Source organism: Marmota flaviventris, chromosome 14 (genome assembly GCF_047511675.1).
Source record: "Marmota flaviventris isolate mMarFla1 chromosome 14, mMarFla1.hap1, whole genome shotgun sequence".
Taxonomy (NCBI): domain Eukaryota; kingdom Metazoa; phylum Chordata; class Mammalia; order Rodentia; family Sciuridae; genus Marmota; species Marmota flaviventris.
The window spans coordinates 77660842-77872107 of record NC_092511.1 but is presented as its reverse complement, the minus strand read 5'-3'; the positions used below and the strand labels follow the sequence as shown (position 1 = coordinate 77872107).

Genomic DNA, 211266 nt, shown 5'->3' with positions numbered 1-211266 from the left:
CTCTCAGTCTGTGGCATTCTGTTGTGGAAGTTTGAGCTGATTAACACACCCAATCTCTTCTTTGAAACGTATAGATAAAACTAGTGCCTGTGTCATGAGATTATTTTGAGAATCCAACAAGGAAATACAGACGTAATGCTGTTCATCTTTCTACAGCATCTTCACCTCCTGGAATAGTGCCTAGAGGTTCAATAAATACCCACTGAATGAATAAACCCATCCATCAAAAAGTGATGATGTCACACTGAATCCCAGGGCCTATTTCTGAGCTCCTCACTAGCCTTCATCTCTCGGCTCATTGATCACCACTCGCCAGCCAAGGGTAGCAGGAGCCAGGGCTCAGGGAAGTATGTGCAAGGGCCATCTCGTTCTTAATTGGAACTACCAGTTAAAGCATCATTCTCTGTGAGGCTGGGGATGGTGCTGTGTGAATTGGCTCTCCCTGGCACCCCTGAGGCCCTGGGTTAGATTCCCAGCACTGGCTTAAAACCAAGCAAAACAGGGGATGAGAAGAAGAGCAAGAGGAAGAGGAGGCATGGACATGGATCAGAGCCCAAGGAAGGCTGCCTGCCCTGGTCTGGCTTGGTCTGCTCCTAGGGGCAGAGAGACTGGAGACCACAACTGTTGGGGAGGAGAGCTGGGACTGGGAGTGGGCCCTGGGAGTGTCCTGGGTGAAGTCCACTAGAGTTGTAGGCCACAGCTGGCCCACCTTCCCAGTGCTTAGGAGATGCAAATAATGGGAACAATAGGCCCCTGTTCCCAGGCCACCAGTCGCAGATCCTGGGTTCCAGGGAGGTAGAGGTCCTCCAGACTGCCATGGTGAGAGTTGGTGGTCCCAGGGTAGCCTCAGCACACAAGCCTGTCTGTGCTAGGGGCCAGGGCACGAGAGGCACTTGCTAGGCTGACTACCCGGCCTCTTCCCTCTGGCTCTTTCCAGGAGGAGCGTAGGAGCAGCAGCAGCAGGCCCCAGTGAGTACCAGGGAGGGCTCTCCATTCCCTTGCTTCCACTTTGCCCTACCCTCTGCAAAGCACCTGCCCCAGGAGCAGTGCTGGGTCTACCCCACTCCAAGGACCCTACCTGTACTCCCACCCTCTGTCACCCCACTCCAAGGACCCTGCCTGTACTCCTACCCTCTGTCACCCGGGGGCCAACTCATCTAGCTTTTCACCCTGAGGGCACTGGCTCTGTCCCCAGCCTCCTGCTCTTGCTGCCCTAGTGCCAGGGCCTTGGTGTCCTACAACTCTAGGGCACTCACACTGTTACGTGCGAGAATGTCCTAGAGTGCTAGGTCTAGCTGACAGGAGCTCAAAAGCCCCCTGGGCAGAGTTGACTGCAGTCTGCTTGCAGGTTGGGGCCACCCCTTCCACCCCCCAGATGTGTGGGTAAGTGATGGGATCCCACAAGTAGGGTGTCCCCTAGGGCCCCCAACACCGGTCACTGGGACCCAGCTCTCCCACCTGTCTTGGCCAACATCTGCATCACAAGGACAGAGGACTAGCCCATGTGGGACTGTGGCTGGGAGCCTTGTTTCCAAAATGCCCACCCATGGTCTTCAAAATGACCTCATGGCTCTGCCCTGCCATGGTGCTGTATTCCTTTAGTTAAAAGGATGGAGAGTGGGTTACTAGAGGAGGGTGGACTGGGAGGAGGTGAGGCCTGTCTATCTGTTAGATGTCTCAGCTTGGAGAGAAGATGTGCTGGGTCCCTCTCCTCTGTCTGCCCCAGAGACCTGGAGACACAGGGTAAGTCCAGCTGCTGAGGCTGGGGTGGGGCAGGGGGCAGCAGGCAGAAGCTACTGGGGTCCTGGACCTACTCCATTCTTCCCTGGCCAGCATCCCTTCCTAAAGGCCCGAGAAGAGGACGATGAGGAGGACAAGTATGAGCTGCCCCCCTGTGAAGCTCTGCCTCTCAATCTGGCCCCTGCGACCCGTCCTGGAGCGGAGGAGGACTCCCTGTACCTGGGTGAGGGCCCGCAAGTGGAGGCGGGAGGCGCCCACAAGGGAAGACCCTGAGGCCTTGCCTTTTCTCCCGGCCTGCGCCGGCACAGAGGGGAGCCGCCCTGGCTGCGGGGCCTCCGGGCTGGAGGAACGGAGAGGGGAGGCGGGAGGGAGAGAGCGAGCGCGTGACCGAGGCGGCCGCAGGAGGCTGGGACCCCGGCCGCGCCCTGGGGGCCGCCCGGGTCCCCTCCAGCCCGCAGTGCACCCTGCGCTGGCCTCCCACCGCGGGCTTCAGCGGCGGGCCAGGGAAGCTGGCCTTCTGGTTGCCATGGCGACGGGGATGCGCGCAGCCAATGAGGGAAGGGAGCGGGCGGGGGCGGGGGAGAACTGAGGCCGGGGGCCGGCGGAGGAAGCCCGGGCCCTGCGGAGGAAGCCCGCCCACAAGCGGGGGTCTTTTACAGATCGCCCCGGCCCTGGGGGCCCTTCCAAGCCACCGCCCCGGCCTCGGCCTGCCCCGGCGAGCGGCCTCCCCGCAGGCGCCTCTTTCCCCGCGCGCGCCTCCCCCGGCCCGCGTGTCCCGGTGAGTACGCGCGGCACCTCGTCGGCAGGCTCGCCCACGTTTGCACTAGAGGCCTCTGAAATGCAGGGGCCAAGCTCGGACGACAGAGCCCGTAACGTGGGTCGCCGTCGTCCCGCCCCTGGTCCCTTCCAGTGCCCATCGCTTCAGCAGGACACGCGCTCCTGCTCCCACAGCTTGCCCAAGCTGGGACAGGAGCCAGCTCCGTGGCCCTCCTGGACCCTGGGCCTGAGGACCCTGCTCAGGGAGTGAATCAGCCCTCTCTCAGCTGCTGGTCACTGCCAGCCCCCACTCCGAATTCCATCTGGGTTATGGATTTGAAAGCTACCACTTTCATTCTGTATGTAAAAATGGAATAAAAACCAGGGAGGGAGTGGCCACAGAGGAGAGGCAGAACCAAGTGTGGTCCCTTAATACCTTTCTTCTTGTGTCTGGTGGCGGTTTTTAAGGCTGCAGGGATGTTACACTGGCCATCCAGGCAGTCCATCCCTGCCTGCCCATGCCTCAGTCCCTCCTCCCTCCTCCCTCACGAGCCCCATTGTCCCCACAGCTGAAGGCAGCAGCGAACCTGCAGGTGGCCTCGAAGCAGGCACCTGACTTTGGGAGGCGAGGTAAGGGGAGTCCTCTCTTTCCTGGCTGCATCCTGGGAAGGGAGTCCTCGCCCCCCACGGAGTAGAATTGAGCTGGCTCATCACCTTCTCAGCTGCCCCTCCTTTCTACCTGCCAATCCCCAGAGGTAGGGAGTCTAGGTAGGCAGTGAGCAAATGGCCTAGACTCCAGCCCTGTCTGCACCTGGAGTGATCTCTGGGTCAGGTGAGGGACACCCCACAATGAAGTGGTCAGTCTTGAGGGCCTTCTACTGAGACATCTGGAGCCAGTCCCTATAAAGGGCATTCTGGTTCTGCCTGTAACCATTGCCACCGCTGTCCACAGACTAGACCCTATGGTCCATTGCCCTGAGGTCTGTTGACCCAGAACCCTGGGAGGTCAGGACAGGGAGGGACCTCAGGAAAGAAGAGGCCTTGCAGGGTGACCTTCTCCTGCTCAAGGCCAGCACATTCCCTTCTACTGTGCTCACTGGTTGCTAAACCCTCCTGACCTTGAGAGTGGCTTTGTTTTTTGGACCAGCCCAAAGTCATCTGGAGCCATGCCTGGCAAATGGGTGGGGAGGGCAAGGTGGACACCCACAGGGTTGGGTAGAGCATGGCTTTCCCTGGGGCTTTGAAGCTGGCTCTGAAGACCCTCTGCAGAGATCTCCCAGGGTTCTCACCCTCTCCCCTCTGGTTCTCTCTTTTTCCATGCAGAGTGGGGTGCACCTGCCAGAGTGGTGAGCTGCCCTATCTCCACCTCCATTCTAGGGTTCTGGCTGGAAATCCACTTGGGTGGGTGGTCCTGGGAGGGCCAGGAAAGATCCCTGAAACTAGTGGAAAGGCCAGTGCCTCAGGCCCCTGGCAGGTGTGGGATTGCTGTCCTGAGGGCCTCCCAGCACCTGCACTTCCTGTGCTGTCTCTGAAGGGGAGGGGCTTACAGGATGCCCCTCCCAGGCAGAGGAGCACTTTTGACCACTCAAGCTGATTTCTAGAAAAGGCCACTTGGTGAGAAGAGAGTGAGGTGCCCGAGCCTCCCCCATTACTGCCTCCTTCTCTGCCCCGCCCCACTGCTTAGGTCAGAGGCCCCCTCCTCCTGAAGTGAACCCCCAGGTCTGGCCACCTACACCCCTCCCTACCCTAGGTGTCAAGCCTTGTGAAGAAACCTGAGGAGGACATCTACCTGGAGTGTGAGCCTGACCCAGGTGCTGCTCCTTTTCCCCAGACCATCTAGTCCTGCTGCATCCAGCTGTCCCCAGCAGGCTCCCTCTCCTGCCCCATCTTCTCCCCACCCCCCAACACACAGTTACCCTCAGACACCACAAATCTCTTTGCTTCTTGGCCCAGGCTGACCCACTCTGTTTCTACCGGGAGGTGACCCCACCCCGCTAGAGCAAGGTCTGGGTGGATCTCTCAGCCCTGCAGCCAGGCAAGCCTTGCCCTCATGTTGGAAGGACTCCCAGAAAGCCCCACTGCAGAGAAGCCGCAGACCCTGCAACTGTTGCAGCTCCTCCCTGACCCACCGCCTGGATTTCCCGGGCTGCTGCCCATCCAAGCCCAGCCTGCCCTCTCTGTTTCAGTTCCGGCCTTGACTTGGACTCTGAGCTCTCAAGTTCTGCTGCCCCCGGTCCCTCTGCCAGTGACACCTGTGGTGCCCAGGTGAGTGCCCCACCAGATACACAGGCACATGCCTGAGAGCGAGCAAGGGGGCACCAATTCAGGCTCCCCCAGCCCTGATGCAGTGTCCTGGGGTTGCTGGCAGGGGTGACAGGAGCAGTTGGGAGGCTGGGTTTACTGGGGTGCTACTCATGACATGATAAAGACCTGATTTCTGTCCCCAACCTGCTCCCTGCAGGCCTACCATAACCCCCCAGGAATCTCGGAAGGTAGGAGGCTAGTGGTCAAGGGGGGTGTGAGTGTTGGGAGGGAGGAGCAGGAAGACTTCAGGAGAGGGGCAGGCTAACCAGACCTCTGCTGTCCCAGGGAGCAGCAGACGCCACCTCCAAAGGTGAGTACATCATGTTGGGGCACAAACCAGCAGACCCCAAGGCCCCAGGCTTTGTAGGCCCAGACTCCCTCCCACCCCTGGAGACTCGTTCCCACTTCTAAGACTCCCCCAGCCGTGAAGGCCCCACTTTGCTGAGATCAGCCCTGAGCGGACTCTTGGGCATTTTCCAGGATCTACGCCAAGTGGGGAACCCAAGATCCCTCCTCAATTGGGAGTTACACAAGGGCTGGCTGGTAGGTCCTAACAGGGCACAGACCTACCCACAGGGGAGCACGGGGTGCCCTGCGGTGGGCCTCAGGACTCCTCCCACTCCTGCTCCTGCCCTCACACCTGAAGTTGTGCTCAGAAGCTGCCTTTGCCCAACCCCCTCCCAGCCCCAGCTCTATAGTGGCTTTTTCCAGCAGGAAGGAGATTGTCTCTTCCCTCCAGAGGGCCCCCCAGGAGCACCTCCGCTGCCCAGGTGAGAGGGGCTGGCAGCTGACTGGGGTGGAGGCCAGCAGGGAGCAGACCTCTCCTGGAGCCCTCCTGGGCAAGGTAGCTGCTCCACCAAGATCACTCACTGAGCACATGTGTGCAGCGCCCTCTGGGTGGGACAGTATTGAGCATGTGTGTGGTGCCCAGCTGTGCAGCAGGCACTGGCGCTTGGCTCTGCATGTGGGGCTCAGTCTGGGGCTGAGACATGTCAGCCCCAGCATCCTCTGCACCCCCCATGCCATCCAGTGCCCACACATCTCTGAGTGGCTGTGTGTGTGCATGCAGGATGGCAGCCTGCTGGGCCAGCCATGGTATGCAGGGAACTGTGACCGGCTTGCTGTTGAGAGGGCCCTGCTTCGCTTCCAAAAGGTGGGCAGCTGCAGGTCCCTGGCCTTCTCCAAAATCCCTTCTGCTCACAGGCTGTGGCTGGCTGAGCAGACAGGAGCAGGAGACCCGATGGTTCTGGCCCTCCTGAGTTAGGGCTGCGGTGGGCAGTTGAAGACAAGGCCCATGGCTGAATTCTCTCCACAGGACGGGGCCTACACAGTGCGCCCCAGCTCCGGGCCTCACCGCTCTCAGCCTCTCACGCTGGCGGTGCTCCTCCGAGGCCGGGTGTTCAACATTCCCATCCGGCAGCTGGAGGGCGGGGGCCACTACGCTCTGGGCCGGGAGGGCAAGAGCCATGAGGAGGTGAGCTGGAGGAGGCAGGGCGTCTGGGCCAGGGGACAGAGCACAGTGCCCGCCGAGGCCTAGCCAAGAGCACGTGCCAGGGGAACCCACAATTCACATTTTCCTGGGGTGGGTAAAAATGACAGCAGCCCAAGTCCAACCTTCCTCAGAGATGCCTGGCACTTTGGGAAGAGGCCTGCCCCTCTTGCTGGGACTCAGTCTGCACAGTGTGGGGCTTTGTGCCTGTCCTGAGTCCTGTGGGCAGAGGGCAGAGTCCCAGGAGCTGACCCATGCCAACTTGCTCCCAGGATGCAACTTTGCACCCAGTGTTTGCAGGGTGCAGACCAGAGGCAGCTACCCACCGCTGGGCTCCCCATACCAAGGACCAGGCAGAGGCAGGCCGCCAGTGGTTTCTCTTAGTCTGGCCACTGGGAGCCCATGGGTGCAGGCACAGGGAAGTCACAGAGGCTTGTCGGGACTGGGCTGCAAAATGACAGTGGAGCTTCAGGCGCCACACGGGAAGGAAAAATACCTGGAGAGGTGTCAACATGCCCCCTGGGCGGCCACAGCTGCCTCAAGAAGCTGCTGGCAGCACAGAGCTCAGGGACTCATGGACGCCCTGCCTCCCTCCGCAGCTCTTCCCCTCTGTGGTGGCCATGGTCCAGCACTATGCAAAGCACCCGCTGCCTCTGGTGGACAGACACAGCGGTGGCCGGGAGCTCACCTGCCTGCTGTTCCCCACCAAGCCCTAAGTCTACAGTGGATCATACACATACTCACCTCCCCGGCCCACAGTGTTCCCCTAGACCCCCACCACCCAAGATGCCTTCGGGTCTCTTCCCCGTCTCCAACATATGGTCCCTGCAGGACACAGATAAGAGGCACTGACAAAGGTTGGCTAGAGGGAGGAAGAGGCTGCCACCATCCCTCCCTGCAGCACATCCAGGGCAAGCATGGCAGCATCTGCCCTGTGAACTAGGCCACTTGAGGTGTCCTAGGGGGAGGCAGGATGGTGGCTCCAAGAGGGTGACCTCCTCAGGGAAGCTGAGCCACAAGGAAGCTGTGAGCCACCTCACAGCACTGCTGGGACAGCAAAAGGAATCCCCTCACATTCTCTTGGGGACATAGCACCTTTGTGAAGGGCCTAGGTCACCCTGCACTTAGTACCCTCTCAATAAACATTTGCTGGATGAATTATTTTGTACTGGGGATTGAACCCAGGGGCACTCTACCACTGAGCTACATACCTGGCTTTTGTAAAAAATTTGTTTTAATTAGTTATACATGACAGTAGAATGCATTTATGCACTTTGATATACATAGATGCAATATAATATGTGAAATGAGAATTTATATATATCTATATAATGTTTAATATATACAAAATGAGAAATTTTCTGAATGTACATGTTGCAGAATCACAATAGTCATGCTGTCACATATATACATAAAGCAATAATGTCTTTTCTTTCTACTATCCTTCCTATCCCCACATCCCCTCCCATCACTTCCTTCCACCTAATCTAAGGTAACGCTATTCTTCTCTAGTGCCCCACCCCTTATTGTGAATTAACATTAAAGAAAACATTTGGTCTTTGGTTTTTTGGGATTGACTTATTTCACTTAGCATGATATTCTCCAACTCCACCCATTTACTGGCAAATGCCATAATTTCATTCTTCTTTAAATCTGAGTAATATTCCATTTTATATATATACCACATTTTCTTTATCCATTCATCTATTGAAAGACACCTAGGTTGGTTCCATAATTTAGCTATTGTGAATTGAGCTGCTATAAACATTGGCTTGGCTGAATTAATGTAGTATGCTGATTTTGGGTATAAACTGAGGAGTGGGACAGCTGGGTCAAATGGTGGTTCCATTCCAAGATTTCTAAGGAATCACCCTACTGCTTTCCATAGTAGTTATACCAATTTGCAGTCCCACTAGCAATGTATGAGTGTACTTTTTTTACCTACATCCTCACCAACATTTATTGTTGATGGTATTCTTGATTGCCATTCTGACTGGAGTGAGATGGAATATTAGTGTAGGGTTTTTTTTTTATTTTTTTTATTCTAATTTGTTATATATGGCTGTAGAATGCATTACCATTCATATTACACATATAGAGCATAATTTTTCATATCTCTGGTTGTTTACAAAGTATATTTACACCATTTGTGTCTTCATACATGTACTTAGGGTAATGGTGTCCACCTCATTTCATCGTGGATTTTACATCCCTTGCCCCCTCCCTTCCCTTCCCACCCCTCTGCCCTAGCTAGAGTTTGTCTAATCTTCCCATGCTCCCCCTCCCAACCCAACTACGAATTGGCCTCCTTATATAAAACATTCGGCATTTGGTTTTTTGGGATTGGCTAACTTCACTTAACATTATATTCTCCAACTCCATCCATTTACCTGCAAATGCCATGATTTTATTCTCTTTTATTGTTGAGTAATATTCCATTGTGTGTATATGCCACATTTTCTTTATCCATTCATCTATCTGCTGATGGGCATCTAGGTTGGTTCCACAGTTTAACTATTGTGAATTGAGCTGCTATAAACATTGGCATGGCTGCATTTCTCTAGAATGCTGTTTTTAAGTCCTTTGGATATAAACCAAGGAGTGGGACAGCTGGGTCAAATGGTGGTTCCATTCCAAGTTTTCCAAGGAATCTCCATACTGCTTTCCATAGTGGCTGCACCATTTTGCAGTCCCACCAGCAGTGTATGAGTGTGCCTTTTGCCCACATCCTCTCCCATACTTATTGTTGTTTGTATTCTTAATAGCTGCCCTTCTGACTGGAGTGATATGAAATTTTAGTGTAGTTTTGATTTGCATTTCTGTAATTGCTAGGCACGTTGAACACTTTTTCATATATTTGTTGGTCGATTGTATTTCTTCTATGAAGTGTCTGTTCAATTCCTCAGCCCATTTATTGACTGGTTTATTTGGGTTTTTTGGTATTTTTTTGAGTTCTTTATATATCCTAGAGATTAATGCTTTTTCGGAGGGGCATGTGGTAAAGATTTTCTCCCAATCTGTAGGCTCTCTCCCCACATTATTGTTTCATTTGCTGAGAAGAAGCTTTTTAATTTGAATCCATCCCATTTATTGAGTCTTGATTTTACTTCTTGTGGTTTAGGACTCTTATTAAGGAAGTCAGATCCTAGGCTGACATGATGAAGATTTGGGCCTACTTTTTTGTTATATTAGGTGCAGGGTCTTTGTTCTAGTGCCTGTGTTTGATCCACTTTGAGTTGATTTTTGTGCACTGTGAGAGATAGGGGTTTAATTTCATTTCATACCTGGCCCTTTTTATTTTTTATTTAGAAGCAAGGTCTTGCTAAATCCAAGCTGGCCTTGAACTTGGGATCCTCCTGCCTCTGCCTCTGTCCCTGGGGTTACTGGTGTGTAATCTGACACAACCAGCTTGTCGAATTAATTCTGGAACCTGCTAAGAGACACTGAGATGGTGCCCAAGAGGCTCCATGGTCCCTGAGTGTCACAGGACAGACTGGACGGGATGGGCAGAGGTGCGGTGGGCTAGGCTACATCAGCAAGGGACAGCCAGGTCTCTACTGCATGGGGCTTTTGGCCTTAAATGGGCAGTGCCAGGGAAGAGCAAGGTCAGGCCGGTTGTATTTTCGTTTTGTTTTGCTGTGGCTGCGGGGTGAGGAAGGGAAGGAGACTGAGGGCTGCCTGTCAAGCAGAGAGTGGAGTTCATTAACCACCGCGTGTCCCCGGGGACCAGCGCGGGGAGCCCGGACAGCTCGGCTCTGATGGACAGGCGGGACGGGGACGGGGGCGGGGCTCCGGGCCCTGGCGCGCCGCCCGGGACGCCCCGTGCGGAAGTGCCGCGACCGCCCCTGCGCGCGCCTCGCGAGCTCCGCAGAACAAAGCGCGGCCCTGCGGAGCGCGCCCCCGCGGCCGTGCCCGCGGCCCTCCGCACGCGCCGCGTCCCCGCCCTCCGCTGGCCTCGGACAGCCAGGGCCTGGGCCGCAGCGAGCCGCAGGGCGAGGAGGCCGGGCAGGCGCGGAGGGAGGACCCGCCGATGCCCCCGAGTTGCGACCGCGAGGCGCCCTGACTCTCCGCCTTGACTGCTCGCGCGCACGACGGGCGGAGGGCTGTGGCAGGGCTCTGACCGCGCGGGGGCCACGGCCCGCCACCCCAGCCTCTCCCGCACGGCGCCCCGACTCGGTCGGCGGCGACGTTACCGCGGGCCCGCAGGTTCTGGCGGGGCGCCAGTACGAGGCCGGGCTGGTGGCGCGACCACCCGCGGGTCTGTCCACCTTGGGACATTGGCCCCTTCGGTTGGGCCTCGGTACAGCCAGACCCTGCGTCCCCCCCCTCCCGGCGGTTTTGCAGGGTCCGCAGCCCTGGAGGGGCTGCCCCCTGTGAAGACACAGGACTCGGACCTGTTGTTGCTGAGCTCTGAATCTGTCTGACTTCCAAGGCCGGAGAAACTGAGGTCAGGGTGTCAGGGGGCGCCTTTCAAGGAGCGAGGCTGCGGCCTCCCGGCGGGAGAGGACAGCAGTTCAGGAAGTGGGGTCCCTCTGTGACTAGGGCGCTTGAGGGCGGAAGAGAGCATGGCCTGAGCTAGGCTGCATGTCTGCACTGAGGTGCCCCCTCTGCTCCTTAAGCCCCAGCCCCTTGCTGCTCAGCCCACCAGTTTGCCCTCCTGGGTGCCCTGTGGGGAGAAGTGCCCCCTCTGCACGTTGTTCTGGACTAATTGATAAGCCAGAGGTGTAAAAGGCAGGCCCTGCCCCCACACAGGCCTGGAGGTCAGGAGGGCAGATCAGAGACAAGCGGAAGCCACCACACAGTCCAAGGCCCCCAATGACTAGGCGAGGAGAGGGCTCATAGGAGCGGACATTCTTCCAACAATGAGAGGACCCACTCCAGGGCGCTCCTCACTGCCTTGCCCTGGCTCCTCGGGTTGAGACGAAGAAATTAAGGCCCAGGAGGGGAGGGGAGTCTGAATGGAAGAGAGAGGTATGCACATTTTTCCTCCAGAAGGAATCGAGGGGGAGAGACCTGGAAACTAGGGCCAAGGGAGGCCAGAAGTGCTGAGCAAAGACTGACTCAGAACCAAGACCCCAGTCCCCAGGAGCCTGGTGTTCCTGCTTCTGGCCTGCTGCCTGCCCAGCCTCTTCTTGGGGCTCTTTTCCTTCACTCACAATCCTCAGCCCTGTCTGAGGACATCCTAGAAGCAGCCCCATGGCCCTGGAGCAGGATGCAGGCCCCTGAGTGCAGTGGGGCTGTGAGGGCTGGCCTTGCCCATCTTGGCTCCAGAAGGTCCCCAGTGGAGACCTAGAAGAGACAGTGGGTAGCCCAGACGGTCTTACACACACACAGGCACTTTTGTACTCCGAGAGGATCCAGAGACAGAGGAGGCACAAGGCAGGGGTGACAGTCTCAGAGGGCCAGAGGACCAGGCTTCCCTCCTGTGAGCCTCCTGTCACAGTCAGCCCTGAGCTGCAACAGAAATAAGTCAAGGCCATGATGGTGCCTCTCATATGGCTCCTGCCTCTCTAGCACCTGGAGCTATGGTGGAGGGTCACCTTTAGTTATCATTTTATTTTTGGTACTGGTGATTGAACCCAGGGGTGCTCTACCACTGAGTTGCATCCCCAGCCCTTTTTATTTTTATTTTGAGACAGGGTCTTGCTAAGTTGCCCAGGCTGGCCTTGAACTTGCAATCCTCCTGCCTCAGCCTCCTGAGTTGCTGAGATCATAGGCATGTGCCACCATGCTCCATCACGGTGGAGGGTCACTTTTTTAAAGTGGTGAGCTCATGGGCCAGAGAGAGACCAGACCCCAAGTTCCCATCCACCGAGGAGGAGACAGCAGCCAGTTGTAAGAGGATGTCCTGCAGAGACCTTAGCAGGCTGGGTCCTCTCAGGCCCTCCCCTTGTCTGCCCTTCACTACACATGTTGCTTGCTGCCTGGGTACTTGAGTGACCTGGAAATGGAGGGGCTGAGGAGTCCCTGAAGTGGCTGCTCCCTTGCTGTGCTCTCCCTGACTGCATGAGGCAAGACCAGCAGGCTCCTGGGAGCTGCCCGCCTCATTCCCAGGGCCTGGCAGCCAGCCCTACAGCTGATGCAAGGCCTGGATGGGTGAGCTCAGCCTGTCCCTGGCACTAGAAGCCCCTTGCACCCTGCCTGCTCTCACAAACAGCCATTCACGCCCCCTCTATACCCATTCCCTCCGGAAGCAGGCCCTCCCTCCTTGAGCATGAATTGTTTCTGAGTCGACCCCACATGCAGCCTAGAGCAGAAGAAATGGAGGCCCTAACCCCTCAAGTCCTGCCCATGCCAGCCATTTTCTTTTCCCCTGGGACATTCCCCACTTCCCTCTACCTTTCCACTGAAAAGAGGCCTTCATCCACTGCCCAGGTAGGCACTACTGGCCCACCACAATCAAGGACCCTTGGGTGCTGCCATCTCAGAACAGGACTCGCTCTGTGTTGCTGACTAAGCTCAGAATACCTCCCACCATCTCTGCTTACAAAGTGGTCTTAGGGATCCTGGGCTTTGAGGATTGCCTTGGTGAGGCCAAGGCCTAGGCAGAAACCAAGGCCCATGGGCTGGGATGTGGCTCAAGCGGTAGCGCGCTCACCTGGCATGCGTGCGGCCCAGGTTTGATCCTCAGCACCACATACAAACAATGATGTTGTGTCCGCCGAAAACTAAAAAATAAATATTAAAATTCTTTAAAAAAAAAAAAGAAAGAAACCAAGGCCCAGGGGGCTGCAGTGGCAGAGCGGGGTCCTGCCCACAGATCTCACCACAGCTGCATGCGGCTCGGTCTTGCCCACCAGCACACCACACATGGGCGGGAGGTGGGCTCTGCGCAGGCTTGTCGCTGGATAGCCCCATGAGGCAGAAAGGGTGGCTTCTCACGAGGAGCAGCAGCGGGCAGCAAGTGGAGGCGTCTGGGAGACCAGAATGTGGATTGGGTAGGGGGAGGGACCGGAGATTTCAGGGAGCACACGAGGAACACAGGAGCTGCCCACTCACACAGGCTCCTCGGTCACTCTGAGTGCAGGCTAGCACTGGCCTGGTTGGAGCTGCTGCCTGGGAGCCAGGGCTGGCAGCAGGACTAGCCATGGCTATGGCCGGCCTCCCTGCTGACACTGGGGCTAGGCGAGGCCTCCCTAATCTGAGCAGTTCTTTCTGGCCCCTGCCTTTTCTCCTCAGCCACGTCCAGTCCCCTTGCTGACCCCCACACCCACTTCCCCAGCAGCTGTGGCAGCTGAAGCGAATTCTGAGACTGATGAGCTCCAGTGTCTGGAGGTGAGCACAGTGTGAGCAGGTGAGCATACAGCACCTATGCCCACGGCACTTGTGCCCACGGCACCCGCCCCTCTCCAACTCCAGCTGGCAGCCTGGCAGGCAGGCCCGTGGGGGAGCAGGAGGCTCTGGAAAGTCAGAGATGAGATGCCCAGCCCCAGGGCCGGCCTGCAGGGTCCTCCAAGCCCTTTCTTCTGCTCTCCCAGCCCCTCAGGGTCCGAGGAAGGGCATCTAAAGAAGAAAGCCCCTCTCTGGCTCTGCCCCGAGCTTGAACCATCCCTGAAGCACTGACTCACTTTTGCTGCTGTGAGAGGTTCAAGCCACATGGTATCACAGTCTAAAAGTACAAAGGAGTGTGACACAGAACAGCGGGTCTCGCCCACACCTATCACTCAGCTGCCCCGTTCCCTCCCCAGGGGCCCCCAGCTGCTAGTCTGTGGTGCCTCCCCAGACGTGGGCTTAATCAATCACTCGGTATTTGGGCCCACCGCTACGGCTGGACCATAGCCTGCTTAATAGGAAGCCTGGGGTGAAGGAGGACAAACTCCTTTGCTTTGACATTCCTTGAGAATGTACCAGAAACAAGCAGAGGTCAATTCTTCCACTATGGGTCCACGGTCCAGTTCTCTGTCCCTTTTCCCTCCCCCCCATTGCTCCACTGGACACCCAGGCACAAGTGAAGACAGGTGACATTGCCCTCGTTTCTTAGATAAGTTAAGGAATCAAGAGACTCAAGGCCACACACTGGGCACCTGCAGTGTTCCCATACCACACCCCCTAAGTTCTAGACTATCTCACCACAACTCATCTATGGACATCTCAAGGACAGGTTCAAGGACTCTTCTATGCCCCCATTCCCCGTGAGCTGGCAGCCTCTGAGGCCCAGTGATGCTGGCTGAATTGAGGGAGATGGAGAGAGGGTCTTGTCCTGCCAAGGGCACCTCCCAGCCCTGAGGCTTCTAGCTGGATGCACCTGCGTCCCTAACCACCAAACTCACTGACCCAAAGGCTCCGATCCTCATTAGTTCTGTTCTGCACACTTGGCTCAGTTCAAGTTCCTGTTCAGAAGTCCAAGGCTGTGGGCCAGCTCCCGGGGTGGGATCATCCTCTGGAGAGACATTATGTTCCTTGTCCATGAACTCAAGTGTTGCAAATTACAACTGGGTGGCAAAAAGAGACTACCTCCAAGAAACGCAGGTGTGTGGCTCCTCTACCCCGCCCCCCTCACCCTCACCCACCTCTGTGAGGCCTCATCTGGCCTCCTGTTCCATCTTTGCTATAGAGGCTAACAAAGCAGGTCTCTCTCTAAAAGTCACAGTGCCCAGGAGGGTTAGGCACAAGGAAAACCATGAGTAGGGACAGGGTCTTCGGAGGCTGTGAGCTGTGCCTGACTGGCGATGCCTGGGGACCAGGAGGAGACTTCTCACTGACTTTGGGGACCAGGACGCAGTGGTCATGGCTGGTCTGTGTGGGGCCTTCAGAGTGGCAAGGGACCCTGGGAGAGAGGCTCATGAATCAGAGGGAGGGCTGCTGACTTGAGCGGCTCGGCAAGCTGTGCTTCTGGAGAGAGCAGGCAGAAGTCAGGGGGCTGGAAGCGAGAGGTTCCTGAGCACACCTGTCATGGGAGACAGAGCAGAAACGTGCAAGCTCTACCTGGGTTCTCCACCAAAAAAACTGTGCACTCAGGAAAAAATTCACCTGCTCAACACCTGGCTGCCCATCCTGCTTCATCTGCCACAGCTTCATCTCCTGATGGGCCCAGATCTCACCTGACCTTCACAGGCTCCCCAGATATGGCAGCTCTGTTGAATTCTGGGAATTCTGCCCTACCTCTCCCACCAAGCCCTGCTCCCCACCACCCACTGCCCTGCTGCCTCCTGACTTCCACCACAGGTGGCTGTGTGAAATCAAGACAAAACTGCTTGGGGGACAGGGGTGACTTCTGCATTCAACTGATCAGCTACTGGTCATTAAAAATGGCAGCCTCTCCTTCATAAAGCAGTAGTGACTCCATTTATCTGGAGTGGCTGTTGACGGATGTTAACAGAATCGTCCTCCTGCGGCCTGGATCCAGTCTGTCAGGAAGACTAGCAACAGCCACAGGCTTCAGGCATACTGAACTCCCCAACCTGGCCTTCGGCCCTCCTTCTTCATAGAGTTTTCTTGTTGCTCACCTTCCTGAGATCAAAACCTTGCAGAACCTCAGACTGTCCCTGCAGGACTGAGTTCCTGCTCATGCCCAGATGGCCTTTTCCAGATCCACAGCTGTAAGACCCATCTCTCTGTGCTGACCACTCCCAAGAAAATAGCTCCATCCCTGGCCTGGCCCGGAGCTCTGCCTTGGACGCCCAGCTTCCTATTCAGCACCTGCACCTGGACATCTCACAGGCCTGGCCAACATGCCATCCAAAATCAAATCCCATGTCTCCTGAACCTGCTCCACCTGCAGCCTTGCCTGGCTCAGCAAATGTCACTCAGAACAGGGCTTTTCCTTGAAGTGTTGTGTCTGGTTTGTTTACTTTTCTTTTCTTTTTTTTTTTTTTTTTTTGAAGATGGGAACACAGGGACACTTTACCACTGAGTTACACCCCAGCATGTTTTTCTTTTTTGTTTTTTTAACAGGATTTGACTAAGTTGCTCAGGCTGGTGTAGAATTTGTGATCCTCTCAAGCTGCTGGGATCACAGGCATGCGCCATTGCGCCATGCATTGTTGTAGTTTTGTTTTTACTAATTACTTCTCATTTTAGTGGATCTCAGAGGGGAAATATGAATTGATTTCTACTGTCTTTTTTTTTAAATCTGTTTACATTTTATGAAAAGAAATACATTTGACTTTCTTGAACTTGGATCCAAAAATCCTGAGGAAGTGACCCCTTGTCCAATTTGAGTTAGGTGTCCCCCAGTGGATTTCGGCAAGAGGAGTAGAGCTCTGTCCCAAGCAAGATCAAAGGTGCAGCCAGGCTTGGAGCCACGCTTAACAGGCATGGTGGCTCCTATGGTCAGGGAGAGGGAAAGGGCCATCTCTAGAAGTGAATGTCTGGAGCTGGGGATTACAGGCAGGTGCTGCCCTGCATGGCAAAGTGCTTTTACTCAAAATACACTCAAATATCAGCAGATTTGTTATTCATTTATTCTGTATGTCCACGGTCACCCCATGTGTCTATCCTGGTCACAAGCTATCTCCCTTCACCTCCCTGGCCTCCTCTCCTGCTCCCCTCCTGTGGCTCCTGCCACCTGGGCTTCTCCTTGCTGCTCAGACTCTGTGAGCCCACCCCTGCCTTCTGGCCCTTGCATGCTGTCCTTTTGGCCTGAGAGTCTCTTCCCTCTGATCTCTGCTTAAATGTCACCTCTTCATTGAGGTGTCCCCAGACTGCCTTAAGATGACAATCTTCCCACATGCCACCTTCTAGATTTCTCCTTCCGGGGTGCAGTTTTCCTTTGTTTGTTGCGGTGCTGGAGATTGAACCAGGGCCGCGTGCGTACTAGGCAAGTGCTCTCCCACTGAGCCACACCCCAGCCCAACCTACTTACCTTCCTGCTTTCCTTCCCTTTCTTTCTTTCATTTCTGTGGTACTGGGAAATTGAGTCCAGAGATGCTCTCCCCCTGAGTTACAGCACCAGCTCTTTTTATTTTTCATTTTGAGATAGGGTTTTGCTAAGCTGCTGAGGCTAGGGTTGAACTTGTGATCCTCCTGCCTCAGCCTCCCGAGTCAGTAGGATTACAGATATGCAGCGTTGTGCTTGGCTTTTGATACCATTTAGTTACCATCTGACACATCATATATGTGTGTGTATGTATGTAAACATGAATGTGTATGCTCATGTATGTGTACACACATATAAAAATAAAATGTCTTATGGGAGACTGAGGCAGGAGGATTGCAACTTCATGGCCAGCCTGGGCAACTTACTGAGCCCGTGTCTCAAAATAAAAAGTCAAAAGAGCTGAGTGTAACTCAGTGGTAAAGCACCCCTGGGTTCAATCCCCAGTGAGACACACACACACACACACACACACACAATCTTGGATATGCAAAGATGGTTAGGAAGAATACTTTCTAGTGTTTTATAGCACAATTGGGTGACTGTAGTTAACAATGATTTATTATATATTTTTAAATAGCAAGAACAAAGGAGACGAAAATACCATGACCCAATCTGCACATTACATACTGCAGACGTGTGGAAACACACTGTACCCCACAAGTGTGTATAACCATTGCATGTCAGTTAAAATAAATAAAATGAAATACCACACATTTCTTGGTTGTGAATTAGCTGCCTCTCCTTCTAGAAGTGGAAGTCCATGTGGTGGAGAGCTATGGGACTGCTCACGGCCCCATCCAGCTTGCAGCTCAGCAGGAATAAACGCTGACCAGCGAGGGAGCTTGAGGAGCCTGGGTAAGTTCCTAAGACCATGTAACCAGTAACCATAGAAACCCAGGCAGCAGGGAGGGGGCCAAGCTGGGGCTCAGGCCAGGTGGGAACTGGCCAGGGCAGCAGCCTCGCCCTCCACCTTGACACTCTCAAGGTCAGCCCTGGGGTGAGTCCCGCCTCACCTGGACCTGGACTGGCCCAGCACCTCCCTGATTGTGTCCCCCAGCCATGTCATCAGCTCCAGGGCACCCAATGCCAGGTGCCACCGCAGTTGCCACAGGGCGCAGCTTCACAGTTGCCACTTGACCTAGTTCCCTTTCCCACTCCCCGGCCTGGTCCCGGCTCTCTCAGCTCCACTCCCCACCAATAGCTCCACTCCCCACCAACAGCTCCACTCATAGCTGCAGGTGACCGTGATGTTCATGTTAGACTTGCTGACCAAGGCGGGCGCAGCCCTGTCAGTCCACAACACAGACTCCTACCCGGGCCAGCCGGGACGTTCCCACCGCTCTTCCAGCCCTCGTTGAGATGTAAACTCTGGTTCCAGGGCCAGGGATGGGCTGGAGATCTGGGTTTCTAGCCAGCTCTTGGGGACACAGATGGACCATAGTTTGAGTAATGTGTGGGTGACCGGGTGGTCAGTTTAACCTCTCTTGGTCCAGTTTTCTCAAACAGGGCTCTGACCATTTCTCAGGATCACCATGGGGTCAAAGGAGTCTGAAAATAAACAAAATCCAAAGTGGAACAAATGTCAGGTGCACTACCTGGCCCGGGGCGGGACTGCCAGCCGCTCTCCCCAGAGGCTCTGGGGGAATGGAGAGGTCTGATACCTGGTAGGCAGGTGAAGACACAGGCCTGGCCTCCTCACGGACAGCTACTCCACCCTCAGCAAGTTGGCTTTCTTGTTTGTTTTTGGTACTGAGAATTGAACCCAGGGGTACTTTACCCTGGATCTACATCCCAGCCCATTTCATTTGTTATTTTGGTAAGGGGTCTCACTGAGTTGCTCAAAGGTTTTATGCTGTTGCTAAGGCTGGCCTTGACCTTGTGATCCTCCTGCAGCAGTCTCCCAAATTGCTGGGATTACAGGCATGCACTTGTAACCACACCTAGCTTCAGAAATCAAGCTTTATCCCCAGAAGCCAATCAGAGGCCCACACTCTGTTCTTCAAGCGCCCACCAGCCCAGCCCCTGGGCCTGCTCTGGCCCTCGGCTTCCTACCCTGCTCTCTTGTGCCTGAGACCCACTGGGGCCCAGGAATCTCGTGCGGCCTTGATCCTGTTTCCCCGTACCCTCCTGGGGGCCTACAACACAGGCTGGTTCTGAGGTTTGTGAACTTCTGTGCCAACAGCAGCCTGCTCCTGGTGGGCTTGCTCGGCTTGATCTGTTAGACTGATGCCTACGGCCACCTCCTGCCGGATCCAGGGGGGGTGCCCCTGACTGGCTGGGTGCCTGAGCCAAGGGAATGTAGAGTTGAAATCATTCCCAGGCTTCAAGCCCAGGAGGTGAAAGAGGGATGAGATCATTTTGGAGCACTGAGCTTTGGGGCTGACTTCTGTCGGACAATAGAGTGGAACTGTCCCCAGGCAGTAGGACTGAGATTGTTGTGGAGGTGGGCAGGATGGAGGGTTGAGAGACATCCATGCAGACGTGATCACGGATCCTGTGCAGACAGAAAAGAGAAGGCCAGGGGCCAGACCACAGGGAGCATCTCTGTGCATCCTGCAGCCAAAACAGATTCCTGGGTAGGGTGGCTGACCAGATTCTCCAGCAGGCCCTTCACCCCACAGGGCCCACAATGGAAGTGGGACAGGATGCCAGCAGGAAGGCAAGGGGCTTGGGTCTCACAGGTCTCACTTTAGACTTTTTTTTTTCTTTCCTACTGGGAATTAGACCCAGGGGTGTTTTACCACTGAGCCACATTCCCAGCACATTTTTGTATTTAATTTAGAAAGAGGGCTTCGCTAAGTTGCTGAGGTTGGCTTTGAACTTGCAATCCTCCTGCCTCAGCCTCTCAAGTCACCGGGATTAGAGGTGTGTGCCATCACACCCATCTTCAGTTTAGACTCTTGATGCTATTTCCAAATAGGATTGTACATAGAGCGACAGAGAAGCTGTTTCTCCTCACTGTCCATCCGGTAGCACCAAGAGTCAGAAGTCTTCTGTGGACATCCAATCCAGCTCCTGCCTAAAAACTGAGGAGACTCCCCCTCATCTCTGCCCTCGTGACTGACCAGTAAGATGTGCAGAACAGAAAGAGCCCTGGACTTAGGATCAGAACCTGAGATCTTAACTTCCTATTTCTAGCTGTAGTAGATCCTAAGGGACCATCTATCCCAAAACCCACTGCTTTTTCTTTTTGGTGCTAATGATTGAACCTGGGGTGTCCAGCATGCTAGGCAGGTGCTCTAGCACTGAACCACATCCCTAGCTCCAGACATCCACTTCTAGAGATTGCCCTTCCCCTCTCCCTGGCCACAGGAGCCGCAGTGCTCGTTAAGCGTGGCTCCAAGCCTGGCTGCACCTTTGGTCTTGCTTGGGACAGAGCTCTATTCTCCTTGCCAAAATCCACTGGGGGACACCTGACTCAAATTAGTCAAGGGGTCACTTCCTCAGGGTTTTTGGATCCAAGTTCAAGAAAGTCAAATGTATTTCTTTTTATAAAATGTAAACAGATTAAAAAAAAAAGACAGCAGAAATCAATTCATATTTCCCCTCTGAGATCCACTAAAATGAGAAGTAATTAGTAAAAACAAAACTACAACAACAACAAAATGCAACCCATAAATGAGCAAAGGAACAAGAACAAGGAAAACATGTGCATACATGCGTCAGGCCTTGGGTTCTGTTCCAGCACAGCTGGGGACAAGGGGCAGGTGAGAAGGCTGGGAAACAGCCTCAGCAGCTGTGGGGAGAGGCCAAGAAGTGACCCGTTCAGATCCCAGGACCCCACAGAGGTGTGGGTGAGAGGCTCCAGACCCACCTGAAGTAGGTTAAGGGTGGACCTGTTGCCTTAATCATAAAGAAGAGACAAATTATGCAGTTTGCAGGAAAAGGGATGGAACTGGAGACAATTACCTTACGTGAAGTAAGTCGGACTCAGAAGGTCAAGGGTCACATGCTTTCCTCCCATATGCGGAAGCTAGAGAGGAAAAGGGGAAAGAAAGATGGGGGTGGGCCTCGTGAAAATCAAAGAGAGGTCAACAGAGGAGAGGAAAGAGACAGGGAAGGGGAAGGGAGGCGTGAGGAAATAGACGGCCGATCACATGGTGTGCGTGTGTGGCTCTGTCACAACAAATCCCACTAATTATATAATTACAATGCACCAATAAAAATTAAGTGGGCCTAAAAGCAGAAAAACGGATTAAACGTCTATTTAAGAAGCAGTTAGCCAGGTGCAGTGGTGCACACCTGTGATCCCAGCAACTTGGGGGCTGGGCAGGACGGTCACAAGTTCCAGGCCAGCCTCAGCAACTTAGCAAGACCTTGTTTCAAAATAAAGAACAGCTGGGGTGTAGCTCAGTGGTGGAGTGTCAGTCCTGGGTAGAGAGAGAGAGAGAGAGAGAGAGAGAGAGAGAGAGAGAGAGAGAGAAGGAGAAGGAGAAGGAGAAGGAGAAATTAGATCCCAGGTCCCTCCCCACAGTCCTTTAGAGAGTGGCTGCCCCTCCTTAACCCCGGGCCAAAGACACCAGGCTTGTGTGGGGAAAGGAGGGCCGGTGTTCTCTCTGGAGACACGAGTCACAGCTGAGGGCTCAGGAATCCTGCCAGAAGCAGGGGGTGTCAGGAGGGCCACTCTCACGCTAAGAGGACGATAACTTCTCTTTCTCCACTCAGCAGCCAGACTCGGGCAGCCAGATGGTGTCCCCTTTGGGCAGAGCCAGGAAGACACTTTTCCAGGAAATCTGACCATGTGGGGTGGGGAGTGGGATGTGTAAATGTGACACCAGAGGCTTCCCACTGCGTTGGCCCAGTCAGAGCACTCAACGGTGAGTCCAGTGGCAAGCCCTGCGTGTCCAGTGGGCACCAGCGAATGCCTGGTGCCCCACTCCTAGGTGTGTCCCAGATGGCCCACTGAGCCCTCAAGGCCACCTGTGTCACAGGCTTAGAGAGCAGCCCATGAGAAGGGATCAGGCTGAAGGCCGAGGTAGGGGTGGGGGGTGGGGACTCTTCACGATGCCTGCCCCGGGGAGCAGCCCTGAACCTCCTGGAGAGGTCTGCGCTGCCCCGGGGAGTGTGGGGAGCCCGCCCTGTGGGGAGCCAGGGGAGTGTGGGGAGCCCGAGTGAGCTAGCCAGAGGCATCCAGGTGACCAGGCAAAGGAGAGCACAACTCAGCCAGTCCCTGGGGTGAGAGGACATGTCCCCCAGGGACTCAGCCCACTGGGACAATGATGGGGGCAGAGCAGGGTCAGTCCTCACCCTCCACACAAGGCTCGGCACACCGTGCCCAGAAATCTTCCCTGGGCGCAGGGACAACACCAGCAGCCTTCCAACAAACTCCCCCTTTTCACTTAAGCTCTGCAGAGGTGTCTTCTGTTGCTTGGGATGGAAAGAATGACAGATGCCAGCCACATGCCCTCTCTGGACAGCAGACTCTCGGATTGCAGAGGACCTTCTTCCCCTTCAGGGCCCAGCCTTCCTACCCAGATCTGCCACCACACCCATTTACCAAAACCCAGCTTCCTTTGGTGGGGAGGCGGCTGCAGGCGGGCCTGAGTCCCCAAGCAGAAGCTGAGGGAGCTATACCTGGGCGGCCCAGGGAGGGCCACGAGTTCTGGTCTTTAGATGTGATTCTCGCTCTCCAACCTCAGGCTTTCCGCTTGATTATCTGCACTTTAAATTGCAAGTTGATTTTTTAAACAATTTATTGCTTCTTAGACAAATTGGGAGTCGATTTTATAAAATTAATAAGCTCTAAAAACAATAAAAAATATACAGACCGACCAAGACTCAAGCAAATGCTTCAAGGAAGCCCTGGCTTTTGTTCAAGGGTGATGGGAGTCAGCAGGGGCAGCAGTCACATGGTTCTGTGGCTACTCCACCCTCTATGGACACAGCAAGCACTGAGCCTGGCAGCATTGTGTTTATCTAAAGATAAACTGCTAAGCATGCTGTGCGTCCTTTGAGGGTAAAAGAAGTCTGGAAGGAGGGGGACCAGGAGTGGGGCCTCTGACTGTCCCGTGGCTTTCCAAGCTCCTGCACTCACATCAGCATTCTAGTCAGAAGGAAGGACAGCCTGGGGGATCTCCCTTCCATCCTAAGAGACTTCCAGGAAGTCCCACCTGCATTTCAACATCCTGAGCTCAACCGCAGGACACACCTAGCTACCAGGGAATCTGGGACACCAGGCTGCTAGTCTTCCCATCTGAGGCAGGGGATGCACAGTGGGGAGTTTGGCAGCTGGCCCTTCTATGACAAGCTCTTCTGGGGCCGGGACTTATCCAGGCAAAGAAGGCACAGTGCTTCTGCTCAGGAGTCATGGCTTTTAGGAAGGTGTTGCTAATCAACTGGCTACGAAACGACCAGAAAAAAACAGTTCGTAAAGATATGGCGAAGATGGTGGGAGGAGGAACAAGGCAGCCGCGTGTCTCGAGGGTCATAGAGAAGTGACACGGAGCTGGACCTTGACAGGAACAGGAATGAGGAGCAGGAGGTGTTCCCGGCTCAAGAAGAGCACGCATGGAGAGGCATCCACACACGGAATGTTGATGAGCTTTGCACATCTTTAAATAGCACGTCACAGTCCACCTAGAAGATGAGACCAACTAAAGTGGCAAAGAGCCCAAGAGAGCCCAGGACTCCACACAGAGACTGGCAGCTGCAGGGAAAGACAAGCTCCCCGGCTCATGGTGGGGGACATCCTGAAGCCAGATCTTCCAACCCCAGGGAGCTGCCGTGGCAGTGGAAGATGAGCAAGGACAGGAGAGGTGACAGCAGGATGGCACGCTCAGGGACCTTCACCAGGCGGGAGACTGGGGCCCAGATAGAGGACACAGTCCTGAGAGAGAAGTTGGCAAAGGCAGGAACATGTGTCCCCTCTGGCCCAGCAATTCTAGAAATCGCTCTTAAAGAAGTAATCAAAGTTGCAAACTGTCATATTAGAACCAGGCACTGTGACGCATGTCTCTCGTCCCAGCTACCTGAGAGGCCAAGGCAGGAGGATCGCCAATTTAAAGCCAGCCTCAGCCACTAAATGAGGCCCTAAGCAAGTTAATGAGACCTTGTCTCAAAATAAAAATAAAAAATAAAAAGGGCTGGGGATGTGGCTCAGTGAGGTGGCCCTGGGTTCAACCCCCAGTACCAATAAATAAATAAATAAATAGATAGATAGATTGATAAATAAATAAAGTTAGACCATAAAATGAGGCCACTGACCCAGGACAGAGCACAGTTTAAACTGATCTTTTCTTTCAAACTCCCATCACCAAATGCACTCTCTCCCATCAAGGGTCATTCCCCTGGTGTTCAGGATGTGACCAGTCATTGGGGTCACAGCCCAGAAAACACCTTCTGATTGGTTCTTTGGCTCTGCCTCCCCCAGCACCCCTCACCACTGCAGCCAGGAGCAGGGACTGGACAGTCCCATATACCCCACGGAGGCCCGTCTGGCATTGCCACCTTGCTGAGCTGGGCCTTGTCACCACAACCGCTCAGGCATGCCCTGATTTCTTGCCCCTTGGACAGGAGGCAGTACAGGAACGGGCAGCACCGTCATCACAGCCAACAGCGGGTGACACACAAGCCTGGCCACCAGGAGGTGGGTGGATACCATGTCGCAAGCTCACATAAAGGAACACAGCTCATCAGAGAAAGCCATTGCCACCACAGTCACAGGTAGCTCTTAAAACACAGGAGTGGAAAAAGTGAGTCACGAAAATACGTTCCCGGTGATGTCATTTATACAGCATGCAGAACTGCCCCAGAAACATTGCACGGGAACATGCACTCCAAGAGCGGGCTCTGGAGGAAAATGAGGGCAGGATTAGCTCGAATTCCAGAGAGTGATTATCACAGGTTACTGAGGAGGCCCCCACGGGAGCCTCCTAAGGCACTAATTAAGTTCATTTTTTCCAAAGCTGGATAATAGGTAATGTATTCATTTTTGTTACTAGTTAAACTATCCATATATGTTCAGCACTCTGTGTGTGTGTGTGTGTGTGTGCGCGCGCGCGCACACACACACTAGGGCTTGCACCAGGGCCTCTTACTCTGGGCAAGTACTGTACCACAGAGCTCCACCCCAGCCCAAGCATATTCTTTGGTTAGCACAATGTTAATAATTTAAATAAATGGAAGGGTCGTTCTTTTCCCCTCACCTTTTAAAAGGTGGACTTGTTTCTCAATTTTCTTTTTCATTCTGTGGAAGATTCTAAGGGTAGAAAGAGAAGTCAAAATATGCATCACATCTCCTCCTCCCCCATCTTTCTAGGACTCTCCTCAGGCATCCGAATACTTCACCTGCACAGCACGTGAAAGCTCTGGCCATGAGGGCTCTGTGGACTTTGGGTTCTGTACAGCAATGAAGAAAGCCAGTCCACTGAAACATGGAGCAGTGCTGTATGGAGCAGTGCTGTGAATTCTAGGACTGTTTGTTTTTTTATTTATTTTTAAAGAGAGAGAGAGAACTTTTTTTTAATATTTATTTTTTTAGTTTTCAGTGGACACAACATCTTTATTGTATGTGGTGCTGAGGATCGAACCCAGGCTGCACGCATGCCAGGCGAGCGCGCTACTGCTTGAGCCACATCCCCAGCCCAGGACTGTTTATTTTTTAAACCCTTGAAAGGAAAAATGACATTGGTTCAGAAACTGGCCCCGATGTTTGGAGGGCATTGGGGAAGGGGATGGATGCCCTGGACAAGCAGCCTGGAGAGGAGGAAGGAGGCCCAGGGTGGCCTGGGCAAGGAAAGCTGGACCCAGGGAGGCCCACTGGGATGGTGGGGAGGACTCTCACCCCTCTCAGCAGGTTGGCACGGCTGCCAGGCAGAGCACTCTGCCCCCTCAGGCACTCGAGGTCTGTGGGTGCCAGAAGAGCTGAGCCCTGGGGTGCTCAGCCATGGCCCAGAAGAGACTCCATGTTCCAGCGGGCGGATGGATGGGGGTGGAGGTGACGCACAATGCCAGGAAAGGTCAGCCGCAGTGGACTTTGAGCTGAGCCCAGTGAGGAGCTGTTAAAGGCTTTAATCCAGGAAGAGGCAGGATGAGATTTTTTCTTCAGGGCTCCTGCTTGCTGGAGGAACATCCTGACACTGAGCTCCCCTTCAGTCTCAAGCAGGGGAAGATGTGATGGAGAATATAGGTGATTAAAAAAAAAAATGCTAGTAATACTTGTCCAGTTCCTTTAAAAGAATCTCTACTGTATTAATTATGAGCATCTACATCAATCATAGCAACATGGAAAAACAGGTCTCATTATCTGGACAACAATTGGGACATGTAAAGATTCAGAGACACTTGGCAAACTTCACGCCCAGCTCCCCACACTCCTGGGCCTCAGGACCCGCAGACGGGTCAGGCACAGCTGATCCAGTTAGCATGAATGCTAGGTCAGGCTGGTGAGATCATGACCCCAGCATGGGGGAAGCTTGCCTTCCCACCTATTAGTGAGGGACACACGTCCAAGTGGACAGCCATTACTCCCAACCACTGAAATATAGGCAAAACATAACGTGGGGACAGGTCTGTCTTGTGTGTCCTTGCCTCCCTGGCACCTAGGACAGAGCATGAAATGTGGTAAACATTCACAATGAATTTGCTGAATGAATTCTGCACTCTACAAGTGAGGACCAGAAGCCTGAAGATGCTAAATCACTTACCAGCTGCTAGGTCACGGCTAATCCAAACTCACAGCTGCTGGACTTACCAGCTCCCGGATAGTCTAAGGCTTGAAGTGAACAGCTATGGAGAGGTTGATCAACACCCTTCAAAAGGCCTCCCTTTGCTCATTTATAGAGCCTAAAACAAAGCAGAGGTGAGCTGGGTGAGTGGTTGAGTTTCAACTTGCTGCGCCTCACAGGACATTAAGCGAGAAGTTCACACCTGGCCTGGAAAGCTAGGAGGGATTACTAGGAGGCATCTCCTAAACTCATTAGCAATAAAAAGCATTTTTGTTAAAACAGATCATATGGTTTTAAGGCTCCCTCTCCTCAGGGGAAATGGGGGTTCCTGCTTCCACAGGCCACCTGGCTCTCTTCCTTCTTACCTTACTACTTGGATTATTGGCCTGAAAGCCTGGCCCCGATTCCAGCCCCTTCACTACATCCAGCTCTGCCCTGGGCACAATTCCCTTATTCCATAGTCTCCAGAAGAAACATGGAAAAATAAGATGTCTGTGTCACTAGGAAGGGTCCTGAAGCAGAGTTAGCTCTTGGATTTCACCCTGCATCCAATCAACCAAGGACAGGAAACACTCAGGAAAATAAGTGTATGGAATCGACCAGTGAAGATCTTTCCTCCCTGTCATTATTCTCTGTGTGACAACTCTGCCTGGCTTTCCATCCCGTCCACCACGCTGCCAATCAAGGCCTAGGCAGAAGGGCAAGAAAAGGACATGTGGACACGCAGGCCCTGCCCCGAAGGCCAGGCAGACCCCTCCATGGGCACACAGTCTGACCGTCTTTATGGCACCTCCACATCATGTCTACAGCCACGTCATCCCAGGCCAGCTTCCCGGTGGGAGCTGCCACTCCTGGTGTCTGGACGTTCTCCCATGTCAATCATCTGCCACCTGCACAGCCCTGTGCTTGACCTCTGGTGGGTCAGCACTGAGAACCTAGTGAACCCTTTTACTCTCTTCCAGAGAAAAAGCTCAACCATTCATGTGCGTGTGCCACACACACACACACACACAACACACAAACACACAACATCCCCAAAGAACATGCCCAAAGCTTCCCAGGGGCCTTGTTTGTGAGAATCTGTGAAGGATGTTATTTTTTTTAAGGGCCCTTTTTGTGCCTAAATAATATTATTATTGCCAAAATCTCAGTCCTTATCCTTGATGCCAATCTAATAACCAGGACACAGTTTTTGAGAAAAAGGAAAAAGAAGGTTTATTGCTTTGCTAGTACAGGAGAAACACAGAGGACTTCTGTCCCAAAGGCTGTGATCCTGTCCATCAGCGGGAACTGGGGCTGTTAAAGAGGTGACTCAAAGGCTGCATTCCCTGTGCTCTCTGTTGGAGTTGTCATTCACTTGTTAATTTGGGAGATGATCATTTCTGAGACTTTCTGGTGCCATCCCCAAAGTCTGGATGACTTCTTTCCTGTGGTGGGTGTGTGCTCAGGGACAGATACCTCTGCCTAGAATGGGCCAGAAAGGTGATCCTGTTTCCTCTGAGATTGGGGGGAGGGGGGGGGGAATTAGGGAGGAGCAGGGAGAGATTAGGGAGGAGCAAGGAGAGAGGAAGAGAAAGAACCACGTCCATTTAAAAACCAGTTGCAGTGGCAGAGCAGCAGGGTCACATTCAAAGTCTGAAGTGGACACTGTTATATTATGATAATAATATTCTGAGGTACCATTCTTAGTCTTGGGTTTTAAAAGGCTCACAGGGCTGGATATGTGGGCTCAGAGTACTTGTCTGGCATGCATGAGGCCCTAGGTTTAGTCCTCCACACTGGAAAAAATAATAATAATAATGTTGTCGTGAGTTAGGTGTGAGACAATGCAGGAAGGCTTACAGGTTAAATGATTGGATTATGAGAGCCTTGACCTACTCAGTACCTTAATCCACTGTAGGCAGGTAGGGTGCGGCTGGAGGAGGTGCCTCACTGGGGAACAGGCCTTTGACTCTTTCTTGGCTTCCTGGTTCCACATTCTGAGCTGCTTTCCTCCACCGCACCCTTCCACCATGAAATTCTGCCTCGTGTTGGGCCCAGAGCAATGGAGTTGACTGTCTATGGAAAGACATCTATGAAACTGCGCCTCCTTTAAATTATTCTTATCAGGTCTTTTGGTCACAGCAGCAAAAAAGCTGCCTAAAACAAATGGACATTCAGCACACTGATTCCTTTGATGGAATTAAATTTATCTCAGAAACTGTTCTTAATTTTAGCATCAGAATTTTTAAAACTAAGACCAAAAAGTCCTGCCTTCTTTTTCATTTAACAATGTCTCCTTTGATTTGTCTCTCTCTTCTTGCAGTTCAGTAAGCAGCAAGGAGAAAGGTGGTGTCTCCATAAAAATGGGACATGGCATCTCTGAAGAGGGGATGCCTGCCACAGCCCCCTCTGACCCACTGCCACTCTTCTCTAGGTGAGTGGATCTCAAGGTTTTGGGTGTCTGGACCCCTGTACTACACTCTTAAAAATTATCCAGGACCCCGAAGAGTTCTGTTTATGTGGGTCATATCTATCAATATGTACTGTTTAGAAGATAAATATAGGGAAGGTTAAAAGATAGTAATCATTTGGAAAAAAACATTTCGAAGGGAAGCCAAGAGTTGGGACCAGATCTGGTGCCCAGCTCCCTGCTCTCCCTCACCCAACCTTTGCCTTTCACAGCACTGAGACCGAGCATTTTCTCCCCTCACCCTGAGTTTGGTGATCAGTGAGAGGCCAGAGCGGCTCACCATGCTGGCTTGCCAGGGACTGCACATGGGCAAACTCAGTGATACCAACAGCTGAGGAGGTCAGGGTCTTTGGTCCTGAGATTTACCAGACAGAAGAGCAGCTCCTGACTGGGCAGCCTACCTGCTTCGAGCTGGGCACACCCAGGGCCTGCTGTGAACGGTGTCCCTGGTGAGTGGGCATCCACACCCGCCCTCTTTATAAGTCCCTCCTGACTCAGCTTCCCACAGGCAGGCTTTGTGACGGAGTCCTCGGCTTTCCTCTGTCTTTTTGAGCAAAACTGCCTTCCCTCTCTAGTCCGCTCATCTCTGGACTCAGTGGGATTGTGTGGTCCCAGGATAAGCCGGGAACTTGGGCATCAAGTGGGTGGGTGACGTGTGTCCTCTGGAGCACTCCACTGCAGACTCCTGAGCAAAGAAGTCGATCCCCGCCAGCGGCTCTGTGCCAACCCTCTGAGCTCGCGGACCTCCAAGAAGGACCGGGACAGTCCAGCCCTCTCCTCAGAGCACTGGCCCCCACGCCCCACGTTCTCGGGCCTCACACACCTGCTCTCTGCCTCCCGCCCCCAGCACATGGCTGGCCCTGCCCCTCCTGGAGAACCTGTCCTCCCCTCCACCTGCCCAGGCCCTGGAGTCCCCACCTCCGGCTCTAGGTCACTGTTCTCTGGGCTCTACCTGGTGCTATAGGTGGGACTGTAACATCCTCTCCACGACGGGAGAGCTGGGTCAGGAGCAGCCCCACTCAGACGCACATTCTAGGTCTCACTAGTTTTCTTCCATCTTTTCATTGGAATAAAAGGTCACATGACAGCATGTTTCCTGGAGTCTCTGCCATCACCCACTCCCCAGGGGTCCCTCTGGGCCTTTTAATTCACTTGTATACGTGTGTAATCTTTTTATTTTCCTATTTCTCACAAAGGAGATAGTATAATATGTTATAAATACATTCTGGAACTTTAAAAAAAAATTGGTACCAGGGTTTGAACCCAGGGTGCTTAACCACTGAGCCACACCCCAGCCCTTTTTTTGGAGGGGTACCTGGGATTGAACTTGGGGCACTCAACCACTGAACCACATTCCCCAGTCCTATTTTGTATTTTATTTAGAGACGGAGTCTCACTGAGTTGCTTAGCCCTTGCTTTTATTGAGGCTGGCTTTGAACTCACGATCCTCCTACCTCAGCCTCCTGAGCTGCTGGGATTACAGGCGTGGGCCACTGCACTGGTCCCCCAGCTCTTTTTTAAAAAATATTTTATTTCTAGACAGGGTCACTGAGTTGCTTAGGGCCTTGCTAAATTGCCAAGGCTGGCCTGGAACTTGTAGAGGGAGCCCCCCCAGGGCAGATGAATCATGTGGGAAAGGTGCGTTTGGTGAGGGGGGTGGCCCAGACCCTGCACCTGAGGCCCTGCTGTGTCTGCATTGTGATCCTCCAGCCTCAGCTCCATGGCCACTGGGATTGCAGGCGTGGGCCACCACAGTGGGTTCTTTTGTTAAAAACATCTTGGATATTTTTTGTATAGATCTACTTACTGCACTCACTTCCAGTTTTCTGCCAACAAAACTACCTTTTATTTATTTGAACAGTTTCATTAAATACAGCCACAAGGCTAATAAACTAGACCAGAAACTTCAGTGTTTGAACTTACTTCACTTTTTACTGTAAACTTTAAAAAACACAAAGAAAAACTTTAATTCAGGAATTTTTAAAAATATTTATTTATTTTTTAGTTTTCGGTGGACACAACATCTTTATTTTATTTGTATGTGGTGCTGAGGATTGAACCCAGCGCCTCGCGCATGTCAGGCGAGCGCGCTACCGCTTGAGCCACACCCCCAGCCCTAATTCAGAAAATTAAAAAAAAAAAATACTCAAAACTAAAAGCAAAGTTGTTTACATGGGCCAGGGACCCAGAGGATAGCACAGGAGGAAGGAAACCCAAGTCAGTCTACACTGCAGTAGTCTGAAAGAGGAAAAGCTCACACTAACCCACAACAGCTCGGAGGCCAGGGCCCTCTGGGTGCCCTGCGGGCCTCCTCCAGCAAAGTCCTGTGTTCTCGGCCTTCTTTGTTCTTCTCCTTGCCTCCCGGGCATGGAGCAGATAACATTCCCTAGACACAGTCCAGAGTCCCTACCTGGCCCTCCACCTGCTCCCCACTGTAGCCTTAGGCTCAAGGAAGACCACCTGAGGGCAGGCAGGTCTCCACCTTCCAGCACTGGAACTGGGACCAGGGCTACAGGTACAGTTTGCCGGCTCAAGGGACAAGAAGGCTACCAGGAAATGGCATGCCGCTTCCTTCCTCTCGTCAGAGTTTCCCGGAGTCCCAAGCAAAGCCAGCCACGGCTGCAGTGCATCATGGTGCGGTGCTCTGAGTGTTCCCTGGAAAGCGCTTTCCTAGTCTGTTTCGAGCAGCTTCCTTGGGTTACTTCTAACGCTTTCACATGGTTTAGCTCCTCAGTCCATCTGGGATTTATTCTGGGGTCTTTCCCCAATCTGTAGGTCACTCAGCCCCTCTCGCCACGTTTCTCCGTTTATTTGAGATGCCCCGTAGCAGCAGAAGAGCCTGCGACCCCGAGGCAGTTTCTGGGTGATATCCATCCTGTGATTCCTTCCATTGATTCTGGGGGCACCACACTGCTTTCAGAGCTTTGAGGTATGTTAGGACATCTGGAAGGACATCCTCTCCTTTTTCTTAATTTCCCAGTTTTGGGACTCTGGTCGTCCTTCCTTGGGTTCACAGCCCTGACAGTTACACAAGTCTGCATTGCTGTTCTGTCACATGAAATGTGCGAGGTCCACCCAGGAAGGCAGCCTTCAGGGCGCATCTCCAGTGCAGGCACTTGGCAGATGGAAGGGGCTCAGGAGGAGGATGTCCAGGTATAGGGCCAGAGCGGGGCTGGTGGGACAGCTGCCTGAGGGGAGGGCCTGTGGGCAGGCGAAGGGGCAGATGCAGAAGCAGAGAGACCAGGGCTTCCCTCCCATGCCACTCTCTCCAGGGCTTCACTGGAACTTACCACTGGTTCCCACCTAGAACCCGGAGAGTAAGGGAGCCTGGGAGCTAAGGTCCTCTGGGGGGCGGCACAGGGGTCAGGGAAGGCAGGGGATTTGCCTGAGGGGAAAAGCACTGAGGCTGCGGTGGGTGGCTTCGTGCAGCGCCCGGCACCACCAGCCCCCCCCCCTCCCCGCTTTGGGGTGGGGGCAGTTAACAGGCAGTCTGGGGCTGTCGCTCAGCTGGTAGAGTGCTTGCCTCACATGCTCAGGGCCCTAGGTTCAGTCCCCAGCCAGCCAGGCAAGGGTGGCACACACCTGTAATCCCAGCAACTTGAGAGGCTGAGGCATCACAAGTTCAAGACCAGCCTGGACAAATCAGTGAAACCTGTCCCAGCCCCCAGCCCCCACCCTTGCCCTCAGAAGTAAAGGTCTGGGGATGGTAGCTCAGTGGCAGTCCCCCCTGGGTTCAATCCCTAGTGCCTAAATAAACAAACAGGACTTTAAAACCAGCCCCAGGGAGATCACTTAAGCTCCGTCAGCTTCAGTTCCCTCCTGCAAGTTGGGGGCTTACTTCCTCAGGCTCCTGTGAGGAGTTACACCCCAGGCATGGTAAACACCTCCTAAGCACTCAGAGGTTTTATTTATTGTTAATGCTTCTGTAAGATGAGGGCAACATCCAAACCACAGCCACAGCGTTAATTTAAGGTCAACGAGCCAGTGATGATGGCTGTGCACTGTGGGCCTGCACACACAGGGCAAGGCCTGACCGCTGCTTGTTCCCCTCACACCCCCAGGTCCACCCCACCCCCAGTGTGCTCAACACTGTCTGAAGCTCATGAGCAGGTCAGCCTGGCTGGGCAGGAGCAGCCTCAGGAGACGCCAGCAGACACAGGTGGACACTCCTCTGCTGGGGTCGCATGCAGCATGCCCGGCAGGACACAGCCTACGCTGACCAGCACGTCCACCCCCAGGGATGTTTTTGGACCAGATCTGTGTCCTTTCCAGGGGCTCCTCTGCTCCCTTGTGCCCTTCCTGGTTTAGCTTGATCTTTGGGCTTCTGCGTTTGCATCTCTGCTCTCAGCAGAAAAGACCAGGCCTCCCGTGTCAAGCCCTTTACACCTGCAGGCCTTGCCCCCAGCACCCTGGGCCTGTGGATTAGCAGTGGGAGCCAAGGATCCACCAAGCAGGCCACCTGAAGGTCCTCAGGGAGTGGGTCATCCAGGACTTGGGGCGAGGCCATTGCAGTCCAGCTCAAGACCCTTCCTACTAACGCCCCAGGTTGCCTCTCTACAAGCCCCTGGAGTTAACACACACACACACACACAAGCGTGTGCGCTGGACCCTAATACACGTAGTGCATCCAAACCCCTCTGGACCATAGCAAGAGCCTGAGGCCACGTCCAACTTCACTGAACTCTGACAAAGTTCTTGCCCTGGAGTCTCCCTCTACTCAGGTCCTTCTCACCTATGGAACAGAAGGGCCTGGCTACCGGGAGAGGCCATGGTGCCCAGGAAACAGATCTGCCCACCGGGTTTGGCCCTGGGCACCGTACGCCTCCTCTGGGTGGGCCCTGGCTGGCACAAGCTTGTGCAAGGCTCCAGGCTAACCACCGACCACTCCAGGCTAATCAGCGCCCACTCAGGCCTGGCGTCCACACTGTCCTGGCAGGAGTCCGAGCACAGGCCCTCGCTCGCATGGGCATGGAACGCTGGCAGGAAGCAGGGACAGGAGAACTGGAGCCTGGGCTGATAAGCAGGTCACCCTGAGGCTCTGTCTGTCAGTGCACGTAGTCGGCTGCCTGGCAGGGTGCCCGGCCTGGCTGTGCTCACAGGCCTCAGATGGACCTGCTCCCTTCTGTGCGGAGTCTGCTGGGATGGTTTGACTGAACTTCACATCTCTGCTCCTTCTCCCTGTCCTGAAATGGGAGGCCACCGAGTCCACCTGCCTAAGGGACCAGCCTGGGGTGCAGGCAGCCTCTGTACCACTGCTGAGCACTGCCTGGCTCTGCCCTCTGCCCACAGGGTCCCCATGCCCTGAGAGTCAGCAGGAAAGCTGGGTCATGAACTTGAGCCCTGTGCAGAACCTGGGAAGAGGGACATCAGGCTGGGGTTGTGGCTCAGTGGTAGAGCGCTCACCTCGCACGTGAGAGACCCTGGGTTCGATCCTCAGCATCACATAAAAATAAATAAACAAAATAAAGATATTGTGTCTATGTATAACTAAAAAAATTATTTAAAAAAAAAAAAGGCCTCTCATAGCTGAGGCCCCCGCGATCCTGCCCTTGTTGCCCACCAGCTCACCTCCCCCTCCTTCGTCCCTGGTGCTATGAGGACATGCCGGGGCTGGGCTATGGCTCATTGGTGGAGCACTTGCCTCCTCATATGAGGCACTGGGTTCACTCTGGGCCTTCCCGCCTCCCAGAACCTCCAGCGGATCTTTCCCATCTCCACCTGGTTCCACCATCCCTGGCAAAGCCCCTTCCGTACCTGCTGGGCTGGCCATCCTAGGGGCCCCCAAGCCAGTTGTGTGTCCCCTTTACGCAGCACCCTCAGCGGCTCTCTCGTCCCCTCTCGTGGGCCAAGCCCCATCTTGAGGGAGGGGCTTCCTCTCAGTCCCCCCCCCTGGGGGGCTCTCCCGCCTCACCAGTTCATCATCCAGGCAGCTCCCTCACACTGCTGTCTGCAGTGTCCCTGTGTCACTGCAGTAAAACCAGGAGTGGCTGGTGAAAATGAAGCGCTGTGCTGGGGCTGTCATGCTCTGTGGCTGAGCTCCGGCCTGTGTGTTGAAGTAGGATGCGAATAATGTCAGAGCATCGGGCATTGGAAAGATTTTAAAAATACATGGAGGGCTTTAAACTCCCACTCTCAGGTGTAAACTTCTCAAGTCTTTCTTAGTCAGAGACCAAGACGGGCGGTATGGACAGAGGGCCTTGCGATCCTCTGCAGACTTTGCCCGAGCCATATTTATACACAAATAGCTGAGCAATGGGGGCACCCAAAGCCCATTTTTGGCCTGTAATCATGAATTCCCTGGAGAATGGGCAGAAAGATAAACAGTTTAAAATAAGCAAATGACCCACGTGGGCTGCAAGGAACTTTTCCCCTCTTAACAAGGACAGGAAGCCGCGTAGCCTCCCAAGCTCTCCCAGCGCTGCTCTGAAGCTCCGGCAGTGGGGAGGGAGGCTGGTGTCCTTAACCTCTCTGTGCGTGTTTCTTTTATCCCTATCCCACTGGGGGAGCCCACAGTTGAGGAACAGTGTCCCTGCCAGCGGTGTCTTGGAGCCCACGCACCGTTTCTGAGGATCCGACACGTCACACTGTGACCTATGCATCAGACCCAGGAGGGCCAGGCTTGAGGAACCAGCTGTGTGCTAAGGCCATACCAACAGGGACTCCATGGGGGACTGGCTCCAGAGAGTCCCCACGGTGCCCCCGCTTAGCTGGGTTTTAGAACATCAGCTGGAGATAGGGAATTAGGATGAGAGAGAGACTGATCTTCAAGGAAGCACCAGGAGCCACTGGGATGCAGCATATGCATGCCCTTGGCTGTGCCCTTGTAAAATGCGGGGAATACTCAAGCGCAGGGAAAACTGCTGGAAGGAGTGCGACTCCACCCTGGCTCCAGTCCTGCCCTGATATAGCCCTCTATGAATATGGGAGCCCCAGCCTAGGCAGGTGGAGATGGCCTGCATTCTCTCTTGAATGCCTATCTATTTCCTAAATTACCTCTGTCCATGCCTTTTTCTGGCGGATGCTGGAATTCATTTTGGTAGGTGTGCCAAGACCCCCTGACTCAAGTTCTCCCTTCTCTCTGGGAGCCTTTCGGACCCTTCTCCAAAGACAGCTCTTCTCTGGAGACACTGATTAATGTGACTGTCCCTGGGCTAGAAAGGTGGCAAAAACAAAGATGCAAGGAGGCCAGCAATCAATAAGCCAGTTTCTTGGTTTGTCATCCTTAACTGTGCCCAGTTATGGAGCCCAGGGTGTGGCTCAGTGGTGGAGTGCTGCCTCCCAGGCTTGAGGCCCTGAGTTGATCCCCAGCCCCTGAGATAGAGAGAGACAGAGAGGGATATGGTTGTAAAGCAGACAGGGGCAGAGTTGCCAGGCTTGCCCAAGGTGGGCAGGAGCTCTGTGAGGCGGACAGGCTCCTGGCCTCCAGCTAGCCATGAAGGGTTTCAGATGATGCCAACGAGCTGGAGGAACTGATCAGTTGGTTCATTTAACAAACACCAATCACGTGCCAAGAAAGGTTCTGGGTACTCAGGAAGCTAATCTCCACCCTGGCAAGCATTGCGGTTGGACACTAAACAAAATACAGAAGAAAGCTAGGTTCTGTGGGCAGGGAGGTGAAACGGTGCAGCCATTGTGGAAGACGGCATAGCGATTCCTCAAAGGATTGAACACACAACTGCCATTGGATCCAGCAACTCTAACTCTGAGCACAAACACTAAGGATTTGAAAGCAGAAGAATTTGAAAACACATTTGTACACCCATGTTCATAGTCTCACATTCACAATAGCAAACTGTGGAAGCAACTCAAGTGTCCGTTGACAGGGGATAGATGAACTCTCTCTCTCTCTCTCTCTCTCTCTCTCTCTCTCACACACACACACACACACACACACACCCCAGAGTATCATTCAGTCTTCAAAGGAATACGATACTGGTAGCTGCTACAATGTGGATTACACCCCCGAAGACTCCATGCTAGTGAAATTGACACTCAAGGACAAATATTAGCCAGGCATGGTGGCATTCATTTGTGATCCCAGCAGCTGGGGAGGCTGAGGCAAGAAAATCAGGAATTCAAAGCCAGCCTCAGCAACTTAGCGAGGACCTAAGCAACTTAGCAAGACCCTGTCTCTAAATAAAATATAGAAAAGGGCTGGGGATGGGGCTCAGTGATTAAGTGCCCCTGGGTTCAATGCCCAGTACAAAAAAAAAAAAAAAGACAAATACTGTCTGACTCCACTTCAAAGAGCCCCCTAGTGTAGTCACATTTGTAGAGACCAAGGGGAATGTGGGGCCTTGGCTGGAGGGAGGGTGGTGGCCAGCAGCGGTCCATGGGCAGAGTTCTACCTGGGAAAGGGGCAACAATTCTAGAGATCAGAAAGGGCATGGCTGCCCCACACTGCGCCTGTTCTGGGAATAGGGGTGACATGGTAAATTTCATGCCACATGTGTTTTACCCCCCAAAATTGAGTAAATAAACCTGGGAAGAAAGTAGGCTAGATGGTGTAGATGCTACAGAGAAATGAGTCCGGGTGAGGTGCCAGCCAGGTGTCAGAGGGAGTCCCACTGAGAGCCCACAGGTGAATCAGGGGCGGGGGACTGGGAGGGTAGTCCACATAAGGAAGTGGGTGCAAAGTTCAAGACAGGAACAGCTGCTGGGCCACTGCCCAGTTGGTCACGAGGACCTGCTGGCTTAACTTGGTGGCTCGTAGGTCAGTTCTGGTGGTACCAAGGACCCTGCTGAGCAGAGCTGGGAAGACCCTCTGGGCCTGGGGAAAGGCCGTGTGGAGGGGCTGATCTGGGTGGAGGTGCGGGGACAGTCTGGCTATGTCACTGTGGACGGGTTCAGCTTCTTTCAGGAGCATGACCTGCCAGGCCACAAGGGCTGCATGTGACCATAGCTTCATTTATCTGGAAATAAAGTCCTGCTGGGACAGGAACTGAGAATTCTTTCTCCATGACCTCGGGGTGGGCTCTGAGAACACTGGGTCTTGATTTCTCATTACACTGCACTCCCAGCTGCTGGGTTTGGAAGAGGTCACTGTCATTAAACTTTTACAACTTTCGCCCCCAGAGGAGCCAGGAGAAAGGTGAATGAGAACTCCTCCCAGGCAGAAGGTGCCAAACCCCACGGTGCTTCCTCTTCATAAAACCTGCAGCCTCATGCCAGGGCATTGCAGGCCAACACAGCCAGGCGGCCAAATGCAGATCATGCCGTGGAGTCCTCTTTACTGGGGGTTGGGGCTGGGGCTCAGTGGTGGAGCACTCGCCTAGCATGCAGAGGCACTGGGTTCCATCTTCAGCACCACATAAATGTAAAATGAAGATACTGTGTCCACCTGAAACTAAGAAATAAACATTAAAAAAAAAATAAGAAGAAGAAGCTTTAATGGCTAGATGTGAAAAGATAGTGAAATGGAGTCTCTTCTTCTTGAAGCCCAGCCAGCCTGTGGCCAGTGCCCACAGAGCCATCGACAAGGCTCCAGGATACCTCTGCCAAGCTGTGCCGAGAGAACTCCTCTGGAAGGTCCTGCTAGGACTTGGTGTGTCTAAGCCACTGTGTTATGGAAAACAGTATAGGAAGTGGGGACAGGAGGTCTGAGGGTGGGACAGGAGGTCTAAGAACGGGACAGGGAGCTTTCCGCTTTGCTGCAGCATCACTAACAGCACCGACATACTCAAGGTGTACATCGTGACATCTGAAATAGGCTTCAGTGGTGAGGCGGTGGCCACGGTCAGGGTCACGGTCATGGCCATCTACCCAGCCTCGCGTGCTGTCTGCTATTTACTAAAGGTCTAGGGTCTCAGAGGCGCGCCCGTGGGTCCACCTCTGTGCAGGACACCCGTGTTGCCTGCCCCACCCAGAGCCACACCCTGCCCTCTGTCCCTTGCTCTATGCCCCAGGAGACACACCTGCTCATGGACTTTGACACCCTCCCTACCATCTGGAGGCCCAAGAGGAGCTCCCCACCGAGGGTCTGAGGGAGGGTGGAGGCTGACAGGTCTTCCCGCGTCAGCTCTGCAGCCTCCTGGTCCTGCCTCTCCCGGGGAGACCCAGACAGCTCCCCACAGCCCCACACCAGCCCAGCCCTCACTCTGCAGAGCTCCTGTAGTGAGTCCTGCGGAGGTTACCAACTGCAGAGTGCCTGTGTCTCCTGCCAGGACCCGACTGACACAGCCACTGACAAGCCGGTGACCCTGGGCAGGTCACGGGGGCCACACAGCCTGGATCTCTTCCACATCAGGGAGGAGATGAAGATGATGTTGGTTCTCACACACAGCTCCACAGGGGCTCATAATGGACACAAAGCACGATACAAACATAAGGTTGTTTTTAAAAATAAATGTGCTTTCTGAGTCTCACCGTTCCAGGAATGACTAAAAATGACAGTCTATCTTTTTATGTCAAGGCAGTGCTACAGTGTACAGGAACCTTGAGTTCATTTTCCAAAGTGCATGTGTGTTCGTTTGTTTTCCCCAGAAATATAAAGATTTATTTAGGAGCCAGGCCCGGCGGTGCACCTCAGCTCAGGAGGCTGAGGCAGGAGGATGGCAAGTTCAAGGCCAGCCTCAGCAACTTAGAAAGGCCCTAAGCAACTCAGTGAGACCCCATCTCTAAATAAAATATTAAAAACGGCTGGGAATGTGCCTCAGTGGAAAATCACCCCTTCATTCAATCCCTGGTACAAAAAAAAAAAAAAGGTTTATTTAGGAAAGCAGATACTCATTCATGGGAGAATGCAGGCCATCTTGAGAACGAGAGCAAGCCAGGCCTGCATGTGGTGTTTATTGAGCACCCAAAGGCTGACTGGATTTCACTGTGATAAGTGTGAATACAACAAGTGACAGGTGGCCCAGTAACACTTCAATCCTAGAATCTCTCCCAAATCCAGGAGGATAAGACAAGAACAGCTTTAATATTTTGTGCCCAACAAAACAAATGACAATGAAAAAAAATTATATTTTTTCATTTTAGAGAAATAAAAATGGCTTTCTCACCACTATTGGTACCAAGAGGCAACTGGTACAGGAAAAAGGGCATCAGGGGATCAGCAGACCCAGGGGCCGGGGTGCAGCTCAGGCGGAGCAAGTGCTCCGCATGAGGGAGGCCAGTTCCATCCCCAGCACCAAAAACGAGACAGAAAGGCACACGCTCATTTTAAGTGCCAGTTCTGACACACCCTGTACGTGTGACCTTCAACACAGCGGTGAACCTCTGCGGTGCCTCTTACAGGCCTGCGTGGGAGGACGGTCCTCCTCTTAGTTATACTTGCATTCAAAGTGTAGGATTTTGTGAATGAAAGAGCGCTATTTTTACTTTTTCTTCCTAACGGGGCACAGCGATAATTTGAAGCATGTACACAATGTGTAGGGATCAGATCAGGGTCATCAGCAGTTCCATCTCCTTTCCATTTCTTGTGTTGATCCTTCCAACTCCTCTCTTTTAACTCTATGTAAAATATGCAAGTTGCTGTGAACTGTAGTTGGAATTGGGATATTGGCTTTTCCACATCCTGTCTCTGATTATTCTTCCTGGCTAACGTGTGGGTGGGCCAGTCACGGAGGGCTGCCCTGATTTGGGACTCAGTGGGGATACACTCATTCTCAGGGGAAAGACCCCCCTGGTGCAGGGGCCAGGCAGGGGCCCAGGGGTCCAATTCAACCACAAGCAAGAGGCTTAGTCATGGGTGCTGGCTGCAGACCAGTGGTCCACCTGAGGTCAGGGGGAGTGAGGTGCATCTGCCCTGTGAGGTCTTGACCCTCCGGCCAGAGGGGCCCTGACCTGCAAAGAATGATCACAGAGAGTTGTACTTGCCAAACTGTACAGCTCACATGGGGCTGTTCACCACGGAGCATCTGCCTGGGCAGCACAGCAGGGAAGAGCCAGCCCTGGGAGAGCTGGGCAGGGTGGGGCCTGGCACAGGCATGCTGCAGAGAGGGCACATGGCGTCGGGCAGGCAGGACTGTGTCAGCTGACCGCGGCTGGATGGCAGGGTGCCATGCAGTTTGCATTCAACACATCAGGAAATAGAAAATCAAGAGTCAGGTCAAAGTGGACACGCAGAAAGGGGCAGGATAAAGTGACTTAAACAAAAGTCAGACTCTTTTCACCTTTTTTTTTTTTTAGAGAGAATTTTTTAATATTTATTTTTTAGTTTTCGGTGGACACAACATCTTTGTTTGTATGTGGTGCTGAGGATGGAACCTGGGCCGCACACATGCCAGGCGAGCATGCTACCGATTGAACCACACCCCCAGCCCCTCTTTTCACCCTTTTAAGGAATATAGGCATGTGCAACTTGAGTTAAGATGGTGGCTTTACTTCCTTTCAAAGAAAAGTCCTTCCAGGAGTAAAACTTGTCCTCTCTTTAAATGAGGTTTACTTACCCTTTGGAACACTTTTGTTAGGTGGCTGTCCTGACCCTGCCTGTCCCAGATCCCACAGGGCCTCTGTGTGGCACCTTAACAGTCTGCCACCACGAATCCCTTACTCCTCGTATTCTAGTCAGGAAACTTTGTGTACAAACACACGTGTGTGTGTGTGCACTTCCAAAACTCATCTGTGCTTACACGGTGTTAGCCCCAGAGTTTCAGAGAGGGTCAGCAAGGTGGCCAGCAGTAGGAAGCTCTGCAGCCCAGGCGTGGCCTGCTGGGTGTCCAGAGCCCCTGCACCACCTCCTGCCACACCAGAGGCTGTTTGTCTCAGGTCCAGGTTCTTGTTTGCCTTCCGCAGCTGTCTGAGCCAGTAAAATAAATGTATTAGTTTGTTTTTCCGACTTCTCTCTTCTCTAGAATCTTGCTTCTGTACTTGTCAGGATGAAGAAGTCATGCTGGCCATTCTCTCACAGATATGTGTGTGTGTGTGTGTGTGTGTGTGTGTGTGTTTGGGGGCGTGGGTAGGAAGGAAGGTGTAATCTGAGATAGAAAACCAATTATTCTTCCTTTTTCATTTTGTATGTTCCCCTGCCTGACCATTCACTGAGATGTCCTAAAAGAGACATTTATTGGCACAAAGCTGGAAGGCCCTTCCCTGGGTGGGTGTCCTTCTCCTCTGTGCCTGGGAGTGCCTGTGGAGGTGAGACTCTGGGTCAGCACAGAAGTCTAGAAGAGGGGAGATGGTCAAAGGCCAAGAAGCTGGTCAGGGAAGGTGGGAGAGAAGACAGGTGGAGCCTGCAGGGTAGATGGGGGCTGGGAAGCAGCATACAGTGGGGGTTCCAGGCAGGGGAGGCCCCAGGCAGAGCAGAAGGCTCTTGGTGTGAGGAGCTGCTGGAGAGGAAATGGGTGGATGCCGGTGAAGATAATGAAGGCAGGTCCCCTGAGGTCCTGAGCCCTGAAACCCTGCTTCCCTCCAGCTGTGTAACGGCCAGGGGGAGCTGAGGAGGACTTGGCCACCACGACTGAGGTTCTGGACCTTATTCTACCGAAGCCAGTGAGTTTGGAGTGGGAAGAGGAGAGTTCTGTACGTGATTAGCTCTTGTTGAGGCTTCAGCAAGAAGCCCAAGATCACACAGCTTGTAAGTGCTGAGCTGGGACTCAACCCTGGCATGCCAGTGTTCTGAAGCACCACGCTCTGCTCTGCTGTCCCTCCTTGTTCCCTGAGAAAGCGACATTCTGGCTGGGACCTGAAAACTGAAGAGCGGTCAGCAGGAACAGGAAGGAGATGAGAGCTGGGGGAAGAGGCCTCTGTGTGGTTCATCTGAAGATGACACGGAGTTAAACCTAAATATTCAGCCACAGAAAAGTGTGGCTGAAAGTGACTATTCTGAGCCCCTCCTGCTAAGAACAGCCCTGCTTCCTTTCTTTGAGGTGAGGTCTGGGGGAGGCTGCCCACTGGCCATTTCCCCTGGGCAATACAGACCTTGCTGCCAGGGATCTGAGGTTTCTGAGGGCCCATGGCAACGACTGCCTGGGAAAGTCCACAGGCGTCCAGGGCACTTCAGCCTTGGCTGACCCTCATCCCCCCTTGGCCTTGTTTCCCAAATGGACCCAACATCAATCAAGGACAAGAACCTAAACTAGGACCCAGCAAACAGCTGGCAAACTATTTTTAAAATCCAATTTAAAGTTGTCTATGTGTAAGCCCCAGCAGGTTTCTCTGGGGTTCTTTCAAATGGAAAAAAAAAATTTAAGTCAAATAAGGTAATGTCTATTTTGATTCCCATCAGCAGAGTGCAGGGCCCTGCAGCTGTGATGAGCACTAATCCACTTAAGCACAAGCGAGTCAGAGCCTGGGAGTCAGGGCGACTCCAGAACCCCGGGGGAAAGGTCAGGCCTGCTGATATTTATCATGTTAACACGGTTAGCGTCTGGCTCTGTCCAGCACAGGAGAAGGAATCAGAGGCCCAAGTTAGTTACCAGTGGGGCATCTGGGATCTATGCATGCGTCATTCAGCTCCTAAGACCTCGAATTCCCTGCAGCCCTTTCCAAAAAAACAAAACTAAATAAAATTAGAGGACTTGGAAGAAACAAGAGGGATGGGGTTCAGGGCAGAGGAGACCAGTGAGGGCGCAGGGAGGGTGGGCGGCGGGCCAGGCCCAGCTCTCCAGGCCTGCTGCTCGGCCACGGCCTCCTCTTGTGATTCTGCAGTTGCCTGGATTTGGCCTCCAGCGCCAGCGAGAGAGAGATAAAGCCTCCTGTTCTGGGGCCAGCAGCACCACAGACCCCATAAGAACCGCAGTTTTGCTTCTCCTAACAAACACCCTTTCCGTACCCAGCAACCCTGAGGCCTAAAGTTAGAAATTGAACAGACACGTCTGGAGAAAGATTTCTGGTGTTATCCACAGGGCACCCTGCAAATGTCGAGCTTGTGCCTCACACAGTTTGTCTAAAGTAAACAAAAACAAAAACAAGCTTGAGGCTAGTCCAAAAGGACCCCTGGCTACTTGGTAGGGCAGACAGCCCCCAGCCCAGCCCACTGTCCTCACACTGTCCCTGCCAGTCATGCTCCAACCAGGCTCAGACTGGAGGATGCAGATGCAGGGGCCGGGCTGGGCCAGTGTCCGCGGGCATCCTAGGGTGTGCGGAGAGGGTCCTAGAGGGGAGCTTCTGACAGGGACTCTGTGACCTGTCGCTGGGATGGCATGGGACCTGAGGAGACGCTGCAGGAGGCTACCTCTGGAAAGGAGGCAGGAGCTGGGTCTGGGAGGGGACCTGTCTGCAGCCATACATGAGACAGGGCAGGATAGCCTGCCAGAAGGACGTGGAGCTGGGCGTGGCCATAAAGGTAGGCAAGACGGAGATGAAGGTGGATGAGAGAAGGGAAGGGAGCACGTGGCATCTAGGACACACAGGAATCAGAGCCACGGAGAAGGAGGTAGAAGCTTAGGGGTATAGGGGTGTCAGCCCTCAGGGGAGGTGGATCTGTCCCATTGGCTGGGGGGCCTCTTTCAGGAGCAGAAACAAAACCCATGAGAGGGACCTTGCTGGGCAGATGTGGACAGGGCAGCCGGGCTGCGAGGGCTGGCTGAAGTCAGCAGCAGTAATGACTTGTGCCCCCAGGCCCTCCTGGCTTCTTTTGGTCACTCTCAGCTCCCGGTCACTTCCCCAGCTCAACCCTGAGGGTTAGGCTGTCCCTGGCACAGGAGCAGCCTCTTAGCTCACAATCTCCTTATGCTGAGCTCCCTTGACCACCTTCACTGGTGCTGCGTCTTGCAAGGCCACCTAATACACGTCAGACCCAGGCTCTGTCCTCCACCCAGGATCCGGTGATCAGCTGTGCACAGGGCTTCCTCAGCCCCTCCCTTCAAAACTGAGCTTGTGGTTTTCTGCCACCCTCTTCCAGTGGCTGACCCTGTCCTCCCTTCTGAGTCCCTCCTTGGGCTGAACCCGCCACCCAGGTGCCCACTAGTGTGGCTTTACAAGGCTGTCCAGGTCATGACAACCGACTCTCCCTAATGCCAGGGCCCCTTCTCCCCCTCCTTTCTCTCTCCACAAGCCTTGTCTACTTGCAAAGCTTTCTGTATTTTAATGTAGTCTCACATTCATCCGGAATAAACATTTCAACGGCAGAAAAGTGTCACAGTGAGAACATCACCTTCTCCCTGCCCCAGAACCACTCTGCAAAAGTCACAGCCCCTGGTTTTGTGGCCCTCCTGGGAAAGGTCTGTGTCTACTGTTTCAGTCTAACACAAATGGGGCTGCCGGCAGTGCCGGTCTTTTCTCAAAGCGCACAGTTCTACCCAGTCTGTGAGCCCGACCTTGCCCCCCAGGTCCAGGTCCGCTGGCTGAGGGAGCTGCCCCGAGCTCCAGCACTTTCTGTTCCTTGTTGTAACAATGTTGCAGGGGACAGCCTTGCACATGATTCGGGGCCTATTTTGTCTGTATCTCCCTGGGGCAGATTCCCAGTGCAGAAGTGATGAGTCAAGAGCACAAATATTCAAATGTTGACAGACCTTGCCGATTGCCCTCTGGAAATGAGAAACTGTTTACACTCCGGGCAACAATGACCAGGAGCATCGGATTTCTGTTTCATCCTGCAAACATGGATGTTACCAAACTTTTGTTTGTCTTCCAATCTGACACAAAATGGAACCTCCTTTGGCCTGGCCCTCTTTGGACCCGGTGCTGGGACTGCATCTTCTTCCTCCAGTGGCTGTGCTTATTCTTGCTAACTCTTCCGATCTCTGCCTGCATGGCATGGTGGTTGCCGGCCAAGTCTGGGCATGTAGTCCATTTCCCAGGCTCCCAGGGAGTTAAGAGTTTCACCTTTCTTTACCCAAGTTTGGAGACTCCGTAATCAAAGAGGATTGAAGAGTCCCAGAAAGCCCCAGGAAGGGGCTATAGTGGCATGCTTCTGTCCACTGGTATCTGGCCACTTGCTGGTTGCTCTCTGGTATCAAGATGGGGCAGCCACCACCTTCCTCCTGCCATTCTGTGATGACATCAGGAACAGGTGGCCAGGGACCCGGCCAGACCCTCGGCCACTCAACTCCAACCCAGAAGCTCTGGCCCAGGACGGCTGCTTCAACCTGACTATGCTGGGACGCTCTTCCAGAAAGAATTCCAAACCGAAGAGGACTGTGGCCTCCAAGGAGCTCACTCACAGAGTGCTGGGCTAGAGGGACTGGCCAACCCTCTGTACTGACCACTGTGGGTGCTCTGTGGTCATGATTACAGAGACTGCGTGAAGACATGGAAAATGCCAACGATGAGATGGTCTAAGTTTGGCTGGGACAGGCTTGCCTAGCATGCACGAGGCCTGAGTCTGATTTCCCTGCACCATCACCACCAACAACAAAGAGTTGCAACTACTATATGACTTACATTCACATACTCGTGTGTGTAGATGACAGGTGTGCACCACCACACCCAGCTTCCAAACTTGAAACAGGATTTTTATTGAGATAGAGTCCACAGACTTTTGTGGTGCTCAGAACTGCATAACCAGCAGCACTAACTTCACAACATTTCATTACCCCTCAAAGAAGCCTTGTACCATTAGCAGCTACTCTCCACTCCCTACTCCCTATCCCCAGCTCCACTCTTCTAACTTCCGAATGTGTGGATTTGCGTCCCCTGCACATGTCACACAGGAAGCTCTGGTCAGCATATGGTCTCCTGTCACCTGGCGTAATGTCTTTGAGGTTTATCCCTATGTGTGCATGTATCAGTACATCATTTCCTTTTTTTTTTTTTTTTTAAGAGAGAGAGAGAGAATTTTTTCAATATTCATTTTTTAGTTTTCGGCGAACACAACATCTTTGTATGTGGTGCTGAGGATTGAACCCGGGCTGCACGCATGCCAGACGAGCACACTACCGCTTGAGCCACATCCGCAGCCCTACATCATTCCCTTTTTATGGCCAAATAATGTTCCATCGTAGGGATGGATTATCACATTTTGTTTATCACATTTTGATTATCACATTTTTCTGGTTTTTTTTTTTATATGTGTTTTTCTATTTTTAATTATTTTTAATACTTATTTTTTAGTTTACACAATACCTTTATTTTGTTTATTTTTATTGGTGCTGAGGATCGAACTCAGGGCCTCGTGCATGCCAGGCTAGTGCTCTACCGCTGAGCCACAACCCCAGCCCCTGTTTTTTTACATGTGCTTTTGGTGTTATATCTAAGAAATTAATGGCTACTCCAAAATCGTTAACATTTTCTGCTATTTTCTTCTGGGACTTGTACAGTTTTAGTTTTTAGACCTGAATCTTCATTCATTTTGAGTTGATTTTTCTTTCATGTTGGTGACAGAGCCCAGGACCTTTCATGTGGTACGCATGCCCTCTACCACAGAGCTATGCGCCCCCACTCTTGAGCTGATCTTTACATATGGTGTGAGGCAGGTCGAAACCCCTCTGTCACACCACAGTCCAGTTGTCCAGCACCACTTTGGGGGCCAGGTACCAGGAATTAAACCCAGGGGTCCTCAATCAAGGAGCCACATCCCCAGCCCTTTTTTATGTTTTATTTGGAGAAAGGGTCTCTCTAGGTTGCTTAGGGCCCCGCTAAGTTGCTGAGGCTGGCTTTGAACTCACAATCCTCATATCCTCCTGCCTCAGTCTCCTGAGCCGCTGGAATTATAGGTGTATACCACCTGGCCCAGCACTATATATATATTTTTGGGGGGATAACAGGGATTGAACTCAGGGGCACTTGACCACTGAGCCACATCCCCAGCCCTGTTTGTATTTTATTTAGAGACAGGGTCTCACTGAGTTACTTAGCACCTCGCCATTGCTGAGGCTGGCTTTGAACTCACAATATTCCTGCCTCAGCCTCCTGAGCTGCTGCGATTACAGGTATGCACCACTATACCTGGCTTCCAAAAATAATTTTTATTTATTTTTTTTTGAAAAAAATACTTCACTTTACAATTCTATTTTTTTTTTGAGAGAGAATTTTAATATTTATTTTTTTGTTTTCGGCGGACACAACATCTTTGTTTGTATGTGGTGCTGAGGATCGAACCCGGGCTGCATGCATACCAGGCGAGCGCGCTACCACTTGAGACACATCCCCAGCCCCAAAAATAATTTTTAAAAATCATGTTACCTGGGCTGGGGCTGGGGCTCAGCAGTAGAGCATTCACTTAACATGTGTGAGGGCTTGGGTTCGATCCTCAGCACCACATAAAATATATAAAATAAAGGTATTTTGTCCAACTACAACTAGAAATGAATATTGGGAAAAAATCATGTTACCACCACATTTTGAGTAGATATCTAAAAATTTTATTTTGTGTGTGTGTGTGTGTGTGTGTGTGTGTGTGTAAGAGAGAGAGAGAGAGAGAGAGAGATATGCTGGGGATTGAACCCAGATACTTGTGAAGTTTTTCATTTTAAGTGTAATTGAAGTAGTTTTAATTTTCAGCATATTATCAATACTGGCATTTTAAATATTATAAACTATCACTTTTAATATAAATACCATAGAAATTTAATACTCACAAATTTTTTAGACTTTAAAAAAAAAATTTGGTACTGGAGGGTGAACCCACGGACACTTTAACCACTAAGCCACATCACCTGTCCTTTTTATTTTTTGAGACAGGACCTCACTGAGTTGCTGAGGCTGGCTTGGAACTTGCCATCCTCCTGTGTCAGCCTTCTGGGCTGCTGGAATCACAGGCATGCACTACTGCCCCTGGCATCACCAATTATTTTTAAAATTTCTTTGAGTTAAAGACCAACAAACAAAACTCACACAGCAGGCCATGCACGGTGGCACATGCCTATAATCCCAGCAGCTTGGGAGGCTGAGGCAGGAGGATCATGAGTTCAAAGTCAGCCTCAGCAAAACTGAGGTGCTAAGCAACTCTGAGAGACCCTGTCTCTAAATGAAATATAAAATAGGGCTGGGGATGTGATTCAGTGGTCGAGTGCTCCTGAGTTCAATCCCCTGTACTTAAAACAACAACAACAACAACAAAAAAAAAACAACCTCACACAGCAATCCAGCCCCTGAAATTGTTTTTTAAGCCAGGGGTGGCAGCAGTGCCTGTAGTCCCAGCTTTGAAGGCTGAGGCAGGTGGATCGCACAAGCCCAAATATCCTGGCAGCCTGGGCAAGACAGCAAGACCCCAAGAAAAATAAAAATAAATCATGTTTGCTTTATTGTTAAGTGGTCTGAGTAGTAAACAGAGAGCCAGGTAAGATTTTTGTTTGCTTTAAAAGAGTTCCAACTTCAGAAAATGTTATTCAAGAAAACAGCTTTTTAAGTGAGGGTGGAGGAGGAGGGAGGGGCAGGGTCATCACCTGACAATGTCAGCAGACCTCCACCTGTAAGCCCTCTCCGCTGCTGTACTGTGGCCCATTGTGCTTCAGAATTGGTAAGCGGGAGGCCAGAGATGGGCGATCCGTAGGCCCTGCGTGGCCCTTGCCTGGGCAGCTCCACCTCGCCAAGACACCTGTTGTCCTTGTCCAGTGTGTCCATGCCGTATACAATGCCCACCTGTTGGTCACTTAGCAGCAATACAGCTATATCCTTGAATAACATTTTCTGAAATTGGAACTACTGTATACTGTACATTTTAAGATGGATTTTGGGGGATACTGGGGTGTGAACCCGGGGCCTTGTGCAGGATTGGTACATGCTATGCCGCCTAGCTAAGCCCTGGCCACTAAAGTCCACTTTTTTTCTATGGTCTGGTTTGTTATACAAGTTTTCAAGGCCAAAGCCTGATCAAGAGCCCAAGCTCCCTCTTCACAGAGAGGAGCTGGGCAACCTGGCAGGCCAGCTGACAAGCTTGGCCTCCGCCCAGAGCAGCAGGCCAGGCAGAGTGAGAGCAGAGTCCTCCCATCTCCTGCAGATTTACTATGGCCACAGCCCCGGCCTCACCAGAGAGAGGTGCACACCACCTTCCTTTCTGAGTACAGAGTCCTGCTTGCCCAGGGGTCCTAGGTGATGGCAGTTACGTCCTTGTCCTGAAGCAGAGCCTTGGTTTGAGGGATGATGTGTCAGAGGTCGTCAGGCACGGGCAGAAGAGCTGCCCTGATGGCCAGGGGCCATCTGCATCACTGCTGCCCCAGCTGAGGCCAAAGTTGCCCATCTCCAACTTATCTGGGTCATTCCAATCCCTGGTCCAGCGACATTAACAATCCTTTCCTGGTTAGAAGCTATTCAGGTCAAGATGCCGTTTATACTTTCCCAGGAATTGTAGATGTTTGTAGAATTTCTCCAGTAATTACAGTGCTGTCAGATTTCTGTGTAATTGGGACCATGACAGGGTACAGTGTAAAGGGGCCACTCACAGGCGCATACGATGCTTTTGCTGGTCCCATTCAGAGCCAGTGACCTGCTTCTGACCATCTGCCAAATGTCTCCCACAGTCACGTGACAGCAGCGGCACTTCTGCAGATCTGCTCCCAGTCAGCCAAGGACTGGGCATCATGTCACAGTGTCCAAGCTCCTAGGAAAACCTTGCAGGTTACATTTCCAACATCTGCATCGATCCCTGGCTTCGGCCCTTTGCCATGGACATAATCAGCCTGGCGGCAGCTCCCACCACAAGTGCACTGAGGGTCTCCCTGAAGTGTGCCTTTTCAGTCTCTTTGGGGAGCTATCCAGAGTGGCCAGTGCAAAGGTCCTCAGAACCTGTGTTCTTCCAGCCGTGGGAGGCCATGACCTCTGCCGTCTGCATGAAGAGGTGCTCACTGGTGCAGGAATCAGGCTCCTCCTGGAAGTCAAGGTCACACAGGAAGTGCCCCCAGTGCAAGTCTGTCCAGGTAGAGGGTCCTTCTACCACGCATTCTACGGGGCTGCCTTCCTTGGGAAGTGCCATGGTCCCTCAGGACTGCACATAAAGGATTGCTACAGGCTAAATTTAGGGATAAGGCTTGTACTCCACTCCCAGCAGAGAGGGTCTCGGCTTCTGTGGTCACCAACCATGTCTGGCTGGCCCCAAGTCAGCATCCTCTGACTTATGCTTTTTCTGTCCTGGGTGCAGCCCCATCCTCCCTCAGGGCGAACCTGGGCAAGATGAAAAATAGGGATTAGATAAAGGAATTCCTTACTGTTTCTGCCCCAACATCCTCGGTTACCAGGGCACAGAGCATGGTCATCCTGTGGCTGCTGGACGGAGGTGAGGACAGTTTACAGTGGGAGGATCCTGAGATCAAGTCAGATATCAGTTACAGGGAGGTCTGTCCAAATACACTGATCCAAACGCAAGGGAAAAGAGTCAACAGATGAGAAGGCAGGTCAGGGGGCCCAGGAGCACAGCAAGCAAAGCTGGGTATGGGAATGAAAGCAATAAACGGTCTTAGTGGGGCACAGCTGCAGCCAGACGGGAGCCGGAGCTGAGGGCAGGTCTAAAACCAAGTCCTCTCTCCAGAGGGGGTAGGTGTTCTCCTGAAGGGTCCCCAGATGACACATTGATTTTTGGGATCAGAAGGCTGGAAGAGAAGCTGCAGGCTGGCTGGGAAGTGCACCACAGCAGAGATGAGCCACCCCGCCTGACACGGGACCCTGAACCAGGAGCAGAGCCATGCTCTCAGCAGCAGACAGGGTGCTGGACAGGCTGGGGCAGAAACGGTGCCAGAAAGTCCCTAAGCAGGGAGCAGCAGCCTTTGCCACAAGCAGACCTGGCTCCATCCAGAGGACTGTCTCCCGTGGAGGCAAGGAGACTGGAATCCTGGGAGATTCCAGTTCCTGCGTATCCCAGGAATGGCACCCCTCTGGAAGGCGCCATCTGCATCATGCAGCTCCCCAGAGGCCACACTCTGGGAAGCACAGCATCTTGTTCCCTGGACTTCTCCTCCGTCCACCCCTTTTTTTCCCAAACTCACTATGCAAATGAATTTTGAGGCTGAACATCTTTTCATGTTTATTGGTAATTTCCACTTTCATCTTGGTAAACTATCTACTTGCAATCTTTCCACTAGTTTTCATTATATTTATTTATATTTTGGTACTGGGGATTGAACCCAGAGGCTCTTTACCATTGAGCTACATTCTTAGCTTCTTTATCTTTTTATTTATTTATTTATTTATTTATTTATTTATTTTTTAAAGAGAGAGTGAAGGAGAGAGAGAGAGAGAGAGAATTTTTTTAATATCTATTTTTCAGTTATCAGTGGACACAACATCTTTGTTTTGTATGTGGTACTGAGGATTGAACCCGGGCCGCATGCATGCCAGGCGAGCGCGCTACCCCTTGAGCCACATCCCCAACCTATCTTTTTATTTTGAGACAGGGTCTCACTAAGTTGCTGAGGCTGGCCTTGAACAGAAATCCTCCTGCCTCAGCCTCCTGAGTAGCTGGGATGACAGGCTGCGCAGCTGCACAGTTCTTCCTTTTTCACTAATTGGTATTAACCCTTTGTCTGTCTTATATGTTGAAAACGTTTTCCCAAGTTGTCTGTCTTTGGATTTTATTTATAAAGTGAGTTTTCATTTTTATGTTGTTAAATCTTATCAGTCTTTTGTGGTTTCTATCTTACTTGCAAAAGTCTGCCAAGGTTATAAAAATATTCTTTTACCATTTTTCATACTTACAAAAATTTTAAAAAGCAATAACATCCAGCATTTGGTGAATTAGAAAATGATACTCACTCCCGACTGAGAATGTGAGTTCTGACAGCCATCTGGAAAGTTCTCTGGCTGCAATTACTAACAGGTAAGAATGTACATATCTGTGTCTCATCTATCCCATCTTGGAAATATTTTATTTATTTATTTAGTACTGGGGTTTGAACCCAGGGGCACGTAACCACTGAGCCACATCCCCAGCCTTTTTCTTTGTTTAACATATTTTATTTAGAGACAGGGTCTCACTGAGTTGCTTAGGGCCTTGCTAAGTTGCAAGGCCCTAAGCTTTGAAATTGTGATCCTCCTGCCTCAGCCTCTGGAGCTGCTGGGATTACAGGCATGCGCCACCAAGCTCAGCTACAGTCGAATACTTTACACACACACACAGAACATTGCTTCACAAAAGTACATGTGCAAAGATGGCAGGCAAGAAACAACATGAACGTCAACCAACGAAGCAACAGTTAAACCCATTGATGGGCGTCCACTAAGCACACCTAACTGCTAATAAAAAGAGCACACAGGCACAACGAGGCCGATTGCCACAGAGCTGTAAACAGTTACAATGGCAAACTTTATATTCTGTGTATTTTCCCACAATAAAAATAGAAGGAAAATGATTTAATATCCACAGTATCCCAGAGAGATGGTCATAAAAATTGTTAGGAGAAAACCCACATTTCTCTGAATTGTTTAGTGTGTGTTAAAAGGAAAAGGTGTGGGGGACGGACACCACTTCTCGCTGCCTTGGGCAGTGCTGCTTGGTGTCTGCACAGGGCCCTGGGCTTAGATCCAGGCTCCAGTCCCAGCTGCACCACGATTCCACAGTGACTTGGGTGGAGCACATGGGGGTTCTCATCTAAGACAAAGAAGGAACTAGTGCTGTGATGAGGGCACTAGACCTCACAACAGGGCCCCTCGAAAAGGTACCACTGTGTCTCCACTGCCCCCCATGCACTTCTCCATCCTGCGCTTCTTGACTGAGATGCAAAAGGGTTTGATTGTGATGAGAGAAAAATCACAGAAATATAAACAAAATACAAACAGCCTAAAGATGAAGGCTGCATACAGTCATTGCTTCTGATTCACTGGACTTGGCCTTCTCCTAAGGCCATCTGACACTCCAGACTTTGCCCCTAAAGGGCTGGCCGAACCTTGGAGACTTTTCTCCCTGCTCACCTTCACCTGGCAGCTGCTCTGAGACTCATAGCCCATCACCTCCTTCTCCAGGCCTCCCACTGTGGCTATGCTCTCGGCTGTCTGCGGCACCATCTTCCTCTTCCTCTCTGACCACACCAACAGCTTCTTGCCCTGCAAATGCTCTGTCTTCCTGAACTCTCTCCTTGACAGGCAGACAGGTAAGACTGTCTGAGCCCTGAAAACCACTTTATGCAGGCCCAGCTCTGCACTCTCAGGGAAGACTGCTCCCTGAGTGTTCTCTGGGTTGAAAAGGCTGGAGCCCAAAGAAGACAGGGAATAGATTTCCCCATGTGCTTTACACCATCCCACATTCAACAAGTTCATTAATGCTCACTATGGAACCAACGAAGGACCTCTACCAGTCTGTCTGGCCCTCGGGGCAGTAACCTGTGAAGTCAGAACAGGTGGCCTGCACTTTCTCCAGAGGGAAGCTCTTAATACTGTTGATCACAGTGCCTTGCTAGAGACCAGCCGGCCTCCTCTCCTGGACCTCCCGGGTCACCGGGCCTCTTCCCTGCCCCACTTTCTTCTGCCATTTTTCTGCTTCCTTTCCTTCCTCTCCTTTTTTTTTTTTTTTTAGTTACAGGGGACTGAACCCAGGGGCACTCGACCACTGAGCCACATCCCAGCCTTATTTTGTATTTCATTTAGAGACAGGGTCTTACTGAGTTGCTTAGCACCTCGCCATTGCTGAGGCTGACTTTGAACTCATGATCTTCCTGCCTCAGCCTCCAGAGTCACTGGGATTATTGACGAGCCCCACCACGCCCAGCTGTCTTACTTTATTTTATTTTTTATTTTTGTAGTTGTAGGTGGACAGAATGCCTTTATTTATTTTTATGTGGTGCTAAGGATGGAAACCAGTGCCTCACACATGCTAGGCAAGCATTCTGCCACTGAGTTATAGGCCCAGCCCATGTCTCACTTTATTTTGATGGGAATCAATAACTTGAACTGTTGCTAACTATAAGAAATTCAAAGTAGACAACAGAAAGATAAACTTGAAGCAGCAGCCAAGCCACACTCAGGCCTTTAGAGTATGTAGGTTTTTTGTTTTTGTACTGAGGATTGAACCCAGGGGTGTTTAACCACTGAGTCACATCCCCAGCCCTTTTCAGTTTTTATTTTGAGACAGGTTTTCACTAAATTGCTCAGGACCTCACTAACTTGCTGAGACAGGCCTTGAACTCATGATCCTCCTGCCTCAGCCTCCTGGGTTGCTGAGAGTATAGTTGTGAACCACCACACCCAGCATATGTAGGGATTTTAACCTTTCTCCTAAGAGCACTTGAAAGCCAGTGAAAAGTTATTTGCAGGAAGAGCTAATTTTTTACAGCATATATTTTAAAAATACCTATTATGGGCTAGACATTGTGCTAAAGAATGTACTTCTATCATTTCATTTAATCCTTTAAACAAACCTATGATGACTATTATTGTCCCAATTTTACAGACAGGTCTGTATGAAGAGGGTCTTGGCAGAGGCCTAACTTCAGCTCCAGCTGGTAACTACCAATTACCCTTGCTAAGAGAAAGAGAAGTAGGTAAGCAAGTGGTGCAGCTGACTCTAATCTCCCCGGCAGGATCAGCCCAACAGTGAGGTTGGTAGCAAAGGGGTATCAGGAGCTAATGAGCTAATCATTGAATTTAATCCTTTTCTTCTTCCTCCCTATTAATAAAATAACCTTCTAATTACATTCTGGCTTCCCATATAGATTTTTCTGCAGGGAGATAATGCACTGACACTGACTAGTCTACACATGCACTTTATTGCTGTTGACAATGTTTATACTCATTGTTAATAAACTGGCTTTCTACTTTTTAAAAATGACGTCGAAACAAAGAAATTATTAAGTAGTTTTATAGTTATTTTTCTATGAAGGGTTAGTTTGAAAAATAAAAACCAAGTAAAGGGGCTGGAATTGTGGCTCAGTGGTAGAGCACTTGCCTAGCATGTGGGAGGCCCTGGGTTGGATCTTCAGCACCACGTAAAAATAAATAAACAAAATGAAGGTATTGTGTCCAACTACAAGTAAAAAGTAAATTAAAAAAAAAAAGTAAAAATACCATGTCTCTTGTGACTTAATCTTTTCTGGCTGCCCGCTTTGACCCTGATGATCTTAAGTCTGGGGAGCGCCCTTTCTTTTTTGTAAAAGCCCCTAGCACAGCCCAGGGCCTCTTTTTTTTCTAACCCTCATTTCCCTCCGCTCCCCACTCTCCAGAATTTACCTACTTCTCTGGTAGCAGGAGCTGGAGCCTGTCAGAGGTCTGTTCAGTTCATGGGGTGAAGTGCATCCTCCCATGATGGGAGCAAACTGTTCCGGACACCAGGGCCTGGTGTCCTTGTCACCAACGTGGGCCACTGTACCCTCTGCCCCTGCAGGGATGAGTGACCTTGCCTGGCCATGGCTCCACGAGGTCCACATGACCCTGAATGAGTGAGTCCCACTCCCCACGGCTCCTTGGGGTCATTTAGACACCTGCCCCAGTGCCGCATGAGCAGCTCCGCCTACTTGTGGCTCCCTGGGTCACCGTGTATCTCCCCAGCAGAAACGACCTACCCCGCCTGTGTTCCCCGGGGCCACAATGACCCCTGCCCAGGTTGAGTGACCCTGCCTGGCCATGACTCTCCGGGGGCGACTCCTGCTCCTGCTGGCTCGGTCTGTTTTCTTTCTCCTTCCCTGTAATTCCGTTCATGGACAAGACCGGGACCAGCCAAGTGGGCACTGCAAAGCTAGAGCTTCGTGGAACGGCCGAGCGCGGTCGCGGGCCTGGGCGGCTTCTGGGAAAACTCAGGCCTGCGTTCCCAGCCGCTCCGAGCACGCGACCGAAGTGCCCAGCACGGTCCGCCGTCCCCTCGCCCACCGGCGGCCGCCATCTTCCCCCAGGCCGTTAGCCACAGCCCTCGGGCCTCGGGCGGGCACCAGGCTCGGTCCCGGCCGCTGGGGTGCGCGGCGCGGAGCCCCGCACTGCCAATACAAAAGCCGCGCTTCCAGCCGCCGCCGCTGGGGGCGGTCGCGGACTCTGGCCTGCAACGGCCGGAAGGGCGGTGCCATGTCAAGGAGCGGGGGACGGCCCCTGGAGCCCTGTCGCCGTTCGTCCCTCGTCGACAGGGAGCGAACGTCGAAGCAGTCCTCTCGCGTCTCTCTCCACCGGTCGTGACGGCCCCGGATGGCTGACGCCCGCCGGGGACCAACGCTCGCAGGATCCCCCCACCCCGCGATGGTTCTGCCCTGCGCGGCCGCACCTCCCCACGCGCATGGGCGGGACCGGGGGCGGGGCCTGCGGGCTCCGCGCTATAAATATCGGACCGCGCTGCCCGCCGCCCTGCTCGCCCCGCCGCCGCTGACCGAGTGTTCTTCCTCATCCGAGTGTTGCGCCTCTGCCGCCGGTCTGTCCGCTCCTCAGTGCCGCTCTTCTGCCGCCATCGCCGACATGAACGGTCAGCTCAACGGCTTCCACGAGGCGTTCATCGAGGAGGGCACGTTCCTCTTCACCTCGGAGTCTGTGGGGGAAGGCCACCCAGGTGAGGCGGGGGCGCGCCCCTCCCCCACCCGGCCGCGCGCCCGGCCCGCGGAAGATTCCAGAAGGGGGGTGGCGGGCTCTGCGGGAGAGCGGCTCCGCGGGCCCGCGGCGGGAGCCCTCCGTAGGCGGCCCGCCCCGCGCGCGCCCGCGGCGGGTGCGCGCTCCGCATTGCAGCCCGGCGGCGGCACGTGGCGAGGCCGGCGCGGGCGCGCGGGCAGCGCTGCGGGGGGGACCTCCGCCAGGCCGGCGCCCTCGCCGCTTCCCGGCTTTGTGTGTGGCCGCCATAGTGAGCCGGGCCCGCGCCTCAGGAGGGCATCGTGTCCGCGGGCTGGGCTGGGCGCGCCGCCCTTAAGCGCGACGCGCGGGGCCGCGTGGGCCTGGCCGGTGGCGCGTTTTTCGGGCTGTCTGGAAAATTCGAGCGTGTTGGAGGTTACTCCCTCTTCCTAGAACGGGTGACGTAGGTGGGGGCCGAGGGACTGGCGCCGCCGAGCCTATTCCGGAGCCGCTCTGATGACACAGCCGGATGGCCGCCGGGTCACTCCTTTTGTTCGTGGCTGTTTCCTTTCATGGCTTAATTCTTTGAGTGTCCCTTGAGACCAGGAGCCTGATGACACTGGCCAGATTGTCCTGCCACATCGTGTGCACGTGCCAGTGCGCAGCCACGAGTTCACCGGTGTGCGGTTGTGCTGCACCGATTAAAGGCTGTGGTGCCTGCGGTTTGTTCTCCCAGGGCCCCCGGGACCAGGGTCTGGTAGGTGACAGTGGAGATGGACGAGAACATTGGAATGGTTAGGCTTGGAACGGTATTTCAGAACCTCTGGCTTTTTAGAGGTGGCCCGAAGTCCTTGGGAGGTGTCAAGTGCACACATCATAATGGGTGGATGTGTATCGGATATCTCGAGGGTTCTGCTGGCTGACTGAGTCAGTGAGCTTGTGCGACTATATTAAGACCGCTGTGTTTTTAAGTAACACGGACTCCTGTGTCCAGCATTTATTATTCAGGCAGACTGCTTCTGGTAAAGCAGTGCTTTACAAAAAGCAGCAGTTAAGATCATACTTAATGCACTGAATGATTCACTTCAAAGTTTTTATGATGTTTCAAAATAAAAAAGTAAAATCTCAGTATTTTTTTTTTCCTCTCCTAGCTGGGCACAGTGGTAAATGCATGCAGTCCCAGCGATCAGGAGGCCAAGGCAACAGGAGGAGCACAAGTTGGAGGCATCAGCCTCCACAATTTAGGCCTTAGCAACCTTTTGAAACTCTGTCTCAAAATAAATGGAAATGGGGTGGGGCACAGCTGAGTGTAGATGTGGTAAAGCACCTCTTAAACCCCCCTTCCTTTTTTTTTCCTCAACAAAGTTTTTTTTTCCAGTTCATAGAGAAAGGGGCATCCCATACTTCAATAGTAAAAGAAATTGATTTTTTTCCCCCACAGATAAGATTTGTGACCAAATCAGTGATGCTGTCCTTGATGCCCATCTTCAACAGGACCCTGATGCCAAAGTGGCTTGTGGTAGGTTCAGAACATGTGCTTGTTTATTGCCTGATTATAAAGGTAAAGTTGGGAGAACTAATTTATAAAAATGTTTTTTGTGTGTGAATCTCTCCTTTATTAGAAACTGTTGCTAAAACTGGGATGATTCTTCTTGCTGGGGAAATTACATCAAGAGCTGCCATTGACTACCAGAAAGTGGTTCGGGAAGCCATTAAGCACATTGGATATGATGATTCTTCCAAAGGTGTGTTTTCATTTTGCTTTTTTTCTAAGCTTATGTTTAGATGTAATGGTTGAAACTGTCTTCTAGAATGTTCCTAGTAATCCTTAACTCCGGTTATGTAGATATAGTATGACGTTTTGGTATTATAGTCTCACTTTGTTGTGGAGGACAATGTTCTAAGACTAGCAGATGGCTGAAACTGACAAATATTTTTTCCCTGTAGATACTTGGCTACAGTTATGCCTAACATAAATGAGGTACATTAGATTTGCAAAAATAAGATGGAAGTTAGTGTACAAGTTATAAATGTGATCTGACAAAATGTCTATTGTATCATAGATCTTAGCAATCCTGGCCATCTTTTCCCCTTCAGAACTTGCACTTGTTTGCTTCGAGGCACACTATTGCTTTTCTTGGCATATTCAAAGTATTAGCATTATTCTTATGCTTTTGGGCTATTAAGTTTATTTGAACATAAAGCCACTGTTATGCCAAGACATTTCAATAGTTAAGTGATTTAGCCAGTGGGTAGCATGTATCTGGATGATGATTTATGTCCTGGGAAGGGAAGAGTTCATCACACTCTCAGGGCAATTTTTTTTTTTTTTAGAAAATCACAAATTTCTGGAATTTTCCATTTACAATTTTAAGGTAACTGAAAGTGTGAGTGGAAGGTGAAACCATGGCTAAGGAGTTGCTACTGTATCTGATTTCTTCAGCAGTAGCAGTATTTAGAATTCCAAGTAATTGTGAACAGAGCGGGTATTGTGGCCTTTTGTTCTTAAAAGACATTTTTGTTTATAGGGTTTGACTATAAGACTTGTAATGTGCTGGTGGCCTTGGAACAACAGTCACCAGATATTGCTCAAGGTGTTCATCTTGACCGAAATGAGGAAGACATTGGTGCAGGAGACCAGGTATTGTGAAAGGCTATTTATGTCTCTTCTAACATTAAATTAAGCTTTAATGTTACATCACTGGCTCTTTTTTTCAGGGCTTGATGTTTGGTTATGCCACCGATGAAACTGAGGAGTGTATGCCTTTAACCATTGTCTTAGCACACAAGCTAAATGCCAAACTGGCAGAACTACGCCGCAATGGCACTTTGCCTTGGTTACGCCCAGATTCAAAAACTCAAGTAAGTGATCTTAAAGCTATATTGCCTAAAATTACTTTGTAGGAAAATCCATGAATTTGATGACTGCCAAGAATAACATATATTTGCTCATTATAATTTTCTTTTTTTGGTACTGGGGATCGAATTCAGGGGCACTCGGCCACTTCCCAGCCTTGTTTGTATTTTATTTATAGAGACAGGGTCTCACTGAGTTTTACTTAGTGCCTCATTATTGCTGAGGCTAGCTTTAAACTCAATCCTTGGCCTCAGCCTCCTGAGCCACCGAGATTAGACATATACCACCATGCCCAGCACTGTATTGTAACTTGATAGAGAACCAAGTACAAAACTCGTGGAATTAAGTGTTCTGATAACCTGTGTTTACTTCAAGGTGACTGTGCAGTATATGCAAGATCGAGGTGCTGTGCTTCCCATCAGAGTCCACACAATCGTTATATCTGTTCAGCATGATGAAGAGGTTTGTCTTGATGAGATGAGGGATGCCCTGAAAGAGAAGGTCATCAAAGCTGTTGTACCTCCAAAATATCTTGATGAGGATACCATCTACCATCTGCAGCCAAGTGGCAGATTTGTTATTGGTGGGCCTCAGGTAATGTCAGTTCAGCATACTCTTACTATTTCGAGTCTTTGGTTACTTGAAAAGTTTGGGTCACTATCACCTCTTTTAAGATTCTGGAATTTGCTTGTGAATCTTTAGAGGCATGGAATAGGCATTCTAATCTAGAACCACTTACTGGGAAAGATTAGGCATAAAGTGACTTAAATCCTATAATTTCAGGGTGATGCTGGTTTGACTGGCCGGAAAATAATTGTGGACACCTATGGCGGTTGGGGAGCTCATGGAGGAGGTGCCTTTTCAGGAAAGGATTATACTAAGGTGGACCGCTCAGCTGCTTATGCTGCCCGTTGGGTGGCAAAATCCCTTGTTAAAGGAGGTCTGTGCAGGAGGGTTCTTGTTCAGGTATATATTCTTTTTATGTAATTGGAGTGGTAAACAGCCATGTAAGCGGGAGGGATATAACAGTAATAAGCTTCTTGCCCATTTTATACCAATGTATACAAGTATGCATTTGAATTACTGACTGTTAACATTTGAATCCTTTTTAGGTCTCTTATGCTATTGGAGTTTCTCATCCATTGTCCATCTCCATTTTCCATTATGGTACCTCTCAGAAGACTGAGAGAGAGCTGTTAGAGATTGTGAAGAAGAACTTTGATCTTCGCCCTGGGGTCATTGTCAGGTAAAGATGGTAAAGCCTATTGCTAGTGAGAAGTAGAGGGTGTGGGTATGTGTGTGATACATACTACTTAGATATGAGGAGGTAAAGGTAGACTCCTCAAATGGGGAAACATTTTAAATTCCAGAACATGCTGATGTTTTAAAATTGCCTTCAGGGAGCGTTTAATTGAGAAATACAAGTCACAGTGCTCCGTGGCTTATATTTATCACCCTAGAAAGTCTTTCACATTTAATATTGGGCTTTGTGCTCATCATACCCAAGGGTGTTTAAGAAATTAATACAGACAAGTGGGATGTTCAAGGTTCTACAAAGAAAAGAACCATAGTGGGCAGTGAGACCTTGGTAAGTATCCATGATCCTCAGATGAGCTTTTGACAATTGGAATTCCTCAGAATAATGACAAGTTTTCATATTTGTTGAGCCAGGGCCGGAAAAACAAGAACTGTAGTTACTAATAAGGACTGTACAAGGACTTTGGACACCAGGGAAGTAACAAACACTTTTGCCACAAACTTTTTTCCTAGCATACCCCAGAGAACTGAACTCATTTGCCAGAGCTCTTGAAAATGAGTCTTGCTGATTGTTTTGCTTTATTTTAATCCAATGCTACATATTAAGTTATGGACTTGTATATTCCAGGGATCTGGATCTGAAGAAGCCAATTTATCAGAGGACTGCAGCCTATGGCCACTTTGGTAGGGACAGCTTCCCATGGGAAGTGCCCAAAAAGCTTAAATACTGAAAGTGTTAGCCTTTTTTCCCCAGACTTGTTGGCGTAGGCTACAGAGAAGCCTTCAAGCTCTGAGGGAAAGGGCCCTTCTTCCTAAATTTTCTTGTCCTCTTTCAGCTCATCAGTTGCAGTCACTCTCTAGTCAATGACATGAATTTTAGCTTTTGTGGGGGACTGTAAGTTGGGCTTGCTATTCTGTCCCTAGAAGTTTTGTTCACCATTATAATGAATTTAGTGAGCATAGGTGATCCATGTAACTGCCTAGAAACAACACTTGTAGTGAATAATGCTTTGGAACTGAACCTTTGTGCCCTATCACCCAACCCTCCAAAGTCCTAAACACATTGACTTTCCTACCAAATGCTGAAAATATCCTTGTAATGTGCACGTAAAAGTACTTGTAGTTCCACTATAGCCTGTCTGGCAATGCCACAGCTCTCAGCATGAATTTGTAATGTCTTGAGCTCTATTATGAATGTGAAGCCTCCCTTATCCTCCCTGTAACTTGATCCATTTCTAATTATGTAGTTCTTTGTCAGGGAGTGTTCCCTACCCAATCTATCTTGCATGTAACGCAAGTTCCAGTCGGAGCTCCAGCCTGACATGAAAAATCAAAAAGGCAGTTACCATTAAACCATCTCCCTGGTGCTTATGCTCTTAATTGCCACCTCTTTAATAGCACCAAATCAAAATTTCTCCACCTTCAGCTGTCTTTTGGAGGACGTACGTAATAAGGTTTTCATTTATTAAACCAATCCTATGCATGGTTTCAGCACTAGCCAAACCTCACCAACTCCTAGTCTAGAAAAACAGGCACTTGGCACCCTTGTGATGTCATACAGAGAAGTCACAGGGCAGTACCTGAGGGTCTGTAGGTTGCACACTTTGGTACCAGATAACTTTTTTTTTTCTTTATAAGAAAGATGAGTACTCCACACTGCACAATAATTCCTCCCAGGGTTTTAACTTTGTTTTATTTTCAAAACCAGGTCCAATGAGCTTTCTGAACAGCTGGTGTAGCTACAGAGAAACCAGCTTCCTTCAGAGAGCAGTGCTTTTGGCGGGGAGGAGGAAATCCCTTCATACTTGAACATTTTCTAATTGCTTATTTATTGTATTCTGAGGTATGGCGTAAGTACAGAGAAGCCATCACCTCAGATGGCAGCTTTTAAAAGATTTTTTTTTCCTCAACACCATGATTCCTTTAACAACATGTTTCCAGCATTCCCAGGTAGGCCAAGGTGTCCTACAGAAAAACCTTGGGTTAGACCTACAGGGGGTCTGGCTGGTGTTAAGCGAAGGGAGGGCAGAGCTGGTGCGGCTGACCGTGGAGAGAGCGGACTTGGCTGGCGTGGTACAGAGAAGCCAGCTTGTTTACATGCTACTCCATGACTGCTTGCCCGAAGCAGAAAGTGCCTTCCAGGGTCTATTTTTGGAGGTTTATTACGTATGTCTGGTTCTCAATTCCAACAGTTTAATGAAGATCTAAATAAAATGCTAGGTTCTACCCTGTGTTACTATTCTTTAAGTGCTGTGGCTACAAATAACCTGAAAATTGTATACATACGTCTTGGGGCCCACTGGGAATCAACAAGTCTATAGTCTACCATCTGGTTTGTCCACTATTGCCATCTAGACTGAAATATGTCCTTGTTACAGCAGCCACCCACTATCATCTTTTCCCTTCTCCACATATTGGTGATGAATCCAGGACCTTTGCAGTAGGCTTTCCAAAACCTAAAGTTGAGAACAAAATCCAAATGCTGGGATCAGAAGGATCAATCTAAAGCCGATTGACTAAAAGGCCAATTCTCAGAACAAACTAGACCTCATTATTCTTGGGACGTGGATAATTATACTGAACACTTTATGCCATTCTTGGTGGGGGAAATAGGTCAGGGACATGGTGGTATACTGGCATGAAGGCAGCATCCTTGCCCATGTAGAGTACTTTTATTAGAAGTCTTCCAAAACATAAGGAAGATAGCTGAGGTTAAGGTATGAAGAATTAGAAAACCAGTTATCAAGTCAAATACCCCCCAACTCTTAAACCATTCAAGGAACCCTAAGTAAGACCAAGTGTTTAAATAGCTTGCACGACATTTTCTGCCTATCCTATGGGTCCAACCCGCACAATAAAATGTCTCCTGGCCTCAATTGAATTCATGGGACTTGATCTTAAAAAACAGGCACATGCAATCCCAGCCATGCAGGAGAATCTCAACTTCAAGGTCAGCCTGGGCAACCTGTAAAAAGGTGGTATGGCTTGCCTAATTTGCTGAGCTCCAAGTGTGATTGCTGATACTTGGGTGTGTGGGGGGGGAAGGGGGACAATAACTTCACTAGCTAATGGAAACCACTGTCTAGGCAACTGGAAAAAAGAAACCAGAATAAGGTAAAACCACTTTATACATTAACATTTCAGGCTTACTCGCAATGAATCTGGAACTACCAATCTACCCTTTATTTTTTGGATGTCTCGGGCAAATTACTTTGTTCACAGTTTGTATGGGGATAAGGGATACTACAGATTAAATATAACAATATAGGTACGTGTGTAACAGCACTTAGGAACATTAACCATTGCAGGGTTTTTTTGGGGGGAGGGTCAGATAACTGGGGATTGATCACTGAGTCACATCCCCAGATTTATTTAGAGACAGGGTCTACTGAGTTGTTTAGAGTCTCCTTTGCTGAGGCTGGTTTTGAATTACAAGATCCTCCTCCCAACTTCCTGAGGCACTGGATTACAGGTGTATACACCAGCATACCCAGCTGAGCTGGTCAGTTTTAACTCTTCCCCCTTTATTCTCAAAGGACATTTGACAACCTCCTCATGGCTCCTCAATCTTGGATTGAAATATCTTTATTAATTCCAAGCTGTAGGTCTGAACTAAAAAGAATTCTGGAGGGAAATAATGTAAAACAAATCTAAAAATGTTCTCAAACGTCCATTGCATAGATGCTGTGTCTGTGACTGGCTGCTCCCATATCTGCATCAAACATCCGGGTGCCCTAAAACTCTGAGTGCATAGGATCAGGATTTGTCTCAGGAGGATTGGAATTTGAAGACTCCCTGTTTGAAGGACTTGATTCACCATCTGTTTCAAAAGGGCGCCAGTTTGCATAAGTCACCTCTTGGGCCAGCTGCTCCAGGGGAGGGCGGCCTAATAGCAGATTTCTAAGTGAAATTCGAGTCATCAAGAAGCTGAAAAACAGGAGAAAAGCCAACCAGTCCAAACTTCTGTTCAACATATAAGTTCCAGCCAAAGCCCTTAGGGAACACCTAGCCCCTCTCCCCCAGCTATCTGAGAATCTCTCTGCAGTCCTTATATAGCCTGGCAGATACCAGGATAGGGGCATTGGCCATCAGACACAGGCTACTTCCTCTTTCAGGAGTCTAGTGTTACCCTCATGAAAGAAGTCACCAAGCTTGCAACTGTAGGTAGAACTCACCTGCGACGAAAGATGTACAGTTTTCGCAGCAAGAAGCGAAAGAGTCGCTCGTGGAAGGGGGTATTTCGCCGACGTTGGATCTCCTGGAGCCTTTGCTGGCGTCTAAGAAAGGTCTGAACCAGAGGTGTTGGCTCAGGGCCCCCTTTCACTTCCCCTTCCAAAAGAGGCTGCAGCTCTGGAGGTAGAGGCCCCGTTTCTGCCCAGAAGACAACAAAAGAGGAATCACTGAGATGGATCCTGTCCCTGAGAACTCTTCACCACGGAGAGTTTTTTTTTTTGGTACCGGGAATTGAACTCAGGGGCACTCAACCATTGAGCCACATCCCCATCCTATTTTGTATTTTATTTAGAGATGGGGTCTCACTGAGTTGCTTAGCACCTCGCTTCTGCTGAGGTTGGCTTTGAACTTGAGATCCTCCTGCCTTATCTTCCCCAGCCACTGGGATTACAGGTGTGTGCCACTGTGCCCAGCCCAAGTTCATTCTTTAATGGCTAGATCCTTACTCATGACCTTGATTTCTTGAAACCCGGGGGTCATATCCATCTGACCCTTCATACACTCACCACTTCCATTTTCCACCTTTTCCTTTAATTCTTGTAGATAAGCCAGGTCTTGCTCCAGTGCAAGCTCTGTAGTGTTGACATAAACGTACATGTAGCAGGAAGGGCCAGGTGATGTCGTGTGCACCTTATGGTACTTGCCAGCAGGCAGCTGAGGAGGAGAAAAAACCCGGCTTAGCCAGCCTGGTACACTGTCCACTGTCTCCTCATTCTTTTGGAGTCTAAAGTAACTGACCTCTAGGATCCTGGAGGAGGCTACTCAGAGCCAGAGACTGCGCCTGTGTGCACTCTGCCACTCTTAAGCCCCAGCGGAACCCCCTACTGAATTCCTGCAGCACCACTGCTGTGAAGCGTTTTCTGGTCTAATAAACCCTACTCACCTAAACTGTCTAAAAGTGTCTTTGCCACTGTTAATCCCAGCAAAATACCTGCATTTTTTCTCCCTCCCGAAGAGTCTGGTTCTTCTCTTCTGCCACCAACTCCACAGTCACCTCCCCCTGCAGCAGCTGGATGCTAGTGTTGCCCAGGTCTTCACTCACAAAATTCTCCAGATGCAGCCCTGCCAAGGAAACACCCCACAGTAGAATGAACTCACTCCCTGCCAGAGCAGAGGTGCAGTTCATCCCCGTGGAGGGCCTTCCCACTGACAGAGGACCAGGGAAGGTAGCAAGGCCTCCCCCGGCAGGCTCCTTACCAGGGAAGTCTGCAATGAAGACCACCTCTGTGTGGTTGTCCAGGCTGCTCTTGATTCCCTGCAGCTTGGTTCTCCAGGGAGATAGGTCCATCAACAGTGGCTGTACCCAAGGTGTGCGCTGGAAGGGGGACCAGTCGGCCTGCACGATGTCCACACGAGGGTCAAAAAGCCTTAGGAAAGAAAGAAAGCTTGTTCCAAGGAGGCCATGACTGCCCACCCACTGCCACTTCTACTTCTGTTCCTTTCATCACTCCCAGGGAGAGGGGACAGGGTTTCCAGATAGAAGAAACAGCTGATGTCAGCATGCTATTGCCAGCCCAGGGCAGAGGGAAGAGTCTGCAGCACTGGAAGGCGGGGCTGGGGCTGCCTGTGGAAAAGGCACTGTAAGGGACCAGCAGCTCACTCCTCTCCAGGACGATGGCGCCCCCTGCTGGAAGCCACCACCAATGCCCACAACCAGACTGACCAGGATGTGCATATGGCAAGACAAGGCCGCCGTTCACCTCACTTCAAAGAGCTGTGTGCAATTTCCCCTTTCCTGCTCCCCTTGCCCACCTCTGCTGGAAGCGGTCATTGATGGAGACCCATATATCAAAGTAGATCTGGGGCTCAGTGACATTGTACTTGGGAAGCAGGCGGCTCAGGCAAGTGGCATACTGCTTCAGCATATCTGCGTGATCCTTCCATCGCCGGCTCTGTGTGAATACCTGACCCAAACCCCACATTAGTCCCACCTCACATCTTCAGCCTCCTGACAGGCATGCACTGCCCACGGCATGAAGAGACCCAGCCTGCTGCCCCTTTCTGCCAGAAAAAGGTCAGCACTCGCCACTGGGGATGAACTTTTCATTGCTGGGCTAATGGTACTTACCTTGCCTAAATCTAGTCACAGTATAAAGAAGTGGCTGGCATTCTACCTCTACCCACCTAAGAAAAGGTTCAATCTGACTCCTGAGAAAGAGCAGAGACCCAAATTTGTTTTACTTTTTGATGTGTGTAGAACCAAACCAGGCCCCAAAGATCAAGAGGACTCTGAAGAACAGACCGTCATTAGTGTCAGATGCCTCACCCCAGGGTTGAGGTAGCCCAGCTCGCCAGTAAGGCCATCACGGTAGGTGATCTTCACATGCTGGTGGGAGCGGGAGTGCACCATCATGTCCCAGGAGTAGCCATACAGCCCATTTGTCCAGTTGTTATAGCCCTAGGATGGCAGGGCCGGGAGGGGTGGGGGTCGGGTCAGATCAACTTGTCTCATGCCAATTCCTTCCTCTATTGAGAGAGGCCTACAAAACCAGTTCATTCTTTCCCACTTTATGATTTATGTCACCTCTGCCAGTTTCCAAGCCCAGCCCCTGCTACACGCACACTGCATCACTAACCTGGGTGAGGAAATGGGAATAGGGCAGAAAGAGCTGCTCCAGGAGGTAGAGCAGAGTGAAGGCAGCTCCCAGCTGGTGGCGCAGCCCTGGCTTCTGGGCTCCTTTGGCTCGGCTCCTCTTAGAGATGCAGGAAGCACTGGGCTGAGGGGCTGCCTTGAGAGGCAGCAGCTCTTGGAGCCTTTTGGGGCAGTGGGATATCAGCTTCCGAGGCCACTCAGGGGAGCAGAAGAGAGGACTGGTAGCCAGCATGACATAAGGGAACATACCTAGAAAAGCAGGGAGAAAGGATGCAGGATTGGCCTGAACCACACCCCTCCCTCAGGAAGCCTGTCCCAGATGCTCTACTTAAATCAAGCATTAAGCAGAACACCTGCCTAGCTTGTACAGGCCCTGAGTTAGACTCCTGCACCACACCCCTCATGCACACACACACACACACAAAAAAAAAAAAAAAAAAAAACAGAAAAGAGAGTTCTCAGCTACAGGATACTGGATGCTTACTCTTCCCAGAGACTCCTTACACAGCACACTGAGCCCAAAGCCCCAATGCTCATCCCATCCACTCCCCAATTCACAGTGACTGCACTGGGCACTGCTCAGCTCCTGGTCCCACCACTATTTCCCAAAGGATGCCTCTTCCTAGTCTCTCCCTATAGCCTCTGGCTCCTGTTCATCCAAGCTACAGATACTGACCAATGCTGAAGAGCTGGGAATTCATGCAGTGGAAGTAGGACACAAAGAAGAGGCCAATGGATCTTGAGGCATCAAAGAAGAGCAGGAAACCAGCAGAGAGGTCCAGCAGCAGCCCACACCAGTGCACCACCAGGAGGCTGGTCAGCTCTTCAGACAACACCAATCTGCAGGCAGGCACAGGGACCCACGTCACAGAATACTCACACACGAGATGCCTCACGGCCCTGTCCTTGCTGACACACACTCACTGGCGAGGCAGACCACTGAAGGGCCCGAGCCACCCCCAGATGCTACAACAGAGTTCTCCAACTCCTTCACAGGTTCGGGTGTCCCATTTTTTTTCAGCATACACTATGTAAAAGACAAGGGCAGATTTCCTAGCACAAGATAGGCCTGAGAAATGTGTACTGTGGGGACAGGAGGTTCCTCGTGGATGTCATGAATGAAAAAAAACTTCAGGAAGTGGAAGAGGGAAAAATAAAGTAAAACAAGAAGAGGGGAGAGGAGAGAAATCAGAGGCGAACTTGTTTGGGACACTTGGTCATAATGGTTTGCTTGAAGCAGGAGCAGTGGCTGTCCATCTTGGTGAGAGCTGGGGCAAAGGCGGGCATACTGCACCTGGTTCTGGCCCTTTCCTGTCTATTTCTTTTCCCTTCTTGCCCAACTGTAGCACAAGTCTCCCAGGAGCAGCTGGGACTTAATCTTTTAATATAATTGACTCTCCTCTGTCAAGCAGGGAGATGAGTGGACAAAGGAAGTCAAGAGGGGTGAACTTGGGCACAGTGGGAAAAGCACCCATTACTGCAGACCACAGGAGCCAAGTGCCTGCTCTGCTCCAGGCTCCAGCAAGGCCTCTACTCTGCCTGCCACTCACTTGAAGGGACTGAAGAGCCAGTGCCGAGACAGGTGCTCCATGGAGTAGCCTTCCACCCAGTCTGCATCCAGTTTCTTCACACCAGCAATGAAGTACACAATGAAGATCTGCATACACAACATGCAACACTCAAACAAAAAAGAACCTTGGTTTTCAGGGTTTTTTGCAGTGCTGGTGATTAAACCCAGGGCCTTTCACATGCTAGGCAAGTCCTCCACCACTGAGTACACTGCCAGGCCTAAGAATGTTGTTGACTATTTAGTCATGAACAAAGTAAGGCCTGTACTCCCAAGTATCTGGGAGGTTGAGGCAGGAAGATCCCAAGTTACAGCTGGCCTAGGCAACTTAGCAAGACCATCTCAAAATAAAATTAAAAAGGACTGGGGGTGTAACTTGGAGGTGGAGCATCCCTAGGTTCAATCCCCAGCACCAACAGAAATAAGTTCTGATCTCAGTCCAGGACGCAAGGTACAGCAGATCCACTCCTCCACTGTAGACATTCACTCACCCAACAAGCAGCAGACCCCGAGGGAGAGGACAAGACCCATCCTCTCAAGAGGGCTCCTCAGCCCACACAAACAATACTCTTCCCTGAACAGGGTGAGAGAACTCCCAGAGTAAGGACTGGAGAAAATGGAAAGCCAGCCTGGCTTCCCACAAAGGGAAAGAGTCAACCCAGGAAGGCAGAGTATACGCAAGCTGGCATGGGAAGGCAGGCTGCCCACAGTGGCTATCAGGAGCATCTGTCCTGAAGTCCTGTACCTGGCCACGTAGCACTGTATAGTTCCAAAGGGGCACGTGGGCATTCCTCTTACGGGCATTCAGAAGGCCGTCCACAGACCTGTACCAAGGAGTCGACATGAGGGAGGCCTCCTGGTCCAGCCCTGTCTCTCCCTCTCCTTTCCATGCTGACAAGCCCATCTACCACAGGAATACCTCCATGGCCTCCCTGGTTCTCTGGGCTATTCTTGAGACCCTTTAGAAATGTATGAGAAAATTCTGAATTTTTGTTTTTTTGCAGTGCTGGAGGTTGATCCCAGAGCCTCATACATGCTAGGCAAGCACTGTACCACTGAGCAACATCTCCAGCCTATTGTAACAGGTTTCTTTTAAGTCATAAAAGAAGTATTACTATAGCCAGCAATGCTCGCCTGTACTCCTAACAACACAGGAGGCTGGGGCAGAAGGATTGCAAGTTCTAGGCCAGCCTGGGCAACTTAGCAAGACCCAATCTAGGATGTAGCACACTGGTAGAGCACTTGCTTAGCACATGAGATCTTGGTTCAATCCTCAGTATTGCTAAACAAAAAAAAGAAAGAAATATTACTATAGATTTTTTATTTATAATAAAGGTACATCCCAGTAAACTTACCATAACTTGAAAACATTATTAAGTTGAAAATGGATTTTATACACACACAACTTACTGAATGGTCTAGAGTAGCCTAGCCTGCCATAAATGTGCTCCAAACACTTCCATTAGCATACAGTCAGGCGAAACCATCTAGCCCAAAGCATGCTTCATAATCAAGTATTTTATCTCATGTCATGTAGTTCATTAATAGTGTACCAAAAGTAAAAAACAGGGCCGGGGACAAAGCTCTGTGGTACGGAACTTGCTCAGCGTGCATGAGGCCCTGTGTTCCAGCCCCAGTATGGAGAAAAAAAAAAGTGAAAACCACAATGGCTTTATGGGGATGCTTTTGTACTGCCACAAAGTAAAATACAGATACATAAAACAATAAAAAGTTTATTGCTTACTACTAGCTCATAACTGATTCTGTACTAATGGATCAAATTGGGGAAAAAGTCTAGGCTAGAAAATGACTGAAAAGGGAAGAATCTGAGAAGTGTTTGAAAAGTTAATGAGGAAAAATTTTAAATGTGCCTGCCATGCAGAAAGCCCTCAGTAAATGATAGCAATTTTTTCAAAACGTATAAAAGTCATAAAAATGGCATTTCTCAGGGATATTCTGCCAAAACTGTGTCTTCATTCTCTGTGATCAGAGATAGACATTCTGAATGAATTTAAAGTTTTACAAAAAGATCCTGGAGATGCAGCTCAGTGGTAGATCAAGTGCTTAGCATGTACAAGACCCTGGGTTCAATCCCAGGACTGGAAAAAAGTTTTTTTTACAAAAGAAGAATTTGCATATGTCCATCAATGGATGTAACTTCATGGTTGTTCATGAGTTCGGTGTTTGCGATTTTGTTCATATACCCATCTTACTGACATTTCACGTTTGCTTTTCACTTAGCAAAGGGAAGACTCTGTAAGGCATCCACCCTGCCACCCTGACTCCAAATCCTTTCCCCCACCTCCCCAAGAGATGGTCACCTAAGCCAGAGATGGGAAGGGCTACTTCCTCCCAGGACAGCAGCCCTAGTGGACCCTCTCCTCCTGACATGATCTCCGCCTCACAGCAACGTCTATTTTTGGTTCTAACTCTCCCCTCTGGGCTCACACAGAGAAAGTCTGCTCTCTGTTTCACATGAGCACCCTTGAAGTATCTGAAAACAGCTAGGTCTGGTTTTGGTCTTCTCTTCTTCTAAGAGGGTTACAGGAAGTAGAAAGGTCAAGGCACCTGGGGAGATATGGAAAAAGTGAGGATGGGATGGAGGCATTTGGCCTTTTGTCAACCCCACTGCCCCAAATGGCTGGCCGTTGCCCCTCCCAAATTCACCCCAAAGTGTAATCTTGCAACCATGCTTTGCAAAACATGGTTAAAAAATATGCCTGTTGGGGCAATTTCTAGGACTCTGATGAGTCCTCATCTCTGGTAAGCATCCTGATCCATTGACCCTGCCCCTATATTCCCAACTCATACCAGTAGTGGTGAGCATCCATGAACGTCAGCTGGAAGGCCACCAAACCATACAGGTAAGAATGGTTGTTCCACGACGTCTTGTCCAAGAGAAACACATACCAGTATGGCAGCAAGAACAGCACACAACTCAGCCGGTAGCACAGCCCGAGCATCATGCCTAGCGCCCCTGGGATGCACAGGGAGCAGAAGTAAGGCCCCGGGGTCACCACAGGCCCAGCCATGACTGGGATTAAACAAAGTCATCAGACATCTTGTGATCAGGCAAAACTAAATGAAAATTACACACTATTTCAATATTTTGAAAAGAGAAGGTATGGATTCACACATGAGATGACCTACAGATGTGCAGCATGAAAACTAATCCTGCAGAAGTGAAACAGGCACCCAAGACTTGGACATTCACCAGTATGCTCCTTATTCTTTGTTTCTGACAGGTCAGTCAATATTCCCATCTCTCCCAAGTTCCCCTCACCCAGAAACATGATGGTGTAGACAAGATACATCCAGTCAAGTGGCAGCGGGCGCAAGGTATCCAGCAAGGGGAAGCGGCAAACGTCCAGTCCATCCAGGTATTTGCGATCCAGTGAGCTGAGCCCCCGCTCCTGGGGAATGTCCAGCACCATCAAGAATGCTGTAGAGGCAGCAGGAGAAGGGACTGTGAAGCTTCAGCTAGGGTAGCAGTGGAATACAGGAGGACAGCTAAGTATACCCAGCCCCAGGGCCAGCTTCTTCTTACCTTGGTTCTACCATTCACTCAACAAGGATCACTGAGCCCTGTCTGTGTTGGGTGACATTCCAGCTGTGTGACCTCAGACAGCCCCGCAGCTCAGAAAGTCAATGCCCCATTTGTGAAAGAGGGCTCATAATACTTCATAGTGTTAGAGATGATTGAATGAGAGAAATGTACAGAATGCTATCAAAACCGATAGGTTCCAACAGTTATAAGGATCTATCCTACAGAGCTACAGAAAATGCTCTGGGGGTCCTTTGCTGGGGTACTTAGCAAACAAACAGGTAAACAGAAAAGACTGATCAGATTAGGAAGCCATTTGGATTAAGGCAGAGTTTCTAACCCTTAAGGCCAGTCCTATTTTGGTCTGGGTATCTGCTGGGATGGCTGCCCTGTGCATTACAGAACATCCAGGAGCAGCCCTGGTGCCTGCAGAGATACATGCTACCTATTGCTCTGGCTCCAGGTTGTGACACATCTCAGACATTGCCAAGTCTTCCTGGGGAGCAAAACTTTCCCCAGTTGAAAGCTACCGGACTTGGGAAGCTTGGCACCTGTGTAGTCTATTCCAAGGACACGTGCTGTCACTCATTCCAAGTCCTGGGTCAGAAAAAATGTTCGTTTCTTGTTGTCACTCTTGCTTTCTGTTACTCTAAAGTTAGTTTTTGGGCAACTTAATGCCACAAACAAAATGGGTCCCTACTCCTCTGCCTCTATTTCATCTAGCCGCATATGAAAGCTCCTCTGGCCACCAATCCTACCTAGAGGGGGCAAAGCCAGCCAGGTTCGACCCTAACTTCACGGAGACCTCCCACTCGCCACCGTCCTCAGCTCTCGAAAAGCGAGCTAGGTATGCAAGCAACCCAGGGAGGCAGCGCTGTCCTTCCCGCTTCGCACCCGCAGCGTGGCCTCACCAAAGAGAACCCGGAAGACCGCCAGGCTGGCCGGATCCGTCGGTCGATTGAGCAGGGTCACCAGCCTCTGCCAGCTGGACAGGTCCGTCCACTCGAAGCCCAGGAGCGCCGCCATGCGGCCGGCCTGCGCGGGCGCCGCGGCCTGCGGGGGACCGTCCTTCTGCACTTGGTCTGCAGCCGTGAGCGCACGAGTGAGCGAGGGGCGCCGGCCTCTCCCCGCCGCCCCGGGCCAGCGCCCGGCTCCCGCGGGCCCTCCCGCCCTGCCCGCACGGGGGACCCCGAGCCTACCCGAGCCGGCCGGCGCCCGCGCGGACCGGGCGCGCACTGCCATGACCAGCCCGCCTGGAGCCGTCCGACACGTCGGCACCGCGCGGCGGCCGGAAAGCGTCGCGCTGTCGTGAGGGGTCCACGCCGGCGCTACCGGGCGGCCGTTCCTCTGGGAGGGCTTGTGGGAGGGGAGAGGGCCCGGCGGGCGTGAGGGCGGGGCCAAGGGGTTCGGGGGCGTGGGGCGGGGCCAAGGGGTTCGGGGGCGTGGGGCGGGGCCAAGGCGTCCGGAGGCCCCGCCCGCTCCCGGGGCCCTTCCCACCGGCCGGCGGCCCCAGCCTCTATGGACTGCTGCGCGGCTCAGCGCTCGCGGTGGGGGGCGGCGGCCCCCACCCCTGACCCCGGCCCGAGGGCGGGACGGCGGGCGCTGCGGGCCTGAGCGCTGCGGCCCTGGGCGAGGCAGGCTGCCCGCCTCGGGCTACCGCGGCCCCTTTGCACCGTCAGAAGTCGGGGCCCCAGAGGCTGTTGACCTGATGGTGCGCAGCGATACTGCGGGCTGGAATTTCGTCTGTCGAGTTGCCGGTGCTGGGACAGGGAGTGCTCCGCCAATGAGCTACCCACACCCCTGGGCGTTTTTAAATAGAGAACTTTGTTAAAGGAGTGATTTTTTTTTTTTTTTTTTGAGATTTTTTTACTTATAGGTGAACACAATATATTTTATTTTTATTTGGTGCTGAGGATGGAACCCAGTGCCTCACGCATACTAGGCGAGCGCTCTACCCCCAGCCCCTAAACGAGTGATTTTCAAAACATCAATTTATTAAAATACAATGAGATTATTAAGGGTTTACGCAAATTTTCTTGAAAAATAAGTATATGTTCCATAACAATTTAGATTACTTTCGTTTTGCATTCGGATCTCTTTAATGTTTGGTTTCGTTGAAGAAAAACTACATTCTCTCTCGTATCTGCTGCATTTTATCTCTTGTGAAATAACTGAAGATTATGAAGGAAACCTGGCCTTGCCGGCATTTAATTGAAAAGGGAAGATCATTTTATTAGCCTTTTAAAGTAATTGTGAATATTCTTTGATATCGCACCTAAATGTACAAGCACTATTTTTTTGTTTGTTTGTTTGAGTACTGGGGATGACACCCAGCCTCCTGCATGCCAGGCAAGCCATCTACACAGACCTATATCACAGCCCCTTGGGTTTTGTTTTGGGTTTTGTTCTGATGCTGCGGATGAGCTCAGGGCTTCAGCATGCTAAGCCTGAGCCTTACCATAGAACTCCAGCTGCATCACACAGATGGTAATCTTTTAAAGATCACTTGGAATATGGAATCTGAAGCCATGTCTATAAGCTTTAGGCTCCATTACATTAACATCTTTGGATGGACATTTTACTCACAGGTGATATTTGTAACAGCATATGTATTGTCATTTGCAAAACATTGATTCACTGGATTATACAAATTGTCCAAATGTTGACACATTTGGTTGATACGAAAATTAATATGAGCAGCCAGTTGTGGTGGCTCATGCTTGTAATCCCAGTTTACTCTGGAGTCTGACCAGGAGGGATCACAAGTTTGAGGCCAGCTTCAGCAACATAAGAGTCTGTCACAAAATTTAAAAAAAAAAAAAAAAAAAGGCAGGAGAGGCAAGGCTGGGGATGTAGCTCAGAGCTGCTTCGCGTGCTAGCTTGCTCAGTTGCCTGGGTTCCTCCCCAGTACTGCAAAAAAGAAATAAAGAAAAAGCAGTAGCAGTGGGAACACAATGACTATCACTGCTGCTACCAGTCTTCATTCCTTCCAAATTACCCACCATTACCCACTGTTACTTTTGCATCAGTACAAATGTCAATTTAATTAAAAAGGCAAATATGTCAGTATTATAGTGGCTTTGTCTTTGGAGATCACAGGGGTCCTGGGCCACACTAAGCACCATTGACCACTGTCTTAAAAAATGGCAGGGGTAGACATAAAAGTAGGAGTTGCTAGGGCCAGATGTGTTTGGCAGCTGGAATCCTGCTGTTGATAGAGCCTATTACCAGTTCATCATGACAGGCAAGGCAGACCAAGTCACTTCAGAAGCCATACACCTTAGGAAAATGGTTGCTCACAAGCGCTCTCGCTCTCTCTCTCTCTCCCCTCCCTCCCTCCCTCTTCCTCTCTCTCTCTTTCTTGACAGTGCTGGGGATTGCACCCAGAACCTTGCATATGCCAGGCAAGTGCTCTACCACTGAGATCACTGAGCTACATCTCTAACTCCTCTTTGTTTCTTTTCTTTCTTTCTTTTTTTGGACCAGGATTGAACCTAAGGGACCTTAACCACTGAGCAACTCCCCAGCCCTTTTTTATGTTGTATTTAGAGTCCAGGTCTCACTGGTTGCTTAGGGCCTCAATAAATTGCTGAGGCTGACCTTGAACTCATGATTCTCCTGCCTCGGCTTTCCAAGCCTCTGGGATTACAAGTGTGTGCCACTGCACCCAGCCTCTTTTTCTTTTATTTTGATTTATTCATTTATTTATTTATTTGGTACTGGGGATTTAATCCAGGGGTTCTTTACCACTGATCCACATCCCCAAACCCTCTTTATTTTGAGACAGGATCTTGCTGAGTTACCCAGGACCTCACTAAATTGCTGAGGTTAGCTTTGAATTTGTGATCCTTCCGCCTCAGCCTCCTGAGTATCTGGGATTACAGGCATGCAGCAACATGCCCAGCCTTTCTTTTATTTTGAGATAGGATCTCCCTTAATTGCCCAGGCTTGCCTTGAACTTGAGATCCTCCTTCCTCAGCCTCCCCAGTAGCTAGGATTATATCTGAGGCCACGGGTTCCACCACCAGCATCACAAAAAAATTCCATTAAGTTTAGTGCTTTGATCTGTTATGTGCTAAGGACTGGACAAGTTACACAGGGCGAAAAATGACTAAGTTGTGGCCTCTATCCTTAAACTAGGAGTTTAAGGGCAAAGGAACAGGACAATGATAAGAAAATATAGAGGGGCCAGTGACTAGCTGAGTAGTTGGGTCCTGGACAAGTGTGGGATCCAACACCGAACATGGTGCTACAGAAACAGTCGGTGCTAACTGAGTGTAGGAAGTCAGAGATACTAAGCGAGGTGAGGGCAGCATGGAGGAAGGAAGGAATGAGGACTGGGGAAATCAGGAACGCTTGTTCTGAAGTAGCAGTGCTGGCACTGGCTTTGAAGGTAGGTAAAATTTTGAGAGGGAAGTCAAGTCCTTCATAGTCCTGGATGAACTAAGCGCTGTGGGTACAAGAAGTACAAGGCTGTTCAGCCCCTCTCCCCTCATGTGCACTCTTTACTTAGCGGGTGCCTGGACTCCTGCTCATCCCCCAGATCCACTGAACAAAGCCTTGTTGCATTAGTGTTCATTTATCCATCAAGTGGTCCCAAGTTAGGAAAGAAATTTCTTGGTGATTTTTCTAATAAAAATTATCCGTCTGCAACAATTTTTTTTCTCTGTGGCAAATACTTGCATCAGTATCCAAACCATTGAGTAAGTTGTCAACCCTGTGTACGGCTTATGTCATGGGCCACAAGGTGAGGGCACAGCCCCTGCCTGCTGTGAGGGGAAGCCCTTAAGGCTGACTCTACTTCTCTGAGACAGAGTCTTGCTCTGTTGCCCAGGCTGGCTGCAGCCATCTTCCCACCTCAGCCTCCCAAGTACCTGGGACAGCATGCCCAAGGCCGGCTGTATGAAGTGGGAGACGGCAGGGAGACTGCGCACCTGCTAAGGCTGAACCACAGAATGTCCCAGTAGACGTGGATGACACCTCAGGGGTACACCGCCAACCTGGGCCATAGGGAAGAAGACTGGGGTGGATGCCAAAAGCCACACACCCCAAAATTTGGGTCATTGCCTTTTCAGGCTATAATATTCCCTCCCATTTCTCATTCCATTTTCTCTGTAAGCCTCCTTTTTCATTTGTAAAGTACTTCAGCAGAAATATGGATTATGTAGTGTACTCATCTACATGACTTTTTTTTTTTCCCCTTTCCGTTTTTTGAAGTTCTGGAGATGGAACCCAGGGCCTTTGAAAGTTGTTTTCTTTTTTGGTACTGGGGATTGAGCCCAGGGGCACTTAAGCTCTGAGCCACATCCCCAGCCCTTCTTATAGTTTGTTTTGAGACAGGGCCTCACTGGGTTGCTGAGACTTTGAATTTACAGTCCTGCCTTGGGCTCCTGAGTCCCTGGGATCACAGATATGGCCACCATTCCTGGCAAGAATGACTCTTAAGGCATCTTTCATTCTCATTCCTGTTTGCATACCAGGAAAGAGAAGCTCCCAGCAGGAAATGGAGTGCCCAGGACAACACAGCAGCCTAGATCCAAAGGTACCCAGCTTTCTGGCCACCAAGGCATTGCTTCTGTGGCCACAACAGACCACCTAGCATTTTTTTCCTTACAAAGCAGATGAAACCATTCTTTCTGGAGTAGAGCTCTCCTGGCCTCTAAGGGAGTCCATGGCCATTTCTGGTCATCACAGAGGCTGGCTCAGTGCCTTATTGAATGTGTCACCTTAGGGGTCATATCAAGGTGGCCTCCTGATAAGGCGAGCTCTGTAGTGTCTGCACAGGTGAGAACAGACCTGCAAGGTCCTACTCTGTGAAGACAATAGGCTGCAGGCCCAATTGGGGCACTCTGGACAGTTTCTGCTGCAAGTGGATGGGTCCAGGACAAGGGTCAGCTCCCTCAAGGACATCCTGTCTGTCCGAAGCTGGCTATGGCGCCCACGCTCTGGGGACTCCTTGGCTCTTGATTTGGACTCCCACCCTGGAGGCTCATCCTCCATTTCTTTCTGTTCCCCTCATCCACGCTTTTCTGGTCTTTAATTTCTTGGCACCTTTCATGTCCCCAGCCTGCCATCTTACACTCAGCAGTTGGAATTGTTTCTCGTTTTTCTTTTTGTGTGCTGGGGGTTGACCTCGGGCATGCTAGCCACACAGTCTGTCACTGTGGCCCTAGCCCCTTGGAACTCTGTGTATGGGGGTGGGGGCAGATACTGAGGATGATCCCAGGAGTGCTGTGCCTCCAAGTTACATCCCCAACCTTTTCTCTCTTTTTAATATTTATTTTTTAGATGTAGATGGACACGACACAATGCCTTTATTTTTATGTGGTGCTGAGGATGGGACCCAGGTCCTGCCCGTGCTAGGCCAGTGCTCTATCACTGAGGCACAATCCCAGCCCCTCCCAACCTTTTCTATTCTGTTTTGAGATAGGGTCTTGCTAAGTTACCCAAGCTGGCCTCAAACTGGTAATCCTCCTGCTTCAGTCTCCCAAGTCTCTGGAATTATGGAATTCTTAATAGTAACCACAATAGCCAACATCTACTATACTACTTTTTTTTTTTTTTAAGCATCAGGCACAGATGATGAGGTATCTGAGGCTTAGAGTTATTATACAAGTTTGTCTATGGCCAAGTAAATACTAATCATAGATCAGCATGTCCAATAGAAATATGATTAGAACTACAATATAATATATAACTTTAAATATTTTATTAGAGAACATAGCTTGCCTGGTATTTGAGAGACCCTGGGTTCAATCCCCATCCAGTATGGTAAAAATAAATAAATAAAAAATAAATTTTTTTGCCGGGTGCAGTGGCATATGCCTATAATCCCAGCAGCTTGGGAGGCTGAGACAGGAGGATCAAGAGTTTAAAACCAGCCTCAGCAAAAGCAAGGTGAAGCAACTCAGTGAGATCCTGTCTCTAAATAAAAATACAAAATAGGGCTGGGGATGTGGCTCAGTGGTCAAGTGCTCCTGGGTTCAATATCCAGTAGCAAAAAAATAAATGAATAAACTAAGAATAAACAAGTAATTTTTTTTTTACTATTCATGTAATTTAAACATTTCTACAAGCCAAATTAAAAAGTTAAAGCTGGGCTCAGGGGTGCACTCCTATAATCCCAATGACTGAGGAGGCTAAGGCAGAAGGATTGCAGGTTGTAGGCCAGGGCAATTGAGCAAGACCCTGTCTCAAAATAAAATTAACAAAGGGGCTGGAAGTATAGCTCAGAGTTAGAGCACCCCTGGATTCAGTGCCCAGTACCAAAGAAAAGAAACAGGTGAAATTTATTTTATTATCTTTTATTTAATTCATTATATCCAAAACATTTCAATAGGCCAATCAATATATAAATTATTGAGGTTTACATTTTTTTTTTCATACTAAGCCTTTGAAATCCGGTGCATATTTTACACTTACAATACACCTTAATTTAGACTGGCCACATTGCAGATGTTCAACAGCCACATGTGGTTGGTGGCTACTGCTATATTGGACAGCAGCAGTGTGGAGATTAAGGATTCTAACCAGGGCTGGGGATGTGGCTCAAGCGGTAGCGCGCTCGCCTGGCATGCGTACGGCCCGAGTTCGATCCTCAGCACCACATACAAACAAAGATGTTGTGTCTGCCGAAAACTAAAAAATAAATATTAAAAAAATTCTCTCTCTCTTCAAAAAAAAAAAAAAAAAGGATTCTAAGCATCTCCACCTGGCCATGCTGCAGGCTTCCTAAGGATAGTGAAGTAGGCAGCCACAATCTCTGCGGAAGTAGGATGTTCTGGCCACCAAAGTTCATGTCTGGATAATCCAGTAGCCTTATAATTCAATGGGGACTACATTATAAATTTGAACTTATTAATTGATTGATTGGTATCATGTATTAAACTCAGTGGCACTCAACCACTGAGCCACATCCCCAGCCCTATTTTGTATTTTATTTAGAGTCGGGTCTCACTGAGTTACTTGAGTGCCTTGCCATTGCTGAGGCTGGCTTTGAACTCTCAATCCTCCTGTCTCAGTCTCCTGAGCCACGCCCCGACTGTGTAAATTTGAATTTATTAAAGCGTCTCATGTTAGATGTACAGCTCAGTGGTAGAGTGTGTGCTTAGTAGGCACCAGGCCACTTTAATCCCAGTGCCAAAAAACTATTCTTGATGTTCAAGTGGGTTAGAAGGCATCTGGATGACATGGCTTCTCCTTTGGCAGGGTCAGTCAGTTGTCATTTTGGTGGACATACTTGTAGTATAAAATGACTCTTTCAGGCCCTGGGTGGTGGCGCATGTCCATAATCCCAGCAACCCTGGGGGGATAAGACAGGAGGATTGCAAGTTCCAAGCCAAGCCAGGCAACTTAGTCAAACCTTGTCTCTGAATAAAAAATAAAAAGGACTCAGTGGTAAAGCACATCTACGATTAATCTCCACTACCATGAAAATAAATAGATAGATAGGGCGAGGATGTTGCTCAATGAGGATGTAGCTAAATGGGTTGTTATGGGTTCAATCTTCAATGCTGCAAATAGAAACAAAAACAAAAACCCTCTCTCCCCATGAGCACTTGAGTCTTGCCACTTGATGGGAAAATCAACCTGTAGAATGTTCCCTGCCCCACCCAGTACTGAGACTGTTTTGCCACTTGAGGTACATTCCCATTCTTTATTTATCGTGAGACAGAGTCTCACTAAATTTCTGAGGCTGAACTCCAACTTGCTATCCTCCTACCTCAGCCTCCTGAGTAGCTGAGATTACATAGTACAATCTTATTTAGAAGTGAAATTCCCTAGTGTAATCTTGTTCCTGTTTGTTTGTTTATTTGTTTGTTTGTTTGTTTGTTTATTTATTTATTTATTTATTTATTTATTGTGCTGGGGATTGAACCCAGGGCCTTGTGCATGTGAGGCAAGCACTCTACCAACTGAGCTATATCCCCAGCCCCTTTTTCCTGTTTATTTTTAAATTTTCTTTGGTTTCACTTGAAAGGGAGGGTGATGCTCAGTTTTAAATGTTAAAAGTGTACAAGTTGCTCTGTTACAGTTAAAACTGAGCGGGCAGTGGTTGGGATATATAGTTCATTCATGAGGGCCTGGGTTCAATCATTAACACCTCAAAATAAATGTACACAAAGGAAAAAAAATGTCTTGAAATGGGTCCAAAACTTATAAAGGCCTTTAAAAAAAAGTATTTGTTGGAGAAGCTGACATCCCCTCTCAGAATTGGGATTTCTTTTGGGAAGGACAAGAATATTGGTTCCCTCCTATGTGGCCCTGTTCTTGTTCTTCTGTCTTGATAAACACCATCCAGGAAAAGTGGATTTTCTCTGGCCCAGAGCCAGGTCGGTGGAAAATTCCTTTGCCCTGGGCCCCCTCTGTGGTCCACAGGGCAGTCATCTGACCACTGCCTGGAGATCAGTGACCCTGCAGGGAAATGCACCCGGCAAGGCTTTTGAGGGGTGACAAGCCCCCATTTCCTGAGCGTCTCCTCCTTTCTCCCGCAGCGGTGCTAGGCACCCCCACATGCCTCTTTCTGCTCCTGCCACCACTGTTTGAACTCAGCCTCGGCACCTGCAAAGGCCGAGGTGGCCGTGCTCTGTCGCACAGCTAGTCGCCCCGGCTTGCTGGCCTCAAAGCCCTAACTGACAATCCAAAGAAGTGTGGGGATTTTAGAGCTTTCGGTCCAGGGAACCTGGAACAGGGTCGTCCAGCAAGAAAGCTTCACACCTCCATTCTCTTTCCAGCTGACCCCAGGGTGCTCACGCGGATCCGGGTGTCCAGCGCTGGCATTAGTATCCCCGACGCCAAGGGAGACGTGGACCTGGGAGGTTGGCCAGACCCTTCCTTTCTCCCGCGGGAGTCGGAAAACCCCGGGAGCCGGGGAGCCTGGGCTCGGGAGGAGCCGCGGCCACCGCCTACCTGGGGACCTGCCTAGGTGTGGCCTCGCCGGGATGCAGGGGGCGGGGGCGGGCGGGCTGCAGCAGCAGGAAGTGAGAGACGGCCGCGGGCAGCAGGAAGCCGACGGGCGAGTTCTGCTGCCGACAGACGCGGCCGCCCAGACATGGTGAGCGGGCTGGGGGCCGGGCCGGGCCGGGGCGCGGGCCCGGGGCTGGCCGGGGCGCGAAGGGCGAGCTGGTGGCAGCCAGAGGCTGGGCCCGCGCCGCCCGGGGCCTCCCGGCGATGACAGCTTGGCCGCCAATGCCCTGCGTCGCCTGGGCGGGGGCTCCTGCTGCTCGGCTGACCTCGGCTGGACCCGAGCAGGGCTCGGTGGGGGTGGGGGTCGGAATTCCTCGGAGTCCGCCAGCGCCCTCCCCCCTCCCGCTCCAGCTGGGCCTGGCCGGTGTTGTGACACCAGGCAGCCAGCGCCTCTGCCACTCCGGCTCAGATTCCAGGGCAGGCAGGGGTAGTTTCTCCCTTTGGCCTTTCACCATGACCCTGTGCAGACGCCCAGTGGATTCGTCGGTCCCCTGAATCGAAGGATCAGCCCCTTCTCTTTGAATAGGAGGACAGCCGAGCGTCAGGACAAGAACCAGTTGGTTCTCCTGATAATCTGGCCCAACCCTCACCCTGGCATGTTTCTGGAGGCCCACGGGACAGACCATCAAGGGGAGAGCCTAATACTGTTTTTCCTCCTTGTTCAAAACCCTGATCTGAGGCCTCAGCACAAGCAGGCCTGCGCCAGGGAGGCCTGCTCCCCACTTCCCCAGTGCCCCGTGACAGGCACTGTTTTCCTTAGTATCTGCATGAGCAGAAGGCGCCTGTACAGCCTCCCTAGTGGTGGGGACGCTGAAGTGTGGGCAACTGCAGCGGCAGCCCCTGATGGGGCCTTGCTGGGTCTCAGCCATGGAGCTAGGCTCCCTGCCCCGAGGTCCAGGAGCAGAACAGCTCTCCCACTGCTGCCTGGAGAGGGAGAAGGGCTGGACCAGGGAGGGCTCCTACGCCAGAGCCCACTCTAGTGAGAACCTGTGAAATGGAGGAAAGGGGTGACTCTGGGAACTGGAAAGTGGCATTTGGCTGTGCACTGGAGGGTGACACTGTACACCAGCTCTGGGGCCCCAGAGTCCTCACCAAGCACCCGGGAAAGAGTCAGTGGCCCTGAAACTGAAAAAGAAGGTTGGTCCTCTTTGTCTAGCTTCAGCTCACTTTCTGGGGCTTAAAAATGCACTTGTGTTTGATGACGCAAGCGATACATGAAAACATTCTCTCTGTAATCATCTCAAGCATTGCAAAAAACTGGAATCCACCCTGCACTGTACCTCCTTGGCCACTTGGATCCTCCTCCTCTGGTCTCACTAACCCTATGTTGCCCTCCAGGAGGAGGCCGGCGGAGGTAGGGGACATGACCAGGTGCGGAACCTGCAGAGTGAGGTGGAGGGAGTCAAGAATATCATGACCCAGAATGTGGAGCGGATCCTGGCCCGTGGGGAAAACCTGGACCATCTCCGCAACAAGACCGAGGATTTGGAAGCCACCGTGAGACGGGGAGCCTGCTGGGGAGGGAGGTTCTTTACTGTTCTGGGAATTGACATGAGTCCCCAATTCTGGTTCAGCACCACTCCAGATTGGTTTGGAGTCCAGGAAATGGTCCAGTAACTGGGCTTGGGGAGGAGACATTTTTTGCCACAGCTCAGTCTTTCCTCTGAAACCGATTCTCCCTTTGATGCCTGCCTTTGAGTCATTTTGGCCTGGAAAAAGTATCAGCTTTGGGAAAATCCTCTGGCCTTTGGCCTTCCCAGGAGTTATTAGGTGGGGGTGAAAACCTCCTAGAGTCTTGCTGAGTCAGCCTTAAAGAGAATCTGGGAAGAGCAGTGAAACCCTTTGAAGCTAGGATCCTTTGTCTGCAAAGGCTGGAATACCTCCACTCATCTTGTTAGGCCTTTCCTTTCCAACTAGGGGCCCAGGCCAATGGCTTAGGGAGAAAGTCATTTCCAAGTTCAGATGAGGCTGCAGCCTCAGGCCCCATGGCTCTGGCTTTTCAGGCTTGTGTGTGGGATGTTTATCGCTCCTTGGTCTCTGGAGACTGAGTGCCCCTCTGCAGCCTCATCTAGATACAAGTGTGCAGGTGCAGCTGGGGGAAGAGGAGCGCCCCCTACTTCCAACCCTCTGTACTGCTCTGGTCCTCCTTCCAGCTTCCACAGCTCCCAGGGGACAAGGAGTCCTGGAGCAGGGGGTGTACTCACCTGGAACCTGCAGCCCTCAGCCCCAAGGTCTGCCTTCCCAGAGACAGACTGCTGCTAGGTTCACATCAAGAGCAGGGGGACTCCTAGTCCCTGACACATTCAGATGGAGGGTCCCTGGAGCCCAGGAACCTCAGCTTGAGCCTGGCTGTGACCCTGCTATCAGTGGGTCTGTGAAGGTGGGAGGGGAGGGCAACTTCTGCTTCACAGCTGGTTGCCTCTGCGTATGCCCAGTGGGCAGGCCCCAGGCCCCTCACCTGGCCTTGTCCCTGACAGTCAGAACACTTCAAGACCACGTCGCAGAAGGTGGCACGCAAGTTCTGGTGGAAGAATGTGAAGATGATCGTGCTCATCTGCGTGGTCGTGTTCATCTTCATCCTCCTCATCGTGCTCTTCAGCACGGGTGCCATCCCCACCTAGGCTGCCCTGCCCCGCTACTCCAAGGAACGCTACCCGGTGAGGCCCCTGCCACGCCCCAGGAGCAACTTGATGCCCAGAAGGCGAGAGCTGGACTGGTCCCTAGAGCTGCTTGGGAAGACCCAGAGGACCCTGTGTGTGGCTGGGAAACTGTTGGTGGCTGGTGGACAATAAAGACCTTTCAGTGTCCCTGTGTGTGAGGTGTCCTCCCTCCACAGTTAGCCCTGGGCCTTGCATTCCTTCCTCCTGGGCTGCCCTCTGGCCAAGGCTCTGCTGTCCAGGCCCAAGCTGCTGGAGGGGTGGAAAGCACGTTTGCAGAAGGAAGGGGGGGGTCCCTGTCTTTTTTTGTTTTATTTATAGTGCTGGGGACTGGACTCAGGGCCTCCGTGTGCTAGGCAGGCACTTTACCACTGAACGACACCCTCAGTCCTTTATATTTTTTATTTTGAGACAGGGTCTTTCTAGGTTGCCCAGGCTGGCCTCATCCTTGCACTCCTCCTGAGTCGCTGGGATATTGGCATGGCCACCACATCAACTTTCTTCATTCCACCCTGTTCTATATTGTCACAGTTCTCAAGAACAAGAATTTTCTTGAGGATCTTGACATAAGGAAAATGCAAACCCTTCACAATATCTTAGAGTGACCTGTGAGACTCAGTGTCCCCCTTGGGCCCTGCCACGTCCCTTCGTTCCTCTCCTTGGAAGCGCTGGCTGAGTCATGAAGCGCTCCTGAGCAATGTTAGGCCTGGTGGAGGGCCTCCTGGCTCTGCTGCCATTGCCATCTATCTCTCTTCTATGGCCCTGTTGTAATCCAGAGCCAAGAGTTGAAGGAATTAGCCTGTTTTCATTTTCTGGAAGTTGAGCATTCTGTTTGTCTTTTGTCTGTCCCTTCCCTGAGGTTGAGCAGGCCCTGGGTCTTGGCTGTTCTGAGGGGGTGAGCATCTCTCCCCCACACCCCAGGCTGGGCACAGTCAGGGTCACAGGACAGGCCTGTGGCCCTCCTTTCCCTGCATGCACAATGAGCTTTCTGTCTTCTGATCTTCCGTCTCCCCACCAGGTCCCACTGTCCCTGGGGCTCTATCCGGTGCCCAGTCGCCTGGTGGGTGGTAGGGTTCCTGTCCTGTTTCCTCCATAGCCTTCACAGCACTGGAAGCAGCTTGTTAGGAAGAGTGGGGAAGGGGTTGGATTGAGAGGATTGGGACTGATTGGAAGTCATATTCTGGAACATTCTCTGAGCTCTGGGAAGGCAGGCTTCCGGAGACTGCAGTCCTTACTCTCCTCAGTGCACTCCTGGATGCACCATCTAAGCTTGGGACGCAGGCCCTGCACAGTGGAGTGCAGATCTGTGCTCACTGAGGCTCGGAGTGGGGATGTTGGGACTGGCCAGTTATGGGTCAGTTACTTACCAAGCTGGCAAATCCCCTCCTGTCCTGTGGGGATGTCTCTAGGGCCCAGCAAGGAATGGATAGGGGCAGGCACATATGCGTGATGAGTGAGTGAATGACACCTCCCCGTTAAGCCCATGAACCCACTTCCTATGCCTCCTGGGAGGGCCACAGTGCTGCTATGACCACTGTGCCACTTCCTATAGTGGGCTTCCGAGGGGTGGCCAGCATGCAGATTCACCTAGCGCAGGCTGACTAGAGATAACCTAATCCACCAGGAATAGCTTTACCACCAGGAATAGTCCAATCTACCAGAGACACAGCCCCACTCACCAGGCACAGCCCACCCATCTAGTATAGCCCCACCCACCATGTATAACATACCCACCAGGAATAGTCCCACCCACCAGGTATAGCCCATCCACCAGGAATAACCCTTACACCAGGTATACCTCCATCCACCAGGCATAGCCCACCCACCTAGTATAGCCCCACCCACCAGGTATACCTTCCATCCGCCAGCCATAGCCCATCCACCAGGCATAGCCCTTCCACCAGGCATAGCCCTTCCACCAGGCATAGCCCACCCACCAGGTATACCTCTGTCCACCAGGCATAGCCCACCCACCAGGTATACCTCTGTCCACCAGGCATAGCCCCACCCACCCGGCATACCTCCACCTACCAGGTATACCTCCACCCACCGGGCATAGCCCACCTACTGGGCATAGCCCCACACAGCAGGCTCACCCCTATCCACCAAACTAGCTCCCTCCGCCAAGCACAGACCCGTCCATCAGGTGGCATCCATATTCCGGCGCCGGCAGCCCGGCAGGAGGCGCCCCGCGGACCTTTGGTTGTCGCCTGCCGCTTTCGATTCTACCAGGTCTGGGTCGCGCCTCTCGGAAGGTCCAGCGCCGGCCCCGCCCTCGGCTTCCTCCGGGGCAGCGGGCGCGGAGCAGCGCGGCGATGGTGAGGGTCCAGGCGGGCTGGGCGGGCCAGAGTCCCGGGCGGGGGCGGGGGCGGCGGGACGGTGCCCTGGGCTGCGCTGCCCATCTGCCTGGGCGGCGCGGGCGGACCGGGTGACCCGGGCTGGGATCCCGGCGGCTCGACCCGGAGAGTCACTTAACCTCAGAACCTCCTTTTCCGCACTGTGAAGTGGGGTCGGCAATACCCGCCTTATTGGGACCTTTGGCTGTTAAAGACGGTCCTCTGGTCGACCGGGAGCTGGGAGCCACCGCGGGTGGAAGGTGGTGGCACTCCAGCCCGATGGCACTCCAGCCATCCAGGAGAGGAGCCAGGCCTGGCCCCGGGGGTGGGAACCTGAGAGGCCGAGGTGGTAGAGGCTGTTCCAGCCCCTTGGCTAGTGCTGGAGGACACATCCCTTGGGAGAGAGAAGAGAACTTGTTTACTGTAGAAGTTCCACCAACGTTATCGGGTGGCCCAGGCCTGACTCCTCCTAGCCTCCATTCAGTGACATCCCTGAGTTGTCACCCCACTCCTGCTGCAGACTCTGGGCTGTCCTCACTTGCTTCTCCAAGGCAAGGGTGTCAGGGAGGGCAGGTCCCAGGCTCCCACCTCCCCTGGGGCTCCTGGGAAGATGGAGTCTTGGGAAGCTGGCAGAGGTGTGATGGAGGTGGCTCGGGCAGGGTCAGGATGCTGGATGGCTTAGTCTCCAGGGACCTGGAGGCAGGAAGGGGAAGTGGGGCAGGAAGGTTAGACTGAGCTCTGGGGCCACCAGGAAATTGGTGCTCTAAGCGCCGGGACAGAGCCAGAGCCCATTCCTGAGCACGCAGGGCAAGAGAGCAGTCAGGGCCAGAGGAAGCTTCTGGCTGCCCTTAGCCTCGGGGAAGAAGGCAGGGCCAGGGCAACTTACTGGGGGCACTGGGGGACCTCGGGACTCTCCCAGGTCCCTCTGTGTCAGAGGTGTCAGAGCCGGGGCAGGCTTACTCTCCTCCACCAGCCACCTCCAGCCCCATTCTTCTTCCACTCTTGCCCTCTCTGTCCCTAGCTCTTCCTTTTCTTCTTTCCATCCCTTTCCCTGGCCTTTCCTCCTTTCCCTTTTCTGCTCCTCTTCTCCGTGCCTCATTCCATCAACACAAAATTTTTCGGGCAGTTCCTCTGTGCCAGATGTGGTGACAGTAAAGGGATTAAAGCAGGAACAAAGCCAAGATGGGAAAGGTGGGAGCTGAAAAGCGATTGCCTGCAGCCAGTCACCTTGGACAGGCCCCAGAGCGTCTGGGTGCCGAGCCACAGGCCCCTCAGAGACACACAGATTGGGCTGGCTGGGGCAGGTAGGCCCTGGACCTCCTTCACCTGATTGGTGTAGCAGGGGTTATGCATGTGATCCCCGGGGGCAGGGGTGTGCTCAGTGGTGGAACCCTTGCCTATCAGGGTGAGGTTCTAGGGCTATGCGCACACACATACACACACCCCTGGGTCCCAGTTGGTTCAACTCCCAGACTTTCTACCTACTGGCTTGTGACCTTCCACAGGTGATTTAACACCTTTGGCCAAAGTCCTCATAAAACTGGGATAGTAAAACTGCATTCAGTGGGTTTTCGTGAAGATGGAATGAAATAGAGTGAATGAGCAGCTGGCAGCCTGGTGCCTAGGCCAGGGCACATGTGCTCTGAAAGGCGGCTACGTTCCTGCTCAAGACTCAAGGGCCCATGACACCGGAGGTGATAGCTAGATGCTAGTTCTCATGAAAAATTCCCTATTTAGGTTAGGTACAACCAGGCATGGTGATACACTCCTGTAATCCCAGTGGGTCAAGAGGCTGAGGGAGGAGAGTCGAAAGTTAGTTCAAGGTCAGCCTGGGCAACCCACAGAGATCCTGTCTCTAAGTATTAATTAATAGGACTGGCACATGCCTGTAATCACAGTAACTTGGGAGGCCAAATCAGGAGGATTGCAAGTTTGAGGCTAGCCTAAACAATTTAGCCAGATACTGTCTCAAAAATTAAAAATACAAAGGGTTGAGGAGTAAGTTCAGTGGTAGAGAACTCGTCTAGCATGTGTAAAGCCCTGAGTTCAAACCCCAGCACTGCGAAAAGAAAGGGAGAGTGGGAAGAAGGAAAGAGAAAGAAGGAAGGAGTGTCCAACAGAGAAGAGTTTTATTGCTTGTGCATTTTGTGAAAACTAAGAGGATTTAATTGATTGATTGATTAGTACCAGGGACTGAACCCAGGGATGCTTAATCACTTAGCCACATCCCCATCCCTTTTACAAAAAAATTATAGTTGTAGATGGACAATAGACTTTATTTTGTTTATTTATTTGTTTTATGTGGTGCTAAGGCTCTCTGCCACTGAAGTATAGCCCCAGCCACTGCCACCAGCCCCTTTTTATATTTTACTTTGAGGCAGGGTCTTGCTAAGTTTTTTAGGGCCTCACTAAATTGCTAAGGCTGGTTTTGAACTCATGATCCTCCTGGCTCAGCCTCCTGAGCTGCTGGGATTACAGGTGTGTGCCACCATGTCCAGCAAGAGGTTTTATTATTTATTTATTTATTGTTTTGGTAATGGGAGTTGAACCCAGGAACACTTTTTATTTTTATTTACATATTTTTACATACATGTATTTAAATTCCCTTTTTATTTTTTATTTTGAGAAGGGTCTCCCTAAATTGCCCAGGCTGGCCTCCAACTTGCAATTCTCTTGCTTCAGCCTCCAAAGTCCCTGGGATTTCAGACATGCACCACCACAAGTGTAGTGCAGTTCTTAAGATCTGCCTGCTAGACAACATGTGAAGGAAAGCTAGGGAAATTGGGGATATATTAATTTTAATGATAGTCATTTATTGAGCATTTGGTATGTGTCAGGCATTGTGCTAAGCTTTTTGTTTGGAATATATCACACAATCTTCAACTAATATTGTGAGGTAGGTATTGTTATTACCACCACTTTATAGATGAGGAAGCAGAGGATCAGCAAGGTCATATCCTCCGTTTTTGGTCACTGGGCTGGTGAGTGGCAGAGGCAGGATTTGAACAGGATACAGCAAAGACCCTGCTCTTTGTGACTGAGCTCAGCGCTGAGCCAGGGAAATCACAAGACAGAACTTGCACCCGCCCATCCCCAGCAGATGGGAACAGGACTTCTTGGATACTCAACAAGATACAGGAGACAAGAGAGTTGGAGAAGGAGGTTGGTTGATTTGTCTCTCTGTGTTGTCCAACCTGATCCCAAGCTCTGGCCTCCAGCCTCAGCCTCCCCAGCAGCTGGGTTCACAGGTGCATGCCCCTGCGCCTGGCAATAAGCCCAGTTTTTGCTTTTGGTTTTGCAGTGCTGGGGTCCAGCTCAGGGCCTGGGTGCTGGGCAAGTAATAGACTCCCCTAGGCCAGCAGGGAGGTTTGGGGGAGCTGCATTTTCAGAGGAGAAACTAAGGGTATGGGGCCTGGAAACGCCTGAAAGGGGATTTGAAGGTGGGGAATGTAGCTTGGGGGTAGAGCACTTGCCTAGCATGTGTGGTCTTGGGTTCTGTCCCCAGTGTGGAGGTGGGGTTGAGTGACAGACAGGAACATCTGTCAAGAACATTTCCTGCGTAACTGCCACCCTGTCTGGCAACAACTGCTACTCCTCCCCCTGGCTCCAAACCCCATGTCCTGCAGGCCCCTGGCAGGTTTCAGAAGTGCCTCTCCAAACTGCCCTTCCTCTCTGCACTCCTGCCCCTCCTCACCCCCAGCCTGGCAGGCCTCTCCTCACACTCCGCTGATTGCCCCTGTACCCCGCTGGCCCACCTCTCTGACCTCTCTGCCCAACTTCCCTCACTTTGATCCGTGGCTGTGGAGTCAGAGGGCTTCCTGACCTCCAGCGGCTCTCCTCTCTGACACTCGCTTTCTCCAGCCCACTCGGCCCCTCTGTCCTGCTCTGGTTCTTCACTGTCTGGGTGGTGTCCCTGCAAAAACAGGCTCAGTCCATTCAGAAAACACAAACACGTGTCACGTGCTGTGTCTGCCCTTTGCCAGGCACTGGGTTGAGTCACAAATGAGGCAGGGCAGCCTGGACCCTGCCCTCCGGGTCCTCTCCAGTGCTTTCTCTCTCACATGCCAACAGAGACTGTGCACCTGGTGTCCTTTTACCCAGGGCTGAGCAGGACCAAAGAGCGATGAGCCCTGAGTCTCTGTTTTCTCTCAGGATAGATAGAGCAGGAAGGGGCCTCTCTGGGCTCGGAGAGGGAGACTGCTGCTGACTGCATCTGGGGGCACAGCCAGCTCTTAGGAGAACTGACCTGGTGTCACCCTGTACTGGAGCAGGATAGCCACAGCTGTAGAGTTCATCACACAAAAGATAACACCCAGTATCTTCCTGTCTCTAGCCATGTTTCTCATTTTTGAATCTATGTCCATTCCCGAGCATTTGCCTTGGACTTCTGGAATGTGGAATAAGACTGCCTGGGAAGATGTGGCAATAGAGGGGAGGGGGACTTGGGAGAGGACACAAGCAAGCAGCCATTACTCTCCCTGTTTCCCCAGCCTGTGAGTGCACCCCACCACCTGTGGTTGCCAGACCCTTCTAAAGAAGGAGGTTGTTTGTCTAGTTCCTGGGTAAATATTTGACCTGTTTTGGTTTCAGATGCTTGTCTCTTGAAACTCCCGAAACTCCCACCGGGCTTTATAAGCGCACCAGGAGAACATCTCTGACCATCAGAGTTGTTTTTGGATAGGCTGTAAAGAACTGGCCAGCTCACCAGACCTGCAAGGGTCAGCGCTGTGCTTGTGGTGCAGAAGGAGGGCATGTCCCTGCTGTCTCCCTGGGAGCCTGTGGTCCCACTGGGGAGCTTCAGGGGTCCTGAAGGAAGAGGGGGAGGAAGTCCCCTGGGACCACCAGATCCTTTCCAATGCCAGAATGCCTACTGAGGGCAATGGCCACAGAGCAGGCAGGAATGGGAGCTTGGTGACATTCTGAGGAGGAGACAGAAGAGGGACAGGGTTGTGGGGATGAGGGTTAGGAGGGGAGGGAGCTGAACCATCCCTGGACCTGCTCCTGGGCCTGCAGCTGATGGGGGATGGGGGTGGGGGTAGGGGGGTGGAGGCTTCCTGTCCTGGTCCTTAGTCATGTGTGTATAGCGCCCAGCTGGCTCAGAACCTGCACTTCCCTTCCCAGTCCTACAGAGTAGGCTGGGTTGGTTCAGGTGAGAGCTGCTGCCCGGGCTGGGAAATTCAGGGGTTGGTCTCACCTCTGTGCTGACTGGAAGGCTGGAGGCCAGAGGCTGAGGTTCCTCGGCAGGAAGGGGACTGATGTGGGCACTGACATGATGGGGGATGGGCAGGAAGGAGAACAGGCCTGACCAGCCAGAGGCCCAAGGAGGGGACCTGGGAGTCACTCTGGGAAAGCTTAGGCAGACACTGTGACATGAGCTGGTCCAGAACCATTTTTCTAGCCCTGTGGAGTGGCTCTCCTCCCTGTCTGGCTTGCCACCAAGTCACTTGTTTCTTTAGGGCCACCTTAGCCTGAGTTCAGTGGGAAGCCGTAGGAGAATGTGCACTGGGTAGATGCCGCTTGCAGGTCTGGGGTCCTGGGAAGCTCCCCACCTGGGGCAGCTCAGAGGAAGTGAGGCTCTGGAAGCCAGGCCTGATTTAGGCTTGGCCTTGATGGACCAGGGAGGAGCCCCATCCACCCGGAAGGTCAGCCCTTCTCTGCCCACATCTTGCCTTACGTGAAAGATGCTGTTACACCTTCCATGGGGGAAGGAGGTTTCCATCTTAGGGCCAGATGGAGCCTCATACAGCCCTGACCTTGGGCTTGGTGCCCAGGCAGGGAACGAGTTGGAGCGATGCCAGAGGCAGGCGGACGAGGTGACGGAAATCATGCTCAACAACTTCGACAAGGTCCTGGAGCGTGACGGGAAGCTGGCAGAGCTGGAGCAGCGTTCAGACCAACTCCTGGACATGGTGTGAGGCCCGGGCAAGCACAGATGGGAGGGAGAGCCTCTCAGGCTGTTCTCAAGGCCTCCAGGCCCTTGGTGGAGGCCTCTGGGTCTCCTGAGGCACCCTAGCCTAGATGTGCAATGGGTAGGCCTCACACAGTAAGAAGGCCTGGGTCTGAAGGTCGGGGGCTGGCATTGCTAACCGGGGTGAGCCGGGAGGGCTAATAGCCAAGGGCTACCTAGTGTCTGAGACCAGAAGCAGACCAGGAGAGTCCCAGGGCAGTGTGTGAGGAGGACCAGGGGACCAGGCTCTGCTGGGATGGACGGGAGGAGTTGGCTCAGAGGCCCCATGGGAGCCACTAATTCCCACCTTGTGTCTGGGGTATCCACAGAGTTCAGCCTTCAGCAAGACAACCAAGACCCTCGCCCAGAAGAAGCGCTGGGAGAATATCCGCTGTAGGATCTACATGGGGCTGGCGGTGGCAGGTGGCCTACTCATACTTTTGATTGTACTGCTGGCCATCTTTCTCCCTCAGAGCAGTGGGGACAGCAGTGCCCCACAGGCCCAGGACACAGGCATTGCCTCAGGGCCTGGGGACTGACACAGCAGGCCTGGGGGAGAGGCTGAAGGGCTTCAGTGGTCAGCTCTGGTCTCCACAGAACCCTGGTGTTTGTCCCCTTCTGAGCCACCCCAGTGACACCAAAGGGCAACCCTGAGACGTGCACCACTGCACCTCCCATCTTGCCACAGACTGGTGCTCAGTGGCAGCTTGCCGCACCAGCAATACCAGGCCAGCCCCACTGGAGCTCAGTAAAAGCCACTGTCTGGCTAAAAGCTGGTGTGAGTGTGTGTGTTTCTGAAGCTCCTCTGCCGCCACCCTGGGGCTGTTTAGCCTTCCACCTGAGGGGCTGCATCCCTCTTTTATCTTCCCTGCTTCTTCCTTGATCCAACCCTGTTCACCTTTCTGGAGTGAGAGTGCAAGGACACAGTGTTATCGGGTGTCCTAGGCCAGGGCCTAACTCTGGAATACAACGAACCAGCTCTGGCCACCTAACCCGGAAACCAAACAGAAACAGGACGGGGAACGGTGAAGAGCAGGAAAGGAACTGTAAGGGGACCCATGTCCTTAGCCCTGTCTTTGAGGGGACAACTGTGACTCTGAGGTTTTATCAAAAGGGGAATGAGAGCAAGGGTTTGGGGTCTGCACAGCTGGAGGCTTTTCATAGCTGCCAAAGCAGTGATCTCTTTCCTTTTTTGGCATGAGGAATTGAACCCAGAGGGGCTTAACCACTAAGCCACATCCCCAGCCTTTCTTAAAAAAAATTTATTTTGAGATGGTCTCACTAAGTTGCCTAGGGCATAACCAAGTTGCTGAGGCTGGCTTTGAACTTGTGATCCTCCTACCTCAGCCTCCTGAGCTGCTGGGATTACAGGTGTGTGCCACTATGCACAAGCCCAAAGCAGGTGATCTTGATCAGGTGTGGTCTGTCCATCATTATCTCAGGATTGGTCAGGCAGGCCTTGTTGAGATAAGGAAGGTACTGTTGCCTGTGGGTAGGGGAGTGAGGAGCTTGGATTCATCACAAGATGCTCATCAGATAACACTTTGTTCCTGGAATCGAAGGTGACATGGAATAAAGGAGATGGATATAAAATGTAGGCAGAGATGCAAAGTCTTCAATCCTGCTTTTAGGAATCCTTTGGACATTTGCAGTTTTATATATATATATATATATATATATCTTTGTTTTATATTTTATTTTATTTTTTTAGAGAGAGAGGAGAGAGGAGAGAGAGAGAAAATTTTTTTTTTAATATTTATTTTTTAGTTTTCGGCAGTCATAACATCTTTGTATGTGGTGCTGAGGATCGAACCCGGGTCACACACACATGCCAGGCGAGCGCGCTACCGCTTGAGCCACATCCCCAGCCCTTTGTTTTATTTTTTTAATGTGGTGCTGAGGATTGAACCCAGCGCCTCACGCATGCCAGGTGAGCACACTACCACTTGAACCACATCCCCAGCCCCTGGACATTTGCAGTCTTAAGACTTAAGAGTCTTAAGTCCTTGTTATAACAACAGTCGTCAAACCAGAACCTTGAGCCTGCTTTCCTGAACATCAAATCTATTACCTTTGACATCTTGGGAAACTCAGAGGGACTCTAGGTGGGAGGACAGTACTTCAGAGATGTTTTCATGAGGCCGTCACCTGCAGCAGTGGGGTCCCAGGAAGCTCCCCACCTGGGGCAGCTCAGAGGAAGCTGAGGTTCTAGAATCCAGGCCCAATGGACCAGGGAAGAGAAAAGAGGGATGCAGAGTCAGATAGACATTTCCCCTCTTAATACTCCCCCTCCCCAATTTCACTGCCTATGTTCCTTCTTCAACTTTAACACCTGCAGGAAGGCGCCTGTGGTACTGCAGTGTAGGGTCACAAAGAAGTTCGTCCTGTAGGAAAGAATCCAGACATTTCAACGTTCCAGAGACACGTGTGGCCACAGGCATGGAAGAAGGAAAGAAGGTCCCACACACTGTGGAAGCAGGGCAGCCTCTGCATGGGCTACTTAACTGCAGCTCAAACTCAAAAGTGAGTGGCAAGGGAATTAGAGGTAAAGTGTGTAAACTTAGCAGTTCCTTGTTAGATAGACGGCTACTGACAAAAGAAGAAAAAACTCAGAGTTTTGTGACCTTTACTCACAGTGTGACACAGTGAAAGTACACTTTCACTGGACTTATCACCGTCTTCCTCTTCTGGGAAAGATGGAAGCACCATTTACAGACTGTGTCATTTTGAGTGAACCCTTTTTTGGCACTGGGGATTTGGTCCCAATTGTGATTTACCACTGAGCTACAACTCCAGCCATTTTATTCTTTTTTAGTTTGAGACAGGGTCTCGCTAGGTTTCTGAGGGACTCCCTAAATTGCTGAGGCCGGGCCAGTCACTTCTGATACTTGCGTTTTACGTAATTAAAAGGGCAGAAGAGAGGCTGAGGGAGTAGCTCAGGGGAAAGCACGCACTTAGAGGCCCTGATTTCAAACCCCAGCAGCTAAAATCAATACTGCATGATTGTGTTTAGCTCCCAGGACTATTGCAAGGATCACGATACTATTTGTAAAACATCCATCAATGCAAATAATCCAGTGCAATGATTCTCAGCACTGCCTCGCCTTAGAATCACCTGCAGAACGGACACACACCCTCCGCAGACAGGCTAGTTTTAAATCTTCCCGATAAGAGCGCTACCCGCTCTTCTGGGGGGGGGGGAGGGGAAATGATATGCAGCCAGGGATACAAACTAGTAACTTAGCTGAAGAAGCTGCGCAGGGGGCTAAGGTAAACAGCCCCGAGCAAAGGTGAGGCTGCCCGCGTTCATCGCCAAGCAAATATATCGGAAGCGCAGGAGCTCTTCCTCGCGCAGCGAGGAGGTGCAGATTCCAGCACCCGCACGTTGAGACGGCGAGGCCACGGGGCGGTGGAAGACCGCAACCGCCCTTTCGCCTCCACGACTGAGACCACACCAGAAATTCCCGGGAATTCCTTCTTCCTCCGATCCCATTGGTCTCAGTCTTTGGTCACCTGACTCGTCCTACCAACCAGAGAAGGCAGAATCAGTACTTCCGCTTTCTGTACGTTAACCAACCACTACGCCCGCCCTTCCAGTATCCTGATTGGCTGGCTCCTCCCAAGTCGCCAGTTTATTGGCCAGCGCCTCGGGGCCGCGATCCAGCGGGTCCGAGGGCTGTGTCAGACCGCAGCGGCCATGGCGTCCTATTTCGACGAGCACGACTGCGAGCCGTTGGACCGCGAGCAGGATGCCCGAACCAACATGCTGCTGGAGCTCGCAAGGTGGGCGCGGGCCGGCCGGGGCGGGGCCCGGGGGGCGGGGCGCCGAGGGGAAGCGGCCCAGCCCACCGCGGCTCGGGCCCAGGCGCTCCTGGAGGGCCGTGCGTGGCCTGGGCTACTCCCCCGAAGTGCCGGGGTGTTCGGATCAGCTGCAAGCCAGTCCCATGTGCTTTTTATCTAATAATGAGCGCCAACTGTGTACAGGGTAGCTGTTATTACTGCTAGTTGGGAATTGAATCCAGGGTCGCTCAACCACTAGCTACGCTCCTAGCCCGTTTTAGTTTTTATTTTGAGTCAAGGTCTTGCTAAGTTGCCTAGGACCTCACTAAGTTGCTGAAGCCGGCATTGAACTTACATCCTCCTACCTCAGCCTCTCTGGTCGCTGGGATTACAGGCGTGCAACACTGCACCTGGCCCTTTTTATTTTTAAAATTTTGTGTGTGTACACACACACATCACACACATTTTTTGGTACTGGGCACATTTTTTTGGGATATATTTTTGGTAGTGGGGATAGATCCTGGGGTCTCAGGGGGATGCTGGAAAACACTCTACCACCCAGCTATACCCCGAGTCCCTCTCTCTTGATACAAGGTCTTGGTAAGTTACTGAGGCTGGCCTTGAAAGTGTCATCCTCCTGAGTTTTGGGATTACAGGATTGCTAGTGTCTGGGTACCAGGCTGGGCAGGGTATTTGTGTGTTTGTCCTCAGTTACTTTGGGGGCAAAGAGGAAGTGTGGCTTTTCTTGGTTCTGACCTTGCAGCCTCCTCCCAGGTCTCTCTTCAATAGGATGGATCTTGAAGACTTGGGACTGGTCGTAGACTGGGATCACCACCTGCCTCCACCAGCTGCCAAGGCTGTGGTGGAGAGCCTCCCCAGGACAGTCATCAGTGGCTCTCAGGCTGGTGAGAACATCACATCCTTCTGCTGTCCGGGCAGGTCTGCAGACTGTGGTCTGGCCCTTCAGTGTTCCAGACCCCCACTGGGGCAAGCCTGCCCTTCGGGAGTGGGAGCTGGGTGGGGGAGCCTGCAGCCGCTCTCCTGATCAGCACTCCCTCCTCAAGAGCTCAAGTGCCCCGTGTGTCTTTTGGAATTTGAGGAGCAGGAGACTGTCATTGAGATGCCTTGCCATCACCTCTTCCATTCCAACTGCATTCTGCCCTGGCTGAGCAAGGTACTGCTTCCTTCCTTCCTATCATCAGTTCTTAGGGTTTTTTCTGGGATCAAAGAACAGTGGAGTAGGGGTTGGGGAGCTGGGGAGGGTGATTAGCTTGTGAATGAGACCAGACTTGGGCTGAAACATAACCTACTTTTCCCAGACAAATTCCTGCCCCCTGTGCCGCCACGAGCTGCCCACTGATGATGATACATACGAGGAGCATAGACGAGATAAGGTAGGAGCTGGTGAGGGCTATCATGGGTCCTTGGCCTGGCCCCGCTGTGCTCATTCTCCTCCTCAGCAGGCTGGGCTAGGCCTTTGGATTCCCTGGCTTTGGCCACCTTTCCAGTGATCACTAAAGGAACAGAAATCTCAAGAGTGCAGAAGCTAGGGGCCCAACATGAGATCCAGTCCTGTGGTTGCTGCCCATCCCTCCCCGTGGGTCTTCAGGCTGGCCCTGCCTGTGTTCCCTCTGTCTTTCAGGCTCGAAAGCAGCAGCAGCAGCACCGCCTGGAGAACCTCCATGGGGCCATGTACACGTGAGGCAGCTGGGCTGAGTGCCCACCCTCCACAGCGTCTCCCTCCACACCTGAACCCTCATTAAACGTGTCTTTGCCCACCTGCGACTGCATTGTTCACAGGCTGGGGCAGGGGCTGGTGTCCTCTACCAGGTCCCTGTTGCTCTTGGGTGAGGTGGTGCTGAACAGCAGAAGGTGCCAGGCTGCATTTCCCTCCCCAGCGGCCTGTCTGGACTCAGGGTGGTGGAGCTCAGGTAAAGAGCCTGCCACCAGGCAGCCAAGGTTTGGCCTGTACGGGTGGTTGGAAGGCACAGTCTGCCAGGGCCTGTACCCCGCAGCTATTTAAAGCTGATAAACTAACCTGCACTTCCCTCCCCCCACTGCAATTTCTAGTTAACCTTGGAACCTTCAGTTAACCTTGGAATCCTAGAGTGTTCTTTAGCACCAGAGAGAAAATTGCTTTTAACATTTTAAAAGTTGCTCTGTATCCTTCCCTCCCCATATCCCCCTACCTTAGAATCAAAGTTCAAACCAGACTGAGTGGGGGAAGGAAGTGAGGCTGTCAGGCCAGGTCAGGACTTTAGACAGTTTAGAGGCACAGGAAGGGTTTCAAGCTCTGATGGGTCCTTGGATAGTGTCTGGCATCCTTGGTTCCTGACAGCCCTGCTCTTAAAGAGCTGTGTATATTCTGGGCTCTCTCTGGGGGCAGGGGTTAGGGAAAGCCATCCGGATTATGCTCCCCCTTATTCCAGAAGAGACTACAACATGCAAATTAGAATTCTTTTAATAGATATAAAAAAAGTACTAAAATACCCATGTGGTTCTGCTGTGTTATTTGCCCTAAAGGAAGTGAGGGGCAGAGTGAAGATCCAGTGCAGCTCAGGGGCCCATGGCGGGCCTTCCTGTAGGCTAAGGCGTGCTCTTCCCATCCCTAGACTCGTCCTCCCTGCTGTCCCCAGCCCCCAATTCCTGCAGCAGGAAGCCCCAGTGGTCTGGCTGTGGCACTGGGAGAAGGCACCTGAGGGCTGGCTGGAGGGGAGGACTGGCTGAGCACAAAGCAGCTCTGCGGCACACGCATGGCCACTTCTCCCAGGCGAGGACGCCCAGATCCCAACAGAATACTTTCTAACAATGGTTTTTGGTACAAAGTAAATGCAAAGATGAGGGGTGCTGCAGAGCTGGCCAGCCCCCCTCCAGGACTCAGATCATGGCGATGCTCTCGGGGGCACAGTTGAGGTGTGTGGAGGTGCTGCTGCTGCCCGAGGACTTGCAGGCCCGGCCAGGGACAGGCTGCAGAGCGGCCACCAGAGTGTCTGAGGACACTGCCCCAAACTCATAGCTGAAGGTGCCATAGAAAATGAGGATATCGATGACGAACACCCACTCACACAGGGCTGCCCCATGCTGTAACTGGGAGCTCTCGTGGACAAAGAAGACGCCACCTGGAACACTGCTAAGGAAGGGCTCAGGAGGCTGTGTGGGGACCTGGCAGCACCCCTTCTGCAGTCCCACACATTGATCAGGCTGGGACAAGGGTCAGGCCTCCCCATGGACAGTGTGGACTGGAATCTACTAGGCCCACCCCATCTAGGAGGAGAAAGGAACTAATGGGTGAGTTCCTGGCCACACCGTCTTAGAAGGATATTGAGGACCAGGGTGACGAAGGCGATGGCAGCCAGCACACTGCGCAGGTAGGCCACCACCAGGTCCAGGGGGGTGGTGGCTCCATGGTAGGACAGGGCACAGTGCAGGCAGACAAAGAGCAGTCCTGCAGGGAAGGCCACACCAGCTCCCACGTAGTGCAGAGGCTTGGCATGGTCCACCTGACAAGGCAGAGGCCCATCGTAAGGTCCCCCCACATCCATAGAGCTGGCGCCTGAGTCCAGGAGTGCTCTACCAGGGAGCCATATCCCCAGCCCTTATTTTTTGAGATGGGATCTTGCTAAGTTGCTGAGGCTGGCCTCAAACTTGAAATCTTCTTGCCTCTGCCTCCCAAGCTGCTGAGATTACAAGTATGTGCTAACGTGCAGGCCCTCCTGTCCCTCCCAGCCCCTCTCCTCCACCTCCACCTTGAGGTGGTGCCCCTGCAGGCAGTCAGGCCCTACTAGGGGAAGTCCATAGGGTGTTGGGGGGCACCTGAAAGTTGCCAACCACCACGAGGCCCGCGGCGTTGGTGCAGCCTGTGATGAGCGCTGTGGTGTTAACCCAAGAGTGCCGGCTCTGCTCCAGGAGCTGCCCATACCGCAGGAGGCAGATGAGGGCCACTGGGAGAGGAGACACTGCTGGGGCCAGCCTGGCACTTCCCGCCAGTCCTGCCCCTTCCAAGGCCCTTCTGAGGGCCCAAAGGGGACAGACAAGGCTGGGACTGGCAAGTAGCTGGGGTGGCAGTGTGGGAGCTGGCCTTTGGTCTTCAAGAACAGGAGAGCTGCTGCCCCTCTGGTCTCCCCTTGGAGGATGGCTGAGGAGCAAGGGCTTCTGGGCCTTCCTGAAGAGTGTAGGGGCTGACTGGACTGGTGAGGTGGGGCTGAGGTACCACTCACCCATGAAAGCTCCCACGTTCCCAATGAGGCTGAAGAGGCAGCTCTCGGGGGGGTAGGTGCCGCATTTGCTGTGGAGGGAAGGATGGCATGAGGCAGCAGCACTGGCCAGCCCCTCTGTCCCCTGCTTCCTTGGTCTGCCTGCTCCTCAGTGGGCAAAGCACTGAGTGATGAGGAGGGCTAGTGAGCCCCATAAACACTGGCCCCAGACTGAGCCCCCAGCAGAGCCCTGTGTGGAGCAATTAAGGGGTTCCCTGGGGTACCCTGGAGTGCTGGTGAGCTGAGTCCCTGCTAAGGCCTCTGGCTGGGCAACCAAGGATGTCAGCTTAAATCCAGCTGCCTACTTACTATCTCTGACCTGCCCAATAACTCTGAGCCTCAGTTTCCTCACCTACAACAGAAAACAGCAGCCTCCCTGCTGGGAGAATTAAGGGGCATCACACACAACGCCCTCAGCAGAGCCAGCTCCTAGCAACCAAATGGTATTAAGTAGCTCTTAGTATTACTGATGATTATTCCTGTGACCCAGGGACAGGCCTTGGTTTAAGGGCTTTCTGGAAGTCTGGGAGGATTTTGTCTCCCTGACTTACCTGATGAGGGGGACATCGTCCAAAGTACAGCAGGTCTTGGGGCCCCCTTGCTCAGCAGGGTCAGGAGAGCAGGACTCGTTGTAGGACCTGGCAGGCAGGACACTGAGTAGACTGGGGGAGGGGGTGCCCTAGGCCTCGAGGAGGACCCGCTCCCAGACCTCCCCAGCAAGGAACCAGAGCCTGCTCCCCAGAGCCTGCCTGAAGCAGAAGCCAGAGGGGTGAAGGGATGGTGGAAGGTGGGCAGACGGGCAGGAAGCTGTGCCTGGGACCAACGTCAGAGAGCGAGGCCCAGGGCCTGCGCCCAGCTGTGCAGCAGAGGGCCCAGGAGGGGACAGATGAAGGGAGCTCTAGAGCGAGCTGCCTGCGGAGCACTGCATACCAGTTCTCCACGGGACACACGTGGCGGTTCATCACGGCCATGGCATACCTGTGGGAGGAGAACCGTCACCCTGTGGACAGTCCCTCCTGGCCCAGCCACCCCCTGCCTCTCCATCTTGACTGCTGGCCCCATCCAGGCTGTCGGCCTTGCTGGGGACTTGGGCCGGGATTGCAGCTGGGCTGAGGCTGGGCTGAGCGTTGACTACACCAGAGCTGCGTCAGGGCCCCAGCTGGAAACCCTCTGGAAACTGCCCTGGCTACAGCCTGTCAGTCGGTTCTTGCGCTGCCCGGCAGTGGTGCCAGCTTGTCCAAGGGGCTGTGTGCCCAGGCACCAGGCCAGGCTTTGGAGGCAGCCAAAGTGACCCTGGGCACCACCCTGGAGCCTACTACAGGACAAGGGACATTGTGTGTGCCATCAAGCATCAGGTCGCTGTCCCCCGCCCCCCAGCCCCTCTTACTTACACAGTCCATATGCCAGTGATGGAGAACGCTGACAGGCTGACAGGAAGGAGGATCCAGGCGGTCATGAGGGAGGGGAGCCAGGGTGGTGGAGGTGAGGGGCGGACAGGAGGCAGGTGGGGAAGAGGGGGCGGGCCACAACCATCAGCTGCCCCGGCCTGGTGGGGAGAGAGATCGAAGTCCAGGGTCCCCTGCCAAAGCAGGGGAGGGGCGGGGGAAGGGAGGCGGTCCACACCTCGCCCCGGCCCGGTGGGCGTGCAAACTTTGGGCAGCGCCCACGCCTCAACCTGCAGCTCTCGGTACCCGCAGGGCCCCGGCGTGCCGCGCGACTCCGCGTGCAGCGGCTTCGGCAAGGGACCCCTCCCTCGCCCGAGGGCCGCGGGGCGCCCAGGGCGCGCGGGGAGAGTGCGGGGGCGCCGGGAGGGGGTTACGCACCGCGCGAGCGCCGGCCGCCGCGCCCCGCTCGGCCCTCGTGGCGCGGTCCTGGGCTGCGGCCCCCGGAGCAGCCCCGCGCGTTTAAAGGGCCGGCGGCCCCGCCCCACCGCCCCTCCGCGCCGCGCCGCCCGCCGGGACCTGCAGTCCGCGCTGCCGGGACTACAACTCCCGAGCCGCCGCGCGCCGCCGAGGCGCGTCCGCACCGGCCGCCGACCCTGCCGACCCCGCCCGGCTTTCCTCACGCGCCCTCTTCGCACGCCTGAGAACACCGAAAGCCGGCCAGAGGTCGCTGCGTCCAGGCGCTCCCCGACTGGTCAGCACCAGGGGGTGTGCGCTCTGAGCGATCCACCAGGTGCAGGGTGGTAGGGGTTCTGGTGGCCAGGTGTGGGAGGCAGGAGAGGAGGGCGAGCCCCAGACCCCGGGAGGAGGAGGCAGGGTTGTGCGGGCTAAGCTATCCACTAGCGTCACCGTAACGTAGAGGCCAAGGACATTCTTTTCATGACTGAAAGGCAGGAATGCTTGCTTTCACATACCGCAAGTGTGCCTGGGTCTGCCTGAAGGCAGCCCGGCCTGCGATGGCACTGCTGGGCGGCCATGGAGTCAGGTCACTAGCCGGTCCAACAGGGACGGCCAGCGCTCAGGGGCAAGAGGCGGCCACATAGGTGAGGCAAAGGTTATGTGCACAAACAGGGCCCCAGAATGCAAGGAAACAGCAGAAGAAACTGCAATGGCGAAGAGAAACCTTTTTGGACCCCACTGGGGGTAGAAATGGAACCTACACCCAAAGAAGGTGGACATGGGGAGTCCTTTTCCGGCTCACATCAGGCGTAGGAGTTAAAGCAGGGTCAAGAAATAAGGCTGCATGGTGGCCTAAGCCTGAAATCCCAGCGCTAGGGAGGCTAAGGCAGGAGGATGGCAAGTTCAAAGCCAGCCTCAGCAATTTAGTGAGGCCCTAAGCAACTTAGTGAAATCCTGTATCAAAATAAAATACAAAAGGGGATGTGGCTCAGTGGTTAAGTGCCCCTGGGTTCAATCCCTGGTATATATAAAAAAAAGTATGGCTATAATGTGAAATAAAAACTAGTGTGGCTGTGGCAGATGTAGTGGTGCCTGGCCTGTGACCCTCCTGACTCTGGAGGCTGAAGCCAGCTTGGCCAACTTAGGAGACTCTTGTTTCAAAAAACAAAAACAACTCAAAAACCTGGCTGAACTAGGGGACATAAAATCAGACTACCTTTGGCTGGTCCCAAGGTCAAAGGGGTGCCTGTTTGTCTTTATTTATTTAGCAGCACTGGGGATTATAGCCAGTCCTTCATTTTTGAGACAGGGTCTCACTAAGCTGCCTGGGCTGGCCTTGAACTTGTGATCCTCCTGCTTCAGCCTCCTAGGTTGCTGGGTTACAGGTGTGGCCACCATCCTTGCCAAGCTTCGTGGTTTTCAACACTTACTGTGCTCCTGTTGAGCTGGGTCTGCACCACTGTCCAATCACCAGGCTGAGAGGACTCCTCAGATTCAACTGGCTGTTCTAATATGACGTGGGGTATAAGGCATTAGCATTCTGGAGCTGTGACACTGGAGGCACTTTTAGGCTTAATATGACAATCCCAATGCTCCTAAACTAGAATAAGTCCAAGCTAGAGCTCCCTACTACAAAGGGTCTCCTTCTGAGTACCTGGTGGGGCAAATCAGATGTTTCCAAAACTCTCTTCTACTGCTAATGCTGAGTAGGCCTAGCTGTTGTGCTCTTAAAACAGGCAAAACAAGAGGAGATGCTAGAGTGACTTCAGGGCAGGAACTAATCTCCTCTGCCCACATAACACAAATGATTTCACAACTCTTGACAAAACAGTGCTGTAAACATAGTTTATTGGTTTAACAAAATACTGCTTTTGAAAAGTGTCTCCCATCTGGGACTTTCAAATAGTCTGTACACTGTTTTATTTACCCACAACAGCAGATACACTGGGAGCCAGAAAACACAACCAAAGCCTTTTCACACCTGGCACCTCGAAGCAGCCAGTGCAACCTGCCAGGCGGAGGAGCCCTTCACTCAGCAGGTCCTCACTTCTACCTCACTCCAACTCCTGGGGAAACTTGGGGTGGGTACCTATGGCTTCTTGGTCATGTGATTCCTGGAGGACAGGACAGGAATTTAGAGGAGTTAAAGTATGTCAAATACTGGTCAGCATCCCATGGTGATTTTCCCAAAGGCTGAGACAAGAGGGGACTCCATTCTCATTCCTCATTTGATAAGCAAAGGCCTCATTTAAATTGTGAACCATCAGGGAACCCAGCACCCTGAGTTCATGGATCTTGCCAAATTCACAGCAGGTTGGGCACTCACCACCCAAGGGCTTCCTCCTATCCTGTGGACTCATCTCCGATTGGCAGTCTCCTGTCCAGAGAGGCTCTTCCTGTGAGTGTTAGCCTACTGGCTGGTGGGGCTTGGGGTTCCCACCTCACACAGCTTTCCTTTCCTTTCCCTGTGCTGCACTCCAAGGCCTCCTGCTTGCCAGTGGGCTGCAACTCCGGCTTCACAGCTCACTGAAGCACAGTTCCAAGACCTTGCATGATGGCTACCTCCTCTTGGTAATCACCCTTTGTGGCCCAGGAAACAAAAGCTTTAAAATTCGGGCTTAACCTCAGTTAAGAACAGAGGGAGGAACACTCCATACCCAATGGACATGCCTATCAGACTTTTCTTTAAGACAGCTGAGAACATATCTACTCAAGTGAGTGTTGCTTCACTCAGGCTAAGATTGCTGCCTCAGCACTGACTGGCAGAGGGTACTCCTCTTGTGGACAGCTCTAGAACCTGTGAGAAATGCTGTGGACATGCTCCTTCAGGCAAAGCATGAGTTTCTGAAACAGGTGCAAGCTGTCTGGAGGCAGGTTTACATAAGGTGGATAGCACCATCCTGGCCCCAGATGGACCGTGGTGGCGAGCAGTGGGGCCGAGCTCTGGGGCAGACAGCAGTATCTGCTCCAGCAGGGCAGCTCTGAAGGACCACCTCTCACTGAAGTACAGGCCTCAGCGCTTTATTTAGTCACTGTAAAAGTCATACATGTATTAGAATGCTGTCATGGGTAGAAAATATATGTCCTTGATAAACAAAAGTTCCTAAAGAAAAAAAGGGTAAAAGTAAGGACTTTCTATCCTCCTCTGCCTTAAGGGGCCTTTGTGAGACCCACATGACAAACACATAAAGGGACCCAACAGGCAATCACTAAACACTGCCTTCTTTTACCTCTTCCCCCTTCAAGAGACAGGAATGGTGCCGTGCCCCCCGACTCCTTTTGGGGCCTTCTTTCTCTATGTTCTATCATAAAACCAGGAAACAGGCAATCAAGCTGCGAGAAGACAGATACCGCCTCCCTCCCAGGGAGGCAGACTTCCAGTGAGAGCCCATGTTTCAAGTCACATATCACTTGGAGAGTTGGAAGACTAAAAAGACTGGTCCTTTCCCTGCAGGAAGAAGTGGGTAGAGTCTGGAAGGGCCCCCTTGGCCCAGGTGCTGGATGGTAGCTGACATTCTAGGTCCAAAGGCACTTTATAGCTAGATGCATAAGTAGAGGTCAGAGACTTTCTCCTCTAAAAGCAGAACTGAGCCTGGGACTAAGCTTTAAGGCACTTGGGCTAGCAATGTAGGTCTGGAGCACAGGCCCCTCTAACTTACCACCGTACTCACTTCCCAGTGTTTCTCTGATACTGCAAGTTGTGGCTCATAGTGTTTAATGTTGTAATAGTGCAGTTGAAGTAGCTGCCTTGCCCCATTCTCCAGGGGTCAGTTTTCAGGGGTGCAGGACACAAACCAACAGTGCCCTTAGGTGTTCTTTAAGAGATGGAACAGTCAGACTGATCCTGAGATCCTGTTTGTATACAGAAACCCCTGGGGATGGGTATTTTGGTTTCAGGGACTCAGTGCTCACAGGCTCACTTACAGTCCACATTTGGAGTCACTGATGTTAGTTTGATTTGCTGGGAAACCGAGGTGCTTTGGAGCTTCAGTGCACAGGATGTCTTGTAGACTTTAGACCTTAGCCTCCCCACCTCCCAAAGTGGTGCTGGGGACTGAACCCAGAGCCGGGTGCATGCTAGGCAGGTACTCTACCACTGAGCTGCACCCCTCAGTCCTCTTGTCTAACCCTGTGTTAGAATGGAGCTCAGTAGCAGTGTGCTTGCCTAGCATGCAAGAGGCCCTGGGTTTGATTCCTGGGACCATTCCAAAAAATAAAAATTCTCTACATACAGCATATTGGCAGAAGGCTTTATAAACCCTGGCTCTCCCTAACGTCTCTGCTACCAGAGCACAAGGTTCTCTAATCAAAATTCTCAAAAAATTTCAAGATAATAGGCCAGCCAAATGGGCCAACATACTATTACTGGGGCTCTACAAGACTCTTAGTTGTATATTTTTTGGAGGTAGGAAAGGAAAACACATGGGGCAGATAAGGGGCTAATTTTACTTTTTCTAGTATGGGCTTTCTTCAGGACTTTTTTTTTTTTCTGGCTACTGGGGCTCTAAACTTATGCTGATTTCCACTTTGCACATACATTCAAAACTGTTCTGGACTTTAATACCTTGTTTTGACAATTCCCCTTTAGTCTGAACAGAGAATAGTCTATTCACAACTGGGAATGGGATCAAAAGCTGGAATTGCTTAACTCTAACTAAAGCAGGATTCACTGAGATCCCCAGATTTTACAACAGCATCTTTTTCCTAGGTGGCCTATCTAAACAGCGCAAAGCAGTGGAGCATGGGAAGAAGTCATGCAAGGGGAAGAGAACAAGCTTCCAAGCAGGCCTCTCCCATCTTACTGGTGCCAGAAATATTCGGAGACCTTGTTAGAAAGGTAGATGCCCAGAACTCCCCACCAGCAAAGCCCTTAGTTGTGGAGATGCATAGTCATGTCAAGAGATGGGGTGAAAGGAACTGATGGGTTCTACCTGAGGCAAAAAGAACAAAACTTAAGCGGGGGGGGGGGGGGGGGGTGTCTAGGAAACTATGGTGGAAGCAGAAACATGAAAGAAAACGATAAAGTAACAAACACGGCTCATGGCGTGAGTGGTCAGGCATATGACCTCAGTGAGAGAGCAAGCGTATTGGCAAAAGGCTTTATAAACCCTGGCTCTCCCTAAGTTCTTAGCTTCAAGAGCACCAGGTTCTCTAATCAAAATTCTCAAAAAATTCCAAGACAATAGGCCAGCCAAATGGTCAACATACAAGAAAGAATTGCTGCAAGGGAGGTGGGCTAGGTGTAGCCCTGCAACACCCCTGTGGAGGCAGCAGCTTATAAGGGTCTCAAGATCAGACAGACAAGTCCTAGCACCGCAATGTAGGGTGGGCTCCCTAGTTAGAATTCATCCAAGTGCAGGATTCTGGCCTGGAGAGAATGCCTTCCACCTGGTCAGTGTCGGCTCTGGCGTTTGGCAATCTCCTCCTGGATACGCAACTTGAGGGCCTCTCGCATGGGCAGATCCAGAGGTGTGTGTGCTGACACTTCCTCACTCACCCTTCCTGGGTCATCGTCCTACGTGGAGGAAGAGTCAGGAAGCTCAGGGCCTCGTCTCTTGCAGAAAGGCAACCTTCCCTGTCCCCAGACAACACTCTCACAGAACTCCATTTGGCTCAAGGCTTCTTGTCAGTACCTGTCATTTCTCAGGTGTCCCCTGCAATAGTGATTCTCAACTGGGGGTCACAATGATGATTCTCCCACTGAGAATCACCAAGACAGAACTGAGATGTGCTCTTGAGCATCGCCTGGCAGTTCTGTGCTCTCACGTGGGGCAATCTTCACACTGGCCCTGAGGCAAACAGTGGCGCTGGGTCTGGAAGTGATTTCTACCACAGCCCAGGACCTTCAGGTGGCAGCTGTTTCCATGAGGCGTACCTGATACACGATAACTGATGTGACCTCTCCATTGTCCGACTCGTATTCTAAGCAGAAGAGCTGATGGCCAGAAGGCTCCAGCTCGGAGCCACCACTACTGCTGCTTTCACCGGACTCCTCACAGTCTGGGTTGCCTGGGTGGGTAGAACCATCTGTAGGGATGAACCAGAATGAGAGGGAAGAAGGGATGCTGCTGAAGGGCCTGCCCACAGAGATGATGCAGGAGAACACAGGGAAGAGAGCCCTGCTCTTCTGAGGACCCCTGTGCTCGTGTGCGCTATGCTTCCAGCCAGGAGGTTTCTTACCCTTGGTATCCCTGCTCTGGGCTGGCTTGATCTTTTTACAAGGTAGATGCACAGTGCATATTTGTCCAGCAATAGAACTGGGAGGGAGTGGAAGAATGGATAAAGCTCTGCCTGGGTTCAAGTCCAGGCTTTGCTGTTTAAGAACTCTGAGGTCTTGGGCAAGTTACTCTACTTGTCTACGCCTGTTGCCAACCAACAATAAGGAAACCTGAACAGTTCTAATTCGCATTCAAAGAACGGATCTACACATGACCTAAAAGCATTTTAAACAACACTTAACAAGCTCAGTGCCACAGGTCAATTACGTGACCTGCACGTCACAAGGAAGCTGGGCAAAGGGCCATTTCTCTGGACTCCTCCGTAATTATGTTCTGGTTACTTATATTTGTGCCAGGCGTCTCTGCCGGGCAGCGGTGACACTCGCACACGACTCGGAGGGACGGGCGGTTGGCAGCCTCCTCGCCGGCTCGCAGGCCCCTCCGACCGCCGAGGCTGCAGCCGGGCCGCGGTTCTCTGGGAGGCTGTGCGGCGGGCGGCTCGGGCCTTGGCTCACCTCGGCGCCGCGGCAGGTACACCTGCAGGTCGGGCTTGCGCGGCCGCGTGGGCGCGGGCGTGTGCCGCCTCCTCGCCTTCTCCTTGGCCTGCTTCACCTTCTTGTCATAGTCGTCCCTGCGGGGAGCCGGGCGGGAGTCAGGGCCGGCGGGCCGGGCCGGGCCGGGTCAGGGGTGGCGGTGGGGCGGGGCGGTACCGAGCGATCTGGTTCCGTCGTATGTGGTGCACGAAGCCGTGGCTCATGTCCAGCCGCCCGCCGGGCCGGCAGCAGAGCCTCGGCCCGGGGCCCGGCGCCGCCTCCATTCGGAACGGCGCCGTGTGGAGCCACCGCCGGCCGTCAACGGTCCAGCCGCGGCCCCGATCCTCGCCAGGCCCGACTTCCGGCCCAGGCCCGACTTCCGGCTCGAGGCTCGACTTCCGGCCCTGGGTCTGCGGCGCGGCGCTGGGCCCCCCGCGGCTGCCGAGGAGCAGTTTTCCTTGGGACGCGATTAGCAGGAAGCGAGGGTGTCGGCCCACGGGGGACCACAGGGAAGCCCAGGGAACAAAAGGGCTGAGGCGGCGTGGCTCGGTGACAGCGCGCTTGCCTGGCACGGGCCAAGCCCCGAGTTCAGTCCTAGTGCAGAAAAAAAGGGAAAATTCGGAAAAATGCAACCCACGTGGGAGCACCCCACGTGTCACTCTTCCTGTCGCACAAACTGTGACGTTCCTTCACCAGCTTCGAGTCCTGGCAGGACGCCCTAACCCCGCTGTACACTGGAGTCACCCAGAACAGAGTGCTTGCTTCAGGCCGCGAGGCAGCACTGGGATCGCGCAGGCTTTCGGGCCCGCAGCCTGCACGGCTCACCGGTCTCTCGCGTCAGGCTCTCACTTCAAAGGTCAAAATCAGGAATTCATGTTAGAACAGGAACAAATCGTGGCCCATCTCCGCGATGGAAGCTACTGCTCAAGCAAAGAATCGAGCAGTCTGTACCCCTGCACGACACGGCCAGAGCCCGGATTCCGGAACACCGATGCCGGGCGAAAGAGCCTAGCTAGAGAGCGAGCGTAGTGGGGCCTGGGCATTGCGCTCCAGGGAGCACGGCCACTCTAGGGGACAGCAGGTCAGCAGACCGCGTGGCCTCCCTGGCGTACAAGGACAGTTTCCCTCTTTTCCTTGCGGGGATGGCTTTGCAGGTGCAACCATATGTCAGAATTTAGCAAACTGCAGACGTTAGACGTACAGCATCTTCCCTGTCAACGCACCGCAGTGGGCCAGTTCAGACAGGCAGGCGGAACTGCCTGCGCCCAGCGTTGTAAGACCCGCCCAGCGTGTGTGAGACCCGTGAGACTCCCAGCCCCGCAAACCCCCCACACCCATAAAGACGGGCAAAGGAGCTCGAGACAGCCGTGGGGTCTTCAGTGGTTGCATGGTGAACACTCCTGGCAGGGCGTTTGCAGTTTCATGATACCAAGAACCCTCTAAATGAGGAATTGTGCCGCCAGGTACCCGCACGGAGGGGTTAAGGTGGCATGCATATAGCTCCCTTTTCCTGTGAAGGTCTTGTTACAAGGTAGATGCACAGCACACATTTGTCCAGCAATAAGATTGGAAGGGAGTGGACGAGTGGACAGAGTTCTGCCTGGGTTCAAATCCAGGCTTTGCTGTTTAAGAGCTCATCAGCCTCCAAGGCGAGGAGGTTGCGCGAGGCAACCTCCGATGGCGGTTTCGAGGCATAAAGTGTCTTGAAATCTGGGTTCCAAGTACAACTGCCACTATCCAGAAAACGCAGTACTGATAAAACGTCCCTGTCTCTTAAGCAAGGAGAGCCAACAGGTCCTGAGGTCAGGCAGCTCCGCGCGCCGCACCTCCGGCGCTTCCTGGCGCGTGAATTGTCTCCGCCGGCGACTCGTAGAGCGCGTCGAGCTCGGCCGCTCCGAGGCTCCTGATTGGCCCCGTGCCGCGCGTTCGGCGTCCAGGCGCCTGCGCGGGTTGCTGGGCTGGCGGTGGCGATGTCCAGCCGGTCTAAGCGGGAGTCGCGGGGCTCGGCCCGCGGGAAGCGCGAGTCCGAGGCGCGGAGCAGCTCGGGTCGCTCAAAACGGGAGCGCGAGCGCGAGCGGGAGCCTGAGGCGGCCGGCTCCCGGGGCAGCCCGGTGCGCGTCAAGCGCGAGGTCGAGCCGGCGAGCGCGCGCGAGGCCCCGGCGCCCACCGTCCCGGCGCCGCGGGTGAAGCGGGAGCGTGAGGCAGACGAGGACTCGGAGCCCGAGCGGGAGGTGCGAGGTGCGCGGGGCCGGGCGGGTGGGCGCCACCCGGGCGGTCTGGGGTTTCCCTGCGGCCCCGCCACTGCTCTGCCGGGGTCGGGTCCAGGCCCTGCGGCGGCCAAGACCGCGCTGGTCCAGCGGCCGCCCCTTAGCAAATGCCCAGGGCTTCCGCAGCCACCGTACCCCTCATAGGGCCCTGCGGTGCCTACTGCGGACGGACGGGTCGGCGCGCGCCTGAGACTGGCTGTGTCCTGCCCGCAAGGTGGACGGCCTGGGAGACTGTTCTCCGTCGGGCGCTGAGGTTCTGCCCGTGTGGGCCACAGGCTGGCGGCCTTGGCTCCGGGCTTAGCGTGTGGGTGCAGTGAACAGCAAGGGGAGACAGGCTCCAACCAGCTCTAGAAGGTGCGAGTTCTGTAGGCTCTGGGCTCTTTGGTCAGGCACCACACCTATGCAGTTTCTCTTCCCGGAGCCTTGTGGGAGTGACTCTAGGACGGACACGCCTGCTATATTCTGGCCACTGCTGTTGCTTGTTAAACAGTCTTTTGTTTTGGACCCAATGCTGAATGTGGTCCTTCAGTATCCATGAAAACTGGTAGGCTAAATTGTTAAAGGTTAAATCTGTGACATGGATCCAGACAAATGGCACATTTAGGATATCCATACACACTTTAAACTGTACTTGTGCATTGCATTGGCCTTATCTTAGCACTTGTGATATAGTTCATGAGATCTTCCATGTCTCATTGAATTTCTTTATGTAATGTATAAATGAATCTTGTTGGTTAAATATATAGCAAGTACATTCTTCCAGCTTCTGGCTTGTTCCCCTAGTGGACTTTTAAAAAAGATGATTTGCCATATAAGAAATTAGGATTAGATTTTTCCATTTCTTTGTTTCTTAGCACTGGTAGTTGATTCTGAATATAGGGTTGTCATTTTCAAAATCTGCAATGATTTTCCTTTTAGCAAAGAATGGCCGCGTGGATTCTGAGGATCGGAGGAGCCGCCACTGCCCATATCTGGATACCATTAACAGGTCAGTAGGATAGAGAAGCTGAGGATGGCTTAAGAAAAGTGTGTGGGGGGTCTACATGGAAAATTCTTTGGATTGAACATCAAACAACACTTTACTCCTTTAAAAGCTTTCTGCCAAGAAAATTGTGTTTCTTGCAATATTTGTTAATGTCATTTTGGGGGGGCGTCTACTGAAGAATGAACCTGGGGCATTCTACCACTGAGCTACATCCTTAATCCTTTTTATTTATTTACTTAGTTTGAAACAGGGTCTTGCTGAGACACTGTGGGGTTCAGTAAGTTGCTGATGCTGACCTTGAACTTAGCATTCCTAATGCCTGAGCCTCCCAAGTTGCTGGGATTACAAGTGTGAGCCATTATACCCTATTTAATCTTTGTTCTTCAAATATAAAGTGGCAGAAATCATTTTCTTTTTTTAAAAGGTGGGCATATACATAAAGAGCTTTTAGCTTATTCTTAATTTGTTTTTTTGAAATAAGAGGACACATATTATACTTAAAATAGCAATAACAAATATTTATTGAGCATTCTTTGTATATCAGGTATTATTCTCAATGCTGAGGATTCAACAGACTTAATAGTAGCGAACGTAAAGTATTTACTACTAGGCATGGTGGCGTACACCTGAAGTCCCAGCTATTTGGGAGGCTGAGGCAGAGGATGGCAAGTTTGAGATCACCCTGGGCAACAGATCCTGTCTCAAAAATGAAAAGGGCTGAGGGTGTTGTTCAGTGGTAGAGTGCCCCTGGGTTCAACCCCTAGTACCCCCCACCCCTCGCCACACACACACACACAATTGTCAGTAGTTACAACTGCACTGTACAGGATCATTTATAATTTATTAGAGAAATCCCAATGTCACTTGTGGGTTTGGTGGAGGTAGAGTTTTTTTTTTGTTACTTTCTGTCCAGTATTCACATGCTATTACTTGACACTTGAATACATAATATAGTTGTAGGTATTCTCCTAAAATCTTTCAAGTTTCCCCCGTATTTTTATGGAGAAAAAGAATTTTTTCTCAGGCTGGGGTTGTGGCTTAGAGGTAGAGCGCTCGCCTGGCATGTGCGAGGCCCTGGGTTCGATCCTCAGCACCGCATACAAATAAGTAAGTAAAATAAAGATATTGTGTCCAACTAAAACTAAACAATAAATAGTTAAAAAAAAAAAAAGAATTTTTTTCTCTTATAAAATGGTGTATTCAGTCTGTTTATGTCCTCTCATCTCCCAGAATGCCGTGGGGACCCTACTATAGCCCTATATCTACCTTTCCCTTCAGAGAAGGTCATGATAATGAAGGGTTCTTAACTGGCTACAAATATAATCATCCCTTGGTGTATGGAGGACCGGTACTAAGAACCCCCATGGATACCAAAATCTGTGGATAATCAAGTCCCTTAAATAAAATGAATTGCCATGGTATTTGCATGTGATCTATGCTCATCCTCCTGCACACTTTAAATTATCCTAGGTCACTAATTAATGCTGATATAAGTACTGTATAAATAGGTACCATACTGTATTGGTTATGAAATAATGACAGGAGAAAAATGTCTGTACTTGTTTATTACAGATATAGTTTTTGTTTTTTCCCAGATACTTTTGATGTGTTTGGTTGAACCCACCAGTGTAGAACCCATGGATAAGTGCACACTACTTCTATTAAGGAAAAGGGTCATGGGCATTATGTGTCAGGTGCAGACACCTCCACACTGCCTTGGGCATGGTAGCTGGAAATGGAGAATGATTAATGCGCTCCACAATTTACAGTTGATTCTAAACCATTCTCTGCAGGGTTCTATGGGACACGTGGAATCTGGGGCTCTGTTTGGGTCCCTCTTAGACTTGAAGCCAACACAGCTGTTTGGGGCCCTCCCAGACACTGACCTATTGATTATGTGGTCTTTTTTTGTGTGTTGTTTTGATTCTTTTAGGAGTGTGTTGGACTTTGACTTTGAGAAACTGTGCTCTATCTCCCTTTCACATATCAATGCATATGCCTGTCTGGTGTGTGGCAAGTACTTTCAAGGTGAGTGAATATTTTCAGAGCTATCTGCAGGTCTTCTTTTATTTTATTTTTTTAAGAAAGCAGTTTGTTCTTGAGAGTCATGTCTTGTAATCCCTCTTTGTTCCAGGGACATTGGAATACTCTTAGAAAACCAATAAAAAGGTCTGTGGTCAGAACCTGAATACATCTGAGAGGGATAGAGGACTAGTTCTGTGAAAGACAAAGACTTTGGATTTCTGACTTTAATGTTTTCTGTACTTATATCTTTCCTTTTTTTTTTTTTTTTTTTGGTACCGGGGATTGAACTCAGGGGTACTCGACCACTGAGCACATCCCCAGCCCTATTTTGTATTTTATTTAGAGTCAGGGGCTCACTGAGTTGCCTAGCACTCTGCTGTTGCTGAGGCTGGCTTTGAACTCACAATCATTCTGCCTCAGCCTCCTGAGCTGCTGAGATTAGTGGTGTGAGCCACCATGCCGGCTACTTATGTCTTTCTTGTGTGTGTGTGGGGGTGGGGGTGGGGGCGTCCTGGGAATAGAACCCAGGGCCTTACACATGCTGGTAGATAAGCGCTCTCCTACTGAGCTATACCCCCAGCACTACTTTTGTTCTAAGGACTTTTTTATTCTGTTTTTTTCTAAAAATTTATTTTACCTCATTCAGACTAAGCAAATACTGTGCACATAGTATGGCAGATGTTTCAAACAAGGTATAAACTTCATTCTTTGCTCTTATAAGGAGCTTATGAGAAGTCTGGTTTTGACAACAATTCGTGAATCCTATAAGATCAAAAAGATTCCTGCTAGACTGTGTGTCAGTGAATTAAAAATAGGGGCAGTAGGAGCTGAAAAAATGCAGAGGTCTGACTGGGGGTGTATGTTGACTTCATGGAGGAAGTGAGGCAGAACTTGAGCTGGCAGGACATGCAGGTTTTTTTTTTGTTTTTTTCCCCCTTTTGGTACCAGGGATTGAACTCAGGGGCTCTCAACCCCTGAGCCACATCCCCAGCCCTATTTGTGTTTTATTTAGAGACAGGGTCTCACTGAGTTGCTGAGAGCCTCGCCATTGCTGAGGCTGGCTTTGAACTCACGATCCTCCTATCTCAGCCTCCCCAGCTGCTGGGATTATAGGTATAGGCCCAGCTGACATTCAGGTTTTGAACGGAGCAGGGGAGGCAGATCCTAGACAGCAGTGGCTGCCTGAGTGAAGTGCACAGGAACGGGACAGTCTGAATATGAACAGTTGGAGGTTAAGGACTGGGTGATGGGGCTATCACAGGGCATGTGTATTTACCTACATAATGTCAGATATCATCATAGATAGTCCTAGTTTCTGATACTTAGGAATCTAGCTCTTGTATGTGTGTGTATATATTTTGTATTGAAATCAGTTTCCCCAGCCTCTTTCTTTATGCCATCCAGAGAGTGAAGTAACTAACATGCTGTTGTTTTTTGCTAATCTTTGTGATGAGAGAGGCTCATGTGGAGATTCGTTTATGGATGGTGTAATACTTTGTGCTGCTTTTAACATGTTCCAATACAAAATAAGGGAAGGAGGAGCAGATCTTGTCTGTGTCTTCCTTGGGCCTGCCCCTCTTATAGTCTCTTGTCCTTCCCTATAGGCCGAGGTTTGAAGTCTCATGCCTACATCCACAGCGTCCAGTTTAGCCACCATGTCTTTCTCAACCTCCACACCCTCAAGTTTTACTGCCTTCCAGACAACTATGAGATCATCGACTCCTCCCTGGAGGATATCACGGTGTGTGTCTGTGTCCAGGGAGGCTGGCTTGGGGTAGTTTTGTATGTGTGTGGTTCTAGGAGTTCACATATGCTAAACAAGTGTTCTACCATTGAGCTGCATCCCCAGCCCGTTTTTAAATTTTGAGACATAGTCTTACTAAATGGCTGGGGCTGACCTTGAACTTGGCATTTCTCCTGCGTCAAGTCTTCTGAGTTACTGGGATTACAGTCTGTTCAATTATACCCAGTTGAGGCAGATTCTTCTGTGAGCCAACTCAGGGTTCCCTGACAACTACCTCACCTGTAATCAGGGAGAATCTGGATAGATGGAGAAACTGGGATAAATTTGAGGTTCCAAAGGGAGTTCACGATGACCTCCATCCAGTCTGTAACTGGGAGTATTCTGCTCCCACCGTCCACTCCCAGGGAGTCCTAGAGTCCCCAGTCCTGCCTAAGGGGAGGAGGTGCTGCACTCCTAAGCTAGGCACACATGCCATACTGGGTAAGGCTCAGGCTCCTGCTGTCTCTAGAGATCGAGTGTCCTACAGTGTGACAGCCATTTATCTTGGAGATGGTCAGACATGAGGTTGAAGAGAGATGTGGGATTTATTGATTTGGGATACGGAGAACCCCTTGTTGACCAGCAGTGTGGAGAGGAACTGTGCTGAATTACTTCGTCTTCATCCTTGTTGCTTGTGGGTCTTTTTGGGTGTGTGGGAGGTGCTTATGACCAAAGCATTTTTGGTTTTTGGTAGAAATTACTGTTCTGGATGTATCTTCTGAACTCTGTTTATATCTCAAAAACAGTGTAGGATTTTCTTTTTCTTCACAGTATGTGTTGAAGCCCACTTTTACAAAGCAACAAATTGCAAACTTGGACAAGCAAGCCAAATTGTCCCGGGCGTATGACGGTACCACTTACCTGCCGGGTATTGTGGGACTGAATAACATAAAGGCCAACGACTATGCCAATGCCGTCCTTCAGGTAGGATCCAGATAGGAAGGCCGAGGGGATGGGGGTGACAGAAGCAGTATCGAGTCTGCCAAGACATTGCTGCGTTCTTGCTGAGTGTGGTCAAAGGGCCCAGACGTTGGGTTTGGCTAGGAGCTTCCCTTGAGTATTTGTTCTACAGTAAGCCAAATTTTCCTTTTTCTGCTCATGGGGCTGCTGCCAGATGCTTAGGCATTTTCCAGCTTTTTCATGGCCTCTGGAGTTGCTGGGGAAGGAGGGATAGAATCCATGTTGCCAGGAAATACCAAATAAGAATTTTTCTTTCCCCAGTGCTGAGTATTGAATCCAGGGAAACTCTATCACTAAACTATATCCGCAGCCCTTTTTATTTTTTATTTTGAGACAAGGTCTCACTAAGTTGCCTGGGCTGGGCTTGAACTTGTGATTCTCCTGCCAGCATCCCAAGTTGCTGGTATTACAGGTGTGGCCTCTGCATCAGGCACATTTCTTTTTTATGGTGTAGATGTTCATTATGTTTTTATAGAAAATTTAGAAAATGTTGGTAAGCAGAATCTCACTTCACCAAGAAAAAATTGATTTAAAAAATTATAGACATAAACAGGATTATTGAAGGGAAGGTATATGAATTATAAAGTAAAAGCCTTATTCCTTTCTCTCCTTAGTATTCTGTGCTGGAGTACTTAACAGTATATAGTTCTAGAATTGTTGTGACTAAGGAGGCTGAGGTGGAGGGTCACAAATTTGAGGCTAGCCTTAGCAACTTAAGGGGACCTTTAGCAACTTAGACCCTGCCTCAAAATAAAAAGGACTGGAGATGTAATTCAGTGGTAAAGTACCCATGGGTTCAATTCCCAGTCCCCAAAACAAACATGGCTGGGGTTGTGGCTCAGTGGTAGAGCACTTGCCTGGCACATGTGAGGTACTGGGTTTACTTCTCAGAACCACATAAAAAAATAAAGCTATTATGTCCATCTACAACTAAAAAATATTTTAGAAACAAAGAAATAGAACTTTTTCTAAATGTGTATAGCATAATACTCTGTCATATGGTAACATGATTATTTTGCCATAAAATCTGACGTAGTTCACATTGTCTCTTGTGACCAGTGGGCAATCTCTTCTCTTTTTTTAGTTGTAGATGGACACAATATCTTTATTTATTTATTTTTGGGGTGCTGAGGGTCGAACCCCCTGCCTCACATGTGCTAGGCAAGTGTCTACTGCTGAGCTACAACCCAGCCCTGCAGTACCTTCTGACGTGTTATTTTGCACACACACATTCCCCTTCCTGGTTTGTTTGTTTTTTGGCGGTGGGGCTGGGGGGTGAGTGCTGAGGAATTGAACCCAGGGCCTTGCTGCCCCTAGTCTTTTTACTTTTTGTGACACTTACGTTTTATTATATTTATTTTCTATATTTTAAAATGTACATAACTGTTTATGAAGCAACATAGTATGTACATGTCTCACTTTTTTTTAGTGGTTCAACTCAGGGCCTCTTGCTTGCTAGGCAGGGGCTGCACTGCTGACCTACATCCCTGGCCCCTAGGCAGCATCCTTAATGATTACATGCTATTCTTTTTTATTGAGTTGGAATTGATTCACCCATTCTTATACTAGTGAACATAGGATCTAGATTCCAGATATAAGTGTTTTGAACAATCTCTAAACCCACCAGCAACCCCAAAGAGCCTTCTTTCATCTTGTGTTGTCACTGTTAGCATTGAGAAAATTTTTTTCTATTTTATAGGTATCTTTATTTTTATATATATATATATGTATATAAAAATATATATTTTTTTTAGTTGTAGATTGACATAGTACCTTTTATTTGTTTATTTTTATGTGGTGCCAGGGATTGACCCAGTGCCTCATGCATGCTAGGCAACTGCTCTACCACTGAGCCACAACCCCAGTCCTAGGTATCTTTATTTTTAACTTAGGTGTTTTGGATTACTTCCAACCTTAATTATTTGTGTGTATGTGTATAATTTATTTAAATGAATAGGTCGTTAAGTACTCTTTTCCCTATTGTTTCGGCTTATTGAGCTTTATGAAATATATAAGAAAACCATCATTTGGTTTTATTGTACAGGTTGCTATATTGCAAGTATTTTCTTGCAGTTTTTAACTTGGCCTTTAAATTGTTTTTTTTTGTCTTTATAAAAGATTACTAATTCGGGGCTGGTGCTGTGGCTCAGTGGCAGAGCACTCGCCTAACACGTGTGGGGATCTAGGTTTGATCCTCAACACTACATAAAAATAAATAAATAAAGGTATTGTGTCCAACTATAACTAAAACAATATTTTTTTAAAAAGATTAGTTTTTACATAAATTAAGTACCTAATTTTACATAAAAAAACAGACAACTTGGGGGGAAAATCGAGTGTGATGTTTTCAATTAGAAAAGCCTGAATTTTAGAGGACAAATTGTGTAACGCAACGAAGGCTGCAAGAGAGGGAGATGGATTCCTGCTGTGGGTGCAGCAGGAAGAGGCTGAACAGCCACTTCCAAGCCAGGGGCAGAAGGGACTCCTTCCTCCCCAGGTGTGTGAACTGCCAGTGCCTGACAGAGCTTGCGCTCTGACCAGTCCATGCCCTACATCCTGGGGCTGCTTGTATGGGAACAGGAGGAGACCTAGGAAGGGTTTTATATTTGGTTCTTTTCAGTTATTCATGACGTGGAGTGTATTCTTACCCATCACATGTACATGGAGTGTAACTTCTCATTCTGGTGGTTGTACATGATGTGGAGTTTCATTGGTTGTGTATTCATATGTGAACATAGGAAAGTGATATCTGAAAAATTCTACTGTTTCTCCTATTAGGATTCCCACCCTTCCCTTCATTCCCCTTTGTCTAATCCATTGAACTTCTGTTCCCCACCTCGCTAATATGTGTTAGTATCCACATATCAGAGAGAACATTCAGCCATTGGTTTTTGGGGATTGGATTCTTTTACTTAGTATGGTAGTCTCCAGTTCCATCCATTTAGTAGCTAATGCCATAACTTCATTCTTCTTTATGACTGAGTGATATTCCATTGTGTATATATGCCACAATTTGTTTATTCATTCATCTATTAAAGGGCACCTATGTTGGTTTCATAGTTCAGCTTTTGTGAATTGAGCTGCTATAAATATGGATATGACACATTACATTACGGTATGCTAATTTAAGTCCTTTGGGTATATGTTGAGGAGTGGGATAACTAGGTTAAATACCATTCCAGGTATTCTGAGAAATCTCCACATTGCTTTCCAGAGTGATTGCACTGGTTTGCAGTCCCACCAGCAATGTGTGAGTATACTTTTCCCCCACATCCTGGCCAACATTTATTGTTACTTGAATTCTTGATAACTGCCATTCTGACTGGAGTGAGATGAAATCTCAGTGTAATTTTGATTTTTGCAATTCTCTAATTGCTAGAGATGTTGAGCATTTTATATATATTTACATACACACACATATACACACGCGTATTTTTTTTAATTTGTTGAGAGATCATATTTCTTCTGTGAAGTGCCTGTTCAATTCCTTGCTCATTTATTGATTGGGTTATTATTTGTTTTTTTGGTGTTAAGTTTTTTGAGTTCTTTATATATCCTGTGGAATAATGCTCTGAGGTGCAGACGGCTGTGATTTTCTCCCATTCTCTAGGCTCTCTTTCACGTTGTTTGCTGTGAAGAAGCTTTTTAGTTTCATGCCATTCCATTCTTTTTTTCTTTTTGGGCAGGGGGCGGTAATTTGGGATTGAACTCAGGGACACTCAACCACTGAGCCACATCCCCAGCCCTATTTTGTATTTTATTTAGAGACAGGGTCTCACTGAGTTGCTTAGTACCTCACTTTTGCTGAGGCTGGCTTTGAACTCATGATCTTCCTGCCTCAGCCTCCTGAGCTGCTGGGATTAAAGGCATGCATCATCATGCCTGGCCCATTTATTGATTCTTGATTTTACTTCATGTGCGTTAGGAGTCTTGTTGAGGAATTCAGTTCCTGAGCCAACATGATGGAGAGTTGGGCCTACATTTTCTTCTATTAGGCACAGGGTCTCTAGTCTAATGCCTAGGTCCTTAATCCACTTGAGTTGAGTTTTGTGCATGGTGAGAGATAGGGGTTTAATTTCATTTCTACATATGGATTTCCAGTTTTCCCAGCACCATTTGTTGAAGAGGCTATCTTTTCTCTAATGTATGTTTAGGGTGCCTTTGTCTAGTATGAGATAACTGTATTTATCTGGGGTTGTCTCTGGTCCTGTATTCTGTACCATTGGTCTACATGTCTGTTTTAGACCTAGTACAGTTTAAAATCCAAAACATTTTCATAAAAGGTTGGTGATAAGCATAAGTTTAAATAATTGGTGCAATATTTAAAAATATTGGAAAATCATGGCTGTTTAAATTCTTTACAGGAAGTGTTATCTTGGTAAAAGAAAGGGATGGAGTTATTATCTCAGAGGGAACAGATACACTTAGCTCAGAGTGCTACAATTCATTGCCAGGTGACTGTCCCATAGAAAGCCAAGGACCCAGAAAAGAGGGGACACGTATTCATTCCTTGTTCAGCACTCTGATAAAGAATGTTTCAGGAAGTCTTTCTAAAATATCATTCAGAACTGTGAGTTAGATCCCAATTGCGGCTGTCTGTTCCCCTTGCCAGCCTCCCCTCCCCGTATGGTTCTCCTCTCAGAAGTAAAATTAGGACAGGACTGCGTTCTGACAAGAAGGGTGGAGACCAGTCCCAGGCACTCCATTGTGGGTCCTGTTGCCAGCCCCGCTGGAGACCTGTACTCAGCTAGAGGAGATGTGATCTGCACGATTGTTCTTGGGAAAGTCTGGAGTTCAAGAACCTTATGGGGCCATCTTGAGATCAGATAAGCTCAACATCCAAAAGTATCCCTGGATTTGTTTTCTTCTGATATCTTGTGTCCTTGGGATCAGGGCCTCTTTTGCTGGCACCTAATAATTCACAGTGAGGAGTTTGATCATATAATCCTTTGCACTGAAGGGTGGCGTTTTTTTATTTTTTTTATTTTTTGGTAAAACATTTAAAAATTTATTTTTTTTTAATTTTTGATTGAATCCTGGGGCACTTAATCACTGAGCAACATCCCTAGCTCTTTTTAAAATTTCATTTAGAGACAGGGCCTTGCTAAGTGGCTTAGGGCCTTGCTAAGTTACTGAGGCTGGCCTTGAACTTGAAATACTCTTGTCTTAGCCTCCTGAGCAGCTGGGATTACAGGTGTATGCCACCGCTTCCAGCACTGAAGGGATTTGATCTGCCACTGTCTTCGTATGAGATCCTGAAAGCATTTATAATTGATCAATGCCCACCATTCTTGAAAGCTTTCAGATAACTCGTTCTGTCAACCAGCTCCATGGCAGAACATCATAGTAGAAGGTGCCAGCTCACGGCAGCTGGGGAGCAGTGTGCTAAACTTTTTAAATGTATTTTTACCATAAAGAATTATGTAGGTGGGCGCAGTGACCCATGCCTGTCATCCCAGCGGCTGAGGAGGCTGAGGCAGGAGGATCAAGTTCAAAGCCAGCCTCAGCAAAAGCGAGGCACTAGGCAACTCATTAAGACCTTGTCTCTAAATAAAATACAAAATATGGCTGAGGACGTGGCTCAGTAGTTGAGTGCCCCTGAGTTTAATCCCTGGTCCCCACCGCCTCCACAAAAAAATAATTGTGTAAAAGCTAAGTGGGGGGAAGGAAGGAGGGATGAAAATGGGAAAGACAGTAGAAACTCCACATCGTGTACAACCACAAGAATGGCAAGTTATGCTCCATGTATGTATGATAGGTCAAAATACAGTCTACTGTCATGGATAACTAAAAAGAACAAATTTTTAAAAATGGGAAAAACAAAGAATTGTGTAAAAGAATGTAAAGGCCTGTCTATTCTATTTGGTGATGGTTCCTGGTGTGGTACCTAGTTCCTGGAAAGGTTATTTTCTTAGGTGGAGAGAGATGTTTCAGACTCCTCCTCCTATAAACTCTCATGACTTTGAAAACTATCATGGGTAGGATGGTTAGTCCTGGCTTTCTGAATCTTAATTCTCATGGGTGAGTCTCTTTATTTATTAAAATATTAGGTGAACAAACCCTCTTTTGGTGATGTCCCCACTGAAGTAGAGTTGAGGGGACCTGACTCTAGTCTCTCTCTGAGGCTGCCTGTCACTAGATGTATTGAGCCCTGAGAGCACCTCTCTCTATAAGGTGGATAACTGAGAATTAGGGTTAACTTTATCTATACTTCCCTCTTTTTGAGAGTAGTTCTCCTTTTTAGTAATTACTGCCTGAGCATCAAGCCCGTGTTCCTTTAGCTGAGCTTGTGCTATATGTAGCTGGGCACGGTGACCCATGCCTGTTATCCCAGCGTCTGAGGAGGCCTGATCCCCTTAAGGTTATGGTGATCTCCAGGTCCCAAGACCTCCCTGCCTGGACCTATCGTAGTTAGCAGAAAACCTCTGTCCTCTTTCCTAAGTGGGTTGCCAAGGGAAAGTGTTCTGGGACTCATGAACCCATTGGGAATGATCCAGGGTATACTCTGCTTGTATTCAAGGTCTGTTCTGTGGTCTCCCTCCCAGTTCTGAGCTTAGATCAGCAACCATGCCTTTCTTCCTGAAGCTTGCATAACTAGTTTTTCTCTTTTTGCCTGATGAAGTCAGATTTGTTTTTTTGAGTGTCTGTTTTTTTAAATTTTTAAATTTCAATTCATCGTACACAAACAGAATGCAACATTTCAATTCTCTGCTTGTACATGGTATAGAAATGTACCATTCATGCAATCATACATAATGATGTCCATCTCATTCCACCATCTTTCCTACCCCTGTCAGATTTGTTTTTGTTCTAAATGTCTGGCCATTTTTCACCATAACAAGTACATTCAGTTTTATGTGCAATTTCATGGTTTTATTAGAGAAACATCAAATTTTGTGATTTTCATATTTTTTTCCTTCAGGTTTTTTGTTTGTTTGTTAGAGCTTTATAGTTATACATTGTAGTTAGTTCATTCTGCCAAACTCATACATGCATGGTCACATTATTTTAGTATGGTGTCGAGAAGTGGGGGCTAGTGTTCCCCAGATAGTTGTCTCTACTCTAGTCAAAGGAGGTGATGAAAGAGTACATGGTTTTTGGCCTTTAGTACCTCGTGAATTTCAGTATTGACACAGGTCTACTTAGAGTAAGAAAGGGAAATATTGAGTGGCAGTAGATAGCGATTTGAATACCTTTTTATTAACTTCTCTGTGATGTCCATATCTACCAAGTGTCTGCAGAACTGTATTCTGGAACCTAGTGTGAAGGATATTTCTGTAATATCATGTCTAGATAGGATTCTCAAAGGGTCTGTTTCCTTTGGACTCTTCAGGCTGTCCTAGGCCCCTTGCTGGGCTCTACCAGAAGAATGTTGGCTGGAAGGGCTGGGCCCAGCGACCCTGCAGAGGGGCTTTGGATTAAGTACAGTGTTTGATTTCCAGGCTCTGTCTAACGTTCCTCCTCTCCGGAACTACTTCCTAGAAGAAGACAATTACAAGAACATCAAGCGTCCTCCAGGGGACATCATGTTCTTGTTGGTCCAGCGTTTTGGAGAGCTGATGAGAAAGCTCTGGAACCCTCGAAATTTCAAGGCTCATGTCTCTCCCCACGAGATGCTCCAGGCTGTGGTCCTCTGCAGCAGGAAGACCTTTCAGATCACCAAACAAGGTAAGGAGCAAGGGCTGGAGGGAGGCTTTGTGGCAGAGCATTTGCCCAGCACCACAGGCAGAAACACAGGTCAGAAAGAGGTCATCTGTGTTTCTCTGACTTGAGGACAAACAAAGTTTGAGGAAGAAAATGTACTTCTGCTTTGCAGTGAATCTTGATGATAGTCGTGAGTGAGTGAGTAGCTTGGGTGGGTTCCTTACTCCTCTCTGCTCAGAGTCCCAGAAGCTGAACAGAAGGCTGGTCTTGTTTGGTGAGGTGGACTGTCTGGTGTAGGGAATGCCGAGAGGCTAGGCAAGGCAGCAGCCCATGCTGAGTCCCTGCCACCTGTGCTTCTCACCTTGTCAGGTCTCCACATGGGTCCTCTGATGAACCTCAGGTTGCTGTCATCTCTTTGGGCCCAGGTTGTCATTGCCTTGTGAATAAAATAGCTCTTAGTACCTGGATCTTGGGTGCTGTCTGCTAGTGTGTACATCAGTTTGCTCAGCATGCATTTGTGGGGCTAGACTTTGGAGCCACAGGGAGCTGAAGGCTAAAGGCAAGGTAGTTGCAGAAAAAGGTAATCGCAGGGTGTTAGGCGCTGCGGTAAGAAAGGGCAGAGTGTGCTCTGGAGGGAACACAGACAAGGACCCCAGCTGAACAGGGGGAGGCGGGTTGTGGCAGGCGTTCTGGGTAGGAGCATAGAGGTACTGGATCCAGGCTGACTGCCTGCACTTAGCTGGACCTTGGATTCTGGGGTCAGTGGAGAACTGAGGTGGAGGCAGGGAAGGAAGGACCAAATTCCTGGTTTATGTGCCACTGTGGGAGTTGCGATTCTCTTCTGTCAAAGGTGGGGGCTAGTGAAGACTTCTATGTGAACATGTGACAGCAGACTGGGGAACAACTTAGTGGCTTTTAAGAGTCTCAGGCACTTAGGAAAGGAGAAGTAAGGCATGATCGGTGAGTAGGTAAGGAGTGGGCCCAGGCCCCTTGGGGACTTGGGGTGATAGGAAGTGACACCCACACTGGGGTGGTAATGTTGGCTCATTCCCAAGGGCAGAGGTCATAGTCTCTGAGCACGTGGTGGTGGTAGTCTGCGGCCTGGCCAGGAGCATCTTGGTCTGAGGGCCTCTTCTGGGAGTGGGTAGCAGGACTGCAGCGTGGCCGGCTGCAGGCTTCCCCTCCTGCCTCCAGTTCCCTCATGTTCCATGCCTCCTTTTCCCCAGGAGACGGAGTCGACTTTCTCTCCTGGTTTCTGAATGCTCTGCACTCGGCCCTGGGGGGCACAAAGAAGAAAAAGAAGAGTAAGTCTTGTTGCTTATAAAACAGCTGTTTTTCTTTGCTGGTCCATCTTTAAAAAACTACAACTTCACGTCCTCTTGTTCTTAACTGTTTGTCTCTTTTGTGGGGAGAGGGTTGGGATTTATTGTATACACCAAATTTTATTCTTGAATAGCTCCTGTCCATAATTTTTTAATGTTAGAATGTGATAATTATGCCCAGTGGTATTTTTCTTTTTTTTTTTTTTACTTTTTGTGGTCCTGGGGGTTGAACCCAGGTTTCAGGTGTGCTTAGCAGGTGCTCTGCCACTGAGCTGCAGCCCCAGCTGTTCCTGTGGCAGAAGTGCCTGGAAGACAAGTCAAGTGAAATGCAAATCCTGGACATTCTCACTAGTGGGAGCTGAGAGAGTCTGGTAGCAGAGAGTAAAGAGTGGTCGCCAGAGGCTGGGGCAGGGTGGAGGGTGCACCTGGACAGGAGGAGAGCATCTGATGCTCTGTGTGTAGCACGGTAGGGTAACTGGGCAACAGCACTTCACTGTGGGTTTTGAAATAGGCAGTGGAGAGAATTTGGAATGTTCTTACACAAAGAAACGGTAAATGTTTGAAGTGATAGTTATACCAGCTGTCCTGATTTGATCATTACATACTGTATACGTGTTCTAAATTGTTACATGTACAATTATTACGTGTCAATTAAAATTTCTTTTAAGATGCAGGTGCACCACAAAAATAAAAATAATTTTTTAGGTAAACTTGTCTGTTTCACTTCCTCACATGCTAATCTGATTTATTCCTGTTTATAATAAGATTTTTTATCAGGAATGGATACAACAGTGCCCCAGAAATCCTGACCCAGTTTCAACACGCAGGATAGCATGTTATGGACCCCCAGGCTCTTGCCACTGCAAGCACTAATGTGGGTGGTGGCCTGGCCTTTGAGTTGAAGGTTAGAGCTGATTCACTGCCAGTTCTTCACGCTTGTTGGACCTGTACTTGGAGGCAGGAGGCTGGCCTGCTGGGGTCCCTGCTAGGGTCCCAGACCTAGAGTCCCTGTGCCACTCATTGTCTTCACTGGCTTAGGGGTACCTGCACATCTATCAGCTCAAAGGCTGCAGAGCTGGGCCAGCCATCGTAGAGACCTAGGTAGACTTCTTGACTTCTGAGTTGAGGGCCCTGGAGGTGTCCTGCGGGCCTTGTACTCTCTTACTTGAGGCCTGCCCCACCTGATGTCTTCATCTTGTGCATGTCTTCTGCTTCCTCGCTTTATGTCCTGGGAGGATTCTAGGACCCAGTGTGCTTGATCTCTCTTTGCTTTGCTTCTACTCTTTTTAAAATATTTTTTTGATGTTAATGAACCTTTATTTTATTCATTTATTTGTATGTGGTGCTGAGAATTGAACCCTGTGCCACACACATGCTAGGCAAGTGCTCTACCACTGAGCCCCAGCCCTAGGCCTTTGCTTCTGCTCTTGCCCATATCTTAGTCTGTAGTTTTGCTTTTGTGTCCAGTGTAGACTGGACTTTATTTCCCTTGTGGGCAGCATATAGTTAGGGCAGTTCCTTGGTTGGGCCCTGTTTGCTTGTGAAAATACACAAACACACACACACACACACACACACACACACACATTGAGTACTGGGAATTGAACCTAAGGGTACTCAACTACTGTGCTACATCCCCAACCCTTTCTTTATTTTTTATTTTGAGACAGGGTCTCACTAAGTTGCTGAGGCTGGTCTCAAACCTGCAATCCTGCTGCCTCAGCCTCTCGGGTTGCCAGGATTGCGTGGATGCACCACTGTGCCCGGTTGCTTATGAATTTTTTCTGAGTCATGCATCTTCAGGCTCTGCGAATCATTCATCATTTCATGCTTCTCTCATGGGCCAGGCCCTGTCTTGGAGGGCCCACGTGCCTTGGGGAGGATACACATGTGATCACTTCCACAACAATTATGAAAGTACCGCATGGTGTCTATTTCCCAGGGAAGCTTCTGTTTAGGGAGGGCTTCTTTGGGTCTCATGCTGAAAGTTGCAGGTTTATTTCAGAAATTGCGATGTGTTTCTGACATGCTTCCCAGGCTCACAGTGTTTGTGCTTGCCTTTTGTTTGTGCAGCGATTGTAACGGATGTTTTCCAGGGGTCCATGCGGATCTTCACTAAGAAGCTTCCCCATCCTGATCTGGTGAGTGGGTGGAGCCGGTCCAGGACTGATCTGTGTTGCCTGAGTGGACTTAGGAGAAGCAGAGTGACACTTGGAGGATAGAGCTGCCCAGAGCCTCTGCTCAGGCCCCTGTGGGGTGGCTGTGGGCTCTGGAGGCAGGGGCTGGGGAAGCATGCTGGAGGGAGGGCCTGGCCCCGAGTGTGCTGGTATTCTGAGAAGGCTCAGCCATGCCTCCCCTGCTGTCGCAGAGCCTTGGGATAGTCTGTCTATGAGCAACGTACCCAGAAGAGGCTGTTTTGTTTGTTTGATTGGTACTAGGGATAGAACCCAGGGTGCTCCACACTGAGCTGCACCCCAGCTGGTTTATCTTATTTTGAGACAGGGTCTTGCTAAGTCCAGGCTGGCCTCATTCTCCCAGGCAACTGGGGTTATAGGTGAACGCTACCACACCTGGCGAGCTGTGGATTCTTGAATAGTGTAGTCATGGACACTGCCCAGGCTCTGGCACCTGCTCTGTGTGCTCATAGGCCTTCCCTCCTGTTTCTTCTTGCCTGTTTCTAGCCAGCAGAAGAAAAAGAGCAGCTGCTGCACAATGATGAGTACCAGGAGACGATGGTGGAGTCCACGTTCATGTACTTGACGCTGGACCTTCCTACTGCCCCACTCTATAAGGACGAAAAGGAACAGCTCATTATCCCCCAGGTGCCGCTCTTCAACATCCTGGCCAAGTTCAATGGCATCACTGAGAAGGTAGCCACGTGTCCTCCTGTGCTGCCAGGCTTCCCTCGCCCTCTTGACTTCCTCATCTTCCTGCTCCCACCGCCTAGGGCGGGGGCCTGTGGGCAGTGCTCTTCCACTGGGCTGTACCCCTGCCCATCATTTTCTTTTTGTACTTGAGCGTTGCCACTTGTATGTGATGCATTTGTTATAAAGTGTGTCGTTTTGATCAGGCTCCTGGATTCCCTGGAGTCTCGGCTCTTAACTCACGTGCCTCTTTCTATATCTCTTCTATCCCTCCGAGCTCCCGCCTCAGATGTGCTTCAGAAACTCAAAGGCAGGAAAACAAGCCATCTCTCTCTCTCTCTCTTTTTTTTTGGTACTGGTATTGAACCCAGGGGTGCTCTATCACTGAGACACATCCCCAGCCTTTTTTTTAGTTTTTCTTTAAGCTTACGTAATGTCAAGATTCCCATGAGACCTTAGTATTGATCTAAATTTATTCTTTTTTTATATTTTCTTTTTAGTTATAAGTGGACACAATATCTTAATTTTATATTTATATGGTGCTGAGGATTGAACCCAGTGCCTCATGCATTCTAGGCGAGCGCTCTACCTCTGAGCCACAACCCCAGCCCCTCATTCTTATTTTAATAATACTAGCGTGGACTAGTACAGACAGTTTCTTCTGGCTTTAGCTTTTAAGCAGGTACAGAACCATAACATGTTTACAGATGATGTACAGAACTTTTAACTAATTGATTAATAGTGGTGATGATTTTTTTTTTTTTCTGTCCTGGTACTGGAGATTGATTGAACCCAGGGTGCTCTTACTATTGAGCTGTATCCCCAGCCTTTTTTATTTTCGTTTTCCTTTTTTTGTGGTGCTGGGTATTGAACCCAGAGCCATAAGCATGCTAGGCAAGTGTGCTATTGCTGAGCCATGTCCCAGCCCTGCCCTTTGTATTTTTTATTTTCAGACAGGTCTACTAAGTTGCTGAGACTGGTCTTGCCCTCACCATTCTCCTGCCTCAGCCTCCTGAGTCATTGGGATGATAAACACGTGCACTGCATCTGTCACGAAGCTGTTTCTTAGTGTTCTAAACCTTCATCTGGGTGATGGCTGCATGCATGTCGCAGAACGGCATGGGTTAGGACCTCATTCCTTTTTGAGGCCCAGTTACATTCCATTGAGTGAACATGCTGTATTTTGTGTATTCATCAGCTGGTGGGCTTTAGGCTGGTTTTCACCTCTCAACTGTTAGTGCTGATGTCAACACTGGTCTGCAAGTTTCTATGTGGGCGTGTTTTCCCTTCACCAGGGCACATGTTAAGAAGGGGTGCTGCTGGGTCATGTAGCAACTCTGCATTCAGATGTTCGAGGAGCTGCAGACTGTGTCCCAAGTGCCTGCACCACTTTCTTTACACTCCCACCTGTAACTTATGAGGGCTCTGTTCTTCATGTCTGCACCAACACCTGTCACTTCCTGTCATTGATTACAGCTAGTTTTTCAACAGACAAAGGATCTGAAAGAACACTTCACAAAGATGATATACAAATGGACAACAAATATATGAAAAGATGTTCAACAGTAATCGGGGAAATACAAGATCATGTGTCATTTTAACGCTGAGTAATATTCCATTGTGTATGTATACCACAGTTTCTTTATCCATTCATCTACTGAAGGGCATCTAGGTTGGTTCCACAATTTAGCTATTGTGAATTGAGCTGCTATAATCATTGATGTGGCTGTGTCCCTATAATATGATGATTTTAAGTCCTTTGGGTATAGAGCAAGGAGTGGGATAGCTGGGTCAATGGTGGTTTCATTCCAAGTTTTCTAAGGAATCTCCATACTGCTTTCCATAGTAGTTGCACCAGTTTGCAGTCCCATTACAATGTGTGAGTGACTGTACCTTTTCCTCCACATTCTCTCCAACACTTACTATTGCTTGAATTCTTGATAATTGCTGTTCTAACCAGAGTGAGATGAAATCTTAGAGTAGTTTTGATTTTCATTTCTCTAATTGCTAGAGAAGTTGAACAGTTTTTCATATATTTGTTAATCGATTGCATATCTTCTTCTGAGAAGTGTCTGCCACATCTAATTATTTATGTGTGGTTTAGGTCTTCCATTTCTCTGTTGATCATCTGCCTGGTTTTTCTATTATTGAAAGTGGGGTATTGACATTTCCAACTTTTTTTGGTGGGGTGGGTACTGGGGATTGAAGCCAGGGGCACTTAACCACTGAGTCACATCCCTAGCCCTTTTTATTTTTTTATATTGAGACTGGGTCTCACTGAGTTGCTTAGGGTTTTGCTAAGTTACTGAGGCTGCCCTCAAACTTGTGATTTTCCTGCCTCGGCCTCCTGATTTGCTGGGATTACAGGTGTGCGCCTCCACGTCCAGCTTGTTTAATTTTAAATGATACAGTGGGGTGGTCCTTGGAGGGGTCTGCTGTTCCTTCCTGACCTTGCTCCGAAGGAGGAGGCTGTCACTGGTGCTTTCTTTTTGATTATTATTAGAATTTTACTAACTTCAGCATTAATTTGATAATTTTTATTTTCTCTTTATTAAGGATAAGAATTTATTAAAAACAGATTCATGTCCACCATGTTTTTGGTACAGGAATTGAACCCAGGGGAACTTAACCACTGAGCTTCATCCCCAGCCCTTATTTGTATTTTATTTATATACAGGGTCTCTCAACTGAGTTGCTTAGGGCCTTACTGTGTTGCTAAGGCGAGATTCTCCTGCCTCAGCCTCCGAGCGCCACCACGCCTGGCTCATGTTCTCCAGCTTAAAAGCCCCTTGGGCTGGGCAGATACCCTGTTCCTTTCCTGAGTAAGACCTTAGGAAATATGGCCTGGCAGATGCTTTGACCCATAATTCAGGGACTTTTTTTTTTTGGTGCTGGGAATGGAATCTGGGCCTCATGCTTGCCAAATACACACTCTCATTGAACCACACCCAGCCCAAGTTTTGGGATCTTTGAAGAGGGAGAAGTGTGGGAAGATGGTAGCCACCTCTACTAGACATGTGTGGTGAGGGCTCCTCACTGTGGGAAAGCCAGGAGGTCCTGCCTTGCTTGATGGTCACCAGCTTCAGCAGGGCCTCTTTCCTCTGGCTGCTTGGCTTCCTAGGTAGTTGGTGCCACGGCATTGTGGTCGTAGTTGACAGAGTGATCATACACTGACTGAAGCAGCCCATGGTCAAGGTCTTTTTAATACCACTCAGCTGAATTGCTGGCCTCAGCCAAGTATCTTCAGAAGTCTAGGTATGAGGCAGAATTATAATTTAAAAAAAAAAACAATAACACATCCAGCTGCTTGGGAGGCTGAGGCAGGAGGATTGTGAGTTCAAAGCCAGCCTCAGCAACGTATTGAGGCCCTAAGCAACTCAGTGAGACCCTGTCTCTAAATAAAATACAAAAAAGGGCTGGGGATGTGGCTCAGTGGTTAAGCACCCCTGCGTTCAATCCCTGGTACAAAAAAAAAAAACACAAAAAAACCTAGAAACAAATAAATGAACTCATGTCCCTGCACCAGCACCTGCGGAACTCTGGCACTAATGCAGTAATTCCATTCTCAGGAATATAAGACTTACAAGGAGAACTTCCTGAAGCGCTTCCAGCTCACCAAGCTGCCTCCCTACCTGATCTTCTGTATCAAGAGGTTCACCAAGAACAACTTCTTTGTGGAGAAGAACCCCACCATTGTCAACTTCCCTATCACGTGAGTGCCTTCTGCCTGGCTCCCTCTGAGGGGCGGGGCTCTTTCCCCATCCTTCTATCGTTACCTGTGGACTGCCTGTGTTGGGGTTGCCAGGAGCAGAGCCTGACCACTCTGCCTGCCTTGGGTCTCACTGGGGGGGTGCTGATCTTGAGGGACCGTGAGAGGATGTCTGCCTGCAGTCAGCCTGCTCTTGCCTCTGGATGCTGCGACTCGTCCTGCAGCACAGGGAGGAGTCACTGGGGCTGCCTGGGCTCCGTCTGCTGCTCGCCTGGCAGACTCTGGCACCGGGGGGCTTTAGGCTCCAGATGGCCTGCCCTCATGGAGTCTGCCCCTTCTCTTTTCTTCCCAGACATCGACATCTAGACTGCCCAGTTTCCTCCTGTGGATGTGAAGTCGTGCCGTTTAGATTGTCATTGCAGTGTGTTTTTATGAAGCATTGCACTTGAATGGGAAATTGGGAGGAGTTATACCCAAAGCTTCTAGTTTGCTGCCTTCTAACTTGGAAAGAGCTGTTGGGAGGTACCTTGGGGGTCTTGAGTACACAAGAGATAGGGTTCTTCTCACTGCAGAGAAGTCTCTGAGAAGGGGAGGAGGCTGCCCGGGATCGGACCAGGCCAGGCAAGCAGGTGTGGAGAGCGCTGGGCATAGGGTCAGGGAGACAGTTGCGTGGGCATATGATGTCCAGCTGGGTGGTCGTTTCTCAGGTGTTACTTCTCAGTCTTTATTTTTCTAAACTTTCACAAAGGAGTTTGGAAGCTGTTAGTGGACAAAGAAAGGCTTATCTCCTTGTTTCTTTCTCCCTCTGCCTTCTTCCATTTCCTAGTCCCCCTGTTAACACAGGACTGCCAGTTTTTTCCTTTGAAGATAGTTCTAGTTGTTAGCTCTGTGTAGTGTTTAAGAGAATGATGTCTAAAATTCAGAGGCCTGAGTTCTGGGCTGCCCTAGTGGTGACCACAGAGAGGTCATCTGCCTGTTTTCTGCATGTATTCTCTCAGCAACTCAGTGAGGTCCTTAGCAATCTTGTGAGACCCTGTCTCAAAATAAAATAAAAAGGGATGGGGTTGCAGCTCATTGGTAGAGTACACCTGGGTTCAATCCCTAGTACCACCACCACCAACAACCACCCCCCAAAAAAGAAAATTACTGTGAGACAGGATTTTGCTAAGTTGCTAGGTTGAACTTGAACTTGCTATCCTCTTGCCTTAGTCTCCTGAGTTTTGGGGATTGTAAGTGTGCACCACCACACCCTGCTGGGATAACTTCTTAACGATAATTCCAAGGGAATCTTTTTTTTCTTTTCCACTCTTTGTCTTCCTGTTCTTCACTCATATCTTGTTTGTGTGACAAGTAGAATCAGTGGGGGACATGAAACAGATTTCTGCTATCTCGAATGGGACCACAGAGACACTTTCTTTGAAATTCTGTGGATCAGGTTTTTTTTTTTTTGTAATACTTAGTTGTATTACAGAATGCATTTCAATTCATCATACACAAATGGAGTGCAACATTTCAATTTTTTGGTTGTACACAGTGTAGAGACGCATCATTCGTGCAATCATACAGGTACCTAGGATAATGATGTCCATCTCATTCCATCATCTTTCCTACACCCCCAACCCTTCCCCACCCTCCCCTTTGCCCAATCCAAGTTCCTCCATTTTTCCCATAGCCCCCCACCATCAGCATCCACTAATCAGGGAAAAAATTTGGCCTTTGGTTTTTTGGGATTGGCTTACTTCACTTAGCATAATATTTTCTAACTCCATCCATTTACCTGAAAATGCCATAATTTTATTCTCTCTTAATGCTATAGTAATATTCCATTGTGTATATATACCACAGTTTCTTTATTCATTCATCTATTGAAGGGCTTCTAGATTGGTTCCACAGTTTAGCTGTTGTGAATTCAGCTACTGTAAACATTGATGTGGCTGTGTCACTATAGTATGCTAATTTTAAGTCCTTTGGGTATAGACTAAGGAGTGGGATAACTGAGTCAAATGGTGGTTCCATTCCAAGGAATCTCTATACTGTTTTCCAAGGTGGTTGCACCAATAGGCAGTCCCACCAGCAATGTATGAATGTACCTTTTTCCCCGCATCCTCACCAATGCTTATTGTTGCTTATATTCTTGATAGCTGTCATTCTAACTGGAGAGAGATGAAATCTTAGAGTAGTTTTGATTTACATTTCTCTAATTACTAACATTGTTGAATAGTTTTTTTCATATATTTGTTGATGGCATGTATATCTTCTGAGAAGTGTCTGTTCAGTTCCTTGGCCCATTTACTGATTGGATTGTTTGGGGGTTTTTTGGTGTTAAGTCATTTTGAGTTCTTTATGTATCCTGGAGATTAGTGCTTTGTCTGAGGTGCGTATGGTAAAAATTTGCTCCCATTCTGAAGGCTCTCTCTTCACCTCACTGATTGTTTCTTTTGCTGACAGGAAGCTTTTTTTAGTTTGAATCCATCCCATTTATTGATTTTTGATTTTATTTCTTGTGCTTTAGAAGTCTTGTTAAGGAAGTGGGTGTCTAATCTGACATGATGGAGATTGGGGCCTAATTTCTCTTCTATTAGGCACAGGGTCTCTGGTCTAATTCCTAGGTCCTTGATCCACTTGTTGAATTTTGTGCATAGTGAGAGATACAGGTTTAATTTCATTTTGCTGCATATGGATTTCCAGTTTTCCCAGCACCATTTGTTAAAGATGTACATTTTTGGTGCCTTTGTCTAGGATGAGATAACTGTAGTTTTGTGGGTTAGTCTCAGTGTCCTCTGTTCTGTACTATTACTGTATGTGTCTATTTTGGTGGCAATCCCATGCTATTCTTGTTACTATTGCTCTGTAGTATAGTTTAAGGGCTGGTATGGTGATGCCTCCTGCTTCACTCTTCTTGCTAAGGGTTGCTTTGGATATTCTGAGTCTCTTATTTTTCCAGATGAATTTCATGATTGCTTTTTCTGTTTTTATGGGGAATGTCATGAGGATTTTGATTGGAATTGCATTAGATCTGTATAGTGCTTTTGGTAGTATAGTCATTTTTACAATATTAATTCTGCCTGTCCAAGAACAAGGGAGATCTTTCCATCTTCTAAGGTCTTCTTTAATTTCTTTCTTTAGTGTTCTGTAGTTTTCATTGTAGAGGTCTTTCACCTCTTTTGTTGAGTTGATTCTCAAGTATTTTATTTTTCTTGAGGCTATTGTAAATGGGGTAGTTGTCCTAGTTTCTTTTTCAAAGATTTGTCACTGATGTACAGAAATGCCTTTGATTTGTGGGTGTTGAATTTTATATCTTGCTACTTTGCTGAATTCATTTATTAATTTTAGAAGTTTTCTGGTGGAATTTTTTTGATCCTCTAGGTATAGTATTGTGTCATTGGCAAATAGTGATAGTTTGAGTTCTTCCTTTCCTCTCTGTATCCCTTTAATTTCTTTGATCTAATTGCTCTGGGTAGAGTTTCAAGGACTATGTTGAATAGAAGTGGTGAAAGAGGGCATCCCTGTCTTGTTCCAGTTTTTAGAGGAAATACTTTTAATTTTTCTCCATTTAGAATGATGTTGGCCTAGGGCTTAGCATAGATAGCTTTTATGATGTTGAGATAGATATGTTCCTGTTATCCCTAGTTTTTCTAGTGTTTTGAACATGAAGGGGTGCTGTATTTTGTTTAATGCTTTTTCTGCATCTTTTGAGATGGTCATATGATTCTTATCTTTAAGTCTATTGATGTGATGAATTACATTTATTGATTTCCATATGTTGAACCAACCTTGCATCCTGGGATGAACCTCACTTGATCGTGGTGCACTATCTTTTTAATATGTTTTTGTATGTGATGGCCAGTATTCTATTGAGATATTTTGCGTCTTTGTTCGTTAGGGATATTGGTCTGAAGTTTTCTTTCCTTGATGTATCTTTGTTTTTGGAATCTGGGTGATATTAGCCTCATAGAATTAAGTTTGGAAGGGTTCCCTCCTTTTCTATTTCATGGAATAATTTTTTTATTTTTTTTGAGCCTAAGAATCAAGTTTATTTGGCTAACGCCTGGGGGGACCCTGAACCTAGAAGAAGGTGTTGGGCCTCTTGGTGGTGAAGCGTGGCTTGTGCTGGCGATGCAGGACCCGATGGGGCAGCGGGAACTTGATCTTGGAGTCGTGGAACTGCTTGACCGCCGGCCGCCGGCACTTGCTGGCCGCAATCTCCTCCACCTTCATGATCTGGATGGAGTGGGCCTGGGCACGGTGCCGGGCGCCCATGTCTCGGTAGCACTGGGTGACAGTGCCCGCGGTGGTCAGGTCGCGGTATTCTCGGTACATGTTGTGGGTGCCACTCCGGGAGTTGTAGCGCAGCCAGATACCAAAGTTCTTCACCTGCAGCGGGGACTTCTCAAACACTTGCCCACAGTAGACAATTTCCCCTGAAGACTTCTTCATCTTCTTTAGCTGAGATACAAAATACCAGAAGCAGGATCTGGCAACAACGTGATTGGGTGCAAAGATTCGCATTTGGTAGAGAGGTGGGGTGTGGCAATTAGGGGTGGGCAGGCAGCGGCCCACCACCTTGTATTCTCAAAGCGTGCCTGAGGCCTTCATAGTGCTCTCTCTGCGATCGCCGCCACCCGCAAAAGGAAATCATTTTTTGTTTGTTTGTTTTTGTGGTGCTGGGGATTGAACCCAGGGCCTTGTGCATGGGAGGTAAGCACTCTACCAATTGAGCTATATCCCCAGCCCCTCATGGAATAATTTGATGAGTATTGGTATTAATTCTTTTTTGTAGGTCCTATAGAATTCAGCTGAGAATCCATTTGGTCCTTGGCTTTTCTTGGTTTGTAGGCTTTTGATGGACTCTTTTATTTCCTTGCTTAAAATTGATCTGTTTAAATTGTGTACGTCCTCCTGATTCAGTTTGGGTAGATCATATGTTTCTACAAAGTTGGTGTCATCGAAATTTTCTGTTTTATTTGAATATAAATTTTCAAGATAATTTCTAATTATCTCCTGTATTTCAATAGTGTCTGTCATAATGTTTCCTTTTTCATCATGAATTTTAGTAATTTGAGTTTTTTCTCTCCTTCTCTTTATTAGCATGGCTAAGGGTTTATCGATTTTACTTATTTTTTCAAAGAACCAACTTTTCGTTTTGTCAATTTTTGAATTGTTTCTTTTGTTTCAGTTTCATTGATTTCAGCTCTGATTTTAATTATTTCCTGTCTTCTGCTTTTGGTGTTGATTTGGTCTTCTTTTTCTAGGGCTTTGAGATATGTTAGGTTGTTGAGAGCCACAGCCGAAGGGGCCCCAGCAAACTTCCAGCTGCCGGCTGATGATTGGCTCACAGCGGCCCCAGCAACATCTAGCTGATTGGCTCCTCTGCGGTGATGCTCATTGGGCTGTTTCCCTGCCCTTTCAGACCACGGAGCTGCTCATTGGGGGACTTTTTTGGCTCCGCCCACGTGACCCAGCCAATCGGCCTCAAGAGCAGGAGGATTGTGGGAGGTGGAGAGAAGCTTGTGTGGGAGAGAGAGGCTTGTGGAAAGCCGGTGGTGGCAGTTGAGGCTCTGAGGGTTTTTCCTGAGAGGCTGTTTTGTTTGGCGTGTGTGGTTCTAAAAATAAAGTTAGTTTCTTTTGACAAGTGGCTCCTGATTGTGCCCAGCCAGACTGCGGCATTTGGTGTCTTCTGCTTTTGGTGTTGATTTGGTCTTCTTTTTCTAGGGCTTTGAGATATGTTAGGTCATTTATTGACTTTTTATCCTTTTAATGAATGAACTGCATGGAATGAACTTTCCTCTTATTCCTGCCTTCATGGTGTCCCAGAGATTTTGATATGTTGTGTCAGTGTTCTCATTCATTTCTAAGAATTTTTATTATCTCCTCCCTGATGTCTTCTGCTATCCATTGCTCATTCAATATCATGTTATTTAGTCTCCAAGTGTTGCAGTAGCTTCTATTTTTTATTTTATCATAGATTTCTAGTTTCATTCCATTATGATCTGATAGAATACAAGGTAGTACCTCTCTCTCTCTCTCTTTTTTTTTTTATTTGCTGAGTTGCTTTGTGGCATAATATATGGTCTATTTTAGAGAAAGATCCATGTGCTGCTGAGAAGAAGGTGTATTAACTCATTTTGGTTGAAATATTCTATATATGTCTGTTAAGTCTAAATCATTGATTGTATTATTCAGCTCTATAGTTTAGCTTTTTGTTTGGAAGATCTATCCAGTGGTGAGAGAAGTGTATTAAAGTCACTTATTATATTATCATATTGTGATCTGTTTGACTCTTGAACTTGAGAAGAGTTTGTTTGATGAACATAGATGCTCCATAGTTTGGGGCCTAGATATTTATGATTGTTATGTCTTGTTGATGTATGGTTCCCTTAAGCAGTATGAAATGTCCTTCTTTATCTCTTCTGACTAACTTCGGCTTGAAGTCCACTTTATGTGATATTTGGGTGGAAACCCCTGCTTGTTTCCGAAGACCATGTGAGTGGTATGATTTTTTTCCATATTTTTTTCAGTATGTGGATGTCTTTTCCTATGAGATGAGTTTCTTGAAAGCAGCATATTGTTGATTTTTTTAATCCAGTCTGCCAGTCTGAGTCTTTTAATTGATGAATTTAGGTCATTAACATTCAGAGTTATTATTGAGACATGGTTTCTATTCCTGGTCATTTTTGTTTATTTTTGGCTTTTAATTTGAGTTTGTTTCTTTGATTGGATTTTCCTTTAGTGTACTTCCTTCCTTTGCTGATTTTCATTGTTGTTTTTCATTTTCTCCTCATGGAATATTTTGCTGGGAATATTCTGTAGTGCAGTCTTTCTCGTTGTAAATTCTTTTTTCTATCATGGAAAGTTTTTATTTCATTATCATATCTGAAGCTTATTTTGTTGGGTATAAGACTCTTGGTCGGCATCCATTTTCTTTCAGAAATGGTATATGTTGTTCCAGGATCTCCTGGCTTTGATGGTCTGGTTTGAGAAATCTGTTGAGATCTAAACTGGTTCCCCCTACATGTAATCTGAAACTTTTCTCTTGCAACTTTAAAAATTCTATCCTTATTCTGTATGCTAGGCATTTTCATTATAATGTGCCTTGGTGAGGATCAGTTGTGATCTTATTTATTATCTATTTATTTATTGTGGTGCTGGGGATTGAACCCAGGGCCTCGTGCATGTGAGGCAAGCACTCTACCAACTGAGCTATATCCCCAGCCCATCTGTTGTGATTTTGTACATTTGATGTCCTGTAAGCCTCTTGTATTTGATTTTCCAATTCATTCTTCATGTGGGAAATTTTCTGATATTATTTAATTGAAGAGACTGTACAGCCCTTTGGTTTGTATCTCTCTGCCTTCCTCTATCCCAATAAATCTTAGATTTGGTCTTTTCATATTGTCCAATAATTCTTGGAGGTTCTGTTCATGGTTTCTCACCACCTAAGCTGTGTGGTCACCTTTATTTTCAAGTTATATATTTTGTCTTCTTTACCTGAGGTTCTATCTTCCAAGTGATTTTAGTCTGTTGTTGATGCTTTCTATTGAATTTTTTATTTGGTTTATTGGTTCCTTCATTTCAAGGATTTCTGTTTTGTTTTTTTTTTTAAGAATCTCTCTCTCTTTCTCTTTTGTCTTGTGGTGCTGGGATTGAACCCAGGACCTTGTGCATGTGAGGCAAGCACTGTACCATCTGAGCTATGTCCCCAGCCCCTCTAGCTCTTTTCTTTTTTTAATACCTATTTTTTAGTTATAGATGGACGCAATATCTTTATTTTACATTTACGTGGTGCTGAGGATGGAACCCGGTGCCTCACGCACACTAGGCAAGCACTCTACCATGAGCCCCAGTCCCCACCCCTCTCTTTTACTCCTCTCCTGTCTCTGTGTTGGGGTGGCCAACTGCTGCCTGTATTTGCTCTCTTGATTCATTCTTTCCTTTGCAGACGATTTTAATTATCTACATTCTGAACTCCTCTGACATTTCATCTGCTGTGCGGTCAATGGAATCTGTTAGTGCATTAGCTGGTGTGTTTCCGGCACTTTCTTCCCTTGTTTCTTCATACTGTCCGGGTGTCTTCCTCTCCAGCAGTGTGGATTTGAGGTATTACTGTTCCTACCTTGTAATCTTGTAGTGTCCCTGCAGGTCACCCACACCTTGCCTGCAGGGACCTGGGCAATGGCATTGTAGGTCCTGGCTCTTGTCGGGGAAGGCCACCCCACATTCACTGGTAGATGGGGGTGCAGAGCCCGTGGTACGTGCACAGTCACTTTGCCCCTACCTCGCGGCGGTCTCTGCTTCTCCCTGGATGAGGTGTTATTTCAGAACTGGCCTTCTGTGAGTGGCCACAGTCACCAGCCTGTTTCTGGTAGCGGTGTGGTGTTGGCTGCAGGGCAGCCCTCAGGGAGGACTGTGGACAGCCGCCTGCTCAGTTACACAGAAGCTCCCTGCCCGTGGTCTTCCATGAGGGCCGGAGCATGTTTGTTTCCCCACCAGTTGCATTTAGTACTTTGGGATTGACTTCAGCAGTTTACCCTTCAGAATGTTGTCTGGAGCAGTGAAGGAATGGATGGCTTCCTAACTTGGCAGCCTTTAGGGGCATCGCTATGTGTAACGAGTTCTGGAAACCCATTCTTTAATTACTTCACACATTGGAATTACTTTGAGAATAATGCGGTGTGGTGATCCAGACATCCCTCCTTCTCAGAAGGACCCATTTTGTGCGTCAGTCTTCTGTGTTCTATTCGTGACACATTCTCTGTTGGAGAATCATCCGTTTTCCAGTGGTGGATGGTGCCCTCTGGTCACTGGAGATGGAGTTTTCTGTGTGCAGGTTTCAAGTTTCACGTTCAGCTATCTAGTCCACAGGAGACTGTTGTTCAGCTGGGTCTGTTGTTATGGTGGGAGATGTACTTTGCTCCTTTGCCCGCTTTCTGAGCAGTTCTGGTCCAGCCTGAAATGTGAGAGTAAACACTGCTGGGTCACCCAGCTCTAGATGGCAGTTCAGGCTGAACAGGAACACCCGGGAGTCCGCTCTTGGCAGCCTGCAGGCAGATGCTGTCTAGCTCACGGACTCTCTTAGGAGGATGCGTGTTAAAGTCAGGTTTCACAGTGTGTACTTCTGCTGGCTGGCTGTGTAGTCTACGAGATGCCGTCTACCATTAGAAACAGCTCCCTGCATAGAGAAAGGTCCAGAACAAAGCCACACGCTTGTTTATTACCATGTGGTTCATTTTTAAAATCCCTTTGTGTTATTGAACTGTGGACACCCTGGCGTAGACTAAATTCAGAGGAAGAAATGTAACCGGACGTGACAGGCTAGGGATGCAGAGCTCTTAATGAGTGTGGGGGAGGCCTTGGGTCAGGCACTGGACATGCCACCATTTGTGGTTTCTTATGAGTCCCCCTCGAGATGGCACTGCTGTGTTTTATGTTACGAGTGGCAGCATCGGAGATTTTTTTCAGAGATTAGAAATGTGATGTCATCTTATTTGTGCCTTGTATTTTATGAATATTTTGCAGGTTCCAAAATGATCTATTTTCCCTAAAATTACATAGCATGTTGGTTTTTTCTCTCTCTCTCTTTTTTTTTTTTTTTTTTTGTGTGTGTGGTGCTAGGGATTGAACCCAGGGCCTTGTGCATGCAAGGCAAGCACTCTACCAACTGAGCTGTATCCCCAGCCCAAGCATGTTCTCTTAATATTCATCTTAACTGCTGGGCACAGTGGTGCACGCCTGTAATCTAGCACATGGGAGGCTGAGGCAGAAGTATCATAGGTTGGAGACTGGCCTCAGCAATTTAGCAAGGCCCTAGGCAACTTAGTGAGATCCTATCTCAAAATAAAAAATAAAAAGGACTGTGATATAGCTCAGTGATAACATGCCCTGGGTTCAGTTGCCAATACCCCCCCACACACCCACACACACAGGAAATATTCCTGTTAACCGTTCTATTAAACTGTTTGAAAGTTCTTAATAGTTGACAATAAGCATTCTGGGTGGGGCACTAAGGACTTTAACACTGACCTACATCCGTAGTCCTTTTTAAAAATTTTTTTGAGAAAGGGTCTCACTGAGTTGCTGAAGGTCTCGCTAAGTCGAGAGACTGGCCTTGAACTGGAAATCTCCTGCCTCAGCCTTGCGCATTGCTGGGCTTCAGATGTATGCCACTGTGCCTGGTGATAGTAGGTGTTTATTATAGCACTTAATTTGCAATAAAAAAAACTGATAGAATTCAACACAAAGTCCAGGATAAAGTTTTATTCTAGGTATCAGTTTTATTCTTGATATCAAGAATGCTGTCCACATTTGAATGTGAAGTTTCAGATATTAAAAACAAATCTAATGTCTCTGAGTCCCAATGGGAGGAACCTAGTCAGTTTCTTTTGGCAGTTGGAATGGAGAAACTTGGAACCTATGGGTGGTCAGGGTGTGGGTCAGGTGGAGGAGAGAAAGCCAGGTGCAAGTGAGAGGGAAAGTGCTAATGGCAGGAGGAAGCAGAGCAGGGCAGCGGCTCCTTGGACCCTGCTCCTTCCTCAGTGCCTGGCTTCAGGTGCAATTCCTGTCTGAAACCTGAACACGTTCCCTTTTGTGCCGAAGCTACCTTAGTGGGTAGTTACTTGTAACCACTTGGCAACTTACTTGATTGAAAGAAAAACAAGAAAGTGAGGTCTTGAAAGTAACTAGAAAGTCTGACACTCTACCTGAGTGTCATACTGAGACTGGGTGGCAGGTGGCAATGTCCATCCCATGTGTGGTGCTGCTGTAGTCCTGCGGCTGCATGCCAGGTAGGTGGCTCACACCTGCCGTCTCACTGCTCCTTGCGCTCCTGGAGGAGACAGTGATCCTAGCCCTGGTGATGAAGATACTCGCGGTGTGGCCCTGAGGCTCGTGGCTGAGCTGAAGTCAGGGTTCTCGAGGATGTCGGCCGAGTCATGCTTGTACCTAGAAGATGCTTTTCCTTCACAGTCTGTCCTTGTTGGCAAGTTTTATGATGCCAGCTGACCTAAGCGTCCAGGGCTCTTGGAGGCTGCCCACAGCTGGGGTCCCAAAATGGTCAGCAGCTTTGTGGCCCCTATGTGGACAGTCCCCCTGACTGCAGCTTGCTGTGTTGTTCTGCTTTGTCTTCCCACCACAGGAACGTGGATCTGAGAGAATATTTGTCTGAAGAGGTCCAGGCAGTGCACAAGAACACCACCTACGACCTCATCGCCAACATTGTGCACGACGGCAAGCCCTCTGAGGGCTCCTACCGCATCCATGTGCTGCACCATGTGAGTGGCCAGCGCCTCCTGCAGGAATGGCGTGCCCCTTAGGCACGGCCTGCCCTTGGGACGGCATTGAGCATCAGTCGGTGGTTTAGGGCGGTGGGCACGCTGGGGAGCTTTTTAGAACCCTGAAGCCTGGGCTCACCCAGGTCCACCAGGTGGGGGCCAGTGGTGCTGCTGGAGGTCCCACAGTGCACTGGATGCCCTGCCACAGAGACTGTGGTCTAGAATGTCCCGCCAAGGTTCAGAGACTCTAGCTCCTGGAGGTGGAGAGAGGCATGGTGGTGTAGGTCTCTGGAGGTTCTGGTGAGCAGCCAGGGTTGAGACCCTGTCCCCACCAGAGCCCCAACTGGCAGAGTGGGTTCTCAGTCCAGGCGTTGGCATCCCTGAGTGCAGTGGGACTGCAGAGGCTCAGCCTCCTCAGCCCACGGAGCTAGAACCTGCACTTAACAGACCTGATCTTTAGGAATTCAAACTTCAAGAAGCACTGGTTTAGAGACTTTTTTTAAGCTCATGAGTTTGTGAATTTGTCTCAAACTGAAAAAAGAAAACATGAACTGAAATATATTTGGTATCAGATTTTTAGCATAAATTGTTCTAATCCGATTAGCCTCTTGGAATGTGGGTTTAATAATCACTATGTGTGTTTATCAGTGCTATTCTGAGTGCTAGGACGCATACCCAGTGCTTCCTGTATGTCTCATTTCTGTCCTTACACACAAACCCAAGGCAGATGTAGTCTCTCCTCTACAGATAAATCGAGGCTCAGCATTGAGTAATTGTCTGAAGTCAGCAGAGCTGGGATTTGGTCTTTGGCCTCAGAGCACAGGCCATGGCCAGGAGCCCGGGGCTGGCTTGCTTGCTGTCCTCTGTCTGCACTCTTGGAGTATCCAGGAGGTCTGCCGTGTCTGTTCTGTCGTGCTGCTCTCAGACATTGTGAAGGTGCAGCAGGAGGGCTGCTGCAGGAGCTGCCTGGCTTTGGAGCACAGGGAAGCCTGTAGTGAGGTAGTCTCACTGGCATTGCTGGAGCTGCAGGCCAGCGTGGCAAACAGTGACCCCCAGAAACACTTCCCTTGACCTTCTTTGCTGCTCTTCCTGGGGGAGGTTCTCCTCCTAGCCAACTCTGGCCCCTCCTGCCTGAGTGTGTCTGCTCTGTCATCCACACAGGAGGAGACAGCAAGGGTGAGCATGAGAGGCAGCCTCTTCCTGCTCTTGGCATCTGTCCAATTTCTTCTTAGGAGGTGGGCAGGGGTGTGTGAGCCTCTGCTGCAGGAGTCGAGATGGCTGAGTCCTGCCCTCCTCCCTTTGCCTCTGTGGCAGGGTCTCATGGCTCTGGGGTATGGTCCCTTCCTTCTGCACTGACCCAAACTTTCTGCCGTCTGCAGGGCACTGGCAAGTGGTACGAACTGCAGGACCTGCAGGTGACGGACATCCTGCCCCAGATGATCACACTGTCAGAGGCCTACATTCAGGTGGGTGTGGGCAGGGTGGAAGTGGACTGAGAGGGAGCCCCAGGAGGTTCTGAGAGAGGCTCAGCTGATTACCTGGTGCAGAAGGTCAGTCAGGTTTTCAGAAGAGAAGAGTAGGGGAGTGTGAGAATCTGTGAGTGAGCAAACCGGGTTGCGTTTGTGGCCAGGTCCCTGAGCTCTGCCCAGGGCCCCGGCACAGCCAGTCAGCACTGTGCTTTGTCCATCTCTGTTTTGGAGTGCTGACTGTGTTATTTTGACTGCTCCAGTGGAGTGAGTGCCTGCGGGGCGGGGTCTTCCTTTGTAACTACTCTAGTTAGAAGATAACAGAGGGAAGACTGAGATGTGAAAAGCCGTGCCTTTGTAGAAGAGAAGGAGTGAGTGTCCGAGAGGTGACTGTCTCCTCTGTGGCTTCCTCCTGGGTTGAGACTTGGCCACGCCTCTTTTGGGCTGTGGGGTCTTTTGGAGCCTGGGATCGCTCCTAGGGTCTTGGCATTTGAGTCATGCTCTACACCTGAGCTGCACTCCCAGCCCCTGTGGGTCCTTTTTTAGAAAGGAGCTTTGAATGGAAGGTAAGAAGAGGAGAGGCTGGGTGGGGTGGGGGAATAGGGACTGAAGGAATGTCCTGGCCGGTGATGGTGGCCGACGCGTGGTTGGGTGCCAATTGCCCACTGCGGATGGAGAAATGTCCTCTTTCCTGACAGATATGGAAGAGGCGGGATGCCGGGGAGACCAACCAACAGGGGGCGTGAGGCGGGCCAGCTTCCCCCTGAGGACAGCCCAGTGAACAGGACCGAAGTGGAGCCGAGCAGAGGCAGGCTGCAGGTGCCGTGGGTCCTGGCTACACCACACGTTGAGGGGCCCTCCACCAGTCCTGTAGAAAGCGCTCCTCCCTCCTTCCTGCCGTCCTCTCAGCTGCAGCAGGCTGAGTGCTTTGCAGGTGGCTGTCCTTTCTCTTTAGCAGCTGGTGCACTGAAGGGTGGATGTTTCCTCGTAGACGAGCCTCAGGGTTGTGGGAGTCATATCATGAAGCCAGTCACGCCTTCTCCTCCAGGGAGGTAGTTCTCTGTGGTTCCCTTAGGTCCTATGGGTTTTTGGATGGATTAAATTCTCTGTTTTTAAGCCAGCCTTCTGTCCTATGTGCGTCACCCGCTGCTGGCGGAGGGAGGCTGACTTGCCTCCTTTCCCGTCTTCACTAACTGCCTGTGCTGCGGCCTGTCATCTGGCGGACACCCTCCTGTCTCCTCCTGCCCACTCGAAGGTGGTGTCACCTGGGATGCGTTTTTCTCTAAGTCTGGAAGTGACAAGTTGTTACTGTGCTGGACTTGAGGCTGGGTGGGAGGTCCAGACTGCAGCTCAGCCCTCCGAGGGAGTTCTCAGAAAGCCTCGGCCAGGCCAGCGCAGCGCCCAGAGCAGGACTGCCAGTCGGGAGCTCAGGCAGACATGGCCTTGCAGGTGGGCCTGGCGGCTGGACCTGGGTGCTGCTGTAGGTCCACGGGAGCAGGGAGCCTTGTACACAGCGGTGGGCAGCCAGCCGCTCCCGCGGAGCCACAAGCACGCTTGCTGTGCCCGGCACTGTCCTCCTTCCCCTACCTCGCTGGCAGCCTTGGGAATCCTGTTGAGGCTCATATCTTCCACTGTTAGAAGCGGGGATCCCTTAGGACCCCCCTAGGCCTTCTCCTCATCGTTTACTTTCTGGGCCATTTCAACTCTGCCTGTGGCCTCGCTTGTCATGTTAAAAGCATGATTCATGAACAAACCTTACCCAGAGCTTCTCTAAGGTTTGTTATGTTTTGTTTTAGGAAAAACGTTGTCAGACTGGTCTCAGACTCAATCCTCCTGCCTCAGCCTCCCTAGTGGCTGGGATTACAAGAGGGCACCACCACACCTGGCTAAATTCTTATCTTTAGAGCCAGCTGACTACTTGATACAGTTTGGGGTGTGTTAAAATCAACTCACACTGAACATTTTCAAAACTGAGCTTGTGTGGTTTTCTCTCAAACAGCCCCTTTCCAGTGTGTCCTGGGTGAAAGATCCCACCACTCCTCGTTACGTCAGCTGGAGATGGCCCAGGAGTCACCCTGGACAGCCCTCCTGCCCCTCGTCTGCTGTTGCTGTGTCCTGGCAGTTTCACCTGTCATCTTCTGCCACCCTGTGGGTAGCAGGGGCTTTGTGTAGGTCCAGCTGGGCTGGGCCCAGTCAGGCGAGTGGAGCCACAGCACAGTCTGGTCAAGGAGGGTTTCATTCCAATGATTCATAACGGTAGCAGGTGGGAGTGACCAGGGTTTGCCTAGTGGGAAGAGCCGCAGACATGGGAGGAGCCGCTGTCTCTAGTTTGAGAGCGCCTGTGGCCTTGCTGAGAATTGGGGCCAAGTGTGGTTCCAAACACGTGTAGAACATGTGCACCTCAGAATACTAAAATTCTGCTTTGTAGCACTTGGGGAAAGCCATTCGCAGTGGTGTCCCTCCAAGGCACCCTAACAGGACTGTCCCGGGAGGGGAGGGTCAGGTGGGGCCACTATGCCCCTCAGCAGCTGTGGAGGGAGAATCTACTAGCACCACCGGAGTCTGCCCTTCCCGTGGATCTGCAAAGCCCTGTTCTGACGAAGCCTGTATGTCAGCTCTCCAAGGAAAACCTAAAGGGCTCTTTTCACAGCAGAGGCCCAGAGAGCCATTTGGAAGTGAGGGGTGGTGAGTTGCTGACTGGCAGGTCTTCGCTGGACAGCTCAGCTTCCATATGCGCTCGCACTCCTGCTTGTAACTGAGTTCTTGCACAACAAAGGTGGAGGTTCTGCATTTCTGCATAACACATCTGCCCTTCTCGTGAGCAAACAGTCTTCACCTGTACCCAAAATGAGACGCAGTCCTGGGGGGGGTGTCACTGTCGTTACTCCCACATCCAGTCACCATCATACTGTATCCTGTTATCTGAAGATGAGGTTATAAAGTTAACTTCCAACAACTTGTAGCTACATAAAGATGGGAAAACGGTCACAAACGGTCAACAAGTGGATCATCGTGTGTGTATAACATGTAAGTGGACAGTAAACACAAAGCCAGGCACAATGGCACACACCTGTGATCCCAGACTCAGCAACTTGTAAGAGCCTGTGTCAAAAGAAGGGCAGGGGATGCAGCTCAGTGAGAGAGCACCCTTGTTCAGTCCTCAGTCTTGGGGAAGCCATTTTCTGAGTTCTCTCCTCCTGCTGGCCACTCCACCTGTCTCTTGTCTCAGCTGGAGTTAGCCTCGGCTTCCTCGCCAGACCTGAAACAGTTAACACTCTGTCCTTCAGCTGCTGCTGCTGCTGCTGCTGCTGCTGCTGCTGCTGCTGCTGCTGCTGCTTCTGCTTACTCCAGCACCGTCCTCCCAGGAGGCCCAGGATTGTGATGAGTTTACCAAAGGCTGCCTCCACTCAGATGCAGAGGCCTGTGTCTCATGCCTGGCCCAAGAGCAGGATGCGCAGAGCCTGTCCTGGTGCCTGAACAGTGGGATGGAGGAGGCCCAGGACAGACTCAGAAAGCCCCAAGCCAGAGGCAGAATGTGCATCCTGCTGTGGGGTCCCTCAGCTCCTGCAGTGCCTGGGCTCCTTGGGGAGGGGAGGACACAGGTGGAGGCCAGGCAGGAGGCTGCTGGAAAGGCAGGAGATGGAGATGGGGTGCCTACTCGCTCGGGGGGGGGGGGGGGGGGGGGAGGGAGGTCCTGGCGGCCCCCTCCGGGGGGCTGCAACCCCAGAGCACCTCCAGGACAGGGCCCGGATCATGCCAGTGCATAGGGCTTTATTGGCAGTGTTAGGGTGTGGCCACGCAGGATCTGAGCCTGCCTGCACTGCCCTGCTGAGTTTTGAGCAGAATAGTCACAGCAGAAGGGCTGAGGCTGGGGCTCAGTGGTGGAGCGCGTGCCTAGCATGTGTGAGGCACAGGGTTACATCCCTGGCACCACGTGAAAATAAATAAAGGCACTGTGTTCATCTGTAACTAAAAGTATTTTTTTTTTTTTTTAAGTCACAGCAAAAATAGAATCACCCTTGGAACTTTGAACAAAAGTTGGGAAGTTCTTACAAAAAGATGAAAACCCTCTCTCATTTTGCTCTGGGGGGTTGAACCCAGGATGTGTTCCAGGCTACCTCCAGCCATACCCAGCCCAGAAATCCCTGTCCTACAAAGCAGCTGCTCGCAGGCAGAGCGTCTCCGACACGGAATTTTGCCCAGTCACCTCCCGTCACCCAGGGCATGGAGTATCCACCTTGCACAAGCCAAGGGTTTCCTGATTTATTTTTAAAAAGCCTAATGTAAGGATTTTGTGAGTTTATCAGAGTACATTATGATCCCATTTTATTCTGAATTTTGAACTTCTTGGAAATGTTGACAAACAAGACGCTGGTCTTGAGCACGTGGGGGTCAGTGTGGACTGGCCCAGTTGCTCAGCTGTCCTGGAGCTGCGATGTTCCCCCTCCACCGCCCTGAGCAGTGGGAGCTGGCTTGGCTCTGGTGCTGTGAAGGTCAGAAGCAGCCTCTGCAGACCTTGTCCAGAGGACACTGTTCTTGCTGGCCTTACTGAGCACAGAGTGGCTGTGGTGTCAGGCTGGGGCCAGGGCTGGACCACTCTGGCTGGTGGTCCACCAGTGTCACTTTGCAGGGGAAGGCGAGTGGGGTGAAGCTCCTTCCAGCCAGGGCAGCTGGAAGGGCAGGGCCACAAGGAGCCTTGCCACGGTGGCTAGAGACCCTCACCCGCTTCCTCCTTTGCCCTAAGGAGGGGGACATCTAGGGGGGACCTGTATCTTGCCAGGGGACCCGCCACAGTTGATGGCAGAGCTGGGGCTGCAGCCAGGCCTCTTTCTGTTTCAGTGGCAGCTCTGGGGAATGCTCTGTCCCTCTCTTTGGTGGCCCCTCCAAGGTCCCTGGCCATCACTGGTGGGGAGGGATTTATTAAGCTGACCCCTGTGAGGTAGGTCTGGGTCCAGGCACATGCCCCAAGTGCACGTGACACCAGGGCTCCAGGGTAGGCTGGGCTTCTTCCTCTCCTGGAGGAGGGCGGGCCTCACCGCCTCACCGCATGACCTGGGCTGCAGCCCTCGCCAGCAGCCCTCGCCAGCCACAGGCCCTCCCTGCCTTCTTACAGAGCGAGTGGTGAAATGCATGAGGACCCTCCTGCTCTCAAGGTCATTGGGGCCACCCTCCATCCCATGTACTACCTTTGACTTGGGAAAGGATGGTGGGGGGAGAGGAGGGACTTCAAGCCCGTGGACTCAGATGGCTGTAGTGTTCCTGGCTCTGAGGGGCGGCAGCCTCTGGAGGCAAAGCTGATTCCCCTGAGGTTGGGACACCTTGTCTTGGCCTGAGTACATCAGGTCCCAAAGGCAGCTGGTCTGAAGGCCCAGGCAGAGCGGAGGAGGGCTGCTCAGGGCAGGGGGTGAGGGCTCTGAAGGGAGGGTGGCCTCCCCTGAGAAGGGCCTCTTCCTGGTGGGGCCTGGCGCTGTGCCCAGAGCTATGCCCAGAGGTGGCTGGAACCGCCTGCAGGAGTGGCTACCTCTCACTGCCCCGTGGCAGCCCCTGCCCTTCCCTCCCCCACATAGGTCAAGACTCACCTGGAGGCTGGGTCCTCAGAAGAGGGGGTTCTGGAGACACTGGAGGGGGCTGAACGTGGTGGCACACACCCCCAAGGCCTGCCACAGGGACAGAATTGGGACTTCAGTGCCTCACTCCTGGCTCCGGGACATAGGGGCAGTGCTGATCTGCCTTCTCATGCCACCCTCGTGTGACTTAGTAGACCCAGGCCACTCCCCGAGCCACTGCCTGCAGGCCTAGAGCTAAGGAGGAGGCTGCTGGCCCAGGACACCCACCGGGGCCCTCGCCAAGCACACTGGCCAGCGGCTGCAGGCCAGCAGCTGTAGCCCAGTCAAGGAGGGCTGCAGCCGAGCCTGACACAGCCCCCATCTCCCATGACACTTTCTCGGCTTCTTCTAGGCCAAGGCCTGTTCTGCATGAGAACACAGGCACCTCATCTTGGCCCATGTCACTCCTGATCCAGGAGAGTGGGGGCTCTGGGGGCTTTGAGAAGTCCTGGCCAGCTACAGGGGCAGGTACCTGGCAGGTGGTGTGGGCATCCCAGCCCCGAGGCGCCAGGGCCAGCAGCTGGGGCATGTGCTGCTCCACAAATTGCTCACACTGAGGAAAGACAGAGGCAGGGGGTGACCCAGGCCTGAGGCAGCACCTCCCTCCTCAGAGTCCTGGCTCCCGCCTTTCTGGGCCTCTTCGGTTCCCTCTGGGCCCTGGTGCAGGTCCAGGCACCAGCCCCCAGCAGCTCTGGCTGCTGGGAGCAGGGCAGAGGGTGTGGAATAGAGGGCTTCTGTCAGGGAAGCCAGGGGCACTGAGAAGGACTGGCAGAGGCCTCCGCCCTCTCCATGTGCAGGTGACTAGTCTCAGCTAAACTGCCCGAGAGATGGGTGGGCAGGGCCAGGGTCTCTCAGGGTCCTCTCCCAGCTACAGCTTTGGCCTTGGTCACTTGGAGTCTACCAGGCCCTGGCAGATGCTGCCCAGCACTAGGAGTATCCTGGGTACCACGTGGCACACCTGGGCCTCCCCTACAGCCAGCACTCCTGGGCAGGGCTGAGAGCTGCATGGGCTTCCCTGGGCAAGGCCCTCCTGGGCTGGCAGGACTCGCCTGGCACTTGACCCAGGCAGGGACTCCTGGTCCTGGGAGTTGTGGCCTTTTGTCCAGAGAAGACATCTGACCCTCAGCAGCTCTGGCCTATGAAGCCATCACAGACCACTGTTTCCAACCACGTCCTGGATGCCCGGCTGGGCTCCAGCCCAGCCCATCCTGTATCTCTGGCCACAAAGGCTTTCTGGGCTCGGCTGCCCACGGCGAACAGGACCTGGGCCCCGTGTCCCTGGAAGCCAGCCTGGCTGCGCTGCTCTGGTTGGCTCCTCCTACCTTCTCCCTGTCCAGCCAGGAGCGGAGGCAGGCCTGGCGCATGGCCTGTGGCGTGGCCTGCTCGCTGCTGTTCCAGGCCTGGGTGGTCACGGACATGCAGAGCTGGCACTGGGAGGCTGGCGGCAGCCATTCGTCGGACAGGGAGCCCAGAGCAGGGAGGGCTGCAGAGGAAGCAGTCAGGTCTGTCCTGCAGAATGTCTGGTCCTGTCCTTAGACCAGAGAGGGAGGGAGCGGCCTGGGCCGCAGAGCCTGAGAGGGCAGGGTGGGCGGCGACTCACCTGGGCCAGCGCCATCTTCACTGGAGCACCGGAGGACCAGGCCGCAGACCAGCTGGGGCAGCATGCGGCCCAGCAGTGCGTCCAGAAGGAGAATGGTGTACTGCTTGGCTAGGCACTGGCAGATGCCGCCCACCACCAGGGGTACCACGTGGCACACCTGGGCCACAGCCACGGCCAGCACTCCCTGGGGTGGGCCGAGAGAGGGTGATGTGGGCCTCCCTGTCCCAGCGTGGCCTTCCTGCACATGCCCTCCCTCTAGGAGGGAGGGTGACTGCAGGTGAGGACGCGAGAGGCAGCTCACGAGGTGTACATGGGGGCACTGGTCAGAGTGCTCTGTGGTCAGAGCAGCAGTCGCGATGGACCCGGGTCTGGCTCAGACTCAGTGGAAGAGGCATGGCTTGCCAGAGAGGAGGGCATCGCCAGGGTCGCTGCCTGGCCAGCTGGGAGCCACGCCTCCTCCCTCCTGACCAGGGCTCACTACCCTTCCCCACAGGAACCCCTCAACAGCAGATGGCCCTACCTCTAGCCAACAGGCCCCTGTTTGGGGAGCCCCTGGGAAAGTTAGCTGCTTTCCTCCTCATCCCGACTCCACACAAGCTGGGGCAAGCTGGGCCCTGGCAGTTCCCCAGGGTCACATGTCACCCGCTTGCTCCTAACCACAAGGTAGGTGAGCCAGCATCCCTGTCATCAGGGTCCCACTGGCACTGTCCCTGGCCGGGCCTCCTTCCCTCCTGATGGGTGAACGTCCTTGCTGCTCGCCCATAGCAGGAGGGAGGGCTCTGTCCTGTTCCAAGTGCTGCCCAAGCAGTGGGTGCGCTCACAACAAGGCTAGCCCCTTCCTCCTCGTGGTGCTGGGGTCAGACCCAGGCCTTGCGTGCCAGGCTCCTCCCGAGCCCCAAACCTTTCTCTTGACTTGGCTTAACGGTGTCTCAATGGGCCATACCAACTCTGTTCTCCAACCCCTCGGCCAAGCTTGGGACAGCAGGAAGCTTGTCCACTGCTGTAGTCTCTCAGTGACCAATGGCCTGCAGGACCCCATTTGGGAATGACTGGTGAAGCCAGAGGGCAAAGGCCACTGCTGATGTGGAAGATTTCAGGCTGGACATGGCAGGATGGGCACCTATCTGTGGGGACTCTCCTACTGAGAGACTGCAGTGTCTTCCACAGACAGCCGGGACCCGCCACAGTTAGTGACCTGCAGGAGTGCCAGGGCACAGTGGGACCTGAGCCTGGGCTCCTGGGTGGGCGGAGCATAGGTGGCTCTGCTTAACCTGGCGGCAGTGAGATGGAGCTCCTGCGTGAGGCCCTGGCGCCTCACCTTGGGGATCATGGTCTGCACCCGCTTCATCAGAGTCCTGCAGAGCCAGCAGAAGGGCAGGGGGATGGGGAACTGCTGCTGGGAGAGCTCCTGGGGAGAGAGCCAGGGAGGTGGCTGTGGCTGGCCGAGGCCACCATCCTCTAAGTCTCGCCTCCCCCACCCCCGGCTCAGGCCCTGCCTGGAGCTCCTCATCTGTCCCTGGCTCTGCCCCTCCAGGCCCAAGTGCCTTGGGTCTCAGCTGCCCCTCTGCACCCCAGCTAACTGGCCATGGCTGGCCTCCCTCACCTGTGTATGAGGCCCAAGCCTGTCCAGGAGGGCCCCTGGCAGCACGGGGAGGGCCAGCTTATCTGGCAGAGCGTCCAGCACAGGGTCAGGTGGAGGATCTGGCATCCTAGGCTCCTGCTCAGGCTGCCTGTGCTGGCACAGGCTCAGGTGCTGGCAGATGACCTTTGGGGTCTAGGGCACAGTGCAGGTGAGGGGCTGGTGGCCTGGAGGGAACCCCCTCCCACTCAGGCTGGCCCCAGGGCTCAGGGCCTAGAGCCACTCTTTGGGCTTAGAATGGTGGGGAGCAGGCTGGGTGCGGGGGGAAAAAGGGCAGAGGTGGGGTGTATGGGGATGGGGTGTCTGGGATCCTGTGTGAGTGAGCATGAGCTCACATGCAAGGCAATGTGCGTGCACACGGGGTGAGGGCAGGCCTAGTGTGTGCACACACACGGGTGAGAGCAGGCAGGCCTAGTGTGTGTGGGTCTGAGCAGGTGGGCACCCTCCACCTGCCTGGCTGAGGATGCTTCGTCTCCTCGTTGGGGGTGAGTGTGTGTGGTCTGAGGTTCTGTGTGTGTGTGTGTGTGTGTGTGTGTGTTTGCCTGTCTGTCTATCTGGGGTTCCATGGTGCTGTTGGAGTTGCCTGGGGTGCTTTGGGTTGGGTGATTGGTTGTGGTGGCCCCGGGGGCCATGTTGGCAGAGCAGGTAGGTGGGAGGTCTGGGCGCTCACGATCTGGCTCTGGAAGTAGTCAATGACCAGGGGGAAGTAGTTATCCAGCACGTGGCGGCACTGGGGCACGAGCAGCTTCAAGGGGAGGACATCACACTCACGCTCTAGGAATTTCCGAATGGTTTTCTGGGAGGAGGGAATGGAAGGTCAGCTGGCCTCTCTGAGGCCTGTACCTGCTCCAATCCCACATGGCCACCACCCAGGGCAGACTGATTCCACTTCTCCCGGGGCATTGGGACTGAAACTGCCAAGGAGTAAACGGTTGGGCACATGGAGGGCTTCTCCCTGCCCAGGAACGACCATTTCTGGCTTTGGCCAAGCTCCATGCTATGGCTTGGGCCTGGCCAGGAGGATCTTGGTGCCTCAGGCCTCACCCTCAGCCTGGAAATGCCCTGAGCTGCCCCTCTGCCCACATTCCTCCAGGATCTGGGCCTCATCACCTGGAAAATGTTCTCCTTGGTCATCTTTGTGAGGATGTTGATGATGTCCTCACACTCTTGGCACAGGTCATCCTGGGGAGGAGTCCCAAGGTGGGGCCCATGAGTGGGGAAGTGCTCCCAGCTCCACGGAATGAGGCACTCTCAGACACAGGCTGAGGGGGCCTTTTAAGGCGCAGACAGCTTCCCACTTCATCCTGCCCAGTCCCACTCATTGAGCCCATTGTCCATCTGTCTCTCTGTCCATTCATCTCTCCATCCATCCACCCATCCATCCCATCTATCCATCCCACTTATCCATCCATCCATCCTATCTATCCACCCATCCATCCATTCCATCAGTCCATCTATCCACCCATCCACCCATCCACCCATCTATTCTATCTATCCACCCATTCATTCATCCATCCCATCTATCCATCCCACTTATCCACCCATCCATCCTATCTATCCACCCATCCATCTATCCCATCTATCCACCCATCCACCCATCCATTCTATCTATCCACCCATTCATTCATCCATCCCATCTATCCATCCCTCTTATCTACCCATCCATCCCATCTATCCATCCCACTTATCCATCATCCATCCTATCTATCCACCCATCCTATCTATCCATCCCACTTATCCACCCATCCACCCATCCATCCTATCTATCCATCCCATCCATTCCATCCCATCCCATCCATCCATCCATCCCAGCCGTCCTTCTTTGCCCCATTCTATGCCATCCTCCCCAGTTCCATCTCATCCCACCCACCAATCCCATCACCTATCAGGGCTCCAATCCCCTTAAGCCCATCCAGCACCTTCTTCCCAGACCTCCAGGACATTGTGGGTGGTACTCACGGCTCCTGCATGTCCCCAGACTTCCTGAAGGCAGTGTCCCAGGGCCTTGCACTGCAGTGCTTGCTCCGGGCTTTGACACCAGAACTCGGGGCCCTGGGCACAGGCCAGGGATGAGGTGGTCTCCACAGCTGCAGTGGAGGCCAGAGCAATCTTGGTCAGGACCCAGGATACACTGGTGCCTGGACTTCACCCAACTTTTCTCATGCTCAATTTTTCTGGGAATTCATGGCCAACAGACATGTGGGACAACTCTGGTTCCCTACTGCAGAACCCACCAGCTCTGTGACCTTGGCCAAGCCTAGGGGCCTCTCTGGACCTCAGCTGACTTGTCCTTAAGTGAAGATTATGGATGGACTTGGGTTACCTGGGCTCAGAGCCAGGCTCAGTGAGTGGCAGGGGGCTCCAAGAGGAGGGCACGGGACTCACCAGTGCTGGGGCCACAGAGGGTGGGCAGCAGCAGCCACAGCAGCAGGCGTGACGTGGCCATGGCCCCTGCAGCAGGGCGCCCTGCTCGGGCGGGCTTTTATAGCTGGGGAGAGGGCTGGGGATGGGCATGGGAGCACAGGGAGCAGTGTTTGCCTTCCCTGGAGAGCCCTCCACGCCTGGTCAGCCTCTTCCCAGCAGGACACGCCCAGGACCTCCACCCGCCTAGGCCTCCTCAGGGCCAGCTGCTGCTCCCTTTGCCCCTGGCCCAGGCACAGCTCCCTCCAGACAGGGGGGCTTTGAGGCTCCCCCCATCCTGCCTCTCTGGGCTGTGGCGGGAAGCCGAGCAGGCCCCTGTTCCCCCTCCCACCCGGTCTCCTCTGCTCTTGAGCAATGTTCTCAAAAGCTTCCTGCCTGGCTCTTGATCCAGGTAAGTGCCGGAAAGGCACATCCTGGGCCACCTCCCTCTCTGCCCTCCTTACCCCTCCCTAGAACCCTCTGTGCACAGATGGCTGTTGTGGGGCAGAAGAGTTCACACCAGGAGTCTGAGGTGGGCGTGAGGCTGAGGCACTGGCTCCCAGAGGTTCTCAGCACCGTCCCAACAGCCCCTCAAGGCGGGGGGCTGGGCACGGCTGGTGGCTCAGGGGACAGTCCTCTGTGTCTGCAGATCTCTCCAGCTGGGTCTCACTGGGCAGGGCACACTGGAGAGAAGGCCTAGAGCCTAAAGTGGGCAGGGGCCACTGCAGGGAGGGAGGGATCATCTCGATGGCCCTGCCACCACAGCCCTCTCCCCTAGTCCTGCCGGGGCCCTCTCCCTACCAGAGGATGCCTGGCACCTCGAGCGCTCACGGTGGCAGGGCAGGGCGGGAGCCAGCCGTGATGAGAGCTGGGCCCAAGGTGGTACCATGACACTCGAGGTCACTTGAGCACCCTGTAGTTTCTGTTGGTCCTGAGCCCTTGTCACATGACAGGCACAGTTGCCACCACGGAAGCTAACCCAGTGTGTGGGAGTTCCTGACCCAAGGCTGGGAACCCGAGGCCTGCAGAAACCCCAGGGCCATGGACCTGCACCATGCTTGTACCTGGGTGTGGGATCCAGGGGCCAAGTACAGAGCGTCCTTAGGGGATACCCAGGCTCCAGCCCCTCACCCAGAGCAAAACCAAACAGAATCCAACAACACACCAAATAAGCAGAGCTGCGTTGGGTCTGGGTACCCTTGGGACAGGTGGTGGCCCGTGGCTTCCACCCGACCCTCCAAGGGTCGGATCTCTGGACTCACGGCTGCCTTCCAGGAGCGCAGCCGAGGAAGCACACCAAGCTACCTGTGGACGGCTGCCCGCCTGCTGGCCGTGCCAGGCCGTGGTGCCTGGTGCTCCCTCAGGGCACAATCACCACAGGGCTGGGCTGAGGGTCCTGGGCACAGATCTGCCTCCCAGGCGGCTGCCAGCCTGGCCTCTCTACTCCTCACTGCAAATAAGAAGAGAGACATGGTAAAGGAAGAAAGGCATCGAGGCCCCTGTATGATAGCAGCTCCTTTGCGTGTGCTGGGCCGCCCTCCCCTGAGGACCTGGGCCTCTGCCCTCCCTCGGCACACTCCTGCCCTCAAGTTTATGTGAGTGTGGTCTCCAGAGCAGCCTTGGGAAGTCCAAGGCGAATGCCAACCTGGGGCCACAGGAGAGCCCTCCTGAGCACAGCCCCGTCCTCCCATTTAGTCTTGTTTCAAAAGGGACTTCTCTAGAGGATGGGCAGGGAGGCCTGGCAGGATGCTCAGTTTATGAAGAACTCCTGCTCCTTCATGCATTGACTGAGAAATGAGCTGGGAGGTGGAAGGACATAGTCAGTGCCCTGGGACTCTGATCTATGGGGATCCGGGAGTAGTGGCCACAGCAGGAATCCCAGCCATTCTGGAGGCTGAGACAGGAGGTTTGCAAGTTCAAGGCCAACCTTTGCAACTTAAGTGAGGCCCTGTCTCAAAATAAGAAATAAGAAGGGTTGAGGTTCAAATCCCAGTACCAAAAAGTTCAGAGCCCTGGGTTCATCCCCCAGCACCACAACACCAAAAACCAAACAGGAACCTACAGGGTGGGAGTAGGTGGGGAGGTGGGGAGTAGGTGGGGGATTGGGCTCCACCCACGCCTGGAGACTCAAGGTGTGGGTTTGGCCTGGTGGGACCAGGAGGAGGTGCTCCATACCAAGGGGTCCTGTCCAGCGAAGGCCTGCAGGAGAGCACTTGGAGCTGGCCAGGTTGAGTGGTCCTCACTGGCTGGGGAGGCAACTGGAGCCCACTCCACACAGCAGGTCCGGATGGCAGGCAGCTGGTGGACCGACAGCCAGCCCCACTCTCCAGCTCCTGACTACTTCTGAGCAGCCCATGGGCCCCAGACCCTGCCCTGCCTGCCTCCTCACGCCCAGCTGAGTCTCCCAAGGGAGGAGCTGGCAGTGTCTCTGACCCTCCTCGCATCCCCCATTCTCTGCATTCACCTGTGGGCTGAGCTGCGTCCCCTAGGAGGAGTAAGGAAGGGACCTTGTTTGGAAATGAGTGTTTGCAGATGTAACCCGGTCATGATGTGGCTGTGGGGCCCTGGTTCAATGCGCGGGGCCCATAAGAAGGAAATGTGGACACAGAGAAGTAGGTGACGGTGGTAGGGAGACTGGGGGACAGAACCGCAGCTGGGGAGCGCAAGGATGGGCATCCAGCAGGGCTGGGCCAGGCAGGAAGGGCTGCCCAGAGCTGCCCGCCTGCTTCAGACCCGTGGACTCCGTGAAGAAGACTCTCCTGTAGCCTGCAGCCACCCAAGGCGCTTCTCAACCGTGCCCTCAGGCCAGCCTCCCTCTGATCCTCCACCCAGATGGACCCCAGGGGATGACCTGGGGCCAGGACAGACCTGGCGCTGACCGTCAGTGTCACTGCTGTGTCTCAGGGGCACAGCTAAGAGGCCTGATGGAGCTGGCTGGTGTCAGGTGCACAGGATTGGGGTGACCAAAGGAAGCTGCTCCGTGGCCTCCTCTGAGCTGAGGACCACAGCCTCCCTTTCATAAAGAAGTAGAAATATCATTGTTGGGTGCTGGGGTGGAACGAGGGCTCAACCTGCACCTGCCACTGAGCTTCATCCCAGCCCCAAACCTATGGCCTCTATGAAACTCTGCCTTGTGGACAGGTGCCCAGTGCTTGGTCGCCACGGAGCACGAGGCAGGCGGAGAGTGCTCGCTTCACGGAGCAGTCCCCGGTTCTCCCAGGAAAAGCCCCAGGCGGCAGTCACAGGCTGAACCACCTCTGTTTTCAGAGAACACTATTATTATTTTTTTATTATTGTGATAAAAACACAAAAGGGGCTCGGGGTGTGGCTCAGGGATACAGCACTTAGTGGGTACATGCGAAGCTCTTGGCTCCACCCCCAGCACTCCAAGGCAAAACAAAAGCAGAAGCAAAGCAAAACCTCACACAACACAAAATTTATTGCCCTAATCATTTTTGTGCGTGTGGTTCTGCAGAGTTGAGTGCGTTCACACCCTGTGAGCTAGGTCTCCAGAACTCTCTCATCTTACAAAGCGAACCCCCCCCCCACCGCCAGCTCTCGGTGGCTCCTTCTCCCCAGCCCCAGGGGACCTCGGATGGAACCTGGGGTCTCACACATGCCAGGCACGTGCTGAACTGCTGATCCACACCTCAGTGCAAGGCTGTGTCCTTCTGATTGTCTTATTTTGGGATTCCATTAACTGGGTTTGGATGCAAGCTTCCTTGCACCCTGGATGAGTCCTACTGGTCATGGTGCACGGCTCTTTCTACCACTGCCCTGTTCAGTGTGCCGCAATCTCTGCTTCCACGCTCCTCGCACAACTTTCTCCTGAGGTGGTCTTCCGGCTTCGGCACCAGAGCAACCATCTGATTTACAAGAGCTTGTGAAACCTTGGTGTTAGTTCTTTTGGTCCAAAAGAGCCAGGTGCCATGAGCCATCCCTGGGTGGTGTGTGAGCTATGCGCAAAATTGGAGCGATACGAGGGGACAGGCCTGGCGTTGCACGCTGACTGGGCTGTGCCTCATAAGGGCGCCTCTCCTCTGGTTCTGCCTGTGTCCCACACAGCACCTGAGATGGATGTGACTTGCTGAGATGTCAATTAATCTGCTGACCACAAGACATCACAAAGCAAGACTCCACCTTTTGAAACCCAATGATCCCCTGCAGACGGAGTGGGTGTGAGGAAGGTGGGTGCCAGGAGGGTGGCAAGGAGTAGGGTGAGCTAGAGGGAGGCATGTTGTTGTGAGGGTTTCTCAGGCTGAGGAAGGTCCTCCTCAGAAAGGGGGAAGGAACCCTCAGGCGTGAGATGTGGAGCTTTAGAGGATGCTCAGGGGCGGTGGAGCAGACGTATCTGTGGGAGGAGGATGGTGGATGGTCAGGCTGGGCTCCCTTGGTTGGAGGCCGGGCTGGTTTTCAGCCTGGAAGTGTGAATCCTTGAAGTCAGTTTGCCTGGGGATCCTGTAGGCAGGCAGTGGTGGGAGTGCACAAGATGACCCTTGGGGGCCCTTCCAGTTAGGTGTCAGGGTGGGCATGTCACCAGAAGGAGGAAAGAAATATACCCAGCCGCCTGGGGTTAAGAGGAAGGAGACATGTGACCTGGAGGTATCAGGTATTAGAGTTTCCTGGTGATTCCAAATCTGTGTTCGGATGAAACTAAGAAGGGGATGACTGAGATGTTCTGGAAGAATGCAGGGTGAAGGGGTCACCCCAGGGGGCAAGGGTGGGCGTCCATACATCACCTCAAAAGGGGATGTTTGAGTTGGCTTTTTGGGGAGTGCCCTAAGGCAAAACAGGGCGACTGGGAGAAGTTTGACCCAGTTGAGATGTGGTGAGGGAGAGCTTGGTGAGGGTCTCCTTTAGGGTGGGTTACCGCATTCTACCTGCCTGAAGAGGTGGGCTGATAGGGAATGTGTATATTCCAGGGAATGTGGCGAGCCCCAGCAATGCGTTGTGTGAATTGTGAGGTAAACTCGGGGCCATTGTCTGATGGCAAAGAGAGAGGGACCCCGAATCTCGGGATGATATCTGAGAGCAAAACAGAGGCGACCGTGCATGCCCTTTTGTTGGTGGTAGGAAAAGCTTCCCCCCATCCTGAGAAGATGTCTACAAGGATGAGGACATAGAGATACCTCTAGACCCTGGGCACATGTGTAAAATCCAATTGCCAGATGGCTGCTGGGAATTGTCCTCCAGCCTGGTGGGCGGGAAAGGAGCCTGGCTTGAGAGGGATGTTTGAATTGTTTTTTTACGGCCAAATTGGGGTGCTGAAAGGGGAATGGGTGGGTCTTATTAAGCCCTTGTGCCACAGGTCTTTAATAATGGGCTTTAGGCCCTGAAGACTGCTAGTTGGAAGTTGAGGTTGACAGGGGAAATGCTGAGGGTCCTTAAGATGAATTCTGACAGGGACACAGTGAGCCAGAGAGGGGGTGAAAGTGCCCAAACTTGAGGGTTTACCTCTGGAGGAAGAGAAGAAGGGGAGCCTGTGGACATGTGGGCTACTTCTGCAAGGGTGAGGGTAAAGAAGGGCTGGGGTGGAGTGTGATGGAGGCTTGGAATTTGGCTGAGATGTCTCTTCCCAATAAGGGAATGGGGCATTGGGGCATTACCAGAAACTGGCAGGAGAAAAGATGGTGGTAAAACCTACAAGAGAGTGTGGGGGTTTTAAGGGAAAGGATTGTTTGTCTCCCTACCCTGACATGGGGGAACAGGATGGAACAGTAGGTCCCCAAAACTCCGTCAAGCCTGAATAAGTGGCCCCTGTGTTTAAAAGGAAGTTAATCGGGCGTCCACCCACCATAATAGTGACTCTGGTGAAAGGTGATGGTGGTCATTGGGGAGGGAGGCCCAAGGTCCCTTCAGTCATCCGTTGCCAGTCCCAAAAGATCCAGGTCTGGGCTTGCGGCAGATCCAGCTCCCTTCAGGGGCCGGGGCAGTCCACAGCCCAGTGACCCCTTAACTGGCATTTAGGGCATGGATGCATAGGCGGCTGGGATTTGGGCACTCTTGTGCCCAGTGTCCCTCTGTCCCACACTTTAAATAGGGCCCAGGGGCCATCTTTAGTGGTGGGAGTTTGGCCAGAAATGAAGGGGCCCTTGGGGTGGGTCCCCGTAGAGCTTGTGCCAGCATCTGGGTTTTTGCTTTCTGGCTGTCTCATCCCAGTTGTGGTACACCTTAAAGGCTGTGGCTAGGACTTCAGTCGTGGTCAAGGGTCCTGTTCCAGTTTTTTAAGTTTTGCCCAAATGCTGGGGTAGCTCTGGGAGAAGTAGGTCATTAGGAGTTGTCTGCCATCCGGGGTCTCAGGGTCTAAATTAGTGTATTGCTGGAGGCCTTAGTCAGTCTATCTAGGGGGTGGAAGCGTTCTCATTTTTGTCCTGAATGTTTCTTGGAGTTTTTCAAAGTTTACCGCCTTCTGAGCTGCCCGTCTCAGTCCGGCAATTAGGCAGGTGGAAAATTGGTCCCTCAGGGCTAATCCTGCTGTGGTACTGTAGTCCCAATTAGAGTCCTGGTCAGGAACTGCCTGGGCACCTAGTGGGTGGGCCGGGGTGGTTTGATGGACCTCGTCAGCATAATTATGGGCTTGTTCCCAGACTGCCTGCCTTCCTCTGGGAGAAGGGTACTCGCCAGGACTGTAAGGGTAAAAGAAATTGAAGTTAAAGTGTAAAAGTTAAAGTGTAAAAGACCAGGCATTGTAAAGTTTCTAAGCTGCAAGGTCTGAGTTAAAATGTAAGGGATTAGGTATTGTTAGGTTTCTATGCTACCTGCAAAACCTGAAATCCCTGTAGCTGTTAGGACAATACTGGAACTGCCCAGTAAATATTCCCACTGACTCCCTGGTTGTCTAATAACTTGGGACTCTGTGTAACTTGTCACGTAGTCATTTAAAACCAATCAGTTTGAATGTGTACCCCGTTTAGAACTGACCTATCACTCCCACCCGACCTGTTCCCGCCAATGAATGAACTAATCATGTTTAGGAGTTGTTGTTCAATTTTCCCGCGCCTCATGATGATTTGTTCTGATGTATACAAAGCTCCCCGCCCTCCCCAAATAGTGTACTCAGCCCCCTGCTCGGGGCTCTGGGCTGCTTTCCCCTCCTGGGTGAGCCTGGAGCCTCAGCGCGCTGAATCGGATCCTCAATAAATCCCCTTCTGCCAATTGCATGAGTGGTCACTTGGTGGTCTCTTTCTCCGACGCTTCGCCAGACCCTTATAAGGACCATGTAAATGTCATGAAAAGTGAGACTCTAGGCTTGGAGCAAGTACTGAAATGCCTTTATGTACAAGGCAGAGTTGGTGGTGTAGGTCATAAAATACAGAAGGCTCCTCAGCCACGCGGGGGAACAACATGGCGGATAAATCCCGCCTCCGTGCCTTCGGGCTTTTGTGTAGTCCTTACCGCTGCCACTCAGGCGGGGCTTACGGCCTGCCTCCCGGCTACTCATCTGCACTTCTTTCCTCTAACTACGTCACATGATGTCACATACATAGAAAAAAAAGTGCCCATGGAATGTTGAAAATAATATAAAAATGCATTCAAACACTTTTTAAGAACCATGTGGTTTAATAAGATTTATTTTAAGTTGGGTAATTATATAATAATAAGCTGTACCTTTCTTCTTCTTCTTCTTCTTCTTCTTCTTCTTCTTCTTCTTCTTCTTCTTCTTCTTCTTCTTCTTCTTTTTAGGTTTAGGAGAACGCAATATCTTTATTTTGTTTCTATGTGGTGCTGAGAATTGAACCCCATGCCTCAAGCATGCTAGGCGAGTGTGCTACCGCTTGAACCACATCCCCAGCCCCTGTACCTTTATTCTTGATGCATATTTTCCTAGTTGCTTAAGTAATCTATAATCTTTAATTCATAGGATAATTAACATATATATCTATTTGCTTCTAATCATTTTCCCTCAACAGGAAACACATAATTTATGTTTTCATACATGCATTTTTCTCATGCTGTGCTTGTACTAGTTAGAGATATTCAAGATAAATGTACTTTTAACTGAAGGTTAAGATACAACCATCAAGTAATCTTTAATTACTATTCATTGTCCAGGTTTCTATAAAATGACGAACAATATAATCTTATATACAGGGTATCCAAAGGCTTTGGCCACATTTTCATTGAGGTATCTCTTCTTATCAAGGTATAATAATTTGCTTAGATTCTAAGATTTACAGGAATTGCTCCAAAGTATAACCAAAAAGAATACTAGAAGGAGACAAAGAAATGCTTCTACAGAGAGGGAACAAAAATTGGAGAGTCTTAAAAGGAAGAAAGAAATCATCTCTGGGTAAAAAAAAGGACTTTATGGATTCAAGACTTTAATGATGAAAAGATTTTCTTAAATAAAAAAAATCTTTATATGATTATCTAGAAGTAAATGAGAAAAAGATTTATGCATAACTAGATTGACTATAAGTATATAAAATGATCTGTTTTAGGATGTTTCAGGGTTTTCCCTGATATTATTATGCTGATATGAACCTGTTATGCTCGAATTCGGGACCCCCAAAAGACCACCTGAGACCAAGATCGATGTAAACGGCAAAGAGGTGTTTATTGTGAGCTAGCTCGGTCCTCTGCGAGCACACAGCAACTGGTGACGCTGAGAGGCCCCAGCAGTTTTATACATTCTTTGGAGAAGGCAGGGACTTCACATACATCATAGCATCTCTTAGCAAATCATCACACACCGTGGGAAAATCAAATAACAACTCTAAAACATGATTAGCACATTCACTGACGGGAACAAGTTGGGTAGGGGTGATTGGTCAGTACAAAAGGGGTATTCATTTGAACTGATTGGTTTAAGCCAAGAGGGGTGTACGTGCTGAACTACATGGTTTCCCAACATATTATCAACCACCATAAACTACTGGGAGGGTCATCTGGCATCCCAGGTATTTCCCTGTCTCATGCTGATTGGTGGCTGCTAGGGGGTTGCTATGGATCCCCACCTAGCCTGACTGAGTCAGGGACACCTGGTGCAGCAGATCTCTCCTGTTATTTGTAGATAAACAACTTAGCAGGGTGGGAATGTGCCTAGGAGTGCTCTGTGGGTTTTTCCAAGGACAAAGGTGATGTCCCTTCCTTGGACAGGCTTTGCTCTGAGATAGAGGCTGGTTTTTCAAACCAAGATTTTTGTCCATATTTTGAGGTGAAAAAAACTTGCTGGAACATTAGCTTATTCTTATTCCAATAAGGTCATTACATACCCCTAGTGACTCTTGCTGTTTAAATAAGGACTAATTTTTAATGAATTAAATTTCATACATCCTTGACTAGATAATGGATGTCTCCAAATACCACCTTAAGTTCCAGTTTTCAAGCCTCTCTTTGAGGACTAAATTTAATTGATTTAAAAACATCAATAATTCTCACATATTAATTCTATCGGTTTACTAAATATATGGGTCTTTGGGATATGGGATTTGAAAGAACATTTTATCAAAACTGGTGTTCTCCAAACTAAAGTTATATGTTAATTATAAACTGTGTAAATTACAAATTTTATTGGGAATTCATTTTTATCATATAGGGCTCTCTAACTGGACATATTATCAATAAGCTATATTGTAAGACTTATATGTTGCTTCCTACACTAGAAAGTAAGCTTGATCTACTTTTTAAAGACAATTGAGAGAAACTGACTTGTTTAATGTGTACTATTATGAGATACAGGGCTATTTGGAGACCTTCTCTCAGGAAGGGATTGAAGGTTCTCTTAATTTGTTCATTTTCCATATCCTATCAAATGGATCATTTGTAATGGGAAATTACAAATGATCAAAAAAAGTGTCTCATTTTCATGTATTGTTAGGTCTAACCTCAATCACTGTCATGAGAGAAGGACTTAAAAATTACCTATTAAGGAACAAAGATCAAAGGGACCTCTCCAACTTCATACAGACAAGAACAAATTCAGGGAGATTTCTGAGAGATCCAAATGTATATATTGTAATGTTTCAGAACTTACGCCAGCTGTCTGACCTCACCTAGAAAGATGTTATGCTATTACTTAGCTAAACTTTAAAAGGTGAGGCCACCCTAAAAACAATTTTAAAAGATCTATCTTAACCAGGTCCCAACAACACAGAATAGGGACAAGCCTGATTGTTTGCCTGGAGCACAGACAATTCCCCGAAAGCAGATTAGGATCCAACAGGTAAACAGAATTCCTAGAAAATAATTATAGTAGGCCATCAGGAAAGTCCTACTATTTTCATGGAGAGACTCAAGGAGACAATACACCACACCCTAAATCTATACAGGGTCATGCATTTTCAAAGGATGATTTTATCCAGCCAGTCCTGAACATTCAAAAGAAATTACAGAGATTGACATGGCCCTAATCAAATTTAGATTTTACCCTGCAGTTTAAATAGAGAGCAAATAAAAGAAAGAAAAAACACAGAGACACAAAAAGACTAAAATACTAGTCTTGTCCCTGAGAGGAATAAACTCTCTAAGTTATAAACAAGCTTTGGAAGCCTCTAAAATGTTAAAATAGGTCCTTCCTTCGAAACCCTGTCATCAGTTTATCACTGAGAGAAATAACCCTAAAAATAGTCACCCCTAAAATATTAGACAGCCATAAACAAATCAGCTCAACAGCCAATAGTTTATCTCAATAAAAATCTTACACATAAGCCCATTCTCAACTTCAACTAAAAACAAGGTAATGCCCTACAACACACATTGATATTTTTAAAATTAGTAAAGTCATGACTTACACATAATTTTTAAAGCTAATCTTACTACATTAAGTAAAGTTATTAAAGATGTTCATGCAACTATTTCTTTATATATTAAGATTATTTTGACATAAGTCACTTAAGATGTCATTGCTAAGACAACACCATATAAAATTCTAAATTAGATCACTGTCCTAAACAATGCTATTTACTTATTTTTACCCATGGTATTTAAGGTACTGATTCCTCATACTTAAATTAACATTAGGTTTAGTAATGAAAATAACATGTTTTCATAAATGGTAAGTAAAGGGCTCTTCATCTTTCTATTTCATTTTTTTAATGGTGAGAAACAAAATATCTTTCCTATGCTTATTAAACATGTATGCTTCCTATTCTGGAAAAATTTCTGTATATCTCTCATGTACCCCTGGTAAAGGACACTTACCTTAAATCAAAACTCTGTCTCTCACCTCATTCCAAATTAAGATAATAATTTAGAGATAATTTCAAAATGCAAATTTTATATACAATTTATCACATTCTTCATTTTTGTAATTCTGTTAAAGTCAAAATCCAATCATACATTTGGTAAGAATTAAGTTTCTATTGACCATGGTCCCTTTCCAACTCAATAATATTGGCCTTAACCTAACTGATAAGTAACTGTTGTCAAGTTTCATGGCCAACTAAAGATAATAAATCTCTTCTTATTATTTAAATTCTTGTACTATACTATTGTCTATAACTTAAAATTAATGACACTATGACTTATGCTAGCCTTTTATTCAGTTTTAATAAATAAGAAGGGGAAAACAGGAACCTACATGCATGCACTAAATCTTATGAAATATTTCAAAAATTTTTCTTAAACTGTGATACTAAAAGTCTTACTGTTGCTGAACATGGTTCAGTAAGTCAAATCAGATTTCAAAGGATGGAATCTAAACCTGTCATCTTGGAAACAGCTGAAAAACTTGACACAGGAAGGTGAATTAAACCACAGAGTTGACGGCCATGTGAGTTTCATGAGCTGCCAGGTCAGAAAGACCAATGAAGAGCTGTGGGCCCATTCCCCAGGTGTGCCTTGAATGTGCCTTGCAATGTGGACTGGAAAATCCACCCATGCGACTGGGTTTAATTATACTGGTTATCGTGGTCAGCTACCTGTGTTATTGGCCGCATGATAAGCATGCTGGCTGTCTAAGGGTATCTTATGAAGAAAGAAATAGCATATGGGGAGCCTAGACCAGCCAGTCAATCTGGTCCTTAGAAATTACGATTATGTTTATATATCTGGACAGTTGTCAGAATAGAGAGATCATTGAAATAGAATTTTCCCATACAAGCCAGTTATTTACAAAGCATATCCACCAATATTTTATTGCTCTAATCATTCTACAATAGAATTTGGCAACTTTCCTAAATGGATGGATTGTACAAATGTCTTGTCAGTGCAACATAAATGTCTAGAAACAGTGGATATATTTTAGACTGGTCTCCTAGAGTTGACAAAAGACAATTAGTCAAGGGTGCCACGACCCCTGGGGTTTCGTTGGTAATACCCCAACCTTCAGCGAGGGAGGTTTGGCACTTGGTTGCTGCCTCAGGTTTCCTGCGTTACTGACAGGCCTGTGCCTGACTTTGTAAGCAGGAATCCTCAGGAGGGCTCCTGCTATGGCCTACAGGCCCGTGTTCATCTCCTTGTACCCCAATTATTGGAAATGTGAGAATTAGCAGAAAGAATGACAAATATCTTGTAGCCTGTAAAAAATGCAACTTAACTAATTGTGTCACTAGTGATCAGAGAGGGAAAGGAACATTGATCTTTCACCAACCCTCTTTTGTCTTATTACCAGCCAACATTTCAGAACCGCAGTGTGGTAAAGTCAGTGTTCAGGCTTTGCAACAGATGATCGCGCAGTTAAACAGACCTAAGCGAGCCCTTGGTCTCAGAACCTTTGGAGTGGCTTCTTTAATTCTATTCATTGTTTCTATGATTACAGCCTCTGTGGCTGTCTTACAACTTACAACATGGGAATTTTTTTAAAAATTTGGCTCAACATACTTCCAAAGCCCTCCATAATCAGATAAATATTGATGAAAGGATTGAAACTAAGTTGAATACTCTATAAGCCACTGTAATAAATATTGGAAATGAGTGATGTCACCATATCCAGGATATTACCTCTCTAGGATCCTACCTCTCTAGGTGATCAAATACTTCAAAACTAAATGGCTTTAATCCTAAAACATGTTGAAACATTCTACATGGTATGTTATTGAAATAATATGTTTTCTATTAATTCTTCTTATGTCATGATAATAGATCATGACTTCCTCAGATCCAGGATCCCGTAAGTTTTAATCCTTTGATTGCATTTATAAATTAAGACAGGGGGAGATGTTGTGAGCCTCTGTGCAGCAGCTGGCAAGAGCCAGGTATTGGTTTCACTGCTTTTTCTCAAATTTTGTTTTATATTCTTTATTTCATTAATCTCCACTCTACCTTTTTTATTTCCTTCCTTCTGATTAGGTTTAGCTTGTTTTTCTTTTTCCAATGTCTTAGGAAGTTTAGGTTCCCAAGAGGAAGAGTTGAGATCTTCTTCAATGTAGGCATCGAGAGCTATAAATGTGCCTCTAGGTGTAGCTTTGGCTGCAACCTGTAAGTTTTGGAACGGGATACTTTCATTTGCCTTCACCTCTAAGCTTCTTCTTCTTCTTTTTTTTTCGTGTGTGGGCCACCTCTAAGTATCTTCTAATTTTCCTTTTCATTTTTGCTTGGTGTTTAGGAGTGAGAGGTTTCATTTCATTTCCATATGTTTGGGGGCTCCCTACATTTGTTCCTGTTACCAATTTCAAGTTTTGTTCCATGATGGCCAGAGAACGTAGTTTCTATTATTTCTCTCCTCAGTTCATCAGGGCTTGCTTTAGGCTAAGCACAGTCTCCCAAGGAGCAATGCTAGCCATGGCTCTCTAGCCCCTGGTTTCCCATAAGGAGACAGCTGTTAATGCCACTAGCCCCCCTAGGAAGTGATGAGTTGCTTTCCTTCCTGTTTCGGGGTTTTCTTTTTGTCTTTGACTTTCAGCATTTGTTATCGCCTGTCTATCTGTGGGCCTCCTTTCATCCTTCCTAGCAGGAGTTCATTGAGCTTCTCCAGAGTGTGGGTTGTTTTTCACTAAATCTGGGAGGTTTTCCTTATTAGTTTTTCAAATCTTTTCTCTACTGTTTTTCTCTCCTTTCCTTCTGGCACGTCTGTCAGGCACATGCTGGAAGGCTGTGGGTCCCGTGGTTTTCTGAGGCTCTGTTAATTTCTCTTCATTTTATCTTCTCTGTCATTTGGGTTGCATAATCTATCTTTAATTTTGAAAATCTTTCTTTTGCTTGTTTAGATCTTCTGTTGGGAGTGCGGTGGTGCATGCCTGTAATCCCAGTGGCTTGGGGCGGGGGTGGGGCGGCGGCTGAGGCAGGAGAATCATAAGTTTGAGGCCAGCCTCAGCAACTTAGTGAGGCCCTAAGTAACTTAGCAAGACCCTGTCTCAAAATAAAAAATAAAAAGGCTGGAGATGTTGCACAGGGATTAAGTGTCCATGGGTTCAATCCTCAGTACCAGTACCAAAACAAACAAAAAAAAAAGAAAAGAGTGATCAAATCTGTAGTTGGGCTCCTCCATGATTAAAGAAAAAACATTTTTTTTTTTTTTTTGTGGTACTGGACATTGAACTCAGAGTGTGTCTATCACTGAGCTACATCCCCTTTTCATCATTATTATTATTTTGAGACAGGGTCTTGTTATATTGCCTGGGCTGGACTCAAGCTCTCCAGCCTCCTTCTTCGGCCTCCTGGGTGGATGGGATCATGGGTGTGGGCCGCAGTGCTGGGCTCCTGTTGTACTTTTTAATTCCAGATTTCCATTTGGTTCTTTGTTTATAAATAACTCCACCCCTCCTTCCTATTTGATTGTCCTCGTACCTCCCTTTACTTCTTCAATCCAGTTCCCACTGTTTAGGAATATTTTGTAGTGGCTGTTAGGGCCTGGTGGCTTTCACAGGCAGCTGGACCCCTGTGGCCCCCACCCAGGGTCCTTCTTGTCAGATCAGGTGGGGGAGGCAGCGACCAAAGGAGGCAGATTTAAAAGGGGCGCTGAACAGGCTTTATTGAAATATCACTCCCTGGTGGAACTCGATCAGACCCACAGAGGGGACAGGGGAAGGGTCTGAGGAAAAACCCGCGTGGAAGTTCGACCGGACTGTACTTTTATGGGGCTGACAGCAGGAAGGGAAGGGCTTGGGACAGGAAAAGGTGTTTCTAGGGTCCCTTGCCCCCTTGGAGTTGGTCAGGGGAGTTGGCTGAACTCCAGGATTGGCCAGGGGGTCCTGCTGATTGACAGGCATTAGTCAGGAGATCTGGCTGATTGACAGGCATTAGTCAGGAGATCTGGCTGATTGACAGGCATTTCTGCTGGCATCTGATTGATGTTCTTTTCCGGTGCGGGCTGCTTTGTTCTAAGTTGCCACTAAGTGTTGGTAAAACATATAACGGCAGCAGCACCCCAGAGAAAAACCCCAGCATGGCGTCTAATGACCCTCTTTCTCCTCTTTGTTTCTTTCACTGGCGCCAATGTTCAAACCCTGCTGGTGGGAAGCCTTAGCCCCAATTAGAATTAACTTCTTGGGCTCCGGAACTGACATATGGAAGAGCTTGCCAATAAACGGGCGACCTGTTATCTACCTCAGCCTTGCGACCTCTCCTTAGACCTATATAAACACACAGCCTTTTGTAAATAAAGGGGAAACCTCTTTGGTGATCTGTGTCGTGTGGTGCGGCGTCTTCCAGTCTTACACTAAGTCGCCACCAAGTCAGCCACCACCGACCTAACACTTCTTCCTTATTTTTCTCCTAGCTTATCATTCCATTGTTGGAAACTGGGTATTTGAACAACGTGGGGCAGAGGCGGTGTTACTGCTGTTGACCAGTGACGAGTCCTTGCTTCCCCAATGTTGAAGAATAACACCAGAGAAGCACACCAAGGCAAGGTCAGAGTGGAAATTAGAAGTTTATTAAAGGACAGCAGAAAAGACTTCTCCCGGAGGAAGAAGGGGACCCAAGAGGTGGAATCCGTGGAAGTGCGGTTGTTTTCCCTTTTTATAGTTCTGGTGATGGAATGTAAGGGGGAAGGGTTGGGACACAGGTGGGCCAAACAAGTAATCTGGGCAGGAAGGACTTCATTAACACTTCTTTGGGATGGGCTATCTCCAGATCTGTTGGGGGCTGTTTCCTGGGCTCCATTAACATTCCTTTGGGATGAACTTTGGGCCTAGGGGCTTTTCTTCATTAACATTCCATGAGTTGTCCTGCGCTTCCGGAATCATTGTCAGCATGGCCTCCATTTTAGATTTCATTCGATATTAGACCGGATTTACCTAACTACACTGACTACCTAATTTTAAATCTGGCTTCAGCCGGTGCTGGGTGGCCCACCCCCCAGTCCTCTCCCAGCTTAGTGCTTTTCCACTTGTGGGGTGACTGGCCCGGCTGTCCAGTGCTGCCGAGGCAGCCTCCTCATGCCATATGCAGGCTCTTTTCTCTCAGCAAAGCCCGGACATAAATGGCTTCATAGTGGAACCCAAGGTCGGGCTGGAGGTGTTTTGTGGGGCCTCTTCACGACTCTTTGGCCCCATTTTTTCCAGCAACCTAGGGGCTGACGGTGCAGTCCCCATCTCCAGTGACTCTGTGGACCCAGTGTAGAGGCAGAAGGACCTCACTGGGGGTCTTGAGAATCCTAATCCCAGACACAGATGTAGATACTTTTAGATCAGTGTTGGAAGGAGGCCGGGAGGCGGGGCTTAGAGCAAACTGTTGCTCTTTACCAGGTAGTAAATATTCCTTGGGGGAAATTCTGCTGGAGCTGAGAACAGGTGCAGGGGCCTCGGGACTGCAGAAGATGAAGGAAAGAGTGTAACACGTAGTGAAAACGTCCATGGAGGCCGAGAGTGCATGATCTGGACGGGTCTGGAGGCCTGGGCACTGCATGCTTGGCTACCTGCTCCCCAGTCCAGGTAGCGGCAGGCCCTTTCCCCTGAGCCTCCGCATCCCCTGAGGAGGCTCCCTGTGCTGCTTTCACTCTAGTTTTCCTTCTGTTCCCCGGGATCTGCCTTCCACAGGACTCCCGCTATGTTGGAGAGCAAGCTGGGCCTCGCGCCTGTGTCTGGAGTCCTCTGCTAGCAGGCTTCTCTCAATCTGGCTGGGAGCTGGCATCCGCCTCCGGAGATGAGCACTCAGTGCCCGGGGAAGTGGCAGCCTCCGTCTCCTCTCTTGGCCCTCCTGAGGAACTCATGACCTCCTGGGCTGGCCCCTGCATTCCCAGTCCCACTGTGGGGGCGGAGGGACTGCCCTCGCCTGGAGCTGCCTCATCAGCAGGTGGCTGGGCAAGACCAGCAAGGCCACCCCTGCGGGAGGACGTGAGGACACGTACACAGGGAGAGTCTGTGCTCCTGGCTGGGCCACCCGAGGGGAGCTCCCACCCTTGCCTGGGGGGCAGGGAGGAGCTGGCCTTGGTGCAAATACCACAGACTCTTTGCAGTTCTCCGTGAGTTTCAGTCAACATTCTTGAGTAAATATTTCTTCGTTTGCTCTCTCCACTTAGTTCAGTTTCCAAAGAATTAAAATAGTTGTTTGTTTTTTTTTTGAAGAGAGAGAGAATTTTAATATTTATCTTTTTTTTTTTTTCAGTTCTCGGCGGACACAACATCTTTGTTTGTATGTGGTGCTGAGGATCGAACCTGGGCCGCACGCATGCCAGGCGAGCACGCTACCGCTTGAGCCACATCCCCCAGCCCGAAATGGTTGTTTTTAAAATGACTTTCAGGCTGAGTGTGGTGGAGCACCCTGTGATCCCAGCAACTCAGGAGGCTGAGGCTGGAGGATGGTGAGTTTGAGGCCAGCCTGGGAAACTTAGGGAGACTCGGCCTTGAAATACAAAGGACTGAGAGTGTGGCTCTGGGGTCGAGCACTGCCCAGAATGTGCGGACACTGCCCAGTGCGTGGCCCTGGGTTCTTCCCCAGGACTGGAAATACCCGCTTTGAACAGTGCCAGGCTGGTGGAGCTCCTCAGATGGGCGGAGGTGGGCGCCCTGCAATGCCTCCCTTTGGCAGGGCAGCTGCAGGGGAACCAGAGAAGGTGGACACAGGCCAGGCCTTGGGCCAGCTGCTCAGCATCACACTCTTTTGTGGCCTGCTGGGTGACAGTGACGTGGGACTTGCTTCCAGTGCTCAATGCTTCGCCCACAGTGACTGATGTCAGCCCATGGAGGCCAAGGAGGGAATAATCGCTGAGCTTGGCAGGTCTGGGACCTGAACCGGCAGCTGGCCTCTCACTGCCGAGCAGCAACAAGAATACTGCATTGGGCTCCCTCATCACTGGGGCAAATAACCTGGGCACCGTCCTCAAGGAGAAGCAGGATGGGATGCTGTGCCCACAAGGAAAGGTTGGGTGGGCACCAGGCTCTGAGATTCCCCTGGACACGCCTCACGCCCGCACAGGGCCCAGCTCTGCAGGACAGCGCGGGTCCCCACGGTCTTATACGGGTTCCCAACCAGCTTTGGCTGGGCCACCATGTTATATGAACTTCTTTTCTTTTTGCCAAGGAATCTTGGGACAGTCATCTCAGGTTAGGAGGGATGTACTGGTCTTTGGGCCCCATGTTGGGCTTCGCTGGGCGGGGAAAGGAGGGTTCTTTCTCCAGACGAGGGGGCTCATCAGCCCACTTCATTGAGGGCCAGCAACAGAACCTGACCCAGGCTAACTTAGTGGCAAGGTCAGAGTAGAAATTAGAAGTTTATTAAAGGACAGCAGAAAAGACTTCTCCTGGAGGAAGAAGGGGACCCAAGAGGTGGAATCCGTGGAAGTGCGGTTGTTTTCCCTTTTTATAGTTCTGGTGATGGAATGTAAGGGGGAAGGGTTGGGACACAGGTGGGCCAAACAAGTAATCTGGGCAGGAAGGACTTCATTAACACTTCTTTGGGATGGGCTATCTCCAAATCTGTTGGGGCTCTTCATTAACATTCCTTTGGGATGGACTTTGGGCCTTGGGACTTCATTATTATTCCATGAGTTGTCCTGCGTTTCCTGGAATCATTCTCAACATGGCCTCCATTTTAGATTTCACTGATATTAGACCCGATTTACCTAACTACACTGACTACCTAACTTTAAATCTGGCTGCATTAGGACAAGGAAAGTGGCCATGGCCACTGCTGCCACGGGGTGGAGGGACCCAAGCTTCCACAGGAACCCTCAGCTTCCATGGGTGGACAGCTGACCAGCTCCCTGGTCATGCTAGGTGTGACTGTTGGGATGAGGGAACTTCTGCCACCCCTGGTGTATCCCGCTCCGAAGCCAAACTCCCAGGAAAACAAGTCTAACTCGCTGAGCTTTGACCCCAGACCTGCCTGATTGCTGGGGGAGGTGAGGGGAGGCCCGAGCAGGAGGCTCAGAAGACCCTCTTGGTTTAGGGAGGGAGGACGCATCCTGGAGCTTGTGCACTGCAGGTTTAGATAATGCCTCACAGGAGATGATGGTGATGGTGGGAAGGAGGGACAGACGTCATGTGTCCAAACGCACACTTGCAAAGGCAGGAGGTGCCACCATGGTGGTCCTTCTAGCTACAAGCTGTCGCTCTGGCAGGAATCTGGAGGGGAGTTTGCTTGCAGGAAGGTGACGGAGAGCCGGGAGCTCACTGGCAGCCTCCAGAGTGCCACCTCGGCTCACTGGCGGGTCCTGCTCTCTCCTGCCACTCACGGGGGCACGGCTGGTGATGAAGGACCCTCGAGGGGAGGCAGCTCAGCAACCCCCTCATCTGCTGAGTCTGAATGTCGTCCTCTGGTGGGACTGACATGGATGCTGCCGTGGGGCCTCTCCTCCTCCTCCTGCCCCTTCTCAGTGGTGCTGAGTGGGTCTCTTTCTTCACCCACTGAGGACTGGGACCCCTGTTTCTCAGCCCCATGCACAGAGGGTCCATGTGTCCTGCCTCGGCCCTAAGCCTGGGGGAGGGTCCACCCCAAATCCTTTCCTGGCTCTGGGACTGCCAGTAAGTCCTGTCCAGGCTGACCCCTGCCTCAGCCAGGGATGACCTTCCGCAGCCTGGGGACAGAGCCTCAGCCCCCAGGAGCACAGGTGCCTGGCAGGCTGGGGGCTGCAGAGGGCAGGACTTCTCAACTCACTGCGGGTCCCTTTCAAGTGAGCTTAGATGTGCAGCATGCGTTCTTGAGAAGCTGTGGGTCATTTCTCATATGCCCCATGCGGATGTGAATTCCGCAGTTGCCCCTCTCCAGCTGCGGTGGATGGCCCCTGCTGAGAACCCGCTCTGGGGCAGCTGCTGCCACCTACTGGAGAGATTTCTTTGTTGCAGCTGAATGAAAAGAGTTGGTAACCCTGGAGCCTCAGGGCTTTCTGGTTCCCAGTCAGTTGATAGGACTGGGACCAAAGCGAGACTTCTGCATTTTCAGGGTAACTGGGAAACCGTGGGCCCTCCATCTTGGGCTTCCCGAGCATGTGTCCTCTTGTTCCCTCTATTGTCCCAGAGCCAGAAACAGTCATTACCCCCTTTTGCAGACGAGGAAGATGAGATTCAGACTAATTCTCCTCCTCCTCCTGCCACTCAGCTGTCTTCCCCCACCTCTGAACACAGCACACCTTCAGCCTGTTTCGCTAACAGCACAAATGCTTCTAAAGGCCGCAGAAGTCCCAGAGTCCTCTGAGTGTGCTCCAGGACCGGGTGTGTGTGTGTGTGGGGTGAGTGCAAGGGATGGCGAAACCAGGTGCCCGCATGGGAAGAGGTGTGCAGACAAGGAAGGATGGAGGTAGCTTCCACAGGCTTGCCTCTGTGCATTCAGCCACCCACAGGCTGACTCTGGGGGAAATTTCCAGAAAGTTCTAAAAAGCAAAACAAATTCTCTGTGTGTTGAGTGCTGTGCCGAAGCCACTTGCTTGAGTTGGAGCGTCCCCCTGCAGCCCTCACTTCAGCTCAGACCCCGGGCTCTTGGCAGGCCAGGAGGTGGATGTGCAGCTGGGTCTGCGATGGCTGCATCTGCGATACTGCATCTTCGATGGCTCCGTCTGCCCTGCAGGCCAGACTGTACCCTGTCGCGGCCCCAGGACTCAGTGAGACAGCTGCTCAGGGAGTATTCATGGGGTACAAGATGCCTCAGGTGTGGGAGGATGCCCTAGATCCCACGTGAAGACTACGCCCGCCGTTTCTATTAGGAGCGTGGGCACCTGGGATCTTGGTCTTTACGGGGTGTCCTGCACCTGGCCCCCGTAGGGTATCCAGGGACAGTGGATACTCTAGTTGTGTCCTGATCCTAGTCTGGATCAGGAACTCCTGGTACTCTGAGCCTGTTAGCCCCCTCGCCCTGACCTTGGTTGCTAAGTACCTTTCTCTACCAGGCAGCTGAGCTCCTGGGGGACATGGCTGATTTTCTGCTGGGGCAGGGAAGGTAGCAGTGAGCTGGGAAGACAAGGCAGAGCTAGAGAAATCACTCAAGAGCCAGGGGGGACACTACCAAAGGACGCAGGAGCCACACTGAAGGGCTCCGGATGGTCAGATCTGAGACAGTGTGAGTAACAATAATCATTGTCACAGATTACAACCGCAGAATTAGGAGCAGAAAGGAGGGAGGGAAGCTCCTCTTTCCTTAGAATATCAGGTGACAAATGTGGGAGGCTTGACGGAAACAGAAAACCCAGCCTGCGGCCAACCTCACAGTGGTGAGTGCTGCAGCCACGAATACCCACCATGTCCACGTCCACTTGGGGGGGGTGCAGGTGTGAGTTGCAGACACTCCGCAGCTTCCTCTTCACCCGTTGGAACTACAGGACAGAACTGCCCCGATACAGGGCTCGGCAGTCACGCCACCTCTTCCAAGTGACCGGAGCGGACGCCACCAGGAGTATACTGCCAGCCTCCCGCCCACGGCTGTGCCATAACCTCACAACCTTTCATCACGAAAACCTGAGGGTGAGGGAACCGTCCCGGGTGGCGGAGGCTCAGACAGTGGGATGGCACACCTTGGGGTCCTGGATGGGTCCTGCGGCAGGACATCTGCGGGACAGCTGTCAGCCTGAAGGAGGCTGGGGGATGAGTGAATGGAGTCCCTCCGGGTCAGAGCCCCAGTCAAGTTCTGTGAACACTCCGGCTACGTGACCTGCCAACGTGCAGGAGAGGCTCTGTAGGAATCTGCGTCTTTGTACCATTTTTGCTCTTTTGGTTTGCAGTGTTGGGGCTTGAACCCAAGGCCTTGTGTGCCAGGCAGCCCAGGTTTTTGCAATGTTTTTAAAGTTCAAAATGATTTCAAGGTGAAAAGTTAGGCACGGTAGCTTCCATCTCCAGTTCCAGCTACTTGGGAGGCTGAGGCAGGGGGATGGCAGGTTCGCGGCCAGCCTGAGCTGCTTAGTGAGACATCGTCTCAAAGTACCACGTCAAGGGCTGGGGTGCGGCTCAGTGGCAGAGCACCCTGGGTCCTGTCCCCAGCACCATGCCCGGGCAAACAAGGCCTGACAAGTGGGTTGACTCCCACGGGTTTAGAGCCCTGGGACCTCAGGGCTCTTGGGCCTGCGTCCCTGCGAGGCCATGTAGGGCCATGTGGGCTTCTGTGGGCTGCACCTTCATCAGCACAGAGCAGAGGCAAGCGAGTGAGCAAGGAGCACCACCTGGGGGAGCTCCGCCATCAGAGGAGGACCGGGCACAGTCAGAGGAGGACCGGGCACCGTCAGAGGCCTGCCCGGGGGCCATAGGGCAGCCCTCGAGTGAGGCCCACAGGGCTGGAGTGGACGTGCAGTCGCGCACATGGACGGTGCTCCAACCCAGGAAGAGGCACTGCTCCGCCTGCTCCCAGGGCTGGGGGTGACCACTAGGCCCCCTGCAGACCCGGCCAGCCAAGTGGTGAGTTGGCTGTGGCCAGACAGCTGTGCGGAGCCCATGCTCTGAAGAATGAGGATGCCGTCAGGCGAGTTTGGGGCATGCGTGCAGCGTTCCTTGGGGGTCGGCCTCCAACCTGTTCAGATTTGGTATAAATCCTCACTGAGTCTCACCACCGAACAGGTCAGTGTTCAGACCCAGTCGCAGAGGCACAGGATGGGCTGGCACTAGGAGCCCCTGCTTATAGCATATTCTCTGTGAGGGCTGCTGGTGACACCGAGGTTCCAGCTCACGGGTTCCTGCCATCCCCTCTGGGCCAAGTCACCTTAACTCCTGGGGAGCTGCACTGCTGTGTGTGCCCAGGGGAGGAACACACACCCTTCCAGGCAAGAGTGGAAGGGAAGCTGAAATAGACAAACCCAGATGCTGCGCAAGACATGGACAGCCCAGGACTCCTGGTCTTGCTGTGTGACCTTGAACCAGCCCTGCCCTCTCTGGGCTTTGAGAGGGATGATTTGTTCCTGGGGTCTCTGCCTGCAGCTCTTCCTGGTGGAGCCAAGGAAGCCAGGCCCATTCCTGGAGGGCTTGTGGGCCGTGGGGTGGGAGTGTCCACTGTCTGCACACAATCAGGGCTGACTCAGGCGAGGAAGCGCCTGTGTTAAATAAGGATCCTGGGTTCTCAGAAGGGAAGTCCAGGAGTGGCTGATGGACTGGCCTTTGATAAGGCCCACATTGTTCGAGCCTCCCAGAGGCCACACCATGTCCTGGAGGAGAAAGCCAGGGCTGAGCTCAGGGAACCGCCCTGGGAGGTGTGGGCCCTGGCCAGGAGAGGCTGGCAGTGCAGTGGCCAGCGCAGCTGGGCGCCAAAGCTGTCTGCTCTGGCCAGCTGAGGGCCTGGCCGCTGCCTGACGGCTCCTGCTCCCGAGCCAGAGCAGGGGCCCAGGGGAGCACCCTGCAGGTCCCTCCCATCAGGGTCAAGGCTGGGCCAGGCAAGGGGCTCTCGAGGCCAGGCCCTTCAGCCTTGAGGAACAAAGGTGGACGGGAACAGGAGGAAGCCACTGTTTACTCTGCTCTCAAGAGCTGCCCTCAACGCCTCCTCCACATTGGCCAGCAGAGGACGGGCTAAAGAGGCCAGGCGCCGCACCAGAGATGCGGGCGAGGCTGTAACTGCCAATCAATGCCAGTTTAATAAGGAGCAGGAGGTTTTGGGAAAAAGGAAATAGAAGATTTATTGCTTTGTTACCAAAGGAGAAACAGGGGACTCCTGTCCCAGAAGCTGTGGCTCTCCCGACCAGGAGGGACAGGGGCTTTCAAAGGAACTTCAAGGGTCACCTTCCAGGAGGGGCCCCAAGGCACCCTGAGTGCTGCTAATTTGGGAGATGATCACTTCCCAGATGCTCCAGGGCCTCTCCTTCCAGTACTGGGTGTGTCCAAGGGCAATTCACCAGGGGAAGGAAAGATACCCATCTCCCTGATCTTGTTAGGGAGAGAGAGGGGAGAGGGGAGGGGAGAGGGGAGAGGGGAGAAGGGAAGAGAGAGGGGAGGGTGGAGGGGAGAAGGAAGAGGGGAGGGGGGAGGAGAGGGGGAGAGGGGGGAGAAGGGAGAAAAAGGCTTTTTTTTTTTTTTTAATAAGCCTTAGTACAATGAGGGCTACCTTCAGAAGGTAAAGGGACCACTGGGACAGAGCCAGAGAAGGGGCTGGGGGAGCTGGATGGAGCCAGATGTGCCCAAGTAGTTCCCAGCAGGTGGCTCTGGGGCAGATGGGGGTTGGCCACAGGTGTCTGTTAATGATGCCTCAGCTACAGGGGCTTCGGGCCACAGAGGGGAGGCCTAGTGGCTGGGGACAGATTTCAACGCGCCCCCCCCCAGCCTCCTTTGGAAACAGTGGGCTCTGCCCGGGCTCAGTCTCTGGCTGGCCTGCGGGCTGCCTCTTCCCTGACAGCCTCTCAGCTGGTCTCTGCTGCTCAGGGCCTCAGGCTCCTTTCCCTGGGGTGTCTCCGCCCTAAGGCTGTGATCTCTAGGGAGAGCATGTGCCCCACTGTGCCCAGACCCTGGTCCCAGCCCTGGATCTAGGGGCACAGCATGGCTAGCCCAGAGGGTCAGATTGTGGCCCGGTGAGGCAGGCCCCAGGGCCGAGGGCGAGCCCCACTTCCTCTGCGGTCCTTGTGGCAGAAAGGAGGGCAGCACAGGAGCCAGGAGACCAGGCAGGAGCAGGGTGGGCTGGGCCAGGAGGCTTCCTGACCTGGGGCTCAGGGGGGAGAGTCGAGGAGGGCCGAAGGAAGGGGAATCCAATTTGATAACTTGTATTTATTAATTTTCTTTTGGTACTGGGAATTGAATCCAGGGCACTTAACCACTGAGCCACATCCCCAGCCCTTTTTAGAGACAGGATCTTGCTAAATTGCTTAAGGCCTTGCTAAGTTGCCAAGGCTGACCTCAAATTTATGATCCTCCTGCCTCAGCCTCCTGAGCCGCTGGATAACAGGCCTGTGCCACAGCACCTGGCTCTTCCAATTTGGGACAAAACATATCCCCACCCAGGAGCTGTACCACTCATTCACACTTAGAGTGGCATTTCATAAATTAGAATTTTCCATGAAGACAGTCTGTCATCTGATGTATGATGTTCCCAAGAGGCCATTTTGATCTAGATAATATCAGAGCCAATAGAGTACTTGAGAGGGATGAAAATTTTCATGGCCAGGACAAAATTTCCTGCCTAGAAAGAAACCATGAAGGAAAGGTCTAGGGGAGGGAGGGAGGGAGAGAGAGAGAGAGCGCTCGCTCCTGGGCCCTGCCCAGGCACCTGCCCCAAAGTCTCCAGGGTAGGACAGAGCTCCCAGCTCACTGCCACGGGCACCAGGGCTGTGGGACCCTTGCGGCCATGCCCTTCTCCCCACCATGGCGCTCAGGGATCTGCAGAGTGCGGGTGGAAGCTAATGTGGCACAGCCCGCTGGTCCCTGGGCCTCGGGCCTCTGAGGGCTCACCGTGCAGAGAGGTGGGGTGCTCCGTGTCCATCAGTGGAGCTGGCTGACCTCTCAGCAGGCAGCGCTGGCTCTACCTGCACCAGGTGTGTAGGTGAGGATGCGGTGTTGCTCACAGACCCACCTGTGTCTTGGTCCCTTTTCTGTCCCCAGGAGATCCCTTGGTCCTGGGCAAGCTGGGGCTGTGGGCACGGTGGGCCCACTGAGGTGGGCACAGGTGGGAGGGCAGAGTTGGAGGGTCAGAGGGCCAGCACTGACCCAGCCCCCAGGGCCTTCCAGCACCTTCTCTTCCCGCCTTCCCAGGCCTTCCCAGGCCCCGCACAGGCTCTGCCCTGCCCTGTCCTGGAGAGTGTTGTTTTTTCTCACACCCACACATGTACATTCACAAGCAAAGAAAACAAAGAAGCAGGTATTGTTCAAACTTAGGTCATATTGTAGGAAAAGGTGGTGTAAGTCAAAAGATAAAAACTGGGCCACTCTTTCCCACAGAGTCCGTCCCCGTGAGAAGCCGAGCAGGGAAGGCGCTCTGTGGAAGTTCTGTCCTGGCCTGGAATGTTCCCAGAGTTCTTGGCTCACTCCAGTACTTTCTCAAGCCATCAGACCCCAAACGCAATGAACTGATGATTAAGTGCCCTCCTCACCATGTAAGTTCCCTTCAAGGGCCAGGTGTCCGAGGGAGGTGCCTGTGGCCATCGCTGCAGGCAGAGTGCTTTCAAAAGGTGCCTAAGTCATAGCTGCTCAGGCCAGAGCCGGGCTTCTCAGCTCAGCTGTGCAAACCTGCTGTCCAAGGTCAGATCCAGTTCAACAGGGGAGTGACAGTGGTGGGGACGAATTGATGCTGGGGCCAGCCTTGGCCAGGGAGCTGTAGCTGAATGGGGGGCCACCAGAGAGGTGTCCTATCTACTGGACATGGATCTTTGAGGTGGTCAAATACACTTGGAAGTCAGGTGTGGTGGCACACACCTGTTGATCCCAGCGACACAGGAGGCTGAGGCAGGAGGATTGCAAGTTTAAGGCCAGCCTGTGCAACTTAATGAGACCCTGTCTTAAAATAAAAAGGGCTGGAGGTGTAGCTCAGTGGTAGAGTACACCTGGGTTCAGTCCCCTACACTGCAAAGAAACAAAACAGAACACAACCTGGGCACACCTGTAACCCCAGTGGCTCCGGAGGCTGAGTCAGGAGGATCATGAGTTCAAAGCCAGCCTCAACAGTGGTGAGGCGCTTAGCAACTCAGGGAGACCCTGTCTCTAAATAAAATACAAAACAGGCCTGGGGATGTGGCTCAGTGGTCAAGTGCTCCTGAGTTCAATCCTCAGTACCCCCCCCCCAAAAAAAAAAAACCACAAACCCACTTGGGAACTATCCCCGCCCTCCCTAGTTCTGGAGACCTCAGTGTGCAGGAGCTATTGGCGCTGGAGAAGTTTTCCCGGCATGTTAATTAACAGCCCGCGGCATTAGGAGTGAGTTCTCAAAAGCCTGTATCCAATTAAACCGGAGAAGCAGGAAGGCTCCTTTTGGAATCTTGATGCAGCTAAGCAGGGAGGGCACAGGCCCAGGGCAGGGAGGGCACAGGCCCAGGGCAGCGCACGGGAGAACAGTCCCGGAGAGGTCTGTGAGCACCGTCAGGGGGAGCAAGACGGGGTGGTGGGGTTTCCAAATTAACAGGTTGCTTAAAATAAGGCCAGGCCTGACTGCAGGCTGGTGCTGAGTATGTCCCTGCTCTGGAGGGTGCCCGCCTCTGTAATTAAGGACCCAGCGAATCTTCCCTACCTCGCGGACTCCAGGAGGAAGGGGCTGCCATGCTAATGGGACAAGGGGCAAGTGCTGTGGGAGACGTTCAGACTTCCCAGAGTTTCCTGCTTTCCTACAGAATCAGAGAACACGTCCGCCCTTCCCAGAGAGGAATAGACACTGGCATTCACTGTGGCCGCAGCGGGAGGGCTGCTGGGTCCAGCGTGGCACGGGCTCCAGGCCAGGGCGTCCGGGCTGTCTGAGGAGGATGTGCCACCAGCTGTCACTTGGCCCTGTGGAGTGTCCTTTAGAGACAGTGCCGTTTCTCAGGGAGCACCCTGCCTTTCATCTCTACACATTCTCCTGCCCCCTTGGGCTGCTAACAACAGGAAGACAGGAGTCCCTGGTCCCCTCAGTTGCCTGGTCTTCAAGGTGGCTCCCGCCTTGCTCCTCCCTGGGCTGCAGGAACCTCCAAGCAGAGGGAGGCTCCTGAGGTCCTCAGGTGGGGTGAACGCAGTGGCCTAGCCCGAGGGGCCAGCGGTGGGGTCTGGAGAGTAAGCCAGGCCTCTGAGTAGCCAGAACAGAGGCAGGTGAGTGCCCACTCCAGGGAGGCCACAGGAGGCCCCTTAAGAGGCTGCCCAGGCCTCGGAGTCCAGGGCAGCCCCTTAAGAGGCTGCCCAGGCCTCGGAGTCCAGGGCCAAGGTCAAAGCCCAGAGCTGGGGTTGGAGCGCTGTGGGAGAGCTGTGTGACCCCCCTGGGGGAGGGCCTGAACCTGGGATGGGCCCGGATGGGAATTCCATTCTCCATGTGACCTTGGGAGAGGCCTCAGCACCCTGGGCTGCGGAGTCTGGTCTGTGAGAGGAGGGATGCTGTCCTCTGCTCCTACCCAGGAGCTGTCAGGGAGAGGGCTGGACGGCCAGCTCCTGAACAGGGCTGCGGAGGGGCTGCAGAGGGGTTGCTGGGGTCTGGGAGCGCCAGGCCTGCATTGGCCACCCCGAAGGAAGTGCAAGGGAAGCCAGCCGTGGAGTCTCCCCAAGGCTGTCCCTCTGCAGGGCTCGTGTGCCCCACCTCGACCTTGGACCATTCTGGACAGCGGCCAAGTTGTCTCCCCCGCCAGGGTGGGCTGCCCACTCCTCAGCCTGGTGGTTCCCACCCCAGGCCGGGCTGTCCAAGGGCCCCAGTGTCTCACGGGCACCTGGAGAGGAGTCTGGGTTGGTGGCCTGAAGGGAGTGGTCAGTGTGTCCTGGCCTCCCAACCTCCACCTACAATTGCTCTCATGGTCCCCCCACCCGATCAGCCACTCCCCAACACACAAAGTGTTCAGGGGCTGGCATGGCCCCAGGAGCTCTCTTTAGTGAAAAACACAAAAAAAATGTGATCCCGACTTGTGGTGACAGCAACCAGGAAACAACTGAATGGTGACACCACGTCGAGGGCCTTGGAGCAGGTGCATGTGAACTGGGCATGGGCATCAGCTGTGCCAGGCGGAAGGAGCAGCAGGCGCTGAGCCCTGAGGTGGGGAAGGTGGGTGAATGAGCGAGGAGGGGGTGAGACCACAGGTGGCCGGCAGGCCCAAGATGGCATGGCCTTTGGGGTCACAGAAGGGAGCTTGGATACCCAAGTCCAGCACAAAGTGCTTGGGGTTTTCGGGAGGGAATGCTGGGATCAGATTATACCTGCTGCTGCCTGCTGTGTGGAGGGGGAGAGTGGGAGTAGCAGGCTGTTGTGGAGCTGGGCTCTTGGACACGATGGGCAGGGTGTGCTGCAGTAACAAAACAGCCCCTGATCTCAATGGCCTAACTTAGCAAACGTTAGCTCTCTTTTCTGGGTTGGCAGAGGGGCTCTGCTGTCTTAAGCATCAGGGATCCAGGCAGCAGGGCATCTTTTGGACAGGATTTCTAATCTCCATGGCAGGAGAAAAGGAGTGAGTGTCCTGGCTCTTATGATTCCCCACCAGAAGGGACAGGAGTCCTTTCCTCTCATGTGCTGTTGACCAAACCAGCCCTACAGGTGTGCCTGACTTCACGTGCGGTGGGAAAGAGTCATCCCACTGTGTCCCAAGGAAGGCCGGACCCCATTAATGACCACCAGAGGTCATGAGCGTGAAGATGGAGAGGAATGGATGAATTGGAAGTCCGTTTGGAAGGAGTAGAGGGGCGGTAATACGGAGGAGTCCCATGCAGAGAAGGGAGGAGAAGGAGGATGAGGCTGACTCCAGGGTCGTGTGCATGGGGTGGCTGGGGGTCCCAGCTGTGAGATGAGCGGAGAGTGGCGCTGCAGGGGCAGGCTTGGGGTGGACATGCCAATCTGAAGTTTGGTAAAGAGGTCTGGCTGGAGAGACAAGCTTGGGTGTCACCAAGTACAGATCGTGATCAATACCTTGGAAATGGATGACTCTCAGCCTGTGGGTTTGGACCCCTGGTTCTCGGGCCTTCAGACCCACTGGCCTCCAATGGCTAGTGGTGGGACTTCTTAGCCACCATGATCAGGGGAGCCAAGTCCTATAATGAGTCCCCTCCCACGTGAGTCCCATTGGTCCTGTTTTTTTGGAGAATATTCTCTCCCCAGACATTTTGGGGTTTTTTACCTGTTTACCTGTCCAGCAACATTATTTAATATACCTCTTTCCCCATCCCTCAGCAATACCCAAAACCCTTTCTGAGTCCCCGTGCCTGCTGTTCTACGTCTCGGCCCAGTGCAGTGGACAGGCCAGGGCCAGGGAGCAGCCTGGCTGCGTAGGTTGCTAGTTTCAGGCTGAGGGCAAATTTCTTGACATCTCTGAGGCTTGTTCTTGATATCTGCAGAGTGGAAGTGACTACGTTAAAGTCCTCGTAGTGGCAAATGTCAGGATTACCTCTGGCTAGCTTTAGCGGACAAGTGACATTAGAAGGGCTGAGTGGCTCCTGGCTTCTGAGTCAGGGCCAGGAAAGACAGGTCCAGGGCGGTCAGCAGGGGAAATGATCCTGGTGGTGCAGCTACTCAAGCTCTGTGATTGAAGGACCAGTTCTTAAAAATTTCGTGACGTCCTAGTCCAGTGCTTCAGAAAGTGCGATGAAGTCAAACTAGGAGTAAATGGAGTAGAGGGCTTGACGGCAGAAGCCCCTGTTCTATTATTAAGGTTCACAGACAGTTACTGCGCCAACTTGTGTCTGAGCTTCTGGAAGCCAGTGCAGCTTCTGTGCTCACCTGGCTGGGGACTGAAGGGGGTGCTCACAGCCCCTAGGCCCACAGTCCCCGGGGAGTAGCACTGCCTGCCCCAGAGTGTCCCCAAAGCAGGCTCACTGCCAAGGACCTCCAGTCTTCCCCTCCAGGTGAGCATGCCACATTCCCAAGGGCACCTGTTGGACTCAGGCAGTCAGGGGACCAGCCCTTGAGCACATTGTCACTCTTGGGAGGTCTGTCATTTGGGGCTGGCCATGCTTACTGAACACCCATTAAGCTCTGTTGTGGTTTAGATGTAGGAGTGAATGAAGAACCTTCAGAGGTGAGATGAAGACCCTGAGAGCCCTGATCCAATCAGTGGCTGACCCCTGATGGAATCAACAGTGTGGCTGGGGGCAGGCAGGCGTGGCTGGAGTAGGGTCCTGGGGTGCCCTTCGGGTATGTCTTTGTATCTGATGAGCAGGGCTCTTTCTGCCTCCTGGTTCCGCGTCCTGAGCCTCTTTCCTCCACCACACCTTCCCCAGGGTGTTCTGCCTCCCCCTGGGTCCCAGGGAATAGAGCTGGCCGTCTACGGACTGAGACCTCTGAATCCAGGAGCCCCAAATAAACTTATCCTCCTAAAATCGGTCTATCAGGTCTTTTGGTTACGCAGCAAAAAAGCTGCCTAAAACCAGTTCCCACGTTGTGGCTCTGGCTCTCCCTAGGAGGGACCTGGAAATCCCAGCCTCTCTGGCCACGTGGGATTTAGGTTTATGGAGATCTGAGTCCAGTGAGCAGTGAAGCAGCTGGGCCGCGGGGAAGTGGTTTTGCTATATAGGGACACCAGGGCATTGGGTCGGGAAGTTGGCAGGAGGGCCAGCTCCACACCAGGCCAGCTCAGCAGCTGGACCCTAGGAGTTTTCTGGAAGCCATCTAAAGCCTGTTTCTCTACCTTTCTAGAAATTGTTGAACCAGCCCTTCCTCCTAGCTCGAGAGGATTCTGCTGTCTTCAGTCATGAACCTTGACAGGCCGATCCCTATCTGTTGGAGCACGATCCCTGAGAAGGTGGCCTCCTGAGCTGAGCCTTCCTGGAGAGTGAGCTACCACCCAGCCAGGATGTTGTGGAGGTTAATCTGAGCTCACATGCAAAGCACCCGAGCGCAGATCACGCACCACTACACGTTCTCTGTAAATAGTTGCTGGAGGTGTGATCAGATATTGGATTTTGCCACAGCTCTGTGATTCAGGCTGGTGGTCCCTGTGGAGGCCTCTTTCCCATATTAGGACCACAGATTGGCCGAGGTGCATCCAGATGGGTCCCAGGGGTCCAGGAAGCTTAGGAGAGCAAGTCAGGCCCTGGGAAGGTGAGGAGATGGCTGTGGAGCACGCTGACACTGGAGGGTGGGTCTGAGAGTGGACACAGTCCAGGCCCTTCAGAGTGCCTTCCATGAGTCCGTGAAGAGCCCAGGGTCTGCTGGCAGGTGCCAATCCTGGGAATGGCACCTGGAGCCCTGGATTAACGGGGAGGTGAGCAGAGGGCTGCAGCCCACCTATTGGCAGCCACGGGTCTCCTGACATGTCACAGTGTGTAGCAGTCGCCGCCTCCTCACTGGCGTGCCACCTGCTCTTCAAGACCTCTCCAGGCTGGGTTTCGGAGACACCTGTCTTGCCCGTAGTCCCCTTGTTCACGGTGCGAGTCCCCACAGTTCACAACACCACAGGGCTGCCGGCTTCCGAGCTAAGCTAAGGCAGCCCCATGGTGCCAGGCCTGTGGCTGCTGGGTCTCTGCCCTGCTCTCTGTCTGCCTCCCCCACTGCCCAGGGCGAGTGAGGAGCAAGCCGTCTTCCTCTTCCTCCTCTCCTTCCTCCTCCCTTTCTCCTTCTCCTCCTTTTCTTCCTCCCATCCTCCTCCTCTCCCTCCTCTTTCCCCTTTCTCTCTCCTAAAATGGAACAAACCCCAACCCCCTGAATCATACAAACAGCCTACCCTGAAGGCCTGTCCTGGAATGGAGCCTGCCAGGGCCGGAGCCTGCCCTGAGCTGTCCAGAAGGAGCCTGGCAGAGCCTCCTAGCCAGCAGCAGGTGGTGTCAGGAGCTGGAGACAGGAGGTGGGCTCAGTATCCAGACCCTCCCTGGGGTTAACCCTGTTCCTTCTGACAAGGACCGAGCCAGTGACGGGCACCTGGCTGGCCCAGGGTGCCCAGGAGTGGGCCTTGGGAGAAGGAGGCGCTGGCTGAAGGCTCTTCTGTGGTTGAGTGAGGAAATCCATTTTGGGGGGTGGGGGAGGGGAGTTGAAGGAAGCATCATGGTGATTCCAGTCATGCCAGGGTCCACCTCCAGCCAGGCAGCATGCCCCAGCTGAGCCACCCCTGACACCCGCTGGAGGAGAGCACCAGGGGAAGCCAGGCAGGCAGTGGCAGCCCAGCGGCCATCAGAGGGGAGAGGGAGGGGGAAGCCAGGTCACTCGGACCTCCTCTGATCACCTGCTCACTTCCTCTGCGTTTATTCCCCAGGCCACCATCCCACCTGAGGCCCGCCTGTCCAGGACCCTCTGTCCTGGCAGCACATGGGCGAGAGCATGAGGGTCCTGGGCCACTCTCCAGCTCTGTCCTGTCCCCAGGTGGAACAGGTGGAGACTGTGGGCCACGCCTGTCCACAGGGAGGACCACCAGGTGACAGCTCCTGCCACTCTCCTGGCCCAGAGCGCCCGTGTATTAGAGCCCAGCTCCTTTTTTCTGGATTTTTCTCTTGCTTTGGTAGCACACACCCTTCGGTAGCTTGGAGAGAAGGGTGCACGTGCCTGTCTGGAAACCTCTTTTGGCCTCCCTGCTTGATTGATGGTTGGCTGGGCTTATAAATCCAGATAGGAGACAAGTTTCTGTGTGGAATTGCTTCTATGTCTTGCTCTCTGGGTTGAGCAGTCAGACACCATTCTGATCTGGATCTTTCTTATGGGTTCTGCTTCTCCTTTCGAAGCTTGTCATCTCTTTGTTTCTCTCCAGGGCTCTGAAATCTCAATGGTGTGCTCACAGTGACATGGGTATGTTTTTACCATTTTCCTGAGCACAGGTGGAAATGTGCAGCCTTCTGTTCTGAGCCATTTATTTAATTGTTTCTTTTCTTTTTTTGGTACCAGGATTGAACCCAGGGGTGCTTAACCACTGAGCCACATCCCCAGCCCTATTTTGTATTTTACTTAGAGACAGGGTCTCACTGAGTTGCTTAGCACCTCGCTTTTGCTGAGGCTGACTTTGAACTCTTGATCCTCCTGCTTCAGCCTCCTGAGCCACTGGGATTACAGGTGTGGGCCACTGCACCAGACCTGCTTAACTGTTGATTTGTTCCTTCTTTTTGTCGATGCTGTTGTTTCATGGTTTTTGTTTTTTTTTTTCCATCTCTAATCTTTCCAGATTGCCAAAAGAGTGATTGGGATATTGCCCTTCCTATTCTCATTTCTTCGACTTTCCGTTGTTTTTATTTTTCCTACTTCTGGGGAAATTTCCTCAATTTTACCTTCCACACTCCCTGTTGAGTTTTTCATTGCTGTTATTATTCTTTTTTTACCTTTAAAAGTTCCCCCCGCCCTGGTACTGAGGATTGAACCCACTGAGTCACATCCCCAGCCCTTATTATTTTTTATTTTGAGACAGTCTCGCTGAGTTGCTTAGGGCCTTGCTGAGTTGCTGAGGCTGGCTTTGAACTCGCCATCCTCCTGCCTCAGTTTCCAGAACAGCTGGGATGACAGTCGTGTGCCACTCGTGGATAAAAACTTTTCCAAGTTATTTCTAAAGCATCTTGTTTCTGTTTGATGTACAGCAGCTTTTCTCAGGTCTCTGGAGGTGTCAGGTTAGTGCTGAGCTTCGGGGGTAGGCTTCTCTCTCACGCACAGTGCTTGTCCGACTGTGACAGGTGCTCTGCATGTGTCCCATGCCCCTGGGCAGCTGGCTCTCACAGTGGGGCTGTGGGGTGGGGCTTGGCCACCTGAAGTCCAGGCAGGACAATGCTGGCCCAGGGTGAGAAAGCCCAATGTCCAAGACATTTGTTCTTTTCCTCTGGCTTCCCCAGAGCCGTTTTCTAATTTCCATGTGGAGGTGGAGGTCTGCTTCTGTCCCTCTGGGGTCCAGTAGGGAAGGACTTCGAGCTCAGTGGCCAGCTTCAGGAGAGCCTCTCATTCTCTCGGAGCCCATACCTCCTGCACCAGTGGGCTCAGCCCCAAGGCCTGGACCCTTCCAGAGAGCCCGTCCAAGCCCTGGGGGGGCAGTTGGTGCTGCAGAGGAAGGGGATCTGGGGAGCCCTGGCCTTAACCCTGGGGCCCCGGGGCTGCCTGAGAATTCCCGTTGGTGGTCAGCTTTCCTCACCCGGAGCGTCAGCTCTGCCTGTGAGATGGCCATCCCAGCTTGTCCCTCTCGTCTCTGGTTTCCATCCTCCAGAGGCAGGTTACGGTGGCCCCTCGCATGACTCCCCTGTCATTGTGTGGGACACACATACACCCACACACTACACACCCACACACCCACACCCACACCCGTGCACACACACACACACACACTCACACACATACACCCACACACGCACACACACACACTCACACACACACACTCACACACACGCTCCCGCACACACACACTCACACACACACACTCACACACACACACACTCACACACCCGCACACACACGTGAGTGCACACACACACACACACACTTTCTTATTTATTCGGTGCCGGGGAAGCCCAGGGCCTTAGCTTGCCTGGCAGGTACATCCTCAGCACCACCTCTTCCTGTAGTGTTGGTGGCCTTGCAGGACGGAGAGAGTTGAAGCGGGGCTCAACCTGGCGCTCACCCTGAGCCCCCAGTCGGCTTCTCAGTATCGCCCTCCGAAGCCGGAACAGGACCCAAAACGCAAAGGATGGAGGGAAACTACGGCCACGAGAGAAAGCCACACGGAGCGCAGGGAGGAGTGAGCTCATGGGAGGTGAAGACCGAGGGGGACAGAGGAAATTTCCAGAAGATGGAACTCCACCGTGAACTCGGACAGAGTCTGTGGATGTAGCTCTTATTCTCAAAGTAGAGAACTAGAGAGTTTGAGAGACAAGTAACATCTTAAAAATGTAAAAACTACAGGGTGTGGTGGCCACGTCTGTAATCCCAGTGACCTGGAGGCTGAGGCAGGGGAATCACAAGTTCAAGGCCAGCCTCGGCAACATAGCTTGGCCTTGTCCAAAATATAAAAAGGACTTGAGATGTGGGTCAGTGGTTAAGTGACCTAGATTCAATCCCTAGTACCAAAAAAAAAAAAAAAAAAAAAAAGTAAAAACTCTTAAAGATGCATACACAGGAATGCGCATCACAACATAATTTTTTCATTTTTTTTAGGTAGAATCTGGATATGTTGCCCAGGCTGGCCCCAAACTCCTGCCTCAGCCTCCGAGTAGCCACGGGTATGGGAGGCTGTGGCACCCAGGGAAGCATACTTTCTAATGGCAGGAAGTCCATGCTTATCCACAGGGCATGGTTCCAGGATCCCCAGCAGACGCCAGAACTCTAGGCAGACTGTACTTTGTTATTTTCTTTCTATGGTACTGGGGATTGAATCCGGGTGTTTTATCACAGAGCCACCTTCCCAGTCCCTATTTTATTTTTATTTTTAAAATTTTGAGACTTGCTAAACTCAAGTCTGGACTTGAACTTGTGATTTTCCTGCTTCAGCCCCCTGAGCAGCTGAGATTACAGGTGTGCGCCACAACACCCAGCTCAGTGATTCATTCTCTAAGAAAATATCCTAAAGAAATAATCACAGTTGGTCAGAAAAAATAATCAAAGCATTTTAGACATAGTGTTATTTACAATCACAGGAAGATTGGAAATGAGCTAAGAATCGACAGTCTGAGATTAAATGGATAATTTTACAGTTACATATTAGAATAGTCAATAAAATACACACAATGGAATATTTTTGATAGTATGACCTCAGTGTTTACAATAACTAGGTGCAGATTTAGATATATTCAGAAAACGCCTGAGGGAAGCCGATCCAAAGACTGTGAGTGCTTGTCTCGGGGAGGCCCGGCCCCGGGCGCTGGTGGGAGGTGCAGAGGGGCCTCTGTCCCGTCCTCTCCCAGCACACGGCTGCTCAGCAGCGTCTCTGAGCGAGTGAATGTGCTGGAGTGGGTCTGTCTCCCTCTGACATGCTCTTGTATTATCTCAAGTCTCTACAATAAACATGGAGGCTTTTATAATCACAAACAACCCTAAAATATTTAGCAAGGAAATCGTCAACAGGAGGGGGAGACAGTGCAGAAAAACCAGCCTTCCTGGGTGGACTCCGTCCTGCTCTGGATGGTGGTGGCACCAGGCATGTGGGCCAAGGCCTTGCTCTGAACACCTCTCCACCTTCCCAAATCAACCAAGGATCAGAGCCCCTGCCCCTGCCCAGTGCCCTGGAGAAGGTGGCGTGGGGAGCGTGGGCCTCCAGTGGCCGCCCTGGGCGGGCTCTGCTCTGCAGAGGTCGAGGCCTCCTAGCACATCCCAGGGCGAGTCTCCTGGACAGCACCATGGTTGTGGTGGGGTGGAGGAGCCACTCATGGAGGAGGCTAGCTCCTGTCCCTCATGGCCACCACCACTGGAGAAGGAGCACCAGCCCAGTCAGAAAAGGATACGGTTGGGCATCACCACCTGCCTGGGTCTGTCACTTCTGTGACCACAAGTAAACCCGCTTCCTGAGGGAGTCTTGGGATACACAGGAAAGTGTGTGGAGGAGGTCAGAACCACTGCGGCCTGGGGAGCAGCCCAGGGCCTGGGGAGGGCATGGTGGACAGAGACCCCACCTCAACCCTCCCAGAAGTCTTGCTCAGCCAGGCCTCCAGTGGCAGGAGTGAGGAACAAGAGGGTGAACAAGAGTCTCTTTTTTATAGTAATCGTAGTAGCAATATCTGCCGCCCCCGAACTGCGCGGGCAGCTGAACTCATGTGAATCTCCAGGGACATGAAATAAAACACAGACACCCTTTACCTTTACACAAGCTTCAGGATGGCTTCCCCGGCTCTCGGTCTCAGGCTCCCCAAGAGGGAGAGCAAGAGAAAGACACAAGAGGCTGTCGAGAGAGAGTGAGCACGTTTGGAAGTGGGCTTTTATTGGTGGGACTCTTGTTCTTAGAAAGTTCTATCCAAAAAAATCCAGAAAGGGCAGGACAACAAGGGACAGGTGAATGTAACTTAACCCCAGGGGCACGCCCCCACAAAGGACCTCCTTGCTATCTGAGTCACGAGTCTTGGCACTACCCGCTAGATTACGGTGATCTTTCAGATCCCTGTGGTGCATCAGGACTGGAAGGCATGGTCACTCAATGTGGCTCCCCACAAATAGCTACAGCTTTGGGAGTCTTTTTTGGGTGGGTACTGGATATTAAGCCCAGAGGTGCTCTACCATTGGGCCATATCCCCAGCTATTTTTATATTTTTATTTAGAGACAGGGTCTTGCTAAGTTGCTTAGGGCCTTGCTAAATTGCTGAGGCTGGCTTTGAACTCACGATCCTCCTGCCTCAGCCTCCCAATTCACTGGGATTACAGGTGTGTGCCACTGTGCTCAGCAAACATCTCTTTTTTATAGTGATAGCAATATGACTTTGGGGGACTTTTTTTTTTTTTTTTGGTACTGGGGATTGAACACAGGGGTACTCTACCACTGAATTACACCCCCGGCACTTTTTATTTTTTATTTTGAGATAGGGCCTCACTAAGTTTCCCAGACTGGCCTTGAACCTGTGATCCGCCTGCCTCTGCCTCTGAGTTGTTGAGATGGCAGGGGAGCACCACTGTGCCCAGCCTGCTTTGGGAAATTCCTATGGGCCAGTTCTTTGCCACTTGCTGAACAAGTTTCATGCACTATTTAATCCACACAAAGTCCTCATGAAGTAGGGTTCGTATTTTGGTCCCCACGTTGCAGGCAGGGAGGTCGCTGAAGGCCACCTGGTGGGAGCAGCTGGGGCCTGTGAGCCTGCTGCAGAGTGCTCCCAGGGAGCTGGGAGCCTGCCCAGCCACAGAGGCCAGGCCCCTGCAGACTATGCTTAGCTCGCCAGGGCCACCAGGTGGCAGCAGAGGCCTGCGCGAGGCTGGTGTGTCCCTGCTGCCAGGCTGGCCGGGTCAAAACTGGAAACCCTGGTGGCCCAGAATAGCAAGGGGCAGATTCACCTGGGCGGGGCTCCCAGGTATCACCCCTGCTACCTCATAGCCCTGCTCCAGAGCCCAACCCCCATCTCCTGCAGGCATCCAGATTGGGCGCATGGCCTCCTGCTGGTGGTATGCTGGATGCTGTCAGGCCCTTGGCAGTGGAGACCTGAAAAGAGCCACCAGGAAACCCAGTCTTGCCCCTAAGGGAGACTGGCTTCTTGGTCATCGACCAAGGAGCACTGTGTGAAGGGCCACCTGGACAGATGTTTGAGGCTGGGGCAGCAGAGTGGGAGGAGGGGCCTGGAGCATGCAAACCAGAGGCTCAGAGGAAGCCCAGGTCAGCTCCTCTGGAGGGCGGGAGGTCTACTTTGGGTCCTGGGTCAGGTGTGGTGGGTGACTGAAGCAGACCTTACCTAGGCTAGGAAGACAGTGAAGGAAGGGTCGGGAGGCTATTTTAGGACCCAGTGTCAGGGTCTGGGGGCACAGCAAAGTTGGGGAAGACAGTCATTCTGCCAAGCTCCTTAGGCTGGCCTCACAGCAGCCTGGTCCTTATCCCTAAGGATGGAGGAGGCTTGGCCCAGCCTGGAGGCTTCCTTCCTCAGAGATGGAGGGGGTTCCCAGGCTCCTCCTCAGTGGGGTTATCCCAGCAGGACTCCACGTGCTTCTCCAAAGAGGAGGTTTGAATGGGCGTGGCTGGGTGGTCTCTGGAGTGTGTCCTCCTCCAAGTCTGGCCCAGAGGGGTGGGACAGTGACACGCCACCCTCTCATTCTTTTTCTTAAAAGACCCTGTGCGTCTGGCCCTCTGAGACTCAGTACGTGTCAGCATGAGAACACGTCTTCAGGCTTAGGTTTCCATTACAGGGGCCAATGGCTGGTGTGACCCACCAGCTCCGCACCGCATGGGGTGCCCAGGATTTAGTGACATTTAATTATCATCATTGTTTGAGGAGCAAGAAACACAGCCACATTAAACAACCACATCAACACATTCAGTTTTTAGAGATGTTAAAATAGGGAAGAAAGGCTTGTCTCAGAACGAGGGAAAGTTTGTGTGTGTGTGGTGCTGGGGATTGAACCCAGGGCCATTGTGTCCCCAGCCCCAAACAAGGGACTCTCTTGTTTGGTAATTTGGATCCTCAGAAAAAAGTCTCGGGGTGTAATTGGCTCTCCTGGAAGATGGCCATGTTTGTCCTTGACTTCTCAGCCCTGTATGAAGCAGTCAGTAGCATAGGGCGAAGTCCTGGGTTTCCCGAGGACTCATCCTGGTCATCTGGAAGGCCCAGGAGCTCAGGCTCCCGTAGACTGAACATCACTTTGACATGCACTCTGCACACTGAGCATGTGCAGACCTGGGTGAGAGGTCTCAGAAGGCCACCCACAGGCAGGCCAGACCTAAGGGGGACCCTGTCTCCACCTCCATGTCGCCTCCAGAGCACTAATGCTCTCATGGTGGGCGGGTCTGGGCTCCTCCGGGGCTCTGTCACTCTCACCAGCTTCTGGAACTGGAAGTGACACAGTGAGAGGTGGTGCTGGAGCAGGGGACTCTGGCTCTGACCAGAGAGCAGCTCGCAGCACCACCTGGCACTGGGTGGCCCAGGGCCCCAGCTGGGGTGGTCCCCAGGCCACTCTCTCGGTTGGCCTCCTGCTGGGTGCTTTTGTTCCATTTATTTGTTCCAAAGGGACCAGAAACAGTCTGCACTTCTTTGCCTCCTTCTCCCCACACTGAAGGCCAGTCCCGTAACTCTGCTCTGAGACATTGAGGAGCCAGGGGACGGTGGCGGGTGGTGGTCCATGATGGAGGCTTGTTAGGTGTTCACTCAACAACTGCCCCCATGAAGAAGCCAGCCACCAGGCCAGGCCCGCAGGTCCACAGAGGCCTTCAGGTCCACAGCCACCCGCCCATGGAGAGCAAGCCAGGCCCAGCCCTGCCACCTCAGCTTGCCCCTGAGGCTGTCCCAGCTGGTGGGGTGATAGCAGCAGGCTTTAGGACATCTGCTGGCACAGCAGTGGGGGCCAGGTGGGCGCGGAGGGGCTGGAGCTCTGAGGAGGGCCTGGGGACTGCTGTTGGGGCCTGGGGGCTGTCCTCTGGCAGAGCCTCACCAGGCGTCCAGAGGGCACTCCCGGGAGGGGGACAGACTTGGGAAGCACAGGAGGTGGAGGTGGGGTGTGTTCTCTGCCTGCCCCTTTTCTCTGGCGTCTGCCTGATGTCTTCACAGCACGCTCGGCCCAGCCTGGCTGAGGGCCTCTCCTGGCCCTGCTGGCTCAGAGAGTGGCACCTGGGCCCCACCAGTTCCCTGTCCCCTCAGCAGCTCCCACTCTGAGTTTGCTGCCTGTGAACCGGTTTCCCTCAGCCTGGCCTCCAGCAGGACAGACACTGATCCCTCCCTGTCCTGGTGTCCAAGGAGGACGGTATGACTCCAGATGGGAGGCCTTGGGAGGATCTGCCCTGACATGGCACACGTGACATCACAGGCCGTAGGTGGCCTGAAGCCGCCCACCTTCCTGCCAGGGAGCCGCTCAGACCAGGGAGCCTGGCTTGGTGGTGGGGCGGGCAGGGCCCTTCCTGGGAGTAGGCTGAGGCCAGCCAGTGCCTGACTCTCCTTGCTGGGTGGGAGTGAGGCCCAGTGTGGCAGCTCTGTGCTCTGCCACCCGCCCGGCCCGGTCACCTCTCCTGTCACAGCCAGGCCTCACGCCCACGCGGCCGCCAAGCCCGCTGTGGCTGTGTGAGCTCAGCCTCCAGCCCGCTAAGCCCCCTTGAGCCAGGTGAAGAGCTGGGGCTGCCCCTGCCCGGGCTGCAGGGTGACAGGGAGCCCTGAGCAGCTGACACGCCCCGGGCCTGGGCCAGGGCCTGTCTGCAAAGCACCACCTGTCACCGGGGAGGGCCATCGGGGTGGAGGCTGGCACAGGGCTCAGAGAGCAGGGCTGAGGGGAGTCACGGGCTGCACGGTGGCCGTCCTTTCAGCCCCTCTTCTGGCTTGACCTGGGCTGTGGAAGGGAGGCAGAGTCAGGCTGGCCTCAGCTGCCCTGAAGGCTAAGCGCATCCTCCCCTGGGGAAGCCAAGGGCACAGCCAGATGGGTGCCAGCCAGGCCAGCGTCCAGAGCCACGCAGCACCATGGTCACTGCAGGATCATGAGACAGGAGCCAGGCCCTGGGCGTCCGGCCACGGGACAGGCGGGCCTGGGGTTGGTGCCCTGGCTGGCTGTCCGCCCACTCCCTGCAGGAAGCCATTCTCAGGGTACAGAGCTGGACATGACAGGGCTGCCTGTGTGGACACCTCCCTGGAAGGGGGCTGGAGGATAGGAGCACGTTCACAGTGTGTGGGAGCAGGAAGACTAGGAAGGGCCAGTGGGCTGGAGAGGGAGAGAAAAAGGGCAGAGGAGGGGACTTGAGGGCTGGAAGGACAAGAGTGTTGAAGGAAGAAGAGGAAGAGAGGGCACAGCAGGAGAGAGGGGCCGGGAGGAGCTTTGGAGAAATGGGCAGGCTATGGTGAACCCCCAAAATAACAGTGGCTCCCCGAGAGGGAAGCTTCACTTGCCTGAGTGCCTCGAGCAGGAGGCCCTGGGCAGTGTGGGGATCCAGGCTCCTCCTCTCTCTGCTGTTCCTGGGGTGTTGCCTGCAGCCCAAATGCCCACCCCAAACACAACTGCCTGCTTCAGCTGCAGGGGGGAGGAGCAGGGGAGGGGCACAGCCTGGCACCTCCCCTGCCACCTCACGGAGGGATGTTCTCACCACAGCGATGTCTAGCTGCGAGGGAGCCTGGGGACCATGGGCTCTGTCCTGACCTCACCTGTGCAGGACACAAGTCTCAAGGGAAAGGAGGGGACGATGGGCATTGGGCAGAGGGGAATGAAGAGAGTGGGGGAACAAGAGGCAGCCTTGCCCACTGACCCCACGCTTGCCAAGTGCAGGGCGACCTTGGCAGCGGAGCCCTTCCCTTCCAGAGACAGATGACTAGCTCCTGAGTGTAGAGGTGGGCAGAGGACCCGAGGCAGCTCTGGGGAGGTCAGCCTCTGACATAAGGGCTGAGGACAAGAGCAGGTCCCACCTCTGCAAGGCAGGAGCAGGCTCCTGAGAGGCTGTAGTCACTAGGAATGTGACGGCCACGTGGGGCCATGTTCCTTCAGAATGCAGAGAAGGAAGGTGGCCAGCTTTTACAAAAGGGTACAAAGGGGCATAGAACCTTTGGGCCACCTCACACAGCAGCCAGGGCCACAGGGCCACACGCTATGGGAAAGCCACCAGAGTGTTCAAAAGGGCATTTTTTATCTCCAAAAGTGAGGAGTCCAGAGGACAGCAGTCCCAGGACCGCTCATTCAACGGCTGTACCACATCCGAACTCCAGCTCCATCTCCCAGAGGGTCTCCCAGCTCCTCCTTTGGGTCGTAAGGTGCCAATCAGTCTTCAAGAATCATGTCCCCCTGGACTGCTCTCGAAGGGACGCCCTCAGCGTGGGCTTGTCCAGGCAAGCCTTCCCCAGACTGCTCCACGGGAAGCCACTGGTCCTGGCCATTCTGGGCACACCACCACCCTAAGCCAGTCACCGGTGTGAGGGAAGGGACCACCCCTCCCAGAACGGGAGGTGGCCAGCCACCTTTCACCACCTGGAACCCATCTCCGAGGTTTCCCAGCGGGATCCTGAGAGGGACCCTCTTCCCCAGAGCGGAGGCTGCTGTTGGCTGGGTGATGTTAGTGGTCAGTCTTACTGACTTCTCCGTGGGCACCCATCACAGGGCCGGTACACGTGTCACCTCCCCTGCTTCACTGCGCCTCTGGAGGTGTCTGCCAGCTCTCTGACCCCTCTGTCTGTGGGTAGTGGCTGCCCCCCCCCCCCCCCCCGTGAGTGTGGCTGGCGGAGGAGCAGCAGGAGCAGCAGAGCCCTGGCATGTGTCGCGGGGGACAATGTCACAAAATGCATCTGCTCTGGGCGGAAGCCCACCCTGCTGGCCCATGGCCTTCTGCCAGCAGCCATCTGGGAAGAGGACCCTCCTGAAGCCCCACTCACCCTGCCCTTGTCAGACCCAGGCCCTGGCCCCAGCTGGCCACTCTCAGATCCCCCGCAGAAGCTGTGAGATGCTTACTGGTTGCAGCCGCTGTGTTTGGGGTAACTCCTTGTGCAGTGGGGCTGGCCCCAGGGTGAGGTAGATGAGGAGGGTTAGAGTGCAAAACTGAAGGAGGTGCTCACTCTCAGGGCCACAGAGGTCCAGGGTCACCATGACCCCGAGGGGATGCCTCAGTGCTGTGCCTCGGGGTTCTTGCTCACTGCAGCTGTGGCGATACACGGGTGACCCTCCTTCCTCTTTGCCCACGCTCCAACTCGTGTCCAGGAAGGCTCCACCTCTGGTGCTGGACGGTGTGGGTGACGAAGTTAGAGGATCCTCTGGTCTCAGAACTGCTTCAGGTATGGCCTGTGACCCCGTCCTTTCCCACTAGAGCAGATGCAAGCCTTTTGCTAGGAATGCAGGGACAGACGGGACCCCACTTTCCTGACATTGATGAGGAAAGTGGAGTTGTGCTGGCCCTCTTGGGACCCCCCAGGGGAGCCAGGGTGCCAGTCAAGCTGACAACAGGGAACCAAGAAACGGGGTCCTGGGTGAAGCTGTGCGGCTGCTGGGTTAGCAGCTGCTGAGCAGCCCTGTCTCGGGACCCCACGGCTTGGTGGGCTGAGTCTCCCTGCTAAAAGCTGAGCCAGTTGGCATCTGGTTTTCTGCTATAGGCAGAGGAAAGCTCCAGTGTGAGGCAGACACTCCAGGAGACCCAAGCAGCTTCTCACGCAGTGGGTGCCAAGGCCCCGCTGCTCACACATCCAGATGTTCTGCAAAGGCTCTGGTCAGCCAGATGTTCAGCACCCCAGAGGTAACACGGTTTAGTGCTTCCCTCTGCCTTGGGTCTGGGGTCTGCACTCCCAGCCCCCTGCAGGTGGCCACGCCCCACCTCTGCTCTGGAACAGGTGCTATGTTTGTGTTGCGTAGCGTGCCCCTTGCCTGTCCCCTTCCTCTGTATGTGGGCCGAGAGTGGGCCCAGAGACGTGCAGCAGCGTCATGCGGCTGGCATGGAGGGTGAGCAGGAGCGGCGGCCTTGTCCCCTGGGCTTAGAGGGCCCGAGGAACAAAGCTGTTCTCCGTGGTGCTGGTGCGGAAGGGCGCTCCTGCAGAATGCTTGGCCAGCAGGCAGGAAGCACAGGCGAAGGCCGTGAGAAAAGAGCCATGCTGTGGTCCAGGGAAAGGGCAGGGGCAGGCAGTTGGGCCCACTGCGGGTCTGTCTTACGGCTCTGTCCAGGGTGATGTGCACCCTTCTCTTTACAGCCAGCTGAGGCGGGTCTCAGCGGGTCTGATTCTGAAGGTGGGGTGCAGCGCGTGCAGAGGAGAGCAGGAGCATGTGTGCCCAGCTTGCGGCTGGATTCCCGAGAAGCCCTGCTCTGGTGGTCCCCCCCAAAAAAAGTGCTCCTTGTCCCCTACCCGCGTCGCAGGGCCACCCTCCACACTCACAACTGCATGTCCCTTCCACCCAGGCAGCCTTCTGTGGTCCTCTGAAGGCCAGCAGGAGCCACCTCTGGTCTCTGGTGTGTAGCGGGTAGGGGCAGGGGGCCCTTGGGAGTATGCAAGGTGACAAGGCTCCGTCAGCAGGCAGTAACAGATCCAGGCGCTCTGGTGCCGAGGACATGGCCTCCCTCAGGGTGCTTCAGTCTCCTCGGGTAGACGGGGGAGCCTTGGGCAGGGAAGGCAGGCCCATGTCCCCCCCCCCCCCACGTCCTAGTCCTCCTCCAAGAGAGGTGGTGAGTGGCGCTGGGGCTGCCGGATCAGGCCGCCCTTGGGGTGGACACAGAGGTCAGTGTTTGGGGAGGGAGAAGGGCCGAGAGAGCCGGCTCTGTCCGTCATGGGCGGCTGCTACTCTCAGATCCTCCTGGGGACAGCTTAGAAGCAGAGCAGCTGTCTGAGCACAGGGAGTGCCCTGACTGTGGCCTCTAAGTCTCTTCCTCACTGAGGAGGACGAGGCCTTCTTGGGGAGTCTGCGCCCAGGTCCAGAGTGGCAGATGCACAGGAGGAGTGGGGACATTCTGTACCATGAGCCAGCAAGTGACTGGGCCCCACCAGACCCCGGGGCAAGGGCTGCTCAGGTGTCAGAGGAGCTCCTGCTGGGTAGAGAGGGGCCATCTGGAAGTCAAAAGCAACCCAGAACAAACAAGCAAAATCCCTGTGAGGAATCCACACACATCAAATATGGTTAAAACCCAGGAGCTCCAAGTGTGGGTTAATTTGCAGGGTTCTCAAGAACCCTGAATAGAGGGGATGAAGGAACTACTTTTTTTTTTTAACTGCCCTTGGGGCAGCCCAATGATATAGTGAATTTGAAAAGATTAACTGGAAAGCTTTCCAACTACTCTCCAAACCTTTCCCTGTGGCGCCCTCCGGGCCAGAATTTCCACCATTAGAGACTCATTTCTTTGGGTTAAGAAATGTCCTGAATCAAAGCCAACACATCCTTGGAAAGGTTTGCTAACCGCTTTCCTTGACGATAGAGGGAAAGTGGGAAGCCCTGTGGTTCCTGGGGTCTGCACAGATGGGCTGCAGCCAAGTGGGGAGACCAGGAAGGGCAAAGAACATGGCCCCTTTGTCCAGGGCAGGAACCCCTAAACTCGAACCCGCGAGAATCCCCGGGAACGCATCCCAGAGGCAACTTGCTCGGTAGCCTAGGCAGCTGGGCCCTGACCTTACAGACAGAAGGCAGCAGGCTCATTGTAGTCCATACCCAGGGGACATGGTCACAGGCGGTGCACCACCCTAGGGGTCACTGGACTTTCTCTAGGCCTGCGCGAACTCCTGTTCTCTCACCCTCCACAGTCCCTGCCAGGCACTAGGGACACGGTGGATCTACCAGGTGCCTCATCCTGGGAACTCATTAGTTCTGGGGTCCCTTAGCTGTCAGGGTCTCCCCTGTGTCAGGAGGTGGTGCGGTGGGGACGGGTCGTGATCTCCACATGAGCTCCCAGTGCCAGCTCCCAGCTGTGCTGACCTGCTCGGCCAGTCCTGGCCTCTCACTTCTGGATCCTGAGGTCGATGTCGCCCCCAGGGCGCTGCCAGGCCGGTGACCCACTCAGCCCTGGCCCTGTGCTCCAGGCTCCTTCCCACACCACCTCCTGGCCCTTGTTCCTGAGCAGGAGGTTCCTGCAGCCCTGCCCACAGGCTCCCTGGTCCGCCAGGCTGGCTGGCTGCCCTCACTCTGGGGCCTGCTGACCGCCACTCTGTCCTCTTCCCCACCCAGCCCTTCCTAACCCACAGCCCCTCCCCGCTCCCCTCTGGCTTCATGGCCCTCCCGAGGGCTGAGATGGACAGAGACTCTACATTTGCACCATCCTCTCATCGTCCTTAGAGAGGCTATGGAGCCCACCTCCTCCCCAGGATCGAGTGACCTTCAGAGTCCTGTCCCTACACGCCCTGGCCACACTCCCCTGTCCTGACACCTGGCCTCTGCCCGACCCCACGGCAGGCCTGGGCACCAGCCATGGCCCTCCCTGGCCGGCCTGGTCCCTGCTGCCCAGGCATGTGCACATGCTAGCACACGCACACGCTAGCACCCACACACGCAGCCTGTCCAGTGCCCGATGCCTTCGCACTGGGCTTGAAATCTGGATGGCCATGTTTTTCTTCCTCTAACTTCCCCTTTGGAACAGACACGGACCCCATAACCCGGACCACCCTCTTTTTGTAAGAGCCTCCCTTCCCAGCCTCCCCGCCCCTCCCGGCAGCTGTGAATGGGAACAGAGTGGGCCTTTCAGAGCGACCTGAATGAATCGCAGCAGCCCCAGCCCCAGCGCCGGCAGAGGCGGGTGGCGGGCAGCATGTGCTTGCGTCTTAAAGCCCCTGCTGGCCCCCAGCTCTGATTTTCCCATGTGCCTTGGAGCAAACGCCTCCCTACACCCCCTCCTTTCAAAATTTATTTTGCCTCATTTTTGGTCCCGTGCATTTTGTTTTCTGTTTTGTAAAAGGGAGACTGAATTAGAGCCTCAGAAAAACAAGGCCCAGCTGCCAACTGGAAATGTTTGCTCTGGGGGCGAGTTCGGAGGCTGGCGTCAGGCGGGGCCAGATCTGTGCCAGCGGAATGTGATTTGGGGAGGAAGCTGCAGGTCACTCAATCCCTGGCAGCCGGCCCGGAGCAACTGCATGCTTTCTGGGCTGTGTGTGTTCGACTTTTCCCTCCTGCAAACAGCGCCCGGGGACGTGGAGACAGCACCAGGAACAAACCAGACCAGGGCTCAATGGGCCTGGGGGAGGTGGGGGGGGTGGGTGGGGAGGGGGTCGCCAAGACCTGAGCAGCCAGTGTTTGGCTCCGTGAAGGCCTTGCTGGAGGATGCTGGGGGCTGTGAACACCTGACCCTCAGGGGCTCCTGGCCCCTTGGAGAATTGGCTGTCCCTGCAGAGCACAGGCAGGCCGCCCTCCGGATGTCCAGAGAAGGGCGAATGCAGGGCTGGGCAGTCAGGGGAGGCTCCCTGGGAGAGGCCTGGAGGCTGAGGCCAGAGGCTGGTGTGGTGTCGCTCATGGCCTTGTGGAGCCTGCGTCATGGAGCCCTGTGCTGAGACCTTCCCAGGCAGAGTCCCTTTCCCTGCTCACACCAGGAGGACCAGGCCTTCTAGCTCTGATTTGGCAAACAGGGAAACTGAGGCCCAGAGAGAACAGGAACCTTGGTGGAGCTCAGCCAGGGTCCGGCCCAGGGCTGTCCAGTGTACAGCCTGTGCTCTCTCTGCTCCTCCAGGTCATTTGTTATGGACTCATCGGGTAATGGGTTGTGCTCCCGGAAGGAGAGTAAATTCACAGTGGAGCCTGTGCGGTCAGGGTGCACTTCCCAGGGGTCAGTGTGGCAAGTGTTGGGACACCAGAGAGATGACCTACTTTGCTGTACTGTCCCCGGGAAGTGGCTGGGCCCCTGGTTAGTGCTCCCATGCTTCACCCCACAGTAATCCTCTCCCACAGCCTGGCACTATTCCCGATGGACCCCAGCCTCTCCCACTCGCCCCTGCAAGTTCTTTGCCAGCCTTGCCCTGGGGACTGCCCCACTTCTGGGGTCCTCAGAGGTTGTCTGGGCTACTCTGATCAGTGCATGAGACCAGGGTCAGCTACACAGAATGGACCAGGGCACCTAGCACAGCCTGAGAGGCAGGGTCAGGAGTCCCTCCCAGCATGAGGTCAAGTGACCTTTGCTCTGTTAAGGCCTCAGCGTACCCAGCTGAAAGATGAGGAGAGGCTTTGGTAGCCCTTGAGCTGTTGCAGATGGAGGGAAGCCTGTGGGCAGGAAAGCTGTCCCAGGTGTTGGCACACACAGAAGGACTCTGCCAGAGGACAGCTGCGGGGGGTGGGGGGGCAGGAGATGGGGCACACCAGGGTGGCGAGAACAGCCCGACACTCCCCGCAGCTTGCTGGGCGGAAACCAGGTGGCCAGGGATTCATCTAGGACAACTCCATTGACCACGTGGGTGTCTAATTGTCCTATGCTCAAATGGTTAGCTGCACCCATGGATCCTTCCTGACCAACTGACCACTAGAGTTGGGGAGACAGACGGAGGGTCCCGGGCCCGCATCATCTGCATTAGCTGAGCTGACTGGTGCAGGTTAGGAGACCACTTCGACTACCAGGTACTTAGAGGGCACGGGCTATTAACCAAGTTACCACCCCGGAAGCTCGGTGCCTTGCCTTCTAAGGACAGTCTTCAGCTGGGACATATTCATCCTAAGACATCAAACCCATGCCGTCTACCAACAGAAGTCAGGTTCCTGAGAGGCTGCCAAGATCCACAAACAAGGGGTGTGGGGACGCAGTCTCCCACAGAATGGGAGGGTAGGGCTGGACAGAGCAGCCACAGAGGGTGTTAAAAACCCTAACCGCAAGGGACCTCATGCCACCTGGCATCCCTTTCATCCAGGGTTCCAGGCAGCTCCACCAACCACTCAGACACGGCCTGCGTGACAAACGCACAGTGCTGGGGCCTTGCTCCAGCTGTGCTGAGCTCGGGCTGCAGGGAGGCACCCGCAGGCCTGGAGCCCACCAGGTCCACAGCCGTCCCAGGCTTTGCTGGGGCCCAGTGACTTCTCCCTGTGCTGATAAATGTGCCTGGCATCGGCTGGTCCTGCCCCTTCATGTTCTCTGGCTGCTGCCATGGATGGGACTTTTTCAGAGAGCTATAAAAATAGGTTTTTTGAGAAGCTGCTCTGAAGAAGCAGCCAAGGGTTTGTGTTTCCTCTTTTCTGGGGCCTGCAGGAGATGGCAAGGAAGACCTCACAGTGAAGGAATGCGCTCCTCGGGGAGCCCAAGGCGCTGTCCTTAAGAAAGAAGATGAAGAAGTTCTCACACAGGCGCATCTCGCCACACCGCATCTGTATCTGTGGGATCAGGAGGCACTCCCCGGGGACAGCAGCCTAAGCTCAGCTCTCAAGCTGTTGACTTCTGGGTCCTCGTGAGCACAGCTAATGAGTCCTGGCTTGCTCCCCAGCTCCCCCTTCCCGCTGACCTGCTCTGGGGCTCCAAGGGCTCTGTCTGTCCTGTCCAGGGGCTTCCCTGCCCGCAGGGAGGCTGGGCAGTGGGAGGCTTCCTTCTCACGTGGTGTTTCCTGCCCACTGCGGTGCTCTGGGTTGGAGGAGGCTTATGACAAACAGTAATTTGCCAGGGCTGGGATTGACTTGAGTCTGAGGGCTCCACTCTTCCCCTCTTTTCTCCACTTACAGAAGAGGAGCCCAGGCTGGCAGGGCTCAGGAAGGGTAGGGGTGCCAGGTTGGGTGGGGCAGGGCTGAGGGTAGGAGCTGGGCCTGGGAAGAGCATGCGTCCCTGCCCCTAGATCACCAAGTCAGAGCCGCACAAGGCAGGGTCTGGCCCAGAGCTCCCAGGGCTCTGGTAATGCGCATCCTTGTCCTGAAAGGAAACCATTGCCCACAGCCCTAGAAATTGTGTTCTCTCTCTCTCTCTCTCTCTGCTGGTTCAATCACCCATGGGCCCTCTACCACTGAGTTACGTCTCCCCAACTCTTTTCATTTTTTATTTTGAGACAGGGTCTTGCGAAGTTGCGGAGGCTGGCTTTGAACTTGCGATCCTCCCATTTCAGCCTCTGAGGTTGTGGGATGATAGGTCTGCGCCACTGTGCCCAGCTTGAATTACACTCTTAGGGTTCATGCTTTTAATTCTTATAAAACTATAAACTCAAAATAAACTAATAAAGGAACACGAACAAAATTTCCATGAACAACATTAAGCTGTTATAATGGATTATAATACTGTTTGGCTGAAACAGAACTCAATGGGCACCAGGAGGCCCCTGAAAGCCATCCTGCCTGGCTGGCAGAGGCTGGTGCGAGGAGGACAGTGCAGGTCTGGGAGGGACGGAGACCAGGAGAGGGTGGTCAGAGGCAGCTGACGGCCTGCAACGAGGGCCTTCTGGGGGTCCTCCCCAGCAAGGTCTGGCTGCCAGGGTTTCCTCCTTGGGCAGGGCTCTCTGCGCTGGGGTCACCCCACCCTGGACACAGGGCAGCTCTGTGCTTCCCACCTGTGGAGCTGGCTGGCTCCACCCACCCAGGCAGGCTCCTGCCTGCCCCCCTCCTCAGGGGAACCACACAGCCCGTGCCCAGGGGAAGCCTGCACCGAGGGAGTTTTCAAGCTGCCTCAGTGATGAGGTGACATGACAGCGAAGGCCTGGAGGGGAACAGCCAAAGCATCAGCCTGCCTGGCAGGTCCCGCTCCTCCCCGCCTGGCTCGAATGCCCCAGGAAGGCCACAGAACTGTTCTGCTGCATGCTGGCCCCACATCCCTCCTGTGGCACCTCTCACTCTGCACAAGGTTGGGCGTGTGTTGTCCTTCTGAGGGGACTTGCACCTCCTGGAGGTGGGCTCCGTCCGGGTCTTCTCCTACCAGAATGCCCGCTCCACCAGGGCAGGGCTCACTCTGTTCACCGCTTGTCCCCTGTGTCAGCAGGTGTTCTGCGAGTGGTACTGAAGAGTCACGGCGCATGAGGAAGGGGTGGGAACTGCCTGTCCTTCCCAGGTGGCTCCCAGTGGCAGGAAGCTCACGCTGACCAGCCCCTCTGGCCTGATGAGATCCGTCCGACCCATGAGTGACTGTGCATTGAGCCCTCTGCCCTGCTCAATCATCAGGCCAGGAGACATTGGAGACGTGTCCAGCTCACGGTCCTCCACCTGGCTGCTCTCTCCAGCAGCCTCCCCTGGACCCTCACATGGTAGCTGAGCTCCAGCCGGCAGGACACTGGGGCAGGACACGACTTCCACAGGCCCCACTGGCTGAGGCAGCTGTAGGGATCCCGGAGTCACTGTCCCTCCTCCCACACATGCAAGGAGGCGAGGAGTCCCTGGCAGCTCCTGCCACTGCTGAGAGGAGCGAGTCCCTGGGAGGCGTCATCAGAGGAGTGACAGGACCCCAGCCAACTGCGTGGAGCAGTCACTGGGCCTCCTCCCGACACTTGCTGACCTCTTGATGGCCGATTGGGATGGAGCCCCACCCCAGGTACCGCCCCTACCCGGGGACCTGCTCCTCCAAGTGACCAGTGAGCACATGCTCATGGTCGACCCAGCAGTCTCAGGGAGGAGGCACCAGGGCTCCCTCCCTCCCTCCTGCAGGCCCCTCACTCAGCCTCTGTCCCAGTCCTGGGACTTGATTTCCCATGCAGATGGGGATGGCCATTCCCATGGGGATGGCCACTTGGGTGAAGGAGAGGGAAGGCTGGAGAGCAAGCCTGGATGGTCTCATCCTGAGATGCAGGGTCCTGCTGGCTAGTGGCAGTGCTGGCCTGGGCAGGAGGAGGGTGGCACTTCAGGCCCCACCAGGTCAACGGGCTCCTTCCTCCTCACTCCTGAGGCTGTCTGAGCACAGCTCCCAGGGAGAGCCCCCCTGCCTCTATCCCACTCCTCGGGCCTTCTCTAGTGCACACCCATTCTGGATCCATCTGAACAGCCTGAAACAGAGGTTGGATGGAGGAAGCAAAGCTTCACGGAGCAAGTCCTTGAGGTTCATCCACCCAGCCAAGGAGACGGTGGTCCCAGGATGCTATGGGGAGCTGTCCTGGTTCCTGGGGTGCGTCCAGTTCCACCCTGCAG

At 51.8% G+C, this 211266-nt stretch overlaps 10 protein-coding genes, 4 long non-coding RNA genes, 2 other non-coding genes and 1 pseudogene across 23 annotated transcripts; 9 read left to right on the top strand and 8 right to left on the bottom strand.

The window, feature by feature from the left end:
* The first annotated feature begins 816 nt into the window (after window positions 1-816).
* Window positions 817-7094, top strand: Sh2d6 (SH2 domain containing 6). The gene is made up of 16 exons (XM_071601259.1): window positions 817-840; window positions 938-969; window positions 1349-1383; window positions 1673-1743; window positions 1834-1963; window positions 2400-2518; window positions 3066-3126; window positions 3820-3842; window positions 4247-4307; window positions 4683-4761; window positions 4958-4988; window positions 5086-5110; window positions 5512-5570; window positions 5870-5953; window positions 6116-6274; window positions 6889-7094. Exons 1-16 carry the CDS (start codon window positions 817-819, stop codon window positions 7003-7005), a joined length of 1110 nt encoding a protein of 369 aa, XP_071457360.1. The 3' UTR covers window positions 7006-7094.
* A 3384-nt stretch (window positions 7095-10478) lies between these two features.
* Window positions 10479-30312, top strand: LOC114103219 (uncharacterized). 2 transcript variants are annotated; one of them, XR_003584622.2, is made up of 5 exons: window positions 10479-11260; window positions 13469-13564; window positions 17857-17963; window positions 29079-29189; window positions 29438-30312. It is a non-coding gene; the product is annotated as an uncharacterized lncRNA (long non-coding RNA). The 2 variants fall into 2 exon arrangements; XR_003584621.2 differs by having other exon boundaries at window positions 10480-11260; window positions 13469-13583.
* On the bottom strand, window positions 25685-35435 carry LOC114103220 (uncharacterized). Of its 2 annotated transcripts, none has more exons than XR_011704412.1 (4): window positions 34980-35435; window positions 26753-26891; window positions 25891-26202; window positions 25685-25714 (listed from the first exon to the last, which is right to left on the bottom strand). It is a non-coding gene; the product is annotated as an uncharacterized lncRNA (long non-coding RNA). The 2 variants fall into 2 exon arrangements; XR_011704411.1 differs by having other exon boundaries at window positions 35137-35435.
* Trnaa-cgc (transfer RNA alanine (anticodon CGC)) lies at window positions 34603-34670 on the top strand. Its single transcript has one exon. It is a non-coding gene; the product is annotated as a tRNA-Ala (tRNA).
* Window positions 35436-45216: 9781 nt separating the features above from the next.
* LOC139701817 (uncharacterized) lies at window positions 45217-56851 on the bottom strand. The gene is made up of 3 exons (XR_011704410.1): window positions 56136-56851; window positions 48762-51146; window positions 45217-47386 (listed from the first exon to the last, which is right to left on the bottom strand). It is a non-coding gene; the product is annotated as an uncharacterized lncRNA (long non-coding RNA).
* A 372-nt stretch (window positions 56852-57223) lies between these two features.
* On the top strand, window positions 57224-63765 carry Mat2a (methionine adenosyltransferase 2A). Its single transcript, XM_027948895.2, has 9 exons — window positions 57224-57432; window positions 58867-58944; window positions 59048-59170; window positions 59954-60066; window positions 60144-60287; window positions 60658-60876; window positions 61066-61248; window positions 61395-61528; window positions 62168-63765. Exons 1-9 carry the CDS (start codon window positions 57342-57344, stop codon window positions 62268-62270), a joined length of 1188 nt encoding a protein of 395 aa, XP_027804696.1. The 5' UTR covers window positions 57224-57341; the 3' UTR covers window positions 62271-63765.
* Window positions 63766-65108: 1343 nt separating this feature from the next.
* Ggcx (gamma-glutamyl carboxylase) lies at window positions 65109-74783 on the bottom strand. The gene is made up of 15 exons (XM_071601806.1): window positions 74676-74783; window positions 74388-74558; window positions 73216-73374; window positions 72744-72909; window positions 70678-70756; window positions 69916-70022; window positions 69042-69205; window positions 68349-68614; window positions 68039-68170; window positions 67525-67676; window positions 66970-67139; window positions 66704-66834; window positions 66279-66426; window positions 65715-65910; window positions 65109-65466 (listed from the first exon to the last, which is right to left on the bottom strand). Exons 1-15 carry the CDS (start codon window positions 74716-74718, stop codon window positions 65274-65276), a joined length of 2277 nt encoding a protein of 758 aa, XP_071457907.1. The 5' UTR covers window positions 74719-74783; the 3' UTR covers window positions 65109-65273.
* Window positions 74784-83423: 8640 nt separating this feature from the next.
* Vamp8 (vesicle associated membrane protein 8) lies at window positions 83424-86249 on the top strand. Its single transcript, XM_027948894.2, has 3 exons — window positions 83424-83530; window positions 84781-84939; window positions 85920-86249. The coding sequence occupies exons 1-3, from the start codon at window positions 83528-83530 to the stop codon at window positions 86061-86063; spliced, it is 306 nt and encodes a 101-aa protein (XP_027804695.1). The 5' UTR covers window positions 83424-83527; the 3' UTR covers window positions 86064-86249.
* A 2044-nt stretch (window positions 86250-88293) lies between these two features.
* Vamp5 (vesicle associated membrane protein 5) lies at window positions 88294-95154 on the top strand. 3 transcript variants are annotated; one of them, XM_027948876.2, is made up of 3 exons: window positions 88294-88417; window positions 94147-94344; window positions 94712-95154. In XM_027948876.2, the coding sequence occupies exons 1-3, from the start codon at window positions 88415-88417 to the stop codon at window positions 94919-94921; spliced, it is 411 nt and encodes a 136-aa protein (XP_027804677.1). In that variant the 5' UTR covers window positions 88294-88414; the 3' UTR covers window positions 94922-95154. The 3 variants fall into 3 exon arrangements, with proteins under 3 accessions (XP_027804677.1, XP_027804676.1, XP_027804678.1); XM_027948875.2 differs by having other exon boundaries at window positions 94144-94344; XM_027948877.2 differs by having other exon boundaries at window positions 88300-88417; window positions 94207-94344.
* On the top strand, window positions 88508-93024 carry LOC139701816 (uncharacterized). The gene is made up of 2 exons (XR_011704409.1): window positions 88508-89070; window positions 92926-93024. It is a non-coding gene; the product is annotated as an uncharacterized lncRNA (long non-coding RNA).
* A 1136-nt stretch (window positions 95155-96290) lies between the features above and the next one.
* Window positions 96291-99940, top strand: Rnf181 (ring finger protein 181). Of its 3 annotated transcripts, XM_071601804.1 has the most exons (7): window positions 96291-96312; window positions 96721-96905; window positions 97980-98165; window positions 98926-99067; window positions 99227-99336; window positions 99482-99556; window positions 99805-99940. In XM_071601804.1, exons 1-7 carry the CDS (start codon window positions 96306-96308, stop codon window positions 99862-99864), a joined length of 765 nt encoding a protein of 254 aa, XP_071457905.1. In that variant the 5' UTR covers window positions 96291-96305; the 3' UTR covers window positions 99865-99940. The 3 variants fall into 3 exon arrangements, with proteins under 3 accessions (XP_071457905.1, XP_071457904.1, XP_027804674.2); XM_071601803.1 differs by having other exon boundaries at window positions 99482-99940; XM_027948873.3 differs by lacking the exon at window positions 96291-96312 and having other exon boundaries at window positions 96773-96905; window positions 98937-99067.
* A 665-nt stretch (window positions 99941-100605) lies between these two features.
* On the bottom strand, window positions 100606-104339 carry Tmem150a (transmembrane protein 150A). The gene is made up of 8 exons (XM_071601805.1): window positions 104239-104339; window positions 103807-103961; window positions 103346-103393; window positions 102967-103053; window positions 102380-102447; window positions 101976-102103; window positions 101467-101662; window positions 100606-101281 (listed from the first exon to the last, which is right to left on the bottom strand). Exons 2-8 carry the CDS (start codon window positions 103869-103871, stop codon window positions 101040-101042), a joined length of 834 nt encoding a protein of 277 aa, XP_071457906.1. The 5' UTR covers window positions 103872-103961; window positions 104239-104339; the 3' UTR covers window positions 100606-101039.
* Window positions 104340-106087: 1748 nt separating this feature from the next.
* C14H2orf68 (chromosome 14 C2orf68 homolog) lies at window positions 106088-111401 on the bottom strand. The gene is made up of 4 exons (XM_027948874.2): window positions 111185-111401; window positions 110990-111105; window positions 110132-110283; window positions 106088-109771 (listed from the first exon to the last, which is right to left on the bottom strand). The coding sequence occupies exons 1-4, from the start codon at window positions 111289-111291 to the stop codon at window positions 109649-109651; spliced, it is 498 nt and encodes a 165-aa protein (XP_027804675.1). The 5' UTR covers window positions 111292-111401; the 3' UTR covers window positions 106088-109648.
* A 1543-nt stretch (window positions 111402-112944) lies between these two features.
* On the top strand, window positions 112945-148415 carry Usp39 (ubiquitin specific peptidase 39). 2 transcript variants are annotated; one of them, XM_027948845.3, is made up of 13 exons: window positions 112946-113245; window positions 114193-114262; window positions 116193-116287; window positions 117889-118025; window positions 118839-118991; window positions 126470-126695; window positions 127898-127975; window positions 130067-130134; window positions 130675-130863; window positions 134427-134569; window positions 145698-145833; window positions 147213-147299; window positions 147998-148415. In XM_027948845.3, the coding sequence occupies exons 1-13, from the start codon at window positions 112978-112980 to the stop codon at window positions 148043-148045; spliced, it is 1698 nt and encodes a 565-aa protein (XP_027804646.1). In that variant the 5' UTR covers window positions 112946-112977; the 3' UTR covers window positions 148046-148415. The 2 variants fall into 2 exon arrangements, with proteins under 2 accessions (XP_027804647.1, XP_027804646.1); XM_027948846.2 differs by lacking the exons at window positions 117889-118025; window positions 118839-118991 and having other exon boundaries at window positions 112945-113238.
* LOC114103226 (large ribosomal subunit protein eL20 pseudogene) lies at window positions 138567-139162 on the bottom strand (annotated as a pseudogene).
* Window positions 141704-141777, bottom strand: Trnav-cac (transfer RNA valine (anticodon CAC)). The gene has a single exon. It is a non-coding gene; the product is annotated as a tRNA-Val (tRNA).
* Window positions 148416-152893: 4478 nt separating the features above from the next.
* On the bottom strand, window positions 152894-158590 carry Sftpb (surfactant protein B). Its single transcript, XM_027948919.1, has 10 exons — window positions 158530-158590; window positions 158104-158231; window positions 157255-157326; window positions 156815-156940; window positions 156109-156279; window positions 155824-155913; window positions 154506-154689; window positions 154228-154388; window positions 153378-153458; window positions 152894-152956 (listed from the first exon to the last, which is right to left on the bottom strand). The coding sequence occupies exons 1-10, from the start codon at window positions 158588-158590 to the stop codon at window positions 152894-152896; spliced, it is 1137 nt and encodes a 378-aa protein (XP_027804720.1).
* Between the last annotated feature and the right edge of the window lie 52676 nt (window positions 158591-211266).

Excerpts from the sequence above, each read along its gene's own strand:
- Sh2d6 (XM_071601259.1), top strand. The coding sequence starts at position 817 with ATGGTGAGAGTTGGTGGTCCCAGG. Across the intron at positions 2,519-3,065 it reads CCCCCGGCCCGCGTGTCCCG|CTGAAGGCAGCAGCGAACCT; the intron begins GTGAGTACGCGC and ends TTGTCCCCACAG. Across the intron at positions 3,127-3,819 it reads ACCTGACTTTGGGAGGCGAG|AGTGGGGTGCACCTGCCAGA; the intron begins GTAAGGGGAGTC and ends TTTTCCATGCAG.
- Mat2a (XM_027948895.2), top strand. The coding sequence starts at position 57,342 with ATGAACGGTCAGCTCAACGGCTTCCACGAGGCGTTCATCGAGGAGGGC. Across the intron at positions 60,067-60,143 it reads ACATTGGTGCAGGAGACCAG|GGCTTGATGTTTGGTTATGC; the intron begins GTATTGTGAAAG and ends TCTTTTTTTCAG. Across the intron at positions 61,529-62,167 it reads CGCCCTGGGGTCATTGTCAG|GGATCTGGATCTGAAGAAGC; the intron begins GTAAAGATGGTA and ends TGTATATTCCAG.
- Ggcx (XM_071601806.1), bottom strand. The coding sequence starts at position 74,718 with ATGGCAGTGCGCGCCCGGTCCGCGCGGGCGCCGGCCGGCTCGG. Across the intron at positions 67,140-67,524 it reads AATGACCGCTTCCAGCAGAG|GCTTTTTGACCCTCGTGTGG; the intron begins GTGGGCAAGGGG and ends TTCTTTCCTAAG. Across the intron at positions 65,467-65,714 it reads CTGTACATCTTTCGTCGCAG|CTTCTTGATGACTCGAATTT; the intron begins GTGAGTTCTACC and ends CCTGTTTTTCAG.
- Vamp8 (XM_027948894.2), top strand. Across the intron at positions 84,940-85,919 it reads CCGAGGATTTGGAAGCCACC|TCAGAACACTTCAAGACCAC; the intron begins GTGAGACGGGGA and ends TGTCCCTGACAG.
- Vamp5 (XM_027948875.2), top strand. Across the intron at positions 94,345-94,711 it reads CAGACCAACTCCTGGACATG|AGTTCAGCCTTCAGCAAGAC; the intron begins GTGTGAGGCCCG and ends GGGTATCCACAG.
- Rnf181 (XM_071601803.1), top strand. Across the intron at positions 96,906-97,979 it reads ACTGCAGCTCAAACTCAAAA|TATCCTGATTGGCTGGCTCC; the intron begins GTGAGTGGCAAG and ends CCGCCCTTCCAG. Across the intron at positions 99,337-99,481 it reads TTCTGCCCTGGCTGAGCAAG|ACAAATTCCTGCCCCCTGTG; the intron begins GTACTGCTTCCT and ends TACTTTTCCCAG.
- Tmem150a (XM_071601805.1), bottom strand. The coding sequence starts at position 103,871 with ATGACCGCCTGGATCCTCCTTCCTGTCAGCCTGTCAGCGTTCTCCATC. Across the intron at positions 102,104-102,379 it reads GAACGTGGGAGCTTTCATGG|TGGCCCTCATCTGCCTCCTG; the intron begins GTGAGTGGTACC and ends CTCCTCTCCCAG. Across the intron at positions 101,282-101,466 it reads CAATATCCTTCTAAGACGGT|GTGGCGTCTTCTTTGTCCAC; the intron begins GTGGCCAGGAAC and ends GCAGTGTTCCAG.
- C14H2orf68 (XM_027948874.2), bottom strand. The coding sequence starts at position 111,291 with ATGGAGGCGGCGCCGGGCCCCGGGCCGAGGCTCTGCTGCCGGCCCGGC. Across the intron at positions 111,106-111,184 it reads CGACGGAACCAGATCGCTCG|GGACGACTATGACAAGAAGG; the intron begins GTACCGCCCCGC and ends GGCTCCCCGCAG. Across the intron at positions 109,772-110,131 it reads CATCAGTTATCGTGTATCAG|GACGATGACCCAGGAAGGGT; the intron begins GTACGCCTCATG and ends TCCTCCACGTAG.
- Usp39 (XM_027948845.3), top strand. The coding sequence starts at position 112,978 with ATGTCCAGCCGGTCTAAGCGGGAGTCGCGGGGCTCGGCCCGCGGGAAG. Across the intron at positions 116,288-117,888 it reads GTGTGGCAAGTACTTTCAAG|GCCGAGGTTTGAAGTCTCAT; the intron begins GTGAGTGAATAT and ends CCTTCCCTATAG. Across the intron at positions 130,135-130,674 it reads AGCTTCCCCATCCTGATCTG|CCAGCAGAAGAAAAAGAGCA; the intron begins GTGAGTGGGTGG and ends GCCTGTTTCTAG.
- Sftpb (XM_027948919.1), bottom strand. The coding sequence starts at position 158,590 with ATGGCCACGTCACGCCTGCTGCTGTGGCTGCTGCTGCCCACCCTCTGT. Across the intron at positions 158,232-158,529 it reads CCTCTGTGGCCCCAGCACTG|CTGTGGAGACCACCTCATCC; the intron begins GTGAGTCCCGTG and ends CCTCCACTGCAG. Across the intron at positions 153,459-154,227 it reads CCTGGCTGGACAGGGAGAAG|TGTGAGCAATTTGTGGAGCA; the intron begins GTAGGAGGAGCC and ends GTCTTTCCTCAG.